The sequence below is a fragment of the Heptranchias perlo genome, chromosome 24 (genome assembly GCF_035084215.1).
Source record: "Heptranchias perlo isolate sHepPer1 chromosome 24, sHepPer1.hap1, whole genome shotgun sequence".
NCBI classification, from domain to species: domain Eukaryota; kingdom Metazoa; phylum Chordata; class Chondrichthyes; order Hexanchiformes; family Hexanchidae; genus Heptranchias; species Heptranchias perlo.
Window position 1 is genome coordinate 33983962 of NC_090348.1, and position 288358 is coordinate 34272319.

The 288358-nt window shown below is 40.9% G+C and overlaps 7 protein-coding genes across 13 annotated transcripts; 3 read left to right on the forward strand and 4 right to left on the reverse strand.

Moving 5' to 3' along the window:
• The first annotated feature begins 28559 nt into the window (after nt 1–28559).
• dmtf1 (cyclin D binding myb-like transcription factor 1) lies at nt 28560–88514 on the forward strand. Its single transcript, XM_068005030.1, has 17 exons — nt 28560–28653; nt 42947–43062; nt 53824–53955; nt 55191–55297; nt 57268–57385; nt 60080–60156; nt 61720–61877; nt 61979–62011; nt 62752–62861; nt 66212–66440; nt 70336–70487; nt 71261–71479; nt 72533–72618; nt 80683–80832; nt 82515–82910; nt 83250–83382; nt 87235–88514. Exons 2-17 carry the CDS (start codon nt 42954–42956, stop codon nt 87309–87311), a joined length of 2286 nt encoding a protein of 761 aa, XP_067861131.1. The 5' UTR covers nt 28560–28653; nt 42947–42953; the 3' UTR covers nt 87312–88514.
• tmem243b (transmembrane protein 243, mitochondrial b) lies at nt 88320–122365 on the reverse strand. Of its 2 annotated transcripts, XM_068005031.1 has the most exons (5): nt 122204–122358; nt 109463–109707; nt 102679–102729; nt 92097–92201; nt 88320–89080 (listed from the first exon to the last, which is right to left on the reverse strand). In XM_068005031.1, the coding sequence occupies exons 2-5, from the start codon at nt 109538–109540 to the stop codon at nt 88958–88960; spliced, it is 357 nt and encodes a 118-aa protein (XP_067861132.1). In that variant the 5' UTR covers nt 109541–109707; nt 122204–122358; the 3' UTR covers nt 88320–88957. The 2 variants fall into 2 exon arrangements, with proteins under 2 accessions (XP_067861132.1, XP_067861133.1); XM_068005032.1 differs by lacking the exon at nt 102679–102729 and having other exon boundaries at nt 122204–122365.
• Nucleotides 122366–130737: 8372 nt separating this feature from the next.
• Nucleotides 130738–135815, reverse strand: meig1 (meiosis/spermiogenesis associated 1). Its single transcript, XM_068005381.1, has 3 exons — nt 135670–135815; nt 131793–131965; nt 130738–131101 (listed from the first exon to the last, which is right to left on the reverse strand). Exons 2-3 carry the CDS (start codon nt 131949–131951, stop codon nt 130973–130975), a joined length of 288 nt encoding a protein of 95 aa, XP_067861482.1. The 5' UTR covers nt 131952–131965; nt 135670–135815; the 3' UTR covers nt 130738–130972.
• A 4069-nt stretch (nt 135816–139884) lies between these two features.
• On the forward strand, nt 139885–171426 carry dclre1c (DNA cross-link repair 1C, PSO2 homolog (S. cerevisiae)). 3 transcript variants are annotated; one of them, XM_068005033.1, is made up of 14 exons: nt 139885–140065; nt 143435–143486; nt 147028–147112; nt 148399–148458; nt 149855–149910; nt 150825–150926; nt 153201–153273; nt 155824–155964; nt 156472–156573; nt 156799–156935; nt 163403–163457; nt 164040–164128; nt 164536–164636; nt 168213–171426. In XM_068005033.1, exons 1-14 carry the CDS (start codon nt 139957–139959, stop codon nt 169205–169207), a joined length of 2157 nt encoding a protein of 718 aa, XP_067861134.1. In that variant the 5' UTR covers nt 139885–139956; the 3' UTR covers nt 169208–171426. The 3 variants fall into 3 exon arrangements, with proteins under 3 accessions (XP_067861134.1, XP_067861135.1, XP_067861136.1); XM_068005034.1 differs by having other exon boundaries at nt 168252–171426; XM_068005035.1 differs by lacking the exons at nt 139885–140065; nt 143435–143486; nt 147028–147112; nt 148399–148458 and adding an exon at nt 148468–148496 and having other exon boundaries at nt 168213–171425.
• On the reverse strand, nt 170174–196902 carry LOC137341676 (histone-lysine N-methyltransferase SUV39H2-like). 4 transcript variants are annotated; one of them, XM_068005037.1, is made up of 6 exons: nt 196850–196902; nt 189242–189387; nt 185473–186141; nt 178545–178691; nt 174456–174585; nt 170174–172524 (listed from the first exon to the last, which is right to left on the reverse strand). In XM_068005037.1, the coding sequence occupies exons 1-6, from the start codon at nt 196866–196868 to the stop codon at nt 172412–172414; spliced, it is 1224 nt and encodes a 407-aa protein (XP_067861138.1). In that variant the 5' UTR covers nt 196869–196902; the 3' UTR covers nt 170174–172411. The 4 variants fall into 4 exon arrangements, with proteins under 4 accessions (XP_067861138.1, XP_067861137.1, XP_067861139.1 ...); XM_068005036.1 differs by lacking the exon at nt 196850–196902 and adding an exon at nt 196527–196676; XM_068005038.1 differs by lacking the exons at nt 178545–178691; nt 196850–196902 and adding an exon at nt 196527–196687.
• A 14288-nt stretch (nt 196903–211190) lies between these two features.
• Nucleotides 211191–232435, reverse strand: hspa14 (heat shock protein 14). Its single transcript, XM_068005040.1, has 14 exons — nt 232353–232435; nt 230316–230396; nt 230154–230236; nt 228436–228484; nt 224983–225088; nt 220950–221040; nt 220503–220607; nt 219840–220001; nt 219581–219736; nt 218472–218574; nt 217220–217435; nt 216468–216641; nt 214228–214298; nt 211191–211892 (listed from the first exon to the last, which is right to left on the reverse strand). The coding sequence occupies exons 1-14, from the start codon at nt 232407–232409 to the stop codon at nt 211814–211816; spliced, it is 1533 nt and encodes a 510-aa protein (XP_067861141.1). The 5' UTR covers nt 232410–232435; the 3' UTR covers nt 211191–211813.
• Nucleotides 232436–232582: 147 nt separating this feature from the next.
• Nucleotides 232583–243612, forward strand: cdnf (cerebral dopamine neurotrophic factor). Its single transcript, XM_068005041.1, has 4 exons — nt 232583–232750; nt 236817–236944; nt 238720–238861; nt 243066–243612. Exons 1-4 carry the CDS (start codon nt 232666–232668, stop codon nt 243248–243250), a joined length of 540 nt encoding a protein of 179 aa, XP_067861142.1. The 5' UTR covers nt 232583–232665; the 3' UTR covers nt 243251–243612.
• Nucleotides 243613–288358: the final 44746 nt, after the last annotated feature.

Genomic DNA, 288358 nt, shown 5'->3' on the forward strand with positions numbered 1-288358 from the left:
TTTCCTTTTCTAATGCAAATTCAACTTTACCTTCAATCATGGATTAATTAAAATCTCATTTACATTTACATCTCTTCTGCCCACAGCTGCAGGTCTCTGCTCTCTTATTTGCTGATGCACCTCCTTATCCACTAACCCTAATGGCAGCCCGAGCAACCCATTTTTAACCAAACTGCACTGAAATAGTCCTGAAACCCCTAAAGTTTTCCTCAAGTTTTGCAAACAGGTATGTCGGCCACAGTAGCCAAAAACAAGCCCACTACCGGCCTAAAAAGAATAACTAGAGACTCACCTCAGTACAGATGAGGATCCCTGATGCAACCTGCTTGCCGACTATCGTGCCAAGAATTACTGGGCCAGGGTTAAGAATTTGCGAACCAGGCACACCCACAGTTCAGTTGAGGAAAAGGGTCCTTCAACAGGCGAAGGACCCTTAGTTTAAAATTTTAATGAGGCCCCTGCTGCTTACAGCGGCCGCCCAGGATGACTAAAAGTCACCCGACACACAACTGCCAAAAGGAATATCAATTTGTTCCCAAGTACCATCTATGTGAGCTTTCATCTGTTGTGTATCAGTCCAGGTAAATTGATGGATATTAATTTAAATTTGCAATATGAACTTAATCCATAAGATTGTACTTACTCACAGAGCTATATTTCTCATATTACAGAGTAGTCATTCATTTATTGTTGCATTAAAATATCTTTGCTGCACTGCATTTTAGAATTACAGTACCCTTTTCTTGTAACAGGTGCTAAAGCGATTTGCCCATTATATGCATTGGATAGTTTACATGATCAAAATGTTCTGAAACACATTAAACCATGAAATGGATTTTAAAAATCCTTCAAGAGAATCTGTGTACGGTGCCTTTGGTACTTTGCATAGAAAGTGCACACTGATTTAATCTTTATTGCTTGTTTCTGTCACAATGGTTGCCTGCATAAGAACAGCAGAGGCAGCAGCAGAGGAACTTGTATTCTATGCCTCTGTTTGTAAAGCCAAGAAATTTTGAACAGCCTTCTCAACTTGTCCTGCCACCTTTAAAGATGTGTGTACATGAACCCCCAGATCTCTCTGTTCCTGCACCCCCTTTAAAATTGTACCATTTTGTTTATGTTGCCTCTCCTCATTCTTCCTACCAAAATGTATCACTTCACACTTCTCTGCGTTAAATTTCATCTGGCATGTGTCTGCCCATTTCACCAGTCTGTCCATATCCTCCTGAAGTCTGTTACTATCCTCCTCATTGTTTACTACAGTTCTGAGTTTTGTGTCATCTGCAAACTTTAAAATTATGGCCTGTATATCCAAGTCCAGGTCATTAATATACATCATAAAGAGCAGTGGTCCTAATATCGTCCCCAGGGGAACACCACTGTAAACTTCCCTCCAGTCTGAAAAACAACCGTTCACCACTACTCTCTGCTTTCTGTCCCTTCGCCAATTTTGTATTCATGCTGCCACTGTCCCTTTAATCCCATGGGCTTTAATTTTGCCAACAAGTCTATTATGTGGTACTTTATCAAATGAAGTGAACTGTGCAATATATCTCATAAAAGATATTCAAAAATGAACTGATGAGCATCATAACATATCAACTTTGATCTATTTAAAACAATAGGAATGTGATAGAGAAGGAAAGTGTAACATCCTGTTCATTGGTCTCTTGTGCTTCCATTGGTTTTTAATAGGAAAAAACAAACTGATGCAACGATTCCTATTAAAACAAAAAAGACAGTGTTAAAAAGATTACAAAAATCCAATGTGGCACTGAGCCATGCAAATAGAAGGTCCTCGGGCCATGCTGAGTTAGTTATTCTCTGCCTGTGCATTAGTTGGGATTCTACAATTGGCTTCAATGCTAGGAAGGGAAAAATTACCCAAAATTTCCATTCCTGATCACCATCCCTACTGCAAAATGCTCATGTGTAGACATCAGGGGCCCGAATTTACCAGGCCTGCGGGTTTCCGGCGGGTTGGGTTTCGGGAGCGTGGTCAACACGCTCGGTGAAATTAGTGGGTTGCCCGCGCGATCGTAGCAGGCAACACACTAATTGGATCCACTTACCTGCTCCTCCGGGCTCCGCGCTGCTGGTCTGCGCGTCGGGCGGGCTGCACATGCGCAGTACGATCTGTCAGCTGGAGGCTCTCTAGTTAAAGGGGCAGTCCTCCACTGACAGATGCTGCAACCAATAGAACACATTACAGCATGGAGCAGCCCAGGGGGAAGGCTGCTCCCAGTTTAATGATGCCTCACCCCAGGTATCATCAGATGGGGTGAGGAGGAGGGGGAGGACAGAGGTCTTCCACCCGGCGGGCAGGAGGAAGCGGCCTGCCTCTGCCACCAAGAAGGCCTGGCTCGAGGTGGCAGAGGAGGTCACCTACACCACCAACATATCGCCCACCTGCATACAGTGCAGGAGGCGCTCCAATGACCGCAATAGGTCAGCCACAGTGAGAACACGTAGTCTTTCCTCTACACTCCATCTGCCACAACACTGCCCCCACCCCACATATCCTTCAGCACCGCCAACACCACTCTGTCACATCACACCTCATACCCACTCAAACCCCATCCTCGTCTTACCTGCACCTACTCACCTCGCCAGTACTCACCCCGCCACTAACACGCAACCCAATCCTCATATAATCTCATGGCTCTATCCCATACTCACCCTCTCGTGCATCTCCCTCACGGCCAGCCTCACTCAACCTGCCACCACCTGTGCTGCAGCCACAGGGCATGCATCACATATGTGCAGTAGGCAGCGTAAGGCAAACGTGTCGTGAGCATGAAGGGGATGCACAAGGGTGTTTGAGGGTTTGTCATGGGTGTTACCTATATTGAATTTCAGAACAACTCACATCACACATTATATTGGCACCACCACTGCCATGTCTCCGCGAATCCTGTCTGTTTTTGTGCAATAATGCCCGCTCCTGGGTATCACTATGAGGACCCAGCACTGATGCCACCCATTGTGTTACTGCAGAGTAGGTGCAGGTGTATTTGCAGGGCTCTTCCGCGCAGACGACTGAGAGACATCGGCGGTGTACCCAGCTGCACCGTGGAAGGATGCGGAGGAGAAGTTGTGGAGGGCAGTGGTGACTTTGGCAGCGACAGGTAAGCAGATGGTGCTGGGGCCAGCCAGGAGCAGCTCGGCATGAAAGAGGCTGCAGATGTCCACGACTACATGTCGAGTGAATCTGCGCCTCCATGTGCACTGCTGCTCAGAGAGGTCAGGGGAGCTGCGCATCGGTCTGTGGACCCTGTGGCGAGGGTAGTGCCCTCTGCGACGCGTCTCTCTCTGTGGTAGCCCTCCCTCCTGCTGTACAGGTGGATGTGTCACAGCACTCTGTTGTGGAGCTCCACGTGTCAGAGGTGGACGGCGTGGATGGTGAGGCTGGTGATGCTGTTCGCCCTCCGAGGAGGTCATGACTGCAGCTACGGCGGCCCCCATCCGCAATATGTACATCTGAGGGGGTCCGCAAGGTAGGCACATGTCTCCGGACCCCGGGGTAAGTGTGCAGGTTGGTGACTTTGACCGTCAGGAGGGGGGTGGTGGAGGCCACACTTTGTCCCAAGTGACAGAGCGGCCTCCTGCAATGGGTGAGGGTCTCCCCCCCACACCTGTCAAATGGACCTTTGCAGCTGCCACAGGCTGACGGCTGCAACACGTCCAGTTCAACTAGGAGTGTTTCCCCCAGTGTGTGAAACAGTCCCATGTTTCTCCAAAATCACACACAGTCCCTTAATCAGGTCAGTTAATGACCTGAACAAGCAAAATAAATACACTCAAGTGGCATCCCGCTGGCTTTAATTGCCTGCGGGATTCCCACCAGCGGGGGCTGCGCACGCACCCCCGCACGTCATCAGGGAACCCGGAAGTGGGCGGGATCGTGGCGCGATCCGGTCACGTGCCTGGATATCGGGATTTTCGGGGCCCCCCCCCCCCGCTGGAAACGCACACGAAACCCGCTGGTAAAATCGAGCCCCAGATTAGAATAGGATCAGTTTGGCTGTGATGCTCTCTATGGTCAAATAGCCCATCAAAATTCACTGTCTCGGCTTATATATGAAGAATAGCCACTTGGATGAGGTACAAGAGAGCTTTTGGTACACGTAGAATGATACACCAGCAAGAGTTAGTGTCGCAAGAGAGTAGAACGTGGGAGATAAGTTTTTTTAAATGTTAATATAATTCAGAAAATTAGAAGTACATGTTTAATTTAAAGGGACTATAGAATTAAAAAATTACTATCTTGAACTGATGCAATAATCTTTGCAGATGCTCTTTTGAGAATATTTCTACCAATCCCAGCCACTGGCCTCAACATTATCCTTTCATTTCTCCTTTAACGCCCATCAGTTTTTGTAAATCCCATCCTTTAATCCTCTGCTTTCACTAAATCCTTTGGATTCATTTATACCAGGATGCCATTAGTCTCCAGGATCTCACTGTTTAGTTTGATCTGCAAATCAGAGACACAGTAGGAGAGTGGGATGGGCCACATACCATGACTGCACATTCTTTGTTTAAAGTCGCAGTATTAAACAGGTTAGACAAGTTAAGGTTAGACGTCAAGATTTTTGTAACAAGGAAATCAGGCTATGTAAATACATAAGTGACAGCCATTTCATCAAAGCTGCCGAGAAAAGAAAACAAAATTAGAAGGAAGCACATTAAGGAGAGGGGCAAAATCATATTAAGGTATATTGTTCTCTGTACATTAATTTTAGCAAAAAAAAGTGGCCATGTGATTAGGAACATAGGAGCCTAATTCCTTAACACCACAAACCGCGCGGCGATGGCGGGCCAGAACAAATAGGCCCGAGGACTGAACTAAATTCGTCCTCAGGCCTCATCAGAATAAATCTGATTGGGACCCACAGCTCGCCAGTTGGGACCTTACCAAGGCCCACAAGTAAATCTGGGAGGGGTAGAGTGGGGTGAGGGCAGGCCGGCAGCAGCCCACAGTTGTTTTGTACAGCCAGGAGGAGCACTCCTGCTACTTCCGACTCCACAAAATACAAAAATGTTCAATGTTTTTGGACCTTTTTTGAGCAACCTCCCTCTGTCCCTTAAAAGACTGTTGGTTAGGCTGCTCAAGACCTGGAATTACCAGTCAGAGTTTGCATATCGCAAGGTGTAACAATAGCATCACCTTGTAATCTGAACCAGATATTTGTGTCTTTCTCACACGTCCCCACATGCCTCGCCAATCTTCTCAAAGGTGGACCAAGAAAACACTTGGTGAGATGAGACCAGATGCAGATCATTAAGCTGCATTATTTCACAGCAAATGAACATACAGAGCAACAAAATGATCAGATTTACTTCATTCAATCAGTACAACTTGTCTACACCCATTAATAACAAACGCGCTATGCTTCCCCACATCAGTGCGTTATCTTGCCTACCTTAAACAAAATAATTCCTAACTACCTTCCTACATTCTTTTTCTGAGCCTGATGAAAGCTTGCCCTCACAGCATTCTGTTTAAAACCTGACTGACTTTGAAGCCTTTGCTGGCGCTGACTGCTTGCATATATCTCTACCCTGTCTACTGTCTTCCTGTTTTCAAGGAGAAGGTGGGGCCTTTGCCGGATAAACCCTACTGAGTACATGGGACCAGGGACCTCCCGGCAGGCTAACAAATTGCTTATTATTTATAGTCTATGAGGAAACAATTTGGAGTTTAGAAGAATGAGAGGTGATCTCATTGAAACATAAGATTCTGAGGGGGCTTGACGGAATAGATGCTGAGAGGTTGTCTAGAAGATGCTGGAGAGTCGAGAACTAGAGGGCATGGTCGCAGGATATGGGGTCGGCCATTTAAGACTGAGATGAGGAGGAATTTCTTCACTCAGAGGGTTGTGAGTCTTCGGAATTCTCTACCCAGAGAGCTGTGGATGCTGAGTCGTTGAGTATATTCAAGGCTGAGATAGATAGATTTTTGGATTCTAGGGGAATCAACGGATACGGGGGTCGGGCAGCAAAGTGGAGTTGAGGCTGAAGATCAGCCATGATCTGATTGAAAGGCGGAGCAGGCTCGAAGGGCTGTATGGTCTACTCCTGCTCCTATTTCTTATGTTCTTATGTTCTAATATCAAAGCCCAACTCATTAGCATTCTAACTGCCTTTTGACTTTGTTTTTTAACTTGTGTGAATACACTTTACTTTAAAACAAAACCCTTAGATCCTTACAGTGGAAAAATATCAAAAAATCCCAAAATTGACAATGCCTTAATATTAAAGCAACTGACTGTGCCCCCACTATTTGACCCATAAACTTAGAGGTCAGCAGGCATGCCATCAGTCCAGGTTATTTCTCTATTGTTGCATGCTGCCTTCTCCTTTAAAAACAGACAAAACATCCATCCTGCTCAGTGGTCATTCCTTTTGGGAATGTTTGATGCTGACATTGGGTGAAAAAAGGCAAAAAGTCTTCTGTTACTAGTACTAACTTCAACTTGATGAGTGCAAAAATATGAATTTGATGTTTATAGCTGTTAATAAGAATGCCACATATCTGGTTGGTCTGAAACATATCCAGATCTAGGAAAGTGTTTTTAGCCTCTTTCAAAGCCCTATTGTTTTCAGTTGCATTGCTTGCCATCACACTCTCATCTTCCCTGGAACTGATTTCAATTGAGTCTGAAAATATTATCCCTTTGGAAACAATTCTCTCTTTGCAAGCAGCTCAGCAGCTGCAGCATCCAGTTGAGCAATTTGCTTCTTACCCCAGAGAGTTGTGGCTATTTTGATGAGCTGCTGAATTATTGTTTATAAGCCATAGATTTAATGGAGAAAAAAATAAATGTGGTGAGGATTTGAATAATGATTTGCAATCTTATGTGTTACAGAAAAGGTTATCCAAACACAGAAAATCCCAAAGCATGATGTAAAGGTAACATAATTACTAACATTTATTTTCAATTTAAAGGAGAAGGTTATTCATTATTTTCCCCTTTTCTCTTGTGTAGTTTCTCTACACCACATATCAACTATGGCTGAGAGGGCAGGTGTCGATTGCTCTGAGATTATTGAGCCACCTACCGTGGTTTTGAGCGAATGCTCAGTAGTTCACAATTTGAATTGTTTCGTACATCCATACATTTTGATGCCAAAGACTATGAAATAATATTGTGGAATTCTTAGAATCCGGTCCACAGGCAAATGTGTTGCATGTGAAGAGAATGGAAAATACAACCTTGGAAGAGCAGCTGTTCTATAAGAACTATTGGAAAGACATGGGCCTGGAAATTTGATCGTGCAGCACCTGTTTTTCAGGTGCTAAACGGCCTCCTAAGTGTCCAGCAGGTAAGTGCTTTTTATAGCACTGCTTGTTGGGCCAGGAGGAGCAGGAGTGCTCCACCCAGTCCCCCAAGCAAATCTTCTGCTGCGATCGGCCGACCCCCCCCTCCAAACCCGTGATGGTTCCCGGTCCCACTGCCCTCCCAATTGCCAGTCAGACCCCACCAACCCGTGATGGTTCCTGGTACCCCTCTTACCCGATTGTCGGTCTGACTCCCCCCTCTACCAACCCGCGATGTTTTCCAATTGCCGGGGACCGTCTTCTACTGCTGACTTTCCTGCCCGGCAGCCTGTCAATCTGGCTGGCTGCCAGGCAGAATCAGAGTAAAACAATATTAATAAGGTCCTGCCCTTAAATTCGGCAGGACCTCCACATTCCCGGCATTTCTGGGTTTCCTCCCGCAAAAATGCTCCCCCGCTCCCTCCCCACCTCCCAGTAAATATCGGGGACCTTGTGTTTGCATACACTCCCAGTTATGTTCTTTTTAGATCATTAAAATGTCATGGATAGGTACAGAAAATAATCAAAAAGGCTAATGGAATGCTAGCCTTTATATCTAGAGGACTAGAATACAAGGGGGTAGAAGTTATGCTACAGCTATACAAAGCCCTGGTTAGACCACACCTGGGGCACTGTGTATATTTCTAGGCACCGCCCCTTAGGAAGGATATATTGGCCTCGGAGGGAGTGCAGCGTAGATTTACTAGAATGATACCTGGACTCCAAGGGTTAAATTACGAGGAGAGATTACACGCCTAGGGTTGTATTCCCTAGAATTTAGAAGATTAAGGGGTAATTTGATTGAAGTTTTCAAAATATTAAGGGGAACTGATAGGGTAGATAGAAATAAATTATTTCCACTGGTTGGAGAGTCTAGAACCAGAGGACATAGCCTAAAAAATTATAGCCAGGACTTTCAGGAGTGAAGTTAGGAAGCATTTCTACACGCAAAGGGTGGTAGAAGTTTGGAACGCTTTTCCGCAAATGACAGTTGATACTAGCTCAATTGTTAATTTTAAATCTGTGATTGATAGATTTTTGTTAACCAAAGGTATTAAGGGATATGGTGCTAAGGCGGGTATATGGAGTTAGATCACAGATCAGCCATGATCTCATTGAATGGCAGAACAGGCTTGAAGGGCTAAATGGCCTACTCCTGTTCCTATGTTCCTATAACTCTCATGATTTTATAGTTGCAGTCACACTTGTGTTATGCTATCTGTCGTTCTGTTTCTATCATGCTTTTTTGTTATGTTTTTGTCATTCTTCTATTAATCTTACTTGTTTGAATCTTGCATTACCTGGTTTCCAAAGTAGATAACTCTGTTGAGGACTTACCTTTGAGACCTCCATGGTCCATCTCCAACCTAGGTGATGCTGTGGGGACCAGTTTCCCAGCTGGCAGGCCTGTGATATAACTACTGATTGCACCCCAGACTGACCTTTGCAACAAAGGAGCTCTACACATGCATGCTTGTACCCATATGCACTGTTCTGCTCCCAGGTGGATCATTTTTAAAGTTAGGAAAGAAAGGTTAAAAGTGTTCCGTTTCTCCTAACATTTAACAAGTTTGTAAAGTTCCCATCTGTTCACTTTTAAAACACAGCTTTGCATCAGGCAGGAATTATACTTCTAGAGATAGTCTCTTACTTCACTTTAACAAGCTTGGGGGTCAGTGTACCAAATTGACATTGAAACCACTTCATATTGACATAAGTGACAGTGTTGTTTGTCTCCTTTGAACACATAATTTAAGCAAATAACCCTTCACAGGGAGCTTTTACTTCCTCATCTGATTTCTTTCCTTCTCTCTGCATCTCTTCATAAAAATAAAGATCTATGGTGACAGGCTGGCGTAGAACGTTGGATCTATGTAGATGTTGAGATCTACGCACAGAGAAAAGGTGGGGTAAAATGGAGAAATTCTACAGGCGGGAGCGGACCTAGGAGAGAGCGCGGGACTCGGAGACTACTAAAGGCCCAGGCTCGAGGGCCTACCCGCACTCGGAGCGGAGCTACAGGCGGGAGCGGACCTAGGAGAGAGCGCGGGACTCGGAGACTACTAAAGGCCCAGGCTCGAGGGCCTACCCGCACTCGGAGCGGAGCTACAGGCGGGAGCGGACCTAGGAGAGAGCGCGGGACTCGGAGACTACTAAAGGCCCAGGCTCGAGGGCCTACCCGCACTCGGAGCGGAGCTACAGGCGGGAGCGGACCTAGGAGAGAGCGCGGGACTCGGAGACTACTAAAGGCCCAGGCTCGAGGGCCTACCCGCGGAGAGGCAATCGGTGAAAAAAACAAGGATTGACATCACAGGACAGCGGGTAGGTGATTGGCGAGTCGAGAAAGGGAGCAGCGGAGGCCTGAGGTGAGTAATTAAACTCACCTACGTGAGTCTTTTTCCCCAGCGGGGAAGGAGCTTCGCGGGCTTTTTCAAAGGCAGGGGGCGGGGCCAATTCATTGGTACCCGTATATAGGTGGAGCGGTTGCTAAACCCGAGACACTACACTAGTAGTGACTCCCACCCTCCCACCTCCTCTAACCTTTTGGGGGGTAGAGGGAATTTAAAGGGTAGGTTCGTTTTTATATTTTGTTTTCAGGGACTTAACTCCTGGACCTAAGATAAATAAGAAGCAAAAAGTAATCCAAAGTGGGACGTCATCAAGGAAGAGGTAAGTGATTGGTTGGTGAGTATTTTCCTGCTGAATTTGTCTAAGGTTAGAGTTTGTGGATTCTAGGGTCTCTGTTGTGTAGTGGGGGACTGCTGTTCAGCAAGGGCCCTTGAGTATACCTTTTAATTGAAGTGAAATTGGTGGGATTCATTTAATTTGAATTAATTAGTTAAAGGGTAAGTCATGTCAGGACAGCCCAGCCTCGTGTTATGCTCTTCCTGCTCTATGTGGGAAATCAGGGACCCTTCCGGTGTCCCTGACGACCATGTGTGCGGGAAATGTATCCAGCTGCAGCTACTGACAAACCGCATTGCGGCACTGGAGCTGCGGATGGATTCATTATGGAGCATTCGCGATGCTGAAAACGTCGTGGACAGCACGTTTAGTGAGATGGTCACACCGCAGGTAAAGGTTGTACAGGCAGGAAGTAAGTGGGTGACCTCCAGGCAGAGTAAGAGGAGCAGGCAGGCAGTGCAGGGGTCCTCTGTGGCCGTCCCCCTCTCAAACAAATATACCGCTTTGGATATTGTTGAGGGGGATGACTTATCAGGGGAAGGCAGCAGCAGCCAACTTCCTGGCACCAGGGGTAGCTCTGCTGCACAGGCTGGGAGGAAAAAGAGTGGAAGAGCTATAGTGGTAGGGGATTCTATCGTAAGTGGAACAGACAGGCGTTTCTGTGGCCGTAAACGTGACTCAAGGATGGTTTGTTGCCTCCCTGGTGCCAGGGTCATGGATGTCACTGAGCGGCTTCAGGGCATTCTCAAGGGGGAGGGGGAGCAGGCAGAGGTCGTGATCCACATTGGGACCAACGACATAGGTAGGAAGGGAGATGAGGTCCTGCATCAAGAATTTAGGGAGCTAGGTAGCAGATTAAAGAGCAGGACCTCAAAGGTTGTAATCTCTGGATTACTCCCAGTGCCACGGGCTAGTGAGTATAGAAATAGGAGGATAGAACAGATGAATGCGTGGCTAAAGAGTTGGTGCAGGAGGGAGGGTTTCAGTTTCCTGGATCACTGGGCCTGCTTCTGGGGAAGGTGGGACTTGTACAAGTCGGACGGGTTGCATCTGAACCAGAGCAGGACAAATATCCTTGCGGGGAGGTTTGCTAGCACTGTTGGGGGGGGTTTAAACTAACTTGGCAGGGGGATGGGATACAGAGTGGAGCTACAATAGGGGGTGATGTGCAGCCAAATATTGAGAAAAAATCAAGTCAGCTTGGAAGACAGGGCAAATATGTAAGAGCAAGGCTGGATGGCATCTATTTTAATGCAAGGAGTCTTGCAAATAAGGTGGATGAACTGAAGGTGTTGATAAACACATGGGAGTATGATATTGTTGCTGTCACAGAGACATGGTTGAGGGAGGGGCAAGACTGGCAGCTCAATATTCCTGGGTACAGAATCTTCAGGCGAGACAGAGGGGGAGGTATAAGAGGAGGGGGGGTCGCAATATTAATTAAAGAATCAATTACTGCCATAAGGAGGGATGATATATTAGCAGGTTCCTCAAATGAGGCCATATGGGTGGAGCTTAAAAACAAAAAGGGGGCAAGCACTTTGATGGGAGTGTACTATAGACCCCCAAACAGTCAGGGGGAGATAGAGGAACAGATATGGAGGCAAATCTCAGAAAATTGTGCAAATAATAGGGTAATAATAGTGGGGGATTTTAACTTCCCCAATATTAACTGGGATACTCAGAGTGTAAAAGGCTTAGAGGGTACAAAATTCTTAACGTGCATCCAGGAGAGCTTTTTGAGCCAGCATGTAGAAAGCCCTACAAGAGAGGGGGCGGTACTGGACCTAATTCTAGGGAATGTGGCCGGCCAAGTGGAAGAAATGCTAGTAGGTGAGCACTTTGGTGACAGTGACCATAATTCAGTGAGATTTAAGGTGGTCATGGAAAAGGACAGGGAGGGGCCGGAAATAAAGGTTCTAAATTGGGGGAAGGCCGATTTTAATAGGATAAGGCAGGATCTGGCCAAAATGGACTGGGATCAGCTGCTTGTAGGAAAATCCGCATCGGAGCAATGGGAGTCTTTCAGAAGGGAGATTGAGACCATACAATGGCAACATGTTCCCGTAAAGGTCAAGGGTGGTTCCAAGAACTCCAGGGAACCTTGGATGTCAGGGGATATACGAGAATGGATTCGGAAAAAAAGGAGGGCTTTTGGCAGATACAAAAGGCTAAGGACGGAGGAAGCCCTAGAGGAGTACAAAAAGTGCAGGGGGATACTTAAAAAGGAAATTAGGAGATCAAGGAGGGGCCATGAAAAAACACTGGTGAGCAAAATAAAGGAAAATCCTAAGATGTTTTATAAGTATATTAAGGGTAAGAGGATAACTAGGGAAAAAATAGGGCCCATTAGGGACAAAAATGGCAATCTGTGTGTGGAGCCGGAAGATGTAGGAGGGGTTCTAAATGAATTTTTTACATCTGTTTTCACTATGGTGACAATTGTAAACAATTTTACAACACCAAGTTATAGTCCAGCAATTTTATTTTAAATTCACAAGCTTTCGGAGATTTTCTCCTTCCTCAGGCAAATGTTTCAAGAGCTCCTTGAAGCCTACGCATTTATACATATTGAACAATACATGGTGTTTACAGACTGCCCCTGCAACTGCCCGTTGCCAAGGCAATCACCGTGTTCAGACAGAGAGGTGTCACCTGCAGAACCCCCGAATACACAATCAACAAAAAAACAAACAGGGAAAAAAAACAGAGAAAAAAAAACACAGAGAGAGGCAGAAACATCCGGAAGGCAGAGAGAGCCAGCAAATGACCCATTATATTAAAAACAGATAACATTTGTTCGCTGGTGGGGTAACGTGTAGCGTGACATGAACCCAAGATCCCGGTTGAGGCCGTCCTCATGGGTGCGGAACTTGGCTATCAATTTCTGCTCGACGATTTTGCGTTGTCGTGTGTCTCGAAGGCCGCCTTGGAGTACGCTTACCCGAAGGTCGGTGGATGAATGTCCATGACTGCTGAAGTGTTCCCCGACTGGGAGGGAACCCTCCTGTTTGGCGATTGTTGCGCGGAACAATCGCCAAACAGGAGGGTTCCCTCCCAGTCGGGGAACACTTCAGCAGTCATGGACATTCATCCACCGACCTTCGGGTAAGCGTACTCCAAGGCGGCCTTCGAGACACACGACAACGCAAAATCGTCGAGCAGAAATTGATAGCCAAGTTCCGCACCCATGAGGACGGCCTCAACCGGGATCTTGGGTTCATGTCACGCTACACGTTACCCCACCAGCGAACAAATGTTATCTGTTTTTAATATAATGGGTCATTTGCTGGCTCTCTCTGCCTTCCGGATGTTTCTGCCTCTCTCTGTGTTTTTTTTTTCTCTGTTTTTTTTCCCTGTTTGTTTTTTTGTTGAATGTGTATTCGGGGGTTCTGCAGGTGACACCTCTCTGTCTGAACACGGTGATTGCCTTGGCAACGGGCAGTTGCAGGGGCAGTCTGTAAACACCATGTATTGTTCAATATGTATAAATGCGTAGGCTTCAAGGAGCTCTTGAAACATTTGCCTGAGGAAGGAGAAAATCTCCGAAAGCTTGTGAATTTAAAATAAAATTGCTGGACTATAACTTGGTGTTGTAAAATTGTTTACAATTGTCAACCCCAGTCCATCACCGGCATCTCCACATCTTCACTATGGTGAAGGACGACGTAGACATAGAAATACGACAGGGGGACTGTGATATACTCGAACATATTAACATCGAGCGGGAGGAGGTATTGGCGGTTTTAGCAGGCCTAAAAATGGATATATCCCCAGGCCCGGACGAAATGTATCCCAGGCTACTGTGTGAGGCAAAGGAGGAGATTGCGGGGGCTCTAACACATATATTCAGAACCTCTCTGGCCACAGGGGATGTGCCAGAGGACTGGAGAACCACTAATGTAGTACCATTATTCAAGAAGGGGAGTAGGGAAAAACTGGGGAACTACAGGCCAGTGAGCCTAACATCAGTGGTAGGAAAATTATTGGAAAAAATTCTGAAGGACAAAATTAGTCTCCACTTGGAGAAGCAAGGATTAATCAGGGATAGTCAACATGGCTTTGTCAAGGGAAGATCATGTCTGACTAATTTGATTGAATTTTTTGAGGGGGTGACTAGGCGTGTGGATGAGGGTAACGCAGTGGATGTGGTATACATGGATTTCAGTAAGGCCTTCGATAAAGTCCCGCACAGGAGACTGGTCAAGAAGGTACGAGCCCATGGAGTCCAGGGTGCCTTGGCACTTTGGATACAAAACTGGCTTAGTGGCAGAAGGCAGAGGGTGATGGTCGAAGGTTGTTTTTGTGACTGGAAGCCTGTGGCCAGTGGGGTACCACAGGGATCGGTGCTGGGTCCCTTGCTGTTTGTGGTCTACATTAACGACTTGGATATGAATGTAAAAGGTATGATCAGTAAGTTCGCTGATGATACAAAAATTGGTAGGGTGGTAAATAGCGAGGAGGATAGCCTCAATCTGCAGAACGATATAGATGGGTTGGTCAGATGGGCGGAACAGTGGCAAATGGAATTTAACCCGGAAAAGTGCGAGGTGATGCACTTTGGAGGGACTAACAAGGCAAGGGAATACACAATGAATGGGAAGACCCTAGGCAAGACAGAGGGTCAGAGGGATCTTGGTGTGCAAGTTCACAGATCCCTGAAGGCGGCGGAACAGGTAGATAAGGTGGTAAAGAAGGCATATGGGATACTTGCCTTTATTAGCCGAGGCATAGAATATAAGAGCAAGGAGGTTATGATGGAGCTGTATAAAACACTGGTTAGGCCACAGCTGGAGTACTGTGTGCAGTTCTGGTCGCCGCACTACAGGAAGGATGTGATCGCTTTGGAGAGGGTGCAGAGGAGATTCACCAGGATGTTACCAGGGCTGGAGCGCTTCAGCTATGAGGAGAGACTGGTAAGATTGGGTTTGTTTTCCTTGGAGCAGAGGAGGCTGAGGGGGGACATGATTGAGGTGTACAAAATTATGAGGGGCATAGATAGGATGGATACTAAGGAGCTTTTTCCCTTCGTTGAGGGTTCTATAACAAGGGGGCATTAATTCAAGGTAAAAGGCGGGAGGTTTAGAGGGGATTTGAGAAAGAACTTTTTCACCCAGAGGGTGGTTGGAGTCTGGAACTCACTGCCTGAGAGGGTTGTGGAGGCAGGAACCCTCACAACATTCAAGAAGCATTTGGATGAGCACTTAAAATGCCATAGCATACAAGGCTACGGACCAAATGCTGGAATATGGGATTAGATTAGACTGGGCTTGATGGCCGGCGCGGACACGATGGGCCGAAGGGCCTCTATCCGTGCTGTATAACTCTATGACTATGACTCTATTCTTGAGGAGTGAAATTTGTCTTTTAGTGAAAAATGAGAAAATACCTGTTTTTCTCTGTAATTAACAACCAATTGACAAAGTTGTGAGAATCTCAGCTTTGAAATATTTCTGAGAATGTGATTTTGTTAGCAGATTGTTAATTATGTTGGTGCCCATGGCTAATAATGAGATAGCACCGCCTGCTGGACCTTTCTAGAGGTTCTGGATAGAGGTGCTTCATATAACTTTCGATTTGCTCCACTGGTCGAATATTCAGTATTAATTAGGATGTCAAGGAAAGAAATGCAAAAGATTGAGCAGGAGGAAATGCTTACCACAACATTCTAATTTATATGGATGACATTTTCCTTTTATAAGTTTATTGGTCCCAAATCTATCTTGTACTTAATAGGAGCCCTGACTCTAACCTTCGATAACCAGTTCTTTACCCAAACACACGGAACAGCCATGGGGACCAAATTTGCACCCCAATACGCCAACATTTTCATGCACAAGTTCGAGCACGACTTCTTCACTGTACAGGACCTCCAACCAACGCTATACACCAGATACATCGACGACATTTTCTTCCTATGGACCCACGGCGAAGAATCACCTGAAGAGACTACACGATAATATCAACAAGTTCCATCCCACCATCAAGCTCACCATCGACTACTCCTCAGAATCGGTTTCTTTCTTGGACACACAAATCTCCATCAAAGACGGGCACCTCAGCACCTCACTCTACCGCAAGCCCACGGACAACCTCACGATGCTCCACTTTTCCAGCGTCCACCCTAACCACGTCAAAGAGGCAATCCCCTATGGACAGGCCCTACGAATACACAGGATCTGCTCAGACACGGAGGAACACGATGGACACCTACAGACGCTGAAAGACGCCCTCGTAAGAACGGGATATGACGCTCGACTTGTCGATCGACAGTTCCGACGGGCCACAGCGAAGAATCACATAGACCTCCTCAGAAGACAAACACGGGACGCAACCAACAGAGTACCCTTCGTCGTCCAGTACTTCCCTGGAGCGGAGAAACTACACCATGTTCTCCGCAGCCTTCAACATGTCATCGATGACGACGAACACCTCGCTAAGGCCATCCTCACGCCTCCACTACCTCGCCATCAAACAGCCACCCAACCTCAAACAGATCATCGTTTGCAGCAAATTACCCAGCTTTCAGGAGAACAGCGTGGACAACACCACACAACCCTGCCACGGCAACCTCTGCAAGACATGCCAGATCATCGACAGAGATACCACCATCACACGAGAGGACACCACCCACCAGGTACATGGTTCATACTCCTGTGACTCAGCCAACGTTGTCTACCTCATACGTTGCAGGAAAGGATGCCCCGGAGCATGGTACATTGGCGAGACCATGCAGACACTGCGACAACGGATGAAAGGACACCGCGCAACAATCGCCAGACAGGAGGGTTCCCTCCCAGTCGGGGAACACTTTAGCAGTCAAGGACATTCAGCCACCGATCTTCGGGTAAGCATTCTCCAAGGCGGCCTTCGAGACACACGACAACGCAAAATCGTCGAGCAGAAATTGATAGCCAAGTTCCGCACCCATGAGGACGGCCTCAACCGGGATCTTGGGTTCATGTCACACTACTCGTAACCCCACCAGCAGGGAAAAAAAAGTTATCTGTTTTTAATACAACTGGAAATTCTCTCTCTCACTGCCTTTCGGGTCTCTTTCTCTCTGTCTGTATAATTTGACACATTGTGTATTCAGTATACTGGGACCTACTGTTTTCCGTGGCTAACCTGTCTGAACACCAACGACACCTTTGATTGGTGTGATGGTGTCCCAGCCTAATATAAGATATGCGATTTGAGAACCTCTCATTCACTCACTCACCTGACGAAGGAGATAATCTCCGAAAGCTTGTGATTTTAAAATAAAATTGTTGGACTATAACCTGGTGTTGTAAGATTCCTTACATCTAACACAGATGCAGGTGAGAAAACAACAAACCTCACTAATCTGCAGGGTTTGGAGACTGATGTTTTCCTGCCCTGTTAAAATAGTTGCAGATTCTTGCTGTGCATTTTGCTTATTTTGTTTTCCCTAACTGAGCGCTGTATTGTGCCTGTGTTCTGCAGGCTGGCTCCATAATGCAGGGAAAGGTCTGGGAATCTGATTGTTTGTTTTCTCTTTAACATCATGTCTCTTGTTCTCCAGGGATCTCTGTACGTACAATGGCTCAGCTGTAAGCAAGACGGTCTGAGAATAACTGAGAAAAACCTTGGAAGTAAATGGGAATGTTTGATAAGCATTTAAATTGTATTTTGTATTTACCAAAACATCAGTAGCATTCCTGTTTTTCTTTGACTTGAGTTTGCACATAGGATTTTACAGAAAAATAAAACAAACATTCAGGAAAATAGAATTATTTGGCAACATAGGAACAAAAATCTCAAAATTTCAATCCATTGAGAAACTTAGTAAACTGCAGACTTAATGGGCATGATTTTTGCTCAAAGCCAGGAACCCAGCGTGACCACAGATATCCAGGTGGGGAACCCGGAAGCCAAATGAGTGTGTCGCAATCTGCGATCGCAACTCAACTGAAGGCAAGTATTTGTGCTCCGGGTTTTCCACGCACCAGACAGCCAGATTGACAGGCTGGCAGCCTGACGGAAGTGAAAGAAGCCGCAAATCGGAGAGGAGGGAGAGAGAGATCGTGGGCCATGGAAGAAATCGGGGGAGGTGGGGGATGTGGACAACATCGGGTGGGTCCTGGAGAAGATCGGAGTGGGGAAATCCAGCACGGGCGAAGGTGGAAATCCAGCACTGGGGGAGGTGGTCCAGCATCGGGGGGGGATGGTCCAGTATCGGGGGGGGGAGGATGGTCCAGTATCGGTGGTCCAGCATCGGGGTTGGGGGGGGGGCCCAGCATTGGGAGGAGGATGGTCCAGTAGGGGGGGGGGGGTTCCAGCATCGGGGTGGGGGGGGCCCAGCATTGGGAGTGAGGGTTCTAGCATTGGGCGGGGGGGGTGAGTTGACCAATCGTGGGGGGGAGTTGGTCGGCTGATCGCAGGGGTCCAGTTGCGTTAGATGAGCTTGTTGGTCCTGGATGAAGCACTGCTGCTCCTCCTGGCCCACAAGCAGTGCATTAAAGGCCCTCACCTCATGGATCAGGCCCTTCCCGCCTGCTTTCATCTGATGTGAATCAGAAGCAATGGAAAACCCAAACAAGTAAAGTTAAAGTTGTTTGGCATTTATAATACACAAAAAATTAAGTGCGTCAACTATCGCAATGAGGTACATTGCCCTTTTAAGTATCGGCCCATCAGCTTTAAGTGGGGACGGGACTTCTGGGCTTCTGATGCATGCACGCATCCTAACGCGCTTGGGTTAAACGCAGAAGAGGCGCGTTGGAGCCGGGATGCGGTCCCGCTCCATAAACCAACTATTTTTACTGCCCACCCGCCCTCAATTCACCTATTCTTGGGGGTTAAAATTACCCCCAACTACTATGAACCAGAGACTATAACATTAATGTGTGCTGCCTTTTAATACTCCTGAGCTGCATTTCCTTTCAAATGTGCAAAAACAAGATTCCTGCTTTTGCAAGTTCCTTTTCTCTATATCATCCATATGAAAAGCAATTATTTTGAAGTTTTTGAAAGCAATCCATAAGGATTTGGAAAGATGTTCACTTTTCCTATCTTCAGTCTGAAAAGCTGACTGAAATAAATGCCTGGTCGTAATCACAGTGGAATTTGCTTTTCATGATCACTGCTTATGATGACCAGTTGAATATATTAATTAAATCCCATTAATCCAAAACCTGCCCTTATATAAGGAATCTTACAACACCAGGTTATAGTCCAACAGTTTTATTTGAAAATACTTGAAATATTTGAAATAACCTGGTGTTGTAAGATTCCTTACATTTATCCACCCCAGTCCATCACCGGCATCTCCACATCCTGCCCATATATAGGATACTTTTTCCTATCAGTTGTAGTGATAATTTTGTGCTAAGAAGAAGAAAAAAATCCTTTGTTGAAGGGAAGAAAGAAGAATCACTGAAAGTTAAAATTTTCAAATGTAACATGCTCTTGGTGCTGCTCAGCTGTTTAAAGTACCAAAGAGCAGCACTGAGAACACGCAATCCTGTTACATTTGAATTTAACTTTTAGGCATTTTTTTAACATTAACTTTTAACATTCTTTCAGTGGATGGAAATTAAATGAAGTTGATCTTTTACATTGGAAGACATTTTGATTGGTGTACTGGCTGTCAGAGGAGTACAATAGCTGTTTATGGATCAGCTGTTTAAATCCCCACAGGCCAAAATGCCTTCTCATGAAAAAGATCAAATTCATTTAATTAAAGTCCACAGAAAGACTGTTAAAAGTAAATATCTCACAAATCTCAACCCTTGTTTCTCTAAGAACTAGGAATAAGTATTTGTCTGTTTTTGACCCTTTTTAGCCTATTAATTCATTAACCTTGCTTGGATTATTGGAGGGTATGTTACTCATGTTAGTGAATACATAGAGAAAATAATTGTTTAATATACTAACAGTGTTATGTGGATCCTGACTTTTGGCCCAGTTAGCAACATATAGGGTTCGCACCTCTTCTTTGACTGTTCTTGTACTGTAATAGTACTGAAAGAATCTCTTACTGTTATGTTTTGCACTTGATGCTATGCTCATTTCTGGAATCCTATGCATCCCTGCAACCAACCTTTAAATATGTTTCTGAATATTTATCCTAGTCATTCCTATAGGAATGTAGACCCTGATGTTCCTCCTAATTTCACTTCTGATTGTTTTGTTGATTTATGGCATACATGTTTGGTCAATGCATACTAATCCTAGATATAAATTTAGCCAGCATACTCAGCAGTATGCCTTTAAAGGTCATCTGTTTGTCATCTACCAAAGTGTTGTTAAACAAGCCACGGTCCAATCAATTTGCTTGAGCACTTCCCTCATTCCTTTGAAGTTGGCCTTTTTAAAATTGTATGTAAATTAGATACAGTTGGCTATTGATATTGCTAAATCCCATATCTTGTTGAATCTGATCATTCTTTTAGGAAAGATTATGGGAGTTTCAATTTGTTGAATCAGAAATACTACTATCACGGAGCCCAACTACAAACCTCTAACTGAATAACTTGCAGGACTGACCATGGCTATTAATGAACTCAATATTTGTCATTATCTTCCGTTCCAATTTTTGTAGTTTGGAAATAAATGGTGAATCCTTTTATAAATATAACATTGGTAATGTGAAAAATATTTAAATATTAATAGTAAAAGTTACCAACAGGGATTTCCCAACACTCCAGACTTCACCTAGTCCAACCAAGGCCCACGCTTCAAAGTACGGAACCAATGGCTGTGAGCTCATTTTGATGCTGTGAAATCTTTGCAACAATTTAAACAAAATTTTGAACCTTCTAACAAAGAGCTCAATCAATAGCTACAAATGCAACATATTTTCCTGCTCCCCCACTGTGAAGGAGTTAACCAACTCTGCAGGACACTTGTTTTCCTTAAACAAAAGATGAAGTGCAAATGAATAGCTTTATTAATATGAATATAGTAAATCCAAAAACCATAACAGATAAATGGTCATTAGTCCTTACTGGCAGCTAATAACAGACATGGACAAATACAATTTTAATTTTAAATCTAGCATGGATTTCATTGCAATCTTACTTATAGCTCGGGAGCTCTATCAAAGTGGCTCAAGATAAGGTTCTGCTTTTGAATATGACAGCCACCTTCATCCTAACATCCTACAGTAAATCAGCCTGTGATATCAGACCACCTACTCCTAGACTAATTGTAATAGTATTTGTTGTAATATCATAGATTATTATCTAGGGTGCTGTGTGCAAAATATGTGAAAGTGCTTCAAGAGATTGGATGACTGACAAAGGATTCTTATTGGTATATATATATGTGTGTGAGTGTGTGTTTGTGTGTGTGTGCATGTATGTATATATAGACCCCAGTCACCTGCTGCAATGGATGATGACCTCAACCCAAATGCGAGGCCAGGGTCATTTTAATAATCAGAGTGAGTGGCCCACATTTGTACAAGCACTTCAGAAACACCTACCTGAGGAAGTGATGGGAAATTGGAGTAGACCCACTCCAAAAGCAGTAACTAGAAGCCCTAATGAACATGTTTATGGCACTGGCTTAAAGGGAAAGAACATCAGGATAACCTGCAGCGTGAACAACAATTAAGTTTTGACCTCACCTATTCTTTGCATAACACCAATTCACCCCAGCAGCACAATATTACATTGTGTATTACATTGTATATCACTCCTGTCCTTATGAAACAACAGAGGTAATTTTCATTGTCACCGCTTGGGCAGTAAACAAGCGGGTGATCCACTCTGCAATGAAAGTGAACATTAGCCCCGATATATCTTTTGCATTATTGTGAGCCGGGGAGATCCGTTTATATCTTATTCATTTCTTCTTCATTACTTAATATTTGCCTTGCTTGTAATAGTCTTTCTTACTTAGAATAATAGATAACAGCTGTAATCTAATTAAGGGATTTCATCATTGAGTCCAAAAGTTTACATTATCCTTGAAATTATTCTTAGAATAAATACTACTTTAGTATAGCTTATGTTGTTATTTAAAGAAATTTGAATAATCATTGCAAAATTGTGTGAGTTTTTTTTAAATTAAAGAGTACGATGATTTCATAGAATGTATGAGTGAATGCAAATTCTTAAAAATTAAATATAAGCAGGAGGAAATGCTCAATATGCATCGGAACCAAGAGATCCCACCAAAATCTTTAATATATTGACTGAGCAATTATGCATTTCCAGCATTTTCTATTATATATTTATAAAAAATAAAATCCATCTTCCTAAAAGCAGCCAGCTACTGAAACTTGATATATCTAAATGACTTCAGAGTTATACAATAAAAATGTTACATCATCAACAATAACAGCAGCATCAACTTGCATTTATTTAGCACCTTTAATGGGAAATGTCCCAAGTCACTTCACAGAAGCGTAATCAGGAAAAAATTGACACCAAGCCAAAGAAGGAGATATTAGGAGAGGTGACTAAAAGGTTGGTCATAAATGTAGGTTTAAGGAAGATCTTAAAGCACGAAAGAAAGGTGGAGAGACGAAGAGGTTTAGGCCGGGAATTCTAGAGCTAAGGACCTAAACAACTGAAGGCACAGCCACCAATAATAGGACGAAGGAGGTGGGCCATGCATAAGAGAAAGTAAGGAAATGGTGGACATGTTAAATAATTACTTTGCATCAGTATTTACACTAGAGGAAGAGGATAGCATGCCGGATACCCTAAGGAAATTAATTTTGAATCAGGTACGGGACTCACTATAATTAACGTAAGCAAATTAACAGTAAGAAGAAAATAATAGCATCAAAGAGTAACAAATCCCCAGGACCAGATGCTTTCCATCCCAGGGTTTTAAAGGAAGTTATTGAGAACATTGCAGAAGCCCTAACTATAATCTTCCAAAGTTCTCTTGATTCAGGAACAGTTCTTTTAGATTGGAAAATTGCACATGTCGCTTATCTATTTAAGGAAGGTGAGAGAAGGAAACCAGGGAATTATAGACCGGTTAGCCTAACATCTGTTGTTGGGAAATTACTAGAGTCTATAATTAAGGATAGAGTGAATGAACACCTTGAAAATTTTCAGCTGATCAGAGCCAGCATGGATTTGTAAAGGGTAGGTCATGCCTGACGAACCTGATTGAATTTTTTGAAGAGGTGACTAAAGTAGTGGACAGGGGAATGTCTATGGATGTTGTTTATATGGACTTCCAGAAGGAATAAAAGACTGTTAGCTAAAGTTGAAGCTCATGAAATTGAGGGCAAATTATTGACCTGGCTAGGAAATTGGCTGAGCGACAGGAGACCGAGAGTAAGGATAATGGGCAGGAGACTAGTGGTGTCCCATCGGAATCTGTGTTGGATCCTCAACTATTCACTGTATTTATTAACGACTTAGATGACAGGATAGAGAGCAACTTATCCAAATTTGCTGATGACACAAAGATAGGCAGCATTGTAAGCAGCGTAGCTGGAAGCATTACATTACAGAGAGATATTAATAGATTAAGTGAATGGGCAAAACCGTGGCAAATGGATTTCAATGTAGGCAAGTGTGAGGTCATCCACTTTGGACCTAAAAAGGATAGATCAGAGTACTTTCTAAATGGTGAAAAGCTCAAAACAGTGGAGGTCTAAAGAGACTTAAGGGTCCATGTACGTAGATCATTAAAATGTCATTGACCGGTACAGAAAATAATCAAAAAGGCTGATGGAATGCTGACCTTCATATCTAGAGGACAAGAATACAAGAGGGTAGAAGTTATGCTGCAGTTATACACAGCCCTGGTTAGACCACATCTGGAATACTGTGTTCAGTTCTGGGCACTGCACCTTAGGAAGGATATATGGGTCTTGGAGGGAGTGCAGCGTAGATTTACTATAATGATACCTGGACTCCAAGGGTTAAATTACAAGGAGAAATTACACACACTAGGGTTGTATTCCCTGGAATTTAGAAGATTATAGGGTGATTTGATTGAAGTTTTCAAGATATTAAGGGGAACTAATAGGGTAGATAGAGAGAAACTATTTCTGCTGGTTGGGAGTCTAGGATTAGGAGACATAGCCTAAAAATTAGAGTCAGGACTTTCAGGAGTGACGTTAGGAAACACTTTGATGCGCAAAGGGTGGTAGAAGTTTGGAACTCTCTTCTGCAAATGGCATTTGATGCTAGCTCAATTGTTAATTTTTAATCTGAGATTAATAGATTTTTGCTAACCAAAGGTATATGGAGTTCGATCACAGATCAGCCATGATCTCAATGAATGGTGGAACAGGCTCGAGGGTTAAATAGTGTACTCCTGTTCCTATGTTTCCATGTTCCTAGGCTAGAGTATGGAGGAATGTAAAGTTCTCGGAAAGTTGTAGGAGGTTACAGAGACAAGGAGGGGTGAGACCATGAAGTGATTTTGAACATGAGGATGAGAATTTTAAATTGGAGGTAATGAACTCAAAGTGAAATCTAGGTAAAAGAAACATTTAACTAATTGGAGGAAAATGTTGGCAAAAACAACTACCAAATAATATTTGTACTATTTACAGCTTTTTGACTTTGCCAATTCTTTCTCTCCTCGAACACTCTTGTCTATTCTAAATGTTGGCAACCAGTGCACTGCACACCTTTTGGTTTCTGCACAGGTGCATTGTATCAACCCCTGAAATTACATTTGCCAATTCCATTACATCATCCAATGACATCTAGGTGCATGGCTCTTTACAAGCTGCCCTATGTAATTCTTTAAACTGTGCAGAAAGTAGACGTGTGAAATAACTGATGAGGAAAGTGATCAGATGTCTGCTGGTAGGTATTGCTTAGAAGCCAGGTATGTGACTATGCGCTTGTTTATAAAGGGCTTGATGATTATCTTGATTGGGTTTCAGAAAGGCAAGCAGTTGCTGCTGAAGCTTCATACTGTCAGGTGTTGTAATAACTATCCAATGGGATATTGTGTGTGTATGGTAGTCTTAGCTGGACAAGCAGGCCAGTGGTCTGTGCTGGTATGTTTTACCAGATTAACCTCCATCACATCAAATGTTTGGAGTAAGTTTTTTAACTGAAAAAGTTTTCCTGAAATTAAACCAAATCTCTAAATTTTTGTAGTTTTTGCTGTAAGTCTTAGGGTGAGTTTGTATCCAATCCCTGGTGGTTTGGCAGTGATTATGCTTCCAGTCCATTGGGCTCTGGTGGTTTGCTGTCTGTGGCCTGGTGGTGATGCAGTATGCTTGCGTCCAATCCCCGGTGGCTTCACACTGAGTTTGCAGTCACTCCCTAATGGTCTCGGGGTGTGTTTCGAACCAATCCCTGGTAGTCTCTTGGTGAGTTTGTGTACAATACCTGGTGTTCTAACAGTGGGATTGTATCAAATCCTGCTGGTCTTGCGGTGATTATAACACTAACCTCCAATGGTTTCTGTGGCTTTGTATCCACGCCCTCGTGGTTTCCCATCCCTCATGATCTCTGTGGCTTTTTTTTTATCCTCCCCTGATAATATTGCAGTGGGTTTGTATCAGATCCCTGATGGTTGCATAGTAAGTATGAATCTAATCTCTGGGTTTTGGGTTCCTACTACTGCTTTTACTCTGTAGCCTTTATGCTTCTTTTTATTTTAAAGTGTACACACTGCAGAAATACAGTTTAAGCACTTTAACTGCCTCTTTAAAAAAAACTAAAAACTTCTTCCCCAGCTCAGTATGGAAAAAAGCTTTTGATACAAGGAACGAGAAGCATGGGCAAAGTTTCAAAGCAGAGAGGAGAGAGGTCAATAACAGCACACACTGAGTGAGATGAGACAGATTATGTGAGGGTGTTGCCATAGAAAGAAGGGCCGTAACTGACTGGGATGGTGCAGGTCTAAGTGTGGTGTAAGGCTGGTTTGGGTGATGGGTGAGGACATAGCAATCACGGTGCAAGGCAGGGGTGCTAGATAACGTAAACTGAAGTGCACAATGGACAATGAAATGTGAGTGACAAGGGTGATGGTGCTGGAGCTGCCGAAAGCTTGCAGGAACAGAGAAAAGGGGTGAGTGTGAGGGATACAGCTGGACAGGTTATTTAGAATGATGGGTAGATGGCATGCAGCGACCATGCGGTTGAAAGAAATGATATGGTGCAGTGGAAGAGATGCGCCGATTCAAAAAAACATGACATGCACTTTAAGCACTTTGCCTCCTGCCAACAACAAACCACTACCCAAAGCTCATCAGCACCTGCCCAAAATAAGCAAAAAGAAGAGACACAGAAGTAGGTGGCACAGAGAAAACCAGAGGAGATAAACAGTGAAAGAGCACCAGATAAGATGAAGAGTGAAGCAACAACATACAGACAGAGCTAAGAAAAACGGGCCTCTAACTCACGGAAGATGCACTAGAAAGACCAGGAATAAAGGCATAACGGCTGAGGCTAAGTATAACAGTAAAAAAATGATTTCAGAACCACAACAGTAAGAGGGCAGTTAGGGAAGTGGTGATGACCACAAAAGATGCAAATTGCCTTGAAACTGAAAATGGGCACAAAATAGTAAATGTTCTGAATGTCTGCATCCTCTGAGTATTCACAAGGGAATTCATGAGCAACATGCCCTCTCTAAACTAAGATATCCCAAGTATAATCACTGACTTCACCATATACAAGATGGAAGTTCTGGACAGGCTAAATGGACTCCAAACAAATAAATCCTCAGGGATAGATGATATTTATCCCAAAGTGCCGAGAGAGACTAGGGAAGAGATTGCTGAGGCACTGACAATCATTATGAAGGAGTCAATGGACACTGGGGAGGCACCAGTAGATTGGAAACACGCTACCGTGGTGTCCATATTTGATAAAGGTGACAAAACAAACACAGGCAATTACAGACTCTTCAGTGTTACTTCCATTCCATGTAAAATAATGGTATTGATTATCAGGAGTAAGCTTGAATATCATATACAACAATAGCCTAGTTAACAGCAGTCAATATGGATTTAGATGGGGAAGACCCTGCCTGACCAACCTTCTCAACTTCTTTGAGGAAGTGACAACCCAAGTAGACCACAGGAAGCTTTATGATGTGACATGCCTTGCCTTCCAAAGGTTTTTGACAAAGTTCTATATGAAAGGCTGTGGGGATTCAAGGTAAATTCTACGAATAGGTTCAAAACTGGCTGAAGGTTAGGAAACAAGTACGCATTAGAGGACTTATGTTGGAATAGGTGAAAGTAATGAGTGGGATACCTCAATGTTTGGTATTGGGACTGCCACTGTGTACTAAATGACCTGGATTCAGAAACTCAATGTAAAGTGGTCAAATTTGCAGATAGGAGAACAGTGGACTTGGCAAAAATTACTGAATAAGTTGGACAAAATATGCAATTGGGAAGAACAATGAGAGATCAAATTTAATGCAGACAAGTGTAAAGTGCTGTACACAGGAAGGGAAAATAGATGACCGCATACTCCATGAATGGTATTGAAATCGCTAAGGATGGAGTGTTAGTAGACTCAATGCTACATAGGTCCAAAAATGCAGAGCAACTATCAACCAAGCTAATAGGATGTTGAATTATATAGTCAAAAGTAGAATATAAGGTAGAAGAGGTAATTCATTTAAGAAACAATTGGGTGCCACAATTGGGGGACAGTAGGATATTTCTGGATGGATTAATTAAGCTAGACTTTCCTCATCTGTAAATATCTTGTGACTTGTAAAACACACATATCTAAAAACTGCAAATGCTGAAAATCAGAAAGTACTGGAAACATTCAGCATCAGGTAGCACCTGTAAAGAAAGGGAAATGTTAACATTTCAGGTTGCTTATGCATGAAACTTTATAAGTTCCCTTTTTTACAGATACGTGACTTGATGAGTGCTTCTAGTATTTTCTATTTTTGTTTCAAAATATGCACATCTTATGATTTTGTTTATATTTTGTTTCAGTTGGAATAAATGATGGGTTTGTAACACACAAGCAGCCCCTAAATTACTGATCAAATTTGGCAACACTCCACAACCTTAAACTTAGTCCTTCCCTCCAAAATCTCACTGGGGTTAGTCTGCTGGCAGCCTGATTTTTTTTTCTTTTTTAGGCCCCCTTTTATAAGTGGGGGGGGGCGGTTTAGGGTGTGTTTATGTGCAAAAAAACCAAAGAAAAACCAAAACAAGTACTGGCAGCCTGATTGGATAATCAGTGTGTTGGTTGCAATAACAATAAAAATGTTGGAAACACACAGGAAGCAAGTCAGCATTTGAAAAGGGACCACAGGGCATATTGGACACGGGTGGCAGTATTATTATTTAATTTGATGTTTCCTTTGTTTTTTATGATTTCGTTTTCTATTAGTTTTGCCCCTCTCAAAAGGGGGCACTTTTGTTAGGGTTTTTTTTTTGTTAGATGGCACTGGGGTTGCCCAGTGTCTCCTTATGGATTTTATAAGAACAGGCATTTGAAAAAGTGGGGGGGGGGGGGGGGAACAGGGCACCATTTCAGTTTAGTTATTTTGATGTTAATATATAGGCTTTCGGCCCGTTTTGGGCCACGTTTCCATGGTAGCCGAGCGGATGTGAGGTAAGGCCGGTTCGGCTGGTTTCCGCCGGGCGGTTCACGCGTTCGGATGTGTTTTGGCGTTTTTTTTTTCTCTCCATCCTGGTATTTTGTCATCCTGGTCTCTGGACGTTGTCAAAAAGTGCCCGTACTTAAAAACAGGAAGTAAGTAAATGCAGTAAAGGTTGTGATGGAGGAGGGTGTGGGTGTGATTCGCGAGAGGTTGGAGGCAGCAAACCGAGCGGGGGGGGGGGGATCGCTCAGCGGCCGAGAGATAGAGACAGATACAAGAAGGCAGCTGTGGAAAAACATGGCGCCTGTGTTTCCTTTTATTGACAATGGGGCGCTCGCTGGGTTTGTTGCTCAGGGGCCTTAATGGCTGACCATCCAGCTAAAGTCGCTGGAGATTGAACCAGGGCGGGTTTTTTTTTTAAAAAAGAAAAAAAGTAAATAAAACTGTCAGCATTTTAATGTGCAACATGTTTTGTGTGTTTCTGCTTTATTATAATTCCTTGGAGTAGTGGTATTTTTTTTTAAAAAAATGTACAATAATTGCAAGTGTTGTTTGGTCACTGCTGGAAATGTGACCCTGAGGCACAGCCTGATTTTCAGACAGTTTTTTTTTTGTGTTACTTCATTAAATATAATTTTGGAATTAACAAATACAGACACGAATCTGGATGACAAAATGCACCAGGTCCACAGTAGGTCGATCAGTATCTGGGGGTGGGGGGAACAATGTGGATCTTTTGTCAGAGCTAGTTTTTAGGAACAGTTTTTATTTAACGGTGGATTAATCTAATTCAGGATTGATTTGTACATCCATTTCTCCTCAATTTTATAAGGGGGAGGGGCTGTGGTAAGCTTATGCATATTTCAGATTTTTAGTCAGATATGTTTGGGAGAGTTGTGGGAAACTTGAGGGATTTTTTTTGGCTGCTTGAATCTTACAGCCACATTAGTATTACAACAAAATCTTGCAGTTATATAATTCCTGTTAAAACGTTCCCAAGCACTGCAAAGGTGAATATAACTGGGCAGTGAGAAATGGTGGGAGAAGGGTTGAGGTGGTGAGTAACCCTAAGGAATTATCAGAGGTAGTTTTTGAAGGAGGGGATTCAGGAGAGCATTCCAGGGTGTGGGGTCAAGATGTCTGAAGGTGAAGTGAGGAATGGGGAATTCAAAGGAGGCCAGAGTCAAAGAGTGGAAGTTTTGTGTGGGAACAAAGTGCCAAAAGAGGTGCTTTTGCTTTGAAACTATTGATAATTTTATCATTTTCCTTTTTTAAAAAAAAATCTGAATATCCCTTTAAGTGTAATGTATAATAGGAGGAATAAATGGTTTAATGAGAAATAACAGGCTCCTATTAAGTGCCACAACAGCCTCACATCTGCAGATATACTGGCTGACTCTGCAATTCTGAGTCAGATCTACATTTTGTAATAAGAGGCACAATGTTTATCATGGATAATGACAGCAGCTGTGTGTCTTTTTGTTGTGTTACACAAGTGATGTAGTGTTTAGGGAAATCATTTTAGTAAACTTTTTGTGCTTTTTAAAATACTTCAACAAAGATGAATGCACTTCTGAATCCAGAACACAGTTGTATTCATTCTGTTTTACTGTAGTTGTGTATCTATTTTGGCTTTGGCAATTTGCATGTATTATTTTACATTTATCTATACTCCAAGAGTAACTACACTTCAAAAGCACTTAATTGGCTGTAAAGCGTTTTCACGCATCCCGAGGTTGTGAAAGACACTATATTAATGCAAGTTCTTTTTTCTATTTGTACATTGATATCGTTCACCAATTGTACTTGTTAACTGTGGTTCCTGATGTCTTTTTTTTACATATATAAATTGATAAGTTCCCTTAATTAGTAAAATAAATCCTAATATCGCTACAACTTGTCAAATCATCTGTTTCAATTGCACTTTGTGGCTGTCATTAATTATACCCACTGGTATAAATGAGGTACACAACAATCAAGTGTTTGGTACAGCTTTAAGCTACTTTATGGATAGTACAGTTTATTGGCCAAGTCTGCAAACTATGAAGCTGGTTTCAGCAATTTTTACAGGAGTTTATCCAGGATTAAGAGATGATGTAGGATTTCATGGATAGTGGCATTTAAGTGGTTAATGGCTAAAAATGCCTAAATACTAAAAAAAAACCTCCATTACTATACACAAGATAAGAGGGCTATGACACATTGGTCATATGGGAAAATTCATGTGGTTCTATACATAAATACACTTTAAGGCTCCACAACATATCTTGTATTGTGATCCTCATGGTATAAAAGCTGGCTTTAATACTGTATGACAAAGCCTTACTAGACATGAGCACAGGTGAGAGAAAAGGTAGGCCTGATTTTCAAAACCATGTGCTACTACTGAAGTGCCTGTCAAAATTACTGCTAGGTTATTTAGCAGAGTTTCATATTACATTAAGAATAGTGAACTGCATAGTCCATAACCCATGTATACTTGATTATTATAAGCCTTGTTTTTGCAAACATTTTCATCGAGCAATAACTCTTGTACCTTCCTCAATGCTGTGAAAAAAGTATGTATTTAATTTAGACAAAATGATACAGTAAATTATCTGTTTAGTCTATGGAGAACACTAGATGGCACCAGAACAAAGCAATGTATATATTTTTTTATAAACATAAATCTTTAAGTAGCAATTTGTCTTCAAAAGTAATTTTTTTGGATAGGACAAAGAATTTAGCTAAAAAATCCTGTTTATTATATAACTACCTCGATATGAAGAACTCAGGTACATAGGAAAATGCTTAATGGTACAAAGTCAGAGTAAACTCAGCAAATATACCCTGACACAACTATATACAATATACAGTCTACTTTCAAAAAAGGCAGAGAAATACATGTGAAAGTGTGTGCAAAAGACACAATATCAGGTTCAGATCACAAGGTTGGTCCTAATGTTACACCCTTGGGTTACTTGGTCATACAGTTAGATAATGGTGAGTATGTGTGTACACTCAGGAGTGACCAGTACTGCTGTACCCAAGAGAATGACCTAAAACCTATAAAGGTGTGCAGTGCAGAGAAAGATTCTTCACTCCTTTGGACAGCCTGCACTCCCAGGTGCTTTACCGTACTCCAGTACAACAGATACCCGATGCAGATATCTTGCACAATCAGAGGCCACTAGACAGTGTTAACGGACCAGTTTCCATACAACTGACATTTAGCAGAGACCCAGTTTTTCATGAATGCTGCATTCTACCACCCATTCTATGCCCCCCCTCCTCCTTCGTTCTGTTAAATGCAGTTCAGTGTATCAGCATGCTTGCATCATGACGATAGCTCAGGACCAGTTCCATAAGACCATAAGAGATAGGAGCAGGAGTAAGCCATTTGGCCCTTTGAGCCTGCTCCGCCATTTAATGAGATCATGGCTGATCTGATTTTTACCTCAACTCCACTTTCCTGCCTTTTCCCCATATCCTTTGAGTGTGTTCAGTGTCCGATTCCCCTTTTAAATTACTTAAATGATAGTTATCAAACGTCACCAGGTGGAATTGACTTTTTTAAAGAAGTATAATTGTAAAAAAAAATCTACATAAAAACAAACCTAGAAATGTATACAGTATACTGTTTTCTCCTGGTGTAAAGTGTTAACAGCAGATAAGAGCTTTGTACAGAGATTAATATTACATTGTGTTACCTTAGAACATTAATAAATAGTGGAAATTATCAAATACTATCTAAAAGTTTATTATCTAATCAGAATGGGTGTTTTCATTTTTAATTTGCAGTCAAATTACAGTCAAATCCACATTTTCTCTTCCCATGCCTTTAGTGCACATCAGATGGTACTTGAAGTTCACGATTGGTTTTTTCTCCCTCTGTTGCTACCTGCGTATTTTCTCTTTCATACTGTGCTTTACAGTGGGATTTTTTTCCAAGAAGATTGTCTAAAGAGATTATCAGTGTTTCATTAGTTTGTACAATGGGGCTCTTCCAAGAAGACAGATGTCTTGAACAACAAAAAAAACTTACATTTATATAGCGCTGCTCACTCACCCAATGCCACCAAAAATATATTATCTGGTCAACCATTTCATTGATGTTTGTGGGATCTTGTTATGTGAAAAATGGCTACTGCATTTGTTTACATAACAACAGTCAATGCACTCCAAAGGTAATTCACTCTATGAAGCATTTTGAGATGTTTCTGAAATGTGAAAGTGGTATATAATACAAGTCCTCTTTTCTTTGTTAGACCTACCTTGAAGATTAAGCAAATTGATAAAGGAGAAATTTAAGATGGTGATCATCATACAGATTGATTATAGGACATTGACCTTTAAGAAGGCTTGCCCCATTACGACGATCCATAGAAACATTTCTAAGATTTCAAATATGGGGACTGAATCTTTTGGGCAGGTTTCAACATCCATGTTCTTTTGTGAGCATCTAATGGGTACGTCCTTCAAAGTAAACAAGGAAGCAGCAAAGGCTGAGTAATCTAGAGAAATATATGATCTAAACTTTATAGCAGCCAGGATTCATAATATCCCTGGGCAGCGAATATTTCCTAGCAGTCTAAAAGTAGTCAGTGGCCTTTGTCATGGAAATGGTGTTGGGATTCTTCAGTGAACATGGTCCATTTTTTTCGGAGGGAGGGTTGATACCTTGTAGATCTCTGCTAATCTTTCCCTAATCTCCCACCATTCCTTGGTCATGCAGCCTTTGTTCCCAGGCCTTCACTCTTAGCTGACCACAGGAGACACCGAGGAGCAACCTAGTAGAGACACTCCCTCATACTTCCCCACCCTCTGAAAATAAGAGACACCTAGCCAATACTATTTCCTTCCCAGCGCAGCATGACTGAGATTGGGAACTCAGCAGAGTGCTGAGTTCAAATACGGTCTCAAATGTGCATTCTTCCACTGTTGTGCTGTACTGCTCCAACCATGTACTCCATGTTGTTCTACATGGAGTACATCTTTGCAGTGTAGCTTTGTGAAAAGCGTCTTCCACCTTCCCAGATTTATGACATGGGAAATAGAAATGTACAATTGAAAGTTAATAATTAGAAACAGAGTGGCAATGTTGCTGCAATTTTGTATGTGCTGGACTGCGCATACTACTGTATATTTTAACCCACATGTAGCCCGACCCTATTTTCTGCCCAGTGTTCAGTACAATGACGCAATTACACTTTTGACTTAGTGATCTGGAATCCTGGTAGCAGGAGGTGGAAACAGTTGGATTAGTGTATCAAATTCCTTAATTCAAAAATCTAATATAAAAGAACTACTTTCATGAATTGTTATGATCTGGAATGCACTGCCTGATAAGGTAGTGGAAGCAGATTCAATAATAACTTTCATGAGGGAATTAGATGAATACTTGAAGGGACAAAACTTACAAGGCGTTGGGGAAAGATCTGGAGAATGGCACTGATTGGGATAGCTCTTTCAAAGAACCGGCACAATGGGCTGAATGGCCTCCTTCTGTGCTGTAACATACTATGATATTATGAATCATAGAATCATAGAAGGTTACAGCACGGAAGGAGCCCATTCGGCCCATCGCACCCGCGCCGGCTCTATGTATGAGCAATCCAGCCAGTCCCACTGCCCTGCCCTATCCCCGTAGACCTACACATTTTTTCGTTTCAAGTACTTATCCAGTTCCCTTTTTGAAGGCCGTGATTGAATCTGCCTCCACCACTCCCTCGGGCAGTGCATTCCAGATCCTAACTACTCGCTGTGTTTAAAAAGTTTTTCCTCATATCACCTTTGGTTCTTTTGCCAATCACCTTAAATCTCTGGTTCTTGACTCTTACACCAATGGGAACAGTTTCTCTCTATCTAGACCCTTCATGATTTTGAACACCTCTATCAATTCTCCTCTCAACCTTCTCTGTTCCAAGGAGAACAATCCCAGCTTCTCCAGTCTATCCACGTAATTTAAATCCCTCATCCCTGGAATCATTCTAGTAAATATCCTCTGCACCCTCCCTTAAGGCCTTAACATCCTTCCTAAAGAGCGGTGCCCAGAACTGGACACAATTCTCCAGTTGTGGCCGAACCAGTGTTTTATAAAGGCTTATGAAGAATGAGGGTACGTTACAATTACATTTCAAAAATGTTTATGCTTAAACTCAATTAAGTAGAAACTACTGATAAGGTGCATGACTTGTAGAAAATTAGTCAGACGTATGTTGAATGCATTGTATTATAACCCCCACTCTCCAAAAAAAAAGAATCTTAGCTAATTTAGGGACACTAACCATAAAGAAAAGAAAATCATCTTGGATGGGATTGCACTTAAGGGTCTCGTTGTGCTATTTATAATTCTGAAAATATGTGCACTTTGGGTACAAATATTAAGTGAACAAATATTACATTGTTTATAAGGATATATTGATTATTACAACATGAAATTAATTTGTTTTAAATGCTAATTAAGAGTTTTCAAAATGAATTTTCCCCACAGCACACGAGTTGCATTGTTACTGTGATGAAATCAGAAGTTCCCAGGAGTAATGACACTAAGCAGCTTCTATTGTACTCCACAACTTCATGTGTTTATTTTGCTGCAATAAAACAGTTGCTATTTCTGTACACATTAGAAGAATGGGTTGGCAAGATATCCAACCAAGTAAGTGCCTTCAAAGTACTTTGGACAGAAATACCGAAGGAGAGGAAATGCCTCTAGATATGGGAATTCTGCCTTTGGATTGGAAAATTGCAAATGTCACTCCATTATTCAAAACGGGAGGAAGGTAGAAACCAGGAAATTCCAGACCCATCACTTTAACATCAGTTGTGAGGAAGGTACTGGAATCTATCATCAGCGATAGATTGACTGAGCATTTGAACAAGTACGAGCTGATCAAAAAGAGTGGGCATGGATTTATGATGGGTATGTCATATCTGACCAATTTAGTTGAATTTTTTGAAGAGGTCACTAGCATAGTGGATAGGAGAATGTCTATGGATGTTGCCTATATGGACTTCCAGAAGGCATTCGACAAGGTTCAGCACAAGAGATTATTAGCAAAAATGAGAGTGCATGGAATTGGAGGTAACCTTGTGACATGAGTTAGTAATTGGCTGGGAGGAAGGAGAGAGAGAGAGTAGGGATAAAGGGAATGTACTCTGATTGGCAGGATGTGACAAATGGTATTATCCAGGGATCTGTACTTTGGCCTCAGCTTTTCACCATATACATCAACGACTTGGTTGAAGGAGTAGAGAATTGTATATCCAAGTTTGCAGATGACACTAAGTTAGGAGGCACAGTAAGTTGTATAGATGGGAGCAAGAAGTTACAAAAGGACATAGACAGATTAAGTTAGTGGGCAAAACTGTGTCGGACGAAGATCATTGTGGGGAAGTGGCAGGTCATCCATTTTGGATCCAAAAAGACATCGATATATTTTCTTAATGATGAGAGACTAGTAGCTACGGAGGAGCAAAGGGGTTTGGGTGTCCAGGTACACACATCCCTAAAAGCTAGTGCACAGGTACAAAAAATAATCAAGAAGGCAAATGGAATGTTGGCCTTTACCTCAAGTGGGTTGGAATTCAAAAATGAGTAAGTGATGCTTCAGTTATACAGAGCCTAGGTCAGACCCCATCTGGAGTCTTCATTTAGTTTTGGGCACCGAACCTCAGGAAAGACAAAGCCTTGGATTCACCAGAATGATACCAGGGATTAAAGGGTTAAATTATGAGGACAGGTTGCATAAACTTGGCTTGTATTCCCTTGAGTTTAGAAGATTGAGCGATGATCTAATTGAGATGTTTAAAATGATAAAAGGATTTGATAAAGTAGATACAGAGAAGCTATTTTCTCTGGTGGGGGAATCCAGAACAAGGGGGCACAGTCTTAATATTAGAGCTAGGCCATTTAGGAATGAAATCAGGCAGCACTTTTTCCAAACAAAAGGTAGTGTAAATCTGGAATTCTCTCCCCCAAAAGGCTGTTGATGCTGGGCAATTGGAATTTTCACGACTGAGATCAATAAATTTTTATTAGGTAAGGGTATCAAGCGATATGGAGCAACGGCAGGTAAATGAAGTTGAGGTACAGATCAGCTATGATCTATTGAATGGTGCAAAAGGCTGAATGGCCTACTCCTGTGGCTATGTTCCCTTGTAACAGTTTACTCCATCTGTTTATGATTCCATTTTCATCTACCCATTGTGCTGCAGATTGGCTATGGAATGGAAATACTTTAATAAATGGGGAAGACCAGCACATCCCTAAATCCAAGTGTGAAAGGACAATGTCATCAGCTCACCAGATGTCCAGCTCCAAGATGAGATTCAACTGCATAATTCTCAGACAAACTCTAATGACTGTGGAAATATAGTCAAATCTGTTTCCAACATCACGCTGAACCTCACTGCCTCTCTTGAAACAGATGGAGTCACATGTCAAGCTTTCTTACATAACTGGAGTGGATAACATTTTCTGTGAAATAAACATATTCTAAAGTGATACAGAAAACCCACAACTGTTACAGGTTGTGCCACTTGCCAAAGGCATTCAGTTATCACATATACATGCTCCCTTGCGTCATCCTATAACCATGAGCTATGCCCACATAAATCCTTAATAATATAGTGTGTCTTTTATCGTGACAGATGATTTGGCTGAACTAATAAGCTGGTTGGACTGAGACATTGCGAAAAAGGTCAGAAAAAAAGTGTCATGAAATAAAATCTGTCTGATTCCACTTATTGAAATGGAAGCCACAAAATTTGCAGTTCACATCTTACCTGATTTCTCTCACCACAAACCATAAACATTGTGCTTGATCTCTCACAGCACAGAGCATTAATTGTTGCATGGTATACAAGCTCCTCTGTGTTTTCGTGCAAAAGGGCTCATGGAGTTGGGGGTAACATATTAGCATGGATAGAGGATTGGTTAAGGACAGAAAACAGAGAGTAGGGATAAACGGGTCATTCTCAGGTTGGCAGGCTGTAACTAGTGGGGTGCCGCAAGGATCGGTGCTTGTGCCTGAGCTGTTTACGATCTATTTTACTGACTTAAATGAAGGGACCAAGTGTAATGTATCCAAGTTTGCTGACGATACAAAGCTAGGTGGGAAAGTAAGCTGTGAGGAGGATACAAAGAGTCTGCAAAGGGATGTCGACAGGTTAAGTGAGAAGAGGCAAGAAGGTGGCAGATGGAGTACAATATGGGGAAATGTGAGGTTATTCACTTTGGTAAGAAGAATAGAAAAACAGAATATTTTTTAAATAGTGAGCAACTGTTAAATGTTGGTGTTCAGAGAGATTTGGGTGTCCTCGTACAAGAAACACAAAAAGTTAGTATGCAGGTACAGCAGGCAATTAGGAAAGCAAATAGCACGTTGGCCTTTATTGTAAGGTGGTTGGAGTACAAGAGTAAGGAAGTCTTACAACAGTTGTACAGGGCATTAGTGAGACATCACCTGGAGTACTGTGTACAGTTTTGGTCTCCTCATCTAAGGAAGGATATACTTGCCTTAGAGGCGGTGCAATGAAGGTTCACTAGATTAATTCCTGGGATGAGAGGGTTGACTTGCGAAGAGAAGTTGAGTAGAATGGGCCTATACTCTCTGGAGTTTAGAAGAATGAGAGGTGATCTCATTGAAACATATAAGATTATGAGGGGGCTTGACAGGGTAGATGCTGAGAGATTGTTACCCCTGGCTGGAGAGTCTAGAGCTAGAGGGCATAATTGCAGGATAAGGTGTTGGCCATTCAAGACTGAGCTGAGGAGGAATTTCTTCACTGAGGGTTGTGAATCTTTGGAATTCTCTACGCCAGAGGGCTGTGGATGCTGAGTTATTGAATCTCTTCAAGGCTGAGATGGATAGATTCTTGGACTCTGGGGGAATCAAGGGATGTGGGGTTCAGGTCGAAGATCAGCCATGATCTTATTGAATGGCGGAGCAGGCTCGAGGGGTAGTCTGGCCTACTCCTGCTCCTATTTCTTATGTTCATAAAAATGTAAAAGAATTACCACAGGAATTACTATACATAAGCAAAAAAAATCTCAAACACTTTTTTGAACACCAAGATGTAAACAACCAGTATTCAAATGCAGAATAATTAACAGGAATGTTTTATTACAGTCAAGGCATAGAAAGTCTCATATCTAAGTTTGCCGATGACACAAAGATTGGTGGCATTGTAAGCAGTGTAGATGAAAACATAAAATTACAAAGCGATATTGATAGATTAGGTGAATGGGCAAAACTGTGGCAAATGGAATTCATTGTAGACAAATGTGAGGTCATCCACTTTGGATCAAAAAAGGATAGAACAGGGTACTTTCTAAATAGTAAAAAGTTAAAAACAATGGATGTCCAAAGGGACTTAGGGGTTCAGGTACATAAATCATTGAAGTGTCATGAACAGGTGCAGAAAATAATCAAGAAGGCAAATGGAATGCTGGCCTTTATATCTAGAAGACTAGAGTACAAGGGGGCAGAAGTTATGCTGCAGCTATACAAAACCCTGGTTAGACTGCACCTTTTTTTTTTATTCGTTCACGGGATGTGGGCGTCGCTGGCAAGGCCGGCATTTATTGCCCATCCCTAATTGCCCTCGAGAAGGTGGTGGTGAGCCGCCTTCTTGAACCGCTGCAGTCCGTGTGGTGACGGTTCTCCCACAGTGCTGTTAGGAAGGGAGTTCCAGGATTTTGACCCAGCGACAATGAAGGAACGGCGATATATTTCCAAGTCGGGATGGTGTGTGACTTGGAGGGGAACGTGCAGGTGGTGTTGTTCCCATGCGCCTGCTGCCATTGTCCTTCTAGGTGGTAGAGGTCGCGGGTTTGGGAGGTGCTGTCGAAGAAGCCTTGGCGAGTTGCTGCAGTGCATCCTGTGGATGGTGCACACTGCAGCCACAGTGCGCCGGTGGTGAAGGGAGTGAATGTTTAGGGTGGTGGATGGGGTGCCAATCAAGTGGGCTGCTTTATCTTGGATGGTGTCGAGCTTCTTGAGTGTTGTTGGAGCTGCACTCATCCAGGCAAGTGGAGAGTATTCCATCACACTCCTGACTTGTGCCTTGTAGATGGTGGAAAGGCTTTGGGGAGTCAGGAGGTGAGTCACTCGCCGCAGAATACCCAGCCTCTGACCTGCTCTCGTAGCCACGGTATTTATATGGCTGGTCCAGTTAAGTTTCTGGTCAATGGTGACCCCCAGGATGTTGATGGTGGGGGATTCGGCGATGGTAATGCCGTTGAATGTCAAGGGGAGATGGTTAGACTCTCTCTTGTTGGAGATGGTCATTGCCTGGCACTTATCTGGTGCGAATGTTACTTGCCACTTATGAGCCCAAGCCTGGATGTTGTCCAGGTCTTGCTGCATGCAGGCTCGGACTGCTTCATTATCTGAGGGGTTGCGAATGGAACTGAACACTGTGCAGTCATCAGCGAACATCCCCATTTCTGACCTTATGATGGAGGGAAGGTCATTGATGAAGCAGCTGAAGATGGTTGGGCCTAGGACACTGCCCTGAGGAACTCCTGCAGCAATGCCCTGGGGCTGAGATGATTGGCCTCCAACAACCACTACCATCTTCCTTTGTGCTACCTGGAGTACTGTGAGCAGTTCTGGGCACCGCACCTTCGGAAGGACATATTGGCCTTGGAGGGAGTGCAGCGTAGGTTTACTTGAATGATATCCGGACTTCAAGGGTTAAGTTACGAGGAGAGATTACACAAATTGGGGTTGTATTCTCTAGAGTTTCGAAGGTTAAAGGGTGATCTGATCGAAGTTTATAAGATATTAAGGGGAACAGATAGGATGGATAGAGAGAAACTATTTCCACTGGTTGGGGATTTTAGGAGTAGGGGGCACAGTCTAAAAATTAGAGCCAGACTTTTCAAGAGCGAGATTAGAAAACATTTCTACACACAAAGAGTTGTAGAAGTTTGGAACTCTCTTCCGCAAATGGCAATTGATACTAGCTCAATTGCTAAATTTAAATCTGAGATAGATAGCTTTTTGGCAACCAACGGTATTAAGGGATATGGGCCAAAGGCAGGTATATGGAGTTCGATCACAGATCAGTCATGTTCTTATCAAATGGCGGAGCAGGCATGAGGGGCTGAATGGCCTACTCCTGTTTCTATGTTCCTACAGTCATACAATTTCATCTCTTTTGGCAGCTACAAGGCCAGTTTCACTTATGTAATAAATGTACTTGCTGTCAAGTACATTTATGTTATTTTCCATATCAACATTAATATTTTGAACTCGTGATTTAAAAAAAAAGTTGCATATGGATTCCCTGATGGCTAATTTACTGAACCATACAGGCCAGGAAGGTATTTGGTTCAGTCCTTGATCTATGCTGAATTAGCCTGATTTCTGTGGGCATAATATTGATGGCACTAAGGTTGACGTCAGCACTCCCAAATTAAGAGTGAGCATAGGAAAAGTCAGCCAGGGCTCCCAATCCTGGTTGTTTTCCAGTGACTCCTTATGAATACTGCGCATATGTGGATGTTGGTGAGGACCGAGTTGGGCTCAGCAGTGATACCCTCACAGTCAAATAGCCTGGCAGGATGTATTATGTAGACTAAGGTTTGAAGATTCACCGCTTCCTTAACGTACCATCTGTGGAACTGTAAATTAACGTATGCTACCACCTCACAGAGGGTGGGAATTATACATTGGAATATCAATGATCATATACAGTAACTTATAAAGATGGTACAAACTGGCAGCCAGTGGGAACAGATTTCCTCACACCTGGTCACCAATAGAACAACTGTTCAGAGTTTCACACAAAGATAGTTCAAGTTTTTTATGATTTTATTTGAAGTTCTCTTTCTTGTGCAATATATGCAATCTGGGTTTATTTTATTTGTGGAAAAGACCACGTAATGTAGTATTGTGTCCAATTCTTGGCACCACACTTTAGGAAGGATGTCAAGGCCTTAGAGAAAGTGCAAAAGAGATTTACTAGAATGGCACCAGGGATGCGGGACTTCAGTCACGTGGAGAGACTAGAGAACCTTGGGTTGTTCTCTTTAGAGCAGGAAAGGTTAAGAGGAGATTGAGGTGTTCAAAATCATGAGAGGTTTTGATAGAGTAGATAAGGAGAAACTGTTTCCAGTGGTAGAAGGGTCGGTAACCAGAGGACACAGATTTAAGGTAAAAGAACCAGAGGCGAAATGAGAAATATTTTTACGCAGCAGGTTGTTATGATCTGGAATGCAGCGCATGAAAGGGTGGTGGAAGCAGATTCAATAATAACTTTCAAAAGAGAATTGGATAAATATTTGAAAGGGAAAAATTTGCAGGGCTATGAGGAAAGAGCAGATGAATGGGACTAATTGGATAGCCCTGTCAAAGAGCTGGCAGAGGCACGATGAGCTCCTTCTGCGCTGTATGATTCTACGATAATTCAGTTGATCTATCACTAGGGTTGCCAATCCTCCTGGATTGCTCCAGAGTCTCCAGGAATTAAAGATTAATCTCCAGGACACTACTATGAGCAACCCAGGAGAAAAATAAAAGGGGCATTAAAAATATTGTTTTTTTAAATTAATTTTCTTTGAACACTTTTGTTTACTAGTTATAATAATATCAGACATGGGAAAAAAGGCCGTTTGACTCACAGTCAAGAATCATCAATTTGGGTAATGAAGAGTCTGTTCACTTTCCAATTGGTGTGGGAAGGCGGTGCCCTGCCAGTATGGGCATATTGGGCGACCAATGGCAAGAATGTGGGGGCCGGGCGGTTGGAGGTAGGCAGCCATGTGATGACACCTCCAGGAATGCGTCCAACCAGAGTTGACAACCCTATCTGTCACTCTTATGAAAAAAAGTGTTAGTTTGGCTCGGAAAGTTGTGGGTTTAAACCCCGCTCCAGAACTTGAGCACGTAATGTAGACTGACGTTTCAGTACATTTCTGAGGGAGAGCTCTATTCTCAAAGGTGCTGTCTTTTGGATGAAACATTAAATCAAGGCCCAGTCTAGCTGTTCAGGTGAATGCCAGAAATCCCATGTCACTCTCTCAAAGAACAACAGGGAATTTCCCTGGATTCCTGGCCAACATTTATTTCTAAATTAACAGTACAAACAAGATCAATTGGTCATTTATTTCATTGTTGTTTGTGGGGTCTTGTTGTGCAGAAATTGGCTGTCATGTATGCTTACAAAACAGCAGTGACTATGCTTTAAAAAGTAATTCATTGACTATGAAGCACTTTGGAATGTCCTGAGGACATGAAAAGCACTATATAAATGCAAGTCTTTCTCCCTTTACTAGTATCAGTTTAATTTCCTAGATATATATATATATATTTTAAATAGACACAGCTTCATAAGACAATCAATATTTATTGAGCGTAAGTTTTTGGGGAACAATTTACCAAAATTATTGCTGCAAGATATTTTAACATTTTTACGAATATACATATATTGAATTTTATATTCTATTTCTTTCAGATTGAGCATGAACACAATTGAGGACGAATCTGGAACAGTTACCTTGGAAACAATCAGCTCCGTAACCCTAGCCCAGGACACAGAAGGCAATCTGATTCTACATTGTCCTCAAAACGGTATGGATAAGTTGGATCATTCATTAATTTTTTTAAAACAGTATTCAAAGACAGTAAGTTCCTTTTATATATAGCTGGATATGTGTGTTGGGAATGAAGTATTGTTTTAATTTTTCTCCTGTTTCTATCTCTTTCCTGTTACTCATTCTGTCCTTTTCTGCTTCTGTCTCTTTCTCTTTTGGGTGATGGGTGGCGCAGCAGAGAAGGCAAAGGCTGCAGCTGAATTTTCCATTGGAAGGTGCATGGTGCCAGTCCAGGGAAAGATCCAGCCAGGACCACAGACCAGCAAGTCGTAGATGCCTTCTGGGCCTCAGATGGCGGATGGTCGGGTAGGGGGAGGGAAGGCTGTGAAGATCCTGTTTTAATTAAACAGCAAACACTGCTGTTTATTCTTGCAAAAGTTTTAAGACAGCAAGGTCCTGTATTGAATCCACTGGCCACTGCACCCCTCCCTTCACCTAGGCCTTTAAACTGCCTCCAGCTCCTGCATCCTTACCCTGCTAGGGCCCCAAACCTTCACCAGCCACTGCAATCCTCTTCTGCCCACCTGAACTCTGAGCCCCAATTGATCATTGGCACCTCTCTCCACACACCAGGAACTTGAGTCATCACTGACTGTGAATGCCCTACCCCCCAGTAGAACCCTCACTTGAACCAAACGGGCGTGCTGATGCAGCTTGCTGCTTTTCGGCCTCAAGAATATTGATCGGCCAGGATGCCAGCAGAGGCACGCAGGTAGGTACTAGGAGGGGAGGCGGGGCAAGGCCGGAAAGGCAGCAGCCCACTGTGTTTTTATGGAGCTTCAAGGAGCATTCCTGCTCCTTCCAGCTCCATTTAAAATCAGTTGTTAAAATCGGAACGCCAGTACATTTGGATGGAGCAGGCACGTCGCACGCTGCTCCACGTGTCCCGTAAAATTGAAATCGGGTCCTAACAACGTCATTCGGACCCCGATTTGCGTGGGAGAGAGGCCGACTGCTTGTTTCAGGCTGGTGCTTCAGTTGCCCTGCAGCAGGCCTCTTGTGAAAGTTACATCTGGCTAATTGCGGGGTTAATGGAGCTGTAAGGCTACTGACCCCATTTTTGGGCCCTAATCACCGCCTTAATACAGATTTTCCCAAGTGTAGTCTTCAAGTGAAGCGGGGTTAGAGGCCATGGGTTAATTGGACCAGAGTGCATCAATGTAATAAAGTCCCCTTTGTGAAGCTATATATGTTTATTTTTATATTCCAATTATTCACATTTAAGTTGTGAACTCAGAACGTGTGGGTGAGGTGAAAGAAGAGAAAACGGTTATGCAGATGCTGAACAGGTGTAAAGCCCAATTTTTGCTTTAAGTTTCGAAGTGCAGAGAGGAGAATTAGGGCTGAGAGAGTATTTTAATTGAAGGGAAATAAAAATTCTATTGTGAAAATTAACGCAACAAATCCAACAACAAAAAACTTGCCCAGGGAGAAATCAAAATGATTGCCACAGGCTCTTAAAATTTTCCAAGGAGGACACTATGTGTATTTGCAGCAAGACAAATTTATATAGGCAAAATGCATTCTTCAAAAGAAGACGTTACCACCAGTGGTAGAGCGAAGGGTGGGGAAGCACAAACTGGCAAGTTAGAGAAACGGAGAAGGGAGGCATTGTTGGGCTGGAGGAGATGACAGTGATAGGTAGGAGCAAGGCCATGAAGGGATTTAAACACGAGTATGAGAATTTTAAATTGGAGGTGGTTGGGTACTAGGAATCAATGTAGGTCAACAAGGACAGGGTGATAGGCAAGCGGGACTTGGCATGGGAAAGGATATGGGCAGCATAGTTTTAGATGAGCTGAAGTTTATGGACGGTGGAGGATGGTAGGCCATATGAGGACATCATTGCAGTAGTCAAGTCTGGAGGTGATAAAGACATGGATGAGGGTTTCCGCAGCAGATGCGTTGAGGTAAGTGTGGAGTTGGGCAATGTTACAGAGGTGAAAGTAGGCGATCTTTATGATGAAGAGGATATGTGGTTGGAATCTTTTACCTCAGAAAAAGTCCAAAAATTCATTGTTTTCATTTTTAAAGTTTTTTAAAAAAGCAAAAATTAATTCAGTTACCTCACCCGCTTCTGGACTTTTCCATCACTGACTGGAAGGGAGCAGGACTTACAAATAACATGTGTTGGCATGGTCTGTGAATGTTGATTAGATTCTGAGACAGGATCCTGAACTTGCATTCTGTATGCAAAATTGAGAGGGGATGGGCTTTCTGTGATTGAGGTGGACAGCAGCCAATCAAGACATTTACCGCAAAGGACAACCCAATAATTCAAGCTTCAGCAAAGTTCTCCAAATTCAGGCTCTCAACATAGGAGTAGGGCTGTCTGAGAATCCAGGGATTTACAAGACTGTACAGGTGACTCTATAAGTAAGAATAAGAATTTTATTCAGTTATATAATTTTTTTATTGATTACTTATGGCATAAATATTTTTATTGTTTAAATTTACAGCTGGGGGAAATTTCAAAATAGTGACTCATACCAATTTCACAAAACTTTTGGAGTGGTTTGATTGGTTCAGCTTCTGCTTTCTTTTGCTGACAGCTTAGCCTTGGTTTGTTTTTATATTTGTAAACAATTTTACAACACCAAGTTATAGTCCAGCAATTTTATTTTAAATTCACAAGCTTTCGGAGATTTTCTCCTTCCTCAGGCAAATGTTTCAAGATCTCCTTGAAGCCTACGCATTTATACATATTGAACAATAATACATGGTGTTTACAGACTGCCCCTGCAACTGCCCGTTGCCAAGGCAATCACCGTGTTCAGACAGAGAGGTGTTACCTGCAGAACCTCCGAATACACATTCAACAAAAAAACAAACAGGGAAAAAAAACAGAGAAAAAAAAAACACAGAGAGAGGCAGAAACATCCGGAAGGCAGAGAGAGCCAGCAAATGACCCATTATATTAAAAACAGATAACATTTGTTCGCTGGTGGGGTAACGTGTAGCGTGACATGAACCCAAGATCCCGGTTGAGGCCGTCCTCATGGGTGCGGAACTTGGCTATCAATTTCTGCTCGACGATTTTGCGTTGTCGTGTGTCTCGAAGGCCGCCTTGGAGTACGCTTACCCGAAGGTCGGTGGATGATTGTTATATAACCTTAGTAGTTCCTCACTGGAAATTTATCTGCCATGTTCCTCGCATTTGATTTTGTACCTCTTCAGGTGTGATTTGTTGCTATTTTATGAATATTACATTTGAGTCAATCAGGTGCAAGTGTGGCAAAATATTTGAATGTAAAAAGGTTTGACACCTGAGGTGTGATACTGTGAAGTAACTGATTAAGGCGCGCATGATGGGCAATGTTTTAGATAGATTGATAGATTAGATGCAGTGGAATCCACAATCATCCAGATAAAATCTCCCATGCCAAAACCAATTCTACTCATTGTATGTGTTTTAGTTCCTTTAGACTGATTAGTATAAGTAGGTTATATTAATCGGTTTATTTCTGCTACTGTTTAGGCACCAGAAACATATTCACATGTCTTTTGCATGTCATGAGCAACTAGTCAGCAACTGATTTAGTGCAGCTGGCTATTCATCTTTTGTCACCTTGCAATTCCTGCTTATCAACATGACAGGTGAGAGTCATTGTGCAAAAGGGTTATAGCTTTTGATACTGTCGAGAGTATTTACGCTGCACAGCTAACCAATCAGCTGATGTGCCAGTTCAGAACACCCTCCAGATTCATTATGGATCCAGCATGGGTCATTTTAGAAGACTATATTTAATTTTAAGATTTTCCCTTAGTTTAGCCCCAGACCTCACCAGCAGTGATCCTATCGGCAGCTCCAGTGAAGTCCGCAATGTGGAATCCTTTTGGAATCTAAACCACAACAAATCTTATAAAGTTAAAAGACTTTAGATGGATCACATTGTCTTCTGATACAACAGTCCGCTGCTCACAATGCTCAAACTGGAATCTTGCCAAATTGAGCATTGTAAGCTGATTCTACTATCATTTTAAAATGTATTATTTTGTCATTAGATGTTAATTCCTAATTCAGTGGATAAAACTGTATACTTGTTCTGCCAAGTGCTCAATCCTAATAACATTGAGGGGTCATAGTAGATATAATTATGAAACTTTTAGCCCAGTTCTTGACTGTAATCACAAAGGTAAATAGATCCTGTAATAACAACAGAAAATGCTGGAAATCAGAGCAGATCCATCAGCATCTCTGAAAATACAGGCTAATGTTTTGGATGTAGATCCTTCATCCGAACTGGAAACTGAAAGATCATTATCAAAGCTTATCACTCCAAAACCTCAACCAAGATCTAGTGTTATAATTTATCTTGAATAGTTCCTCAGGAGTATAGTGTTCAGTGTTTGCCTAGGCTCTCCACTTTCATATCTGTGGTCATTTCTCAGCTTCCACTTGGTCATATTGTCAATTTAGGGTACACCAGTGTTTTCGTTTGAGGAAATTGGCTGAAAGAAGTTATGAAGGAACAGGATTCTCCAAGATCATCGGCATTTCACACTATTTTGTTACTCTGTGGGGTAAGGGATTTGCAGAGGGAAAATTCTTTCAGGACTCAGCCTCTTGGGTGGTTGAATATGTCCATGCAGTGACTCTTGAGGATCATGCAGCTGGTTTTGTCTCTCCTTTTTAGTGAAGGTAAAATGCCTCACTGATGGTGATGCAATCTTTGTGAGGCAATATAGTGACAATGTGGGAGTCGGTTTCAAAGTCTCTGTAATGATCCTACAAGTTTGATTGAGTTCAGTATCAATTTTGTGTGCATGGATCGAGCATGACCATATTGGGGCACAGTACTCCGCATTTGAGTAACACAGGGCGAGACTGGTTACTCGGAGTGTTTTGGGGTCAGCTCCTCATTTTGTGTTGGCCAATTTCCGAAGTACACAGTTCCTGGAGTTCACTTTCTTCTTCAGCTTCTTGATGTGTGCTTTAAATGTCAACGTTTGATCTAATGTCTCCCAAGGTGCACTGGATACTCATAGTCTCAACGATTGTACCATCCCACGCTATTTGGAGTTTGTGCTTGGCCTGTTTCAGGTGGAAGGTGCACACTTGTGTCTTGCAAGGGTTGACATTCAGGGGTCAGGTGTGATAGTATGCTTACTCAGGTAGTCAGTTAGGATGTGCTGAATGCCCTCAAATCTTTAGAATTGGGTAGCAATGCGGAGATCATCTGCATAAATGAATTTTCACACATTGGGGAATTCTGGTCGAATCAATACGTTCATATCATGACCCCTGTTAATCTTCTATTGTAACTAACCATGGGAGCGATCAAATCTGACAACACACACCAAGACCGCAACTGAAAGATTCAAGAGGGCTGAATAAAGCAAAGGTGAGATGGGAGGAGAAAACAACAAGAGGACTGCTAAATGGCTGGTAGCAAACAGCTTTTTGAAAAAAGGTGAAAGCTGATGGATGACTGCCTTATCATATCAATAAGGCAATAAGAAGTCACTTAAAGAGCAAAACAGTGTGAAAATAATTAATTAAGAAGATGCATGAGAAAGGTGCAAAGTGAGAAAAATGCTCTAAAATGGTGGCAAATGAACTGATAGGAATTGTAAGAAATAGAAAAAAAAATGTTGATTTAAAACAAAACTGCAAATGCTGGAAATCTGAAATAGAGACAGATATGCTGGCAACACACAGTGAGCCCATCAGCAATTGAAAAGAGAAAATACAGACCACTACCCAAGGTGTAGATCCCTCACCAGAAATGTGTACCTGTGAAGGGGCACATTCAAAGTGCTAAACTGCACCCCCTGCATCTCCCTCCCACCCCCGCCCTCTCTGCAAGCTATCGTACCTGCTGTGCATCCCGTTGCTTCTGAGCAAATGGGAAAAGGGACTATCTAAGATCTGAAGTTGTTAACACCAGTGGGTTGCAGGATGACTAGGAGAAAGATGAGATGCTGTTGCTGTAGCTTGCTATGAACGTATCATATTCCAAATATGGAACACATGTGAGTTCCAAAAGTGATATCTTTTACCTAGAGTAAGTGACTGGAGTGGTTCAGTGGGAAGCTGAAACATTGTCTGCTGGGACAGATCTAATAAAGGTGTTTAAAATGATAAAGGGATACAGACAAACTATTTCCTCTGGTGGGGGAATCCGAAACAAGAGGGGATAATCAGAAAATTAAAGCTAGGCCATTCAGGAACGAAAACAGGAAGCACTTTTTCTCACAAAGGGTAGTAAGAATTTGGGACCCACTCCCCAAAAAGGCTGTGGATGCAGGGTCAATTAAAGCTTTCAAGACTGAGATCGATAGATTTTTGTTAGTTAAGGGTATCGAGGGATATAAGTCAAAGGCAGGTACATGGGGTTGAGGTACAGATCAGCTATGATCTAATTGAACAGGCTTGAGGGGGTGAATGGCCTACTCCTGTTTCTATGTTCCTAAATTGATGTTTTAAAAAAATTGAGCTCAATGCAGTCTTATATACAAAATTACATAAAAATATAAATGCTGTCTCAAGATGCAACTCACAATGGCATAATTTTCAGAAAAACCAAGAGGATGAAGTAACATGTATGTATTCTATTTAATAATTGTTTGCTTCATTTTGATATAGTATTCATCCACTTTATGCATGTTCCAAAAACGAAGCATGTAAAGTTTAAATTCAGTGCTCCAGGAAGCCATGCTCAAAAGGAGTGCGGGTCAGAGGATCAACGTTACAATGTCGATAGAGCATCCCTGTTGGAAGCGAGGAATAGCTCAGTTTGCATTATAATTCGTAGATAAGGAAATCCAAAGTAAATGGCTAATTCAGGCACAGAAAGCAACTGGTATATAGATTATGATGTGGAGATGCCAGTGATGGACTGGGGTGGACAAATGTAAGGACTTGCACAACACCAGGTTATAGTCCAACAGTTTTATTTTAAATCACAAGCTTTCGGAGCTTTCCTCCTTCGTCAGGTGAGTGAAGGGATTCTAAAAACGCATAGCATATATAGTCAGAGAACAATGCCTGGTGATTACAGATAATCTTTCTAACTGCCCCCTATAACACCTCGGCTGGGAGACGATCACAGCAATCAAAGGTGTCGTTGGTGTTCAGACAGGTTAGCCACGGAAAACATTACATCCCAGTATACTGAATAAACAATGGGTCAGGTCACAAAGACAGAGAGAGAAAGAGAGAGAATGTCCAGTTGTATTAAAAACAGATAACTTTTTTCGCTGGTGGGGTTACATGTAGCGTGACATGAACCCAAGATCCCGGTTGAGGCTGTCCTCGTGGGTGCGGAACTTGGCTATCAATTATATGTTACCTCCTGCTCTATCTTTCCTATAGCATCTGTACCCTGGAACATTGAGCTGCCAGTCCTGCCCCTCCCTTAGCCATGTTTCAGTAATAGCTATAACATCCCAGTCCCATGTACCCATCCATGCCCTGAGTTCATCTGCCTTGCCCATCAGACTTCTTGCATTGAAATAAATGCAGTTTAATCGAGACTGCCCTTGGTCTTTGCCCTGCTTTCTCAGACCATCTGTCCGGTCAATTTCTTGATTAGGGAGAACATCACGGCAGCAGTGAGAGAGGATATATCTGAGGGTTCGCCCACGGAGTCTATATGGGTAGAACTGAAAAATAAGAAGGGAGAGATCACTTTGATAGGATTGTACTACAAACCCCCAAATAGTCAACGGGAAATTGAGGAGCAAATATGTAAGGAGATTACAGACAGCTGCAAGAAAAATAGGGTGGTAATAGTAGGGGACTTTAACTTTCCCAACATTGACTGGGACAGCCATAGCATTAGGGGCTTGGATGGGGAGAAATTTGTTGAGTGTATTCAGGAGGAATTTCTCATTCAGTATGTGGATGGCCCGACTAGAGAGGGGGCAAAACTTGACCTCCTCTTGGGAAATAAGGAAGGGCAGGTGACAGAAGTGTTAGTGAGGGATCACTTTGGGACCAGTGATCATAATTCCATTAGTTTTAAGATAGCTATGGAGAAGGATAGGTCTGGCCCAAAAGTTAAAATTCTAAGTTGGGAAAAGGCCAATTTTGATGGTATTAGACAGGAACTTTCAGAAGTTGATTGGGAGAGTCTGTTGGCAGGCAAAGGGACGTCTGGTAAGTGGGAGGCCTTCAAAAGTGTGTTAACCAGGGTTCAGGGTAAGCACATTCCTTATAAAGTGAAGGGCAAGGCTGGTAGAAGTAGGGAACCTTGGATGACTCGGGAGATTGAGGCTCTAGTCAGAAAGAAGAAGGAGGCATATGACATGCATAGACAGCTGGGATCAAGTGGATCCCTTGAAGAGTATAGTGATTGCCGGAGTAGAGTTAAGAGAGAAATCAGGAGGGCAAAAAGGGGACATGAGATTGCTTTGGCAGATAAGGCAAAGGTGAATCCAAAGAGCTTCTACAAATACATAAAGGGCAAAAGAGTAACTAGGGAGAGAGTAGGGCCTCTTAAGGATCAACAAGGTCATCTGTGTGCGGAACCACAAGAGATGGGTGAGATCCTAAATGAATATTTCGCATCGGTATTTACGGTTGAGAAAGGCATGGATGTTAGGGAACTTGGGGAAATAAATAGTGATGTCTTGAGGAGTGTACATATTACAGAGAGGGAGGTGCTGGAAGTCTTAACGCGCATCAAGGTAGATAAATCTCCGGGACCTGATGAAATGTATCCCAGGACATTATGGGAGGTTAGGGAAGATATTTGAATCAACAACAGCTACAGGTGAGGTGCCTGAAGATTGGAGGGTAGCAAATGTTGTGCCTTTGTTTAAGAAGGGCGGCAGGGAAAAGCCTGGGAACTACAGACCGGCGAGCCTGACATCTGTAGTGGGTAAGTTGTTAGAGGGTATTCTGAGAGACAGGATCTACGGGCATTTGGAGAGGCAGGGACTGATTAGGAACAGTCAGCATGGTTTTGTGAGAGGAAAATCATGTCTCACGAATTTGATTGAGTTTTTTGAAGGGGTAACCAAGAAGATAGATGAGGGCTGTGCAGTAGACGTGGTCTACATGGACTTTAGCAAAGCCTTTGACAAGGTACCGCATGGTAGGTTGTTACATAAGGTTAGATCTCACGGCATCCAAGGTGAGGTAGCCAATTGGATACAAAATTGGATTGACAACAGAAGACAGAGGGTGGTTGTAGAAGGTTGTTTTTCAAATTGGAGGCCTGTGACCAGCGGTGTGCCTCAGGGATCGGTGCTGGGTCCGCTGTTATTTGTTATTTATATTAATGATTTGGATGAGAATTTAGGAGGCATGGTTAGTAAGTTTGCAGATGACACCAAGATTGGTGGCATTGTGGACAGTGAAGAAGGATATCTAGGATTGCAACGGGATCTTGATAAATTGGGCCAGTGGGCCGATGAATGGCAGATGGAGTTTAATTTAGATAAATGTGAGGTGATGCATTTTGGTAGATCGAATCGGGCCAGGACCTACTCCGTTAATGGTAGGGCGTTGGGGAGAGTTATAGAACAAAGAGATCTAGGAGTACAGGTTCATAGCTCCTTGAAAGTGGAGTCACAGGTGGATAGGGTGGTGAAGAAGGCATTCAGCATGCTTGATTTCATTGGTCAGAACATTGAATACAGGAGTTGGGATGTCTTGTTGAAGTTGTACAAGACATTATTTAGGCCACACTTGGAATACTGTGTACAGTTCTGGTCACCCTATTATAGAAAGGATATTATTAAACTAGAAAGAGTGCAGAAAAGATTTACTAGGATGCTACCGGGACTTGATGGTTTGACTTATAGGAAGAGGTTGGATAGACTGAGACTTTTTTCCCTGGAGAGTAGGAGGTTTAGGGGTGATCTTATAGAAGTCTATAAAATAATGAGGGGCATAGATAAGGTGGATAGTCAAAATCTTTTCCCAAAGGTAGGGGAGTCTATAATGAGGGGGCATAGATTTAAGGTGAGAGGGGAGAGATACAAAAGGGTCCAGAGGGGCAATTTTTTCACTGAAAGGGTGGTGAGTGTCTGGAACGAGCTGCCAGAGGCAGTAGTAGAGGCGGGTACAATTTTGTCTTTTAAAAAGCATTTGGACAGTTACATGGGTAAGATGGGTATAGAGGGATATGGGCCAAGTGCAGGCAACTGGGACTAGCTTAGTGGTATAAACTGGGCGACATGGACATGTTGGGCCGAAGGGCCTGTTTCCATGTTGTAAACTTCTATGATTCTATATCAACTATCAATCTATATATAGATTAAGCTGCTTCAGGAAGGTAAATGGTTTCTTGATATGTTTCTGTAGAAATAAGGAATTAAGGGATATAGTTAGAAAGTAGGCAATGAAGTTTGGAACAACCAAAAAAGGCTGCCTTGTTGGGCACATTAGTTTTTCCTGTTCCTAAAATGTCATATATTTGCTCCCCACTTCACGCAAGGTTTCCCAACTGGAGTGGATAGCTGACCTTCCCCAGACACCTACCCATGTTACTTTTGATCCGGCTACCAAGAAAGACTAAGGTGACTTGTTTTGTTTTTGCAGTTTCCCCCTTCCCTTCCTGTGGAAAAAGCCTAGCCTCTCGGTGCCTCATCTAATTTATGACCGAGATCGGGAATATTTCATTTGGTTGAATCAAAGGTGGTGATGATGATGATGCACCCTTCTACTCAATGCACAGCCTGTTGTACTGCTAATACACTGTCCATCCTGCTGTTTATCTAAAATTTACTACAAAATTATTTTTCCTTTTATCTTATGTGAACTTTTTGTTTCTATCAAATGTAGATTTAGAATCTGAAGACAATCAGGAACCTCTGCACAAAAGGCTTTGTTTGTCAGCTGAAGATGACGGTAGTCTTGAATCCACAGGTATTGCTGGCCCATTTGCAGCAATACAGTCAGTTGTTACACTCCCAAGTAAGATCATTACAAATATTTGCTGTAGCTCATTAATGTAAGTTAATTATGTCTTATGACTTTGACTTTCTTGTGCTCATCAAATAATGCGACTAAATTCTTCTGACTATTGCAATTAAAAATCAGTTTGTATGAACTGCCTGCTCAGTAGCATTCAGTATGTGCTACATTAGAAGTCTGCTGCATTATTTCAATAATACTACTTTCAAAATTGTAGATCATGCGAAAGCTGATTGTGTCAAAGATTGAAAATGGTAATGCCAATTGACGCCTTTTTACAAAAAAAAACATTTTTACAATGTTTTCGATTGGTATTAATCACAAAAATGTGAAATTCCTAGCTATTTTTATACAATGTAAAAAGAAAATAATTCTCCTCAGTTTCACTTTGTTTTTCTTATGTGAGCATTATCTATTCCCAGTTCTGGCCCCTTTTTGCACTGCAATTGCATTGCTACTTCTGGATGCTTCATGGGAAAAACACAGGAAATGACAAAAACAATTTGTAGGAATTCTTCCATCTCAAGGGTAGAGTTGAGAAATCCTTGAACAAGCCACTGTCAAGAAAGATAACCTCCAGAGGAAAGTACTTCTCGAGTGTCAACCCATATGGCCAGTTATGCATAATGATCTACAAATTGCTTGGGGATTTCAATGGAACTGAATATCTGGCGGGGCATATAACGGGGGTCCCATGCCATATGGTCCAAGACAAATGCCTACCCCCACAGCCTGACCTTGTGAAGGTGGGTTTGAAGTCCTGCCATTATATTGCAAACAAAAGACCCGCACAATTTCTAAATGGACTTGTAAATGAACAAATCATTTTAAAAGAAAATTGACCATGTCTCTGGTATGTAAACATTGCATTTTATAATATTGCTGGATATTTCTACACATGGGGACTACAGTATTAAACTTTTCCGAATAGCATTGTTGAAGAAATTATTTTAATAGTCTGCGAAAACTACATTGTTTAAATTCAAGAGTATTGAAATAATTGAGCTAGCATTGGTGTATTAGAGTGTTTACTGTTGGTAACAGATTAGACTGTTCTGGACACTTCCCATAATTAACTTACCTCTCAGCCATCCCAACAGTATGGAGATGCCTTTATACAGTGATAAATTAATCACGGCACTTTGGTTTTTAGTTTTCAGAATTTGCTTGTTTTTCAGTTCCCTCGGTTTGTTTGTTACAATGTTGTGGACCTTTGTATAATTTTTTGTTAACAGTTTCAGACAACGATCAAAGTTTTGAGGTAGCCATGACGGGAGAGGCAGCATCCGAGCTGACTCATGCAACTGAAATTGAAGACAGTGAAACTATTACTCAGATACAGGTAAGTGTTCCTTCCAAGAAATGCCTCCTATTGTAAACTAATAATAAGAAAAACTATTAATTAATTTTAAACTCTCTTATGTGAACGTTTTTTTTCTGATCATCGTCTTGTCACCTACTTTTCCTCCCATTTCAAAGTTATAAATGATTAAGAATCAGTTTGGGCTATGGGACAAAAATTAAACAATTTTTATCTAAGACTTAGCTTGGTATAAGCTTCTTAATTCTATCACGATACATAAGGTCATAAAAAACTAGCTAATTTGTGGTACACTTGTTACAGTTTTTAGTTATTTTGTCTGAAGACAGGTATCTAAGGGAAGGGATGAGCCGTTCAGTTCAAATACAAACGTTCTGTGTTGTTTGTTCTGATATATTTTTGAATGGTAGTTTTTTTTAAATTTAAATAAACTAGAACAGAACAGAATTTAATTATCAGCCTATCTTTTTTCAAATGGGTGAGTCTGTCTGGAACCTTTTGAAATCAATCTGCCTGGACTTTCAAAAGGTGTTTGTCTGGGGCCTTCAAAGAGAGTTAGTGAGGCAGCTTTGGTCATTGGTGAGAAGAGGAAAAATAATTCATACTTTCATTTTTCTTGAACTATATAAAAGTGCAATATAATTTATTCACTTCTTACAGAGATTTTGTTTAAAAAAATGCTGTTTTCCTTCAGTCTCATATTGACTCCTTTCTTCCGTGATGCAGGTAACCAGTTGCTATTTCATAATTTATATATGAAAATTCATGTTGTGAATTTGCCTTGAGTTCATTTCTCGAATGTTCTGGCATGTGTAGCAATCTGTAATCTTCTGTTTAATTCTGACTAATTTGAAAGCATATTTCGGAATAATTCCTGAATATCTAAAAGCGCTTTCAAACGTCTTTTCCATATAGTCATGTTTGAAGGTCTCTGCAGTACAGAGGTAACAGCAGACCAATAGTTTGACTTGAATAAAGTTTTACATAGGAAAGCTGTGTGAGAAGAATAGCACAATTTTTAATGTCAGGACTTTTCCATTGGGAGATCCTGGGAGCAATTTCCACCTTCACCACCTAAGCAATAATTTGATGGAGTGGAGTGGATCGCTGGCCTGTTGTAGAGGCTGTTTCATCCCCAACGGAACGAAAATCGGATGGATTCTGCAACTGTTGGGTGATCCCCTTCACCAGATTAACATCCAGGCGATGATGGTGAAAATTACCCCTCCTGAGGAAATTATGAGAAAGTTTGCAAGCCAATTGAAATAAATAGAGCTGTGTTGGATTTTTTTATTGGTGCTCTTAGAAGGGAGGAAAAATATGAGCAAGTTGGCCAAGTCTCTCTCGTACACTTCTGTTTACCGAGCAGTGTTATTGGAGGCTTTGTTTAAAGCTCTCCTCTCTCCCTGCTGTCCATGAGTAATCCATGGTCTTGAGAGACCAATAAAAAAAGGAAAGAAAGGAAAGAGAATTATCTTTACAGAGAGAATTTCACCCTCCCCTTTTATTTGGTCGCCTGATACTCAGAGCACGCTCACTTCTGTGTCAGAAGGTCATGGATTCAAACCCCACTCCAAAGATTTGAGCACCTAATCTAGACTGACATTTCAGTGCAGTAGTAATGAAGCACTGTACTGTCTGAGGTGCTGCCTTTTGGATGAAACGTTAAACTGAGGCCCCGTCTACCCTTTCAATTGGAAGTTAAAGAACCCATGGCACTATTCGAGAAAGAGGAGGGGAGTTGTCCCGATGTCTTGGCCCTCATTTATCCCTCAAACAACACAACGGAAAACAGGTTAGCTGGTTGTTTATCTTGTTGCTGTTTATGGGGTCTTGTGCACATATTGGCTGCTGCATTTCCCTATATTACAACAGTGATTGTCCTTCCAAAAAAGAATTTCATTTGGCTGTGAAGTGCTTTGGAATGTCCCGAGGTCGTAAAAGGTGCTATATAAATTCAAGTTCTTTCTTTATTTCTTGTTTATTTGCAGATCTTGCACAATGAAGATCAAATGGAGGGCATTTCTCCCCAAAACAATGAAGATCTTGATCCTGTTAGTCAAGCCTGGTTTACAACAAAAGAAGATAAGGATACGCTACAGAACAAAGGTAGGAATATTGTGCATCTCCCAAAATAAATTGTACGCTTCATGTGATGGTAAACTTTATGATTGTTGATTAGGATTAAAATGTATAATGACAGACTGAAAAAAAAAACAGTTTTGCCAAAAAATCAAAACTAATAATTGCGACACCACAATGTGCAAAAAAAACACTTTATTAAACAGTGAAGTTTAAAAACATTTTTCCAGTGTTTCATTATGGAATCCTGCACCAAATTGGACTTGAGCTGTTTACAGTTGTGTTTTTTTTTAAAATAATGCTGTCAATAGTTCATATCAATTCATTTCTCCTGCTGTGGGTTTCAGTGCTGCTGTCCACATCTGAAGCCAGTGCACCATTTGTTGTCTTCTATTATATAAAGTTATCTCTGGGGCTACAGTATACTCTGCTGTTTGAAGCTGCTATTTGTGTTTTAAAAAATTAGCCAGCAGTGCTAATAAGCTGAGTTTAATGAAACAGCACACTAAACAGTACAGAAATGCTTAAAAGCACCATAAAACATCAAAGCAATTTGAGCTCTGCACAAGCTGTGCAATGCAAAACACGCCATTTCTCATAATATTCTGTGAACGTGATCTGCTTCCTGCTGTCAGTACATTTGCCCACAAAACTCAGCTATCTCCAGAGTGTGGTAAAGCAGAGGGAAAGGGGAACATGTAATGGACCAGAGTTGGAAGAGCAGAGGTTGTGGACAGGAATGCAGGGTTGGAAGAGGTTGTAGAGGTAGGAAGAGATGAGACCATGGAGTGATCTGAGGTTTTAAAAGGATGCGCAGAGGAATGGGTAAAAGGATTGGGGTGATAGATGTGTGAGTGCAGGATAGGATATGGGTGGAGGAGATATGGATAATCTGGAGTTTATGTAAGATAGAAGTAATAAAGGCATGGATGAGGGTATCAGCGGTGGTAGAGATTAGGTAGGAGCAGAGTCCGTGATCTTTTGGAGGTGGAAGTATCTTGATGAGGTTTGAAGCTCAGCTGAGGATCGTGGAGGATGCCGGGTTTGAGTACCATCAAGTTGAATTTGAGTGGGCATCCAGAAAAGGGGACGAGAGCAGGAGCTAAGGCAGAGTTTCTGATGGGGCAACTCGGGGGCTTTGGTCTTTCCGGTGTTGAACTGCAAGAATTTCTGGCTCAATCACATTTACCTTGCCGGTATCACCCTCGATTCCATGACTGTTGCCATGCTGCTGGACTCTCAGATGGGCATTCCAACAGGCTGGTGACATTTGTGGACTCAAGGGTGGTACAAAGCTGAGTATCATTTGTCTATATGTAAAAGCTAACCTCATGCTTGCAGATAATGTCATCGAGGGACAACATAAATATGAGCAATAGAGAGACAAGTACGGAACCTTGGGACACCACTTTCTAAATGGGGAGCAGAGAGTTTTAGGGGTCCATGTATAGAAATCACTGAAAGCTAGTGGACAGGTACAAAAAATAATTTAAAAGGCTAATGGAATGTTAGCTTTTAGCTCAAGGGGGCTGGAATACAAAGGGGTGGAAGTTATGCTACAGTTGTATAAAGCTTTGGTTCGACTGCACTTGGAGTACTGTGATCAGTTCTGGCCACTGCAACTCAGGAAAGATATATTGGCCTTGCAGGGGGTGCAACCATATTCATCAAAATGATACTGGGGCTAAAAGGGTTAAATTATGAAGGCAGGTTGCACAGACTAGGCTTGTATTCCGTCGAGTATAGAAGATTAAGGGGTGATCTAATTGAGGTGTTTCAGATGATTAAAGGATTTGATAGAGTAGACAGAGAGAAACTATTTCCTCTGGTGGGGGAGTCCAGAACAAGGGGCATAACCTTAAAATTAGAGCTAGGCCATTCAGGGGTAATGTCAGGAAGCACTTATTCACACAAAGGGTAGTGGAAATCTGGAACTCTCTTCCCTCAAAAAGCTGTTGAGGCGAGGTCAATTGAAAATTTCAAAACTGAGATTCATAGATTTTTGTTAGGCAAGAAGGGTATTAAGGGTTACGGATCCAAGGCTGGTAGATGGAGTTAAGATACAGATCAGCCAGGATCTAATTGAATGGCGAAACAGGCTTGAGGGGATGAACGACTGTTCCTCTTTTCTAATCCCTGGTTTTGGGTTCCTACTACTGCTTTTACTCTGTAGTCTTCGTGCTTCTTTTTATTTTAAAGTGTATACTGCATTTATACACATTGTAATGTAATAACCTGTTTACTTTTGTTACTATATATATGTATGTATGTGTGTATGTATATATGTGTGTGTGTGCTTGTCTATTTCAGCCCAGGCCTGTGTAAGATGAGGAAAATGAGGGATACATTTCGTTGTGCACCGTTACTGTGGTTTATCTTAGTCTAATAATTATTATTTTTGCTCTATCGGTGTTGTGCACTATTATGTATCTATAAGAGCCAGCAGTGACCTGCTTTCAGGCATCTGCCAGTGTCACTCATAAGCGACTTCCTAGGAGGTTCTTAAGAACAGCCTGCTGTGTAGCCTTATATTTTTTGCTTGCTTTACTCCTGAGCAACTAACCTCTGTTTTGTGCTTCTCTTGGTGGCATTGCCGAGACTGGAAATTGGAAGTGAAGATTTGCTGACTTAAAGCTGTGACCTGTTACTCCACTCCACTGCACTGCATTGTATTACTATTTAAATATTTTTGAAAGTATACAAACTAATTTTTTTTAACAGGCCACAAGTGGAAGCAGGGGATGTGGTCAAAGGAAGAAATAGACATTTTAATGAGCAACATTGAAAACTATCTACAGGTGAGGAGTAATTAGTAAGATTGATAATGTTATTAACTGAACCCATTGCTTATGTCTCCCTTTTTTTCTCTTGTCCCCTCTTGGCCCCTTCTCTTCTATCATCTCCCCTTCCTGTCACCCAGTCATGTCACCTTTTACTTCTCCCCTCTTGGATACTTTGCCCCCACCCCCAAATCCCTACCCCAACCCATCACTATTACTCTGACTTCCAACTCTCATGCCAGCATCCCAGGCTTTAATCCCCTTTGAATAAATCCACAGTTGCATTCTGTGCTGCTTTTGGTATTCTTCAAAAGGCCCATCGAGGCATCCATCCATGCCTCTTTACAAGCAGCAACCCCAACAGCCCTATCTTTCTCTGTCATCGTCCTTCTGACTCACTATACCCACTGGGGACTAATCTCACCAACCTCCTTCCCATTCCACTCATCACCCCTATCACCGCCCCTTTGCCAGCAGATCTGCCACTCTCTGCTATTCCCCTCAGAAAGTCCATTCACTGTCGAACAAGGGCCTTGTTATCCACGACCTTATTGTGAACAATTACATTGACATCCTGGCTTTGACGGAAACTTGGCTCATGGGCGGCAACACCATGTCCCATACTGAAGCATGCCGATACTTTCCAGCACCCGCCCTGCCCAAACCACGGCGGTGGCGGTGTGGTCCTTGTCATGTAATCACAGCTTGAACTCTCCCCTTCTCCTCTTTCAAACACCTCATCTTGTTCCACCCCTCTCACCAAGATATCCTCATTTCTTTCCTCGATCAGCGTCTGCACTGGACGATTCCTCATCCTCATTGATTTCAATTGCCATCTCAACATCTCAACTCACCTGGTCTTCTGTCTGATTTCTGTGCCCTTCTGTCTTCCTTAAACCTCTCCTATCCATATTGGCAGGAACCCCTCGACCTAGTTATCTCATGTAGCCTCTCTACGCCCATTATACAAAAGCCATCGTCTTCGACCCCCGCCGCAAACTTTGTACCCTTGCCACTATTTCCATCCTCTTCCCCAGCCTTGTCCCAGTTTGAACCAAACTGTTCACAACCTCAGAGTCCTATTTGGCCCCCAGTTGAGCTTCTGGCCCCATATCTTCTCCATCACAAAGACTACCTACTTCCACCTCTGTAACCGCCCGCTTCTGCCCTTGCCTTAGCCTATCTGCTGTTGAAACACTTATTCATACCTTTGTCATGTCCCACTCGACTATTCCAATGTTCTCCTGGCCAACCTCTGATGCTGTCTGTATCCTATGCCGCACCAAGTCCCAGTCGCCAATCATTCCTGACTCTTGTGCATCTCTCAGCCTTTGCCCTACCATTGCAGCTGCGCCTTCAGCCGTCTAAGACCTACACTCTTGAATTCATTCCCTACACCTCTCCACCTCCCTGTTCGCCTTGAAGATGCTCCTTACGTTAAAGGCACTATATAAATGCAAGTTTTTATGTAAAGGAATAATGTTCGATTAGAAATATTATAGATCTAGGAGCTTTTGAACAATGCAACATATTAGTACCCCAAAGTAAATTTTTACTCCTGATTTGCATGTCTTTCTGTAGATTCATGGACTAAGTGATGCCACAGAAGTCATATTCGAAATGTCAAAAGATGAAAGAAAAGATTTCTACCGGACTATAGCGAGGGGTCTTAACCGCCCATTGTTTGCAGTTTATAGAAGGGTGCTTCGGATGTATGACAACAGAAACCATGTGGGAAAGTATGAACAATTTGTATTTTGTATATTGATAGAATTTTTTTTAATAAATTCATTTTGATTGGATAGTTTTCTTATCCATTCTGAACTGCTCTTGTTGACAGGTACACTCCACAAGAAATTGAGAAGCTTAAAGAGTAAGTATTATGTTCTGTTTTATTATTGTAACTTGTTTTAAACTTTCGTCTCCATTTCATCTTCTCTACTCCCAGCTTCTCCTCTCAGACAATAGCCTCCTGTCACATAAGATTGTCAGCTGGCATGGTATGGTGTAATCGTTCCAATTCTTCCACCCAGCCATATTCTGTCAGCTATCCAAGTAACTCACCTCTGCTTGATGCTGCACCTGATGACTTGGCTGAGATCAGCGTCTGGGAGAAGTCAAAGTCCAGATGTCAGCTGAGTCTGACATTCAAACCTGTGTTTCTCAATCTGTTGAGCTGGACCACATGTGAACAAAATGTCCATGTATCCAAGTTTTCTGTTTAAGCTAGGCAATAATTATAATTATAAGTCTATCAAAATGGTGCCTCAGTAGCATAATAAGTAAGACATTTACTTTATGTTTCCTTGTTACGAGACCATATGGGCTGTGTGATGCTCACATCAACCAGCTACACATGTGCTAGTTGTCAGCTGAACAGCTAGTTGGTAGAAACTAAATAGTTCAACTATCAAATATCAAAAATTAGTTCACACATTTTATGTAGTATTGTGTCTCTCAAAAGGCTGATATTGAAATGTTAATATTGCATTATCTAATACCTTGAATGCTGAAGGTGTGTAAAGGATTTATTGAAGAGATTTATTGTACAGTATGTTGCTTGATACCTGTAAAGCGAAAATATATTTAAAGTGTGTTTTGCCTAATATTTAGGTTACGATCTAAGCATGGTAATGACTGGGCAACAATAGGGGCAGCTCTGGGAAGGAGTGCTTCCTCAGTAAAAGACCGGTGCAGACTGATGAAAGACACTTGCAACACTGGTAAAATTATATTCTACACCTGGTAACCTAACCAAAATCAATTACAACGTTATACAGGTTTTTTTTGTATGTCACTTTGGCTTTAAACCAGCTGCGATATACATTTAATATTATTTTAAATTCCACTGTGTAAATCACTTTGTATTTTACAGTTATCATGTCAGTAAAGATCTTTTGTCATGCTGGTGTCCAAGTCAATGCCCTATGTTAAGAGACATAAAACATGCATGAGGAAAAGACATACACCAAACTCTTTGGTTCCTTCATCTCTGTAAATAGAGCTGGTTACTCGGTGAGTTGGGTAAATTGGAGCCACAGTGCACAATTAGCTCTTACAAAAGATTTTTGGAGTTCCATCTATTTATTATTTAATAACATGACTTATTCTATATACACCTAATTTCAAACATTTTGAAACATTTCTGAAGTACTGTCAGTTTTAGTGAGAGCTGATCAGAGGTAATAGAATTCAGCCACCATCTGAAATCAGAATCTAATGCAGCAGTTTGACTGAGACAGTTTTATACAGAATTGTTATTAAAACATTCAAAAAAGGTTAAGCATATATTATTAAAAAATTGGAGTGAAAATATTAAGATTTCAAGTGTAATATACCACAATGTACTGAAATTGTCCTGGGTGCACCATTTAGGGTTAACTATGGGTTACTAAGTTTTGAGGAATAAAAAAGCCTGCTGGTTTATTGATAATTTTGCTATTTTCAATCTATGGGTTAAAACATGGGCACCCACACAACAGGCCAGTCAGCCACAAATAAAGGCATTTAAACAGCTGAATTATTGGTGGAAATACAAACAAAGATGTTTACTCAGCTAAATTACATAGAATGTGGTGTTAGAGTAAGGCAAGGTAGAGTTCCTGGCCAGGTGCAAAGGGTCAGAGTGAAGAAGCACATCATTTTTGCGATTGATGCTCCCCCAAAGCATTTGGTGGCAGCACCAGTTAGCCTGTGTGCAGGATTTTTGCAGTGCATAACCAAAGAGTTCTAGGGACATCAGAATCCCAGCAGACTGTCATTGAAACCCTGCAGCCAGCCAGCATACTCATTCCTTACAAAAAGGAATCTGTCAGATGGAGTGGTGTGATAAGTGTCACATGGCTAAAACAAAGTGCAAGTACCAAGGGACCTGAACCATGCTAACTTAAGCTGGTAACAATAGAGAAAATAAATGCACTACACTTGATTTGATGTAATTGTGGCATGCCTTGGAAGGCATCTAGAATTACAGCCTGGTTAACCAGTCTTCCTCGCTGCAGTCTGGTACCCATGCTAATTCCTCTTTGACATTTTCACCATCTTACTGTGCCAAGGCTTTGCTATCCTGGTTATGATCTGCTGAGGTTCCATTTTAGGGTAAAGCTGTGGCGCATGTAGAAAATGACAATTATTCTGTAAACTCTGGTGGGGAACAGTTATATTGTAAGTCTGTTTCTAATCAGTCCAGGCTTGTAAAGCGCTACTTCAAGTTACCAATAATATGTTTGATAATTCTGCTTGTAACATGTGCTTTGTTGTACTCATGTTTTTGCGCATGGCTGCCACAAATGTGTCATAAGCCATGAGAGCCTTGGTCTTCCTTAAGTCATTATTCCATTCTTCATTTCCACTCTATTCCCCTTCAAAGAAAGTTAGCACAGATGTTGGATCATATAAGGCACAGCACTGCACACGTATCAGTGTTGCATAGTGTTCCTGAAGGAAATGGCAGGTGGTAACTGTCTCCCTGCTACACCTGAGCCTCCTTAGGTACATCTCTACTATCATTACCAGGTAGCAGTGCCTGTTGCAGGAGATGCACTGTGTAGCAGAATGGCAAGACTTAACAATATGCCTTGCATGTCACCGGACATCACAAGCATCCCTTTTACTGCTCTTGCCGGTCCTTCACTATCAAGGCCAGTCCTAGTGGAGCACTAAATAGAGTCCTCATGCCGCGCGATAAACCTAGAATGTGGAAAGCAAATTTGCAGCAGCTCACCTTTAAATAAAGACTTTGGCTTTCTCACTGCGATCTCTCCTGCAATACCTGTTCCATTTAAGCGAGATGAATGCATTGAGCAGTTGATGTGTTAGTATGGCAATATAGGGCACTTCATTCTTGAATGCTTAATCTGACTGTTTAATTGGTGTTTTTTATAAATTAACCACATTAATACATGACCTAAAGATTCTTCCCACAGCAGTTTTAAAATGGGCGGGAAACCTGTTTCAAAATTGGTATGGGAAGAATTTTTAAGTCCAAATTAATTGCAGTTTTATGATTTTGATTAAATTGCATGTGTATAGTAAGTATTTTCTAAGAGTGAAAATGATCAGGAATGGTAGACAGGTGTTATCAGACACAAAATACACAGTGAATCTATTAAAAATGAAAGCCTAGAATGCTTAAGCTAACAGCAATTTCTAGGACTTCATTCTTGATAAGTTCCCCCATTTATTTTATGGCTGATAATGCTTGCCGTTACCATTCTTGATCATTTGCACTCTTTTACAAAAAATGCTTTTGCTGTAAGTCTATACAGTCTATTCTTAATTCAAAGTATACAGTCTATTGTCAATGCAAAGTTGCTAATTCAAATTAATGTATAATTCAACCTTTTTAGTACTAAATTACAACTTTAATATGTTAATTTACATTGCTTAATTCAAATTATTGGATTATTTAGATTTAAAATTGGGACTAGACTGTAATGTAATAAATGTAATCAAATCTCCACATAACTGCAGTTGCAGTTACAACTGAACAGAAGTAGCTTATTTTCTAGTTTTAATTTTGCAGAGCTCTTTTCTTCATTCTAAATTTCTCTTTATTTTGGTTCCCCGAGCATCGGTCCCTGGCTCAGAGGGATGGTGAATGTCCACTCCCAGGCCTCTGCCACTTTTGTTCCTAAACTACTTGGTAAAAAGTGTGCAAGAGTGCCTCGAGTGGTATCAATTTTATTTACTCATTTGTTACTAAACATGTTCCTCCTTTCCTTTTGGAAATGCTCTGACCTCTCTGTGATGTGGCTGAGATCAAGCATTTGCAATATTGAGGAATTACCTTCACCCTAAATTTAGCCCAGTACATTTAAGCACCATGTCCCTGTTTCAACATTTTTTCATAGTAATTTTTATTCCAGAATGTTTCATCTTGAATGTTATTTTGAGAAAATTTGGATCATGTTAAAGTAATTCCAACTCTATAGTTTACAAGGCCACTATGAATGCATTCCTGTGTTATTTTTTTCACTTTGGTTGGACCATGTGAAGACGCTTTAACAGCTAATGTTTGGTGAGCCCTGGTTGCCCAAAAAGCATAAACGTTTTGTCACATCTCCTTTTCCAGGTAAATGGACAGTAGAAGAAGAAAAACGACTAGCAGAGGTGGTCCATGAATTAACTGCCACTGATCCCGGTGACATTGTCACGCAGGGCGTCTCTTGGGCTGCAGTGGCTGAACGTGTGGGCAGCCGTTCAGAGAAGCAGTGTCGTTCTAAATGGCTTAATTACCTCAACTGGAAGCAGAGTGGAGGGACAGAATGGAGCAAAGACGATGAAATAAACCTAATTCTAAGGTATACTAGTTCTGCTGCCTACAGTGCTAGGTGCAAGAGGACACCAAGCAACAGGTCAAAAAAACCCACAGGAAGCAAATTTTGCTAATTTTACAAATTTAGTACCAATTTAATTACCCAATTCAGGTAATGACAGAATTATTTTTTCTTTGCAAATTGGACTTTTCTTTTTAGGTTTTAATAAATGTCTTTTGAGTAGAAGGTTGTTGGAGCATGGAATGCTTTGAAACAGGGCAGAGGCAGAGACTACTGCACTTCTTAAGGAAAAAATTTGGATAAATATTTGAAGCGAGGAAGATACAGGGAGAGAGTGGGGCAGTGGGATTAATTTTAGATTATCCTAGCAAAGAGCCAGCACAAACACATGGTCAATGGCCTCCTGTGCTGGCATTGTTCTATGTCCTACCGTTAGTAGCTGCCTTCGGCATTGCCTTATCAAAGCTAGTCTTTTATTACATTGGCCCAGAATTTGCTGTCAAAATAACAGTGTGGCTAATGGCGCTTGCGGTTATTTATGCACAAATGGTACAGTAGCTTCAGGCGAGGGCAGATGCACTCTTAAACGCTGAAATCCAGAAGTTGCTGTCCAAGAGGCGCCGCTCCACCGTCAGCTTTGCGAAAATGGGATCTCACTGTCTGCCTCACCATTGAAATGTATTGAACAGCGTGAAGTTGCTGTATTTACACAGTGTATACGGACTAAACTTGCCACAGAAAGTTAAATCAAGTCATTTCAAGTCTAAGTACCCTTTCAAAAAGATGATAAGTGTTAATTACTGCCAGTCAACCTCTCTGACACTGAAAATTTACTATTACAAATGTGGAATCTCATTCCTTCAGGTTTTAATTGTTGGAGATTTAAAAAAAGAATTACATTTTAATTTTTTTTTTACTTTTCCTTTCTGTCTCTTTTTCTCTCTCTTAATCCAATCTTTCTTTCCCTCTCTTTATTTCTCTTTCTGTACCTGATTTGACATTGGATTCATCCACTCTAATTTACACTTGTTTCTCAGTCTTTGTGCTGTTGATTTCACAGTCAATTAATCTGATTGGTTAAGGAGATACACAGTTTGCCCTGTTCACTCAGGTTCCAGTTACCCTGTTAACATCTGACATCATCATCTCGCACTTTCAGCAACTTGCGGCACAAAATATCATTGAGATTAAGCGTGCAAGGGCAAATCTAACTAATGGCAGATGCCGTTCATTGCCCCACTACAGCAAGTTCTGGACCATTGCCCAGAAATTGCTCAGAGCAGCGAACCTACAGTGCTTGCCGCTCCATAGATATATACTAACCCACTATCTTAACTGGGTGCAATTCCTCGAATAGGAAGTGGAGAAGAGCCCAGCATTACTTCCAGAGAAGCTAGGATCCGTGGGAGAAGTGAGAGGATCACTCTCTACCCTCGAACGATCAGATTGCAACGTGGGAGAAGTGAAAGGGCCAAAATTAAAATCATTGTAAAAACAGTTATAGACAGTGGAAAAAGAAGAGAGGGTAAGAAATAATCAAATTTGAATAAAAGAGACAGACGGGAAAAGTAAAAACTTTTTTTAAAAAAATGTAATTTTTAAAAAATAAATTTTTTAATGACCAAAAACTATTAACATAAGGAGTAATGAGATGCCACATTTTTAAAAGTTAATTTTTAGTTGTTTGGTAGTCGTTAAGACTTACTATTAAAGCTTAGTTTTGACATGGTGGGGATTGAATTCGATAACCCCCGAATCCGGGCACTGGGAGTCGTGCTGTGCTATTAACCTGCGCCCGGTCCTTCCGATGCAGACAGCACATTAGATTTGTGCTGCCTGCTCACTTACCTGATACCAGCACGAGCAGCCAGGCCTAGCTGCACTGTTCAGTAACTTCTCACCAGCAGGGGGACCCAGATATAGCGTGAGTGGCTCGCATCTCTTAAAGGCAGCCTGCACCTCTTATTTGCAAAAAAAAATAAGATACGGGTCTGCACAGAGTCTGAATGGAGATCAGACATTGCACACGTAAAGCACAGATGCAAGTCCCGTCCCTCTGTTTACAAACTGATGAGTTATGATAAAACATTGAATAAGGGTTGAGCACTACTAAATCCCACATCCTCCAATCTGCATGCCAGACCTCACCAATCTGCTGATCTGAGTTTGTACCAGGCTTGTGAGAGAGCGTGCACCAAGGTTCTCTGATGATGCACTAGAGGCCTTGGTGCAAGAGGTGGACAGAAGGAGGGACATCCTATATCTGCAGTGGGGCAAGAGGTCCTCCAGACATATGCTCAAGAGGCAGTAGGGGACGAAGTCAATGCCAGGCGCATAGCACCACAAACATGGATGCAGTGCAGGAAGAAGTTCAATGCTTTGACATGAGTGGTCAAGGTGAGTGAGGTCAACTGTCAAGGGACATCTCCTACCAACTGCACCACTAGCCGCATGCACTGCTCCACGCACTACACCCCCACTTCCCACTCTCCCCCCCCCCCCCCCCCCCCCATCACCCATCTACCAACAAACTCTTTCAGTCAGTAATCAACTCTTCCAAACAGATGCTTTCTCTCACCCTCACACATTACCACTGTTGCAAGTCGCACACCCACAACACACCAGTCACACACACTGGCAGCTATTCAACTATGACAGGCACATCACCCCAAACATCCTGCGGGACACATGTCCCACTTTCTTGCAGGAGAAGATGCCGCATAACAGGAGGCAACAAGTGGCAGTGGCATTTAGCCCCTCGAGCTGGTCCCGCCATTCAATGAGATCATAGCTGGTGTGTAACCTAACTCCATTTACCCACCTTAACCCCATATCCCTTAATACCTTTGGTTAACAAAAATCTATCAATCTCAGATTTAAAATTAACAATTGAGCTAGCAAACTTCTATCACCCTATGTGTAGAAGCATTTCCAAACTTCATTCCTGCAAATCCTAGCTCTAAATATTAGGCTATGTCCCTGCGTCCTAGTATTCAAGTATAGGAGACCTCCAAAAACAGGTACAAATGCATTAGTAGCCAGAAGCAAGAATCCAGCAACTAACCTGTAAATTTTGCATGGTCCCTTTAAATAGTGCTGATGGTGACATGTTCAGCTGTTTGTGGTAAGAGTGCGTTGGTTGCAGCGTTGAGTGCCAAAATGGTATCTATCCTTTTAAATCAGTATTGCAAGCTGATCTAACGCATATTCTCCTTTCTTTACATGATACTGGCGTTCATTATCTGCGCGTCCGCAAACACCTTTACCAAGATGGCATCCGGTGCACGTCACGTGCGCACGCATTCCCTAAAAGCGCCTAAAAAATGGGCACTACGCGGTCGAATTTATAGCCGGGTATTTTTAAGTGTACCTGTTTTGTGGCGATATTAGTTACTTTCCAGCTGGGCAGATGAGAAAGTTGGCACTGGTTCAGTGATTTCACTGATTGCAGTCGATGATATCCCTTTAATTCAAAGCTGTCTTATCACCAGCGAACTAGGAGGAGCAAGTTCTGGATTTCTGCGTTTCACTGCGCATGTGAGAACGCCAGAACTTGCTCCTCGATTTCGCCACTAACAACGGTGAGTGCTGTTGAGCTCACCGTTCTTTACTAAGCAATTTCTGGCCCAATACTTAAATTGACAGCGCCTACATCGGTTAACATTGTGTGTAGGTGAAGGGTCAAGAGACAGTGCTACACGGTTGAAACTGGTAGAAGATTAGGTAAATTGAGCAACAGTGATTAAGTGACACCAGCTTGAGTTTTAAAAGTCTGTCAAATTGTAGGAACAAAGACTCAGAATTTTTATAGTTGCCGAATCCAATACAGCCACCAAATACTACTTAGTTGTGCCAACATTCTGGTGCTATATAAACAATTATATTTATTAATATGTTTTTTTTAAATTACTTGGTGTAGAATTGCAGAACTCAATGCAGAGGATGAAAGTGAGATTAACTGGGACATCATGGCCGAAGGGTGGAGTAGTGTCCGCTCTCCACAGTGGCTGAGAAGTAAATGGTGGACCATCAAGCGTCAAGTTACAAATCATAAGGATTTGACATTTGCAGGTACAGTAATATCCCTAAGTACATTGTTTGTTGGCATATGTTTTGCCTTGATATTTTCAGTAGTGAGTAAACCACTATGATCAGCCTTACAACACATGGTATGTTTGGAAAAACAAATTGCTTCAAGATGTTAGCTGCAAATAGTAATGCAAGAAGTTTTATGAAACAAGCTGAAAGTGCTAAAGGTTAGATTTTGGTTGTCAGGTTTTTCTCAATTCTATCTAGCTGCAGTCATATTTATATAGCTGGTTATATGAAATTCTTGTTTATTCAGTAGTGTAACAGGTCAACATGATTGCTTATTTAAATCCTTTATTTTGAAAGGTTTTCTAGTTTTCGATCAGTAATAATGACCAAGGCATGTATATGTTATATGTTACATCTCTTGTTACCTTTTGCTTTTCAGTCAGAAGCAGGGGATACAAAACATTTTGTCTTCAAATATTATTAATTATTACATTTCCCCCAGGAAAATTGACCATTTATCTATCTTTATAATAAATATATCATAATGTTGTTGTTACTATATGTTAAATGACTTTTAACTTTGATTAGGTACCAAAAATAAAGAGAACTTTGACCAAATATCCTACACTGTTAATTATATTTGAAATAGCAGACAACTTCATCAGTTTGTAGATAGTTCTGTTGGTAGTGACAACTTGAATTTGCAGCAAGGGCATACATAATCCAAATTTACACATGCATAATGAAATCATTACTTGCCAGTGCTCCAGTTCTACCAGTATATTTTTCTTTCTTTTTAATACCAGAATTGGTAGAGAGTTTGAGACAATTGGTAGAGAGCCTGAAGCAACCGCATATCCCAGTGCACCAGTTATCTGAGTGTCAAACCGGATCGAGTTCACGCAATTCAAATTCATCCTCTGTGCAGCATCTACGGGTTCGATTAGCTCAAATGGAGGAAAACAGCAGCGTCCCTAACAGTCCAGTAGCAGCACTACAGATCCCTGTGCAAATTACTCATGTCGGTATGTCTTTAAAATACAGCAGTTATATACGGGTACTTCTTCAGTTTATCATTGCGTAGCCTTTGTAACGCTGTGTTGGAAGATTAGTTCATAGTGCTGTTGTTTTATATATTTGGATTAAAAGTAAACATTATAAACACATAGTAGAGTCAGAAAAAACTGCAAATAAAAGCAGAAAATACTGGAACTACACAGCAAGTCCATCAGCATCTGAAAAGATGGGTTTAACATCAGTTGTCCGGGTCCAAAACATTAAGTTCCTCTTTTCTCTTTACGGATGCTGAAGGCCTGCTGATAACTTCCAGCCTTTTCTGTCATAAATTCATATTCATACATGATCCTATACTTGAACTGTCACAAGAATAATTTTATGGGATAATGGGTTTTTGGATTATTAAATGTAAAATTGAATTGTAGGTGTTCACTTGAATAACCTGTCTTTCAGTAAATATGCTAAGTATTATTTTTCAAAGTAAGACTATCTCTTTAATTTATTTTCTTCCCTTCTTACATACAGTATTTTTTTTTTGCGGGTGAGCAGTGACCTGCTCCCAGTTCCCTACTTGGGCAACTCTGAAACCAGCTGCAAAGAGGTGGTAAGAGCATCCCAGGCCAACTTTCCGTGCTCTCCACGGCAAAATATCTGCAATCAGTAACTGAGTGTCAGGGAATCACTGCGGGTCGGACCGTCACTCTGCGGTGCCACACAGTACTCCCAACACATTAGTGCCACAGCACTAATCTCTGTAATTTTTTTATCCTTACTTCTTCATGAATTTTGAGGGATATTAGTGCTGAGGAGTGAAGCACTTTCCATTTCTACACAGCCATCTCGTGGCCTCTGACCTAAATTAATACCAAATTTGAGACAGTTTTGTGCTTTAGTGCCCGCCCACGAGAAACTGGATTTAAAATTTTATTGCTCTCAAATAACATAACAATGTTGCTTGAGCCTATCCTAGAGATAGGATTTGTATTTTTTTCTAAATATTGTATATAATGAAATTTAAATATGTTTGTAATACCTCAGTTATTTTGTTATTTTTTGTGCAGCATCGGGTGATTCTTGTGGTAGCAGTACAGATTGTGAAACAATAACGCTGAACGCGGGGACTCTACAGAGATTTGAATTCCTACCTGTAAGTAAAGCAATTCAGAAAGAATTACACCTACAATGTCCTATTACAATGAACTCAATACTCTCCTAGAATTGTTTGAGATAACTAAACTAGCAGAGTACGGTAGGGTAAACTATAGGGTACGGTAGCATAGTGGTTATGTTATTGGACTAGTAATCCAGAGGCCTGGACTAAAAATCCAGCGTCATGAGTTCAAATCCCACCACGGCAGCTGGCGAATTTAAATTCAATTAATTAAATTCAATTAATTAAATAAAATCTGGAATTAAAATACTAGTATCAGTAATGGTCGCCATGAAACTACCGGATTGTCGTAAAAACCCATCTGGTTCACTAATGTCCTTCAGGGAAGGAAACCTGCCGTCCTTACCCGGTCTGGCCTAAATGTGACTCCAGACCCACAACAATGTGGTTGATTCTTAATTGCCCTCTGAAATGGCCTAGCAAGCCACTCAGTTGTAAAATCTCGCTACGAAAAGTCATAATAAGAATTAAAAAACCTGACTGACCACCCGGCATCGGACCACTAGGCACCGGACACGACAACGGCAAAACACCAAGCCCAGTCGACCCTGCAAGGTCCTCCTCACTAACATCTGGGGACTTGTGCCAAAATTGGGAGAGCTGTCCCACAGACTAGTCAAGCAACAGCCTGACATAGCCATACTCACAGAATTATATCTTTCAGCCAATGTCCCAGACTCTTCCATCACCATCCCTGGGTATGTCCTGTCCCACCGGCAGGACAGACCCACCAGAGGTGGCGGTACAGTGATATACAGTCAGGAGGGAGTGACCCTGGGAGTCCTCAACATTGACTCTGGACCCAATGAAATCTCATGGCATCAGGTCAAACATGGGCAAGGAATCCTCCTGCTGATTACCACCTACCGTCCTCCCTCAGCTGATGAATCAGTCCTCCTCTATGTTGAGCACCATTTGGAGGAAGCACTGAGGGTAGTAAGGGCACAAAATGTACTCTGGGTGGGGGACTTCAATGTCCATCACCAAGAGTGGCTCGGTAGCACCACTACTGACCAAGCAGGCCTAGTCCTGAAGGATATAGCTGCCAGACTGGGCCTGCGACAGGCGGTGAGCGAACCAACACGAGGGAAAAACTTACTTGACCTCGTCCTCACCAATCGACCTGTCGCAAATGCATCTGTCCATGACAGTATTGGTAGGAGTGACCACCGCACAGTCCTCGTGGAGACGAAGTCCCGTCTTCGCACTGAGGACACCATCCAACGTGTTGTGTGGCACTACCACCGTGCTAAATGGGATAGATTCAGAACAGATCTAGCAGCTCAAAACTGGGCATCCATGAGGCGCTGTGGGCCATCAGCAGCAGCAGAATTGTATTCCAGCACAATCTGTAACCTCATGGCCCGGCATATTCCTCACTCTACCATTACCAACAAGCCAGGGGATCAACCCTGGTTCAATGAGGAGTGTAGAAGAGCATGCCAGGAGCAGCACCAGGCGTACCTAAAAATGAGGTGCCAACCTGGTGAAGCTACAACTCAGGACTACATGCATGCTAAACAGCGGAAGCAACATGCTATAGACAGAGCTAAGCGATTCCACAACCAACGGATCAGATCAAAGCTCTGCAGTCCTGCCACATCCAGTCGTGAATGGTGGTGGACAATTAAACAACTAACAGGAGGAGGAGGCTCTGTAAACATCCCCATCCTCAACGATGGCGGAGTCCAGCACGTGAGTGCAAAAGACAAGGCTGAAGCATTTGCAACCATCTTCAGTCAGAAGTGCCGAGTGGATGATCCATCTCGGCCTCCTCCCGAAATCCCCACCATCACAGAAGCCAGTCTTCAGCCAATTCGATTCACTCCACGTGATATCAAGAAACGGCTGAGTGCACTGGATACAGCAAAGGCTATGGGCCCCAACAGCATCCCGGCTGTAGTGCTGAAGACTTGTGCTCCAGAACTAGCTGCGCCTCTAACCAAGCTGTTCCAGTACAGCTACAACACTGGCATCTACCCGACAATGTGTAAACTTGCCCAGGTATGTCCTGTCCACAAAAAGCAGGACAGATCCAATCCGGCCAATTACCGCCCCATCAGTCTACTCTCAATCATCAGCAAAGTGATGGAAGGTGTCGTCGACAGTGCTATCAAGCGGCACTTACTCACCAATAACCTGCTCACCGATGCTCAGTTTGGGTTCCGCCAGGACCACTCGGCTCCAGACCTCATTACAGCCTTGGTCCAAACGTGGACAAAAGAGCTGAATTCCAGAGGTGAGGTGAGAGTGACTGCCCTTGACATCAAGGCAGCATTTGACCGAGTGTGGCACCAAGGAGCCCTAGTAAAATTGAAGTCATTGGGAATCAGGGGGAAAACTCTCCAGTGGCTGGAGTCATACCTAGCACAAAGGAAGATGGTAGTGGTTGTTCGTGGCCAATCATCTCAGCCCCTGGGCATTGCTGCAGGAGTTCCTCAGGGCAGTGTCCTAGGCCCAACCATCTTCAGCTGCTTCATCAATGACCTTCCCTCCATCATGAGGTCAGAAATGGGGATGTTCGCTGATGATTGCACAGTGTTCAGTTCCATTCGCAACCCCTCAGATAATGAAGCAGTCCGAGCCCGCATGCAACAAGACCTGGACAACATCCAGGCTTGGGCTGATAAGTGACAAGTAACATTCGCGCCAGATAAGTGCCAGGCAATGACCATCTCCAACAAGAGAGAATCTAACCACCTCCCCTTGACATTCAACGGCATTACCATCGCCGAATCCCCCACCATCAACATCCTGGGGGTCACCATTGACCAGAAACTTAACTGGACCAGCCATATAAATACTGTGGCTACGAGAGCAGGTCAGAGGCTGGGTATTCTGCGGCGAGTGATTCACCTCCTGACTCCCCAAAGCCTTTCCACCATCGACAAGGCACAAGTCAGGAGTGTGATGGAATGCTCTCCACTTGCCTGGATGAGTGCAGCTCCAACAACATTCAAGAAGCTCGACACTATCCAAGATAAAGCAGCCTGCTTGATTGGCACCCCATCCACCACCCTAAACATTCACTCCCTTCACCACCGGCGCACAGTGGCTGCAGTGTGTACCATCCACAGGATGCACTGCAGCAACTCGCCAAGGCTTCTTCGACAGCACCTCCCAAACCCGCGACCTCTACCACCTAGAAGGACAAGAGCAGCAGACACATGGGAACAACACCAGCTGCACGTTCCCCTCCAAGTCACACACCATCCCGACTTGGAAATATATCGCCGTTCCTTCATCGTCGCTGGGTCAAAATCCTGGAACTCCCTTCCTAACAGCACAGTGGGAGAACCACACGGACTGCAGCGGTTCAAGAAGGCGGCTCACCACCACCTTCTCAAGGGCAATTAGGGATGGGCAATAAATGCCGGCCTCGCCAGCGACACCCACATCCCATGAACGAATTAAAAAAAAGATGAGACCTAGTTTCACGGGAGACTTTAAAAAGAATAGTTGAGGTTCACAGAATTAATGGTAATTTAACTGGTTGGATTAAAAACTGATTCAGCAGTAGGTAGTGTAAGATAATAAATGAAAAAGTCTAATGGCTCAGCTGGTTAAGAGATGATTGGTTGAGTCCTACAGACCAAGAATAGATTTGATCCTCAGCTGATCTAAAATGAGATGGCACCCCAGGTTAGGGCAGGGAAAATCAGTCAGGGTCTTTGCTCCTAATTGTTATCCAGCAATCCTTGCTGGAAGTGCATTTGTGTGAACATTGGATGAGGGGACGATTAGGTTTGGCTGTGATGCCCCCACAGTCACATAGTTTGTTGGCACTCACAGCAATCTCTGCGTGTAGAATTGTACCTTGGGAAAAGAGTTAATACTTCAGAAGAGGGGAAGTGGAGAGAATTGACTGATAAAGGAGGAAGTGCAATTAGTAAAAGCTGTGTTGTGGAGGAGGGGTCAATGATTAGCAACATTCCACAGGATCCTATTTCACTGATTTAGAGGAAAATTCTTGGTACCTTCAGCAAATGTTACCATATTACAAGATTTATAGCCAGATAATTTAAGTTAAGGAAATAAACAGCATTTAAAGAAATCCGGATCAGTTGAGTAGAGGATGTTTGGCCCCTAACCTTTGTACCCAGCTATGCTGTGGTGAGGAGAGTTTCCTTTCCACAAGAAAGGAAATTCATCCATGGGCCACTCGCACTTTTGGTGTGGAATGATTTTGGACTGCCATTGGCTGGAACAGATTCCCTATATACCCTTTTTCCGTGGATGGTGCATTCTTTTGCACCGACAAGCAGCAAATATTAGGTGAGCAGAACTGAAGTACACTGTGCATTTTGCATCCCTGTGGTCTGCTGTTCGCAGATCCTACCTCACTCCACCTGAGCCCCAAGTCCCTGACAGTCCTTAATGCCTCCCTGAGACCTGAGTCTTTATCTGCCCCCACCAGCTCATGTTACAGTCAGCACTAATTCCACTCCTTGGCTTGCTCCTACTTGAAATTAAAGTGCTGATGTATGGAGAACTTATTAACTTTAACACCAACTGGTAACGGATTCAGCTGGTAACTTCTTCCATGGGCTGGTGAGGGCTCAATGCTTAAGACTTAGGAGAGTGAATGGGATTTGGTAGAAATGGGTATGTGGAGACTGGGGAGAAATAGAGACCCGCAAATCTGAGACACATGCATTTGGGACTGGCAGACACTCAGGGGCATGAGTGGTCAAACTTTGGGGGGCAGAAATCTAGATAGAATAGGTTCAGAATGCTTATACTATTCTTGACACTCCAGCACCAGTCTTCCACTCAGCTGCTCTCTAATATCCATTCCCCATTCAGTGCTTATGTTCCTGTGCTGCTGGGTTCACCTGTTGAATTTTAGAGGCCTACAAGTTTGAAACGTTAGTTCTCAGCGCTGCTCCCCTTAGTGAGTATATCCTAAATCCACCAATGGAGCAGCTGAGAACTAATGTTTCAAACTGCTATACTCACTAAATTAAAACAGATAAACTCAATGACATAAGAATATAAGCAAAAATTAAGTTGAACCCTGACTGCTGCACACCTGTAGCAACAAACCAGATTGAACAAAGCAAATGGTCATTTTGATTGCTACACTTCCAGTATTAGCACTGGGGAAATGTTGCTTTCCCCGTTGCTCCTCAGCTCTGCTCCTATGGAGACATTGTGTTGGAAGATCAAGAGGATACACAAGAAAAATAACTTACAAAGATGAAGTTTCACCATCAGTAAGGAAATTAAAAATAATTGGGAAAATTCTACATTCTTGTTGTGAAATGTATACGTGATTGTGAAGATGCAACTATATAAAGGTAACTAGATATCTTGATCTGCGTTATACATTTTAGCAGTGATAACATAGATTTCTTCACGTCCCCAATGTAATTTACTTTTACATTATAAATGCCTACCAGTTACAGATTTCATTGGGCATATTGCCAGGAAAATTATAAGAGCTTGTTTAGGAACATAGGAACGTAGGAACAAGTGTAGGCCATTCAGCACCTCGTGCCTGCTCCGCCATTTGATTTGATCTGTGATCTAACTCCATATACCTGCCTTTGGCCCATATCCCTTAATACCTTTGGTTGCCAAAAAGCTATCTATCTTGCATCAATTGCTGTTTGTGGAAGAGAGTTCCAAACTTCTACCACCCTTTGTGTGTAGAAGTGTTTTCTAATCTCACTCCTGAAAGGTCTGGCTCTAATTTTTAGACTGTGCCCTCTACTCCTAGAATCCCCAACCAGCGGAAATAGTTTCTCTCTATCCACCCTATCTGTTCCCCTTAATATCTTATAAACTTCGATCAGATCATCCCTTAATCTTCTAAACTCCAGAGAATACAACCCCAATTTGTGTAATCACTCCTCGTAACTTAACCCTTGAAGTCCGGGTATCATTCTAGTAAACCTACGCTGCACTCCCTCCAAGGCCAGTATGTCCTTCCGAAGGTGCGGTGCCCAGAACTGCTCACAGTACTCCAGGTGCGGTCTAACCAGGGTTTTGTATAGCTGCAGCATAACTTCTGCCCCTTTGTACTCTAGTCCTCTAGCTATAAAGGCCAGCATTCCATTAGCCTTATTGATTATTTTCTGCACCTGTTCATGACACTTCAATGATCTATGTACCTGAACCCCTAAGTCCCTTTGGACATCCACTGTTTTTAACTTTTTACTATTTAGAAAGTACCCTGTTCTATCCTTTTTTGATCCAAAGTGGATGACCTCACATTTGTCTACAATGAATTCCATTTGCCACAGTTTTGCCCATTCACCTAATCTATCAATATCGCTTTGTAATTTTATGTTTTCATCTACACTGCTTACAATGCCACCATCTAGTTAGGCCTCATCTAGAATACTGTGTCCAGTTTTTGTTCCCTCAGATGGTGGGTGATCTCGAGGCCCTGGGAAAGGTTTAGAGGAGTGCCACCAAATTGACGCCTAGTTTAAAGGCCGTTAATGACCACAATAGGCTTAGAAAGCTAGGATGTTTTACTCTAGAAAAGCAGAGACTTTGAAGAGATTTGATTAATGTCTTTTAAAATAATGAAAGGAATAGATTCGGTTCATGTGGAAGAGTTATTTGAGTTAGATACGTTTGGCAGGACCAGTTTACCAGTTGCGTAAACATAGAACTAGGTTAGATGTCAGGAGGCATTTCTTTTCACCGCTCCTGAAAGTGCTGGGAAGCAGTTCCCCCATGGGCACTGGCAACCCTCCGGTACCTTTGGAACAAGTTACCAGCTCAGTGAATGAGGATTCGCTGAAAACATTCAAAAGAGAACTGGATGAGTTCCTAACTGTGGCTAACACTTGGGAGATGTGTCTCCTAGATACTGTGGTCTCCTAGATACTGTGGTCTCCTGCAACTTGTTTGATTGCTTTCGGGGGTCAGAGAGGAATTTCCAAGACATTTTTTTTCCCCTAAATTGACAACCTCTAGTGTTTTGCCTCTCCCATGAGATTGGATAGCTAGCTGTTGCAGTGGGTGGAGCGTGGAGAGTCACGGTGTGCTGAAGTTGCACCATAACAGTATTGGAAAAGCTGGATGGTCCAGCTGTTTTTTTTATCTGCCCATCATTTTTGTATATTCATAATTTCACCTACATCCTGATTTATATACCATTCCTGTTGTAAAGCTCTCCCCAACAGCTTAATGGGAAAATGCATTTCTTGGTGTGATACCCAGCCATACAGAAAACAAATGCACCAGGTTCATTCCTTGGTCTGTATTGAGTTAGTTGATGTTAGCCAGAGCAGCAGTTGGTGTTGCAGCAGTTGGACTGAGGAGCCCTGGCCAGCCAAGGTACCACTCCTGAGCACTGTCCAATGACCCCTGCTAGAAAATTCACATGTATAGATGCCTGGTGAACGCAGGATGCCTTCTGTAGTCAAGTAGCCCGATCACCCTCACAGTCTAGACTCACAGATGAAGAATGGCCAGGTGGGTGAGGTAGGCTGAGGGTTTGCCAGTCCCTATGGAACTGTATCGCAGCAAAAGTTAACACTTTCAGAAGAAGTGAAAATTGAGGAGAAAATTAACAACTGAAATAAAAAACTATAATTTAATAATAGTCCGCAGTAGTAGCCATAAATAGCTAGTGTTTTAAGTATTAGGAAAATTTTGAAACAAAGTTATCAAACATAGGTTAGTGCCTAAAATTAGCTGAAATTAGCTGGATATCAGTTGTTGTTAAATGGAGAGTGAAAATCATGCAGAAGTAGTGTAAACTGGTCTTGTGTTATTCCTAGCAGGGATAATAACACAGCACTGATAGAACCTGGAAGGTCAACTGCCTCATAAATGCATGGAGGACATAAATGGGGAGGGGAAATATAGATGCTAAAAAGCGGCAATGGAAATGGGAAAAATTCAATTCATACCGACATGGACTGGTTGGGCCAAATGGCCTGTTTTCTTGTTTTAATTTCAATGTAATTCTGTATGATATATTGTTAAAGGATGTATTTTTGTTTATTCATCCAAAATTCATGGGTTGAATTGCTATTTTGTGTGAAAGCTCACTTTGTTGCTTTTTTTGTCCTCCAGTCTTTCCGATTACAGCCCACAGGAACACCAGGAACGTACCTGATTCAGACTAGCTCAAGTCAAGGCCTTCCTATAACGCTGACAACTAGTCCAACTGTTACCCTTACTTCACCATCCTCCCCAGAACAGATTATTGTGCATGCTCTTTCAGTAAGTATAGGTTTAAGAATCAGATATTATAGCTTAGAAATATCAGTATGATAATAATGTAGTTTACCTTAATATTAAGTAATTATTCTAATTGTCATCACATCATTTTGATGATGATTGCAATTTACTACAGTTTTAGCATGAGTTGTTTCAATCGTTCAATCGCCAATGAGTGGGATTGTTGATGAGAGATACATTTTACATTTCTTGTCTGTACCTGGTGATAATACAAAATATCCCTAGGCCTGGTAGGGATTTGTGAGCTATTGGTGATATTGTTCAACATTGCCTCAACAGCACAGCCTCAATCCAATTATATTTTGTACCAAATAGCAGTGGGACAGTCTGCTCTGATATTAAAAATTTAGCTGGCATTCAGATGCCAACGAGTGGAGCTCTGTGCTTGCATATAAACATGCATGCGTTCAGTTCTGGCAAATGAATGATGTGTAGTGAGTGGTGTAACTCAGATCTGGTAGCCTTGTGTTGCTCTTAGCAGATGGCAGTCTTGTTGTATAACGGTTCCCTAAGAAGTAGTACATTTTTAAGAATTATCCCAATAACCAAGATCTGTAGTGTTATGTGTTGTACTACTAGCTGATCTCCTGTGATGTTGCTTATAAATAGTCTGGCATTTGGAGCATACGTTGATACGCTGTTTTATAGGGGCAGAAGTATTATACTGCTAAGGTGAATCTGTGTCCCTTTTAGGCCACAAAGTCTAATTGTTAAGTAAATGCAGGCTCAAGTTAATCCTAGTTTAATTGCTGTTTGGTCAGGGAATGTTGTAGATTGGAACATGCTTGTTAGTTTCAGGCTGCAGTTCAAAAGAACCCATCATTTTAAGATTGTTTTCATCTGTAACAGAAGTTGATACCAAGAATTTGATGTTTTGCATGTGATTCATACCATTTTATATATTGCAAGCAGATCTCTCATGGTATTGCTCATGTGAAAAATGGATGGTACAATGCTTGATAGTGACAGGAACATTATACCATGTAATGTACAGTGTATTACTCCATTGTTGAGGTCAAACTGTGTTTAAGTTGACTTGTGTGTTTACGGCCACAAGTCTAATTGCTGTAAGTAGCCACAACTTGAGGTCACTCAGAGCTTAATTTTTTTTTGGTGAGAGAGCTTTGCAGATTGTATTGTGCTTGTCAGTTTCAGACTATCTCAGAAACACTCAGTATTTTAATATTGTTTTGCATCTGTAACAAAGTGTAATATCAGGCATGCACTAGAAATAACATTTTTAATATATTACTAGAAGATCTATGCCTTTGCTCATGGCGAGTTGGGAGATGAGGTTGTTTTACAACAATATGGGTGTTATCAACAAAGTGTGATGGGGAAAGTATTACAGGAAGTAAATGTGAAATTTAAAGTATATGCCATATGCAAGACTTTTAATATTATAGATATAAATATATATAATTGAAGAGCTAACAGTAAATAGTAAACATTTGTATTTTTGATTGTTTCCATATCTGTACTACAAATCCCTCTTTTTTGTAAACATTACAAACTTCAAAATATTTCCTAAACCTGTTCGATGTTTAATTAGCAGTGTGTGATTGTTTAAAAGGTACAGTTCATGAATTAAGTGCTTATAGTTTTAAAAATATTATTGGTGAAAATGTTATGTTGACCCAACCAATTTTGACATATCTTGGCAGCCTGAAGCTCTTCTTCATGGTACTAATGAAAATGTCAGTGTACAAATGACACATCCAAGTGTCATCATCCATGCAGTTGCCACTGATGACATCACTTCTTCTATAACCCAAGCTGAGTTGACAGTTGACTCGGAAATTGACCACGCTGATTTGACAGAGCACCAGATTAACTCCACATCTCTTGAAACTGATACCTACAATGAGATTGATCAGGCAAAGTTAACTGAAGACCAAAGCACAGGTCAGACAGACCTTACCGAAACAGAGATTGGCCAATCAAACCTGAACTCTGGTAATAGTGAAGATGTGATGGGCTCGGATGTAAATATTATTGAATCAGACCTCAGACAGGACATTGAAGTGCAATCTGATCTAAATGGTGCTTATGTAACTGAGGTAAGAGCAATCACTGAAGAATAAATTCACATTTCACTGTATAATCAAAAAAAATTTAGCAATAATATTGTGCATATGTAACATCTTTGCAAAGTAACAACAGGAGAGATGGCTGTGTGACCCGACAGAGGTTGAGTCTGTCGACTTTTATGCTTAATCACCAGTCTAATAAGATAATACACATATTCTATTATGGTTACTGTATTACATACCTAAAAGATTTTCATTTTTATAAAACCAAATATTATACTGTTCATATTCCCAGTACTGCTTGTGGTTAAATTCAGGATGTAATTTATATGTTCCTCATGTTTCTCAATAAACGTTTCCATTCAACAGGCTCTAGGTTCTCCCAACATTGAATCGGGCATTGATGAAGAAACAACACTTATTGTTTCCTCAGATCATGGGTTTATTCAATCAACAGATGACATTGATAATGATTCAGTTTTACCATTGACAACACTGACTGGTAAGGAATCTATCTGCATGTGGTTAGATGTAAATTTATATTTTCAATAAACATATGTACCTATAGTTATTAAGACTATATAAAGAAGCTAACTCAATGAACTTGTTCTGCATTTCTTTGAAAAGGTCAAATATAGAAACTTCAAAATAGTATTTAATAGTTTCACTATATCTTTAGTAATAAAACCAGCCTTGAAACATTAATATGAGGATATCTTTGTGCTTGTGAAGATGGTACTAATTAAGTGGGAGATGTCAGTGCTGGGAAATGGACTATTCTTCATTTTGAGCACCCAATGACAGCATCAGGCACACTCCCAGCATAGCCAAATGTAGGGTAAACCTTCACCTACCCTGTGTAAAGATGTACCTTAACTGCAAGTCAGAAGAGCAGCCTCTATTGTAGCAGTGTAAAATGTTGTATTTCCCAAGTTTATCATCCTCATGGGCTTCCTGCATAAGTACAGACATGAGAAAGATTGCAGTAGGAAAAAAAACCATTCAGCCTATCGAGTCCATTCAGTCCTATATGGACGCTACCTTACTCTCCTAAGTAAGATAAACAACCACTGGTAAAATATCCAGGAAGATAAAGCTTTTGTGAAATTTCTCCCCAATCACTGTAGGTAATCTAACAAAACTCTGGAGTATCAAGTCAATCTTGCAACCTACTTTTATTAACTCTCATCAGATGCATTCTACAAATAATATATCCATTGTCCTAGCAGCATAAAAACCTCTTGCTTTCCACAGAAATTTCATCATCTGCACTTATCCTTCTAACCTTTAATCCCATTCTTTTACACATTTATTCAAATTTTTGTGAAGGCATTAATCTACATGGTAATAACTGTTTTCATGAGGAGTCTATTCCACATAGTCATTATTTTGGGGAACTATTCTCAAAATCTCTAGCCTTGCTCAGAATTTGTTCATTTTTTACTCCTGCCTTCTAGTTGTGACTTTTATCAGAATATTGAAATTGAGCCAGGCTCCAGACCTCATCACAGCCTTGATCCAGACATGGACACAAGAGCTGAATGCCAGAGAAGAGGTGAGAGGAGCTGTCCTCGACATCAAAGTAGTATTTGACCAAGAATGGCACCAAGGAACCATGGCAAAACTAAGGTCAATGGGGTGAAAGGGAAAACTCTCCAATGGCTTAACTCATACCTGGCACAAAGCAAGATGGTTGTGGTTGTCGAAGCCATTCATTATACCCCCAGGACCTTACTGCAGGAATTCCTCAGCAGCATCCTTAGCCCAACCATCTTCAGCTGCTTCATTAATGATCTTCCCTCATCATATAGTTAGGAGTGAGGCTGTTCACTGATGATTCCACAGTGTTCAGCTCCACAACTACTCCAAGTGGCAGGACACAAGTCAAGGTAATGACCATATCAAACAAGAGAAAGACCAACCATTCCCTCTTGACCTTCAATGGCACCACCATCACTAAATCCTCCACCAGCAACATCTTCGGAATCACCATTGCCTAGAAGCTGAAGTAGATCAATCATATTGACACCATTGGTATAAAAGCAGGGCACAGTCTGGGTACTCTGCAATGAGTGGCTCACCTCTCGAGTCCTTAAAGCTGTCTACTATCTACAAGGTTCAAGTCAGGAGTATAATGCAATACTCACCATTTACCTGGATTGGTGCAACAGCAACAACACTCAAGAAGCTTGTCACCATCCAGGATAGAGCACTTCTCTTGATTGTCACCCTTTCTATCTCTGGCGTACTGTGCTGCAGCAACTCACCAAGGTTACTTCGACAGCACCCCTCTGACCTGTGATCTCTGTCGTCAAGAAGGACAAGAGTAGCAATGTTATGGCAATGCTATCATCTTCAAATTCCCCTCCACGTCACACTGATGTAGTATGGGATATACTTTCGAGGGTGGAGCTGAGGCAGTGTAATGGGAGCTTTATTCCATATCTAGCTATGCTGTACCTTAACCTGTCTTTGGAGTGTTTGATGCTAATATTTGGGTGTCTGAAATGGAAAGTGTTCCATTTCTCAGTATTAACAACCCTCACCCAGGCGAGCACTTTTTAAAAAAAAAACTCATAAGAACTGAATTGTCGGAGCCGGCATGTGGCCTACAAGCTTGAACACCCTGGGGTTAAATTCAATAACCCCCCCGAATCCGGGCATGGGACTCACGGTCCACGATTAACCCGTGCCCGGTCGTTTCGATGCAGGCAGCACATGAGATTTGTGTTGCTTGCTCACTCACCTGATTCCAGCGTGAGCAGCCAGGCCTAGTTGCAATGTTCAGTGACTTCTCAGCAGCAGGGGGGGGGGTCCAGATATTGCGTGAGTTGCTCGCACCTCTTAAAAGCAGCCTGCACCTCTTTGCAAAAAATAAGATATGGGTCCCCACGGAGTCTGAACAGAGATCAGGCATTGCACACGTAAAATACAGATGCAAGTCCCGTCCCTGTTGAGTTATGGTAAAACAGTTGAATAAAGGTTGCACACTACTAAATCCCACATCCTCCAATTCACATGCCAGACTTCACCAATCTGAATTTGTACCAGGCCTACAAGAGAGTGTGCACCAAGGTTCTCTGATGATGCACTAGATGCCTTGGTGCAAGAGGTGGACAGAAGGAGAGGCATCCTATAGCCGCAGTGGGTGGGTGGGGTGCACGAGGCCCTCCAGACATATGCTGAAGGGCAGTGGGAGGCAGTAGGGGACAAAGTCAATGCCAGGCATAAAGCATCACAAACATGGATGCAGTGCAGGAAGAAGTTCAATGCTTTGACACGAGTGGTCACGGTGAGCGAGGTCAACTGCCAAGTGACATCTCCTACCAACTGCACCACTAGCCGCATCCACTGCTCCACGCACTACACCCCCCCCCCCCCCCCCCCCCCATCGTCCACATACCAACAAACTCTTTCAATCAGTAATCAATCCTTCCAAATGGATGCTTCCTCTCACCCCCACACATTATCACTGTTGCAAGCCACACACCCACAGCTCACACACACTGGCAGCTATTCAACCATGACAGGCACATCTCCCAAACATCCTGCAGGACACTCATCAACACGCGTCCCACTTTCTTGCAGGGGATAGTGGTGGATAACAGGAGCCAGCAAGTGGCAGTGGCAGTGGCATTTAGCCCTTCGAGCCTGTTCCGCCATTCAATGAGATCATGGTTAGTCTGTGACCTAACTCCATATACCCGTCTTATCCAAGGATATTAAGGGATATGGGGCTAACAAAAATCTATCAAGCTCAGATTTAAAATTCACAATTGAGCTAGCATGAACTGCCATTTGCAGAAGAGCGTTCCAAACTTCTACCACCCTTTGCGTGTAGAAGCGTTTCCTAACTTCACTCCTGCAAGTCCTGGCTCTAAATATTAGGCTATGTCCCAAGTCCTCGTATTCAAGTATAGGAGACCTCCAAAAACAGGTGTAAATTAATCAGCAGCCAGAAGCAGTAATCCAGCAACTAACCTGTATATCCTGCATGGTTCCTTTAAATAGCACTGGTCAGGGGGTCCTGCAAGCTTTCTATGACACGTTCAGCTGTTTGTGGTTAAGACAGTGCGTTGGCTGGAGCGTTGAGTGCCAAAATGGTATCTATCCCTTACTTTACGTGGTACTGGCGTTCGTTATCTGCACGTGCTCAAACACCTTTACTAAGATGGCGTCTGGCACACGTTATGCTAGAAGCATGTGCACGCATTCCAGACGCCATTTCAGGTCGTTAGGAGGCTGCATAGCACCTAAAAAAAACGGGCGCTACCTGGCCCAATTTATAGTCCCCCAAGACTATAGCACAATTTTGTATTTGAAATTACAAGTTGTCACTATCTTCTGTTTTCAGATCCCATTTTACAACCGCAAGGCGACTGCTCAGACATCATTGCCTCATCGCTGGGTAGCCCAGATCCTGATGATTGATATGGATGACAGCACAACAGATATGCTGAACAATCTCTTTTTAATAGTCACATCACTTTGGATTATTCACTATGAAATGGTCAATGGCTAATTAATCCTCTTGTTAATTCAACATTTATAAATGTATGGTGCTGCCTTCGAGACAAACTGCATAAAATGAATCGAGTAGTTTAAAAAAAATCAATGTTATTTAATTTCCTTCTCCTATGGTGCAAATTTACAAAACAGTATAAACTAAAAACAATGTGACATTGTGCCAAGAAAACTACCTAAATTCACATAAGTATATATATATAAAAATTACATCAACCTTCCCCTTAATATAATGTTGTCAAAGGCTGACATATAGGATTATTTATTTGAGAGCACAGTTGAGAAACTGCCTGTGAAATGGAAAAGTGTTCAGTTTCTTTTTACTAGATGAACCATCACTGGCAAAGATGCTGAAATTTGTTTCATCTTCACCAATCCCTCCTTTAGAGCTACATGTAAGTTTCTAGTTTAATAATCTCCCCTCATAAAATAAAACACACTTTTTTGTAAAATCCTGTAAGTCATAAGGTCTTTGAACCAAGTTAAACGTTGTTTGAATGGAAAAGGTTTTTTTTAAAATATATACTATAATTCAGAAATTAGAAATAAGGTGGTTTTAATGTCTGAGTATCATACATGTGTTACAATTCCATAGTATTTCAGAAACAACATGTTTAAATCTAGAAGTGTGTTTGTTAGTCTAGTATGGGGAAGAATAACCCCTCTTTCGCCTCCACGCCCCCCCCCCCCGAAAAAAAAACAGCTTTCTCTCTTGTGTAGGAAAAGTACAGGAACTAAGTGCCCTAGGCATAATTAAGGAAAAAGAGAAACTGCACCTCCCAAAAGCAAACTTGCACTATAGCAATGAAATTTGATAAAATACTTGCGTCCAAATTTTGGGACACCTCCAGGAATTATCCATATTAGTATTCAACTTATTTTTGTGCACAAATGAACAGAAAGCATAGACACAAGTTCAATGTATATAAATTATTTTATTACTATTTATTCATTTAAAACAAAGTAAATGCTTTCTTACAGTTGTGTTGTCTAGTATTGGTTCACAGTCTTGGTTTGGCTATTTCATTTTATTGTAAAAACCCAGTAGAGTTAAGTGGCTGCATAGTGCAATTATTTCATTACTTAAGACAAAATAAAAGTATATTTGTCTCGCAATATCTTTATTTCTACTTTGTATTATACTTTGTTTAAACAGGTCATTGTCCTTCATGTGCTTTATATAATTTTAAAAAATTTGCAGGAGAGAAAAAAACACCCTTTACAAAAAGAGAATGTGTGCCATCTCAAAACCTTGGCAAGTCTGGAATGTTCATTTAGTGCAAGTCTTAAAATTTATTTTGGAAAACAAATTGCATTAATGTTTGTGGCATCGACCCCAGCTCATGCAGGATGCATCTACATCCAGTGTGCTTCAAGTTCTGTATTACAATACGAAGCTGGTAAAGAAACTCGCTCCACATTTACAAAACATTCTTTCTTGCTGTGCAGACCAGAAATTCCGTTTCTACATTCGAGAACTTCATTTGTGTCGTCTCCATTTTTACGCAAATAGTAGTAGACCGGAAGTGAATTCTCTAGCTGGTCCTGTCAAGTCATTTATCAACATCATGAAAGTATAAGTTGGCACATATGCACAGCATAAGGATGGAAAATAAATTGTAGTAGATTAAATTCCGAAATTTAGGTTCCAGGTCTCCTTGGCGATACCAGTAAATCTGAAAAATATTAAATTATTGTGAACTAAATGTCAGATCTACTTCTGCTTTTATAAATTACTAAAGACTATTTATCGGAAGGCTACTGTATATTTGTGTGGGGGGTGGGGGGGCAAGTTCTGGTGGAATTTTTCAAAATTCTGATACTCCGGATAAACTCATGGCTTTCTGTAACTGATTTTATTGTAGTTGGGAAATATATTGAAAAGAATCCAGACTATGTTTAGGTTCCCACGGCTAAATGTAGGGAGGACTGATTAGTATGGTTCTGGTTTTGTATTTGTGTTTATGTTTTATGATCTCTTGCATACAATTCAGAGATTAGAGGTATATCATTATACCAGCTGAATGGTGCAGATGATCTTCAAAGGAGAAACTAAGCCTAAACTGATTATTTGTTAAAGACAGTGGGTTTATGCCCGCTCTGTCGACACAGGTATAGCAGAGTGGGTGCTGCTGACCTTTGCTCCTGACCCGGCCAGAGTAGGGTCAGCTGATTTGCATTTGTTTGGTGGATACCTGTGCCAGGTACATCTTGGATGCCCACTGGAGGAGGGAAGGTGGGGAAATGCAGCATCAGATTCCACTTGCAGAGGGCTTCTCCGGCAGACTCCCTCCCCCAAAAAGGTGCAGAAGTGAAAATAATTTAGACCCCTTTGTAAGAGGGTCAATCAGACCAGTTGGTCTTCCAGGCCTTGATCCAGGTGGGTCTCAATTCTGCCCCCAAGATGACCTGTATGCTGGGTTATTTCCTGCAACCAGAAGATAAGTGGGAGCCAAGAAAAGCCCTGGCATGGGAAAGTCCTCAACTTGACTCTGCTTCCTCTGACATCAAAGGCCATGTTTGGGGCGGACAGAAGTTGCATCCACCCCAGATCCCTATACACTTTGCCTGCCACAGGTTTTCTGGGCAGAGACCCAGCGTTTCAAGGTCTGGCCCCAACTTCTGTCCTTGCTGAGCCTCTAACACCCATCTTAAACTGCCACTCTGCCTTTGGACCCAGTAAATTTAAAGTTTAAAAAATCGGATGGAGAGAATAGGAGGGAAAAAAAAGTGAGGGTGAGTAGATTAGAAGTATTTGAATTTATTTAATAAGTGTTACATTTGGTATTTAATTGCACTAAAAAGTTATTCCTAATATTTAAATTGTTTTATTGCTCTAATTTTTCCAGTATCACAATGCCCAAGTTGAAAACTTACAAAACTAATCATCCCACAGACAGGAATTTCCACTATACCTGCTAGCAGAATAAGGGGTAAGACTGGGGTTAAAACAGCATCAAAAAGAATAAACAGTCAGGATTAGGGAACTGAAAATTAAAACCAAGAGCAAAAGTAAATTATAATGGGAACAATTTTTCAAAGGGAGCTGGAGCCTCAGCATAGAAACACAGGAACAAGAGTAGGCTATTCCATCCCTCAAGCATCTTCCACCATTCAATTTGATCGTGGGTAATCTGTATCTCAATTCCACTTACCCGCCTTTGGTCCATATCCTTAGATACCCTTACCCAACAAGAATCAATCAATCTCAGTCTTAACAATTCCAACTGACCCATCATCCATACAAAAGTCCCATTATTCTCTTCATTACCATTTTTTTGCTTGTATCAAGTCCACTAAGTTCCTCCCATTGACTTATTTTTAGGGTCCCTTTTACCTCTGGTATTTTGCCCTCTTTCACTATAAAAATGGAAACAAAGTACTCATTTAACAAGTCTGCCATTTTCTTATTATCTATTATAGTCTCATCTGTATTTGCCTTTATTAGGCACACATTCAACTCTACCATTCAATATATTTAGAAAAAAAGTTTTGCTCTTAGCTTCGATAGCCCTTGCAAAGTTTTTTTCATATTCCCTTTTTGCACCTCATTACTTTCTTTGTATCCTTTTGTTACCTTTTATACCTCTCCTAGTCCACTGGATTTCCACTTTTCTCTGCATTTGTGCAAGCCTTTTCTTTGATCTTGATACTGTCTCTTACCTCATTTGTTGACCATGGTGCCTTAACCACCTACAATGGAGCTTTTGCCTTTTACTGGTATGATACAAAAACCAGTACATACCTAATGCATCTTTGAATATCTGCTAGTGTAGGTTTATCCAATAACAACTCAGCCCAGTTTACTGTGATCAATTTATTTCTCAGCCCTTCAAAGTTTGCCTTACTTAAATTCAAAACCTTGGTTTGTGACTCTCCCTTCCCCCTCTCAAACCTAAATATCAAATGCAATCATATTATGATCACTATTTGCAAAAAGCTCCCTTACAGTCAGACTGTTAACTAATTCTGGTTCATTACACATCACTAAATCCAGTATGGCCTGCTCCCTTGTCGGTTCTAAAAAAATTATCCCAAAAAAATTCTATAAATGTATGGAATGCCCTTAATACTTGAGCTGTTCCGCTTCTCCCAGACTATGTGAAAATTAAAATCTCCCATTATAACCACATGATTCCCTGATCTCCATATTTATACAGCACCCCCACCCCCCACCCACTACATCACTACCATCAGGAGTTCTGTAGATGATTCCACATCACTTGCTGTTCCTTAACTGTAGCCAGTGTTTTTACTGCCCCATTACCTTTACTGAAATCCTCTCTTTCCACTGCTGTAATTGTGTCTTATCAATATTGTTACTGCACCTCCTTTCTAGTTTCCTTTCCTTCCTAAAGATCCTATAGCCTGGAATATTTAGCACCCAATCATGCTTAGGATGTAGACAGGTCTCTACTGGCTGCTACGTCATACCTGTTAACTTAGATGCACAAATTCAGCTTACTTATTTTATTTTTTATGCTACATGCATTCATGTACAAACCTCTAATCTGAATATCTATATCATATACAAACTCTTATCCTCCTTGCTCTCTTCTCCCTATTAGTGAATACTTTCAATTAATATAACAAAGTAAAAATTATCCCCATCTGCTAACTGTACACCTTCTACACAGCACTATAAATCTAGCACCACTTTTGAAAAGCAAATAACAAAATCTCAATACTTACAAGAACACCAATGGAGGCGCAACTCAGTAAGATGCAGACAACAAAGAAAACATTCAGTGGTTTTGGAGGTAAGTGAGGGAAAACAAAAGCACTAATAATCGTTACCTATAGAACAGAAGTTGGAAAAACAGGACATCAGATAGATAACAAGCAAGTATTTATACTACAGAACTACAAAAATTACATTTTTACTTCCCTTCCAAAGCAAGGCACTATGGTTACAAAAAAGGAAACATGGTACACTACTGAATTTCTCTGACTACTGCTGATTCTTCATCCCTCCCTCTCCTTCCAAAGCAGATACTTATATGAGCTAGTCCATCCTCCCCCTCCCCTGTCCAGGAGCAGCACACCCATAGTCCAATAAAACATAAGTGACAGTTGAAATGTTCCTTTTACCAAATTCAGACTTTCACTTTGCAACTTACAAATGCATCAATTACAGGGGGAAGGAAAAACAAGGAAGCAGAAAGAAGCGCAACTGAAGCAAGAATGTAGGAAAACTGAGAAAAACAAGAGAGTAATAAGGAGATCAAAAGGAAGAGGGATTAAAAAGTGAAATTACCAAACAGGTTTGAGATGTACATAAATGTACAAAGTATTCTGAATAAAATTAGTGAGCTAGCAGCCCAAAATCTAATGGGGCTGGAAGAGGGAGGGTTTAGATATAATGGCATTAAAAGAGGCATGGTTTAGACCAGTGTAGGACTAGGGGCTAAACATTCCCGGTTACAAAAAGTTCAGAAGGGGAGAGAGAGAGGGGGGCAGTATTAATCAAAGATTCTATTACAGCACTAGAATATAAGGGCGATGTGGGAAATGATTAGAGTTAAATGTTGAACTTGCTACCACATGGCGTAGTTGAGGCAATTAACATATTTAAGGGGAAGCTAGATAAATACATGTGGGATAAAGGAACAGAACGATATGTTGATAAGGGGGAGATGAAGTAAGGTGCAAGGAGGCTCATGTGGAACATAAACAGTGACATAGACCTGTTGAGCCAAATGGCCTGTTTCTGTGCTATAAAATTCTATGTAAAAATGGCTCGGGTTTCCCGCTGACATTGGGAGGGCATAGTGGTCACCCCACCCACTGCCTGTCCGACATACAATCTAGACGAAATCCACCCCAGTATGTTTTTAGTCGAACAAGGAAGGAAGCAGTGCTTGATTTGGTTACAGGAAACAGGTAGGTAAGTTGAAGATCTTGGAAGAAGTTTGATATAAACAGGAGAGGGAACAATCAAAGACACTTGGCTGGAAAAAAGCAACAACATAAAAAGGAAACTGGTCTAGATAAATTGGCAAGAACAATTGGCAGATAAGACGATGATAATGACAACATGGATTTATATAGCACCGTTAACATTGAAAAACGACCCACAGAGGCATAATCAACAAAATTTTAACAGTAAGCCAAAGAAGAACATATATTGGAGGGGTGACCAAAGGCTTGGTCAAAGAGGTGGGTTTTAAGGAGGGTCTTGAAGAAGGAGAGGAAGGTGGAGAGGCAGAAAAGTTTAGACAGGAAATTCTAGGTGTGGGGTCTAGGTGGCTGAAGGCACAGCCACTAATGGTGGAGGCGAAGGAGGGGATGCACAAGAGTCCTGAGGAATGGAGAGTTCCGAGGCAGGTGGTCGTAGAGCTGGAGGAAGTCAGAGATAGGGAGGGGCGAGGCCATGAAGAGATTTAAGCAAGAGGACAAGAATATTAAATTAGAGGCATTTTGGGACCAGGAGCCAATGTAGGTCACAAGAGAGATGGGTGTGTGGGGTTTGTTGCAGAGTTTTTAATGAGCAGGAGTTTTCAGAGTGTGGAGGATCAGAAACTGGCCAGGAGAGCATTGGAATAGTCAGGTCTGGAGGTGACAAAGGCATGGATGAGTGTTTCAACAGCAGATGGGCTGAGACATTAGAAAGTGGCATTTAAGGGGGTATGGGAAAGGGACCAATTGGACAACTCTTTCAGAGAGCTGGGGTGGGTGCCCTAGGCCAAATGGCATTCTTCTATGCTGTAAAATTCTCTGATTCTATTCTACATGCCTTCAAATAATCATAAAAAACATGGGCATTCTTCCTTGCTTTTAGACACACATTTGCTTATTCATGCCTTACAATGGCTCCGATAGATGCCCAGAATAGCATCAACTTAAAAACAAAATTCTTCCATTTTAACCCCTCCACCCTACATTTAACCTGCAATCTTAAAAATGATTCAAAACTGCAGGAATAACCAAATTTATTTCCTATTTACAATCTATAAACATTCTAGATTTTGTCCATTTGAGATAAAAATCCACAAATTTAGTAGGTGCAATTTATTTCAAATGAACTGAAGAGTGGACTGCTACTCTATAGGAGGCCCCACGGCAAGAGTTCATGGGGGGAAAGCACAACAGCTACCAGCTTTCAACTGTCCTTCCCTTCAAGTGATTATTGCAACGCCAACATTAATTCAGACTCCTGTCCTTCCAGTATGAGAACACGGCTTTAAAAAATGAGGGAGGCAGGCAGTTTGGGTTAAACCTGTGCTTTACCAACATTACAGCCATTTTTTAAATCCCCATTTGTGAAACTGCCTGGCAGCATAATCAGGGTAGTTATTCTGAAGAAGAAGTAATATCTTTCAACATAGACCTGGATTCTGGCTCTGACCATTAAGGAGGCATCAACCTGTAGGTGGCCAAGCCAAGTTACAGCACAGAAGAGAAGACATCAACTAAGTCCCCAAAAGCCACAAGAATCATGTCCACGTCTGAAACTTTCGTACATTCAATGTAACAGGCAAAGTGAATGATCTCGGCCAGCCTTATGAAGTATTAAGGGAACTTGTAAATACCCTATGCTAGTGCTGTTCTCAATGTGAGTAGTACGCTTAAAATGTGTTCCATGTAATCACTTATCCTTGGGATTAGTGCACAGATGAAAGATCTTTGCAAAAAAATAGATTTCTTCTAAAAGCTTTTAAAATTACAAAGAGTTGTAATATTCAGATTTATGTCAGCTTGCTACAGAACACTGAGGAACCTTGGTAACGAGATGCAGCTATAGCTATAATAGGTTCCACAATTCTTCAGAAGTTGTAATAGTCCTACATGGATAATGTTTATACACTACAATTAAAATGACTAAAACTAGTGATCTCAATCATAGTTTGTCTTAAATCTGTTAAAAATACTTGCTTTCAGTAGATTCTTTAAAAAGCATTTTGGCCTATTCTCCACTAACATTCCTATTTTTCAGCTAGAACTCCAAAACCTCAATTAAGATTGGGTATTTTTTTTATTCAAAATACCATAATTGATCAAGTTCTTTAAAAAAATGGGTTACTGGAAATGCCAAGGGTAAGCAGATGGGCCTTCATGAGCGTCTGCCCTTATTGATGAGTACACAGATAGCGAGGTGAACCTTGTTGCTCCCTTATTACATGAGCTGTCACCCAAGGCCAGAATTCTTGAGACTTTTTTTTCACATTTAGATCATTAATCATGAGCAATCCATCAATCATGCACTTCATTATGCAGATATTACAATACTGTAGCTGGTCCAGAAGTTATTACTGTTATTTGCAATCACTGAAGAAAATATTCTTTCTTTAGATACCAATTATTGTTATATGTTCTGATTCAAACCACCTGTACCAATTTGGAAAATGCTATCGATCAACAATGAGACCAGCACTTAATGTGAGCAGACCTTTATGAAGGTTTATCTGCTCTTCAAGGAGCACAACAGTATTGGCCTCCTGATTAAAATGGCAGTAACACTCCCACTCTTTTGAAGCACTGGCATGCTCACTACTGCTAGTCTTGGGAAGGCCTTTGGCACAGACCCAACGTCTCGGAGAAGATACTCTAAAAATCCCAATGTATTCCAAGGCATTGCAAGGAGCTTTAAACAAGTGCATAAACTTAAACTTCTCAGGAGGTTGATGATTTTCTGCCTTACTATGGATCTTTGAGGGTGGCTGCTTAGAGTAAAAAGTACAACCAGAAGGCAAGAGAGGTTAGTAACCACCTAATACCAGATCTAAAAGACCATCTTAGAGAGTAAAAATACTTTGGTCCAGACCTAAGTAAGTCCAAACAAGGTCCTAGCTCCAAAAGAACTTGCCACTTCAGAACAAATTTTCAAGTTCTGTTCATTGTGTCATTTACATACTTTCAACTCCTCTCAAGTAAACCCAAATAGATTCTTCCTCAACCACATCCAATGTCACAGTTACAGAAGTATTTTTGGTATATTAAGTGATACAACAGGCTGCAGCCAGAAGCAACTATAACAAGGGCAAATGCCTCACAAATGTGAACCTGATGGCCTCGGAGGGTAGAAGGACTTGAAGAAATTGTACTGGAGTACCCATGAGCACATCAGAGATTTTCCATAACTTACTGTATGTTCCAACACATGAACCAAGGGCAGTGGCTTGCACAAGGTTTCATGTTGATCACCAACTCTTACTGCCCAGAATTACTGAGGCAACCAGATGGCCAGTAAGAAAGTCAAACTCTCTGTACTCTTGTGCATCACAGGTTTAACATTTCCAAATTCTAACTTGGGTACGGACAAATTTAAGGTGATTTATGTCACTATTTCAATGCTCTCCTGGTCGACCTCTCATCCTCCACTCTCCATAAACTTCAGCTCATTCAAAACTCTGCAGTCCGTATCCTATCCCATACCAAGTCCCGCTCACCATCACCCCTATCCTCGCTAATCTACATTGGCTCTGGTCCCCAAACACTTCAAATTTAAAGTTCTTGTCTTTGTATTTAAATCCCTTCATGGCCTTGCCCCTCCCTATCTCTAACTTTCTCCAACCTCCCAACACCCCTTCCCCCAGAACTCTGTTCCTGACTCTAGCCTCTGGAGCATCCTCCCACTTCACCCTACCATCGGCAACTGTGCCTTCAGCCACCTAGACCCCACACTCTGTAATTCCCTTCCTAAGCCACTTCACCTCCTTTAAGGCCCTCCTTAAAACCCACTTCTTTGACCTAGCTTTTGGTCATCTGTCTGATCTACTACTTTGGTCTAGCCTCCATTTTTTGTTGATTATGCCTCTGTGAAGCATCTTGGGATGTTTATTTTACGTTTAAGGCACTATATGAATGCAAGTTTTTGTTATTTTTTCCAGTAAACCTGATTTTACTTATTTTCATCCACTTTGGTCTGCCTCCACACATTATCATTCTCCTGCCCAACCCACCTATTTATCTTTAAGCCTTTGCAATAAGCATGATCCCACGGTTAGATAATGAAGTTACAACTGCACACGGTTGGATAATGAGAAGATTCTTCATCAATGATTGTGCTTTGTTTACAATGCTGCATTTTGACTGGCAACACCATGGATTTAAATCTGTCATTCAATACCTCAGAGTAACCTACACCAAAAGATTTTCTATAAAGCTCATGCCACAGTCAAAATGAGGTACTGAGGGAGTATTGCATTCTTGGAGGTATCGTCCATCAGATCAGAAGTTAACCCGGGGGCCCAGCTTCCTGTTTTGGTGGTTCAAGTGGACTCCATGGTACCATTGAAAGAGCAGGGTATTCTCCTGGTGTTCTGGCCTATTTATTCCCTCAACCAATACCACACACACACACACACACATCAACTACAACAACAGCAACTTGCATTTATATAGTGCCCTTAACGTCTCAAGGCGCTTAGTGAGATCAATTGTCCAACAAAATTTGACACCGAGCCACATATGGAGGTATTAGGACAGGTGAAAGAGGCAGGTTTTAAGGAGCATCTTAAAAGGAGGATAGATAGATAGAGAGATAGAGAGGTGGTGAGGTTTAGGGAGGGAATTCCAGAGCTTAGGGCCTAAGCAGCTGACGGCACGGCCGCCAATGGTGGAGCGATTAAAATTGGGGATGCACAAGAGGCAAGAATTAGAGGAGCGCAGAGATCTTGGAGGGTTCTAGGGCTGGAGGAGATTTTAGAGAGAGGGGCGAGGGCGTGGGGTGATTTGAAAGGATGAGAATTTTAAAATCGAGACATTCCCGGACCGGGAGCCAATGTAGGTCAGCGAGCACAGGGGTGATGAGGATTTGGCACGAGTTAGGATACAGGCAGCAGAATTTTGGATGAGCTCAAGTTTACATAGGGTGGAAGAGTGGTCGAGTCCAGTCGTAACAAAGACATGGATGAGGGTTTCAGCAGCAGAAGAGCTGAGGTAGGGGCAGAGACGGGCGATGTTACAGGAGGTGGAAGTAGGCAGTCTTGGTGATGGAGCGGATATGTGGTTGGATGCTCATCTCAGGGTTAAATAGGATGCCAAGGTTGGGAACGGTCTGGTTCAGCCTCACAGTGGCCAGGGACAGGGATGGGGTTGGTGGCTAGGGAACACAAACATAGAACATAGAAAAAAGGAGCAAGAGTAGGCCATTCAGCCCTTCGGGCCTGCTCTGCCATTCAAAATGATCATGGCTGATCATCTAACTCAGTACCCTGTTCCCGCTTTTTCCCCATATCCCTTGATCCCTTTAGCATTAAGAAATATATTTATCTCCTTCTTGAATATATTTAATGACTTGGCCTCCACTGCCTTCTGTGGTAGAGAATTCCACAGGTTCACCACCCTCTCAGTGAAGAAATTTCTCCTCATCTCGGTTCTAAATGGCACACCCCTTATCCTGAGACTGTGACCCTTGGTTCTGGACTCCCTAGCCATTGTGAACATCCTCCCTGCATCTAGTCTGTCTAGTCCTGTTAGAATTTTATATGTTTCGATGAGATCACCTCATTTTTCTAAACTTGAGTGAACATAGGCCTAGTCGACCCAATCTCTCCTCAATACGTCAGTCCTGCCATCCCAGGAATCAGTCTGGTAAACCTTCGTCACACTCCCTCCATGGCAAGGACATCCTTCCTCAGATAAGGAGACCAAAACTGCACACAATATTCCAGATGTGGTCTCACCAAGGCCCTGTATAACTGCAGTGAGACATCCCTGCTCCTGTACTCAAATCCTCTTGCAATGAAGGCCAACATACCATTCGCCTTCCTAACTGCTTGCTGCACCTGAATGCTCGCTTTCAGCGACTGGTGTACAAGGACACCCAGGTCTCGTTGTACCTCCCCTTTTCCCAATCTATCACCATTCAGATAATAATCTGCCTTTCTGTTTTTACAACCAAAGTGGATAACCTCACATTTATCCACGTTATACTGCTTCTGCCATGTTCTTGCCCACTCACCCAACTTGTCTAAATCACATTGGAGCCTCTTTGCATCCTCCTCACAGCTCACATTCCACCCCAGCTTTGTGTCGTCTGCAAATTTGGAAATGTTACATTCAGTTCCCTCATCCAAATCATTGATATATATTGTGAATAGCTGGGGCCCAAGCACGGATCCCTGCGGTATCCCACTAGTCACTGCCTGCCACCCGGAAAAAGACCCGTTTATTCCTACTCTGTTTCCTGTCTGTAAACCAATTCTCAATCCATGCCAGTATATTCCCCCCAATCCCATGTGCTTTAATTTTGCACACCTCTTGTGTGGGACCTTATCAAAAGCCTTCTGAAAATCCAAATACACCACATCCACTGGTTCTCCCCTTTATATTCTACTAGTTACATCCTCAAAAAACTCCAGCAGATTTGTTAAGCGTGATTTCCCTTTCATAAACCCATGCTGACTTTGTCCAATCCTGTTAATGCCCTCCAAGTGTTCTGTTATCACATCTTATAATAATAGACTCCGGCATTTTCCCCACTATGATGTTAGGCTAACTGGTCTGTAATTCCCTGTTTTTTCTCTCCCTCCTTTTTTAAATAGTGGGGTTACATTTGCCACCCTCCAATCTGTAGGAACTGTTCGAGTTTATAGAATTTTGGAAGATGATAACCAATGCATCCACTATTTCCAGGGCCACTTCCTTTAGTACTCTGGGATGTAGATTATCAGGCCCTGGGGATTTGTCAGCCTTTAGCCCCATTAATTTCCCTAGCACTATTTTTTTTTACTAATACTGGTTTCCTTCAGTTCCTCCCTCTCACTAGACCATTGGTTCCCTAACATTTCTGGGAGGTTATTTGTGTCCTCCTTTGTGAAGACAGAAGCAAAGTATGTGTTTAATTGTTCTGCCATTTCTTTGTTCCCCATTATAATTTCCCCCATTTCTGACTGTAAGGGACCTACATTTGTCTTCACTAATCTTTTTCTCTTGACATATTTATAGAAGCTTTTACAGTCAGTCAGTTTTTAATGTTCCCTGCTAGTTTACTCTCATACTGTATTTTTCCCCTTAATCAATCTCTTTGTCCTCCTTTGCTGAATTCTGAACTGCTCCCAATCCTCAGGCTTGCTGCTTTTTCTGGCAATTTTATATGTCTCCTCTTTGGATCTAATACTATCCCTAATTTCTTTTGTAAGCCACGGTTGAGAACATCTTTCCTGGTTTATTTTTGCTCCAGACAGGAATGAATAATTGTTGTAATTCCTGCACACGTTCTTAAGTATTAGCCATTGCCTATCCACCGTCATCCCTTTTAGTAAAGTTCCCCAATCTATCATAGCCAACTCGCACCTCATACTTTCGTAATTTCCTTTATTTAGATTCAGGACCATAGTTTCGGATTCAACTACTTCACTCTCCATCTTAATGAGGAATTGTATCATGTTATGGTCGCTCTTCCCTAAGGGACCCCGCACAACAAGGTTGTTAATTAATCCTTTCTCATTGCACATTACCTGGTCTAGGATCGCCAGTTCTCTAGTTGGTTCCTCAACGTATTGGTCTAGAAAACCATCACGTACACACTCCAGGAATTGCTCCCCCACAGTATTATTGCTAATTTGGTTTGACCAATCTATATGTAGATTAAAGTCACCCACGATTTTTGTTGTACCCTTCTTGCATGCGTCTCTAATTTCCTGTTTAATGCCCTCCCCTACATCTCCACTACTGTTTGGGGGCCTAAAGACAACCCCCACCAACTTTTTCTGCCCCTTGGTGTTTCTTAGCTCCACCCATACAGATTCCACAGTGATTTTCCGAGCCAATATCCTTCCTCACTATTGCATTGATTTCCTCCTTTACTAACAACGCTACCACACCTCCTTTCCCTTTTTGCCTATCCTTCCTAAATATTGAATACCCCTGGATGTTCAGTTCCCATCCTTGGTCACCCTGCAGCCATGTCTCCATAATCGCAACTATATCATAACCGTTAATATCTATCTGCACTGTTAATTCATCTACCTTATTGCAAATGCTCCGCGCATTAAGACAACGCATTTAGACTTGTCTTTTTAAGATTGCTAGTCATCTTAGTTTTATTTTGCACTATGGCCTTATTTGTTTTTCGCCTTTGTTTTCTCTGCCTTCCACTATTGCTTCTTCCCTTTCTGTCTTTTGTTTCTATCCTTGTTTCCTCCTCCTCTGTTTCCCTGCTCAGGTTCCCATCCCCCTGCCATTCTAGTTTAAACTTTCCCCAACAGCACTAGCAAACACCCCCGCGAGGACATCGGTCCCGGTCCTGTTCCGGTGTAACCCGTCCCGCTTGTACAGCTCCCACCTTCCCCAGAACCGGTCCCAATGTCCCAGGAATCTAAATCCCTCCCTCCTACACCATCCCTGCAGCCACACATTCATCTGGTCTATTCTCCTGTTCCTATCCTCAATAGCACATGGCACTTGTAGTAACCCTGAGATCACAACCTTTGAGGTCCTGCTTTTTAAATTTATCTCATAACTCCTTAAATTCACCTTGCAGGACCTCATCAGTTTGTGGCCGGGACTGAAGACAGTAGCTTCGGTCTTCCCGATATTTAGTTGGAGGAAATTTTTGCTCATCCAGTAGTGGATGTCAGACAAGCAGTGTGACAATTCAGAGACAGTAGAGGGGTCGAGGGAGGTGGTGGTGAGGTCGAGCTGGGTGTCGTCAGCGTACATGTGGAACCTGACATTGTGTTTTCAGATGATGTCGCCGAGGGGCAGCATGTGAATGAAAAATAAGAACTGGTCATTCATTTCACTACTATTTGTGACAGTTAATGACATAGAACCAAATTCGTCTGCATAACAACGGTCACAGCACTTCAACGAATCTCAGTACGTGAAGCATTTTGAGATGTTTCAACATGATAAAATGGCATATAAATGCAAGTATTATTAATAATAAATGCACACAAAGGTAATTCTAATTTTAATAGGGTTGCAAATTGAAAATAGGGTTGAAAAACAAAGCATCGTTAAAACTTGCAAGTGAACCAATCTGATCTTCCCTCTTCCATCTCCAGTGTGCTGCCTGATCATTAGATATGTTCAAGTAAAGATGCACCATCAGCCTATTTAATTGGCTCCATCCAGAATACGGACGCTACTGTTTTCCCATTACAGCGTCTAGTTCTTTAAGAATGCAACATCCTGGCCTCAACCACTCTTCCTAGCAATCTATTTTATCTGGTGAGGACATACTTTGTCCTAAATTTGCCTATTATGCAGTTATGTGCACACTTACTGTTTCCTAAATACTTATCAATGGATACCACTAAAGAACCAAGTTAAAAATTATGTTTACTGGTAACTAGTTTCTAAGATTTGAAACCTCTGTACTTACTATTAGCAACAAAGATGTGAGGACACCAACAACAATGTTGATAATTCGATCCTGAAAAACACAGTGCAAGTAAAGTTTCAAGATACATGCAATCAGGGTATTAAAATACCATGATCCCTTTGACTTTAAATACCCTTTCAAATTGTATTGCATTTATCAGATTCAAAGACACAGGGGAAATTTTACAGATTATTTTAATTTCATTAGTCATTTAAAAAGAACTCCTTACAGTATAGAACATGTAGATCACATGAACACAAGTCGTCATTCGTCAGTTGTGAGCCTAGACAGTGAATGTCAATACTGCACTCCTACTACTGCCCTGCTTAAGATCAACTAACTCAGCAGAAACTAAAAGGATCAAACCTGCGATCTTCCTGGGCTGCATAGCTGAGTAGCAAACCATACTATGCACTTATCCACTGAGCCCTCAGTGGAACATCCAGCCATTTTAAAGGGACAGAATTCTGAAAATACAGACTTAAGTAGTACCCACTAATAAATATGAGTTGGATGGAGCTTTTTGAGGGCTACTTATACCAATAGAATACAAGGTTTAATAGAATTTTTTAGGAATATATACTTTAGAATGAATAATTAAATTAGTATTCCTGGTTAATCAAGGTTTAAAAAAGGCAATATGTCTTTTTCCTAAAAGCTGACCAGAAAGAAGACATTAATTACTGTCAGTACATCTACGACAACAATTCTTTTGTGTTGTATCTCAACCCCATAATGGAAAGTGAGGCAGAATGATCACAGAACATCTTTTACAAGAAATAAGTAACAAAGATTAGTTTTAGCTAGAGAAGCAAAATCAGTAACAGAGATCAGTAATTTGCCATCAGTCACAATGACATCAAAACCAGTGCTTGAAATGTATATTACACCACTCATAATGAACTACATTTTTCTCTAAGCATGTTGCATTATTGGAACAAATGCATGACAACAGAGAATCAAAATAACACCGGGTTAGAGAAAAACATTCTGCAGCGAGTGATGCTCCCATTGCTGGAGCATATTAAGTATCCAAAATAGCAATGAATGAGTAGTGGTTTAAAACAAATCCCAGATTCAAGTTTCAGCATTTAACTTTGACAGCGAGTTATCCATCCTGGAGTTACTGGTTTTATTGGCTTTAAACTAACCTCAGTCACTTCACACATTTCTCTTACATAGGAATTCTTATCAGTGGAGGTGGAATGTGTTGTCACGTCACAGGGTCATTGTTGTGTGGTTTCTGAGAGCAGTTAACATCTATATCTTGGCTATCTCTAACCGGGTAATAGGCAGTTAGTTAAAATATATGTACAGGGAATACTCTAAATACAGTGAAAAAACATTATTCTTCCAGTTCAAGTCATTCAATTTGAGCATTGGAGCCTGCTGTCTCCATTTACCATTAGTATAATAAACATTAAACTCCCTATTTCCCCCAAAAAACTCCAGCCACTGTATAAAAATCAACCGGTTGAAGTACTTGCAATGGATATAATGCATTCCTGTCGTGAGATGGTGTTGATAAACTGGGAAGTCTTTAATGGAAATAATACAACAGAATCAGATTCATCAGGTGCAGAACTGATTGTTTTTAACCCCACATGTCAAGGACTCCACTAGGACTAACTTCTAGCTAGGTATGGTTCTGACAGATGTTTAGGATAACATCCATAATATGAGTTGTGAAACTTCTAGGGACTAGTGGTTACAATATGATTAAATTTAAGATTTTCTGGCTCTCTGCATCATTAAAGAACCAAGAAAAAAACACATAACTTTAAAGAGGCAAACTTCAAAAGAGAAATCAGAAAGGACTAAAAGGAATTAACAGGGAAAAACTACTAAAAAACATCCAAGGTGAGAATTTGCTGTCAAAATAATAGTACGGCTAACGCCCATCACCATTATTTCTGAGTAAATGGTACAGCAACATCAGGCGAGGAGCAGGTACACGGTTAAACGTGAATATCTAAACGTTGCCGTCCAAGTTAGCTTTGCGAAAATGGCATCCCGCCCTTAATTGCCCATTAAACTCACCACAGAAAGTTATGTTTTGTCATTACAAGCAGAGTATCCTTTTAATGACGTGATAAGTGTTAATGACTGCCAATCAACCTTTCTGGCACCCAAAATTAACTGTTACAAGTGTGGAGTCCCATTCCTTCAAGATTTGAATTTTTCAGGGAGATTTTAAAAAATGTCAAATTTAAAATTTAAAAAATGTTATTCTTACTTTTCCTTTCTGTCTGTTTTCTCTCTCTCAATCCAATCTTTCTTTCCCTCTCTTATTATTATTCCCTCACTAAAATGAGCAAACCATACAAGGCAAATAGGGGAAAAGGAGGATGAGAACTCTGGGAGGTTAAGAAAGATAATAGAATTGCAGAGAGGACCCTAGAGATGCTATGGCACAAATGGCAGGACACATAATGTATGACATATTCTAGTCATTTGCATCCAAATATAATAAGAACATAAGAAATAGGAGCAGGAGTAGGCCAATCGGCCCTTCGAGCCTGCTCCGCCATTTAATAAGATCATGGCTGATCTGATCCTAACCTCAAATCTAAATTCATGTCCAATTTTCTGCCCGCTCCCCGTAACCCCTAATTCCCTTTACTTCTAGGAAACTGTCTATTTCTGTTTTAAATTTATTCAATGATATAGCTTCCACAGCTTCCTGGGGCAGCAAATTCCACAGACCCACCACCCTCTGAGTGAAGAAGTTTCCCCTCATCTCAGTTTTGAAGGAGCAGCCCCTTATTCTAAGATTATGCCCCCTATTTCTAGTTTCACCCATCCTTGGGAACATCCTTACCGCATCCACCCGATCAAGCCTCTTCACAATCTTATATGTTTCAATAAGATCGCCTCTCATTCTTCTGAACTCCAATGAGTAGAGTCCCAATCTACTCAACCTCTCCTCATATGTCCGCCCCCTCATCCCCGGGATTAACCGAGTGAACCTTCTCTGTACTGCCTCGAGAGCAAGTATGTCTTTTCTTAAGTATGGAGACCAAAACTGTATGCAGTATTCCAGGTGCGGTCTCACCAATACCTTATATAACTGCAGCAATACCTCCCTGTTTTTATATTCTATCCCCTTAGCAATAAACACCAACATTCCGTTGGCCTTCTTGATCACCTGCTGCACCTGCATACTAACTTTTTGATTTTCTTGCACTAGGACCCCCAGATCCCTTTGTACTGCAGTACTTTCCAGTCTCTTGCCATTAAGATAATAACTTGTTCTCTGATTTTTCCTGCCAAAGTGCATAACCTCACATAATACACCCATTCAAATTTGGGCAGACATATTATACGCCCAGTGTCACTTCCAGAGGTAAATCCCAAATGTGGCATCAGAGGGCTGGCGAAACACTTCCCCCGTCTGAATTTCCTGGCCCAATCATCCATTTCATGCCAGTTTACCAGAGTAACTTCAGAGGAAATTCAGTCACTGTATATTTTAAATGAACTCAGGCAACTACAGGTCCAATGGTCCAACATCAATAACAGGTAAAATAATGAAATCTATTCTAAGAGGCAGAGAGGGAGGAGTGCCCGTATAGAAACAACTTAATGGGCCAAATTTTACTGTCAAAACGGTGAGGCTAACAGCAACTTCAGGCGAGTGGAGGTGTGGAGTTAAAAACGAAAATCCAGAAGTTGCTTTCCAAGATGCGCCACTCCTCCGTAAGCTGCATCTCACCCGTCTGGCTCCCCATTCAAATGTATTGAACGGCATGAAGTTCCTGTACTGATGTCATAGACACCGACTAAATTCAGCACAAAAAGTTAGCGCTTGTGCATTCCAGTCTACGAGCACCCTTTTAATGGAGTGATAGGTCTTAATGACTGCCATACAACCTCTCAGGCACTGAAAATTAACTTTTACAAATGTGGAGTCTCATTCCTTCAGCTTTTAATTGTTGTAGGAGATTTAAAAATCTTTTTTTTTCTTTGTCTCTTTTTTCCTCTCTCTCCTAAGCCAATCTTTCTTTCCCTCTCTTTATTTCACTTTCTGTACTTGATTTGACATTGAATTCACTATTATAACTTACAATTCCTGGTTCAAACTCTATGCTCTTCATCAACGATTCTTCAATCCTATTTGGTTAAGGAGACACACATTTGCGTGTCCTGTTTACACAGGTCCCAGATGCCCTGTAGAGGGTGCCGTGCTGTTTGGATCTCCCGCTGACAGCTACTTTCCGTGCAAAACCCCATGGAAAGTCTATGGGCAAGTGTAAGTTTAACGAATGGCGCCAGCCGCTCACAGCAAAATCTGGTCCTATAAGAAACAGCCAGCATGTACTTAGAAGCGGACAGTCCTGCCTGACAAACCTCTGAGGATTCTACAGATAAAGTAGATAGTGATACTCTCTTTGATGTTTTATATTTAGATGTTTCGAAAATTATGCAACATGTATACACAATAGAATTCAATTAGCACCGGGAGACTTAGGAAGGGAGCTGGGGATAATAATGGACCCATCACTTCAATGTTCAAACACAGGTGAAACAACTAAAAAAGCCAACAGAAAAATACCAGTTTACTGGCTTTACAATGCACTGGTCTGGCTACATTTAGAATATTATGATCAGTTTTCAGTCATAACCACACAAAAGATATACTTAGAGATCCCATAGGAGAGAGCACAAGACTGATCCTAAGCATAGAGGCAAGTAATGAGGAAAGATTTAAGAAGCTTAAGCAGTCCAGAAAGAAGCTAGACCTCATCAAAGTATACAAAATAATAAACAGTACATAAAACAATCTAGCTTTATTTCAAATTGCACCAAGTAAGCAAGCCCAGAGAACTCAAATGGAAATTATTGAAAAGCAAATTTTAAAACAGATCAAGAAAAAAAAACAGCTTTACTGAAATAATTATAAATGTTTGGAATAATCTCCCAAGTAAAAATATTAGGGTTATTCAAAATGCAGTAAGACGACATGGGACAGGCAATGTAGTAGAAGGATGAGCCTCAATGAGCCAAACGGCCTTTTCTTATCCCTGGCTTTTTTTATATTCTTATGTAAAGAGTGAGATTAGCGTTTGAGTGATTTACATTATCTGACCCTTCAATGTGTTTCTTCCCAGTAAATAACTTCCAGCCTAAGATTTAGCCTCTACATTGAGGCTTTAGTATTTGTAAGGCTCATCAGTAATATTAAATAAAAAGTCATTATACTTTTGCATATAAGAAGTACACCGATTAACCAGTTGAAATGATGCTGTGACTCCTTGGTGTGTGCTTGTAACACAGTTCAGACTATCTGGAAAGATTTCTTCTGCTCACTATTTATAGCTAGATCATTAATGTGTTCTTTGTATTTACGGTTTTGCTGCAAAAAGTGAGCAAATGAAATCTTCCTGCTCTGCATCATCCTGTATGTGCTGTGCTTTAAGGGCAAAAAGGGTGACATTACAAATAAGTTAATAATAGTGGACAGATATCATTACAAATTTATTGCTTAAAACAAGCATGGATTTTGAGAGAAGTATTTTTGCACACACTACACAAAACAGAGTAAAACATGCAACATGACAAAGATTTGGTTTAGAAAAGTTGAGACATCAAAAAATTAAATTTTAAAATTGTCATAATGAAGAAAAAAAAAGCAAACTTGAAATGGGATAACAATAAATAAATGACATTTAAGAAGTGGTGTTGGTGGAAACAGAAATTTCAGCACAGGAGGTGGCTCACTGTACCTTTGCTGCTCCAAGATCCATATCAGAGCTAACTGATATAACTCCACTTCCCTGCCCTTTTTCTCATTAAGCACAAACTTAGTTTCAAAGTCAAAACATAACCCAGCAAAGTGTGAGTACTATTATTGCTCAACTATTGCTGAATTTCATGCACTTTTTGAATAAACTGTTCATTCACATCTTTTGAGGGTTCTTCAGTTTCCAAATTAAATCCTTCCCTCTTTCTGGTCTCTCAGGTCCTGGTTGATGAACTGGATAAAAGGTTTAAATGTATTAGATGAACAAGAAAGGGAGGCAAAGAAAAATTCTGAATTTGAAATAATTTTCATTCAAATCATAAGTGTTTTGTTAGTACAATATGGAGCACATGATTTTTGATGAAGTCCAAAATACAAAGTTCATTCCAAACAAACCAATTTTAAAAGGAAAGTTTACAAATCATTGCATTTAACAGCAAGAATAGCTCTTTCTTTCTAAGTCTTCTATAACAATCTAAAAAGTAAGTTGCTTTGGATATACACAACTTACCATTCAACTCCCTTAAAATGGCTGCGTACTTCCTTGATAGTTCAGTGGATAAGTGGTATGAAACTAGGTTTGAAAACTTCAGTTAAATTAAACAAAAATGTAAATGTTGGTGCACCTAGTTCTGAAAATTCAAAAATACATGTACAAAAATACGACAGATTAAATTACTGTACCATTCTTCAGGAATTGCAAGCAAAATATTAATTAAAATAAAATACATATTAATCAACCAAAATATGCAGGCAAGATGCACATGGGTACTCTGTTGACTTTTCACCATCATTATCATGTTTATTATTCATTCAAATCAGACTGCAACCATTTTCAAACCAAACTTAAAGCAGGCACTAAACAAGCAACTTTAAAGAAAAAAAATGCAAAATTACTTTAGGCTTCAGTGGGTCGGATAAAACTAAATTTGAAACTGCTTGAAATGATAAAACTTGAACCCAAATCCATGTTCAAATTGATCTATGAATCTACAAAATCGGAGATCACAATGAATCGCTGCCTGTTTTACATGTCCTTACCCTTGCTGATGTCTCCCCAAACAAGGGCCTGTTGTCTTGCACACTTGTGCCATAAGTCCTTGTGGCATATTCGTCCATTGCAACTTTATATGATATACTTTCATGCAGACCAAAATCCTGCCTGTGCTATCTTACAAACAAGTTATCCTGAGTACATTGTGGAAAATATATTCACTCGTGGAGGCATCTGATGGAAAGTACTTCAACTGCTGACTACTTCCACTTCGTTTTCATGGTGAATGATTCTGAAATTAAAAAAATAAATGAGTGAGTCATAATGAACTTGTGCCCTGACTGCTCTTTTGATTTGCTTTTCCTTGTGACAAGAAACATGAATGGTTTCCTTTGTACAAATCGACAGTCTCCCAACAGGCTACACCACTATCAGACAATGTTTTTTCATGTAACCTAATTTTGGTTACATTAAATCATTAAGCTCTTCAAATGTATTCATTGTGCTATTGAAAAACTTAAATATTTCCTTATTAATGGCAACAGCAGGCAAACAAACTTCAATATCTAATTTTCTCAATAATTAAACCCTTTCCAAACCTAAGATTAATATCTCAGATTTTATTTCAGAAACGATTAGAGTAGATCAGCTCTAATAGCACTGGATTACACTGAGATCAGTGAACACTGTAATTAGTTAAAACTATGTTGTGAAACTGACCAAACACTTATCTCAGAACGTTGCATTAAGATTATCAATAGCCCCCTTCATGCAACTGCTAAATTTATATCAAGTTTAGTCACAAAAATTCTCTGCTAGATTTAATGCAAAGTTGGATTTCCTCAGAGTTATATGTACTCTGGGCAAGGAGCAAATAACAGGTATCGAAAAAACATTTGTTCCTTTCCCCCTTTCAATGCCTGGTCTTTTATTTATCTGATCTGTCCAATGTTTGCTGCTCGGATGTCTATCCTTTTATTGTAGGACAGAGGTTTTCAAACCAGTGTGTGAGGGATTCTCTACAAATACTGATACACTCGTGAAGATCCTCTGCCCAAAATTCTGAAAGACAGCATCAATTATACAAAAGGAAAACAGTGCTACTGACGCAAAAATGTCCGTATTAGTAAACAGCAACTGAAATGATGTGCTAGTATAACAAATACAGAAAGATGCAAAAATCCAATGACCTCAGCCATCCACAAGATCCCCTCCCAGACCCCATAAGGTCCAGGGACTCCAATTTGATTGTAAAATACAATCTATCTGAAGTGCCCATTCCCCGATTGTATGTGACGACCGACCCCCCCCCCACATGCCTATTTCCCATGTAACAAGTTAATTTTTCCATACCTCAGATTCATATTACCGGCATCAGAATTCTGGGACTCTAACCCTGAAGTGTGTATATTATTTCCATCCTACAAAAATTACAAATTATCTTAATGAACTGTTTTGAATATAATGGAATGTTATTTTCTTCTCTGTTTTCCCTACAACCAAAGGCGAGCTACTTCTACAGCTTAAAAAGGAGCACAACAGGCCAGCATGTTTCACCCTACAGTTTTCCACTCCTATGGAGAAACATCTTCTCTGACAGTCTAACTGGAACTGGAACAAAGAACTAGACATGTGTAACATCCCAGAGCTAAACCTGCATCCTAATAACATTAGGCATAGTATAATCAGTACAGCAACAAACAGTACTGACTGTAGCAGCCCTCTGGTATCTTGCCATATGTGAAAACCCAACATGCAAAAGATTTTCCAAAGTAAACTACTGAGAAATCCAGTTTCAATTTGCCCTATATAGAGTACAGAGTCTCTTCCATGGGGACGCACCCTACTCACTTAGGCAGGTCGTCAAGAGTCGAGGCGTTGGAACACCAATGTGTGCATGGATATTAACCAGCTAAAACCACATAACTTACTAGCACGGAGCTCTGATAAGCTTCCTATTTGTCCAGCTAGGACCACCCTTCAATTAGGAAATTGGCTTGCAGAGTTATCTGGAGCTGAGTGGGAAGAATCTAGGTGCCCAATTCCCAGTGGCTGGTCTACCTCTCCAGATCCTATTAATTAGCCAGGCTAACAATCAATTATCAACAGTGTACTGCGGACCTGCCAGCTCAGGTATCAGAGGATCGACTTGGTTCCAATGTCGCATTTCATCCCATATGATCTTGAAGCCAACTTAATCACAAAGAGACCCTGCTTACCGCTTACCTCAACCCCTCCCCCAGCCCCCAAAAGGAAGATGGTTCATCAGTTGCAAAAGCAACACCTCCTGAGCAGCAATGAGAACTGTACAACTGACACAAACCATATATCATCAAACAGTTCTTCCGTCAAATTGGAAATGTAGAATTTCAGTAGTAATTGCTTGCCTTTCCGTAACCCAATCAAGGAAGAAAGAAAAAGACTTGCATTTGTATAGCATCTCATCACATCTCAAAGGGCTTCAAATTAAATGCATTAAACTAAAGTGCTATGACTTATGTGGCAGCCATTTTGCGCATAACAAAATCCCAGTACCAGCAATGTACCTGATCTGCTTTTGTTGACATTGGTTGAGAGGGCAATGTTAGCCAGGCCAACAGAAGAACTTCCTGCTCTTCTTCACCTCTTCCCAGCGCATTGCTGACAAACTGTGTCCAAAGTAAAGCCACCAGCCACAGAACCCCAGGTACCAATACAAATCAAAATTTGGACAGACAGAAATTGTATCTTCAAAATAATACTTAAGACCTCTCGAGCCTTACAGAGACAGGACAGTGTACCTGGCACCCATCTCCAATTCCCATTGATCTAGATTGTGAGTGGAATGCACAAGATCTCCAGTCAAGTTTGCCAACATCACATCATCTGCAAAAAAGCACCAACATTTTTTCAGAAATACTTGGACAAACACACTGAAACTGTCCTTTATGATGCCATTCCAATATATAACTGGTGGACACCAATAAGATGAGTGATCGTGAACAACCCTGCCTAACTACGCTTTTAATGGAGATAGACTCATCAAGTCCCCCATCTATTCATATGTGGAAGTTGGAGCTGAACTGCACAACCTGGATAAATTCCAAGATTTGCCACATTCTCCTGCAGCTTCTATCGTGTCATAACTGCCAACCTTATGAAAATCGATGAAAGTAATATAAGCAGAGTTTCCCAAGCCTTATGATGTTATATTAAGCCACGACTTGCTGCATGCATTCCTCACAAGGACAAATTCTAGCTTGTTCTTTTTTGATTACACCAATGGCCTTGAACACATGTCACAATGACCCAAAGAACCACCTTAAAAGCCACAGACATCAACAAGTTTCCTCTGTGGTTTTTGGTTCACTAGGACGCCCTTTTCTTGTGAACTCTGGGACACTTCAAGGAATGCCTTCCATGCCTACTGCCCTATTATTAGTTAGACAGTGTAGTAAAGAGTCCACTTCCTCTCAGCAAACTGATTAACAAAGGCCTTCTATCGCTCAGCACGCTTTGCTGGATTTTCTACGCTCCATGTAGATGGTTCCTTACTACAGTCCTTTGGTTTTGACATCAAATGCTCGCTAGAGATTTTGATGATACTCTTCCAACAAATTCGTAGGTTACTAGACCCATCACTCATTAGCACTAACTCAGAGAAAGCCCTTCTACTATGACTGACGACAGACTTTAGCCAATGGAAAAAAATTACTTAGGAAGTAAAATGTAGACCAAATCAGTACAATTACTTCATGGCCCTAAATTAGTTTATATATAAATAGGAGGAGTGTTTTGTGTGATTTAAAAATATAGTTTATAATTTGAGATTATAATGAGAAACCAGATCTACATTCAAGGCAGATCTTTGGAAAAACAGGCAGAACATAATTAAGGTAAGGAATTTATCCAACACAGCTTGTAAGAACTGCAACACTGTAACTGTTAATAACAATGCGCTCATATAATCAGTATATGAATAAACTTGCATGATACAGTGAATTGTGAGAGACTGGATTTCATTACTGTCATCTGTATGCTGTCCATTTCCTCTGTTTTATATACCAAAACCACAATCAGAAAAAAACACAAAATGACTTAGAAAGAGGAAGTTATATTATTGAGTTTTCTGGGTTTAAAAATGTTTTTCTTTCTAACTTCTATATCTTACTTCCTCTGGTATCTGAAGATAGGCAATGCAAAAAACGAGAACCAATGGAACCACTATTTCATGGTTAAGACACCCACCTTAGGGGTGTGGTTTCCTTTTGCTGTTTGCTGAAATCTGGTCATGACAGCTTCTAACTTGAACTTACACTGTAACTGCAGCCATGATGTGGAGATGCCGGTGATGGACTGGGGTTGACAATTGTAAACAATTTTACAACACCAAGTTATAGTCCAGCAATTTTATTTTAAATTCACAAGCTTTCGGAGGCTTCCTCCTTCGTCAGGTGACATCGCTCACCTGACGAAGGAGGAAGCCTCCGAAAGCTTGTGAATTTAAAATAAAATTGCTGGACTATAACTTGGTGTTGTAAAATTGTAACTGCAGCCACAGTGGGGAAAGGTCAACCAATAGGACTAAATGGATAGTTCTTTCGGAGACCTGGCGCAAAGGGCTGAATTGCCTCCTTCAGTGCTGTAAAATTGGATGATTTTATATCCCATTAAATAACTTAGCAATGAAAAGCACATTAACTCTATTCTGCTGCGCATTTTAAATCAAACAGGAGTCACTGTCTCAAACCACAACCCTATCAGTCAATTCAATTTAGCACCTCTGATGATTTTTGTTCCTCCCATGTATTATACAACACAAAATGCACTGGATGGAAATCTGGCAGTGCACTAAACTTTTGAGTCAAGGTGCTATGCAAACTGGATACAACAGCTTATCATTTACATCCAAAATAAATTTAGTTTGCAGGAAAGCAGATCGCTTCTTATTTAACCTCCTGGATATTTATCCAGTCACAGGCTGGGAGTTTGAGAGTTGACAGGATTCGGATATCCGAAATAAACAACGTTTACAATATAACATACATGCACTGACTATTCAAAACCTGAACTGATCAACAAGGGTAACTTATGTTCCTAACTTCAGATTAAGGTAGACATACTGGGTAGATTTTGGTCAGGGCCCGATTATCGATGGAAATTGATCCTCGGGCCTCATCAGCACACTCGAAGAATTCAATTTGAGGCTGCCTGTCTCACCGGCATCGACATTCAGGTAAGTCCTAGGAGGGATGGTTGGAGCGAGATTCATGGGGGGAGGGGGGGATTAAAAAAAAACGAACTCCTGCAGAGTCAGGGGAGCACTCTTGCTTGGGACGCTGAAAATAAAGGGCTCCATGAATCTAGCAGTAGGACCAACTCCTGCACAGATGGTCCCACTGCTAAATTGGTATGCAGTGCGTTAGTTTTACGCCCGAAAAACAGGCGCAATGAATACCAATTTTTACCTCACTGTCCAGATTGGTCTAGTGCCACAATAAAATTGAACAAAACTTGTGAGGGCTATGATTGTACAAGTCCTTCATTTTCCAAACAGCATAAGTTATTGCTTCTCTCTCCCCGGGTCACTAATTTTCCTGCATTTTAACAGCATTGATCAAAAGTCCAGTGCTATAATGAGAAAAATGTCAGTAATTAATCTGAAGCACTTTAGAAGTTTCAACAAAATAAAAGGAGCTATCCTGCCAATTCAATGTTTTTTAAACAGGAGAATTGCTTACATACGACCTTCATACTTTTATGAAAATAACTGATCTTTAGCAAAGAAATTTAACACATGAAGACTAACAAAGACACAACAATAGCATTAGAAGTATGAACACTTCTCCTTGTGTAGTGTTTCCTGATTTTAAATTTAGCCATGTAACTATTGCAAGACTGTGATCTTTCCATTAATCAATTCCGTTTTTGATTTCAACAGGCAATACAGTATGGTAGCATAGTGGTTATGTTACTGGACTAGCAATCCAGAGGCCGGGACTAATAATCTGGAGTCATGAGTTCAAATCAGGGCAGTTGGGGAATTTAAATTCAATTAAATAAAATCTGGAATTAAAAAAAACTAGTATTGGCAATGGTGGCCATGAAACTACCGAATTGTCGTAAAAACCCATCTGGTTCACTAATGCCCTTTAGGGAAGGAAACCTACCGTCCTTACCCAGTCTGGCCTATGTGACTCCAGACCCACAGCAATGTGGTTGATTCTTAATCACCCTCTGAAATGGCCTAGCAAGCCAATCAGTTGTACAATCTCGCTACAAAAAGTCATAGTAAGAATAAAAGTGGACGGACCACCCGGCATCGGACCACTAGGCACCAGACAAGGCAAACCAAGTCCAGTTGACCCTGCAAAGTCCTCCTCACTAACATCTGGGGACTTGTGCCAAAATTGGGAGAGCTATCCCACAAACTGGTCAAGCAACAGCCTGACATAGCCATACTCACAGAATCATACCTTTCAGCCAACATCCCAGACTCTTCCATCACCATCCCTGGGTATGTCCTGTCCCACCGGCAGGACAGACCCATCAGAGGTGGCGGTACAATGATATACAGTAAGGAGGGAGTAGCCCTGGCAGTCCTCAACATTGACTCCGGACCACATGAAATCTAATGGCATCTCAAGGAAACCTCCTGTTGATTACCACCTACCGCCCTCCCTCAGCTGATGAATCAGTCCTCCTCCATCTTGAGCACCATTTGGAGGAAGCACTGAGGGTAGCAAGGGCACAGAATGTACTCTGGGTGGGGGACTTCAATGTCCATCACCAAGAGTGGCTCAGTAGCACCACTACTGACTGAGCTGGCAGAGTCCTGAAGGACATAGCTGCCAGACTGGGCCTTCGGCAGGTGGTGAGCCTACCAAGAGAGAAAAATCTACTTGACCTCGTCCTCACCAATACTGTCACAGATGCATCTGTCCATGACAGTATTGGCAGGAGTGACCACTGCACAGTCCTTGTGGAGACGAAGTCCCATCTTCACACTGTTGTGTGGCACTACCACCGTGCTAAATGGGATAGATTCAGAACAAATCTAGCTGCTCAAAACTGGGCATCCATGAGGCACTGTGGGCCATCAGCAGCAGCAGAATTGTATTCCAGTACAATCTGTAACCTCATGGCCCGGCATATTCCTCACTCTACCATTACCAACAAGTCAGGGGATCAACCCTGGTTCAATAAGGAGTGTAGAAGAGCATGCCAGGAGCAGCACCAGGTACCCAAAAATGAGGTACCAACCTGGTGAAGCTACAACACAGGACTACATGCATGCTAAACAGTGGAAGCAACGTGCTATAGTCAGAGCTAAGCGATTCCACAACCAACGGATCAGATCAAAACCCTGCAGTCCTGCCACACCCAGTAGTGAATGGTGGTGGACAATTAAACAACTAACGGGTGGAGGAGGCTCCGTGAACATCCCCATCCTCAATGATGGCAGAACCCAGCACGTGAGTGCAAAAGACAAAGCTGAAGCGTTTGCAACCACCTTCAACCAGATGTGCCGAGTGGATGATCCATCTCGGCCTCCTCCCGAAATCCCCACCATCACAGAAGCCAGTCTTCAGCCAATTCGATTCACTCCACGTGATATCAAGAAACGGCGGAGTGCACTGGATATAACAAAGGCTATGGGCCCCGACAACATCCCGGCTGTAGTGCTGAAGACTTGTGCTCCAGAACAGGCCGTGCCTCTAGCCAAGCTGTTCAGGTACAGCTACAACACTGGCATCTACCCAATAATGTGGAAAATTGCCCAGGTATCTCTTGTCCACAAAAACCAGGACAAATCCAATCCGGCCAATTATTGTCCCATCAGTCTACTCTTAATCATTAGCAAAGTGATGGAAGGTGTCATCGACAGTGCTATCAGGTGGGTTCCGCCAGGGCCACTCGGCTCCAGACCTCATTACAGCCTTGATCCAAACATGGACAAAAGAGCTGAATTCCAGAGGTGAAGTGAGAGTGACTGCCCTTAACATCAAGGCAGCATTTGACCAAGGAGCCCTAGTAAAATTGAAGTCAATGGGAATCAGGGGGAAAACTCTCCAGTGGCTGGAGTCATACCTAGCACAAAGATGGTAGTGGTTGTTGGAGGCCAATCATCTCAGCCCCAGGACATTGCTGCAGGAGTTCCTCAGGGCAGTGTCCTAGGCCCAACCATCTTCAGCTGCTTCATCAATGACCTTCCCTCCATCATAAGGTCAGAAATGGGGATGTTCGCTGATGATTGCAGAGTGTTCAGTTCCAGTCGCAACCCCTCAGATAATGAAGCAGTCTGTGCCCACATGCAGCAAGACCTGGACAACATCCAGGCTTGGACTGATAAGTGGCAAATAACATTCACGCCAGACAAGTGCCAGGCAATGACCATCTCCAACAAGAGAGTCGAACCACCTCCCCTTGACATTCAACAGCATTACCATCTCCGAATCCCTCATCATCTACATCCTGGGGATCACCGTTGACCAGAAATTTAACTGGACCAGCCACATAAATACTGTGGCTACAAGAGCAGATCAGAGGCTGGGTATTCTGTGGCGAGTGACTCACCTCCTGACTCCCCAAAGCCTTTCCACCATCTACAAGGCACAAGTCAGGAATGTGATGGAATACTCTCCACTTGCTTGGATGAACGCAGCTCCAAGAACACTCAAGAAGCTCGACACCATCCAAGACAAAGCAGCCTGCTTGATTGGCACCCCATCCACCACCCTAAACATTCACTCCCTTCACCACCAGCACACCGTGGCTGCAATGTGTACCATCTGCTGGATGCCACTGCAGCAACTCGCCAAGGCTTCTTCGACAGCACCTCCCAAACCCACGACCTCTACCACCTAGAAGGACACGGGCAGCAAGCATATGAGAACAACACCACCTGCATGTTCCCCTCCAAGTCACACACCATCCCGACTTGGAAATATATCACCGTTCCTTCATCGTCGCTGGGTCAAAATCCTGGAACTCCCTACCTAACAGCACTGTGGGAGAACCTTCACCACACGGATTGCAGCGGTTCAAGGCGGCGGCTCACCACCAACTTCTCAAGGGCAATTAGGGATGGGCAACAAATGCTGACCTTGCCAGTGACATCCAAATCCCATGAACGAACAAAAAAAAAGTAGTGGTTTACAACAAATAAGCAGTCAAGGAGTGGTTCACATGACTCAAGTATGATAGTCTCACAAGTTACGTCAAACATTTCACGAACAGTTTACTTTCCATAAACCATGTGATGATATGGATTCTGTTATACCTCTTGTCCAGATGAAGAAATATTTTTTAGTTAGACGCCTACTTTTAAAAATAATTCTTCAGCAATCAGTGTAAGGCAATACAATGCATTCTGTGATACAGTTCTTTAGCATTCCAGAAATGCTGAAGTCTCAGTGTGCATGTATGTGCACCATCGTTCACTTCACATCAACAGCAAGAGGAACCACAAAAAGAGGATACAACAAAAGGATGTAACTAGAGGGAACAAGGGAAACACAGTGAGTGTCTGGAAATAAAGCAGTAGGGAGTGGAAACATACAGCCTGTTAAAATGCAAAAGAGTAACACAAGATTTAGAAATAAATTGCAGAAGGCAAGAGAAACATGGGACAATGAGAGACAGCAAGAAGACAGTTACAAGGTAACATTGAGTAGACTTGGCCTGTATATTGAGTAGGCTAGGTCCGTATTCTCAAGTTTAGAAGAATGAGGGTTGATCTCATTGAAACATACAAAATTGAGGAAGTAACGAGCAAGGTGGATAAAGGGGAACCAGTAGATGTAGTGTATTTGGATTTCCAAAATGCATTCAATAATGTGCAATATAAAAGGTTACCGCACAAGGTAAGAGCTGATGGTGTTGGGGGTAATATATTAGCATGGATAGAGGATTGGCTAACTAACAGAAAAGAGAGTCAGGATAAAGGGATCATTTTCAGGATGGCAATCTGTAACTAGTGGGGTGCCGCAGGGATCAGTGCTGGGGCCTCAACTATTTACAATCTACATCAATGACTTAGATGAAGGAAGTGAGTGTACTGTGGCCAAATTTGCTGATGATACAAAGATAGGTGGAAAAGTAAGTTGTGAGGAGGACACAAAGTGTCTGCAAAGGGATATAGATAGGTCAAGCGAGTGGGCAAAAATTTGGCAGATGGAGTATAATGTGGGAAAATGTGAAGTCACCCACTTTGGTAGGAACAATAAAAAAGCATTATATAAATGGAGTAAGACTACAGAATGCTGCAGTACAGAGGGATTTAGGTGTCCTCGTACATGAAACACAAAAAGTTAGCAAGCAGCAAGTAATTGGGAAGGCAAATGGAATATTGGCCTTTATTTCAAGGGGGATGGAGTATAAAACCAGGGAAGTCATGCTACAACTGTACAGGATGCTGGTGAAACCACACTTAGAGTACTGCGTACAGTTTTGGTCCCCTTATTTAAGGAAGGATATACTTGCATTGGAGGTGGTTCAGAGAAGGTTCACTAGGTTAATTCCAGGTATGGAAGGGTTTTCTTATGAGGAAATATTGAGCAGGTTGGGCCTATGCTCACTTGAGTTTAGAAGAATGAGAGGAGGTCTTATTGAATCATAAAAGATTCTGAGGGTGCTTGACAGGGTAAATGCTGAGAGGATGTTTCCTCTCATAGGGGAATCTAGAACTAGAGGGCATAGTCTCAGAATAAGGGGTTGCCCATTTAAGACGGAGATGAGGAGAAATTTCTTCTCTCAGAGGGTTGTGAACCTTTCGAATTCTTTGCCCCAAAGAGTGGTGGAGGATGATTCATTGAATATATTCAAGGCTGAGTTCAACACTTTTGATCAGCAAGGGAGTCAAAGGATAAAGGGAACAGGCGGGAAAGAATCAGATCAGCCATGATCTCATTGAATGGCGGAGCTGGCTCGAAGGGTCAAATGGCCTACTCCTGCTCCTATCTCTTATGTTCCTGTATAACATTCTTACAGGGCTCGACAGGCTAGATGCAGGGAGGATGCTTCCCTTGGCTGGGGAGTCTAGAACCAGGGGTCACAGTCTCAGAATAAGGGGTAGGCCATTTAGGACTGAGATGAGGAGAAATGTCTTCACTCAGAAGGTTGTGGAGGCTCAGACATTGTGTACACTCAAAACAGAGATCGATAGATTTCTAGATATTAAAGGTATCAAGGGATAAGGGGTTAGAGCAGGAAAATGGCATTGAGGTAGAAGATCAGCCATGATCTTGTTGAATGGCGGAGCAGGCTCAAGGAGCTGGATGGCCTACTCTTGCTCCTATTTCTTATGTTCTTATGTAACAGTGGGTAAAAGTGTAAAATGGAGGAATGGTAGTGAAAGGCTGGTATCTGGTATAACACTGCTCTCCCAAAACCAGCACAGCAAAACTAAAAGCACCCAAGTACTGGCTTCAGTAGACAAGGTAATTTATTTGGGGGGTGAGGGGAATAAATGTAAATCCTTTGTTGAAAAATATAATAAAGTATCTCACTTCAATTTATTGTTAATTCTTGTTATAAAGAAAGTTCTCAACAGTTTACCTAGAATCTTACCCTTCCTCAGGGCAAAAACTTGCAAAATAAAAAACACTAAATTCTTCGGAGAGAAACTTGCAGTACGAATAGACCCCATAACTGAACAGGATGGTACATGCAGTCAATGTACAGGCAAAAACTGTGGGAATTTTTTTTCCCCCCAGCTTTTGCTTCACCCATTCCAATAGTAGGATTGTAGTCTATGTCCAATCCCAGACTGGCAGCTCCAAGGAAAGCACAATATATGCCAGTCAGCAGGCTACCATGGAGTATGTCAGTACTACTGATCTATTAGGATCCAAAGAAAATAAAAAGTTGTTTGGCAAGTTTACAAAACCTAACAGAATGCCACACAGCCCAACAGCATTCCACTTCAAACTCTACCCGTTACTTTAGCTTTTGTGTTAAGTGTGCGAAGCAGCAGCTGTGTGTTCCCACAATACCCCCCCACACTTCACTGACACAACCGGCTCAATATTATATCACTAACACGGGCCGTGTGAACAGAGAGAAAAGGAACAGATTCGATATCACACTGTGAACTACCACAAAAATCAGCACAACCGGCCGACCCAAGGCTTACAGGATGAAGCTCACGTGACAGACTCAATATGACCTTTGTCATGATAATAAATCAGAGCATGAGAGAGACCAACACGTCCACCGAACCAGGGGAGGGGAGGGGAGGGGACACAACAGGCTCTATGTACCCATTACTGGATCAGATTGGCGACCATCAGAGAGACCAGCATCAGTGGCTGAACCAGGGGGCAACAGGCTCGGTCACATTTATAACTATCGGAAACCCTGGACACCTGAGGACTGAACTCAGGCTTTAAATACAGAAGTGGCCGAGTCTGTGGATCTTGACTGAACATTTTCGTTGAAATGTGGAGGGGCTGTAAGAATTCTCCTTTAATAAAGTGCAGCCCCCTCCTGTGACCGGGTCCGAGCCCCCTTTAACGATCCGGGGGCCGCGGGGAATTGACGATCCCGAGCCGGGGACTATATTAGTAAAGTATTTGCACGCCGTGCCGAGGAGGGATCGTTTGTTTGTTTGTTTATTCCGCTCTGCCCCCGGCCCCCGGGCCCCCGGGCCCAGCCGCCTTGGCCCCCGCCTCGATTCCCGGCGGAGGTGGGAGCAGCGGGGCCTGGTTCAGAACCGGGGACAGCGGGAGTAGACGCAAACCAGCCAGCGGGTACAGGCACCTGTTACCCGGTTACATTCAACGCCCCCCCGGGCTCCTCTCACTTACCAGCCGCCTACGACCCGGTCCGGTCCGGTCCGGTCCGACTCGATCGAATCAACCGCCGCCGCTTCGACCCAACTATCGGCCAAAAAAATAAACCGTACAACGTCACCAGCAGCTCTTAAAGGGGCGGTCCTTAAAGGCAATGTGGGTGCCCAGGTCCACTTGGTTTCTCGAGGTAGTTACAGGTGAGGGAGGCTCTTCCATCCGTCGGCAGAAGAACGTACACTCCCCCCCCCCCCCCCCCCCAATCGCATCGACTCCCAAACGATTGCAAGTTTTTTTTTTCCTCCAGTCTATCTTGAAACTTGTTCTGCCTGTTGATCACTCTTTGCATGATTTTGACCTTAAATTTGCATTTCACCAGTTTGAAGCCCTTTGTCCGACTGCCACAGTATAACTTGAAGTAGTGTTTTGGATTTGCCTTTTCTATAATATTTATTATCTCGTATGCTTCTATTCAGATCCTCCTTTCGAGGCTGTAGTGCCCAAGTTTCTTAATTTTTTTCCCCTCATAATTCAGTCCTCTGACTCAAGGGGATCGATCAGCTTTGTGATATTGAACAATTGTAAGGAGTCTTACAACACGAGGTGTGCTGGAGTGGCGCGTGTGTTCGTCGAGGCACAGGTTTTATTTGGATGAAATGGTTGTGTGATTCATATATTGCAACCAATGTGTTGTAGGAGAAAGGAAGGACTTGTTAAAAAATATTGATACGGTCATCCATGCAACTATTTTTCTCATTTTGTTGCTGTCCCGCCCGTTTCCGATTTTAACTGTACAAAGGTAACAGCCCTAATCTTTATTCCCCCAAGAACACTGAAGCCAATTATAGCAGTTCAAGAGTGGTCTGGTTGAGGTTAATTCAGTATCTTTCTTGTCTATGTGACTAATTACCACAACACATGGTGTAGGTATTGTGTTTTTTCCTGAATTTCCTGTATTTTTTTCAACTCTGTGCTCTTGTTGTGCTGAAGCAATGACTAGCAGGGAGGTTTTCCTTCTTGGAGGGAAATAAATAGAGGGCTGGCCAATGTTATAAGATAAATACCAGACATAGAACTCCCAGATCCTGAACAGGTTTTAATTTTAAAAAGATCCTAGTACATAAGGAAAAAATTGAAAGCTAATGTCATATATCTTAAAATGCACCATAAAGTATGGAAACATTGTAGTAGTCCCTGCAAATCCATTAAATCTCTTTCTTTTCTTTCCCTACTGATGATTTCTTCTTCACAGTATTTGTATTATATAACATAGAAAAGTACGTTGCAGTATGTCTGGTTGGCTATGTTAGTTTGTAAACTAGTTTTTAACCACCAAAAGAGAGTATACTCAATATAAAGATAGTCAAACAAATAAATAAAACATTCTAACAATTTAAAAGCTGTGTTATTTTTATATTTAAGTTCATCCAGGGTTTCTTCCATCCACATTTAGCTATCCACATCTATATATAGCTCAATTGAAATGTATTGGTACATTTTGCAACATTGTTCCCCATCACTGCCTGTCTATTTAATGGATAGGGCAATCCCTCCCACTGACCTTATAGCTGCTTCATGATGCATGACCTAAATTCAAGAACAGTCTACTCTTAATTAGAAATTTGCTTCATTCAAATTATCTGTTAACTCAAAACATACAAAAATGGCTCCTGCTCTGATTTAGTTAAATTATTTCATTCGGATTACCAAACAATTCAAATTTCTTTCAAGGAAAAAAAATTACTTTGAATTTACGAAGACAGATTGCATTAGAAAGAAACAAATAGAGATTGCGGTGCTTGGTAACCTTGGTGCCAAGTTGAAGACGTATTGTCTATGAGAAATTGCAACAGAAGTTTCTGATCCTTTGCCACCAACTCCATAGGGGAGGAATTTTAACCCCCCCCCGAGTCCAGCAGAAAGCGGCAGGGGTGGGTGTGGGGAGGTGGTTAAAATGGAGTGGGGGATTTAACTGCTCCGTTCCAGCCCCAATCTCACCAATTGCAATTTTAAATTGCAGGCGACAAGTACATCCGCCCAAAGCCAGTGGGGTCTTCTTTAAATATGCAAATTGTGCTCTGATGCTGTCATTGGAGCCTCATCTACTATTTTAACCTAAGGCCTGAACTAGAGAGCAGTGGTGGCTTCTCTACCAGGTCTAACCTGCCAGCAGCCAGGGCCAGAAGAGACCCAGTGAGGTAAGTTCTTTAAAAAAATATCTTTAGTTTCTTTGTAGGCCAGGAAGTGCAGGTGTGCTTCTCCAGGCCCCATAAGGAAACATGGGACCTCCCCTGCCCAAGGATTCTCCCTCCCCTGATCGGGATTTCCCTTGTAGCCACATACCTTGTGCCGGGGACTGCTCCTGTGGGTTCCCAGTAGCAGCCTCCGAGCTACACAATTTTAACGGCCAGGCATCCACCGCTACTGCCAACTTCCCGGCCTTTTTTATCAGGAAGTGGCATGCTAATGAGGCCCAGCCACTAAAATCGGCCGAGCTTCCCTGCTGCCGCTCTCGGAAGGGCCAGACACTCGCTTGGCCACGTTCCTGCCCGGGAGATAAAATAAACCCCACAATATCTGATTGAAATCAGCATTGTTGCTGCCCTTGGTCCCAGTGAGAATGAGTTAGGAAATTAGGAGTTAGGGCTATCGCGTCCTGTTTACCACTAGTGATAATCCTCTTAGTTCTATGCTGGTCAGCATTGTATAAAACATTAATAATAATAATATGGGAATTTAATTCCTTGATACTTGATTAAGACAGAGGCTTCATCACGGAGTTGGTAGAAAGGGGATCAAAGAGAGAATTCTTTTGCTACATTGATTGGACTGTACCTAATTAAGAAAGCTGCCATTATGCTTCATTATGGACATGGGAGGAAAATGAAGAGTAAGGAAGTTAGGGTTCTCATCAGTCTCTCTTATGGAAATAGAACATTCTACAGACAGTAGCATGATATAATAATTATTTCCATTTATGGGCTTATCATAATCTACTTATATCTTCTTCACTTTTGAATTGTCTGATCAGTCTCACTTGCAGAAATATTGATCATATAATATTCCTCCCTCCTGTCTTTATCAATCCAACAGATGAATTGTCCCATTTTCCTTTATTATTTCTGCTGAAGGCTCTCAACCCAAAACACTAACCTGCTGTGTATTTCCACATTTCTTGTTTTTATTTATCATCACTGTTGGCCATAATATATCCTATTTATAATACATGTAGTAGCTTTTCAACTGGGAAAAAAATGTTCCTAGCTTAAGAAAATCAGTTGAGATTGTTTTATAATGTCAGTATATCATTGTTATGTCTGTGGTGAATAAAGGACACAAGACCTGACTGACTATAAAACAGCTCAAATATATTATGCATGCAACTTAGTACATCCTATTCCTAATCCATGGGCATAGCTCACATTTTGTTCTGTACCTCCAGTCTCACTGATGTATGGATCACAAAACATGAATAATTGCACTGCAATGTCATGCCACTGAGACTATGATTTTTAGCAAAGCAGCAGGGTGATCCAATTCAAGTACATTAGAAATGTTCCCAAAGTATTTTCTGTATTTAAAAAATGAAGAGCAACATTATAGATTGTTTCAGAATTACTAAATAGAACTAAAAGGCTGCCATCATATTCCCTCATCTCCTGCCCATTATAAAGTCACTGCCTGCCTTAGACATCCAGTAGATTTCCTGACTACTCTTAATGCTAGCTGTAAAATGCCATCATTGCATTGATTTCCATTTGGTTTTTTTTTGAAAAAGGAAGCTAAATCCAACTTTGAGAATAAAGACACTTCTATCAAGAGTTTAATGTTCAAGGGATATGTAAAGATTTCTTGAATTACTTTGCTTCTGGTATTTTTATCCCTTTTTCTGTCAGTGAGGCTATCTGTTCCGATGATGGAAACACAAAAGGATGAAGTCCCAGAGAAAAAGTCAACATGAATACAAACAGGAAACCTATTTCTGTTTAAAAATAGATGTGCAAAATAAGTAATTGATTCATATAAAGGGCTTTTTCCCCTTCAATGAAGATATTGCACTTTGCAAACATAGCGTTGGTCACTTACTTGACAAGTGTGTGCACTGCAGATTGGTTGATTTAGCAGATGTCTCTTGCAGTGGCTTGGAAGGATCTAGTAGCATGAAAGCTTCATGTTGTGGTAACATTCACTTCTACAGGGGTAGCTGCGCTGTTCTAGATGCTGTCTGTAGGTCATCCTGCAGCAGATGACCTCTGTGATAACCCCACTTGTGAAGTGGAGGTGGCAAAGTCAGATCTCTTCTGGCATGTTCATATTTGTATGGAAGGGTCTATAAACATAGGTCCCAGGTATTGACAAATGCAGCCAAAACACCCTCAGTGTCACCTTTGTTGGCTCCTCGTGAACTTGTCTTCATCATCCAAATCATGCAGCATGAGTGGAACCTGCAAAGGAATATCCATCCTTACCACGTTGTACAGCATGATTTTAATGGCAGCAACCACCAGTAATGAAGCAAAGTACCAGCGGAAAAAAACCCAAAAGAAACAAATATGATGGGCTATCCAACAAAAAGAACTAATGCAGAGAGCAAAAGGCAACAAAATCTAATTGAAAATGCAAAAAAAAGTGTAACAATACCGTGGAAGAGGCCAAGTCCCTGGATTACAGATGCAACCATTTTATATGGGTGACATGCACTGGAGGCAGACCCTTGCCCAAAGTTGTGAAACTCTACAGGGACATACCTAAATAAATATTCTGTGAAAATAAAGCTCACGGCTTCCTGCTCATTTCAACTTTCAAGATTTCCCACCAGAAAATTTGAGATGTTGTAAATTGGGCACCTGAGATCATGCACCCAATTGCATGACCCATGCCCATCACCATTGAGGCCCCATGCTGCTAGTGAGTCCACAAACTGTACCTTTGGCACTGATTCCATCCCCCTCCCTGGCCACTGTCTCAGTTCGAACCAGACTGTTCACAACCTTGGTGTTCTATTTGACCAAGAGCTGAGCTTCCAACCCCATATCCTTTCCATAACAAAGACCACCTACCTCCATCTTTGTAGCGTTACCCACCTGCACCTCTACCTCAGCCCATCTGCTGCTGAAACTCTCATCAATGACATTTGTCATATCAAAACTCAACCATTTCAATACTCTCCTGGCTGGTTTCCCATCCTCTACGCTCTGTAAACCTCAGCTCATACAAAACTCTGCTGCCCGTATCCTATGCCACATGAAGGTCTACTCACGCATCAGTCGTCCTTGCTGACCTATATTGTCTCCCGGTCCCCCAACCTCTCCAATTTAAAATTCTCATCTTTGTCCTTATCTCCTTTCTTGAGCTCGCTGCTCCCTACCAGTTGAACCTCCTCCAGCCCTAAACCCCCTCAGAATTCTCCATTCCTCTGACTCTGGCCTCGTTTCGTCCACCCTCCCTTCACTCCACCATTGCCACTGTGCTTTCAGCCATTTAGGCCTCAAGCTCCGGAATTCCCTCACTAAACCCCTCCGCCTCGTCACCTCCCTCTCCTCCTTTAAAACCCACCTCATTGACTGTGCTTTTAGTCACTCCTCCTAACATCTCCTTTTCTGGCTCAGCGTCCATTTTTGTCTGATTACACCTCTGTGAAGCGCCTTGAGCTGTTTTTCTACATTAAAGGTGCTATATAAATGCAAGTTGTTGTTGTTAGTAGCCTGGTCTCTCCAAGTCTGCTTTGAATTTCAGTCTCCGTCAGTGTTTATGAGAGGCTTTTAAAAAATAAGACTCATGGAATTAATGGAAAATTAGCTAGTAGTGGGGGGCAGTGATTAGTAAAGAAGTGTCACCTAACACAACCTGACATTTTTGGGTTTTTATGTTTCTCAAGTTGAACATCCTCTGGCCACTTCCATAAATATGCCTTCATTCCCTACAACCAGACTGTGTCTTTTCCTGCCTCGGTAAATGTAACAAGTCCAGGGGTTGACTAGAGAATCCTTGTCACTCTATTGACTTGCTGGATACACCACGTGGCCACATGTAACGGGAAACGTACCTTTTGGATGGCAGCCTTCTTTAAGGACCACTGGTTTGACTGATGTGCAGCTGAAAAAACTGACTGCAGCATGTACAGCACATGTCCCCGGTTTGCATATGGAAAGGGACTAATGGCAGTTTCAGGAGCGCGCCACGGATGCCTACTGAGCAGATCAATCCAAAAAGGCAGGTGGCACATCTTTGGCGCGGAATGAGCTCACATGCCGAACGCAAAATTGGACCCTTACGTGCCTGTTTTAAGCCTGTAAAATGGGCGCAGCGCAAGCAAAATTTGAAGCCTGTATTTTTGGTGGCATTACTTTTAGCATGCAGAGTCAGTGAGTTGCATCCCCTCATTATAGACCAACCCTATTTTGTCTGGTACCCTGAGCAGGTAGTTCTTAAGACAGAAGATGTATATAATCATAACTTTCTTGTCCTTATCATAACTAACTTCTACACAAGTGTGAAACCTTCCCTTCTGCTGTGTTTCCTCCCTCTTAAAAGCTATTACTTCATCATTTTCCAGTGATGACATTCTAATGCTGAGTATAAAAGATATATTTGTTTCGAACAGTCTACAGTTCCATCTCTTAACTATTTCCTGAGAATGTAGCTGTTAAAGCTCTAGGAGGTCCTGGGACTCATGCTGATCCTCCGATCTTTCTGCTCTGTTTTTAAGTCTTCTGCAACCTGCGTGAGTTGCTCCACCTATTTGCATTTGGAGCACAAAGACTGTTCCCCTCCCTGCCTTAACCCAAAGTACAACCTTGCTCTTTTACATGTCTGAATGTGGACCCACCTTTCCTCCCTATGATCATTATCTGTATTTATCTGATGTGCATTCTATTTGCATTGTGTACACTTTAGAGCCTTTAGGCTGGTTGGTGATAGTATATACAAAATAGACTGATAAGTTATTAGAACTGACATAACTTATGAGAACAGTGATCACCAGTAAGCCTATAGGTATACCATCACAAGTGATGTATTTTCCATACATCATTAACTCTCCAGCCTGTAAGATCTGAATAGTACATTTAAAAACATTATATACCAACTACTATGTTAGCATTTTTAAAATTACAACATAATGTATTACAAAAAAAAACACACTAGTTCCATCTGGTGGTTGTTGTGTGCAATGGTTTAACTGTCCTTAAGACATTGCAGTGGCAGCAGATAGATTGGAGAAACTTTGGGGAGAATTCGACTGATATGAGAGGAATTGGCTTTTGGAACCAGCCAAATGGACTGCATAATCTTTTTCGGTCCTGTACTTTCATAGGTTCCCATTTATCTCAATGTGAACCTAATTAGGTGATAGTAACTACTTCCAAAGTGTTCTCCTACATTCAGGTTGTATAATTCTCCTCCTTTGTTACCCAGAAGCAGATCCAGCAATGCATCCTTCCTTGCTGGATATGCAACATGCTGATTGAGGAAACATTCCTGTTGCATTCTATGAATTCCTCTTTCTATTTTGACAACAAACTTTTCGCTTATCCCAGTTTATTTTAGGATAAATAAAACCCCCATTGTGCAACTCTGTTACGACTGCAAACCTCTCTAAATTAGCAACAAATCTCATCTTCAATTTCTTTCCCACTATTCAGTAGGAAATTCTGATTACTTTCATCTGTTTTGATGAAGGATCCACCAGAAGGATTAATATATTGTTCTCTTTTAGATGCTGACTAACTTTCAGTTTACTGCTCACATTTTCTCTTTTTATTTGGAAACTTCTGATTTATTCTATGGTGTCTAATTAGAACATCAGTCATCAATTGGGTGTATTAATATATATACATATCTTTAGTGCATTAGCCATGAAACCCCTCCCCACTGTCCCCAGCCCTAACTATCCCCAGAACCCAAAGCATAGACACTGCCTCAGCCCCCACCCCCCTACCGACCCACAATGATCCCAGCACAAACAGGCTGATGTGGTGATACATTCCTCCTGCAGGTGCCATGTAGTCAGGATGCACAGTGACTTCATAAACAATGTATAAAAATGTACACTTCCATAAAAATGCATAATTGTACACAAATATATAATGAGCTCATGAAATATCTGTATGAATGTACCCTTAATCATACAAAGACTTCATAAAATATATTTGTATGTACACCTATATGTATAATAGTTTCATAAAATGAGAATGTACATTCTTTAGAACACAATTAAAAAGTTTTTAAATAAACAAAGCCTTGCTCTGCTGCTATATTTAGAAAGCAGCCTGCTATATCATTTTGTTAATCATTGCTATGTTTTAATAAATTGCTTATCGGCATCTAATTTAATGAAGTTTGAATTTACTATAGTGTTAAAAACAAAACCAATTTAATAAAATATCTCATTAATGTTTTGTTGGATATAAAAGTAACACAATAGCTGCACCGAAAAATTGGCAAAATTAAACGGAGAATTTATATTGCAGTGTGAAAATAAAGGAATCCAATGTTGCTTCATCTCCCAGTTTATAGAAATGGTTTAACAGCTTTTTACAATTACAAAAATTGCCTTCCTTTTGAAATATACATTCAGATGGATAATATATTCATATGTCACTAATAGGCAGTTTTGGCTTCTTTTTCAATAGAGCTGATCATGAACAGACACATTTTTTCATTAACTTTTAACTGGAAAGTAAACAAAAACTCACAAATGTTAAAATGTAAACTATTCAACCAAAAAAAGTGTGAAGATAAAATGTTGATTTATTTAAACTCAAAAGTGTGACAAACAAGAATTGTTCAATAGGCATAAACCTTGACTTTCTGAACTTCTTTGTCCTCACATTCCCTTTTTCTGCTGTAGTAATAGAAAGTGTTATCTCGTCTTTGAAGTTTCTTCACATATCCAGTTTCTGGCCAACGATCCACCTGCATTGAACAGAACGTCAATTTTGCCACTCAGCATTTCATGGATTATCTCATATAGTACAGTGCAAACAGAAATTTAGGCATTTAAGTGCAACATATGAAACAGTCGGGTAGCTGCTGTAGTATATCGTGAATGGATAGCTTCCTTATAAATATACAACACAGGCATCGAGTGGAATGGTAACTTTATTCTAGAAATATTTCACAGTTCCCCACACATTGATATATCAGTAAGAATAAAATTGATTACTTATGTAAAAATATGAACCAGCACATACCAAGCTCTGCTGATATTCCAAAACTAAGGGACAAGTGAATAAGATACATAGAACATCAGACTGTATTGGGAGCTGCAAAAATATTCATATTTTCCATGGAAAAATAATAAGGTCTATTTTTGAAGAAGGAAGTAATCTTAAACAATTTTTTTTTAAATCAGTCTTTAGAATATTCCATTGCAGAAACTTGGCCATATCCACAACACACTTGTGACTTCATCACACACAACTGGTTGACCTTATTTATGGAGATATTTATATCTCATTACCGCTCAGTGTGTTCATTCCATAGATTATACATCTGGATAAGATAAATTTGCACTACCTTTACGAAATTTCTGCAAGTTTTTAATTACAATTATTGAAAATTAGACAATTGTAACATACAATTAATAAACCACGGAATTCATTACCCCATCTACTTGCTTTACTTGCTTGTATTCTATTTCATCTCTGTATCCAGCTTGTTGAAATCTATAAAGATTTTCTATTTCTTCAGTCCAGTGCTTGGCTCGACTCATAAATTTAGGTTTTACTTCCTTTCCTTGGGTCCCAAAATCTCTTAAAGACATAATGCAATAAATTCCTAAAACGAAAAAGAAAAAAATAAGTTGACCCTCTAATGTACATCTTCAGATATTTAATATATTTATTTTGCATGTTAAAAGGTCATCTATTAAAAAGGTGTCATTTTTGAGCCAGTTTATTTGCCAATAGTAATCACTTGACCACGATGGTGGCACTTTCTACTGGGCTGGCGCATTAAGTGGAAAGTATGTTATCACGTACACAATTAAAATGTTAAGTTACCCAGAACCTGCTGAACAAGGTTATTGGAAGATACACAAAGACTGGCTTGCCTGCTGGCAGTCATATTGCAAATTCTCCCAATCTTGCTGTGACTTCAGCGAACCAACAGGATCAGTTTTTGAACAGAGACATGTGTCCTTGTTAAAGTTGCCTCTGGTAGCTCCCTGTTTTTAAGCCACCCGATGTGCAAAAAAGGCCAACAACTTCTTATTTTATTAAAATATTTATTTTACTTTATTAAAATTACTTTACATTTTATACAGTTGGTCCTTATATTCTACCCATACCATCAATAAAGGAAAGTACACATTGAAAACCCACTGATATGTTATTTATCCAACAGACAGGTTCAATATCATAATGCATCTGTGGTTGCATCATTTATATATTATTTCACTAGGTTCACCACCAAACTAAACTTCACTTAGAAGATTTAAAATACCTTAAAGGATCAAGAAGAATGCATAATTACTTTGGAATTTCAAAATTTGCAAACGGCACCAAATCGGGGGGTATAGTCAATACTGAGGAGGACTGTGACAAAATACAGGAAGACATTAATAAACTTGCAGAATGGGTGTTTAATTGGCAAATGAATTTCAATATCGACAAGTGTGAGGTGGTACATTTTGGTAGGAATAATAAGGCGGCTACATACTCCTTGGAAAATAAAAGTCTAAACAGGGTGGAGGAGCAGAGGGATGTAGGGATGCAGATACACAAATCACTAAAAGTAGTGACACAGGTTAATAAGGCCATTAAAACAGCAAACCGAGCCCTAGGGTTCATTTCCAAAGGGATAGAAAATTGAAAAGCAGAGAAGTTATGCTAAACTTGTACAGAACCTTGGTTAGTCCACACTTGGAGTACTCCAAACAGTTCTGGTCTCCATGCTATAAAAAGGATATAGAGGCACTGGAGAAGGTGCAAAAAAGATTTACTAGGATGATACCAGAAATGAGAGGTTATATCTATCAGGAAAGATTGAATAGGCTGGGGCTCTTTCCTCTAGAAAAGAGAAGACTGAGAGGTGACCTGATAGAGGTTTTTAAGATTATGAGAGGGTTTGATTGGGTAGACGTAGAGAAGATGTTTCCATTTGTGGGGGAGACCAGAACTAGAGGTCATAAATATAAGATAGTCACTAACAAATCCAATAGAGAATTCAGGAGAAACTTCAGTGGTATGAATGTGGAACACAAGGAGTAGTTGAGGCAACTGGCATAGATGCACTAAAGGGGAAGCTAGATAAACAGGGAATAGAAGGTTATGTTGATAGGATTAGATGAAGAAGGGTGGGAAGAGGCTCATGTGGAGCATAAACACCGGCGTGGACCTGTTGGGCCGACTAGCCTGTTTCAATACTGTACATTCTTTGTAATTCATGTGTATTGAAAAAAAGCGGTGTTAAATGGACAAAGCTCTGTTAGGGGGCAATGACTAATGATCTGTTCTGGGTGCCTTGTTGTTTATACTTTTTATAAATAGTTTGGAGGAGATTACCTTTTGTAATATTATAATATTTGCTGATGAGATATCAAACAATGTGGCCAGGTCATGTAAGAGAGATAAGCAGCATTCAAAGAGTCCTGGATCGATTAAGCAAATTTTCTGTGTAATGACAGATTTTAATATAGATAAAGGTAAGGTAATATATACTGGAACAAATGGATCTCAAGGCCATTTGATTATAAGTCAAAAAACTTATTCTAGCTTTGGAATGTCACATATAGAATATTTTGTACATTTTTGGACAAAACAACATTGATGCATTAGAAAAGATTTGGATAAAAGCAACAAGCATGATTCTAACACTTAAAGCTCTAAGATGCAAGGGAAGACACCTAGATTGGAGCTTGTTTTTATGAGGAGAAAAGTAGATGAATTCATCTACTAGGTCTTTAAAATACAGAGAGGCATAGATGCTGTATTTGTAAGTATGATATCTGACTGTTAGTGAAGGACTTGAGGACAAGGGTTCAAAGTTAATTAGCCTGAAGTGAGTTTAGAGATTTGAAAAAAAATTCTTCACAAAGTAGTGGATTTCTGGGACAGGCAAAAGCAATTGATGCAGTTGGTGGGAGTTGATGGCCCTGCAAAGTAAGATTCGTCAGTGGGGAAGGAGAAGCTACCAAACCAAATCCTCTGTCAATATGGGTGGGGGGGTGGCATGTTCAAAAATATAATTAGTGGGGGAAGAGAAATGCAGACTCCAAAAGTAACACCAGCAGTGGGACTCAGGAAGTCCATCAGCACACTGGTAGGCAGCCATGTAGCTGACAGTAGGTGTGGGCCTGGGGCAGGACAAGGCGGGAGAATAGCCAGAGTGGGTGGGGCCCCAGCTGGGCTGAAATATGATGGGGAAAATGGCCTGTAGTACATCTTGGCCATTGGGCAGAGTTGCGGCAAGGAAACCAGTTGGTAGAGAATTCTTTCAGCGAGGGGTGGGGGTGGGAACATTTTATGACAGGTCTTTTAACATTATAAATACTAACCATGTGTAACTGGTACTGTTAACACTACCATTAATTAATTCATTACTTTTAACATGGGTTTTCCAAGAAAGAAAGAATCTTTTCTAATGAAAGAAAGAAAGACGCATTTATATAGTGCCCTTCACAATCTCAGGACATTCCAAAGTGCTTTACTTTTGAAGTTTAGTCACTGTTGTGATGTATGAAATGTGGCAGCCATTTTGCGCATATCAAGGTTCCACAAACAGCAATGTGGTAGTGACCAGATAATCTACTTTAGTGATGTTAGTTGAGGGATAAATATTGACCAGGACACTGGAGAGCACTCCCCTGCTTGTCTTCGAAATAGTGACAAAGTCTGACATAGGAGTTTTCAATGTATTTTGAAAATGAATGTTGTGATCCACTCAGCATTTTGGGCACATGTGAACATCCATCACCGTGCTGAAAAGTCTTGAAAGCAATCGACTGGGAAATCCACATAAATAGAGTTTTCTTTTGCACGAAGTGCACACTTCTCACAAAGTCATACCTCACTTATCCAAGAGCAGAGAGCCAAGTTTAGGGGCTGCCTACTGGCTAAAATCTTGTAGTTTATCAGCACAGAGCACTGGTAAGTTTTCCACCAATGTTTACCTAGCTAGGACCACCCTTGTCCTGTGGGGCATTGGCTTATAAGGTTATTTGGAGCTGAGTGGGGAAATTCCCCAGTGACAGGTCTATTCCTCGAGATCCCAGCAATGGGCTAGACTGTCTGATTAATCAGCAGCAGCATCCTGAAGACTTGTAGCTCCGCCTAGTTTAAGTTTAGGATTACCAAGTTTGCCAGAGTTGAGTCCAATCTCTGAGATACGTTATTTTCTAACCAACTTGTCCCCACTAACCTTCCTCATTCTCCAGTCCCCCAAAAGTGTGAATCAACTGTCAACCTTTAATTGTTTGACTTGCTAAAAAAATTCTCAGTCAGCTCCTAATATTTAATTCTACAGACATGAAAGAAACTTACCGCTGAAATCCAACTAAAATAAAACTTGTCTCTGCACAGAGGACACAAGTTCGTTGGTTGGTTACTTTATTCTGTTTGCCAGACGTTGGGTTTCGTTGGTCCGTTGTTGTTGCCTGCAGCTAGGCAACGCGTGACGCTACAATGTAACTTGGAATGTTCTTCCGGGAGCTATGGAAACCACGTGTCAAGTTTAGCAATACAATTTCTGTCTTGGACGGTTTGTGTCCTGTCCATTTAGCTCCAAATCAAAGGACAGCAAAACATGGGAACATTCATTCTTTACACTATTTTGATTAATACTATTGATAGCATTTTCTCGACTTTGACACTATGGAATAATGACATTTAATGTTAATAAACGTGCAATTTCACGTAACGGTTATACTATAGTAATCCAGCGACAGTTAACAGGAAAGCACAAGGTTGTCTCTGACAACAAAAAGGAGAGAGAATTAATTGAGCATAAGAGCCAAGTGCAAAGGGATTGGAAGAGAGTATGAGAAATGTGACAAAGTGGCATAATTAGTCAGGCTGGGGATAGATTTGCAGAATGAATGAGCTGGCTACCAGTATCAGAACATTAGTTGATGCAATAAATTCACTGGCACCCTCCAACCATGTACTATGAAGGTGCTGGCAGTCTTCTACCGCAGTTACAGTGGGAAACTGAGAGAGCCCATGTGGAATTTCAGGACCATATGGAAAATTGCTCATTGCTTTGTGCCAACATGTGGCAGCATAAGGTCAGCTTTGGGGGCTGGAAGTATGGGGGGAAATCTTGAACATAATCTACTATTCCTACATGGCCCCAATGTGGCTGGTGTGCTAAGTATCAGTTGCAGCCTCTTTGAACTGAGGCAGCGCTCTGCTACTTTGAGCTAGGTCTTGAGATTACATAATTACTGGCTCTACCACATCTACAGCAGCCAGGGTCACCCTTTCAGCTGTATTCCTGGCAGGTGTAGTCTACAGAGGGGGATAGTGAGAGGGCCTGGGTGTGGAACTGTCCAGAGGAACAGCACCCTCATCCGTGCTAGTTACAACCATGCTCTTGCTGCTGGAACTGGATCTCCACGCCCATTGATCTGCATGACCACAAACCTGATGATACCAATGAGATCTGTGAAGCCCCTGCTGACACTTCATTCAATGTGATCTGCCAGAAAACTAGAGGAAAGAACACATTGTGTAGTGGAGTACAGGCCTCTGTCTGAGGGGGCTGCACTGCAGATGTCCCTGGATTCGCCACACACTCCATGGTAGACTGCAGAGTGCATTCTTCACCCCTATGAAGATGCAGCATGTGGACTCCTCCGCGTCGCCTTCAGTTGTTATAAATTGAATGGCACAGTGTCCATTGACTATCATGTATCTTTGCCACCACCACCATCTTCTCCAGCTCACCTGGCTTTGTGAGTTACCAGCTGCACTAAAGTATCGCCCAAGGTGGACGTATCTAAGCTGATGCTTGGGTGGGTAGGAATGAATAACACTGGCTGCTGAAGTGTTTGGGCGGTCCATGCAGTGACCTGGTGTAATTGCACCAGAGAAATTGAATAGAACCGTCAACTTTGCTCAGTGGTAACATTCTTATTTCTGAATCAGAAGGTTGTGGGTTTAAGGCCCACTATGGATTTGAGCACAGAATCTCAGCTGATGTTTTTGTGCATTACTGAGGGACTGCTGCACTGTTGAAGATGCCGTCTTTTAGATGAGAGGTTAAACCGAGGTACTGTTTGCGTGTTCAGGTGAATATAAATATCCCATGACACTATTTGAAGACATAGAGTTGTCCCATGGAGGCGTGGCCAATATTCCTCCCTCAGTCAACATCACCAAACAGATTATCTGATTATCAAACTAATTTCCTGGGACTTTGCTGAGTGCAAACTGGCTGCTGTATTTACTTACTAAACAACAGTCACTACACTTGAAAAGTAATTAATTAGCTGCGAGGTGCTTTGTGTCTTCCTGAGCACATGAAAGGAACTATACAAATGTAAGTTTTTTTCCCTACAAAATGGGAAGAAATCAAAATAATGCAGTTTTATAATGAAGACAATGAAAGTAGCAAAGATATTTTGCAACACTGAGATACTTTTAAAAGAGACTGTATCCTGAAAGTTGATTGGTTCAGCCAATTCATTAGTACAAGGTTTTATGAATGATGGGTATTGTGATGTGTACATAAATATGCATATATTTTAATAATTTGCTTTTCAGCACCTAAAATCAATGCTTTTCCATCTTTAATGAACATATTTGTTTTCTGTAGTTCCATTTTGCGTAACTTCAGTCTGTTCCAGAATTGCTGCTGTCCCGGTAAGTCCAGTCAACAATAAGATCAAGTTTGCTGCTGCTCAGACTTGAGATCGCATGAGATCATTTCTCATGAGAAACTTCATGAAGGTCTACCTGATAATTCTGTCAGTCTCAGCAATAAATAGAACTTAACCTGAGCTGGAAAAATGTTGGTTTTTTTCCCACTTTCTTTGAGCACTTTCGTTTATTAGTTTTATATAAAAGTGGGGGGGAAAAGGGTTGTTTGACTGGGCAGTGCAGTTGGAGGCAGGAGGTCATGTGATGAAACCTCCAGGAATACCTCCAGAGTTGGAAACCCTATTGAGCTCATCTGATTGGCAGATAAGGCAGCCAATCACAGATCAAATCATGCATCTCAAACCAGTCATCTTTGTCTAAAGGTAGACCACTCCCAACAAATTGGGTTAAACTTCATTATTGTCAATCGAGGCATCGCAGAACAAATTCCAAGAAATAATGCATCTGTTAAAACGACAGCTGGTTAAAACTCCCAAATGCTCCGAGCCATTTCACTCTGCGAATAGAGATTTCCTGTACGGGCTACTCCTGCACACGCTCCACTTCCTTGCCCTCGTCTCTCGCCCGGACACGCCCTGGTGTCCAGCGGAGGCGGGGGTCCCCAGTGGAGGGCTCTCTACTTGGGGATCCTCCCGTGTGCCATTGGGGATCTGGGTGGAGAGTGTTGCACGGAGCAGTCGCGACAAATAGGCATTTACGCCATTTCACGGACTCCCAGGCCTCCTGCAATTTCTGCGGCCTGGATGAGTCCGTGTTTCATTTATTCACAGGGTGTGGGAGGCTGCAGCCCCTGTTCCACTATTTGAGGGGGCTGCTCCTCAAGTTCTGGCTGCAGTTCAGTCCCACGCTCTTGATCTTTGGCCGCCCGGAGATTGGGGGGGGAGGGGTGGGCAGGTCGGTGGACGTCCTCGTAGGTCTGCTTCTAGGCCTGTCCAAGGTGGCTATCCACAGGTCCAGGTTAGACACGGCCCAAGGGGGCGGTCGCTCCGACTGTCTGCCTCTCTTCTGCGGCATTCTCCGTGCCTGGGTGGCCCTGGAGAGGGAGCACGCGGTGTCTGCCGGTATGCTTGAGGGTTTCTGCGACTGGTGGGCACCGTAGGGGCTGGAGTGCATCCTGGATCGATGTAAAAAATTTATTATTTGACACTTATTTTGGTTTTATTGAGTTGTTGCACATAAAAACACACCCTAACCCCCTTATAAAAGGGGGGCCTAAAACACACATAAAAGAAAAGAAAACTCCCAAATGACATTGTTTTGAATAAAACAGCGGTGCTGATGAAGAACGGTCAGGAGACAACCCAGTTTCAGCTTCAAAAAGTACGAATTGAAAATTTAGAAAATCGGTGGGCCCAGGAAGACAGCAATTTCCCTGAACTTGCTGGCGGTTTAAGAGTTAAAAATGACCAGACCACAATTTCCTGAGGGGAGGGGGCAGAAGTCTAAGGGTAAAATCTACTGAGGTGTGCAGTAAGATAAAGCAACATTGTCTTTGTATAGATAATAAATGCTGGGAATCTTAAATAAAAGCAGAGAGTGCTGCAAATACAAAGTACCTTGTATGATCTACAAGGATCTCAACGGAAACTTCAACCTTTCTCTTCCAGATGATGAGTGGCTCTCTCTGTAGGTTTTTTAAATTTCTCATTAACGTGTGCAAATAGCAGCAGAGTTGAGTGTCAGTTTGACACTCAAACATCCAGCTTCCAACCAACAGAGAGCACCACCAGCCCCAGACTAACACCTCCTGTTCTGGCCTGAGATCCTCTTGCTGTGCTTCCGTGCTCGTCTGCAAGAAAGTCCCACCCATGCGGTGCTCCAGAAAGACGCCGGGCACTGGCGAGCTGTCTGATTGGCCATCTGGGGTGTCAATATCAGCCGGCGGATGGTTGTTAGTGTAACAATTTAGTGTCGGCGGGTTCTAACTTGTCGTGTTACAGAACAGCAATGAGTTCCTTCCAGGGTCGTATGGAGGAATATCCCGGCGCTTCCATTGACAGATTCGATAGAGATAATTTGTTAGCCAAGGCTTATTTCCTGTCGCACTGTCATAAAGGTGGGAGCTTCTCTTTTAAATGTAGAATGGGAACAGTAAGTAGTTTGGAATGCAGTCTGCTCGGGTAGGTGCAGGTCTGGGACAAGAAAACTTTTATTTTCAAAACCAGTCAAATTAAAACGTTTATTTGGTTTTGCCTCGTTGATAATGACGTTTGAGCGGGGACTCACCAGAGTACGTGAATGGGGATGAAACAGGGCTCCCTGCAAAGGCTGGTTATTCTGTGTTATATAGTGTGTGCGTTTGCGCTTTGAACTAAACTAAACTAAACCAACCCAACCCAGCAATGTCTTCTATTTGTTTTGGGTTCGTGAGTATCTGTTGGGAAAATTTACTGTTTCTATGATGAACTTTGCTTCTATAATATAAGATAATCTCTGGGATCACTTTATTGTTTACTGCGGTTGGGACTGAATTATACATGAAAACAATTTTGACGCTGGAGTTTCGTGGTATACTTTGTTGGCATGTACCAAAAAATGCAATTTAATTTGATTATCCTGCATTTCGTGGTTTCCTCAGCAGATAGTCCATGTTGTTTTAGGGACCAAATTGATCAGTGCTTTTACTGAATCCTTGCACCCTAGTATCAAGCCTCCCTTTTATCTGTACAGTAGGCTTTGAGACATTCACAGAGCACATCAAGTTCATCCTTTTATTCCTGTGTATGCATAAACATATTGAACATTTCTAAAGCATCTTCAGCAGTGACATGCATGACGGGGAATATTGTAGTTTCTCAGCTTTTTCTTCAGTTTGTTTAGTAATCGAGTAAGTTTACTTCCAGTGTCACCAGTTTTCACTTGTATTGCCTTCCTGACTCAAAGGACCAGGTTTTCTGTGCTTGGCTCAGTTCATGTCACTCTTCTCCTCAGTCAGAAAATTGTTAGTTCAAACCCCACTCCAGCACTTGGTGCTTAACCCAGACTGATACTCTAGGTGTCAACCTCTGAATGGAACATTAAACATTAGAGGGCTTGTTTATCTGATCTCATGGTTCGTTCTCTGTTATCATTCATAGAATTATCTAACACATGAACAGACCAATTGATCCATTAAATCTGACTGATGTTTCTCTGCTTGAGCAACCTGGTGTAGCCCTAGTCACCTACTAATTCCTGATACAATTTAACATTTCTCTTTTTCAAGCACCTATCTATGTACTTTGCTTTAACAATGATTTGTGGCAGAGAATTCCAAATTCTAACCACTCTCTGTGTAAAGATTTTTTTTTTTGAATCTCTCCTTTTAATTGTTTTTGTGATTATCTTAAATTTGTGCCATCTTGTCCATCAGTGGAAACAATCACTATTGACCTTATCATTAGCCCATAATAATCATGAAGACCTCTATCTGGGTTGCCCATTAATTGCAGCTCTGGTGAAAGAATCCCTAATTTCCCAAGTATCTCTTCATAACTAATGCCTTGTCCCTGGTAACATCCTATTGAATCTATGCTGCTCTATTTCCATTGATTTTATATCTCCCTTATAACAGGATATCTAAAACTGTACACAATATTCTAACTACAGTATTGTACAATGTCAACATTGCCTCCTTGCTTTTTGTATTCTGCACTTCTGGATTAAAAAACCAAGGATTCTGTTTGCCTTTTTTATGGCCTCGTCTATTGGCATTGCCATCTTGAAAGGTATGGTAATGTAGTGGTTATGGTACTAAACTAGTAACCTAGACATTGTAAGTTTAAATCATGGCAAGTTATGAAATTGAATTTAATAAATCTGGTAATTTTGTGAGCTAGCACCAGAAACAATAATTATGAAAGCTGCTGTTTAAAAAAACATCTGATTCACTAATGTCCTTTTTATGGGAAGGGAATCTGCCACTGCTATCTAGTCTACATGTGACTAGTCTACATGTGACTAGTCCACATTGTATGGTTGGCTTTTAATGCCCTCTGATGTGGCCTAGCAAGTCACTCAGTTGTACAAACAATTGCTCAGGGCAACTAGGAATGGGCAGTAAATGTGGTATTGCCAGCATTGTCCACATTCTGAGAACAAATTTAGAAAATCTTTCACCTGTGTGTCTGCACACCAAGGTCCTTTTGTCCTTGTACACCATTTAAAATCTTCTATTTAAGATTTTTTCCTTTCCCTATTACTTCAAGAAGAGTATGGAGACATCCTCCTTCAACCAAACCATCAAAAACACATTAACTGGTCAAGTTTCTGGGATCTTGTACACAAAATTGCTGCCATCCTAACAATACCTAACAGTTACTGCATTTCAAAGTAATTCAATATATGTTAACCACTTTGGAATGATGGAGAGTTAAGATGAGGCATTTTGTTCTTTATTGATGTTTCATCAGGGACTTAAAAACTTCAGAGAATGTGAGACTTTTACATCCTTTACTACACTGCATGTGTCTATTTAAACGATGCTGGCCCTGAAACTTGTGGCGGTTCTCCCAGTCAACCATCATAACTTCGGCAGAAGACTGGCAGAACCCCTGGAGGAAATGGCATAAACAGCCGTTTACACTATCTCTCTTGCAGCCCCCCCAGTCTCCTTTTTAAATAAACAAAGAGCAGCCATAATTCCCATGGAATTTCATGGCTACTATGTCTTTCTAAACTCCAGCAACAACTGTCAATATCATTATCTGTTCCCATTCCTCTGTCTAATATACTTTGTAATTGGCTGCTAAGAAGTACTCAACATTGGCTAGGGTGACGTTCATTTTAAATTTCTTTCCCCTGCTTGCAGAGAAGTTTTCCTCCTCGCCAACCCCACTGTAATTGAAATTTGTACCACCAGAGGAAAAAATAGTTCTGAAGTCCTCCTTCCGTGTTAATTGCAATATTTTGATTACTGACACATTGCTTGACAAGCTAGAGTACGAACACTTACTATGCCCAAAATGCAGCTTTAACACCCTACGCCAGATTATGTGTTGGGACTAAACTATTCTAATGGATAAAGTATACATTGATACAATAATAATTCTGATTCCAAACGTGTGAACATTTATGATCTAAGATGATGGCTCAAAACCAACTTATCCAAAAATCTCCTCAGCAAACTGGACACTGCCTAAATTAAATTCTAGTATTAATGACTCTTAACACTAGTGCACTAGCAGATCACATATATAGAAAAGCACCCTTTGTGCACAACACCAATGAATTACAACCTGTAGAGGCCATCATTTTTACATAAGTATCTGGGGAGGGGGAAAGGGAGAACAAATAAAGAAAAGTTGCAAATTTGTTTTAAAACAGAAGACTCCATTGATGACATACACTGTTGTCTAAAATACTTTATGCAATTAGAAAAGGAGCAGTGATAGTTTCAGTTTGGAAAAAGAAATGCTGAATAACAGGATTTCCACTATTTTTGCAGATCACATGAAAGGATTAAGAGCTCCTGCCTTGAAAAGACGATTGGAATGCAGGTAGTGATCCCATTTTTTTCTTCTTTGGCATTTCCTGCAAAGAATATTTATTTCATGTTTCCATTGGTGATGTAGCTAGATTATGTATCTTGCATACTTCAATTGGGTTCAGCACGTTCTTACACTCTGAAGAATAGTACGATAATTTATGGTCCCAGAAGTGTAATTCCTGGAGTTGAATCTCAAAAGAACAAACCATCATGCATGTTTAATTTTCCACTATTAACCCACCATCTAAAGCTTTAATGCTGCTTTGAATTGCAAAGCTGCCCCACTGTTCATCTTTTTTTACATTGACCGTTGTTTAGATGTTTGGGTAGTAGAGTATTCTGAGATGATGCATACTGAGTAAAAATAATCAACGGTTCTAAATGCGAACAAGTTAGATCCTCATCTATTCCTCTTGTGACTATGCTATATTCTTCTGTGCTGGAATAAAGGACTTTGTGTTAGTTAAATCATAAGGCTTTGTGAAATAGTTTAATGTTCTGGAGATGACAATGAATAGAATAATGGTTCATCCCACATTCTCCCAAGATTGCCACTATTATCCAGAAACCACTACTGCTTTGCTGTTGTGCACCATACCTCCCCTTCACAAGAATGCCATAGCTCTCTCAAACAAATTCTGCCTATTGTACCTGGTATCTTAATCAATTTGAAGTACCAGTTGAAATCCACAATACATCTTTATTGAAAGGAAATTTAAACTGTTGTCTTCCTGTCTGTTTAACATCCACCCTCTCCACTACTTTCGTACTGTGGCCGCAGTGTGTCCTATCTCCAGGATGCACTGCAGCAACTCGCCAAGGCTTCTTCAGTAGCAATTCTCAAGCCCGCAACCTCCAGCGCCAAGAAGCACAAGGACAGCAGGTGCATGGGAACACCATCACCTCCAAGTTACACACCATCCTGACTTGGATATATATTGCTGTTTCTTCATCATTGCTGAGTCAAAATTCTGGAACCTCCTACCTAACAGTATTGTGGGAGCACCTTCACCACACAGACTGCAGTGGTTCAAGAAGGCGGCCCACCACCACCACCTCAAGTGCAACTAGGAATGGACAATAAATGCAGGCCTTGCCAGCGATGCCCAAAAAAAGTTGTCATCACTATTTCCTATCTTTTTTTCCAATCTGGATGGAGCCCTGCATTATGCACCCGAGTCCTTCATCTTGGTTTCTCAATTAGTTGAAAAATCTGGCCAGTCCCCCACCTCCCCCATTTCTGTACATTTCAGCAAAAACCAGAGGGAGATATTATCCAAGAGAGATCCCCTTGGTTGATGTCACTGGAGTATGATATTGTTATTCAGAGTTCTATAAAGGTATCCTGTATAAATGTTATTTTGAAAGAATTTTTAAAAATTACCAATGATATATCTATATATGAAGACAAATCATTCATTAAGAATTCTCTGTGGTTTCCTTTTACTATAAGCAGTGGAAGCTATTTTGAATTAGACAGTGGTTCTGGTCTGTGGAGCACAGTGATAACACTTGTCACTGAACTGTTTTTGTTGAATTATTAACTGACATTTCACAGGTGCAGTGCAGGATTATTAATAGGCTACATGTTGTTCATGTTGATCCATACAGCAGAACTAAACTAACCATCCTTCCTGCCCAGTCCACAATAATCTACATGCAAGAAAAAGAAGATTCACCACAAATAATAACCCTTCTCTCTCCTTATCTACTCACCATAGAAGTGTAAATAAAATTTAAAACAATTCAATTATAGTTGCTCTCCCTGATGGCTAAATGAATAGCTGAGTGCTACAAATTAGTGGTCTTGGGTTTATCCCCTACTGAATGACTTGCTCTTGGCTGGGTATAGAATCATAGAAACTTTACGGCACAGAAGGAGGCCATTCGGCCCATCGTTTCCGCACCGGCCTAAAATGAGCCATCCAGCTTCTAGCACTTGGTCCGTAGCCTTGTAGGTCACAGCACTTCAGGTGCATATTCAGGTACTTTTTAAATGAGTTGATGATTTCTGCCTCTATCACCCTTTCAGGCAGTGAGTTCCAGACCCCCACCACCCACTAGGTGAAAAAAAAAATTCCTCAGCTCTCCTCTAATGATTCTACCAATCACTTTAAATCTATGCTCCCTGGTTATTGACCTCTCTGCTGATGGAAATAGGTCCTTCCTATCCACTCTATCTAGGCCCCTCGTAATATTGTACACCTCAATTAAATCACCCCTCAGCCTCCTCTGTTCCAAAGAGAACAACCCCAGCCTATCCAATCTTTCCTCATAGCTAAAATTTCCCAGTGCTGGCAACATCCTTGTAAATCTCCTCTGTACCCTCTCTAGTGCAATTACATACTTTCTGTAACGTGGTGACCAGAACTGTACATGGACTCAAGCTGTGGCCTATACAGTTCCAGCATAACCTCCCTGCTCTTATATTCTATGCCTTGGCCAATAAAGGAAAGTATTCCTTATGCCTTCTTAACCACCTTATCTACCTGTCCTGCTACCTTCAGGGATCTGTGGACACGCATTCTAAGGCCCCTTTGTTCCTCCCATTTATTATGTATTCCCTTGCCTTGTTTGCCCTCCCCAAATGCATTACCTCACACTTCTCCGGATTGAATTCCATTTGCCACTTTTCTGCCCGCCTGACCAGTCCATTGTTATCTTCCTGCAGTGTACAGCTTTCCTCCTCACTATCAACCACACGGCCAATTTGTGTATCATCTGCAAACTTCTTAATTGTGCCGCCTACATTTAAGTCCAAATTATTAATATATATCACAAAAAGCAAGTGACCTAGTACTGAGCCCTGCGGAACCCCACTAGAAACAGCCTACCCAACCGGGTAGGGGTAAAGGGCACTATAATTGAAAGAAAGAAAGAAAGAAAGACTTGCATTTATATAACACCTTTCACGACCTCAGGACATCCCAAAGTGCTTTACAACCTTTTGAAGTGTAGTTACTGTTGTAATGTAGGAAATGCCGCAGCCAATCTGCACACAGCAAAATGATAATGACCAGGTTATCTGTTTTAATGATATTGGTTGGGGGATAAATATTGGGCCAGGACACCGAGAAGAACTCCCCTGCTCGTTTTTGAAATAGTGCCATGGGATCTTTTAAGTCCAACTGAGAGAGCAGATGGGACCTCAGTTTAATGTCCCATCCGAAGGACAGCACCTCTGACAGTGCAGCACTCCCTCAGTACTGGACTAAAGTGTCAGTCTGGATTTTGTGCTCTGGAGTCTCTGGAGTGGGACTTGAATCCACAATCTTCTGACGCAGAGGCAAGAGTGCTAAGCACTGAGCCACGGCTGAACTCAGTGCCCCGGATTAGAGAGCACAAAGTCGGCCAGGCTTTCTCCTGATGCTATCTAGTGACTCCTGCTGGCAGTGCACTTGTGTGGTCGTTGGGCAAGGACAGCATCAGGCTGTGCTGTAATGCCCCTGTAACTTGCTAGCACTTGGTGCTGAAGCTGAAGACTGCCAACATTTTCCGTTAACCTGTTTTATGCTGCTGAACAACTAATTATCTTTTCCCCTTCATTACAGTTTGAAGCTGAGGCTTTATTGTTCCCCAGGCACAAAGGAGATTCTACTAACAAGTAGCAGGTACAAATTCTGGGAGAATTATATGGTAAGTTCCTTGTGTATAAATCTTTGTACCTCCAATTTTCTCGCCTCCTTTTCTGAAGGTATTGGGCATTGGCCACCAACAGTCCACACCAAGTGGTCATTCTTTATTTGTGATGTTAGACTGTGTGTTAGACTGTTTGATTGTACTGTGTATCATAGTTAAGCCTAGTTCTGTCCCCACTACAGACACACTAGCATTAGCTTTTCTAGGAAGAACCGTTGAATAACGATCACGAGTCGGAACGCTGGCTGTTCTGTTTCTTCTCTTTTCCCCCCCCCTCTACACACCCCACTTCCTAACCTGGGATGTTGAAGCCAGTTGTTTTGCCCTGCTACACATTTCAGCTGAAATCGACTCAGCACAGACCGGTTAATTACACTCTGGGCGGTAATGGGATACTGCCTAGTTTGTCCCATAAATTATATCTCCAACCATTACTTAAGAACATAAGAAATAGGAGGAGGCCATACTGCCCCTCGAGCCTCCTCCGCCATTCAATAAGATCATGGCTGATCTTCTACCTCACCTCCTCTTTCCCACTCTAAGGGATATGGGGATAGTCCAAAAATCTATCGATCACAGTCTTGAATATACTCAACGACTGAGCATCCGCAGCACTCTGGAGTAGAGAATTCCAAAGATTCACAATTGAGTGAAGAAATTTTTCCTCATCTCAGTCTTAAATGGCTGACCCCTTATCCTGAGACTATATCCTCTAGTTCTCGGCTCTCCAGCCAAGGGAAACAACCTCTCAGCATCTACCCTGTCAAGCCCTCTAAGATTTTCTTCCGTGGGTGTGACCAGTAAGTTGTTTTTTTCACATCAAAGTGAGGAGACATTTGTGCTGGGAATGTCAGGATCAAGCATTGACCCTGCCCCAATCGCAAAAGAGCACTCCTACTGCACGAATGTGATATCTTCCCTTTCCCCCTACCAATCTCTGAGTGAGGTTCCCAATTAGTGCTGATTTAGGGGCAGTTTTTTGCTGTGGGCACATGCCAGTTAGAAACTGAATTGAGAGTGCTGAAGTTTATTTCACACTGGCCATCTTGTGGGCTGAATTTGAACCCAGACCCCAGAGATGTAAGAGTAGTGTCTTTAACTGATGCATCCCTGTAAGTTGTCCTGAAGTATTATTTATCCTGAATGGTATAACAAGCTTGGTGTATATTTACTATCCAGTAGTGTACATTTTATGAAATAGAGGTTATATGTTTCTGTTTTGTATTGATTAAGGTTCAGTTTGAACTACTTAAAGAAAATAAGGACATGTTTGTGTTTTGCAGACTGCCATTGAAGTTGAAACTCCAACACAAATTTCCTTAGTTGATGAGGCAACTGGTGAGGTAGACACACAAAGTCCTCTCTCTAATCTTCATTAAGGGTCAGATATAGAAATAAATACTCTATCCGTGTACATCGGCCAAATATGTATTTCTTTACTCAAAGTCGTACTATGTATATCTGGAAATTTTTAAATTGCAAGAAAAAGTTGAAGCATCAAAAATGTAAAGTGCTTGGCTCCCATCACAACCTCTAGTTACAAAAGTTTTGTGAAGAAAATCTGCATTTTTATACTTTGGTAATCCTCCTTTAACAATTTTACTTATTGTGCAAACTTCCCCAGCTGAGAGGACAAGTTGGACATATGGTCCTTGCTCACTGCCAATGCTATTGTGAACTACTAGCAAAGGCATCCTGAGATAACTGGCTTTTTGTATGTTGTTTGTTTTTTGTTTCCCATGTACGGAAAGGGTCTGGCCTCTGCTCAGTGACTCTGCACCCCAATCAGGAAAGGAATCATAATCAGGAACCCACAGCCTGTAGCATGGTGCCTTGGCACCTTAATGTACAGCATTTACTTTTTGGCCTGTATTCAAAGTTAACTGTACTCCAGTAATGGTCACTATGTTGTGAAAATGTTTAATTTTTTTCCCCCTCTTTTTTTTTTTTCCCTCTCCTCTCCTGAAAGTGCTCATTCTTGCTTGAGTATGGCCATTAACTGTGTGCATCATCAAATGGCAATTCTTTATTTGGGGATCCAGACGGATAGTATTGGCAGGGTATTCGACCGTGGGGACATTGTAGCTGAGCTTGATCATGGGTTCGGCTGACATCCATGATCCTGGAAAGTGTGTGCTTCACAATTGGGGTTACTGGATAGTGATGAGGAATAGGAACTCTGGATGATTTTTCATTTTTTTTCTCTCTCCACTCCCAGCCCAATCGTTTTTTTCTGCGTGTCTCAGTGTTAAAGTATTGTAATTTCACATGGCTTGCGATCGCTGTCACTGTTTTCCCGGTGGCCAGACTAATAATATTGCGAACTCTGCGAGTGCCCAAACAATGTGTTACTCTATGAAATTTTACTTTATCAACTGAATTGTATGGTTTTTAAATGATCAATTTATCTTGAGTGGAAATCTTAATCACAGCACTGAGTGACCATTGATTACAGTGGTGGCAGATCCAACCTTTAGCTCCTTTTTCCCTCCAAGTACTTTAACCATTCAGTTTGTTGATTGCTGTGAAGGAATAAAACCCCCTTAGAAAAGCAAAATAAAGCTTTGCAACTGTGCAATGTAATTTCAATAGTGCTGATTGTGTTAAGCCATTCATAGAAACAAATCCTTTGCGACACCTGTTTTATATTTACCTGTAGGAATAGCTTTAGTTGATATTTTAACAACAAATGCCTTTGATTATTTTGTGTGCATAACTTCATGACTTTTTTTTAAATAGAAAGAAGATATAGTAGTTACACTTTTACCTGCGGGACACTGCCCTGGATCAGTTATGTAGGTATTGTTATCTTTATGCAGTGGCTTTACTTAATGTGCCCTGGACAGTAATGTGCATATATGTTAGAGAACAGATTTTTGTAAAGTTACATGTGTCCACGTGAGCAGTGATAGGAATTAAAAACTGGAAACTCATACCAGATTGACATCTGAAAAAGAAAAACAATTAACTGTTCAGAAGGAGCCTTTCATGAAGGAAAGAGTGGAGGAATGGGATTAGACTAGACCAGACAGCTTGGATGTGGAGCTGGCATGGCATAGGCACGATGGGTCAACTGATCTCCTTCAGTACTGAGATATCTATGATTCTAAGTTTAGAGAGAGTGCTATGCTTTGCTACAACAGGCTGTTGGAAGAGTATGCACCCTGGTGCCACCAGCAAGGAGAGTTGGGTCAGTCTGTGTGCTGTGCTGATGGTAGGGACACTTAACTCTCTGTTGAGCGGGCTTGTTGGGTATAGGCTGTGTTTGTGGGGATTGTGAAAGCAGATTTTGTGACCTCACAAATTGCTGTTCAAAATGGTTGAATCCAGGTAGAGTGTGCAATACCGTGCTGATCTGGCAGCAGCCCCACAAGCATTTGTGTCTCGAAGGATTAGAGTTTGATGAGTGAACTACTTTGTGTTTGAATGTAAATTCACTCTCCCCTGTCGAGGTTTGGTGGGCCTGACTCCATACTTCTCTCATTACTCCTCTGTTATTCAGTCCTGATCTTGGGAACAAGGGTATTTTGTTGAGCAGTTAATAATATTGTAACTTTCTAGAATTCTGTTTCGAGTACATTCAGTTTTATAAAATATGGCAATTGTACTTGTATTTACAGCTTGCTTTTCTCAACTGCATTTATTTGAAATTTTAAAGTTTTTGGTACGGCATGAGATGAAATTGAACTCGCTGCTCTTACTGTTGCAGGTTCTTGTTTGAAGGCGTAGGTGGCACAGTATTGTATACTGGAGATTTCAGAATGGCAAAGGGGGAGGCTGCCCGTATGGAGCTATTGCATTCGGGTGGCAGGTAAAACATTGAATTTATTTACCTGATTGACAAATCAAACTGTGACATCTCAAGATTTTGCCACATAAATGTGATGAATGGATGTACAGAGTTAGTGATGTACCATAAGTGAAAAATCAACAAGACAACCAATCCTTAACCTCTTTTGGCATTTGAATTTGGTAGGCATAGGGAGCAGACTAACAGTGGAAATGATTTGTAATTTTTGGGTATTCTTAAAGGTGCAGTTTGATTGATGAGCTTGTTTGGATAAATTGTTTACTGCTGGCTAGAATACTTGGAAATGCAGTCCCATTTTTACATTGCATTAGTGCTGTCACCTTCTGATACGCAGGTCTCTCGCAACCTGTAGGAGCACCAAAATGAAGTTGCCAGATTCACTGAGGCTGTGGTCAGGAAGACTCTCATTTTCAAAAATAAAACACATAACAGGACTTCCTGTCTGCCAGCCTTGGCAAATCTGGCAAGTTACAGGCTGCATCAGATATGTATGTCAGGTGCCAGTGTCAATGGAATCATAGAGTCTTACAGCACAGAACAAGGCCATTTGGCCCGTCGTCCCTGTGCCGACTCTTTGAAAGAGCTGTCCAATTTATTCCCAAACCCCAGCTTTTTCCACATAACTCTGAAAATTAGTCCTCTTCAAGTACATGTCCTTTTGAAAGTTCCTGTGGAATCTGATTCCACCTCCCTTCCAGGTTCCAGATCTTATTAACCCTCTGTGAAAAATTTCTCCTCATTTCCCCTCTAGTTCTTTTGCCAATAATTTAAATCTATGACCTCTGGTTACCGACCCACTTGTCAGAGGAAACAGTTTCTGCCTACTTGCTCTGTCAAAACCCCTCATAATTTTGAATACCTCTATTAGGTCATCCCTTAACCTTCTCTGCTGTAAAGAGAACAATCCCAGCTTCTCCAATCTCTCCATATAACAAGTCCCTCATCCCTCATATCATCCTGGTAAACCTCCTGTGCACCCTCTCCAAGGCCTTGACATCCTTCCTAAAGTGTGGTGCCCAGAATTGTATACATTACTCCAGCTGAGGTCTAACCAGTGATTTGTAAAGGTTTAGCATGACTACTTTGTTTTTGTATTCAATGTCCCTATTTACAAAGCCAAATATCCCATAAGTTTCTTAACCACCTTATCAGCTTGTCCTGCCACCTTCAAAGATTTGTGAATATGCACTCCCAGGTCCCTCTGCTCTTGCATCCTCCTCAAAATAGTACCATTTAGATTATACTGCCTAACACAGTATAACATTGGTTTAGGAGCCATACCTGCACTTTCCAGCACAGGTCATTGGATCGAAAGGGTGGCAGATTTTAATTGTAACACTCCCATGGTTGATGTCGCTGAGATCAGTAACTCAGAGACCAAGCATCGAACCTCTGAGAGCTCCCTGGTCTGAGTGGCTTAGTGCAACAATGCACTGAACCAATGGAGGACTGTCTCATTTTTTTAAATTGAAAGGTTTTTTTTTTGTTTACAAAGTATTTTTCAGGGATTCTTTGTTTAACTATTGTTAATGTCATAATAAAACAATATTTTTTGCAATAGCTATCTTGACGTTAAATTTTTCAATAATTGGATCCCCTTTACCAGAAGAATTTTTTAAAAATGAGACTGATAGTAACATTTTTAGATCAACCACCAAAGTACAATTGACAAAATATTCAATAAAGCAACTGTTTGTTGATGAAGCTTGTGCCAATTCTTCCAGTGATGAGTTTCTAACTTTAATCATTCACCCCTTCCTCACCCCACTATTGGTGGCTGTACATTCAGCTGCTTAGGTCCCACTCGCTGGAATTCTTGCCCTAAACTCTTCTATCTCCCACTTTTTTTTTAAAACCCTCCATAAAATTCAACTATTTAACCAAACATTTGGTTTCCCCTCCTTTGGCTCGCTGTCTGTTTTCCTCATGCCTTTTTGAAGAGCCGTGGGATGTTTTTCTACATTGAAGGTGCTATATTATTGCATGATTAAGATCTCGGTTGAGAAAGGCAGCAAGTGTTGGCAAAGGTTGTATCTTGAGTTGAATGGATGATAAGTTAGAAGTTTAGGCACTGGACTCTGCTCACATTCCTCCTGGATGCTGTTTGCAAAATAGCATTTGCAGTGCCGAGTTACAGTTCCCTGCTCTATCCTTGCAGTCAGTGAATGTTGTGGGGAACCTTGAAGTGAGAATGGGGAACATTTTGCATTATGTATGTGTACATGTGCAAGTTTTTCTTGTATAATTGAACAGTACTTCATTGTTCTGTTACAGGGTCAAAGATATTCTGAGTGTTTACTTAGACACAACATTTTGTGATCCTAGATTCTACCAAATCCCAAGCAGGGTAAATATTTCAGAAGATTAATATTTTCACTGGATTGTGCCAACAATTTCACTTTTCATGTTGTACTATCTTAAATCTGCTTACCCAGTGAGTTATGTGAGTGTTTAACGTGTGTTGTAATGCAATATGTCCATACCATATACTACATTGGCTTTACAACCAGATCAGTTTGTTTAATTCTAATTAAGACCAATTTTGCAGCATTTTTAAATCAGACCTGTAAGAGCCATAGTGCATTAACCTGTTTTTATATTGACTTTCAGCCATCTGCCCTTGTAGTGAGTCCTGTTTAGCCAACATCCATGCCAAAATACATTAACCAGGTTTGTTTTATAAGATCACTTGCCAGCAAGATCTGTTTTTCACCAGGTCTTCCTGAGTGCTGTTGTTTTTCCTGGGGCCAGTAAACAGCAGCATGCTTTGGTCATGATATCACTACACCTGACTGGCCAAAATGTCATGACCACTCTACATACACGTGGAATTGTTGGTCTCCCAGTGCATCATGTTTGCACGCAGACAAGCTGTACTTTAGAAAGGTAGGGATAAACGGGTCATTTTCAGGTTTGCAGGCTGTAACTAGTGGGGTGCCGCAAGGATCGGTGCTTGGGCCTTAACTATTTACAATCTATATTAATGACTTAGATGAAGGGACCGAGTGTATCCAAGTTTGCTTGACGCCACAAAGGTATATGGGAAAGTAAGCTGTGAGGAGGACACAAAGAGCCTGCAAAGGGATATAGACAAGTTAAGTGAATGGGCAAGAAGATGGCAGATGGAGTATAATGTGGGGAAATGTGAGGTTATTCACTTTGGTAGGAAGAACAGAAAAGCAAAATATTTTTTAAATGGTGAGAAACTATTAAATGTTGATGTTCAGAGGGATTTGGGTGTCCTTGTACATGAAACACAGAAAGTTAACATGCAGGTACAGCAAGCAATTGGGAAGGCAAATGGAATGTTGGCCTTTATTGCAAGAGGGTTGGCGTGCAAGAGTCAGAAAGTCTTGCTATAGTTGTACAGGGCTTTGGTGAGACCTCACCTGGAGTACTGTATACAGCTTTGGACTCCTTATCCAAGGAAGGATATACTTGCATTAGAGGCGGTCCAATGAAGGTTCACTAGATTGATTCCTGGGATGAGAGGGTTGTCCTATGATAGATTGTGTAAAATGGCCCAAATTCTCTGCAGTTTGGAAGAATAAGAGGTGATCTCATTGAAACATATAAAATTCTGAGGGGGCTTGGCAGGGTAGATGCTGAGAGGTTGTTTCCCCTGGCTGGAAAGCCTAGAATTAGGGGGCAGAGCCTCAGGATAAGGGGTTGGCCATATAAGACTGAGATGAGGAAGAATTTCTTCACTCAAGGTTGTGAATCTTTGAAATTCTCTACCCCAAAGGGCTTTGGATGCTGAGTCATTGAGTATATTCACGGCTGAGTTCGATAGATTTTTGGACTCTAGGGGAATCAAGGGATATGGGGATCGGGTGGGAAAGTGGAGCTGAGGTAGAAGATCAGCCATGATCTTATTGAATGGCGGAGCAGGCTCGAGGGGCCATATGACCTACTCCTGCTCCTATTTCTCATGTTCTTATGCTTTTAAATGAAGGAGAGCAGTGCTGATAACTCAATCTCCCAAGACCTGGCTTGCAATATAAAAGCAACTTTAGAATAGAAAAAAATCCTACTTATTTAACAGTGACACATGATTGTAGTCATTAAGGTTCAATATTTTTTTGTTACTAACAGCCTGTGTTGAAAGTGTTTTGATTTCCTCTTTCATAGTGTTCTAACCTCTCCAGTCTAACAGAATTACCAGGACTGGAGATGACCTGCTGACTAATCGAGGTATTCAGCAGACAGTTACCTTTATATCACTACAAAGATACTTGATGTTGAAACTCATTTCATATAGGATTCTTGCAGCCAGTAGAGTGAAGACTGTAGGCACTTTTACAGTGAGCGAGTGCCCTTGATGGCGGATGCACAATTCTCCCGCTATCGACAGCATCTTTACTATAAAGTTGGCAACCTGTGGGAACACGACTGCATTAGAGACAATGTGAGTCCCACAAGTCGCCATTGGTTTTCACTTGCCTTTTAATGGTAAGTCATTTTTGAAAGGAGTGGTGGCACCATTGAGAATTACACAGGAGAGTAGCACATGGAGGTCACAGCTCTGTCCCAGTGCTGCTGCCCCAGGATTGCACATGTTAAAGTGCCTTTCTGTCCTATGAGTCGGTGTCTGATTTGAATCCTGCTCCTACTGGTAAAAGGACAGTATCTTCCCCCATCACACCATGAAGTGCCACTGCTTTCTGGAGCTCTGGTCTAAGCATTGTACTGAAACTGATCAATTTGCAGTTTAAGTCAGGACTCTAATTTGGGACATTGCCCTAGTAAGCTTTGTTTTTGCACATCTCCACCTACTTAGCTGATTTAACAGTTCTACAAAACTTCTGTAAAGTTGGAGTCAATGCAACTTATGATTCTAAGTGACCGAAAACCAGTCTGGCTTTTATTACTTTGTTTTGTGCCTTGCTGTCCTCAGGAAGAGTGTCTAAATGGGATATTGGAGTTAGTAAGAAGCTGGATCACACTCAGTTCTTACCACGTGGTGTGGTTAAACTGTAAAGCAGCCTATGGATATGAGTACCTCTTCACTAACCTCAGTGAAGAATTCGGCCTTAAGGTAGGTGACGGAAGTTTTGTGCAATTTGTTCACTGTCAAATGTAAGAGTCATGGATTACTGCATTTTAGGGCTAAGGATGAAAGTAGATTTTGTGCTTGGAACCGAGTTCAGTGAGGTTCTTGATGATCTGTGAATTTCCCAAAACTAAATGTCAGTTTTTTTTTTGTCTGAAATGAATGTATTTCCACTGCTTCTCCCATTGAACATAATGGAAAAGCAAATGGAAAAATCTACCCTGCCTGATACAAGATGCTAAGTAGAGGTGAAGTTTGGGAAATTAGGGCTTCAGCCTGTGTGGTTCATCCACCTAGGAGCAGCCAGTCACAATGTAAAGTGCAGTTTATCTGTCTCCTCCCTCAGCTGGACATCATGTAAGGCAGGGTGAGGGAAGGAAGAGGAAAATTAACTTTAGTGACTTTTATATAATGCCTCATACTTTTAGTTTGCCTCATGAAAAATGGATAGCACCTGTATTTTCTTGTATGAATTTTTTTTTGTATCTTCAGGTCCACCTTAACAAGCTGGACATGTTTAATAATATGCCAGAAATTCTGCATCATGTCACCACAGACAGAACAACGCAGGTTCATGCATGCCGACATCCCAGGGTACTGTTATTTCCACAGGTTTTACTTGTTAACATATTGCAGCAAACCAGATTTAATGCATGTACTGATTTGTAAGTACATGTTGTAGTGTGTATGGTACTGCATTGTCTTTCCTTGGTGTCATCCTAGTTTTTTAATCCTTAATGTTAATTGTTGAAATACTTTAAAGTAATATTCCAGATTTCTTTTTAAACCTGTATATTTTCAATTGATGTTTTCATAAAGGATGAGGATTTTATTCGTGGAAACAGACTTCCTTGTGGAATTACAGCAAAAGATGGGACACCACTACGCATTATCAGTATTAAACCTTCTACGATGTGGTTTGGTGAAAGGACAAAAAAGACCAATGTAATTGTAAGGTAAGAAAGCATCATACAACAGCATTACATGATCTGCATATATACATGAAGGTTGTATCGCACAGTCTTGTCCTCAATCTTTCAAATCCAATATAGTATATACAGTGGTTCCATTTTTTTTCTATTGAATTATTCACACACAAACTTTTTAGTCCTGCCCTGCTTCTCATTTCTTTCTTTTTCCCACCTTAATACCAGTGGTTGAATTTGTAGTGTGTATGATACTGCATTGTCTTGGTGTCATCCTAGTTTTTTAATCCTAATGTTAATTGTCAAAGTGCTTTAAAGTAATATTCCAGATTTCTTTTGATGACAAAACAGCAGCTAAGTACGTTGACAATTTAGAGTCACTTTAAGCCAGTTTGATGTGGGTTGCTTTATTTCCTGCCATGTGTATATGACCTATAATTTCATTTATGTTACTGCATTTAATGAGCACTCATTGACATCTGTTGCAGTTTTGTTTTTTTAGTAAATATCATGAAGGTGTATTTTAAAATGCATCTTTGGTCAGTCAAAATTGATATTTTTAAGGGGTGGAACTTTGGAAGGGGTAACATGTCAGTTTTCTGCCACTTACTGAAGTGCTGCAGGATCTGTAGAAGGAGATGATCGTTATCAGGTTCAAAGAGGGGATATAGTAAGCTTTATTCTAAATTGTCAGTATTTAATTTTCATGGTTAACTACCGAAAACTCACTGCTACTAGCCTGTAGTGAGTTGACAGGTCTCCTTATGTGAGTGAAGTAACCCTATCGAACTGACTATGGCTGATGCACTATTTTGCTAAACAGTTGAAGATAAATTATAGCATATACAAATGAACAAAAATGTATCCATGGTGACATTAACCTAAATTTGGTTTTGTAAGGGTTGTTGAGTTATATGAATTTTGCTGGCTTAGAGCTGAAAAGCTTTTGAATCTGCAAATATTTTTTTCTGGAGAGAACCTGACCAGGAGTTATAAAGTAATGAACAGTGAAAGCAGTGTCTTTATCGCAGTATGTGACTGAAAGTACTCCTGGAATTTTTTTAAACAATTCTAAAATTGGCTTAATAGTACAAACTTTACACCTAACTTCACTATATTTAGAACTTGCCACATGAAGAGCAGCATTTAAAAATGAAATAAAGAATGTTATTTTTTACCCCAGTAAAACTGAAATGACAAAAACAATGCTAACAGTGTTTTGGTATAAATTACAGAGCCAATTTCTAACCACGTACAGCACTCTCTGATATAATCTTAACTACCACAAAACCCAATATACAGGCTGTACTATTCCCCCAATGTGGTGAAGGTCATGATCCTCGATATGTCTGAGATCATAACTATCAAGCCACCTGGAGTAACGATTTTCACAACTTTAGCACCCCTAAAAATCAATGGTGCATTCTCTTCGTTGAAGAGAACTTCTTTGCTCAATAAATTATTGGCATTGGCACTATATCGAACCGGTACACTTGAACATTTTGTATATACTTCAGAAGGTTGTGGGATTTAAGCTCCACTCTAGGACTTGAGCACATAAACAAGGCTGACACTTCTGTGCAATACAGAGGGAGTGCTGCATTGCCAGTAGTGCTATCTTTCGGAATGAAATGTTTATGCCGAGGCCCTGTATTTCTATGCCAATGGATGTTAAAAGATCCATTGGCATTATTCTAAGAAAAGTAGGGCATTTACTCAGTATCTTGGCCAACATTTTTCCCTTAACCAAAACCACCAAAAATCGATTAACTGGTCATTCATCTCATTACTACTTTCAGGCTTTGCAGTGTGTAAAATGGCTGCCACGTTCACCTACATAGTGACAATGACTGTAGTTTAAAGTTCTTTATTCCTTATGAAGTGTTTTGGCATCTCCTGAGAGATATGAAAGGCTCTGTATAAATGTAATTTCTTTCTTTACTTTCAATACTATTGAACTCTGAAGTGCACCTGTTTTGGACATCAGTGGCATCACTTTCTTTCAGCTAAACATTAGAACAATAGCTGAAGGCCAGTTAGTCTCCAGTTGATTGGTACATAGAATCATAGAAAGGTTACAGCACGGAAGGAGGCCATTCGGCCCATCGAGTTCACGCCAGCTCTACACAAAAGCAATCCAGCTAGTCCCGCTCCCCTGCCCTATCCCCGTAGCCCTGCAGATCTTTTTCCTTTCAAGTACTTATCCAGTTTGCTTTTGAAGGCCATGATTGAATCTGTCTCCACCACTCCCTCGGGTAGTGCATTCCAGATTTTAACCACTCGCTGTGTAAAAAAGTTTTTCCTCATGTCACCTTTGGTTCTTTTGCCAATCACCTTAAATCTATGTCCTCTGGTTCTTGACCCTTCCGCCAATGGGAACAGTTTCTCAACGATTTGCTATCCTTAAACCATTGCTCAATAATCAAGAGGTGCTTTCCTAAATAAGTGAAACTGCATGACCAAAATCTACCCTAACAATCTGCCTAAAAGCATCAATCATATCTGGATGCTCCAAACACCCATCTGAACCTTAATACAAGATCCTGCAAGTTGTAAGCCAACCACAAAGGCAAGATTAGCTTAATACATTCATGTGTAATTCTTGTCTCTGCCATTTTAACATAGGCATTAATTCATTAAAATAGTAGGTAAAGGAATTGCTTACAAATGTATTGTGTGTTTGTGTGCTGGTGTTCTCACAGCATAATTTTATGGCCATTGCTATTTTGTCCAATCCTATTCTGACCTGTTCTCACTCCAGTTTTAATGGCATTGATGTTGTTCACTTCTTCCTATGTGTGACTGCATTTTTGCATTCCACTTCTCCAATTCTTTATCCTCCCATTTTCCAAAGCACAGCCCAGCTGCTCAATTTCAGAAATACTGCCAAGCCTTTAATGTTGGCCTTCATCACTCACAGTATCTTCAGTTAGGTCCATTTGACCTGGGAGTGTTTCCCCCAGTGTGGGAAACAGTCCCAGTTTGCTCTAAAATCCCACATATTCCCTTAATCAGGTCAGTTAATGACCTGAAATACCTAAATAAATACCTTCAAGTGGAACCCCGCTGGCTTTAATTGCCTGCGGGATTCCCACCAGCGGGGGCTGCGCGCGCACGCCGGCGCGTCAGCGGGGAACCCAGAAGTGCGCGGGTTCGGGGCGGGCTCCGGTACCACGCCGGGATTCTCCGATTTTCGGAGCCCCCCCGCCAGGAACGCACCCGTTAGCGGGTGCTAAAATGACGCCCATTGTGTCTGTGCCAGCTCTTTGCTAGAGCAATCCAAAACTCATCCCAATGCCACACTCACTCCCATAGCCCAGTATCCTCCTCCTACTTCAAATATTTATCCATTTTACACTAGTGGTGCCATAAAACCCATAAAATGTGTTTTAACAAAACAAATCTTTACTCCAGATCATAACAACTCGCTGCGTAAAAGAAATTCTCCTTATCTCTCCTCTGATTCTTTTGCCAATTATCTTGAATTGTCTCCACAAGGAATAATGTATATAGTCAAAGGGGTGGAATTTAAGTCCCAGGAATAATAGCAGTTGTAGCAGTGCATTGGTATGTCTATGGAAAGTGAGGACATGGGTTCTAATTCACAGTGTCCTGCATAGTGATTTTGTAATCTCGGGCAATTCGAGCACGCAAGACACATCCCATATAGAAGGAGGCCATTCGGCCCATCGTGCCTGTGCCAGCTCTTTGAAAGAGCTATCCAATTAGTCCCATAACTCTGCAAATTTTTCCCCTTCAAGTTATTATTGAATCTGCTTCCACCACCCTTTCAGGCAGTGCACTCCAGATCATAACAACTCGCTGTGTAAAAGAAATTCTCCTTATCTCACCTCTGGTTCTTTTGCCAATTATCTTAAATTGTCTCCACAAGGAATAATGTGTATATAGTCAAAGGGGTGGAATTTAAGTCCCAGAAATAATAGTAAACCAAGTATAGAGCTTTCAGTAACACCTAGAGCTGTGTACACCTGTAGTCATCTTATTATAATAGGGACACTCTGGTTTTGAAGTGAATACAGAGGAGGGCAACTAAATTTTTTTAAAACATTCTTAGACCAAAAAAAAATTATTCTGTTTTTAAAGACATCAGCTCATTCTAAGTTGCAGCATTCACCTGGGGACCCGACACTCCTCCACTTTTTCATCCACAAGGTCTTCAGTCCAAGTGGTTCAGCAAGGCAGAGGCTATCCGTTTGCACCAGCAGGTATGACTCAGCAACAACAATGTATGTAACGCCCATAACGTAGGTTTGAGGAGAAAAAGCAAATAGTCACCAAGCAGACTAGAAGCACGGTTCAAAGGGTTTGACTAGACTTTTAAAAGTAGAAGTAGCAAGGCAGAGGGATTTAGAACGGGAATTCCAGAAAGTTGGGCTGGAACAGTCAAAGGCTCTGCCATCAATGTTGGGACGGAGGGAGGAGGTACAGGAATGCACAGAGACTGAGCGCAGGGACTGCAGTATAGAGCTGGGTAGGTTGAAGAGTTAAGGTGGGGCGAGGCCATAGATTTTAGGAAGAGATTCTCTTCCCTTTCTCAGACCAGTTTTCACCCTTTGTCTAAGTAGAATGAAACTCAGCTGTAAACATCAGCCCAGGCAGTAATTTGAACAGTGAAACAAAAATAAAGATAGCTGAAAATGTGTATCAGGTCAATTGGCATCTGAAAGAAAGACATTGATTAACATTTTGAGAGAGATGCTTTATCAGAATTGGGAAATTATGTTTTCATAAAAGAAAGCACCTGTAAAGTTAAACTACATTTCACACATTGACCAGCCTGCTGTTTATTACCAACATTTTCTGTATTTGTGTGTATTTTTTAATCTCAGTATTTTGTGCCCTGCTCTTTTTAGCAAAATTGTAGCACTGTAACACTGCAATGGCTGGACTACAATTAAAGATGTGCATTAATCTGTGATGCTCTCCCAAAGAATCTATTAACCGCTGTAAATATTCTTTCTGAAAACTTACGTTTTCTAGTACAGACAGATCTATGTTCAACCCGCAATAATGCACCTGGGACAACAGCTGAACAAAATCTGTTCAAACAGTCATTATAGTCTACGTCAAGTATGTAGGCCTCAAGAAAAGGAGGGAAAAAATACATGCATCAGCTGTAACAAATAAAGAAATTGACTTCCGGAATGTACTGTAACATAAAACAGGTGTTGAGGCAATTTGTTGAGAAACGATGCTTTAGGTGCATACACCACCTTTTTTTTTAAAAAGTGTTGTTATACAAAGGATATTAAATTATAAATTTTAAACCATAATTCATTTTGGCCAATAAATTTTAATCAAAAATTGTTTTGAAAATAAGTGTTAAGATATCATACCAACTGAATATGGTGAACTTGAAGTTCGGTATCATGGGGCAGTCGTGAATGTGTATGTAAACTCTTTGAACCCTTCTTTGTGTTGCGTGTGTTGTATCCTTAGAACAGCAGTTCCTGTCAGTCTGTATCATGCGTGACTTGGGATGGGAACGTACGGATATTTTTACCATGCAGTAAATTACATTTTCACAAAAATAATGGGCAGTTTAGCTTGTTAAGTGGTATTTAACTGGATTGTCCACACATCAGAAATGTCCCTAACCATAGTCCAGGAGAAATCAAACTTGTCTTGGTGGTTTGCATGGAAGTAGATAATCATCTTATCCTCTTGGCCAAGGAATGGTATATGAACTGAGGAGATCCAAAACACAAAATATATGGATATTTCAAACTTATTGGGAAGGAAATACTTTGCAATATCTAAAAGCATGTAATTAAGCATCTGAGGTGCAGACTATCACAAGATACTGTTTATGAAGCAACAGATTAGTGAAGAAATATGTGCATGATGGATATTGATGCTGGTCATGTTAAGCATTCATATGTTTGAGATGATGAAGTTTGGTAATTAAACCACTTCATTTTGTATAGATGAAAAATTAGTCTTTCTAAAAATGGAATGTTTTTGAGTTTTGTTGAATAAATTTGTGCTAATGAAGCATTTACATAAGAACATAAGAAACAGGAGCAGGAGTAGGCTATATGGCCCCTCGAGCCTGCTCCGCCATTCAATAAGATCATGGTTGATCTTCTACCTCAACTCCACTTTCCCACCCGATTCCCTTAATGTCCAAAAATCTATCTATTTCAATTTACTCAATGACTGAGCATCCACAGCCCTCTGGGGTAGAGAATTCTGAAGAGTCACAACCCTCTGAGTGAAGAAATTCCTCCTCATCTCAATCTTGAATGGCTGACCCCTTATCCTGAGACTATGCCCCCCTAGCTCTAGACTCTCCAGCCAGGGGAAACTACCTTTCAGCATCTACCCTATCAAGCCCCCTCAGAATCTTATATGTTTCAATGAGATCACCTCTCATTCTTCTAAACTCCAGTACTCCAATAACTGAAATTGACTATTCAGTTCTGCTGGGGAAAAAAAAATCAGAAGTCTCTTATGATTTGTATTTATTATTTCAGAACTGGAGAGAGTTCGTACAGGGCATGTTTCTCATTTCATTCATCCTTCAGTGAGGTAAAGCTGATTTTTTTATTATTATTATTATTATTATTATCTGAAGTAAATGCTTTTCTTCAATTTCTGGGAAATTCTACATACGGAACTTTAATCTTAATTGTATCAATTCCCGTCATGTCTCATATTGTGCCTTTCCATTTTTGTGTGGCCACAATCACTTCTAGCAGGTAATTACAGGGATGCCAGTGAGCTGACGGAATGGTTCCCCAGCTGATTTTGCACTCCCACCTGCCAGAGAATTGCCCAAAATGCAATGCAATGGAATGGCAGAGGAAAATCTGTTGCCAAGAGTCCAGTGGAGAATTGTATTTATTATTTTCGTAAAGATGTGTGTGTATAACTTTGAAATAGACCTGTTGACTTGTTTGAAATACTAAATGATGCAAAGAAATTTGGAAGAAAAATTTCCATATATTAAAACCTTTTTTTTTTCTCTCTCTCTCTTTTCTCTCTCTCTCATTTTCTCTCTTTCACTTGCTGTTTTTTTTCTATCTCGCTCTCTGGCTCGTGCTCTTTATCTCTATCCTACCTTCCCTCCTCTTCTCCTCCCCCCCCCCCCCCACCTCTCCCTCAACTCAGATAAAGGATTTTCTTTCATATATACAGCCTGTGAATGTGTATCCAAATGTCGTGCCTATGGGCAGGAATTTTGAAGATGTCAAAGAGATGTAAGTACAGCATTTGACATTCATTGTGAACAATCGTAATTATTTTTCGCAGCATAGTAGATGTCACACTTTTTATTTGGTGGATTTCTTGAACTACCAGAATAGACCTTTTTGACAAACACATTCTCCACAGTAATAGTTGACCTTCTGCGGCACAGGAAATCGATGCAACTGGAAACTTAATTGCAATAGAAAAGAGTTAAATATTGAGTAACTATTTCAAATACACTGTAAAAGGAGATTTTTAATTGAGTTGCTAATCTAATCTACACCTGGAATATAATTGTAGCAGTTCCAGTTAGAGCAGATCATAGGCAAAGCACAGGAGGCAGCCATTCGGCCCATCTTTATTGTTTGTTTTAATATGGTTCTCATTGATGTTTAGTTATGTTTTTGTATTGATTTAGTTTGAAGCCATTGTGTAGGAAGTGTTCAGGATATGGTGAATCCACTTACAAACCACTGGGGAAGCTGAAAAGATCAAGGAGGAGTTTCTTAAATGAAGAGGGTACGTGTATTGGAATATCTGGAGTAGAATATAACTTTTTTTTTGTCTCTCCTTACAAAACTACAGCTGAAAGGAAGTACCATCATCAACAACCTTAAAACTGACTCTGGGATTATGTCCATTTCCTGAGAGCTATACTTACTATATTGTGTAATGGCAGTTTCTGGCAAGAACGATGGTTCATTCTGTAAAGCCCTGAAGGATGGAAAAATCACTGGTCCCAGATAACTCAATTTCAGTTAATTATACATGAGAATCACTAAGTTTCAACGATTTATTTAGAATTGACTATCAATAAGAACAACTTGTAAGATCCTTTTATAGTAATTAGTGATCTGTCTCTTACTGTCCAGGATTACTTAACTTCAGTACCATAAGAAATAGGAGCAGGAGTAGGCCATACGGCCCCTCGAGCCTGTCCGCCATTCAATCAGATCATGGCTGATCTTCAACCTAAACTCCACTTTCCTGCCCGATCCCCACATCTCTTGATTTCCCCTAGAGTCCAAAATCTATCGATCTCAGCCTTGAATGTACTCAACAACTCAGCATCTACAGCCCTCTGGGGTAGAGAATTCCAAAGATTCACAACCCTCTGAGTGAAGAAGTTCTTCCTCATTTCAGTCTTAAATGGCTGACCCCTTATCCTGCGACTATGCCCTCTAGTTCTAGACTCTCCAGCCAGGGGAAACAACCTCACAGCATCTACCCTGTCGAGCCCTCTCAGAATCTTACACGTTTCAATGAAATCACCTCTTATTCTTCTAAACTCGAGAGTATAAGCCCATTCTACTCAACCTCTCCTCACAGGACATCCCTCTCATCCCAGGAATTAATCTGGTGAACCTTTGTTGCACCTCCTCTAAGGCAAGTATATCGTTCCTTAGATAAGGAGACCAAAACTGTACACAGTACACCAGGTGTGGTCTCGGCAAAACCCTGTACAATTGTAGTAAGACTTACTCTTGTACTCCACCTCCCTTGCAATAAAGACCAACGTGCCATTTGCTTTCCTAATTGCCTAGAATATCTACATGCTAACTTTTTGTTTTTCTTGTACCAGGACACCCAAGTGTCTCTGGACACCAACATTTAATAGTTTCTCACCATTTTAAAAAATACTCTGTTTCTATTCTTCCTACCAAAGTGCATAACTTCACGTCTCCCCACATTATACTCCATCTGCCACCTTCTCGCCCACTCACTTAACCCGTCTATATCCCTTTGCAGACTCTGTCCTCCTCACAGCTTACTTTCCCACCTTGCTTTGTATTGTACATTACACTCTGTCCCTTCATCCAAGTCATTACTATAGATTGTAAATAGCTGAGGCCCAAGCACCAATCCTTGCGATACCACAGTAGTTACAGCCTGCCAACCTGAAAATAACCCATTTATCCCTAATCTGTTTTCTGTCCGTTAACCAATTCTCTATCCATGCTAATGTTACCCCCAACCCCATGAGCCCTTATCTTGCGTTCAACCTTTTATGTGGCACCTTATCGAATGCCTTTTGAAAATCCAAATATACTACATCCACTGATTCTCCTTTATCTACCCCGCTAGTTACATCCTCAAAAAACTCTAATAAATTTGTCAAACACTATTTCCCTTTCATAAAACCATGTTGACTCTGCCTAATCATTTAAGATGTTCTAAGTGCCCTGTTACCACTTCCTTAATAATGGATTCCAGCATTTTCCCAATGACTGATGTCAGGCTAATTGGCCTGAAGTTCCCTGTTTTCTCTCTCCCTCATTTCTTGAATAGTGGGGTTACATTTGCGACCTTCCAGTCCACTGGGACTGTTCTAGAATCTAGGGAATTTTGGAAGATCATAACCAACGCATCCACTATCTCTGCAGCCACTAGTTGATGAATTTTTTTCTTCAGTGTCATTTCATCTATTGCTTTGTAAATATCACATGTTTCAGTAGAAAAGGTAAGGCTTGTTTTATTTTGTCCTATTTTATCTTGTCTCTGGCTTCTACCTGCTGTTCCCTCAAGAATGAATTGCATTCTTCAATCCAAGGAGAAAGGAAAATCCAATCTCTCAGGCACCCAAAACTTTTCTATTCCAAAACATGATCATTTTCAGGATCTGTTTCATCAGGGGTTTGCAGGCAAAGAAGAGCACCTTCAAACAAATAAGGTGAACCAGAACCCAACTTTAAACCTCCCCAGCAAAATATAGTGAATACACATCATTTTCTTCCCCAACATGAAAAATATGGTTTTATGCCATGAACAAATTTAAAACACGTAACATTAGCACCATTTTTGCCAGTATCCTCATAGGTAATTTAGTAATTTAATGGTTAGACTATCCAAAATGGCCCTGTGTTTAACCACAATATATTTTCCTGTCACAGTTGAGGAGCTGAGCTCTTTATTGCGTTCAAGGATTAACTCAAAATGGGTGCATTGTCGTTTCATCCTTTCAGTTTCAAAGCTTGCACCATTGTAAAGACAAATTAGACCACCCAAATTAATTTCTAAAGAACAATTTTTCCATACTCTTGTGGAATAAAATTTAAAATCTGTCCTGTTGTTGCTGCGTATCACCTTTTTGTTGATTGAGATTCTCCTTCCCTCCTTACAGGTCCAACCAAAACCACAGACTCTTGTAATCCAAATCCTGATTGTGACACACATATTCCTATTATAAACACTAACTGCAGCAAGAACAAGTCATTAAAGTGGGGATGGGGTTTGAAATGTCTGCAAATCACTTAAAATGCAGTTTTACAATCCATATACTAAATATGTAACCAGCATTTAACATCTGTTCTGGGATTCCTTATGTTATATCTTATTTTACATCATCAAAATAAACATGTAAACCATTTTGAGGGAAGTTAGAGGATTTGGGATCAAAGGGTTGCACAGAGGGGTGAAAATGTCAAAGGCAGCACCTTAAGCTAACATTGTATTTCCTGATACCAGGTGGCATGTGGAGGATAACCTCATTCAGATAATGAAAAATGCTACTTAAAATTAATCCATGCTTCACATAGGTGTGGTAAGAACAATTAGTGAAAGTGTAAATGTGAGTTAGACTATAAGGTGTTGTAAAAATTGTTTTTGTTGGAAAGGTCAATACCTCCTATAGTGAACTTAGGAATTGAGACCAAAAAAAGCCCAATGTTCATCCAGTTCACTTTCTACCATCCTATTGTTAATTAGCCATGATGTGGAGATGCTGGTGATGGCATGGGGTGGACAATTGTAAGGAGTCGCACAACACCAGGTTATAGTCCAACAGCTTTATTTGAAATCACAAGCTTTCGGAGCTTTGCTCCTTCGCCTGACGAAGGAGCAAAGCTCCGAAAGCTTGTGATTCCAAATAAAGCTGTTGGACTATAACCTGGTGTTGTGCGACTCCTTACAATTGTTAATTAGCACAGACTGACCTATTTATAATTACGTTGTGAGCCAACTGATATACTAAGTGGTAGTGAATATATAGGATTTTAAGAATGGCATCATCATTTGTAATGTTTAGACATAAGTGCTGTGGTATGATTTTCACTAAATTGCTTCAGTTATGTGAATTGAAGTTTTCTTTTTAAATAGATAAGGACTATAATGACCTTTTTGATGAATGTCATCTAGTTCCACTGAAGCAAAAGTTGCGAGGGCCACAATATTCACAGTCTGCCAATGAAGCCAGGGACTTTCTATCTGTTCTGCATCAGAGAGAGCAGAATATCCATACAGATAGTACAAGTGGACCTTCTCTGTGCTTAAATACTGAATTCTTTGAGTGTGAAGAGTCAAATGATGATGAGGAGGATGAGGAAGAAGCTGGTGCAATTTTCCCAAAAGGTGATTTGAATTCAATGTATAATGAAGATTCTCCTAATCTCACAGCACAGCCATCCACAGGAGAAAAAGCCTGTGACACAGAGACACCACGCTGGGACATGTTTTTCAAACAGGAGCCAATTTTGATATCTGAAACCGATGAGTCGGAGATTGCCGGGGAGCAAGAAGTTGGTTCACAATCACCCAACCTGTTCAGTGATTCTGAAGATGGAAATTCCACCCATTTTCCCTCACAAAGTTCATCCCAATCAACTCACGTATCAGAGCATGGCAGTCAGGGCAGCTTGTTTGACACTGAACAAAATCTCATTCACTTTCCAGAAAATAAAATGGGTTCTGTGAAATTGATGAACAGTAAGGATAAATCAGAATTAAACATAGCTCCTGGAGTAGAGGAAAGCAACAACTGTGCACTTCAGAAAGGCAAAGAATTTCATTCAGATTATAATATCTCAAATGTTATGCATAATACTACCTGCACATTGTTAAATAGCAATGTTAAGAATATGTGCTCTGAGCACTTAAGTAAAAATGATGCTCATTGCCATCAGGGCAAAAGAGAACAAAATTCAATTCCTGGTTTTAAATCTGACTCACAGATTTCCTCAGACTTTGAAATACCATCAACTCCAGACTCTGAATTGCCACAACCAGAGGAACTGAACATCCTGTACAATAAATTAGCTGCTGGAGAAACTCTGAAAATCGAGACATATACACAATTAAGTGATAGCAAATCCTAGTGCTATGACTGTTGGCATGTCAATGTTAGACAAGAGGCTTAGAGCCATGGAAAACTACCTGAGGGCCTAACTATGTCCTTCTAAATGACTTGTACTTCTATTGCAAATAGTGACCAAATCAGACTAGGAAAAAAAACTGAATTATAAAATGTATGGAAAGTGTGTACAAATTACAATGGTTTTATTTAACATGTTTTTATTATAAAAAGTTGGACAAATTGTCATTCCTCAGTTATTGGGTCAATATCCTGGAATTCTGAGTACCATCTCCATAAGGACTGCAGTGGTTCAAGGAGAAAGCCTACCTTCCTGCTCAGGTAGGGATGGGAAATGAATGCAGCCTTGACACTGTTGCCTGCATCAAGAATATAAAAAAAAGCATTACATCCTTCTCGATGAGTAGCTGTGCTGGTGTTTGCTAACTTGGGTGAGGACACAGACTCAACTTCTAGCATGCTGCCTTTCCAGGCTACATTGATAAAGAACAAATGTTATACAATGCAAGCTGCTGAATTCTATGAGCCTCTATGGAGTGAGTAAAGAGGAGGAAAAAGGCACTAGGGTATAATCATGCTGGCCCTGGTGAAGGAGTGGTCTCTCTCTTTTAGGTCACGTACCTCTAAGTGACCATGTCCCTTTAAGACTACAGTCAAGATTCTTCTTTCTACCCCTCCCTCCCAAGGTAATATCCCTACACATGGCTGATCCTGTGCTGTTTCACAAAATCCAAGGGTCAGCTCTGCTGCAGTCCAGATCTTACCTGGAGGGGGCTTTGCAAATTCAAGCCCACATAGAAATTCTACCTTTTAAGTGCCACCTTCCCTGTAGGAAAACAGCTAGCTTCTACTGCTATGCCTTGCAACAATGAAGCAGCTTAGAGCATACTCATGTCACAATAGAGTGAGCAGGTGTATCCATTTTCAAGCTGACAGGAGTAAATTCAGAAAGGAAAATCAGCAACAGGAATAGACCAATTTATCACATTGATATTTATTACTTCCTTTGGGCAAACATTTTCTACAGCACCAGTTTTCAATTCACAGCTCAGTACAAAGAGGTATACAAGACTTGAAACAATCCTACAAAAAGTAAAGAAAAATATAACACAAGTCAATTTGCAAATTTATTTTCTCTACTCATTCAGGTAAATACATCTTATGTACAGGTGATATAACCCATCAAGGCTTTGAAATGTATCAAAACCTATTTTTCAGATATAGATCTCCACCGAAAACATTATTCTTCTTATGTTGGTTGGCCCACTAGATTTTTCAACATTGCAATTTCTCTTTATCAATACACAATCACATTGCCACTCAAGTAGTAGCTTTCAGTTCAAAAGGTTACAGTGAATGTGCACTTTGGGTGAAGTACAGTATTATCCTCTGTCCTTTGCAAAGGAATCTTTTGTAAAAAAGCTTCTGAGTAAAGCCTCAAAGCTACATTCAGCCTGTTTCTGGTGATGTGGTTGCTAGAAATGATGCACGAGTACAGTTCATTTGTGGCATTTAATGGGAATTTGGGTAATGACTGCTAGCATTGCTTATTAGGAAAGCTGCAGTTATCTCAATATTTAAGATGAAAGTTCAAAATTAAAGATACTCCAGACATTTACCACGTCTCAGGAAAAAAAACTACATAATTGAAGACACCCGTAAAACCTGCATTCTCACGTTGCACTAATCTGCCTGAAATGGCAGCACTATCCATTTTATACAGAAGGATGGATAGTTTATCATATTCAGTCACGTCATCACAAATAGGACTCACCCCCAAGGAGTTTAAATTTTACCTAACAGGCTCTCTGGCTGGAATTTTAACAGTCGCCACTTGGGCTGTCACCCAAAGTATAATAACTCAATCTGGAATTTTATTTTCTTCATCTGCTTAAAATATAATGCCTCTTTAGTTGTTCCAAGTTTTATTCAAACTCAAGCTGCAAACTCAGTATTACTACAGTTTTGAGAGCACTCCCCTAAGCACAATGGTCCTGACTTTTTTTTTAAAATGTATTAAAAAAATTCTGTATTAAGGATATGGTCATTATCACTCATTTCAAAAATCAATGGAAGAATGGTATCTTTGATTTACAATAGCTGCATTTAAAAACCTATATTTTGGGAATGGCTGGAGTGGGCAAGAGAGAAGTACCAAGTTACTTTTGTAATTGCTATTATTGCTTCAAATATCCCCTCTCCTATTAAAATGATAAATAAATTTAAGAACTTAAACTACAATTGCATTTCTAATTAGTTACATAGGCTGAATGTCTATTAATGCAAGGGGAAAACTCTGCAACCAATGTAAAGGATACTGTCTGCCATAGTGCCTGAATATTTAGAATACACCATGAAAATATTTTCATTCTGAAACTTCTGTAAAAGGTACAATTACTTTAAAAATATGGCCTCAAAACACAAGCTTAAAGCAAGCTAGCAGAAATATTACATAGGACACAGTCTTGTCCAGATTAATAACTTAATTTTCAGCTCCTAAACTTACAATTTGCTGAATGCCCCAGATGTCGTTATTATGGACAGTCTCCATTTGAAAAAAGTTTACACTTGTTAAGTACTTCAAGGCTCTACACAGAAAGTAAACATTCTCCTTGGTATTAAAGAAGGTACTAATAATTGGTATGCAAACACATACCATTTTTTCTTGATATTACTTGGGAGCAACTGCAGAAATGCACTGAATGCATCTTTGCTGCTACTTATAACAAATTCTATATTCTAGCAGTCTCAGTCCAGCCAACAGCAAATTTACTCATAGTTTAGCATACTTGGGTAGAAACTCGGTTTTAAAAAAAAGCACATTCATTGGAGCTTTTGATGATGGGGGGTATTTTCTGAACAACTGAATCAAAAATGTGGGTTTTTTAAAAAAGAGTAGAGCGCTCTGCTAAAATAGGTTGCGCGGCACTAACAGAGCAAACTAATTAAGTCGACTGTCAGTGGCAGCTCGTACCCAGGTTACAAATAGTCTCTGTTATTCAATGCAAAAAGGGGAACATTTATTTCTCTTATGAAAGCCATCCCACAGATCTGCTTTCAAACAAGTGTAAATGAGTATCAACATACTTTCACCACATGGCTGCATACTTTTTCCAAGTGTCATTACCCAAGAGTTCTGATGGGATCAGACAGTCAACATATTGCTACTTTAAAAACAAAATATACAATTTTCTTTTTTGCAGATACATTAATTCATATATCCTCTGCAGGATATAGATCCACACTTGCATTCAATCCTAGGCTGTTTTTTGGTTGGGCTGTTGACTTCTGAGGCTTCAGTAATAGATACATCACCCGAACCTACCAAAACAAAAATACAATTAAACAAAAACTGCAAACAAACAAACATTCTATCGGAACACAAGTACATCATAAAAAAGATGTGAACCAAACTTCAAGGGTACCAAGTGAACGGAACTTCAATCCAATTCCTATTAGCTAGGATTATACAGCAGAAACTCAGGGATGGATTTGCTCAGAAGGGCCACAAAGTTTGCTGTTGATGGAAATTGTAGCATTACAAGAGAGTAGCCACTGCATGGTTTTAAGTCGAGGCATATTTTTAGGGCATAGTGGAGAGCTATGCTGTGTACTTGGCTAATGTTATACCACACTTTAGATTGCTGGAGGTAGACACTATGTCTCCACTTTGCTAGACCCTTACTTTACCCTACATCCATGCACTTCTAAATGAATACCAATCAGGGGCAGGAACGCTCAGCAATTTTCCTGACTAGTCCAGCTGCAAAGAAACTAGTGGTACCACCGGCACCACTGCTCTGGCTGACATTGGCAAATGCAGAAACCAAGAATAAAATCTACGGCCTTCCCATGTATCTCAGCAACACATTGCAGTACATTTACCATTGCAACATTAGGGGAACACAAATTATATTCACTATTACATTGGAGATTTCCATCCATTTCTTTTGACATTGACACTAGATGCCATAGGCACAAAGTGTAATTCTGTGTGCAACTTATTTTCAAAGAACAATCAATCACTGGAAAATTGTGTTGTGAGTACACAAGTTGATAGATTGCTGTGATGTCACAGAATGTAGAATTTCCTTCCCTTACCATATCCATAGCAATAAAAATAGAAGCTGGGTGTCATTATCTAGAGCACTAATTACATCAAGATACCCATCTCTCCCCCTCCTTTTTCTCCCCCCACCCCAAGTTTCACCTTTAATTTGGATTCAGATTTTCATATTACTTAAAGTTAGACCTGCAAAGAGGACTCTGCACGTTGGTATTTTCCCTTGCATGGTGATGCAAGTTAGGTCTTATCCTTTCCACTTTGTTTTATTCACATTGCCTGTGCAATCTCAGTTCACATCTCAGGAGTCCTATCCTTCAACCATGTTATAGATATAATTAATGTATTGGTTATGGCACTTGACAAGCAACCCAAGGTTACAAGTGCAAATCTCACCATAGCAAATTGTGAAGCTGAAAACAATGAATCTGCTAATTTGTGGGCTGGCACCAGGAAAAGTGACTCTGAAAGTTGCCGGATGGTCGTAAAATTCTCAACTAGTTGACTAATGTCCTTCAGAGAAGGGAACCTACCACCCCTCCTGTTTGACCTACACATGATTGTAGTCCATCTAATGTGGTTGATACTTAATGCCCTTCGGAAATAAACGTCGAGTTGCAAGAATAATTGTTATTCATGGTGGCCCGCCGCTGCCACCTCCTTAGGGCAAGTAGGGATGGACAGTAAATATAGCCGTATCAGTTTCATCCACATCCCGAGAACATATAACAAAATAAGTCAAATCAGTGACAGTGAAGTGGGAATAAGGAGCTAACACCAACACCCATTCAGGCAGATTGTTTGCCTACTGTACAATGAAGAGAGGAATTAGGCAAGTATTTTCCTCAGTCAAGAAACCTACTATCATAGTTGAAAATCCAGCCTTTGTGTGTTTACAAACTTGGAAGAGTACAGAGAAGGCCATTTCTCAAAAGGAAGCCAAACACTGGACAAAAAAGTCATCATGTTTACTGAAAGACCTATAAAGAAAAGTTTGGAGTTATTTACAAACTGTATAAAAAGAGCAACCTTCGCCACTTATCAACACCCCACCCCTCTCAAAAATCCTTTAAAAGCACAATAAATTTACAGATTAGGTTTGTACCAATAACTTTGTACTGAAGCTCAGTTCCACCACCTTCCCCCATTTTGTTTTGCAAAATGCAATACTGGACAATGTAAGACGCACCTTTCATTTGATAGTCAAAGGTAAGCTCTTCCCCTGCTTTTATAGCACGTGTTGAGAATAGTGCAATCCTAGGGAGACGAGTATCCAAACTATCGATAAAAACATTGTAAACTTGAAGATTGGGATCACACTGTAGAAAGGAAAATCAAATTTGAATCCATTCTATGAAACCAGATGAATACTAGAAGAGTAGGTCACCTGGTCCAATTTTTAAAAAAAATCAAAACATTAAATTGCTTAGTATCAAACCGGTAAATAATATTCTAATATATGAAACACTTAAGATTGTTACAGCACAGGAAAAAGCCACTTGACCCATCAAGTCTGCACAGGTGCTTTTCTTCACACGAGCCACCTAATCTAATCCCACTCTTCTGCTCACTCCCCATATCCTTTAACCATTATTTTTCAAGCAACTTATTTCCCCCCGTTTAAAAGCAGTGATGAGCTCTGCTTCAACAATGGTTTGTGGTGGAGAATTCAACATTCTAACTACATTCTGCACAAAGAAGAATTCTTTGATTATATTACATTTGTGTTTGCTCATTACCGCCGTGCAATTTGTGGACAGAGTCAGAACTCTAGTGAAAACAGGCCCAACTTCTCAAGTTTCTCTTCATAACTACAAACCCCTCATCCCTGGTCACATTCTTGTGAATCTAAACTGCACCTTTTCCATTGCTTTTATATCCTTCCCAAAGTGGGGAACAAATGACATCACAGTCTCAGATTCTATTTCTGATCACTGGGAAGGTCTTAATCAACTGCATTACCATACCACCTCCTAGTCTAAAACTTTACTTATGAATCACACTTAGCCAGGCATCTCCAAGTTGGTTCAGGAGGCATTCAGAAGTAAACTCAAGCTTCAGTTATCAGATTTAGGACAGCATTAAGCCTACATGTTAAGCCTTAAATACATTCCAAGTGTCTTATCCAGCACAAAAACAGTCACAGACACTTGTAATGGTATCAAGTTTGCTGGCAAAAGCCTGCATTAAGGAAGTGAGTCGAGTCAACAGTACCATCTCAATCTAAGCTCACTTACTCCTGGTTTGGTTTCACTTATTTTGCCACAATTTCTCAGCATTTTTTCAAAACTCCTCTATGTCTGGGCTCTTTACTTCTCTTTTTTAGTCTCTCCAAATTGATCTCTCTCTCCTGTACTGCTGAAAAGGGTATCTACAAAAAGTTAGTTAATTTAGAACTTCAAATCTAACTAATTTCACAAAAATTAAAAAGTTTGATTTGTACAGTTTTAAACACAATATAGAATCACCATTTTACTACAGTGTTGCACTGACTTACTACTGCCTTGCATACAAGCATGAAGACATAAGCTGAAAAATTTTGAACATTCAAATTAGTGAGACCTATCAATGCCAAAGCAGCCCCCTCTCCCCTGCCACAGCCTCAGCTTGATCCAAGATTTTTCACAACCTCAGCATCAAGGAAATTACAAAAATATGAGGTGTGAGTTGGCTAGGATAGATTGGGGAACTTTACTAAAAGGGATGATGGTGGATAGGCAATGGCTAATATTTAAAGAATGTGTGCAGGAATTAGAACAATTATTCATTCCTGTCTGGCGCAAAAATGAAACAGGAAAGGTGGCTCAACCATGGCTTACAAAAGAAATTAGGGGTAGTATTAGATCCAAAGAGGAGACATATAAAATTGCCAGAAAAAGCAGCAAGCTGAGGATTCAGAATTCAGCAAAAGGAGAACAAAGATTGATTAAGAGGAAAAAAGAGAGTATGAGAGTAAACTAGCAGAGAACATAAAAACTGACTGCAAAAGCTTCTATAAATATGTCAAGAGAAAAAGATTAGTGAAGACAAATGCAGGTCCCTTACAGTCAGAAATGGGGGAAATTATAATGGGGAACAATTAAACACATACTTTGGTTCTGTCTTCACAAAGGAAGACACAAATAACCTCCCAGAAATGTTAGGAAACCAAGGGTCTAGTGAGAGGGAGGAACTGAAGGAAATCAGTATTAGTAAAAAAAAGTGCTAGGGAAATTAATGGGGCTAAAGGCTGACAAATCCCCAGGGCCTGATAATCTACATCCCAGAGTACTAAAGGAAGTGGCCCTGGAAATAGTGGATGCATTGGTGGTCATCTTCCAAAATTCTATTAAAAAAAACAAAAAAAAAAGGTGCAACAAGGCCTGAGTGTCCTTGTACACCAGTTGCTGAAAGCGAGCATTCAGGTGCAGCAAGCAGTTAGGAAGGCGAATGGTATGTTTGCCTTCATTGCAAGAGGATTTGAGGACAGGAGCAGGGATATCTCACTGCAGTTGTACAGGGCCTTGGTGAGTATTGTGTGCAGTTTTGGTCTCCTTATCTGAGGAAGGATGTCCTTGCCATGGAGGGAGTGCAACAAAGGTTTACCAGACTGATTCCTGGGATGGCAGGACTGAGGTATAAGGAGAGATTGGGTCGACTAGGCCTATATTCACTAGAGTTTAGAAGAATGAGATATGATCTCATCGAAACATATAAAATTCTAACAGGGCTAGACAGACTAGATGCAGGGAGGATGTTCCCAATGGATGTGGAGTCCAGAACCAGGGGTCACAATCTCAGGATACAGGGTATGCCATTTAGAACAGAGATGAGGAGAAATTTCTTCACTCAGAGGGTGGTGAACCTGTGGAATTCTCTACCACAGAAGGCAGTGGAGGCCAAGTCATTAGATGTATTCAAGAAGGAGATAGATATATTTCTTAATGCTAAAGGGTTCAAGGGATATGGGGAAAATGCGGAAACAGGGTACTGGGTTAGACGATCAGCCATGATCATTTTGAATGGCGGAGCAGGCCCAAAGGGCCTACTCTTACTCCTATTTTCTATGATTCTATCCTATTTGACCCCAAGCTGGGCTTCCAACTGACCCCTATCTGCTCCATCACAAAGACTGATTTCCATCTCTAACATTGTGCACGTCCACTCTCACTTCAGTCCATCTGCTGCCCAAAATCCAAGGCTTTGTCACTTCTATACTCAACTATTCCAATGCTCTCCTGGCCAGTCTCCCAATCTCCAGTCTCTGTTGTTGTATACTTCAGTTCATCAAAAATTCTACTGCCCATATCCTATCCTGCACCATCCCACTCTCCCATCACCCTTCCTAGACCCCAAAGCCTCAAATTTAAAATGCTCATCCTTGTGATTAAATCTTTCCATAGCCTTGCCCCTCCCCATCTCTAACCTCCTTCAGCTCCACAAACCCCCCAAACTCTCTTGACTCTGGCATTCCCCCACTATTGGCAACCATGCTTTCAGCAACCTGAGGCCCCCATGCTCTAGAATGCCCTCCTTAAACATCTGTACCTCTCCAACTCCTTCAAGACTCTCCTTAAGACCTACCTCTTTGGCCAAATTTTATATGTCCTTCTTTGGCTCAGCTTCCATTCCCACACCTTACAACTCTGCAGCACCTTTGGATGTTTTTCTATGTTAAAGGCATTAGAATAATTGCAAATAGTTGTTCTTAGATAACTAGCTGGTTGCATGTGCTATTAATTGAGGGGTTAAATTTCCATCTGTACTTCTGGAAATTTATATTTGTGTGGAACTTTGCTAAAGCCAGACAGTGGGAATTGCTCCTCTCCCTCACATTAGGACTAATGAATATCTTGGTCATTGCTGGCTGGATAACGTGAATGCAAATTTGTACAAAGGCACAAACATCAAAAAAATGTAGGAAAATTTATAATCAATCAGCAAGAGCAGCACCAATTAAAACCCATTTAGAACATAAGCTGGTTTCATTTTTAAAGACTGATATACTTCAAAATAATAACATTCTTAAATCATGGCAAGTGACACTTGAGACCTGAAATAGTCATGGAGTTACCTACTTGACTGCCTATATATGTAGACTTTTAAAAAAACATCAGACAGGTGCAATTGCTTTGACTTACTGTAAATATCATTTCTAAAATAGTCAGTAAGACTGGGTTTAATCAACACTACCTTTTTAAAACACTAAATGGTGTCAAACTGCAATTAGTGACCAAGAAGTTGTTTTTTTAAAAAAAAACAGAACCCAGAGTTCTTATAAAACAAGCACAATACTTACACTGTGATTCACAAAGTGCGAAATATTTCCAAATCTTGCAGCATCCACAGTGTACTCGTCCTCCACATAATCTAGGTCAAACAGGTAGGTGATGCCTTTACTGTCATAAAATCTCCCACGCCTTTCTGCTTCTTCACTAGTAATTACCTTCCAACAGAGAAAGTTTAAGTAGACATATGTAGTTTGGTGGAGCAGCAGTGAATCAGGTCTGATCAAGGCTGAATTCATGGCATCATTCTTCACTTCAATAATCAACTTGAAATCAAGTCATCACTCATATTTAGGAAATAGTCATTACAGATCATCTACTTAAAATGTAATACAATCATATATCACTGGTATTTCAGTAAATTGTAAGTACATGTGTAAAATGATCTTACTCCATCCATCTGAACTGAAAAACACTAGCAGATTCTGCCCCTCCAAACATGGGCAGTGTCTGGCGAGTGCATTTTGAGCTGTACAACACAAGGTTGACATACTAGTCTGACAGATGCTGCTGGGTAGGGGAAAGCAACTCGAGGTGAGCACAAAAGAATCACAAAACATTAAAGCAGATTAGCTTAGACAAGATCTTGCCTAAATATGCCTAGTAACAATGCTGTACATTAGCTGCCTTTGACAATGCAACAAGATGCCAATATAAATAAACAGAAATCTCATTAACTTGGAAACAAATATTTAAGAATTAAAAATTAGCCAGCACTGCAAGTAGCTTTTTATTAGTAACAGGCAATGCAAAGTTGGGGGTTGTTCATTGCCCTCTCTCCTCCCCACCGAAACAAATTTTTGCAGATTTTGGCTAACCCAAAAGTTCCAAATCTAATAAACCAAAATTAGATTTGCAATTTATATTCTACATCCAATTGTGGAAACACGGGTCAAAAGTTATGCTTCCAGGTTTACCAGGCCAAGATGAACGTGCACTGAAAGCTACTGCTATTCCTAGCTTAACGGTCAGCTTGGCTCAGTTGCTTCCACTCTCAAGTCAGAAGGTTGTGGGTTCAAGTCCTGCTACAGACTTGAGCATGTAATCTAGGGTAATACTCCAGTGTACTATTGATAAATGCTGCATCATCGGAGGTGCTGTTTTTCACGAGACGTTAAACCAAGATTCAGTGTGCCAGCTCAAGTGGATAAGAAAAATCCTGTGGCACTATTTGAGGAAGAACAGGGAGTTCTCCCAGTGTCCTGGCCAACATTCTTCCTTCAACAAATACCAACAACAGATTAGCTGGTCATTTCCTCCATATGCAGTTTGTGGGACCTTGCTATGCTTGCTTACATTAACAAAAGTGACTGCACTTTCAAATAAATCTGTTGTAAAGAGCATTGGGATGTCCCGAGGACAGGAAAGGTGCTATATAAATGCAAGTGCTCTCTTCTTTTGAAAGTCGCTGGCCAAAACGAACAGGGAAATGCACCGATTTTGTTACGAATACCTGTATTGATTTCCACTCCTTAGTATAACTCAAGATTGATTTTGTGCCATTCCTTTCACCATTTCTATTCCTCATTTGTTCTTGTATTAGATTTTTTTTAAATTTCCTGCTCATTAGAAAAGCTTTCAAGTGACTGTAGTACCCAATTCACACACTTGATGGCATTGTGTAGAAATATACCAAGGGCTCATTTTGAATCATATTTTCTAGTTCAGAATTAGGGATGAGGGAGGCCATTTGGCCCACCTTACTTTATCCACCCAGAGAGATCTAAACAACCCCCTATTGTAGCATAGAGTTGTTTCCTAAATAATTCCAGAATTTTTGCCTCTATTACTCTATCTGAAAGTTTGCTCCACACATTGATAACTGTGTGTTAATACGGATTTCCTGGTATCAGTCCTAAAATTACCTTTTACTAGTTTAAGCCAGTGTCCCCTAGTTCTACTCCCTCAGTTTAATTTAAAGTGATATTTTGGGTTAACGATATTATATAATTCTATAAAAATTACCTCTCAAACTTCTCCTCTGCTGAAAAGCTCAAGTTTCTCCAGTCTTTCCTCATGACTCAGACCCCAGATACTGGAAACATACTTGTGGCTCTTGTCTGCACTGCCTCCAGCACTTGAATAGCTCTCATTTCTTGGGGACTAAAACTGGATGCAGCATTCAAATGCAGTCAGACCAGAGCATTATAACCTTTGGTTATTGATTCCCATTGACAAGCTTGAGAGGGACAGATTGAGGCGGTGGGGGTGGGCGCATAACACACTTGGACACCTGGGAAGTGTTTTTCTCTCTCTCTCGCTCGCTCTTCCCTCTCCCCATTCAAAAGCGGTTACTATCTTTAGGGGAATTAAAAATTATAAATTCAAGGAAGGAGTAAGACATGGAAATTCAGTGCATTAAAAATAGCAAGATCTGTTTTTTTTTAAAAAGCAACAAGCTTGGCCTTATTCACTGGTTATACAGCTGTCTGATTTCATAAAATTAACTAAGCATTAAAATTATGTAACCCAGAAAAGACCAGTCTTAGTCCATTTTAAAAATATCTCCCTCATGATAATCAGTGATTCATAAACGAGGCCAACTAGAGAGCACCAGTTTTTAATTTGATAAGAGCTAGTGCCAGTTGGTCATAGCAAAGAGATGAACAGCACAAAGGTGGTGGTCAGGGGACAACAATACAAAGCAGGACAACCAAGCAGACAGCCATCAACAACTGGCATTCATGCTGGCAGTCACATGTGCGACCTTAAAGTGTAGGGGGGGGGGGGGGACTAGAAAAACAAACAATACAATTTCTTCATGAAGCTGAAAGAGCTACTCCCAACATAAATCTCATGGGACTCAAAAATCTAGTTTCAGGAAGTTACACAGGTTGCAAAATCTTTCAGTCTGCATAGGAAAAGTCAGCAAAAACAGAATATTTAAAAATAAAAAATGAAAAGCCTTCAATATACTTCATATCACACCAGTGGCATTCAAAAAACAAGAATTAATTACAATATTTACCATTCCACTGCTGGCCCAAAAAATGAAGCCAGGAAGTTTTAAGAATATTGGGCTTTTAAAAAAAATTTGGATCATGTTTTGAGTCACTGAACACAGCCATCAGTCCACTTCTTTCTACGTGCTGCCCATCAGTAATATTGTCCACAGGCACGGGTGCAGTACGTATGCTGGTAATACCTAGCTCTACTCTCCACTTCCCTCAACCACGTCCAAAAAAAGTAATGAGTCAAAATTTCTTCCAACAAACAATGGGAAGGCCAAGATACACTTTTCATCCCTATATAAACTTTGCTCCCCTGTCATTGACTCCACCTCCCTCCCTGGCCACTGGCTCAGGTTGAACCTTAGAATCCTGTTTGACCCAGAGCTGAGTTTCAAACATCATAGCTATTCACGACCAAGATCTCTTACTTCCACTTCCGGCACTCCGACCACCTTCACTCCGACTTTAGCCTCACCATCAACAAAATCTTTATTCATGCTTTTATCACCGCTAGACTCATTTTTTCCAATCTTCTCCTTGCTGGCCTCACATCCTTCACCCTCCATAAACTCCAACTTGTCCAAAATTCAGTCACCTAGATCCTGTCTTGCACTCAGTCCCACTCACCCACCACTCCTGTCACACCATTATTCTCTTATAGTGGGCTGTTCAAGTTGTAGGAGTCAATTTAGTTCCATAAGGATAGAATTGGCTTGCAGGCCCACACCTTCCCAATGAGCACGTCCAGTGAGCATTGCTCCTCACCAAGAGAGCACCCAATTGGGCAGTGAGCTGGAGTAACATGCATCTCCTGGGAACTCTGCATCCCTCTGACCTTAATTTCAGAATTTGGTTATATCCCCAATTTTCTTTTTGGCAAAGGATATTAGGGATGTAGAGTGGGTCTGTAGGTATCCAGAGGGAAGAGACAGGGGAGGGTTGGGAAAGCAGGTTGCCACTTGGGGTATGGTCAATTCCTCAGGGCACCAGTGTAGCTGGGGAAAGGAGGGGGAGGGGGTTCTGCACCCAGGATGTTGCCTTGTTCGCGCACACACACACACACACACACACACACTTTTTGGGGCTGGTGCACATTTCCATTGTTTGTTTTACAACTCATGCCTTTGTTGTGCTTTTCACTATCTTAACTCTTTTGTTCTAATATCTTCTCATTGCCTCACCAAGATCATCTTTTATATAATTTAGCATGTTCCTCCTTCCCTACTGAGCAGTTTTCAACCCATTAATTTTGTGATTGGAGTATCTGCTGTCTCGTTTCCTTCCCCCACCCAAAAAGTTATTTTGCTCATCTCCCAGTTCTGAAGAAGGATACAGTCAAATGCGGTTCAACTTCCAAGTTGTTTTTTTTCCTCAGAAAAAAAAATTAACCAGTAATTTGAACCAAGCAACTAGGAATTAATGATGTTCAAACTGCCGATATGGTCTAAGCAACAAGACCATAAGAGATAGGAGCAGGAGTAGGCCTTTTGGCCCTTCGAGCCTGCTCTGCCATTTAATGAGATCATGGCTGATCTGATTTTTACCTCAACTCCACTTTCCTTCCTTTTCCCCATATCCTTTGACTCCTTTGCTGATCAAAGATGTGTCTAACTCAGCCTTGAATGTATTCATTGACTCCACAGCTTTTTGGGGTAAAGAATTCTAAAGATTCATGACCGTCTGGGAGAAGAAAGTCCTCCTCATTTCCATCTTAAACAGGCAACTCCTTATTCTGAGACTATGCCCCCTAGTTTTACATTTCCCCCATTCCTCAGCAACTACCCTATCGAGTCCTCTCAATCTTATATGTCTCAATAAGATCTCCTCTCATTCTTCTAAACTCCAATGAGTATAGACCCAACCTGTTCAATCTTTCCTCATAAGACAACCCTTCCCTACCTGGAATCAACCCAGTAAACCTTCTCTGAACTGCCTCCAATGCAAGTATATCCTTCCTTAAATAAGAGCACCAAAACTGTATGCAGTCCTCCAGGTATGGTCTCACCAGCACCTTGTACAATAGTAGCAAGGCTTCCCTGCTTTTGTATGCTCTGTACCGCAGCATTTAGTAGTATTTCTCCATTCAAATAATATTATGCTTTTTTATTTTTCCTCCCAAAGTGGATGACTTCACATTTTCCCACATTATATTCCATCTGCCAAATTTTTGCCTATTAATATCCGTTTGCAGACAATTTGTGTCCTCCTCACAACTTACTTTTCCACCCATCTTTGTATCATCAGCAAATTTGGCCACAATACACTCTGTTCCTTCATCCAAGTCACTGATATATATTGTAAATAGTTGAGGCCCCAGCACTGATCCCTGCAGCACCCCACTAGTTACAGATTGCCATTTTGAAAATAACCCTTTTATCCAGACTCTGTTTTCTGTTAGCCAATCCTCAATCCATGACAGTATATTACCCCCAACACCATGAGCTCTTATCTTGAGCAGTAATTTTTTATGTGGCACCTTATCGAATGCCTTTTGGAAATCCAAATATACTGCATCCATTGGTTCCCCTTTCTCCACCCTGCCCGTTACTTCCTCAAAGAATTCAATAAATGTCAGACACGATTTCCCCTTCATAAAACCATGTTGACTCTCCTTGATTGTATTATGAGTCTCCAAATGTCCTGCTACTACTTCCTTAATAACGGATTCTAGCATTTTCCCCAATGACAGATGTTAGGCTAACTGGTCTATAGTTACCTGCTTTCTGTCTCACTCCCTTCTTGAATAGGTGTGTTGCGTTTGCGGTTTTCCAATCCGCTAGGACCTTGCCAGAATCTAGTGAATTCTGGAAGATTACAACCAATGCATCCACTATCTCTGTAGCCACTTCCTTGAAGACCCTTGGATGCAAGCCATCAGGTCCAGAGGACTTGTCAGCCTTTAGACCCATTAGTTTATCTAGTACTTTTTCCTCTAGTGATAGTGATTGCTTTTAGTTCCTCCCTCCCTTTTGCCCCTTGGTTTTCTACTATTATTGGTATATTATTAGTGTCTTCTATTGTGAAGACAGTTACAAAATATCTGTTCAATTCCTCGTTTTCCATTATTATTTCCTCAGTCTCATCCTCTAAGGGACCAATGTTTACTTTAGCTGCCCTCTTCCTTTTTATATACTTGAAGCTTTTACTGTCAGTTTTTATATTTCTTGCTAGTTTACTCAATTTATTTTCTCCCTCTATTAGTCTCAGACTACTGGACTAAAAATAAATGAAAAGACAACTTATATTCTGAGCAGCTGATTAACCACCTGTTTTAATACTGCTCAGCTGCTCCAAGAACAATAGGAATTCCAGTAAAAAACTGATTGGCACAAGTGGAAAGGCTAGTTCATGCAAATTGGTGCTGCCAAGTTCAATTTAAGCATTTTATTCACATGATCATTATATAGCAGCAATCTCTAAAAGCAGATTCCACTGCATTAGTGTGCTAGCATTTTGCACCATAGAGTGAGTTTTTAATTCCCAAAATAGCAAGCCAAAATCTTGGCCAGGCAAACATAGGTAAGGTACTTCCTAACAAAAAAATGTTTTGATGGTTGGGGTTGGCAGGGGGGAGAAAGAGAAAGGAGGAGGAAAAAAAGCGAGTCAATCTGATCGTATGGACTTTAGCCATTATAGGGAAAGAGGAAGGTGTTCAAAAGATAGCAATGATGCTATTGGGGCAGAAAACCAGGAGGTGACCATCAGCTACATTTGAAGAGGATAGCTGTAAGGAAGTGAGAGAGAAGGAAAACTGGCCTCAGAAAAGGTCACTTAACCACCATCGAATGGCTAATGGCATGCATATAGATTGTATCTATACACAAGGCCTTTCCAAGTAGATGCAAGAGGCTACAACAGAGTCCAATAAGCTGCTGTCAGCACATTTTTCCGGTAACAGACCATCTTGCTTGACCAGAGAGTCTGTGATTTAATGTTAGTGCAGCATGATATTCATGGCAATACCTACCACAAAATAAACACAACCTACCTCTCCGACATATTCCATAACAAAACTATTCTTCTTGATTTTTTGGAGGGTTTTGATCCCCCACCCTCTTCCATTTGAAGTTCTAAAGATGCAGAGGTCATAAAGTGTACCTTTCTGTACCACTCTGTTTGGACACTGAAAACTGCAACTGCAGCAAGAATTACATTCAAAAATGGGTTTGCCTGGTGCAATCTTAAGTTGCCGTTGCTCATTGTAAGCAAATTGTGCCCCTGCTTCTTCCGGACAACATTTCTCCTCCAAACAGTTTAAACACTCACAGCCAACCAAAGGGTCCCTATTCAAATTTATTCCATGAGAAGGTTTGTATTGATTAATGTAATGGAAGTCCAATGGAGGAGGTTCAAAGTCTACTTCATTTTCCACCAGAATTTTACCTCGATGGTTCTTCTTCCGGTTAAGTTCTTCTTCCCATCTTTTGAGTGCTACTCTTTGTTTTGATTTCTTTACAACATAGTCTGCAACTGCAGATTTGTAATCTTTATAGTTGTTCAATTTTAGCCTTTTTGCTGCTTTTACTTTTTCCAAGAATTTGCTTTGATCATCTTGAAACTGTTTTACAAGTCCGATACATCGGAGATTCCTCCTAGGCTCCCATGTGTTTGTAGATTCTGGCCATCCCTTCCACTTCACCAGATAGTACTCTTTACCCTTAAAAAAGAGGGATAAAAGTTTAACATTTTAAAATTTAATTATCATTTTATTATAATTTATTTTTTTATCTTCACAAGACCCATGATTAAAAGATTAGTAAGAACACTTGAACAGTTTCAAACTTTGCCCCATTCCCTCCAAAGTGCATCCAGACAATATGGTTCAGTTCATCTGCTCACTTGTACCATCAAGCTAGTGTTGCTTTAAGAGCAAGAATAGATATTCTTGTAACTATTTTTGCGGTTTTAGTTTACCTTTGGAGAAAGTAAAAATAGTAGACATTACCGTTACAGCATTACTCATTGATTTCAATATGGGAAGTACTATAACCATAAAATAAATAAAGATTTTAATAGATTAGAAATAGTAGTAAAGCTACTCCTAGCAACTTAGTGAAATCACTAATATTAGGTGCATCTTCAACCAGTGTGCAAACTAAAAATTAAGTGGTTGGCCCAAGGAATATAGAATTGTCTGGAACCCAAACAACATACATTCAACCCAATTACAAACTTGAGACCGCAAAATAGTTATCAACATGGATCTTAGCACTCAGCTCCTAACTGTACTAGAGTAAGGATAATTCACTAAAATTTACATAATCAACCTCATACAAGCATAACCCACCCATTGCAAGATATTGTATAGCCATTATGCTGAACTCATCATTAGATTCAAACATTCACAGAACACTCTACTATTGTTCTGACAGCTTATGCCATCCAGACCAGGACAATATTAAAACTTTGCAATACTCCAATCCCTGTGCTATACATGGCACATATAGGTCAATTATAACTCAAAAACTGTTCAAGAAATGTGACTTATCCAATTGTACAACTATACTGGAAAACCTCAACTAAATCTAGAGCTTCTGGTTGTAAGGCCAGAAACTGTTAACTAACATTCAGATCTATCAAGATGAATATCAATATAGGTTATAAAAGCACTTCTCAAAAATGCTAGCTTTGTAAAGATAGTACTGGAAACCAACAGCAATAGGCCAGGAACTATGTGCCTCCCAAGATAAAGGCTGTGCTGACTCCAGAATGCATAGGTCTGGAAAAAGAGCTGGTGTCCCACCTTCTTAAGTATTGAATGGTGCAGGAACACAGCACTAAATATTGAATCACTTTTGTTTCTGAAGATCACAACCTATTTTCCACCTCAAGTCAAACCTGCATATCTTTTAAGAAAAAAGGTTTGAAGAAACAGATGTTAGATTTCAGGCAATGAACAGAGAACGCTCTTTATTAGGATTTTAGTTTAAAAGGAGAGACAACTAGAGGCAGCAGCTAAAATTATTCTACAGTAACCTGATATAGCCTATTTAAAGATGGGAAAAAGCAAGTGACAAGCAATTTTGACAACAGCTTTACAAGTCACAAATGGACCTACTTACTGAGTGCTCTTATTCTGGGAGGTGTGAAAAAACCCTTTAGGATCTGTAGTGAAATTGAAGCTACAAAAGCAGCAACCAATATCCTCAGCTGCTGCTACAGATTCCCCCGCTATATTGGTCAGCAAGTGCATGGTTGGAGGTAACATTGTAGGCTGAACAACCAGCAGCACCCAGACACTTTCTTTGGGTGCCTCCAACAAAAGGCAAATCCCTGCCATTGACGGTATTTGTCACGTTCACCTATTTGCCTTTGATGTCCCACATGGACCTATCCCCAATATCGAGGAGGTTCGCAGCCAAAAAGTTGTGTGCAGTTATGCTTTTGTTGCTGAATCCTTTTGGCCCACTGTACTAATGGGGTGAATTCTAGCACAAATGAAACTAACAGATTTATCCAACACACGTGCTCAAGTATTAACACTCAGAAAACACGAGTCACGGGTCCCTAATTATAGCTATACCAAACAACTCGGCACAATTATTTCTGTTCATCACTAGGGTTACTGGTTCAAAAAAAAGTTTCTAAACCATTCTTGGGCAAGTTGATGAGGCGGTTAAGAAAATGTATGGGATACTTATTTTTGTGTTCAATATCCCTATTTACAAAGCCAAGGAAGTCATCCTAAACATTTACAATCACTGGTTAGGCCTCAGCTGCAGTATTGTGTACAACTCTAGGTACCACATTTTAGGAAGGATGTCAAGGCCTCGAAGGTTTATCAGGATGCTACCAGGGATATGGAGAGATTGGAAAAGCTGGGATTGTTCTCCTTAGAGCAGAGAAGGTAAAGGGATGACCTAATAGAGGTATTCAAAATAATGAGGGGTTTTAATGGAGCAAATAGGGAGAAACTGTTTCCTCTAGCAAGTGAGTCGGTAACCAGAGGTCATAGATTTAAAATAATTGGCAAAAGAACTAGAGGGGAAATGAGGAGACTTTTTTTCAAGATCTAGAACACTACCTGAAAGGGTGGTGGAAGCAGGTTCCACAGGAACTTTCAAAAGGCAACTGGACATGTACTTGAAGAGGACTAATTTGCAGGATTATGGGAGAAAAAGCTGGGGTGTGGGACTAAATTGGACAGCTCTTTCAAAGAGCCGGCACAGGCACGATGGGCCAAATGGCCTCCTTCTAAGCTGTATCATTCATGATTCTATGAAAAACAAGGGAAAGAAAAGCAGCAAGATAATCAAAGCTGGGGCTTACAGCAGAATATAGATAAACTAAGGATAAGAAAGCAAATAGATTAATAAACATGCAGTACCTTGCTTACGTGAACTAGGGAATCAGCAAGCATTTGGACAAATTATTGGAGATGGACACCACCCACAGGTTAATGTGGACTGAACATTATACTGAAAGGTAAATGGAATAAAATCTTAGAACTCTTAAAAAAAAATTACTGTACCTATTTTCTCAGACATTCACTTCATGTTGTTGTTCTTCTTCTTCAGCCTTTATGAATTAAACCTAGGCCTAAACTTCAATCCACATTATCCCATGGTGATGGTGTTAGGAATATATTTTTCAATGAGTAAGGAATAAATCAGAAGATGCACTAAGTTACAAATCCCAGGACGAAATGTCAGCTTCAGTTACAACTAGTAATGAACAAGTTCATTGAGCCATTTTGAGGGGTGGGAAACAGAACAGAAGTTTTGACTTAAGAGGAAACACAAGTGTATTGAGCCTACCTTTTCTTTCTTGTATCCACATAGATATTCCACTTCATATTCTTCCAGATCCTTTTTGCTGATTCCAAGGGAAGGACAGGTAAGTTTTTCTCCCCGGCACAATTCCTGGAGAATTTCAAGTGATGCTAAACACGGAACACACCATGCTGAGACAATAAAACAAAAAGAGGACAAAAAGTTAGTTTGGGGGGGGGCGGGGTGCGTGGCGTGGGAGAGCAGGCCAGGAAAGAGAAAGAAATTGAAGATACAGCAATGATGTAATTACAGGCACTTATAAAATTGTTCAAGAGTTAGTACATCTATAATCTACACCCTGATGATGGATAACACTTTGGAACCAATACATGTCTGATGTTGTGTAGTTCAAAATACTCTCGAGACACACAATCTAATCCAAGTTTGGAAGACAAATCTATAATCTGAATGTACTGCTGGGACCTTTTCAGTGTAAACAATTTCATGCATTCGCTTACACTTTCCTGAGAAGCTGAAGCACCAATGCTTCATCTCCACTGCATATGACTGAGAATTTTACCAACTCATCATTGCACCTTCCAGGAAACTGAACTGATCATTTAATAGTGAGCACTATCATCTTGACAGTTGAACTGCTCTTTCAGAAAAGTATTACTGTACCAACCACAAAAACCACAGAAGCTTTGATAAAATGGCCCCTCCCTGTCTTTTTTCAAATGCAAACCATCAATTACAGCACCCTCAAGTTTAAATTTGTTACCTCAATTTAGAAAATTCAAGTATTTTGCCTAGCTAATCAAATTCAAATACATTCCTTTTCTTTACAATCCAGCATGGTATTTAAGCTACATATTTCTACCACTACTTTCAGCTAGTTGTGATAGATTAGCACTGGCTTCCATTTGTGTGGCCACCACCCAAATAGATCGTTAACATAATGCAATATGGTGCAAGCATGGCTCAACTACCCAAATTTGTAAATTGGTTAAAAACTGCACAATTGATCAGGGGTAGGGAGTGACTAAAGTATACATTTCAGACACATTTTAAAATCCATGCACATTAATTTTGAGGGGAGAGGAGGAGGGTAAAAAAAGAGAACAATCATTGTAATTTATAAAAAAGTTTTGAATTTAGTGTTTAGGTAGGCTTTATGGATAAAGCATTCGACAACTTGCATTTTTATAGCTCCTTTAACGTAGATAAATGTCCCACTGTGTTTCGCAATTAAACAAAAATTGACGCCAAGCTAAGGAAGGAGATATTAGGAAGGGTGACCAAAAAGCTTGGTCAAAGAGGTGGGTTTCAAGGAGGGTCTTAAAAGGAGAGGGAGGTAGAGGTTTAGGGAGGGAATACCAGAGCGTAGAGCCTAGACGGCTGAAGGCACAGCCGCCAATGGTGGGGCAAAGCGATTTTGGGATGCACAAGAGGCCAGAGTCGGAGGAACGCAGAGTTGTTGGAGGATAGCAGGGCTGGAGAAGGTTACAGAGATAAGGAGAGACAAGGCCAAGGGATTTATAGGTGAAGTGTTAGGAGCCAATGCAGGTCTGCAAACACAGGGTGTAATGGGTGTGCAGGACAGGCTACAGACAGCAGTTTTGGATGGAATCAGCAGCGAGGCTATAGAGTTTGAGGGGGCCAAAGACAATGGCTTTGGTCTTCCCAATGTTTGGCTGGAGGAAATCGCAGTTCATCTAAGACTATATGTAAGTAAGCAGTCTAACAGCACAGAGGCAGTGGAGCTGTCAAGAGATGGTGGAGACGTAGAGTTGGGCATCGCCAGCATACATGTGGAACCTGAACCTGTGTCTTCAAATGAAGATGCCAAGGGGCAGCATGTAGATAACAGGAGAACATAGAAATAAGTAAACAAGTTTCTTTTTCCCCCCCCCCCTTTCCATTTCATTTGTCAACCTGTTACTCCTGCGCCATTTCCCAGGTGGACGGCAGGTATACAAGTGGCACAAGATCAGGACAGTGACATACCCACATTTGTTTCACTTCCCTTCCTCCCCAAAAAATGGATGGCAACTCACTGAATGGGGAATTGTAGCTGCATACTCATGTTATGCCGACGGGAGCTGCACTAGAACACCAATATGTGATTTTTGAATTTTATAAAATAATAAAATCACTAAACCTAATTTCCAAATTTATCATGTCAATATATCCAGTCACTTAGTAACTAATACCATTTTAAACCCAAGAGTGAGGTACACCATACAATCCATTGAATTACGTAGGTCAAAGAGATTAATAAATAGAAGTGAGATGCAACCTGCTCACCAAATATTGCACTTTAAAAAGTACATACAATCTGCTGTCCATGACTATGAGAGACAGCATTCACCTCTCGTCATGGTTACATAACAGCCAGCTAACAGCCCAAAATGAACTTCTATATACAGGCCCATCAATAACAAAGCTTGTGAAAACTTCTTGTGCTGTCATATTAGGCTGTTGTCTACAAGTACCCAGTATGCCCTCAGTCAATGACATTCTGCATAATAAAACAACTGGAATCCACAGATCTGATGGGAACAGAGATATATCTGGGTCTCAAAATGCCAGCAGTCTCCACTTAGAACGTAAAACTCCAGAGCCAGATTCCTCCCTCTTTTGTGGGTGTCAGGATACCAATAGGCTAGACTGCAGCAGCAGTGCCACATAAAGTAACAGGGATCAATGGCAGCACGGAGTTCAAGCATTTCAGATTGAGTGCTGTTTTCCCAGGACCAATTTAGACATCGTACAAAGTGCCCAAATTAAATACAGCTCGAATGTACAGCAGCAATTATTGCCCATTTTATGTTGTACAATTTATTGGGAGTATTTACCATATTTTTTTTTTTAAAGTGATGCTTTTACTTCATCAATTTTAGGATTAGTATTGAAGGCATGCATACTTTTGTTTTAAAAAAATAATAGATAGCCACTGTTCCCAGAGTCAAGTGCCCTAGACACATTGCGTACTTCTCTGCATTCAAACATGGTAATGACAATCATATAAATTTCAGTATAGAAGGAGACCATTCAGCACACCGCTCCTCCAATACTGATCTACCTTTACTACTGTGCTGTACACTCTAATCCCATTTCCGACTTTTAACATATACATAAACCCCTCTTAAAATGTCAGGACTGACTCAGGTACAACCAGTTGTGGCAATACATTCTATATTCTAAACCAATTTTATGACAAAAAACTTCTAACCTCCCCTTTCATGCTTCAAGTACTAACCTTAAAACGTTTTATTTCCTGGTTACCAATTCACTAGCCAGTGGAAATAATCTTTCACTACTGACCCAGTCAAAATTATACTTCTCTTTCCCCCACTCCACAAGCTTCTCCGCAAATGTGTTAGGATTAGCAACATGACAACACGGCAGCACAATTTACATAAAAGGCTAAAGTAGGGATATCCAAGCTTTTGTCTTGGGAGAGTTCCATTGGTGCATACCATGGATCCTCACGAGCCCCACAAAGTTTAAATCCACGCTCCCATTAATATGCACAATTAATAGCTGATACAAACAGATCGTATGTTCTGATTAGGTACTTATCCACCAACAAGACAATGGCACCAAGAACCCCCCTTTCCAAACCTCCAGATCCACAAAGTTCAAACAAACCAGCAAATAGGAAGTACAAATGCAAGTAGGAGAGTTACTTGGGCTTCAAGACCTGGATTTTCAGGGCTCGGAGGCTGCATATGTCTCCAAGTGTGCAAGTTGGAATCCTGTATAAAGGACGTTATCAGTGAAAGCCACCTTGGTTCTTATGTCTATCTCCACCTACTTATTTCTCTTCTCCCCTCTCCAGCGAACTGCTTGGCAACACATCAAAAACAGAGGTTTGAAAACAAACTGAAGATGCAAACCTCAATCCTTTTTCTCTCTTTTGATATAAATATTTATTTTTAAATACTGACATTATTGGTACTGGCTCAAAAGAGACACTGAAAACAGTTAGGAACCTGAAACATCAGAGTTAGTCATAAACCCAAGGATGATTCAGCATGAACTAAATGTTGAATCAGTCCCCCTTAATGTTAGATGCAGTACTCCCAAATGAGAGAAACAAAAAAAACATGGTGGTTATTTATAATCCTTTGTAACGGACTTTTAAAAGGCTTTCAATTCTCCCTCTTGAATCAACTTTGCAGAGTCCAAAGTCAACTGCTGGAAATCTTTCCAATAAAGTTAGAAGCTTTCAACTTTTTCTGATGCAAACCCAAGATTATGTTACCTGGATTTTATGCAAGGTTTTTTTTAAAAAAAGACAATAGCAAAATATTACTTTTGGAAGTAACATATCACTGCAATGATAAATAAAGGCCTAGACACCAGAAGAACATCCTGCTCTAAGAACATAAGATGTAGGAGGAGTAGGCCATACAGCCCCTCGAGCCTGCTCTGCCATTCAATAAGATCATGGCTGACCTTCGTCCTCAACTGCATGTTTCTGCCCGATCCCCATATCCCTTGATTCCCTTAGAGTCCAAAAATCTATTGATCTCAGTCTTGAATATATTCAACGACTGAGTATCCATAGCCCTGTGGGGTAGAGAATTCCAAATATTCACAACCCTCAGTGAAGAAATTCCTCCTCATCTCAGTCCTAAATGTCCAACCCCTTATCCTGAGACTATGTCCACTAGTTTTAGACTCTCCAGCCAGGGGAAAACAACCTCTCAGCATCTACTCTGTCAAGCCCTCTCAGAATCTTATATGTTTCAATGAGATCACCTCTCATTCATCTAAACTCCAGAGAGTATAGGACCAATCTACACAATCTTTTCTCATAGGACAACCCTCTCATCCCAAGAATCAATCTAGTGAACCTTTGTTGCACCACCTCAAAGGCAAGTATACCTTCCTTAGGAAAGACCACCAAAACTGCACACCAGGTATGGTCTCACCAAAGCCCTGTACAATTGCAGCAAGACTTCCTTACTCTTGTACTCCAATCCCCTTGCAATAAAGGCCAACATACTATTTGCCTTCCTAATTGCTTGCTGTATCTGCATGTTAACTTTCTGTGTTTAGTGTACAAGGACACCTAAATCCCTCCGAACAACAACATTTAATAGTTTCTCACCATTTAAAAAATATTGTTTTTCCTACCAAAAAAAGTGAATAACCTCCCCACATTATACTCCATCTGCCATCTTTTTACCCACTCACTTAACCTATCAATATCCCTTTGCAGACTCTGTGTCCTCCTTAAATAATTCTTCAATTAATGCCATGGGATCTTTAACATCCACCTGAACCAGTAGACAGGCTGGTGGCTTCATGTCTTATCCAAAAAAAAGTTTTTACTGCCAGGTTACAGATCACGGCACAAGTTTACTTTGGGTTTTAGAGACTTCCTTACTCATTTTACTCTAGCAGAGAAAAGATATATATTTACTCATGTATTCAAGTTTCATCACTTAATTATCTTTGCTTAAAACCTTGGATACAAAGATCCTCCAGCTAACATTGGGAAGACCGAAGCCATTGTCTTTAGCCCCCGCCACAAATTCCATACCCTTGCCACTGACAGATTCAATCTCCCTCCCCAGCCAGCGTCTCAGGCTGAACCAGACTATTCATAACCCCAGTGTCCTATTTATCCTGAGCTTTCAAACCCACATCCTTTCCATCAAAGACTGCCTAAGTCGATCTCCATAACATCACCTCTGCCCCTATCTCAACCTATTTCCCACCAAAACCCTTATCCATGCCGTTGTCAACTCCAGACTCAATTATTATAATGGCAAGTAACATTCACGCCAGACAAGCGCCAGGCAATGACCATCTCCAACAAGAGAGAATCTAACCACCTCCCCTTGACATTCAACAGCATTACCATTGCCAACCCCCCCACCATCAACATTCTGGGGGTCACCATTGACCGGAAACTTAACTGGACCAGCCATATAAATACTGTGGCTACAAAAGCAGATCAGAGGCTGGGTATTCTGCGGCGAGTTACTCACCTCCTGACTCCCCAAAGCCTTTCCACCATCTACAAGGCACAAGTCAGAAGTGTGATGGAATACTCTCCACTTGCCTGGATGAGTGCAGTTCCAACAACACTCAAGAAGCTCAACACCATCCAGGACAAAACAGCCCGCTTGATTGGCACCCCATCCACCACCAGCGCACCGTGGCTGCAGTGTGTACCATCTACTGTATGCACTGCAGCAACTCGCCAAGGCTTCCTCGACAGCACCTCCCAAACTCGCGACCTCTACCACCTAGAAGGACAAGGGCAGCAGGCACATGGGAACAACACCACCTGCACGTTCCCCTCCAAGTCACACACCATCCCGACTTGGAAATATATCGCTGTTCCTTCATCGTCGCTGGATCAAAATCCTGGAACTCCCTGCCTATCAGCACTGTGGGAGAACCTTCACCACACGGACTGCAGCGGTTCAAGAAGGCGGCTCACCACCACCTTCTCAAGGGCAATAAATGCTGGCATTGCCAGCGACACTCACATCCCATGAACAAATAAACCAATGCCCTGGCCAGCCTCTCATTCTCCACCTTCTGTAAACTTCAACTTCCAAAACTTTGCTGCCTGTATCTGATTCTGCACCGGGTGCAGCCTTTCCATCACCCCTGTCCACCTACATTGGCTTCCAGTCCTCCAACGTCTCAAATTACAATTCTCATCCTCATGTTAGAATTGTCCCATTTCTAACCTCCAACACCAAGCTGTTGGTATCCCTCTGAATGGTATCCTCCTTTGACTTGGCATCTATTTTTCTGTGAAGCACGTTGGGAATTTTTGTCTACATTAAAAGGTGCAATATAAATGCAAGTTGTGTGGTACCTTTGAAAGGCATGACCTACTGGATGCAATACTTTTAAATATAAAGATACACACACGCAACAACGGCCTGCGGGACACTTAACCGTGGCAACACACTAAGTTTTAAACATAATTATGTGTGACTTTGAATTAATCTTTTAAATACAAATTTTTGCACGATACTACTTGTCTACGCAGCAACTGCAAGGCCTCCACTCCACCTTCCCCAGAGGGCATTATTAGTCATAATTTTACGATTAAGACCTAACATAAAAGCAAATCGCTCAACACATTCTTCACAAACTATATTTTCATCACAGCGCATTTTTTTTTAAAAGTCGGAACAAAGCAACCAGAAGAATTACTCAGTGCTTTAAAACTGAAACTAAAAAAAAGTTACTTCAGTACAACGTACCCACAAACCAATGTGTAGATTAAAAATACGTTTAAAAAGAATAAACTGATCATTTCGTGTAGGTTTTAAGCTTAGTTACTAACCTTCGCCCCCTCCCCTAAGAAAAAATAAAGGTAAGTTGAAACAGGAACCGCAGGAGGTTAGATCCTGCATTGCCTGAGCCGCTGACGGTTCGTTTTAAAAGACTGGATATTCCGTTTAAATCGCGCCTAAACCGGGGACCCCGGAACGCGCGAGCCCTTGTGCGGGCGAATCCCGGAGCACGCGCCACAGTGACAGCACCATCGGCGGCTGCAAACCCCGAGCAAAAATCACATACAGGCATTTAAAAATATACATATATATATAAACCGCTCCTCTCCTCTACTACCACCACCCCCACTCCCAAATAGCGACAGATACTTACTGCCTCGGGTTTCAGCCATCTTGGACTTTCCATTCAAACATGGTGGCGCGTAAAGACGCTGCATTAAACAAAAACTCCTCCCCCCCCCCCCCTTAAAGCGGCAGGGATATTCGAACAAAGACTTCCAACAACAAAAAAGGCTTAAGGAGGCACTCGAGCCTGCTGTTAAAGGTATAACGTTGCATTATCCGCATGCCTGGGTTATTTGCAGTCGAAGTTCTTTTGTGTATGGGGAACGCTGCAGTGCATTCGCATCCCGTGCAAATGGATGGTTGCTGTAATCTGTTTTCATCCCATGCAGTGCTTAACGTGCATCTCCTACTAAATTGGTAAACTTGAAATCACAAAAAAAAAGTGCAAAATATAAAACAGAAGCAGAAAATGTTGAAAAGGCAGGTTAACGTTTCAGGTGTAAACTCTTGGTCAAAATTTGCTTATCTTCCCAGTTTTCATTGCAAAGATAGGGTCTGTGTCCAAAACATTATGTGGAGATGCCGGTGATGGACTGGGGTTGACAATTGTAAACAATTTTACAACACCAACTTATAGTCCAACAATTTTATTTTAAAATCCACAAGCTTTCGGAGGCTTCCTCCTTCCTCAGGTGAATGTTCACCCCACCCGGAAGCCTCCGAAAGCTTGTGGATTTTAAAATACAATTGTTGGACTATAACTTGGTGTTGTAAAATTGTTTACAATTTCCAAAACATTAGCTAGCCCTTTCTCTTTTTAGTTGCCCACCGACTTGCTGTGTGTTTCAAACATTTTCTATTTTTGTTACAAAAAGTGCATGCAGCTTCTCTTTACAGGCACATTATGCAGTCTTAAAATCACAGCAAGTTAGCTTCTATTTATATTATTGGAAAGTAACATTTATATGTGTTTGTTTTCCCTTCAGTTTCTTTCCTTCAAGTAATGTTACAGTTCCACGGGCAGGCTTCTGATACCTTGGTCCTATAGTCGTTTTTCAAGTGTGAGCGATGTTGTGTGTTGCAGGATGTTTGACTATGGGGACATCACAGACGGGCCCGATAGACGTACTTCTAACAGTAATTTTCTTCTTCAAATAATTTTTTTAACAATTGATTACAGTGACTCTCAATTGATATGCGTTTTATAATATAGGGTCTCAAAGAATATGCTTAATCCCGTATTTCAAGGTTACTTTATTCATAACATTAAAAACATAAAATGCTGGAAATACTCAGAGGGTCAGGCAGCATCTGTGGAGAGAGAAACTATTACGTTATTCATAGTTTAGTATATATTATTTTAAATATTTTTTTGAAAAAAAGGATTAGCACTTCATTTATTACTTTCTTCAAAACCCCAGATACTATCATATTGTTTCATTGCTCGCAAAAAAATAATACGTTATTATTTCTCTGCACACATACTGAAATAAAGCCCATTATCATCATTTGAATTGTGTGGTGCAACAGCACATTAGTTTAAATAATGTGATGTGCCCTGATGCACTGTGACTGTCTAATCCTTTGAAAGGAAGAGAGAAAAAGGAAGAGCAAAAAGAAATAAGCAGTGAAGGAGGAGACAGAAAGAGAAGAAAGTGAGGGAGGAGAGATTGGTAAAGAGAGAGACAAAAGTGAGCGAGAGCAAGAGAGAAATAGTGCAACCTCATTCCTATCAGTGTCCTTCGCTGCAGAGGTGTGAAGGACTTGTGGTGGGGCCCAGCTTGAAAAAGTTGTGGGATTTATTGTCATGAATAACAATTGACTTGAGCCAGCCTTGGGCCAAGAAGTGTGGATGGGGAATTCTGTGAATGGGTTATGCATATGCGTGGGCCTCAATGTCCCTAACATAATTTTGTTTGTAGTTACATTTATGATTATTGCCCTCAGTGTCCTGAGTCAGAATGGGAGAAATTGGCCAGGTTCCTGCTCCTGATTGCTATCGAGTGACTTCTGCTGGAAATTTTCATGTGCGTGCATCGGGTAAGGACAGGGTTGAGCTCAGCTGTGTTACCTCCCTGAGGTCAAATAGCCTGCCAACATTTTCTGCCTGGACAAGACATCAGAGGGTAATCAGTACCAATGGAACAGTCATCTAAGAGTCAATATCTTCAGGATAGGAGGGGAGCAAATTGGTAGAAACAAAAGGAAAAGCAAAAACAAATGGTTAACATAAGAACATAATAAATAGGAGCAGGAGCAGGAGTAGGTCATACGGCCCCTCGAGCCTGCTCCGCCATTCAATAAGATCATGGCTGATCTTTCAGGTTGAGGAATAGTTACAATAGGAGGGCAGAAGAGAGAGTGGATATGTATCTAGAGCCTTAAGCACAGTGCATAAATTAAAAGATGTAGGGAGGTAACACTACTAGGTGTTAGATTTTTTTCTATCTACATTTCTGTATATAGTATGTGCACTGTTACAGTATGGATAGTTTATTTTGTGAGCTTATTATTTTAATTGTGACCTGTATTTTATGAAAAAAATTAATAAAATGACTATTTCAAATGAACAACGAGATTTGATCACAGAAGCATGCCATCTTCTGCTGTTTTACTAGGACACCTTTCTCTGGCAATTATTCAACCCTGGCTTGTTGCTCTCAATGGATAACATTATCTTACTTTATCTTCAGCAAGGCAAAAATAATCACGCCAAGTGGAATATTTTATCATCTCAGTCTATACCTATACCTTTTATCCTCCAGTCTAATTTCCAACCAGATATTTATCCCAATCTTTTTTTAAAGAATTAATTGGGACTGCATCAACTGCTTTTGTCAGAATCTGTTCCACGCATCTACTACTCCGTGGAGAAAAACCTTTCTTCCAGTCTCTAATCTTGCTTGATGCTTGTTTATTTTAAACCAAATGGCTTTTAATTCTGTGCTTGTAGTCTGAATCAAATAGCCTATTTACATAAACATCACCAGTGGCAGCATTTTAAGACCTTGACATTAATCTCTTCGATCGCCTTTTCTCCAGTGAAAACGAGTCCCGCTCTGTGAGTTAGAAGCTTAAAACCCAGATTTGTTCTTGTCTCTCTTTGAATCCTCCACAAGAAGAAAAAAGAAAGACTTGCAGTTATTTAGCGCCTTTCACAACCTCAGGACATCCTAAAGCACTTTACAGCCAATGAACTACTTTTGAAGCATAGTCACTGTTGTAATGTAGAGAAACGTGGCAGCCAATTTGCACACAGCAAGCTCCCACAAACAGCAATGAAATAAATGACCAGATTATCTGTCTTTAGGTGTTGGTTGAGGGATAAATTTTGGCCAGGACACTGGGAGAACTCCCCTGCTCTTCTTTAAATAGCACCATGGGATCTTTTATATCCACCTGAGAGGGCGAACGGGGCTTGGTTTAAGGTCTCATTTGAAAGACTCCCTCATGACTGCACTGAAGTGCCAGCCTAGAATATATGCTAAAGTCTTTGGAGTGGGACTTTAATCCACAACCTTCTGACTCAGAGGCAAGAGTGCTACCACTGAGCCAAGGCTGACATCAATGTCCTTTTGAAGATAGAGCGTCCAAAATTACATACAATATTTTGCAGAATGATTTGTACAAGATTAGAATAGCTTCTTTATACTTACAGTTCAAAGTCCTCAAGATATACCTGGTATTTGATAACAGCTTTTTATTGACTGGAAATTTTCAGTGAATGATCAATGACCAAACCCAAATCCTTTCTCTTTTCCTTTCACTATGAACGTATATTTGGTGCTTCCTGTTGCAACATGTATTCCTCACATTTGTTTACATTAAAATGTATAATCATAAATAGCTTAAGCTTTGCTGACAGATTTTAGCATCACCTGAACACTTTAATTACATTATTGTCTTGTAATTACTTCCCCTGATGGGACTAGAGTGTACCATTATCTCCCCAAAGGAACTGATTTAAACAAAATAGTTTATCTAGTCATCTCTAACCCAGCTGGCACCAGCTCCCTTCTAAGCAGGTAAAGTGGCAGATACAATAGTGAGCTTATTGCATCTGTTGTTGTGTACAAGCTGCCTGGGAACAGGCTTATACGGAACATAGGTAGTGATTCACAACTGATGTTTGCCCATGCACGGAGTCCTACATTGAACATGTTAACCCTGGAGTGGGTTATTCTGCAAAACATTAATATATTTCAAAAATAATTGTTAAAAAATTATATATTTTAATTGGTAGAATACATGAACCTCTTAAGCTTCATGATCAGTACCCAAAGGCTATAGTGAGAGCAAATAAAGTATTAGGATGTATTGCTAGGACAATCCAATACAAAACAAAAAGCACTATAATGTCCTTGTATAAGTCCCCGGTTAGGCCTCATCTAGAATACTGTGATGATCCCCTCACATGGTGGATGATATAGATGCCCTGGAAATGGTTTGGAGGAGGTCCAGTAGACTGATATCTAGTTTAATGGCTCTTAGTTACCATAATAGGCTTAGAAAGGTGGGTCTTTTTACTTTAGAAAAGCATAGATTGTGAGATGGTTTAATTGAAGTCTTTAACATATTGGAGGGATTATATTCTGTGCATGTGGATAAGATATTTGAGTTAGATAGGTCAGGGAGAATCAGGGGACATGCACATAAGTTACATAAGCATAGAACTAGGTTAGATGTCAGGAAGTTTTTCTTTTCACAGAGGGTCATCATCCTTTGGAACAAGTTGCCGGCTCGTACAGTGAGTACAGATTCACTATAAGTGTTCAGAAGGGAGCTGGGCAAGTTCCCAGCTGTGATTAATATTGCAGGTTACAAAAGTTATATGGGGAATTGGGAAATGTATCTCCTGGTCACTGGTCTCCTGGAACTCATTTTGATCTCCTCTGGGGGGTCGGAGAGGAATTTACCAGATTTTGTTTTCCATGAATTGGCCTGGGTTTTTTGTCTCTGCGTTTTGCCTCTCCCAGGAGATTGTGTGGCCACTGGTGTCTGTGTGTGTGTGTGTGTGTGTGTGTGTGGGAGGGAGGTGGGGGGTGGCAATGGGCAACATGTTGTTCATCGCCCATTAATGATATGAGACAGGCTCGGTCGGCCAGCCATTTTCATAGATTTGTAAAGAATCTTGATGTCAACATAGTGAGGATTCAGGGAAAAGGAAAAGTTAGATGATGGCAAATTTGGAGCTTTGGAGAAACAAAAAAGGAAAATTCAAAGGGGCATTGACCATAGTAGCATTGATAAAGTAGAGAAAGACAAGGAAGGAAGAATGGTTGCAATTGCAAGTGAAAGACCGGTTACAACCTAGTGGTGAGACAAGATGCTTTTTCTTTCTGATTGCAAGGTGTGAAAAAGAAAGAAGTTACTAGCAATGAAAAATGGTGAGTTTCCTACCACCCTCATTGGTGAAACCACTTTTACAGTCACAAGCCTGGCAGCTGAAAGTAGTGGCATGTGAGTGTTGAAAACACAACTACCAATGACTTGTTTTGTTATGAACTGCTGGACACATAAAACACTGCTGCAAACAAACACACTTGATGTGGTTAAAAACGGAATTACTCTGGGTTTGACCATTCAATTAGGAGATCAGAGTAGATGAACAGAATTTCTAAATGTGATAAAAATAGAAAATCCCAGAAATACATAGCAGGTCAGTCAGCATCTGAAAAAAAGGGATAAGTTAGTGTTTTGGATGGGACAGTTCTAATCTCTCATTTGAATAGTTGCACCCACAAAATAGTTCCAGAATTATTCTGATTTTAACCATGTCATGTGTTCAGTGCTGATGAAGGGTCAAACATTAACAATTTTCCCCTTTAAACTCTCCCTAACCTACAATGATGAGTTCCAGCATTATTTTTACTTAGCAATTAAACTACTAATTTAATTGGCCACTTCAATGATATTTGATGTTTATATACAATAAAGTAATAATACTTACATGGGAAATAATACTTTAATGGTCAGCAAGTGATTTTGAGACTGGAAGGCTGCTTCCAGTGGGGTTCTGCAGGGCTCAGTACTAGGTCCTTTGCTTTTTGTGGTATCTAGTAATGATTTGGACTTGAATGTAGGGGGCATGATCAAGAAGTTTGCAGATGATACAAAAATTGGCCGTGTGGTTGATAGTGAGGAGGAAAGCTGTTGACTGCAGGAAGATAACAATGGACTGGTCAGGTGGGCAGAAAAGTGGCAAATGGAATTCAATTCGGAGAAGTGTGAGGTAATGCATTTGGGAAGGGCAAACAAGGCAAGGGAATACAGTATAAATGGGAGGACACTGAGAGGTGTAGAGTAATAGAGGGAACTTGGAGTGCATGTCCACAGATCCCTGAAGGTAGATAAGGTGGTTAAGAAGGCATATGGAATACTTTCCTTTATTAGCCAAGGTATAGAATATACCAGGGAGCTTATGCTAGAATTGTATAAAACACTAGTTAGGCCACAGCTATGTACAGTTCTGGTCACCACATTACAGGAAAGATGTGATTGCACTCGAGAGGGTACAGAGGAGATTTACGAGGATATTGCCAGGGCTGGAGAATTTTAGCTATGAGAAAAGATTGGATAGGCTGGGGTTGTTTTCTTTGGAACAAAGGAGGCTGAGGGGAGATTTAGTTGAGGTGTATAAAATTATGAGGGGCCTAGATAGAGTTGATAGGGAGGACCTATTTCCCTTAGCAGAGGGGTCAGTGACCAGGGGGCATAGATTTAAAGTAATTGGTAGAAGGATTAGAGGGGAGCTGAGGAGAAATGTTTTCACCCGCAGGGGTGGTAAGGGTCTGGAACTCACTGCCTGAAATGGTGGTAGTGGCAGAAACCTTCAACGTATTTAATAAGTACTTGGATGTGCACTTGAAGTGTCGTAACCTACAGGGCTACGGACCAAGTGCTGGAAAGAGGTATTAAGCTGGATAGCTCTTTTTCGGCCAGCACGGATATGATGGGCCAAATGGTCTCCTTCTGTGCTGTAACTTTCCATGATTCTGTGATTCTAAGTGTTTTTAAGAGTTAGTTTAAAGATACATTTACGGTTCTGCAGGTGTGGACACATAGAATGTCTGCTTCTTTGACGGTGAGTTCTTTTACTTCTGTGAAGGACTGTTCATAACTTACTCATGTTCACAATGGTCATTGGTGATTGATTTTTTTTATACTCCTGAAGGAATTTTTGGAATACCGCTTATTTCTTTATGCCACACAGTAATGGCATAGCAACTAGGGAAATTGCCAAAAGTTAGCAAATAGTTCAATTCCCTGGCCAAACCCGCCAGTGCAGATTGTCTCATGTTACATGCCTGAGCTGTGCCCAACATGGACTCCTTGCCAGATATCCAAACTACCAAGTAGGTTATGCCCCAACAATCTCAGGAACAAAATGGTACCTGCAAAGGTCTAGAGAAGAGATATTAAATCCAAAAAACAGAAAATTAATTGAGCTGAATTCAAGCACTCTTGCTACATGCAGCCTATTGTTGTGGGCTCACCTGACAAGTGCCAGTTTTGCATAGAAATACGTAGAAGTTTCTACACAGGAACAGGCCATTCAGCCCAACCAGTTCGTGTTGGCGTTTACCCTCCTAGCAAGCCTCTAATGACAGTAACCTTCAATGTGACTTAATCAAGCAACCATGCAATCTCCTGGTTGTGTGAAACAATCATTACATATCACGTGCAAACTCAAAGGCCTTCAGACCATTAAAATACGCAGGAATGTATAAGGAGAATCACAGAGAAGGTGGATGGAATCTTGGAGAAAGATCAAATGGGGGATCTTGGGGATATAATTACCTTATGGCTATGTTAGGGTCCGGTATGTTTATTAGTATGCACCAGTGTTGTCAACTCTGACATTAGCTTGATCTTTCACTGTCCAGAAAAACATGTTGGTGATAAATTAAATAAGTTTTTGCATTAGGATTTTTTTTTGTGCATATCAAACTAAGGGATATCAATATTGGATACTGAGCACTTACTTATTTTAGGCACCACTGTCAACATCAAGCACTCTCAGGTCAAGTGTAGTGGAAGGACAAAAATTTCTCTTCTTTGTCCCAACAATTGACCACCTCTTACTGCATTTTTCCAATTCTCACAGTAGTCATTCTTTGGTCTCTCAGTGAGATTGCTAATTTAATGTCATAATAAGCAATCTTCCTGTGTTATTGGAGCTCGATTGAAACTACACAAATTTGACACTACTAAACTCTGTGATCAGGCAATGAGTATAATCGACATGAATAGCATTTAAAGAACCAATTAAGCAGAAGGGGTAGAGTGACATCTGGATTTGAATGTAACTCTAAAGTAATGCATATGGAAAAGGGAAACAGAATATGCAGATACAATGAAGGGATGCTTACTTGGATGTGAATTTATAAACAGAGTTATGGGTTCAGGATCAGTAATGACTATAGGTTAAACATAGTTTATGTTACTCATGTGCTCTTGCAAGTCAGAGCCATAGTCACTTTAATAAAATGCTGTGAAGTCCTTTGACCTAATTTTTTCTCCATAAAGTTAGAAAAAAAGACACGAATTGACAGGTTTTGCACTAAAATATTGGGATATATTAACTTTCTTAAATCTAGATTCTCTATTTTTTCTGCATGTGTGTCAGAAATACTTCATAGCACACTTCTTTCAAAACCCCATTAATATATTTCATTTATTTTACATATTCTATCTTTCATATTATACCCTTTAGTCACTTTTCTTTTCAACCCTCCTTAATGGTAGTATTAGATATGAATGTTCCCTAGTACAGGGAGAAACCTCTGTTTGAAGAGTTTCATCTCTTTTAAGTACAGTACCATGATTCCAATCTACAACGGCAAAAAGGGATTGATGGTAATCCCTTCTACTTTCTGTAATCATTTGCCTTATGAAGTATCTGATCACTTTTGTCACACTTCCATAGTGAGAACTAACATCTAAAAGAAAATACATCACAGTATTTTAGAAAAACCCGTTGTTTATTTCAGTTCCTCTGCTTGTGAACCTAAGCCCTCTTTGTTGGATGTGCTGGAGGACGATAATAGATGATCGACAGTGAGAGAGAAGACAGGTGCATTTTAATCTTGGGCATTATTATTAAATGATGTTTATATATGAATATTAGTCTCTTGGTCTATGATGTCATCTGAATATCGAGTTCAAATTACATCCATGAGTCATTCCCAACCAAAATTCTAATTGTTTATAGCTCATATTTATTATACTACCCAAAAGCCTTCTAATCTTAGTGATATATTTTGGAGTTTACTGGAGTGTGCAGTGCCAGCAGATACAGGACCCTTTTGTAAGGAAGTGTATGTTAGCCTCTCTCTACTATTTGTCAAATATTAGTGGCAATCTTGGCATCCTATTTACCCTGAGATGAGCTTCCGACCACAAATCCGCTCCATCAACAAAACCACCTACTTCCACCTCCTTAACATCGCCCATCTCTGCCCCTGCCTCAGCTCATCTGCTGCTGAAACCCTCATCCATGCCTTTGTTACCTCTAGACTTGACTATTCCGATGTTCTCCTGGCCGGCCTCCCATCTTCCACCCTCCATAAACTTAAGCTTATCCAAAACTCTGCTGCCCGTATCTTAATTTGCACCACGTCCTGTTCGCCCATCACCCCTGTGCTCACTGACCTACATTGGCTCCAGGTCCCTGAATGCCTTGATTTTAAAATTCTCCTCCTTGTTTTCAAATCCCTCCATGGCTTCGCCCCTTCCTATCTCTGTAACTTCCTCCAGCTCTACAACCCTCCGAGATCTGTGCGCTTCTCAAATTCTTGCCTCTTGTGCATCCCCGATTTTAATTGCTCTACCATTGGCGGCCGTGCCTTCAGCTGCTTAGGCCCTAATCTCTGGAATTTGGTCCCTAAACCTCTGCCTCTCTACCTCTCTCTCCTCCTTTAAGATGGTTCTTAAAACCTACCTCTTTGACCAAGCTTTTGGTCACCTGCCCTAATATCTCCTTATGTGGCTCGGTGTCAAATTTTGTTTAATAATCGCTCCCGTGAAGCGCCTTGGAATGTTTTACCACGTTAAAGGAGCTATATAAATGCAAGTTGTTGTTGTTGAGTTCAATGCTCATTATAACATAAAATATAGTGCATCTTATTTGCAGGCTATAAATGGAGAAAACATTACCATCAATTTTCTAGTTATATGCTAATGATGTTTATTGTCTTTGGTTTTCGTCATAACCAATCTTATTCCTTTTGCTTTTTCTCAGAATTACAGTTCCCTAAAACTAGGCTTGAATATGTGTAACTTCAATACAACGTGCAACAACTAATAAACATAGATTTTGAATTATACCTTTAATTGTGTGTCACCCCTGATCAATCCCATTTGGTAATTTTATTGTTGCGGGCAATAATTTACTGAGGATCGTGGTACAACATAGCAAAATTTGTGTCATTTTGACCTTATTTGTTGCTAAGCAACTTTCTGACTACTTGATGGATAAGGAGACTTCAAAGCAATTAGAACTGATTAGAAATTTGGTGTGCTATACATAACAGGTGATACAGTGATATCATTTCAAAATTGAGTTAAAGCTTTCTCAAGTAAAATAAACCCAATAATTGATTCTATAGAAAGAAGAACTTGCATTTATATAGTGCCTTTCACAGCCTCAGGATATTTCAAAGTACTTTATAGCAATGAATTACTTTTGAAGTGTTCTCACCATTGGAATGTAGGAAACACAGCAGCCAATTTGTGCACAGCAAAGTGCCGTAAACAGCAATGTGATAATGACCAGATCATCTGTTTTCAGGTGTTGGTTGAGGGATAAATATAGGCCAGGACACCAGGGAGAACTCCCCTGCTCTTCTTTGAATAGTGCTGTGGGGTATGCAAGGCCTCAGTTTAATGTCTCATCTGAAATACGGCACCTCCGACAATACAGCATTTCCTCAGCTTATGTGCTCAAGTCTCTGTAGTGAGGCTTGAACCCACAACCTTCTGACTCAGAGGTGAGAGTGCTACAACTGAGCCATGGCTTACATCTTGAGTCAATGAGCTTTAATAATGTATTAAAAAGATAATTTTGTTTCATCTAAACAAAAAATAAACTCTGAACTGGAAGAACCTACTCAAACTGCTTGTGGATTTTTGGTATCATGACAGTATTGCACTGGTTAATATTATTAGCTAATATTACAAGTGAAACTATAAATTTCATACATTCAATAGTTGAAATACTACTGTTGAAAGTACCAATAGTTCTATTGGTGTGGGTCTGTCCACACATCTCACTGAGTTGTCCCTAAGGTTTCAGAAGCCATCCTGCTCCAAAATAAAATGAATGACCTGGCAGAATTCCTTACTTAGGATAACTTCAATTATGGAAATTTAAAAGTCAAGCGATCCCTCTCAAGATAACCCTGGATAGACACACCAGTGTTCTATAACATGCTTGAGTCTCGTGATCTTAGGGAGATGCCAGAGCCCAGATGCTTTCCAAAGGAGAACAATGCAATGTAAAACTATCCTGGTTCTTCTTGTGCACCTCCCAGAAGCCATCTTAAAGCAGGACTAATGTTGGCCTGGCAGCAGGTCAACTGCCCTTTCAAATTACAACCTATGAAAGACACAGAAAATGTTATGGAGATGAACATTTTTTTTAAATGTACAACATTATTTTAACACATTGTCATTGATACTTTTTCATTCATATCTTTAAAGTGTTTGAAACATAATTGGATTACCAGCTATAATTACCCAGGGCAATGTGTGTGTGTGTGTGTGCGCATGCGCGTGCATGTGTGCTGGGGTGGGGGGGGGAGGGAAGCAGGAGGAGCTGAAATTGGTCTTCGTGCCCCTGGCCTAAGGAAGAGAAAATCAGCCAAGGTTCCTGTCCACTCGCCAAATAGTGAATAGCTAAGCCATCTAAATCAGAATGTCAGAAGTTTGATCACTAGTCTGTATAGAATTAGCTGCTCTTAGTTGTAGATGCTAAAACTTAGGGGTAAAAGGTTAGGGAGGGGAATATTGGCCAGGGTTTATGCTCATGATTGGTATCTAGAAACATTTGCGGGAAGTGCATGTGTGGACATCAGGTCAGAAAAGGATGGGCTCGGCTGCCCAGAGTCCTGTACAGTTGGTCACGATGTCCTCGGTTCAACATGTAGTTCAACATTTGATTGACTTTGTTGAATGTTGCTTTGTTGTTTTCTTTTTGGACATGTTGAGCTTTGAATCTAAGGCTATGTTTTCAGCAGCATTCATGGAGTATGTTGTTGGTTATTTTTTCCTCCTAGGTGCAGTACTATATACTTGTGTAGATTCTTGTAAAATTAATTGGATAGGTACAATTTAAAGTCCTGTTGTACAGATTACTTGTCTGCTCCCCACCTTTTACTGAAGGCATCAACTGTTACTGGGCTACAGTTCCACAGACCCTGGCCACTATCGGACATTATTGGTGTGAGCATAAATAGGCAATTTAACACTGAGGAGCATCACTCAGCTGCTCCTTGCACCTAATAGCCACACACATGCACTTTCCAGCAGGAGTCACTGGATAATGATCAGGAGTGGGAATTCTAACTGATTTTCCCCCTCTCGAACAAAAAAAAATTGTTGAGGCCAAGAGTAGTGCACTTATGCCAATTGAACAGAAATCAACTAGCTCAGCACAGACGGAGATCAAAACTGGGACCTACCTGGTCTGGACAGCTCAACTCCACACCTGCAGGACACCTATCAACTGTGGCACAGGGAAGCTCTTAGAGTTTTGATTGGTCAGTACTAATTAAATTAATATTTCAGTTGTGAAAATGAGAAGCATTTAAGTTTGCACAACATATATTTTAAGAGTGAAGGAATGAAAACAAATGAGAATTATGTAAGAATAGGGAAGATTTTGCAAGCCAACGAAAGATGGAAAGTGCTGCTAACGTGAAGGCATTTCACGATAGACAGAACTAGTTCTATATAGCAGTTAAATCATCTGATCAGAGGTCACGTATCTTTAAATTAGTATCATCCATACTCTAGATTTAATGTTGTGAAAATACGATTGTTACATTGCCACCTTTGACAGAGAAGTTCGACAGTCTCAGTTAAATCTTCTGGGGATGTATGTCTGACTGCACTTCCACACTCATCCTCCTGGCACGTTAACCAAGACTAGACAGACATCATTAGGCTGATTTGGATTGCCCTTTCCTCATAATGAAGGACAGCATAGCATTTGGAATTTATCACATGGGAATCCGATTACTCTCTGCTGCAGTGTTAAGCAAACTGCTATGTTACATGACCATTCTGGCAATTAGATGAAGACAAAATTTTGTGTGTCAGAAGACAAAAACACCAGGATTGCAAGAAAGTTTAAATTATTTGATTGAAATAGCACCAAATGTAATATTTCAAACTGCAAAAATAGTCTACTTAATGCCAAGTTACATTTACATTGAAATTGGAAATTTTGTTACTTAGGAGCTTGTTACATCAGAATCAAATCCCCATTTACAATATTCACCTGCTGGTAGGCCATAGCCTCCAAAACTGAATGGTCACTGTTTATACTACAAACATCAACTGGTAGTTCGCTCACCCAGTTTAGTTGTGTGAATACCCAATCATCTCATTATGGCAAGGTAGTTAATAGCCTTTCAAAGCCACTTCAGTTTTGATTGATGGGCTAGGTAATGTAATCTGCTCCTTACCACAATGCTGTCTTGAGATCATGGATATAAGATTCCTAAATTTTGAACCTTCCTATTTAGTCTGTTGAAATGTAATCCTAGGAATAGAGTTTCATTGCAGTAATTTAAGCTCAATATCTCTATTGTTTCATGTTTTAAGTTCCAAATGGCCAAAAGTTTAGACAGCACACAATAAAATAATTTACACAAAACTACTTATTTTGAATGCCTATTCTGAGTAAATAGTTTAACTACCATCAGGTATCAACACATTTGTGTCCCCACTCCTTATACACCCATCAACCATAATAAGAAAAAAAATCGATGTACCATACAAACAGGGGTCCTAAGACTGTACAACAAGAGCAGTGGCATTTGTACATGTGCATGCCACAGACTAACTCTTCCAGTTGACAGTTTTGAACCATGATTTTATTTTTGTTGAATGCATTCATTTTGCTAACACCCATATTTGTGCAATGTGGCTGTATATCCATCTCAGACATTAGGCTCATACTGGTTCTTCTGGATTTTTAAACTTGGTTTTTCACCTCTCCCAGGAGGTCACATCGTTTTGGGTGGGGTGGAGAATGTATATATGATACACAAAGTATCACAATTGTTTGGGACAGGCTGGATGGACCAGAGGGTCTCTTCCTGTCAGTCATTGTTTGTATGTTCGTGACATCCTATGAAAAGTAGATACATACAAATATACTTGTGCCAGTATCACAAATCCACGCCAGAAGTATAGGAAGATTTCTGGATAGTTACACGGTAGAGTTTATTAGTGCAGCTATTATGGAAACCACTTGTTTGAACAGAAATGTACATAGTTGTCTTAGTGTATAAAAAGTCAAATAAAAAAAATAAATAGCTCAGGTGTCCTATCTCCTACACTCGTCTTTTTCAAATGTCTCAGCACATTTCCAAATAAGTGAATGAAAGTACTACAGAGAAGTTTGTCTGAACACTTCACACAACATGTACCTAGGTCTTATTCCCAGGGTAACAGTTTTTTGGTTGCCAATCATAAAATAGATCAGACTCCACCTGAACTTAAAACAATTACCTTAAAAAGGACTGATTTTATATTTAGGCCAAACTTTAGCTAACATGAGCATGTTACAATATCAAACCAATACCAGTGCTTTCAAAGTAGGATCAATATTTGATTCGTGGTCTAGATTTTTTTTAAAAACAAAAACAAACAGAACACTGAACATTTCATCAGGCCAGAGGATGGAGCAGATTATATCGTTGGTGTCATTTCCTTATTATTTAAGGCAAGCGAGTACTTGTCTGTAGGAGTGGTTTTAATAAGATGCATCTTTCAACAATATGGATCTTGAGTTTACAACAGTTCTTTTGCAATCAATTATCTATGATACAACATCAATGGTGATAGCCTCTGAAACTCCTGTTCCTTGCTCTGTACATGTAACGTGCAGTGATCCATCCCTTTAAAGAAGAAAAGTTATTGAATGAGTATCCAATTGAAAGACAGACAATACCAACTCAGTAGTTATTTTTTGTAACCAGAGCTGTGGTGGTAGCGCAATGGCCACGGGTGGAGGGCAACTGGTAATATCCAGCCTTCAGCTGTTTTATTACTGTTTACTAATTTAATTAACTTATTCCAGGTTAGTTTCAATCTCTTTTCCAGAGGCTACTTACAACTGGATGATGTGAAAATTAGTGTGACCTACTTCTGTAAAGAGAAGCAATCAGCATTACCAAGCTATCAAAATACTCATGAAGCTGAACAGAGAAGCAGAAAAATAGAGTTCAGTTCTTTGTGCCAATTGTTTTATTGCTACATTATTATAGCTCAGTGAAGGAGCAAATTTGGTAACATATGCAAATGGTGTTAAATTTATTCTGTACATGCTGCACAGAAATTTAAATACAACCAATTATTTTTATCTGAAACATTCTGAAAGTGATAAATTTGAGTTCAATGCAATGACAGGTCACTTACTGTGTATTAGAACAGTCATTTAACTCTTTCATTGCTACAGAAGACTTTATTCACCCATTCAAATATAAAATGAGTCACAAGCATAGCAAGATTAAAGAGAAAACATTATGAATGCATTAGAGCAATGCTTCCCAAATAGCAGACCCGAGTCATTTTAGGTGGATCATGCAGCAAATTGGCATGAGCATAGACCAGTCAGTCAAGTTTTGTCCTAATCATGAATCTTCTCATGGGCTGAATTGATCAATGATCAACTGTGATGTATGACTAGCTAGAAATTGAAGAGCTCTACGGAAAGGACAAAAGCACCTCTTTATTGCATCTGGGACAAAAATGCACGGACACTGTGACCTTGATAATTGATGGGAGTCAGCTAAAAGGTTTTGCCCGACTTATAATGTCTTAATTTGGAGCGGAGACAAATTCCTATAGTGCAGCAAACTCTGGAGCGGTGACTGTTTAAACCTGAATCAACTATCAACACTGAGATGGGTGGTGATTCTTTTTGCTGTTTGTTTCTAATGTTCTGTCTTCAAGAAAAAGAACCTCCAATTAAATTTTAATGTAACTACTAAATTGTTCACTTTTGTTGTTCATTTAAACAGTTATTTAGCAAGTTTTCGCTCTTCAGGTACCCCAGTTTAGTGGCAGTTTATGGTGCAGAGTGGTGTGAGGACTGGGAGCCTGGCTCTCAGGTTGCACTATTATATTTTAACACACTTTTAAATAGATGTCATCGGCTCATGATTCGGTCACATCAAAGGCACATCCAAAAATAAACAGTCCAAGCTACACTAAATCTCTCCACCTCTCTCTCTCCTCCTTTGAGACACTCCTTAAAACCTACTTCTTTGACCAAGCTGACCTGTCCTAATGTTTGATAACTCTCCTGTGAAGCACCTTGGGACGTTTTACTAAGTTGAAGGCATGTTGTTGTTGTGGACACTTATGAGCCTACCGATCTGCCATCAGATTAAGTGGCTCTCTTCTTCTATCCTTTAAAACAGAGGGGCCGATCCTGTTCATCGCAAGCATGCAGGCACACAGACTTGCACCTTGGGCCCAAGTACAACTTCTTCTAGTACCAAGTAATGGGGTTAGTATGCTTTTCATTTTTTGTCATTTAGAACTCAGTAATATTAATGGCCGAGGTAAGTACGTCTTGATTGAATATCATTGGGAATCCTTGCATTAGAATGAGTAAGCATAATATGGTACCTCTTGGTTCACTTTAAACTCAGTTCAAATTTTCCACCCAAAGTAGCTCAAGTCTTTTCACTTACTTTTAATAATCATAGCATCATTTGAACTCTGGTTATAAGTATTTCTCCTAGGTCCATGTATTCCTAGATGGCCAAGTGGCACATCCTGGTGCAGGTCTAAGTCATAGAAATTAGAAAAACCCAGGTTTGCTGACTTGTCTGTATTGAATTAGCTAATATCAGCCCAAGCAGCATTTAGGGAGCTACAAACGACTATGGCACCCTAGACAAGGGAAGGGGAAAAAAATAGCAAGGCTTCTCTTTCCTAAAATCGTTATCTAGTGAATCTGGCTAGAAAGAACGCAAGGATGGACAGAGAAAGGACAAGATCAGGCTCAGACTTCATGCTTGAATGTCTATGAACAGTCACTAGCCTCACACATGAAGAACGGCCTGGGGTGGGGTGGGGACGGGACGGACAAAAGGAAACTGATGGCTGTGGAACCACACACCAGTTAAGGATCAACACCTTTACGACAGAAAGTAGAAAATTAACAAAAAAAATCTCACGCATCATTCCCAAATTCCCCAAAAAACAAACTTCAAAACATACCTTTTCATGGTAAGAACAGCTAAAATGTCATGGTTGCTGCCTTCCTTCAGTTGTAAATCTTTGAGTACAATCTGGTCAATAAAACAAAATTAAGCAAAAGCTATGAAGTAGGTAGAAAGGTGTGCTGTAACTGGTCATCTTATCAAAGTAAAACAATTATTTTACACAATGCATTTCTCCCTCTTTATATCTGATTTCCAAGGTTTAAAGCTGATTTCATCTCAACTATTTGCAACTCAAGTTAATCCAAAAGTTGACACTTAGCTCTAACAGAAACACAATATTCAGGACATAATATGACCAAAAGTAATCCAGGTTTCCTTACACTATGTTGCACCCTATGAGTACTTAAATTTAATATTCCAGGGTTCTTGGGGATTATAGTGATGTAAATAAATAGCGGGGTGGGGAGGGAAAAAGAAAAACAGAAGCACCAATGTGCTCCTCGCCAATAACTTGTGGAACAATATACTAACAGCAGAATTAATCTCTACAATAAAATATATATGGAATATAAAATCCTCAGACCCTGCTCTATAACAGTTGCTTGTTAAAACGTTTTTAAAACAGTCTTACCCCATTTGCTTACTGTTATTGTTTTGTCCATTTTGGATTTTTTTTTTTTACATTCACACATTTTCTAATGTCATTATAAATATATTTTGATTACATTAAGGTTTTTTGGCTGGTTGTAATTGTGCTTGCATGTCATGGGTTTAAAAGATTGAAGGAATTAGTTTTTGTTCCGAGGTTCAGCTGGGTCAGGGAACAAGGGGTTCTTCTCCACTAGTAGTCTTGCATTTAAAAAAAAACTTCTCCAATTATGGTTTCTTATCTTTTTGGTCCTTCTCTATCATGTATCATTACGAGGCAATAGGAGGGGCAGAAGACCTACACCCAGGTGATATGATTTTAACCAAACCACTGGACAGGCAGATTACAACTTCCTTTAGAGAAGCACCGTAGCTTTACTCAACACCTCCCTTGATGGCCCAGTTGAGAATAAGAACTCACCACTACATCACAAATCACAGAAAACAAACATATATAAACAATGCAAGGAAACGCATTGTTTTGTCATAAATGCCAAATACTGCATCAACTGAATGACACAAATGGAGTGATCTAAACCTAAACAGCATTCCAAAACTTCACTAGCATCCTCTAGTGGCACAAAACCATACATTTATCATGTGTTATGCAGGTTTTAGCCAAAACAGTCACAACAAAATCCACTCAGCTTCAGTGTTAACCTTGTACTTGGACGATGGGAGAAGATTTTCTATCTGCACTATGTGTAACAAAATCATAAATAGTTCCACATTTATCTGAGGAAGGAGGAAGCCTCCGAAAGCTTGTGGATTTTAAAATAAAATTGTTGGACTATAACTTGGTGTTGTAAAATTGTTTACAATTCATAAATAAAATCACAATTATATTAGATGTCACCAATTGTGAAAATAATTGAATTCTTTATAATAAATAATAATTTATTTTCTGTTAACCTTGAAGTTAGTCAGATTTGCATGGTTCCTAGCAGCCACATACACAGGGTAATGGCAGTGCCCTGGCACAAGCCCACCATCTCAGCTGCAGGCATCCAATGCAAAGAAAAGGGGAGGGGGAATTGCAAAAAAGGGGGAGAAACTTACCAAAATCCCTTGACAAAAGCACCTCAGCTCCCTTTGATGGCTTAGTGGATAAGTGCACCACCTAGTGTGGCACTGAGCTATACAGACCAGAAGATCCCAGGTTCTGAATTAGCTCATCACAGCAGGGTTAGCATTTGGGACTACAATTGGCCTGAGTGCTCCTGGGCTAGAGATGGTGGGGAATGGGGAAAAAAGAACAGCCAGTGTTCCCACTCACCATCCAATGACTCCTGTTGGAAAATTCTTAAATGGACAACAGGATGAGGACAGGGTCAGGCTTGGCTATGATGCCCTCGGTCAGACTTGGCTGTGATACCCTCCAAAACCAAATAGTTTGCCAACACTAACTGCCTAGGCTTATACATGAAGAATGCTCACTTGAGGAGGCATGCCAGCACCTATGAAATATACACTAGCACAGACAGAGCTTTTAGGAGAGATCTTTTATTTAATTGTTTCAAGGACTTCCTTCCCCTCCTCTCCCCTTGCCAAGTTCTAACTTCTATACACATGCAAGCAAATAGAAGGCTAGTCTGAGAAATAGACAGACAGTTATAGCAGTCAATAGCATGAAGAACAAAAACTGACCTGTGCTAATTTGTTTCTTTCTGGTTCGCATTGCTTTTCCCCAGACTCATACAGCTCAAGGCACACAGAGGAAATATTTCCTGGTGCCTGAAATGCATGATGTCGTCTTGCTGGTAATGGAGTACCTGATGGAAACACTACAGTGTATGTATCAAATTTAGATTCATCACTCTCCTACAGGAAAACACAGGGTAAAAAAAAATAATTAAGATGCATGTGATTGCCTAAATGTGTAAATGAAGATGCTATAATAGAATCATTTACAAGGCAAAGTATCTTTGCTGATTGTTTTTTAAAATTATTTCTAACAGGTAGAAAAAACAATTTTCAATTTCCCCATCAAAACAATACACAGGGTATTCTTAAAAAAAGTTCCGAGCACAATCTTATTCCACTTCAATAAACCAGAATTTTAGTTATTTGCAACTTTGAGACTGCTACACAGCATTAAAACCCATGTTGAATGAAAATACACAATATGGATAAGCATTACTGTAAATGAAATAGTAATGTGAGGGACAGCACAGCTAACAAATCAAAGAGTGGAAAATGAGGTAACTGACAAATAAATACACTCCTTGATGCACTGGCTTAAATAAAAGCTGAATGTAAGTCATAGATTTCTAGCTATAAATTGCACACAGATGTGGTTTGGAGAATTAGATACTGCACTGAAAGCATATCAAGTTACTTGGGATTAATGCTTTTTTTTAAATATAATTTCCCTGCAATCAGAAATCAGACTTTAATACCTTAACAAGAATGTTTTGTGCGGAGCACTCCACAATGACAGCATCTTCCTCTAGTCCATTATTCTCCTTCCCCAAAAGCATAGCAGCCTCAATAGCTGCACCAACAGCTATCACTTCGTCTGAAGGGATGGAGTTAAACAAATCAACATCTAGGAACAGATCTCGAATCATCTGCTGCAATTTTGGAATACGAGCAGAGCCCCCACAAAGAACAACCTAAAACAAATGAAAGAAAATGTTTAACACTTTAAGGATTAGATTAGAATAGAATAACTAATTCTAATAGATAAAATAAAAGGTTCTGGTTCTCAAGAGTTCCACAGAAACATTTGATTTATTACACAACAGAAATAAGAGAGGCTAGACTGCCATTTAATAGTTCACAGCGATTGTTCGGAAGACCATTTAGTAGTGATCCAAACTGAATTACAGGGACAAATAGATCGTGCTTCTGATTTTTGTCTTGCCTTTCCCTTCCCAAAGGAAATCAGATTTTTTTTAAAAATGGGTAAAACCACCAGTCAAATGTGTGTTTTTTGGATCCAAAATAGTACAGAATGTTTGTAAACAGAAAATCAGCTTTAATCCAGTTTAATCAGCAAAACAAAATTTTTGAAAAAATAAATAAGATACTTAAAATAAACAAATTCATCTGTCTCTATAAAGAATAATGCTAATCGGGGATGGTGGATACAATTAGCTACACCCTCAGCATCTCCCACCACCTCCCCAGAAACTTTGCTCTGCTATCTGTACGATGGAAGTGATTAAATGCACGATCTACTTCAATGTTGCCCATTGATGCAAAGAAAAAGTAAAGTGCTCAACCTCCACATCAGAACTGCAGTATGCAAACATTGACATTACTAGGTTTTAAAATCAGGGTTAACTCTAATTTTTTGAAGTAGGGAGGGGGTAATTATCAGGTCTAACCCTAAAATCAGAAGGCTTATAAATAGAGCAGCACTTTATTTTTAAACTCGGTCACAATAACTGACCTGTGATAGTTCATCTTATATTATGAGCTGAAGAACCTAGTCAGTGCTTAAATTGAAATAAAGTAAGAGTATTTCCCTAAAGTGCTTGCTCCAGTATTTGATCTGCCAATCATACATTTCACCTGTTCAGAGGGTAGGGATTAAATACCATCATTACAATGAATATATACATTCCTTCATAACTAAATCTTTTAAAATTGGCTTGTTTCTCCTGGTTTAGGTCAAATTTAAAATTTCAGCATGCCTGTACAAACCTTAGATATTTCACTTCCAGAAAGTCCAACTTCTTCCAGAAGCTTCTGAATAGGTTGGATACTTTGGCTGAACAGCACAGAACATACAGATTCAAATCTCGCCCTAAAAATAAGATGCACACTTTAATACGAAGGCAATCTATTATCCACAAACAACGTTTAAATGCTATAGTGCACCGGAGTCTTGTGGAGCCATGAAGAGTTATATAGCTTTTGAATAAGTTGCTCATGATACTAGCTCAATTGCTAAATTTAAATGTGAGATAGATAGCTTTTTGGCAACCAAAGGTATTAAGGGATATGGGCCAAAGGCAGGTATATGGATCTAGATCACAGATCAGCCATGATCTTATCAAATGGAGGAGCAGGCACGAGGGGCTGAATGGCCTACTCCTGGTCCTATGTTCCTATGAAGGGATTAGTCGGTACAACAGACGCATTCAGGCTAGGTTGTTAACTGGGTTCCTATTTTAAAATCGTTATTTGTTAATGTTAATCATTAAAACTGTTCCAAGAAGATTAATGATACAAGACTGAGAAATATTGAAACAGTTTCAATAAAAAAAACCTAGAACAGAACTAACGATATTTGCAACAAAATTAATAGCAGAAAAAGCCATCTTGTTCCATTGAAAATTGCAAAAAACAAAGGAGCTTTTAAAAGGTTTAAATTGGGAATGCTTATATATCGCATTATTACCCAGTTAATTTCTAAAATAAGTGGATACCAAAAAAAGTTTAATACTTTGAACCTTTTCGCCCATCCTTTTTTGCTCTCTGTTGTCTCCTGGTATCAAGCTTCCTCCTTCATTCTATTGGGTGGATGATCTGAGGCACAGACTATTCCAGCCAGCCCAATACCATTCCACAATCAAATGACAAGAGTGGAAGTGGCCCCTTTTTCTCATCTTTGCCAAATGCAGCAATCCTTCTAGAATACTGGCAGAGAACTAGCAAAATTCAGGCAGCAAGGGAAATGGAATTTGAATATCAGCTATAGGGTTGGAAGTCTGGCTTTGGATAGAGGCCCAATGCTACAATGATATCCCTCCTACTAAGGTTCAACCTCAACATGGCTCTTGGCCTAACACAATTAACTATATACATACCTGGACACATTGCAATCGAAGTCTAAGCCTTCATGAAGCGAATCTACAAAACAATTTGAACTTTCCAAGGTTGACAAAGCATGTTTAGCATCTTCAGCACTATTAACAAGCTTCATCATGGCTCTTGGGTTTCCCTTTATACTGTGTCTAAACAACCTATATACAAAAAAAGTTTACATTTTTAATCTGGCAGAAATGGTGCAAGTATAATCAATTTGAAGGTGAGCCAACATGTTCTGTATTGCTGTTGTGCTCTTACCGCTGAAATTCTGAAGCTAAATATTGTGCCAAGGCCTCTGTGAAACACTCTCCTCCTATGCTGTCATCAGCATGAGAGGCAAGGACTCTGTACATGCCACTATTCACTTCTACTATTGTAACTGATAGTGATGATCCACCAAGTTTGTAAACCAGTACATTACTAAAAACAGAGAGAGAAAAAGACAAAATAACAACATGAAAACAAAAACTGTCAGATTTCAATGTTTGTCTTGCTCAAAATGTATTTTAATACATAACTGAAATCCACAATTAGTTGGGTCAATTACCAATGATTCAATTTAGAAGTGCATGCAGTATTAATATGAACCATCAAAAAGAATGGGATACAACAAATTAGGTTAAAACAGAACAATTGCATTAGGCCCCTCCAGCAGCTTACAGGTACGTGGTTGATTTGTCTAGTAAGGTTGCCCATCTTTTAAAAAACACTTCTAGTGCTTAAAGTCCCACCTCAAATCTGGAAATAAGAAATTTACTATATACAAATATTTATATAACCTAACCAAAAAAATAAAAATAAAGATCTTACGCCATTCTAGTGAACTAAAATGCTTTGAATATTGAATACAAAGCAAATTTCAAATATCGCATGCCATCATACTCACTACGTTGCAACCTTTAAAATGTAAAAATAAACTACCTTTTCCCAGTAGGTGACTCCTGTCCAACTCCAAATGCGAGAAGGGCTGCTGCAGGTTCATGAATCAATCGCAACACATTGAATCCAGCTGCTTGGGCTGCCTGCCTACACAACAGAGCATTTCACACCAAATAAACAAACAGTAAATATTTTGACACACAAGTTTCAGAATAGAAAAGTAAGAGGGTAAGTAGTGGAAATCTTTTTCCTCCCCTAAAGGTTAGCATCCATTAATTTAGAGTACATGACCACTTTTTCCACAGGGAGAAAAAAAGGCTGATTTTACACAGAAGAATGGCAATAAAAAAAAAATCAGAAATGAATGAAATATGATATTGTGAACCAATGGAAAAGTGCCAAATGTTTAAATGCACAGAGCAATGACAGGTAGATGGATCAGTTTGAACTTTCATGATTGGGTAGCTTAAAAAGGTCTACCTCGCCTACCTTAGAACATTTTGCTGGTTCTTCCCAAAGTCCAGTGGGACGGTTAGGACAACATCATTTACATCAGAGCCCAGTGCTGATTGTGCAGTTTCTGTTAACACAAAAATAAATCCAATTAGCCAACTTATGAAATAAAACCTCAAAATTGTTGAAAATTAAGTTATGTAATCTCAAAACACATCCATTATTAATGGTGGGCTCCATGATCATTATGACACTGGATAGCCAAGGTTTGATCCTCTGTTTATATACTTTATCTCCAGCCTTGAATAAGAACATATTATGATTTAGTACTCCCAATGCAGAGCTTTACTCGATGGGAGAACATACTAGAATTTTGGATGTGGAGATCAACGTACCCCATTCTCAACCTGCTTGATTTTAGAATCATAGAATCTTACAGCACAGGAGATGGCGATTCGGCCCATTTCACCGGCTCTTTAAAGAGCTGTCCAATTCAGTCCCACACCCCAGCTTTTCCCCCACAACGCTCTTCAATTAGTCCTCTTTTAAGTACGTGTCCAATTGCCTTTTGAAAGTTCCTTTGGAATCTGCTTCCACCACCCTTTCAGGTAACATGTTCCAGATCTTAATAACCCTGTGTGAAAAAATCTCTCATTTCTCCTTTAGTTCTTTTGCCAATTATTTTAAATCTATAATCCACTTGCCAGAGGGGATAGTTTCTTGCTACTTGCTCTATCAAAACCCCTCATGATTTTGAATACCTCTATTAGGTCGCCCCTTAATCTTCTCTGCTCTAAGGAGAACATAGGAACAGGAGTAGGCATTTAGCCCTTCGAGCCTGTTCCACCATTCAATGAGATTGTGGCTGATCGGTGACCTAACTCCATATACTCACCTTAACCAAAGGGATATGGGCTAACAAAAATTTATCAATCACAGATTTAAAATTAACAATTGAGCTAGCATCAACTACCGTTTGCAGAAGAGAGTTCCAAACTTCTACCACCCTTTGTGCATAGAAGTGTTTTCTAACTTAGCCTAAAAATTAGAGCCAAGACTTTCAGGACCATGTCCCCAGTCCTAGACTCCCCAACCAGCAGAAATAGTTTCTCTCTATCCACCCTATTAGTTTCCCTTAATATCTTGAAAACTTAGATCAAATCACCCGCTAATCTTCTAAATTTCAGGGAATACAACCCTAGTGTGTATAATCACTCATTGGAATTTAACCCTTGGAGCCCAGGTATCATTCTAGTAAATCTATGTTGCACTCCCTCCAAGGTCAGTATGTTCTTCCTATGGTGCAGTACCCAGAACTGAACAATACTCTAGGTATGGTCTAAACAGGGCTTTGTATAGTTGTAACATAACTTCTACCTAGTCCTCTAGCTATAAAGGCCAGCATTCCATTAGCCATTTTGATTATTTTCTGTACCTGTATGATATTTTAATGATTTACATACATGGACCCCCAAGTCTCTCTGCATCTCCAGTGTTTCAAGCTTTTCACCATTTAGAAAGTACACTGACCTATCCTTTTTGGGTATAAAAGTGGATGACCTCACACTTGCCTACAGTGAAATCCATTTGCCACAGTTTTGCACCATTCAATAAATCTTATTAATATCTCTCTAATTTTATGCTTCCATCTACACTGCTTACAGCTTCTCCAATCTCTCCACGTAACTGAAGTCCCTCATCCCTGGTAAAACTCCTCTGTATCTACTCCAAGGCCTTGACATCCTTCCTAAAGTGTGGTGCCCAGAATTGTACACAATACTCTAGCTGAGACCTAACCAGTAATTTGAAATGGTTAAGCACGACTTCCTTGTTTTTGTATTCAATGCCCCTATTTACAAAGCCAAGTATCCCAGACGCTTTCTTAACCGCCTTATCAACTTGCCCTGCCACCTTCAAAGATTTGTGAATATGCATCCCCAGGTCCCTCTGCTCCTGAACCCCCATCAAAAGAGTACCGTTTAGATTATACTGCCTCTCCATGTTGTTCCTCCCAAAGTGAATAACTTCACACCTATCCGCATTAAATTGCATCTGCCATGCGTCTGCCCATTTCATCAGTCTGCATATGTACTCCTGAAGTCTGCTACTATCCTAAATACGTTGCCAAGTTTTGTATCATCCGTAAACTTCGGAAGTGTACTCTCTATACCCATTGCATTCTTCGCTCCAGTCAGAAAAACATCCGTTCACCACTACTCTCTGCCTCCTCTAGCTTAGCCAATTACATACAAAGTTACCACTGTCCCTTTAAAGCCAGGTGCTTCTATTTTCTGAATAAGTTTGTTATGTGGTACTTTATCAAATACCCTTTGAAAGTCCATATATATATCTACTGCACTACCTTCATCAACGATCTCAATCAGGTTAGTCAGACACAATTTACCTTTAACAAATCCGTACTGGCTATCCTTTATTAACCCATGCTTCTCCAAGTGAGAATTAATTTTGTCCTTGACAATGGTCTCCAGGAGTTTTCTGTCCATTAATTTTGATAATGTCACATGGTCACCATTATGAGATTTTATTCATCATGCCAGAAGCAATGAAGCCATTTAGCACACAGGCATAAACATTACAGGATCAACTTCTTTTAGAATGTCCACTGTAGTGCCATCCCCACCAGTGGCACTGTTCCATGTCGTAGCTATGATGTGGAGATGCTGGTGATGGACTGGGGTGGACAAATGTAAGGAATCTTACAACACCAGGTTATAGTCCAACGATTTTATTTTAAAATCGCAAGCTTTCGGAGATTATCTCCTTCGTCAGGTGAGTAGTGAATGAGAGCTTCTCAAATCGCATATCTTATATTAGGCTGGGACACCATCACACCAATCAAAGGTGTCGTTGGTGTTCAGACAGGTTGGCCACGGAAAACAGTAGGTCCCAGTATGCTGAATACACATTGTGTCAAATTACACAGACAGAGAGAAAGAGACCCGAAAGGCAGAGAGAGAGAGAGAGAGAGAGAATTTTCAGTTTTTTTTAATCTGTTATCTGTTTTTAATACAACTGAAAATTCTCTCTCTCTCTCTCTGCCTTTCGGGTCTCTTTCTCTCTGTCTGTGTAATTTGACACAATGTGTATTTAGCATACTGGGACCTACTGTTTTCCGTGGCTAACCTGTCTGAACACCAACAACACCTTTGATTGGTGTGATGGTGTCCCAGCCTAATATAAGATATGCGATTTGAGAACCTTTCACTCACTCACCTGACGAAGGAGATAATCTCCGAAAGCTTGTGATTTTAAAATAAAATCGTTGGACTATAACCTGGTGTTGTAAGATTCCTTACATTTGTCCACTTCATAGCTGTTCTGATTTCTGAATTTTAAAAAAAAAATATTTGTTCTCAGAATGTGGGTGATACTGGCATGGTCGCATTTATTGCCCTGAGGTGACGGGCCTTCTCCTTGAACCACAGCAGTGCTTGTGATGACGATGCTCACACAACGGTGTTAGGTAGGAATTCCACAATTCTATCCCAGAGATGATGAAGGAACAGTAATAAATGGCGAAGTCAGGACGGTGTGTGGCTTCTGACAACCATTTTCCTTTCAGTCAGGTATGACTCCAGCATTAGTGGGTTTTCCCTATGACCCCCATTAACTTCAATTTTGCTAGAGTTCCTTGGTGCCATACTCCGTCGAATATTATCTTGATGTCGTGGGCAGGTGATCTTAACACCCAGATTAAGAAAAAGCAACACTGATCACGATACTGATGACAGTCTAGGTTTCTAGCCATGTTGCAGGTTAGTTCATTAAAACATTCTACCTGTTCCTGAGTGTTTATTTCCAAGAATCAGTGTACCATCTTGGACCCACACGAGCACAGTATTATATATTTAACACATCTCCAAGGTAAAGTGCAGGAGAAGGGTTGTCGAGAGATATTCAATGTAAACCGCTATATAGCCAAAGTGGACCCTTGCCTCTATCCATAATTACATCTCCCATGGAAGCCTTCTGACTGTCAGTCAATTATTTAAAAATTTATTCAAAATTTTATTTACAAATTTCCCTCCGAGGACAGAATTATACTCACCCTTCATTTTCTCAAAAATCAATTTCATTACTTCCTCTGGAGAGACAATCTTGAGCTCTTCCCCAGTATCAATCTCATATCGAGGTTTGCCATCCTTATCAATAACCTGTTTAAACATTTAAAAAGACAACTCAGCTTGACCCTAATTACAAGAATAGAATTAATTCTACAGCAAGAAAATGTTTGGGACAACTGTAAATTTCCAAATATACCAACATCTTGTTGTACAGCGCTTGAGGGGGATGATATCCCATGACAAATCCTGTACGTTTCGCAACCTACTAGACAAGCGTGACTTCCCTGGTCACACTCAATGTTACGTTGAAAGTCTAGTCATTCACTCTTCCCTTTTGATAAGCTACTGGCATGAAAAAAAATCTTTGACAATAAGGTCATCATTAGTGAGTGATGGTATGCATGTATTTTCTGTTTTTGCAAGCTCTTCTCAATTTATCACACTTAATGCAACTGTTAAAAAAACAGAATGTTTCCAATTAAGCATAAACTAATTGAAGGATACCCTTTAGTGCTGCAAGAGGGAAGTCATACCCTTGACAGCTCCCCTGCAACATAAACTTAGACACACTAATCTGGTTGTGTTCTAAGTAGTAATCTATTTGCATTGAACCCTCTCTTTTTTTCCTACTCTGTTTATTTTGTCGTCCTTAACACAGTGCTTTGAGATATCTTCCTGTATATCTAGAAATGTATTTTACTGTTGTAAAATATATGTTATATTTAACCTTGGTGGTGGGGAAGCTTTTAGAAACGATAATCCAGGACAAAATCAACAGTCACTTGACAAGTGTGGATTAATAAAGGAAAGCCAGCACAGATTTGTTAAAGGCAAATCGTGTTTAACTAACTTGATAGAGTTTTTTTGTGAGGTAACAGAGAGGGTTGTTGAGGGCAATGCGGTTGATGTGTATATGGACTTTCAAAAGGCAGTTGATAAAGTGTCACATAATAGACTTGTTAACAAAACTGAAGCCCATGGAATAAAAGGGGCAGTGCCAACATGGATATGAAATTGGCTAAGTGACAGGAAACAGAGTAGTGGTGAACGGTTGTTTTTCAGACTGGAGGATGGTATACAGTCGTGTCCCCCAGGTACTAGGACCGCCGCTTTTTTTGATATATATTGACTTGGACTTGGGTGGACAGGGCACAATTTCAAAATTTGCAGATAACACAAAACTTGGAAGTGTAATAAACAGTGAGGAGGATAGTAACAGACTTCAAGAGGACATAGACAGTTGGTGGAATGGGCAGACACATGGCAGGTGAAATTTAAACGCAGAGAAGTGTGAAGTGATACGTTTTGGCAGGAAGAATGATGAGAGACAATCTAAACAAAATGGAGCAATTCTAAAATGGGTGTAGGAACAGAAAGGCCTGGGGGTATATGTCCACAAATCTTTGAAGGTGGCAGGACAGGTTGAAAAAGCAGATAAAAAGCATGCGAGATCCTGGGCTTTATAAATAGTGGCATAGAGTACAAAAGCAAGGAAGTTATATTGAACCTTTATAAAACATTGGTTCGGCCACAGCTGGAGTATTGTGTCCTAAAGTGCGGTGCCCAGAATTGGAAGGATGTCAAGGCCTTAGAGGGTGCAGAAAAGATTTACTAGATTGGTTCCAGGGATGAGGGACTTCAGTTACGTGGATAGACTGGAGAAGCTGGGGTTGTTCTCCTTAGAGCAGAGAAGATTAAGAGGAGATTTGACAGAAGCGTTCAAAATCATGAAGGGGTTAAATAAAGTAAATAAAGAGAAGCTATTCCCATTGGCGAAAGGGTTGAGAACTAGAGGACACAGATTTAAGGTGATTGGCAAAAGAACCAAAGGTGACATGAGGAAAAACACTTTTATGCAGCGGGTAGTTATGATCTGTAATGCGCTGCCTGAAAGGGCGGTGGAAGCAGATTCAATTGTGGCTTTCAAAAAGGAATTGGATAAATACTTGAAGGGAAAAAGTTTGCAGGGAATGAGCGGGGGAATGGGACTAACTGGATTGCTCTTACAAAGAGCTGGCATGGGCTCGATGGGCTGAAGGGCCTCCTTCTGTGTTGTAACCATTCTATGATATTAAATTTTGCATTTTGTAAACAAATAATTCAATAATTATTATACCTAATAGAGGTAAAAGAATAATCAATAATTTTATTTCCAATGAGACTAATCTTGGTAGGATTCATAAATCTTCACATAGTATCATGAAAACCTGTCGAAACCACATCGCCTTGATGGGATGAAATTATGATCTGAATGGATGGGGATAATGTGCAACTTGTGATATAATCAGGGCTTGTGACTTGTCATAGTGAAATACATTGAAAATCATGGACCCATTACAGGGAAAAATTTTTATACTGCTACAATTGGTAGAATAGTATTTAAAGCCCTATATTTTACAACAATTCTAAAATGCTGGATTAGGTATAAATCACTTCATTCTAAAAACTAAAATCCTGAGTGGGTATTGATGACAAATGCTCATAGACTGAGAATTAATTGCTACAAGTGAAATCCCCAATTTATGATGCGATAAAGGGTTTAGGTAGGGGTGGGGGATCAAAGGCAAGGTTGAAGAGATGGATTTTGAGCAGGTTTTTAAAAACAGGTACGGAGGTAGCAAGGCAGAGGAAACCAGGCAGGAACATAGTTTCTGGGGAGGTTGATGAAGTGAAGGCCAAAGCCACATAGGTGCTGGGAGGAGTCAAAAAGATGGCTTCAGTTTTGTTGACATTAAACTGGATGAAATTTTGGCTCATACGGTTCTGTATGCTAGACAGGCAGTTGGAGTGTGTGTTGATGGCTTTTGAAATGATGGAGGAGGTAGAGCTGGGTCTTGCCACGCTATTTTGAGAAAATAAACTGTGAAAGAATATTCCAACAACTCTGCCTGTGTCACCAACTAAGTAGCATCAGCTTGAAATCCCTATTTCTGAGGGAAAGTGATTGATTTGCCTGACAGCATAGCAGAGGCTGATCAAAATCAAAGCCTCTGTTTGTGGGAGCAGCAAGTGCAAACTGTTGCCGAACTGAGATGGCATTTATAACACGATACCCCCTCCCTCAACAAAAATCTGGCTCCCTATTTAATTTACATACTTTCAATCTGCAAACTTATCTGGGTTACTGTTCTTATACAGGTAACAAACATAAATAACGCTGTATGCATTTTCATTTCGGACAGTTACTATAGCTTTCCAAAGAGATTAAGCTTATAGTCTTGGTATTAGGTGTTATAAAGACATTTGTTTTCTTGGAGGTCAATTTCAGAGGTGCATTTTTGCACTCACATTGTTAATCGCTACGCTTCACCAGTGTTCCAGGTGAGCGATGAACTCAAGAATGAAGAACCATTGGTCAGTAATCTAAAAGCGAACGTAAAAAAGTATGCAAATAACTTTCTAAAATAGGCCAGAGCCACCTTTATGCCGATACTTACAGAACATTTGCTTTCAGCCACATGCTTCTGAACTTGAGGATCATCAAAACTGGCAAAAAGTAAGAAACAACTTTGAGAACAGGAGGGTACAACTTAACTGAAAGAATGTCAATGTATAAAATTACAAAATACTTCCACTCTTTTAAACATTGTTATTATATGCTTTCCAGTCACAACGTATAAGTACACTATTTACTAGACAGAGACAAATAATTTAGTTTATTGGATTTCAATCCACTGTCCCCGCCCTGTACATATGCCCTGATGGTTTATTGATCACACTTTTGGTTGCTGATGCTCTATACATTGCTATACAGGGAATATGTTCTTATTTTTCATCACACCTGCTTTATGTTTAACAGGTATTTTATCATTACTTCCTATAATATTCTCTCTTCCCAGAGTATTTACATTATCCATATTATTTTTTGTACTCCAACCTTTGCTCTTGTCCCCTTTTTTTCCCCCTATCTTTAGATTACTATTTGCACCAGGACCATCTCGTCTTCACCCCTCCCCCACATTGGTTTAAAATCTTTTCTACGGTCCTATTTATACTTTCCACTAAGACCTTGGATCCAGACCAGTTCACGTGCCGCCCATCCCAGCGGTACAGCTCCTTCCTGTCTCCTCCTTCCCACACGACATTTTCAGCCACATATTGAATAGTGGAATGTATTACTTTGGTTTCATTTTATAGTTTGAAACTTTCGCAGTTAAGATGTGCCAGGAATCCTGCTCTTAATAACCATATAGGCCATTGGGTGAGGACAGGACTGGCATTGGCTGACCCATGGTCAAATAGCCTGCCAATACTCACCATCAAGGCTCACATGTGAACACTGACCACTTCACCAGAGGGTACGTGGCACCTATGAAACTGCAACCCAACAAGGAGTCAGTGCAGTTGGAAAATAAAATCAAGGAAGAAAATTATAGGGAAAATAAGTTTTTTTTTAAAAAAGGGTCTTTGTACAATTCACATTCCAGAGTGGACTGTTTTTGTGTTTCAGATATTTAAGAGGCAAGCAGCATATACATTGGGTGGATGAGCACATCTTAACTACAAAAGTTTCAAATTATAAATTAAAACTAAAGTAATATATTCCACCACTCAATTCATGTTATGGATTATATTGTTTCTGCTCTCAGAAACATATTGGATAATCATGCACAATAGAAATAACTGTCTCCTTAATCAACAAATCAAGAGAACAAAAGAGTCAATTTACTTATATTGGTCAATCGAGCTTCCTTTTATACACAAGTTACTTATCCTTACAAGCAATAAGAATAAAAATATGATTTCATTTGGAATTCTCGCACAGGTTTGAGAATTTAGAAATACACTATGAATTCACCAATTAAGGAGCAAGTACATTCATTTTATTAACAAAATCCTTGATATCTGCATGTGATGAATTGCATAATTGCATGCCAAAGCAAAAGGTTTTACAGACTATATTAATTTATAAAATGGCAATCAGTTATTAAAAATTATCTTCATATTCAGTGTAATGCAGCTTCATATTATAAAAAATTCACCTTGGACAAAACATGGTATACAATCCTTGCACTTCTCTATAAAGTGCATATAAAATGATCAAATATTTCATATCTTCCCACAGTGCAACTTAGGCTACAAATATTTGCACTGCATTTGCTAACTAAGCAAACCAAGATATATTTACATAGGTACCAAACATTTAAACACTTACCGTCTGCCAAGAATCTGTTTCACTTTCACAACAGTGTTTGAAGCATTTCGGATTCTACCTTGTTTTGCTGCCAAGCCAACAATCTAACAAATAAATAAACAATGAGACCCTCATAATTCAACAATGTGTACAATGTCAAAGAAATAAAACTGTTTCAATTACCTTCTCGTTTTCTCTGTATGCAACAACTGCTGGGGTAACACGGTCACCTGAATCATTTGCTACAACATCTGCTCGACCATCCTGGATGGAAATAAATTCAAGTTTTATATTACAGGTAAAATGTCATACTGTATATCAAGAATTACCATTTACTAAAAACCAACAAAACTGTATTCAAAGAATATGCAAGTAACTTGTTATCAAACCACCTTTTCACCTTTGGTGACACTGGCACAGGCACAATAGGCAGAATGTTCTCCTTCTGTGAAATTTCTATTATTCTACGACATATTTTGAATACTGCCTTGACTGATAGACATGGGAATCTCCTGTCTGCTGACTGCAAAGGTTCCATGTAAAAGGAACCTAGTTCTTTGGAAAAGGCCACTGTTCAAAATAGCAGTTTCATTAAGTATGCCATAGGATTGCCAGTGCAAGTGGAAAATTGTCACACTAGTGCAGTAGAGATGCTTTAATCACTCCTGCCCTCCACCCCATCAGAGGCCTTCCCTTTTGTTCTTTCCTCCCCTTCCCTTCCTTCTCCCCCCACCCCCACTTTGCCTGGCTCTGTACTTGCTTAAAAACTGTTAATTCTTCAACTTCTTCCAGGTCTGACGAAAGGACATCGACCTGAAACTAACTGTTTCTTTCTCCACAGATGTTGTTTGACTTGCTGAGTATTTCCAGCATTTTCTGTTTCTATTAGAGAGGCTCTACTGCTGTGTGCTATCTTGACCTAACAATAAGCTGACTGGGAGACAAGATTTCAAAAAAGTATTCCATCACCCAGCAGACATTCTTCATATTGACAACCAAAAAGCATTTTAGATGGATTTTGTGAATGCAAAACAAAATAACTTGATATCATGTAGTCTCAAGAACCTATATTTCTGTGAAGCATACCCTCAAATATGTAAAATGCACATTTTAAAAAAGTGTCCCACTATGGATACAAAAAAGTCAACACTTTCTAATATCCTTTACCTAGGAGATATTTTCTCACAATAGATAATAGAACTATTGAACCATACAATAGATATATTAACATAAGCTGTCATCATAATTAGTGCTAGGATCAGTTCAATATTTGATCCAAATAAGAATCACATTTTACAAGTGTGGATTTTTAAAAATAAAATTGCAATTGAGAAATCCCTTATGATTGCCAAATACATTAAAAATGTGTTAGTTTGGCTCGTGTTAACACTGTCGCCTCTAGGCAGAAGGTCTAAGCCCCATTCCCGGATTTGAGCAGGCAACCATGACAGAGACTTCAGTGCAATACTCATGGGCTACTTTGTTACTAAGATTGAGACCATCCATTCAGCTGCCTCTGGTGCTTCCTCCCTTTCCCACCAAGCCAAACTTCTGCAGCTCCCCAGGACTGCCCTAGCCATGAACGCATTTCCCTCTAGTTTCTCTCCCATCACCACTTATGTTCTCTCTGAACTCATCTTGTCCTGATCCCTTGACCCCACAGCCTCCAAACTATTGACCACCCAACTTCCCTTCCTGGCCTCCATGCTAGCTGACAATGCAAATGGTTTCCTTTCCTCATGTACTGTTCCCTTCCAAAACTGGCGGCATCATCCTCATCCTCCTCCTCCTCAACCCTCCCCATCCTCCTCCTCAACCCTCCCCATCCTCCTCCTCAACCACCCCTTCCTTCTGTCCTTGCAAACTAGCCCCATCACCAAATTCCATTTCTCCTCCAAAAGGAACGTGCAGTCTCCTCCCAAATCTGTGACTTTAGAGCTAACAAACGAAAACACAAGCGCACAAGACAGAACCTCCCAGCTCTCAAAAGTTCATTTAAAAACAAACGCAGCAAACCAGACTCCAATGCAGCAGGTTAGTAGGAACAGCCAACGATGAGAAATCAATGAAACTGCACCAGCTACAATGGGTGGACTCTAAACTAAGTCGATGATTCCACACCAGGCAACGATATTGCCCTCGGGGAAACACCCTGGCCTTCACTTTATTCTTAAATCAACATATCAAGACAGCTCGCGTTCACTCTTATCCCCGCGGTACCTTGTAAACCGCCACACAGCTGCACGTGCCCCCTAAGTGAACCCCGATTGCCGCCATGTCGGTAACTAGGAGAGGCCGCGATGCACACCGGGAAGGCTCTCAGATGACTCAGGCGCTGACCAATGAGCGGGAGGACGAGAGGAAAACAAAATGGAGTATGCTCATTGGATCACTGAACCACCAATGGGGGAGGAGAGTATACTGTCCTGACGTCACTTCCCCTGGTTACAAGCGGCAGATTGTGTTTATGTTTGGTTTTTAACGCATTTTGGGTTTGGTCCGTTAGCGGCTCGTGCGGGGCTGGGGAGCGGCCATGAGGGCCGTGTTGCTCTGGTCTCTGCTGCCCTTTCTACTGCCCGCCGCGGGGATTAACGCGTTACAACGGGGGGAATGTGAAGGTGAGCTGAGGACCTTCCACCCCCTGGTTATTAATAGTAAAGAGGAGCAATGGATCACTCACCAACAGTCTCATTTGATATATTTTTTATTGTTATTGCTCCCAGTGTTGAATGTTTATTTGTAGCCAGTGTCATTAGCTGAGTGGTTCCTGAGGTGCTGTAAAACTAACCCAGCTGTTGCTCTGTTTGGTTGTGTTTCTTACCCTTATATGGACCTACTTTTTTTTTGCTGCCATTTTATCCACAGGATAAACAGATCAACTTGGTTAACAGATCAACTTGGTTCGGTTTACAAAGTTGCTGATTTATGCACAGCAATGAATTTCTTCCCATTGCTCCCAAACCCTGACTGTTTTCCATTTCTTTTACCAAAACCAGGGTGGAGGTGGAATTGTACCTCGAGTCCTTGTTTTCTTTGCTGATGAGAAAAAAATGCCAAGATCTGTTGTCCCCCCCCCCCCCCCCCGAAGGCTGCGTTCTGTAAGCTGATCATTCAGCAACATTGATATTGATCATGGACTTTTGCAGCCATCCTGATATCTGAAATATGGTAATCGTAGTCTGAGGGTATCCAGTAAATAAACTATTGGTTGAGTTAATGATTTCGAGTGCATGTTTTCAGTAATTATAAAATGTAGCATTGTCATTGTGCCTTTTGGTAAGGCTTAATAGTGCAGATGTAAAATTCGTGTACTGTATATCCTTGAGCTGAAAACATCTAGCAGTACAATTAAAGATTTTTGCCCTTCCAAAGTTGGGTTGTGTCTTTATAGGTCTCGCTAGTGGTGGGAGTAATGTGAAGTGACAAATCAAATGTACTGCACAACAGTAAAGTGTATCAATCAAATAAACCTAGTGCTAACACTGAGTTGTGTGAGCTAGCTTGTTGCTGAACTTTGCAAATAACTGTTCTAAACTTGTTTGACTTTATGTAAGCATGTTTAGCACACAGGCAGCGAAATTCATGAAGAAAGACTGGCATGCAGCAAGTGATGCATTATAACATTTTTTGCACATGGTGAGTGTGTGTGTCTGAAGTTTTGACATTTTTAAAACCAAAAAGTAGATCCTTGCTCTAAAGTCTGTGGCTCCATATTCTGTTTGGAACTGTTTGAGTCGTAATTATTTTGCATTGGATTTAGTTGTCTCTTAGTACAGCAGCTTTCCTCTGAACCAAAGCTTGTTCTTTCGTGACATCATTCTATAGTCCCTGCATCATTATCCTCTCTTGATTTTTCAGTTTCGTATTTTGTCTTTCACTGGTCATATTGTGTATATTCAACTATCGAGTGTTCTTGGTAGTTTACTTTTTGCCATATGGATTGCCAATACCACCAACTTTTGCACAAAATATTTTTGGTTCATTGCTTAATATTGAAAGATAAATTTGTGAGATCAAATATCAAATGCCTACATTTGGAAAATATGGTATAATTTGACCTTTAAATTCCATCTTAATAACTTTGCATTAAAGTTTACAGACTTGTTTAAAATCTGTACTTTTAAGTTTGTGTTATAACAGTTTATGTAAACTAGTTTTGTTGGTAATTTTTGAGTTTATCAACATAAGGCACGTGCATGCTGGCGATTGGAAATGCTTCCATTTTTGCCCCCTTTTCTGCATGGAGCACCACCAGGTTGGGTATAGCATGGGATAGATGTATAGTAAAGCTCCCATTACTCTACTTCCAAAATGTATTTATGACAACAAACTCAGAAAATTGCCCCTTGCTGCAAGAGTGTGATTTTTTTTTTTCATTTCCTATACAAGCTATCCTTTAGTGATGTTGCCTGGTTTAGTGTCCGTCTATGCTAAATAATGGCCAGTTTTGTTCTGGCACCATTCCCATTAGAAATCAAGCTGAAACTGCCATTTGTCACATTACCTTTTATAGTCGGAGAGCAGAGTCTTTCAGTCTATAAGGATTCAAATCCAGGTTGTGAGGTAAAATGACAGTGTTCCAATTTAGTCTTCAAAATGTTATTAATTTACTTATCCCTGAAATGTCATCTTTTTATAGCTTTCCGTACATGTTTGGAAGGCAGAATATAATGTGTCTGGGATGACCATAACTGTTTTCATATTAGCTGAGACATTACAGTGAAGAAAAAAATAATTTTACGTAGCCAGTATCTCTGTTAATAAATTATTTTTAGAAATAGAAATACATAGAAGTTACAACACAGTAACAGGTCATTTGGCCCAACCAGCCCGTGTCACCGTTTAGCCTCCAAGCAAACAAATCGTTTTATCACATTTATCCTCCCTGTTCCCATATCCCTTTGTTCCCATTTTCTTCACCTATCCAATCTAATCTTAAATGTTGACATAGTTTCTGCCTGAACCATTAACCCTGGAAGTAAATTCCACAGCCTCGTATCTCTCTGTAAAGAAGTTTCACTTGTTCTTTGTTCTAAATCTCTTACATTTAATCTTGTATCTGTGGCTCCTCGTTCTAGACCCTCGACTACTGGAAATAGTCTGCTTCTATCTACCCTGTCCCATCTTTTCATATGTTTAAACACTTCTAGCATGTTGCTCTGTAATCTAACAAAAAGGCCCCAATTTAATGTCCTGTGAACCCATACTCCCAAATCCTTCTGCTCTTCCACAGCACTGAGCCTACTTCCATTCAGAGTATATTTACTGCTGTTTGTGTACCAGAATGTTTCACCTTACTTACTGACATTGAATTTTATCTGCCGCTTTTTAGCCCATTCCCCCATCTTATCAATATCCCTTTTAACTTTCTTTGGTCGTCTAAATGATAATTTTGATATAAATGTGACTAAAGTTCTAGACAGGTTTAAAGGGCTCAAAACAAATAAATTCCCTGGGATAGATGGTACTCCCACAGTACTAAGAGAGACAAGGGAGAAGATTTTTGAAGCAATGACTGTCATTTATAAGCAAGTTAATGAACATTGGGGAGGTCCAGGTGGATTGGGAACAGACTAACGCAGACCCATTTTCAAAAGCTACAATAAAAGAGACATCAGCAACTGCAGACGCATAATAATGCAGTGTTATTTTCAATACTGGGTAAAATAATGGAATCATCAGGAGTAAGCTTGAGGATTACCTGTATGATAATAGTAAAGATGAAATGGCATAGATTCAAAAGGCGAAGATCCTACCTGACCAAACACCTTAACTTTTCTGGGGAAATGACATCTCAAGAGGTTTGGTGTACCATGACTGCACAAAACATTTGACAAAGTTCCACGTGAAACTCAAAACAGTTGGGTAAAACTTAGATATGGGTAAGGAATTGGCTGAACAGTAGAAGTCAGCAGCACCCATAAGAGGAGTTATGTCAGGGTGAAAAGAACTGGTGGATGGAGTGCCCCAGGGATCAGTATTGGGTCTTCTAATGTTTTATAATTTATATTTTTTTAAAAAGTCTAAAGCAAAGAAACTACTTAGCAATTCTAAAGCTTTTGAACAAAACCAGATTTGTCTTTCTCAAAGCCACATAATAAAGATATAGTCGTGGAATTTTGAAACCTCCAAGTCTTCATGAAAAAATTGCAGTTGAACCTTGCAATCCATTATTTTTCATGAACAAAAAGTACATTAGAATGGATTACTGATGTCTCCACAAATGTTGATACCAACATAAGAGTTACAAATTTTATAGAATGAAACTTGAGCTTCAAAAATTAAGTGGTTCGAATGTCAACCTCCACCCACCGCCACAAACTCTTGACTTTTATTATGTAAAATTCTGAAGGGTTCAGTTTTGTACCTAGACAAAAAACATATTTGAGAAATGCTACTTAAGAGACCAATTGTAGTCCATAATATATAATGCTGCCCATGAAGCAGGTTTGTTTTTCTGTAGCCTATCCAAGTTGTGTCGAATACAATGCAGCAGCCTCACATCTCTTATCTTTCCGTAGTAAAGTGTAAAAAGGATGATGACTTTAAAGGTCAAAAATATATATATTTTATAGTTATTTATATGCCTAAAGGTTAACTTTTTAAGAGTTCCATTCATTATAAACTATGTTTTTGAATTTGGTATTTCTTTGAGATTTTTGTTTCACATTTTAAAATTCTCAGTATGCATTGGATTTCTGGAGAGATTTTATCAGTATTTGAAAGCACAGGATGTGGAATTGACCCCTGCAGTCGTAGTAAATGAACTGATGCTAATATGTGAACATACCAAAGGAAAGGAAAACCGATTGGTAAGTATGTGATATTTGGTACACATTTATTGTGGTTGTTAATTGGACTGCAGTGAAAAGGAAAAGGTGCAAAGTAGATTTACTAGGATGATACCAGGAAATAGCCATGGTGAGAAACTTTTTAAAAACTAAGGTGGTATTCAGTAGAGCAGAGAAGGTTCAAGGGAAACCTATTATTGGCCTCCACAGTTTCAAAGAGGGTAAACATTGAAAGACTGTTCCTACTGGTTGCTGAATTGGTGACAAAGGCCCGCAAGCATAGGATTTTTTAAAAATTAAAAACATAAAGGGGGAGGTTAGAAGTTTTTTTAAAATTAGAATATGGAATACATTACCACAATTGAAAGTCAGTCATAGCATTTAAGAGGGAATTAAACACGGGTCAAGAAAGATATTGGAATAGAGGGACACAGCAGGAAAATTGAATTAGAGGGGATAGTTCTGATGTGTACCTGGCACAGGCACGATGGCTGAATGGCCTCCTCCTGTAGTGAAATTTGTATGATTATTTAATTACAAAGACATTATTCAGTGTGGCTGTATATTGTACCATCATTGGACAAGGCCATGGAGTGGGAATGCTGCTTTATTGTCTCACTCATTTACCAATACTGCACAGGATTTGGCACTAGGAGGTGAAGTATCTCTCTGCATGGAGATGGGCAATTGCTGGGCAATCCTATCTGAGCTACTGTCATGCAAAGGGGAGCTAAGAAGGTGGGCTGGAGCAGGCCATTCATCATCCACACGCTGACATTATTAGCATTTTTTTTTGGTGGTTTATATTGTATTGAAACAAAGGAATATTATGCTACATTGTACTTGTCTTTTTTAAAGGATATTAATGGTAATATATTCTTGCATCTTATTAGTTCCACTGCACACAGCTTGTGCTTAAATTTGTATTTAGTTTTCTTTCTGCTCTGCTGCTTCTCTTTTCTAGAAATTTGATTTATGAAATGCCCATATGTTCTGACAAGCTCCACGCCCCCACATAAACCAGTGGCTGGTTTCAACAGCAGTTAGAATTAGATTAAATATTCAGCTAAGTAAAAATGGAAAAAAAAACTACTTATCCATTAGTGGTATTGGGAATGTATAAATGAACACTGGATGTCCTGGTGTTGATGTTTATACAGTGAGCAAAAGTGACTACATGATGCAAATAATTAAGTCATGAGTATGTTTTGACCTGTCAGTTCAGCAAGTTGTATAACTATCTCACAAGAACTTAAATAGTAGTCTGTGTAAATGGCAGCTAACTTGAGCTGTTGCAAGCTAAAACATTGTTATAACTGAAGGAAAAAATAAGCAAATTGTGACCCTATTTTCATGCACAGAGCTGCAGAGCAGCATCCTTATGCGTGGATGTGGCAGAGACTATGCTTGGGATTTAGTCTGCAGCCCGCTTTAAGGTATAAAATGAGTTACTACTACATGACAAATTACCCAAATTTTAGCTTCAGCTCAGAAAATACATCAGAATTTAATAATTATATATCGGCAATCATGATAGAAGAATTGCAGACATTGATTTGATATGGATGGTCTCCACTACATTGGGCTTGGATAACATTAATCCACTGGCTTCTTACTTCTTTTCTTCTAAATACATTTAGACCTCTGTGAATCAGTCCCACCACTACTTTATAAGCAGAAGTCATAATTGTTTGCCAAAAGTTTTTTTTGAGTGCTGCATTTATAAAATATGATTGTGATGGTATGCTGTGAGTGTCTGTATTACATAAGTATGTAATTTAACTTTTTTATAATAGTGCTACTATATTGGAGCAACAAATGATGCTGCAACTAAAATTGTCAATGAAATAGCCCGTCCTATGAGTGCACATGTACCTGTACTGAAGATTTGTGAAAAGCTGAAAAGGAAAGACACTCAGATATGCGAACTGAAATATGGTATGAGTAACCTCATTTTCTCTACTGTGTGCATTGTTTTGAATGTATTATTTTTTGAGAGCTGTTTGAGGTGTACTCTTTTACAAATGTATATCTTGTGTCTACCGTGTGCTTGTATCCGTCACACTTCAGGAATCCCACTTGATATGCAAAATATGTGTCACTTGCACGTGATTGGCTCATAGTTCATATTTATAAAACCAACAAATCGCAACTGAACAGTTGAGGAACGTACCAATCAAAAGTAGGCAAAGTTGGTATATTTCAAATTTTAGAAGTATGAAATCAGCAAAAGCTTATCATTTTTTAAAAAAAGAGAATCAACTTAGAACTACAGTGAAATTTGGTCCGACGGACAACCATAAAATAAAATCATTAAGGTTACAGCACGGAAGGAGGCCATTCGGCCCATCGAGTACACGCCAGCACTATGCAAGAGCAATACAGCTAGTCCCACTGCCCCGCCCTATTCCCGTAGCCCTGCAAACATTTTACTTTCAAGTACTTATCCAGTTCCCTTTTGAAGGGCATGATTGAATCGGCCTCCACCACCCCCTCGGGCAGTGCATTCCAGATTCTAACCACTTGCTGTGTAAAAAAGTTTTTCCTCATGTCTGCTTTGGTTCTTTTGCCAATCACCTTAAATCTATGCCCTCTGGTTCTTGACCCTCCCGCCAATGGGAACAGTTTCTCTCTATCTACTCTGTTTAGGCCCTCCATGATTTTGAATGCCTCTATCAAATCTCCTCGCAACCTTCTCTGTTCCAAGGAGAACAACCCCAGCTTCTCCAGTCTATCTATCCACGTAACGAAAGTCCCTCATCCCTGGAATCATTCTAGTAAATCTCTTCTGCACCTTAAGGCCCTCACACCTTTCCAAATGTGCAGTGTCCAGAACTGGACACAATACTCCAGTTGTGGCCGAACCATTGTTTTATAAAGGTTCATCATGACTTCCTTACTTTTGTACTCTATGCCTCTATTTATAAAGCCCAGGATCCCGTATGCTTTTTTAAGCGCTTTCTCAACCTGCCCTGCCACCTTCAACAATTTGTGCACATATACCCCCAGATCTCTCTGTTCCTGTACCCTTTTTAGAATTGTGCCCTCTAGTTTATATTGCCTCTCCTCATTCTTCCTACCGAAATGTATCACTTCGTATTTTTCTGTGTTAAATTTCATCTGCAACGTGTCCGCCCATTTCACCAGCCTGTCTTTATCCTCTTGAAGTCTATCACTATCCTCCTCACTTTCATGACCCTTCCAAGTTTCGTGTCATCAGCAAATTTGGAAATTGTGTCCTGTACACTCAAGTCCAAGTCATCAATACATATCAAGAAAAGCAGTGGTTCCAGCACCGACCCCTGGGCACACCACTGTATACCTCCCTCCAGTCCAACACCAATTCGACACTTCACGACAGTCCCAAATATTTTATGTCATAAGAGATACAAGAGGCACTCTGAAACGACAGACACTCACAAATTACAGACTGCTGACAGCCTTCAATGTAACCAGCCCTACTTAGTGTATTTTACCCTTAAAACATGGTACATGGACCCCTGTAAAGTTTTTCACAAGCGATGTCACCAGTGCCTAATTGCAAGGGGCTAATTACAATTAAGTTTCCCTCTGTCTAATGACCATGAAATGCAAGGCATATCTTTTAAGTCAATTTCAGGAAAAATTTGAGAAAACGGCAGCTAAACCCAAGCATAATGAGTTATCACTGGACCAATTATACAAAAAATGGACAGCTGATGCTAGTCCCCTAGGTGTCTGTAATTCACAGATTTCACTGTACATACTTAAGTTTTGTAACATATAATACACGTAAATCTCAAAATTTACAAGAAAAGGATTAACCTATAGACTGGGTGGTAGATACTTGGTTTAGAGGCAGCACGTTTGCCTCTCAGCCACAAGGTAATAGAATTAAGCTGCACTTCAGGACTTCAGCACATAATCTATTAGACATTTCAGTGCATTAATGAAATATTCTCGGGAGCTACCGACTTTCAGATGAGACGTTAAACTGAGACTCCCATCTCCTTGTTCAGGGTGTAAAAGATCTCGGCACTTTTTCCAAAGAAGATAAGAGATTGTTGGCCAGAACACAAAGCATTCAACCCTCCACCAACCCCACCAAAAACAGACCCAACTGCTTTTCATGCGATTTTACTGGCTGCTGTGTTTGCATACAAAATGGTGACTACACTTCAAAAGTAATTCGTTGGCTGTTAAGCACTTTGAGACTTACTGAAGGCATGAAAGATGCAATATAATTGAAATGTCTGTCTGTCATAGATTTCCATGGCTGCAGAATGTCCCTGCTGCCTCTTATCTTTCTGTCCTTCTATTTCTTCCCTCAGTTTCTCCATTGTAACTGCATTGGAATCAGCTACTGGTGTTCTGATTTTGAAAGATGTCAGGTGTCAGAAATTTTTAATCGTCACTAATGTACAACACCTTAATCCTCCTCCATTTCACACCTTGCACAATTCACTGCATATGAAGTATGTAAACTGTGATGAATAAGCTACAAATCAATGAGATTAGAAAATTGGTGTCTACTAATGCCATTCTGATTTAGTATACCCTGTAACAAAAACAGAAAATGCTGGAAACACTCGGGTTAGGCAGCATCTATGCAGAGAACAGACAGCTAACATTTTGGGTATGGACCCTTTGTCAGAACTGGAAGACATTACAGATGAACAGCATTTAAAAAGGAACAGAATATCAGGAAGAGAAAAAAACACAAATGCACACACAGGAGAAGAAATAGAATGATCTGTAAAGATGACCTTCTATTGGTTTATTTGATATTTTATGTATTTCACTAGAAAATTATGGATTAAAAAATGCTATTTGGCCAATTTTGCTTCAGTCATCCAGAATTACCCAACATCCCCCCTCCCCCCCCCAAAAAAAGGAGCTGGAAGCACAGTTCGAAAAGTCTAGAACAGGAAATCATGGCAGGAAAAGGATTTTAGCAGTCATTTACAGACAGCATGAAGCCCTGGAGGGAAAATGGGACCGGGGTGGGGTTGGCAGGAACAGTCTACGGATTTGATCTTTAAAGAAAACACTCAAATGTTTCATGAGTCATTTACTTAAATATAGAAAGGGACAACACTGAAGCTATGGAAGAAGAAAATGTTGAGGAGTAGTTCTAAACTTACTGTTATCCAAGAGGAGGTTAGAAGTGCAGTGTCCTCAAACTGTGAGAATGCCTGAGGAATGCTGCTGAGGATCTGCAGCTTCTGACACTCCATCTAGTGGTATAAGTGTGCAGCTGCAGGCATGATTGTGACAGACTGGTGATGCCCAAATAGGGAGAGCGTGACATTCATAGCCAATTTAATATACGGCCAGGCCGGTGACGCACGTACGTGTGACGTTTCTCAAGCCCAGCCCAAGTGTTAAGTGCTGTGTTGAAGCACTATGCATTGTTGAGTTTTGCGCTTAAGCCATGTACTATCAGTCACAATCAAATTACACATTACACTTCTTCATTAAATGTACCGGCGGTGTTATTCTCGCAGGAAGTTTCTCACCATCACTCCTAAAGGCGTGGTAAGTGCAGGGGTTATGGTTAACATCCCACAGAATTGTAATGGGAGTGCCCCAGAGTTGAGCCCCTTGTACAGTCCCACTTGGTAGTGCTAACTACATCAAATTACACATTCCAGGCAAAGTGTTGGATGATTATGGTCCTCCCACTTCCTGGCGGTGCAACTACAAATCTTGTTATTTACACTGGGTGGTGTCACTAAACGCGGCCTTTAATATATTATAGATGCTGTGTGTTAAGCTCATGAATTGTAATCCAAATGTAAGTAGCAACTATATTTTTCTAATTTGTTCCTAAATGAAAGATTAACTTTTAAGAATATGTCAGGGGGAATAAGCTGCTTAGTAATTTTGTGACCATAACAAAAACCCTGTGAATTTTAATAATTTTCACAGGTAAGATTTTTGACCAATGTTCAGTTTTGCAGTTGAATAGAACAGATATTTGTGAGTGATGGAGTTTATGGAGTGAATGTTTTGCATATGATGACTGTTGATGATGTCACCAGGCAATGCAATGTGGGTAGATGTCAAAAGTAATAGATTGTATTAGACTGCCTCTAGTTTCAGTAACGTTATGATCTTAACATTAAATTTGCTCTCCACTTTGTGGTCTGTTGTCTCACAGATAAGAAATTGGATTTGAATAAAGCTGAACTTTCCAAACTGCGAGTGGCAGAACTGAAGAGGATTCTGGATGACTGGGGAGAGAAATGCAGAGCATGTGCAGAGAAAATAGAGTTTATCAATTTAATCTTGGAATTAGCACAAAAGTACACGTCTGATCATCTAGATTTAAACTTTGACCTATAAAGAATCACTTGCATTTTAAAAAAAAGAAAATGATCTGTAACCATAATTTATTTTGAGTGGGTGTATATATATATATAATATATAGTAAATGCAATGCATAGCATACCATAAAGATAAATTTACTACTTAAAACAGTGTAGTCCCACTTTTATAGTATTATTGAACAGTTGTGAGTTGATTTGTCTGTTGTACTTAGCAAGATAGAGGTATTCATGTTGGTAATGCAACTTTTTCCACTTCACATATTGCAAACAGTAAATATTGAATAATGTATTTCTGGTTTTGACCCACTGTAATTGCAATTAAACATGTATACTTCACTAACCAATTAGAAAGCATACATTCAGGCTTGCCCAAGGCCATTTTTTGTTTTGGTCTTAAGAATTTTTCTTTAATTGCCTGGGTCCCAGGTCAATACCTGGTATTTGATTTTCTTTTTCATTCTCATATGTGGGTGTCACTAGAGGCCGACATTTATTGCCTGACCCTAGTTGCTCTTGAGGAGGTGGGGAGCCACCTTCTTGAACCGCTGCAGTCTGTGTGGTGAAGGTGCTCCCACAATGCTGTTAGGTAGGGAGTTCCAGGATTTTGACCGAGCAACTATGAAGGAATGGCAATATATGTCTAAGTCAGGATGGTGTGTAACTTGGAGGCGAATTTTGAGGTAGTGATGTTCCCATGCACCTCCTGTCCTTGTTCTAGGTGGAGGTTGCAGGTTTGGGAGGTGCTGCCAAAGAAGCCGTGGCGATTTGCTGCAGTGCATCCTGTAGATAGCACATAATGAAGCCACATTGTGCCGATGGTGGAGGGAGTGGATGTTTAAGCTAATGGATGGGATGCCAATCAAGCAGCCTGCTTTGTTTTGGATGGTGTCGAGCTTCTTGAGTGTTGTTGGAGCTGCAGCCATCCAGGCAAGTGGAGAGTATTCCATCACACTCCTGATGTGCCTTGTAGGTGGTAGAGAGGCTTTGAGGAGTTAATAGGTGAGCCACTTGCCACCGAATACCCAGCCTCTAACCTGCTCTAGCAACCACAGCATTTATGAGACTGATCCAGTTCAGTTTCTGATCAATGGTGACCCCCCAGGATGTTGATGGTGGGAGACTCGACGTTAGTAATGCCATTGAATGTCACGGGGAGGCGGTTATGCTCTGTCTTGTTGCAGATGATCATTGTCTGACACTTGTGTGGTGCGAATGTTACTGATCACTTAATCAGCCCAAGTCTGGATGTTGTCTGGTTCTTGTTGCATGTGGACATGGGTTACTTCATTATCTGAGGAATTGTGAATGGAGCTGAACACTGCAATCATCAACAAACAGCCCCACTTCTGACATTATGATGGAGGAAGGTCATTGATGACATAGCTGAAGATAGTTGGGCTTAGGGCACTGTCCTGAGGAACTCCTACGTCGATGTCCTGGGGCTGAGATGATTGGCCTCCAACGACCACAGCCATCTTCCATTGTGCCAGGTATGATTCCAGATTGGAGAGTTTTCCTCTGAATCCAACAGACATTAGTTTTAGTAGGGCTCCTTGGTGCCACACTCGATGAAATGCTGCATTGATGTCAAGGGCACTTATTCTCATCTCACCACTGCAATTCAGCTCTTGTGTCCTTGTTTGGACCAAGGCTATCATGAGGTCTGTAGCCGAGTGGTTCTGGCGGAATGCAAACTGAGCATCAGTGAGCAGGTTATTGGTGAGTAAGTGCCACTTAATAGCACATTTGATGACTCCTTTCAATTTTGCTGATGATTGGGAGTAGGCTGATGGACCAGTTTGGATTTGTCCTTTTTATGGACAGGACACACCTGGTCAATACTCTACATTGTCAGTGTTGTAGCTGTTCCAGTACAGCTTAACTAGTTCTGGAGCACAGGTCTTCAGCACTGCAGCTGGGATATTGTCAGAGCCCATAGCCTAGGCTGTGTCCAGTTCACTCGTTTCTTGATGTCACGTAGATTGAAGACTGGCGTCAGTGGGCCACCTTGCTTGGCTCAAAGCTAATTTTCTAACTCCTGTATTCCATCCTTCTTGCAATGCTTTGCTGCCTGACTTTCCACAAGTGGGTCTGTGTTCACCTCTTTCCCATCCTAACAGGAAATTGGGGCTTAGTTCCAGTCCCTGTTCCTGCCTGTCTAGAGGTTGCGACCTGTCTGAAGAGCTGCTAATCAAACTTGCTATCATGCCCTCTCCCTTTTGAATCTCGCTTCATGTAAAGCTCAACAAGAAGGGATATTCCATCCCTGTCCATCATGTGAATGTTTGTTGGAAGTTCCTGTGTTGGGATATCGACTACCACTCCAGTGGGAGCTCCTTTATAGATGTCACTTCAGGTTCAGAATCATTCTAGCCAGCTTAGCGAAAGGCAAATGGCTTTTTATTATTTGCATAATAAAATTATACTGATCCAAATTCAGAATTTGATTTTAAATGAAATACTTTAATTACTCTAGCGATAGGTATACTTGCAAAATGCCCTTGTGCTTTTTCCCTTCTGCTCATTGTTTGTAAACTTTCATGTTTCAGTAATAAAAGCAGAGCGAAGAGTAAGAGACAGAAAAAAAGAGACAGAAAGGAAAAGTAAGAAAAAAAATTAAACATTTTAAAAATCTCTAAGAACAATTTACTACTTGTAGGAATGAAATTCCATAGTTTCAATTGTTCCCTTTCTGGGCCGGAGAGATTGAGTGGCATTGCAGGAACATAAATCTACTTATTAAAAGGATCCTGACGCTGAAGTAACAGCCCTAACTTTCTGCTGCGAGTTTAATTCAGATTTACTGCGCAAATGCATCAATTTCTTGAAACTCATGGGGAGGTTGACGACGAGCTCCCGTTTACGCGATGCTAACAGCGCAGCGCAAATCATCGAGCAACTTATGGCGATTCACACACTAATAACAGCGGGCGCATTAAACTCAACGTTATTGTCCCAGCAAATTCTGGGCCATTAGGTATAATGGTCTCCTGTGTTGTAAACTGCTTTGGTTGTATGGTTCTATCCTCTCAGCACTGGTTTTATCCTAGTGAATGTACATTGCAGTTTTTCCACATGTCCAATATCTTTTCTATAATGGGTGCCTTAAACTGCACACACTATTCCAACTGTGGCCTAACCAGCTAACGTAAGGTGCAGTTACACTGCAAGTTAAGTGTTAGCGAGAAAAGATTTATGCTTCATACCAGCACTGAACTTGTGTAAACTTGGATTCAAGACCCAACCTGAGTCCAGAGTGAAGTGGAGTTAGACTCGCTGGAAGCAGTGGTTTCACATCACTTTGGTTTGACATCAAATGGAGAATAAACCTAGCTGATGTCAAAACTAGTTTTGACAATGTTTGTAAAGTCTGTTGGACAGCTTGGACTTTTTAAAACTACCTGACCTCAATTTAAATGTTTACAGAGCAATTCTATCTTCCCCACTCACTAAACATTTAAATTTCTAACTTTTGAGAGAGTTGCTTGCAAGCATTTGTCCAGGTGTCTGCAAAGTTCTCTAAGTGGGCAGCTGATGTTCCAGCTAGAAAGAAGCCAAGCAATGTAAACAGGGCTGTACCTGTTTTTGTAACAACCCAAATTGCAGCAACTGGTCTCTGATTGATTGGTGTAGTGTAAATGCACCCTGAGAGATCAACTAACTTACATACGAACACACGAATTAAGAGCAGGAGTAGGCCATTCGGCCCCTCGAGCCTACCCGACCATTTGATAAGATCATGGCTGGTCTGATTGTGACCTCAACCCTACTTTCCCATCTACCTACTATAATCTTTGACTCCTTTGTTAATCAGGAATCTATCTAACTCAGCCTTAAAACTATTCAATGACCCTGCTTCCACTGCACTCTGGGGAAGGGAATTCCACAGATTCACAACTCAGAGAAAAAATGTCTCCTCATCTCTTAAATGGGAGACCCCTTATTTTTAAACTGTGGCACCTAGTTCAAGTCTCTCCCACAAGGGGAAACATCCCCTCAGGATCTTATATGTTTCAATAAGGTCACTTCTCATTCTGCTAAATTCCAATGAATACAGGCCCAACTTGTCCAACCTTTCCTCATAAGATAACTCCCTCATCCCAGGAATCAGTCAAGTGAACCTTCTCTGAACCGCCTCCAAAGCAATTATGTCCTTTCTTAAATAAGGAGACCAAAACTGCACACAGTATTCTAGATGTGGTTTCACCAATGCCCTGTACAACTGTAGCAAAACATCTCTACTTTTATATTCCAGATCTTAGCACAGATCAAGGATCAAAGCCTTCTGGTACATATGGTATAGTACTGCAGGTGGCAATCCATTTGCCCAATAAAACACCAGGGGAATTTTAAAATGCAATTCTATGTGAGACTAATGTGAGTACACAATGACAATAAATAAGTTTTTCCTGCAAATTGGGTCTGCGACAAGGCTATGAAAGAAAGAAAGATTTGCATTGATATAGCGCCTTTCACAACTTCAGGATGTCCCAAAGTGCTTTACAGCTAATGAAGCACTTTTGAAGTGTAGTTAATGTAGGGAAACACAGCAAGGTCCCACAAACAGCAACATGATAATAACCAGATAATTTTTTTTTAGTGATGTTTGTTGAGGGCACCAGGGAGAACCCCCTACTCTTCTTAGAAATAGTGCCATGGGATCTTTCACATTCACCTGAGATAGCAGACAGGGCCTTGGTTTAACATCTCATCACAAAGACAGCACCTGCAACAGTCCAGCACTCCCTCAGTACTGTACTGGCATGTCAGCCTAGATTTTGTGCTCAAGTTTCTGGAGTGGGTCTTGAACTCAGAGGTGAGAGTGCTACCAACTGAGCCACAGCTGACACCTTGAAAAGCTATTGTTTGGTCCATGACTGACTGATTTTTGCAATGATAATTATTTTTAATTCTACTTTAAAATAATTATTTTTAATTCTACTTTAAAATAATTATTTAAAGTGTTTACAATGTTCTTATTAAAAGATTGACTGGTCACTAGAGGGAGCTCCGAGGCAACTTATTTATTGTGGTCAATTGAAGCAATGGTATTTTTATTGTTGATGGTAGTCATGATGTGGAGATGCCGGTGATGGACTGGGGTTGACAATTGTAAACAATTTTACAACACCAAGTTATAGTCCAGCAATTTTATTTTAAATTCACAAGCTTTCGGAGGCTTCCTCCTTCGTCAGGTGAACGATGTGTCAGGTGAACATCGTTCACCTGACGAAGGAGGAAGCCTCCGAAAGCTTGTGAATTTAAAATAAAATTGCTGGACTATAACTTGGTGTTGTAAAATTGTTTACAATTTTTATTGTTCTGCATGAGTATATTTTACTTTCATCCTCTGGATTCCTTATAAATATATATATATATATATATATATAAAAAAAGAAAACTAAACAAGCGTATCTCTAAAGCCTAGCTAGAGGTGATTGTGTCTGTTTGAGGAAGGGACTAGGGTTGCAGGTTGGCAAAGCAACTCTAGCTAGAGTATTGCTTAACCACTTCTTTAAAAATGCAAACTGTTGTTATGATTGCAATATTACAGCTTCAAACACCAATCTTTTATTAAAGAGTTTTCTTCCTCAGAATGGTGGAATGTGAAACAGACTACCATAAAAAGGCATTAGTTCTGGGTAGATCAGTATCTTTAATAAGGAGCTGGATTAATATCTGTCAAGGGACTGGGGTTGAGATATTAATATGATGTGGAGATGCCGGTGATGGACTGGGGTTGACAAATGTAAAGAATCTTACAACACCAGGTTATAGTCCAACAATTTTATTTGAAAATATTAATATTTTAATAGATCTGTTTGATTCATGTGGAGGTTAGGAAGGGATGAATGGTTCTTATGTGTGGTTACAGGAAGAAACCTTTTGTTTAGTAAAAGCTGTGGTCTTTCATTGGTATGGGGGGGTGGTGGAATGTGTTGGGTCATCCATCTATTCTTATACACAAACATCTGTTTGAATTTAATCAATAACATTCTGTTTTTATGCCAAGGGAGAACTATATGACTCCAAAGATTTGCTCCTTTGGCTGTTACTTCCCATTTTTAAATGTACATGTGATTGATGGCTCATTGTGTCAACGGCCAAGATGAGGAATTTGCGGTGGGAACCGAACAGTTAGCTTTGGTCCTGCCATTGCGTAGCTGGAGAAAATTCTGTTTCACCCATCATTGATGTTGGACAGCACAACAACAGTCATTTATACAGACCAGAAAGGTTCAATTCCTGGTTTGTCCTCAGCAAGCTGTGAGATGCTACAATTAATATTGTGAGCCTGAGCTAGGTAAGGGAAAAGATATCCTTGGTCCCTACTTTTGATCTTTATGTAGTAGGGTTGCCAACTCCAGTTAGACATATTCCTGGAGGTCATCACATGACTTCCTGCCTCCAACCACTCCACCCCCACACTCCTGCCACTCATAGTGCACCACCTTTCTACACCAATTGGAAAGCGAATAGACTCTTCATTACCCGATTGGATGACTCTTGACTGTCAGTCAAACAGCCTTTTCTCCCCCTACCACCCCCCCACCATGTCCAATAATTTTATAACTAGTAAACAAAAGTGTTCAAAGAAATTTAAAAAAAAATTTTTTTTTAATGCCCCTATAATTTTTCTCCTGGGTTGTTCGCAGCAGTGTCCTGGAGATTAATCTTTAATTCCTGGAGACTCCAGGGTAATCCTGGAGGGTTGGAAACCTGACTATGCAATGGTCCCTGGCCGGAAATGTGCTTGTGTGAATCTCCTCAGGCCCAATGCCCCCATAGCTCAGTAGCCTGCTTATGAGGAATGTGTCACAAACAAACCAAAGATTGAGGCATGAGGTGGGGGGCCAGGAGAAGGGGAGAGCAAACTGGACACAATTAGGTCTGCTGTTCTTTAACTGCTTATTTGGAGTCTAATAATTAAAACATTCTTCACTGTAGATTCAAATTTGCACACTCTACGCTCACATATGATGAATGGCCACCTGGGTAGGGTACCGAAGAGCTGCCAGTGCCTGTGGAACCATGTCCCAGTCTAAATCACCACCTTGAGGAAAAGAGGGATGAGAAAAAAGGAGACAGTTAGAAAGTCTTGTTATGTTTTATAATGTAAATGGTGTTACAGATTCTTGCCACAACAAATTGCACTAGTGTTGCTCTGGTAACCAGTGTAGGTAGGGTCATCTGCAATCTATTCATTGCTGCAGAAATGAATTGTTAAACAAAGCTCAATGATTTAAAAAACTGCAAATTTGGTTCCAAATATAATTCTATTCTATCAATCAGTGCTGATATCCACATAATAACTAACATTGTTTTAAGAGATTCTATAATAGATTTTATTTTTAAATATAGGAGTTGAGTTAACCATAAGGATAGCAGACCTGGTTGGTCCTGTTCCCATTCCTCAATCCCTGGCTTGTTTGTGACAGATTGCTCAATGCCAATAATCATGCCAAATGTTTCCACTCCTGATTTACATAGAATTTACAGCACAAAAACAGGTCATTTGGCCCAACCAATCTGTGCCAGTGTTTATGCTTCACATGAGCCTCCTCTCACCTTATCAACATATCCTTCTATTCCTTTCTTCATGTACTTATCTAGCTTCCCTTTAAATGCATCTATGCTATTCGCCTCAACGACTCCATGTGGTAACATGTTCCACAGTCTTACCACTGAGTAAAGAAATATGTTTACTTTAAGTTTGGTTTTTGACATGACATGCAAGCATCAAAAAATAACTTTAAATTAAGTTTCCTTTTTCTGAGTGTTGTAGATTCATAATATGGTTTGTTTTGTTTGCACAGCTAATTTTAAAACAGCAGAATAGGCTGGAAACCATGACCAGCTGGTTTAATCCTAATGATGATATCCACACTACACAGGCCACACATAATGGCTGTGAACTGCACCCAACTGTAGAGTTTGGTTCAAGATGCAGATCTTCATAAAAAATAATGTGGTAAAAGTAAGCATTATGATAATATTAATTTGTGCAGAGAACAGGCATACAAATTATATTAATTTTCAACTTTGTGGGTGACACTGGGCCTGACTTTAACAGTTTAATTTTTGAAAGCTGCAATTAGAACAAAATAATCAGGGAATCATTATTTTTTTTAAAATGAGAAATGAAAAATGGGTAACTTTTATATTAAAGTCCTATAATTAAAAATTACCCATCTTTCACAGTGCTAATTAATTTAATAATATGGTTTCATTTGTTTTATAATTGTTGATACAGTGGTGCTTTGAAATCTAATCTGTTTTTGAATAAGAATTGAATTAATAGAAAACATTAGGTAAACATATTTCTAAACATTTGATTTAAGTATGCTCAGTCTTCCAAGAATGTAAGACTCGGCTTAATAAGTAAACTGACATTGTTAACTTACCCAATAGAGGCTTGCAAGTGGCCTTTTGTGCCCTGCATCATTCAAAGTGGAATTTGTGGTTATTGAATGAATAGTTCTATGGGTTACCGACCTCCAGACGTAACCTCAAGCTATTTCTGTGTTTGGAAATAAAACCCATTCCTGAATCTCTAAGTTATAAATCAATCATAATCAAAAATACTGGATCTCCCATTAAGACAATAATATTCCATTTGGTGATATCACAAGTCTCACAGCCTCCTCTGTGCAAAGTTGTGCTGTGCTATCAGTCAAGATAAATACAGATGAGGAAGACCGTTCAGTCCTCTTAGTTCATCCATCCAGAAAGACCCCATTGCAGCAGTCAATTGTTTCTTAAATAATAATATCTTCACCAGCTCTTGTAGATAGTGCTGTGAAATGTCAGCTCTACATGCTTGTTGTCAAATTGCTCCCACCACTTCTACTACACATGTGCAGTGAGAACAGAACACTTTTGTTTTCCCTTCTCACCTCCAATTTTGTCCATTTTTCTGAATTAGATGTTAACTCTTACTGGGTGCAGTTCAATGAAAACTGGCAGCCCTCCATTCTTCACATCTGCACGATGTAACCACCACCTGCACGTTCCCCTCCAAGTCACATGCCATCCTGACTTGGAAATATATCGCCGTTCCTTCACTGTCACTTGGTCAAAATCCTGGATCTCCTTATCTAACAGCACTGTGGGAGAACCTTCACCACACAGACTGCAGCGGTTCAAGAAGGCGGCTCACCACCACCTTCTCAAGGGCAACTAGGGATGGGCAATAAATGCTACCCTTGCCAACGACACCCGCATCCCATGAATGAATTTTTAAAAAATTGCATTCTGTGTAACAACAATTACGATCTTGATACACAATACAGTAAATTCCCCCTCCCTCCCTCCACCCTTTGAGTGTTAATGGGCTATTTGACTTTGGAAGGCTCCACAACCATGCAGGACCCTTACCTTACCGAAGACCTACACATGCACATACTTTTCAGCAGGACCATGGAAACAAACTAGGAGTGGAACCCTGGTTGATATTTTCCCCTCCCTATCACAGGGACATTAGCACCAACAGCTGCCTTGGTGGAGATCAACTAACATGGAATCGAGCCTGTGACTGTCTGGTTTGTACCATCTCAGATAATGTATGCATAACTTTTCTGTTTTTATTTCTGTTTTAACAGTCACTGGATTTTATGAAAGCCAGTATCAATCAAATTTTAAAATTTCATTTACTGCCATTTGTTAGTCACAACATTCATATCTTATACCATTTGCTAATTATTTGCAGCCACACTGATACACTTAGATAGGCAGGACAAGCATAGTAGATACAGTATTTGATGAGCATTACAAAATTCTAATCGTTTTCTGATTCTTTGGTACCCTGTTAGTGCACGATTCTCCAAATGAGAAGGTGGTGAGATGATTTGTTTTCGGGCAACTGCTTACGTTGCTCTGACTGACTACGAGGAGCCACGAGAGTGGCCCAGGATATCTCCAAGTTCATAATCTGATTTTCAGTGGCCCGCTTTTTTTTTTATTCGTTCATGGGTTGTGGGCATCGCTGGCAAGGCCAGCAATTATTGCCCATCCCTAATTGCCCTTGAGAAGGTGGTGGTGAGCCGCCTCCTTGAACCGCTGCAGTCCGTGTGGTGACGGTTCTCCCACAGTGCTGTTAGGAAGGGAGTTCCAGGATTTTGACCCAGCGACGATGAAGGAACGGCGATATATTTCCAAGTCGGAATGGTGTGTGACTTGGAGGGGAACATGCAGGCGGTGTTGTTCCCATGTGCCTGCTGCCCTTGTCCTTCTAGGTGGTAGAGGTCGCAGGTTTGGGAGGTGTAGCAAGTTGCTGCAGTGCATCCTGTGGATGGTACACACTGCAGCCACTGTGCGCTGCTGGTGGAGGGAGTGAATGTTTAGGGTGGTGGATGGGGTACCAATCAAGCGGGCTGCTTTGTCCTGAATGGTGTCGAGTTTTTTGAGTGTTGTTGGAGCTGCACTCACCCAGGCAAGTGGAGAGTATTCCATCACACTCCTGACTTGTGCCTTGTAGATTTTGGAAAGGCTTTGGGGAAGTCAGGAGGTGAGTCACTCACCGCAGAATACCCAGCTTCTGACCTGCTCTTATAGCCACTGTATTTATATGGCTGGTCCAGTTAAGTTTCTGGTCAATGGTGATCCCCAGGATGTTGATGGTGGGGGATTTGGTGATGGTAATGCTGTTGAATGTCAAGGGGAGGTGGTTAGACTCTCTCTTGTTGGAGATGGACGTTGCCTGGCACTTGTCTGGCGCGAATGTTACTTGCCACTTATCAGCCCAAGCCTGCTGCAGTGCATCCTGTGGATGGTACACACTGCAGCCACTGTGCGCTGCTGGTGGAGGGAGTGAATGTTTAGGGTGGTGGATGGGGTACCAATCAAGCGGGCTGCTTTGTCTTGCTGCATGCGGGCTTGGACTGCTTCATTATCTGAGGGGTTGCAAATGGAACTGAACACTGTGCAATCATCAGCGAACATCCCCATTTCTGACCTCATGATGGAGGGAAGGTCTTTGAGAAGCAGTTGAAGATGGTTGGGCCTAGGACACTGCCCTGAGGAATTCCTGCAGCAATGTCCTGGGGCTGAGATGATTGGCCTCCAACAACCACTACCATCTTCCTTTGTGCTAGGTATGACTCCAGCCACTGAAGAGTTTTCCCCCTGATTCCCATTGACTTCAAATTTACGAGGGCTCCTTGGTGCCACACTCGGTCAAATGCTGCCTTGATGTCAAGGGCAGTCACTCTCACCTCACCTCTGGAATTCAGCTCTTTTGTCCATGTTTGAACCAAGGCAGTGATGAGGTCTGGAGCCGAGTGGTCCTGGAGGAACCCGAACTGAGCATCGGTGAGCAGGTTATTGGTGAGTAAGTGCCACTTGATAGCGCTGTCGACAACACCTTCTATCACTTTGCTGATGATTGAGATTAGACTGATGGGGTGGTAATTGGCCGGATTGGATTTGTCCTTTTTGTTTACAGGACATACCTGGGCAATTTTCCACATTGTCGGGTAGATGCCAGTTTTGCAGCTGTACTGGAACAGTTTGACTAGAGGCGCGGCTAGTTATGGAGCACAAGTCTTCAGCACTACAGCCAGGATGTTGTCAGGGCCCGTAGCCTTTGTTGTATCCAGCGCACTCGAGCGTTTCTTGTTATCACGTAGGGTGAATCGAATTGGCTGAAGACTGGCTCCTGCGGTGAAAGTTGAACAATACTTTTAGTTGGGGAAGGGGCAGAACATTTTCACGATATGATAGGGAATGCATTCCCACCAGGGAAAGCCATTTTGCTAGTGCATATCAAAATGTCAGCCATTTAAGTTCCCCTTTTCATGCATAATCATTGCATAGGGAATTTGATGAGTTAATTGGAAAATTTTCTATCTTACATGTCAATGGTTCTCTTGTTACATATCAGAACAATTATCTGATATTGAGCTTTCATAGTGCTTTAGGCAGTAAATTGATCTTTAATCAGTATCAGATTATGGCCCTAGCAATTTGAAAACAAACTATACAAAATCTGCATTAACATTTGTAATTTGTCACTTAACAAATATGTCAGTCTACCACACTGATACTGCACAGTAGTGCTGTTCCAATAACCTAATTTAATGAAAGATGACAGCATGTATCCACCTGGTATCAAGTTTAATTTAATCCTAAATACTGATGGACTGAATAAAGCATTGATTGAGTAAAACAATGGCAGACAGCTCATGCCCCATTTGGAACCCGATGTTCAAGTCAAGGTTCTTCCACCTCTAGGCTGATTTCACTCCCTGAAACAGGATAAGAAAAACATCCTACATTCATTACGGTAAAAGACAATGCGGCCACCATGTTTCAATAGTTTATTTTAAAAATGCCTTCAGGTTCATTCTAACACATGAAAGGAAAGGCTGTGTGTGGTTGTGTGTATGCCTGTCTGAGGCTGAATCAGACCATTCACAGCCTTGGCGTCCTATTTGGCCCCTAGATGAGCATCCGCTCCATCACCAAGACCGCCTACTTCCTCCTCCGTGACATCGCCTGTTTCCATCCCTGTCTCAGATCATCTGCTGCTGAAACCCTCATCTATGCCTTTGTTACCTCTAGACTTGACTATTCCAATGCTCTTCTGGCTAGCCTCTCATCCTCCATAAAATTAAGCTAATCCTAAACTCTGCTGCCCATATCCTAACTCACACCAAATCCCATTCACCCATCACCCGTGTGCTGAGTGACCTACATTGGCTCTCAGTCTAGGAATGCCTCGATTTTAAAACTCTCACCCTTGTTTTCAAACCCCTCCATGGCCTCACCCCTCCTTATCTCTAACTTTCTCCAGCTCTACAACCCTCCGAGATCTCTAGGCTTCTCCAATTCTTGCCTCTTGCGCATCCCTGACTTTAATTGCTCAACCATTGGCGGCTATGCCTTCAGCTGCCTAGACCGTAAGTTTTGGAAATCCCCTCACTAAACCTCCCTGCCTCTCTCCTCCTTTAAGACAGTCCTTAAAACCTACCTCTTTGACCAAGCTTTTGGTCACCTGTCCAAATAATCACCTTATGTGGCTCGGTGTCAAATTTTGTTTGAAAATCACTATGAAGCAGCTTGGGACGTTTTACTATGTTAAAAGGTACCTGATAAATGCAAGTTGTTGTTCGTGACTGTGAAGAAATAAGAACTAGGCCATTTGGGAGTGAAATCAGGAAGCACTTTTTAAAAAAAAACCACAAAGGCCTGTGGAAATCTGGAACACTTTCCCCAAAAGGCTGTAGATGTTGGGTCAATTGAAATTTTCAAAACTGAGATCAATAGATTTGTTAGGTGAGGGTACCAAGGGAGATTGATCAAAGGCAGGTAAAGGGAGTTGAGGTATAGATCAGCCATAATCCAGTAGAATGGCAGTAAAACTCAAGGGGCTAAGTAGCCTACTCCTGTTCCTATGCTCCTAAGAGCAGGATAGGATTGGCCCTGAGCATGGGGGAGGCCAATGGCTGCATCTTCCCCCACTGTTCTATGCTCTTATGTAAGGATGTCCAGGCTGGTCTCCTACTAGGAATCAAAGACCTATAATTCCTGATCCCTCCTCCAATTTGGGTCTATTCCCTATGTTAAACAATACTAACATTTCATAACCTTCTTCATACAACACACAATAGTCCATAAACCATTCATATTTTAAATACTTTTCTTGAGCGAGTAAGTGTACTAGGTGTTGCCAAAGGTACTGTAACTTTGTGTGGTGTGAATTAAAAGAATCAGCTTGCCTCAGATCCAACTTCCTATTTAGGGAGCTCAGTTTCTCCTCACCCTTTTATTCTCATCTGACTGGAAAAGGTCTCCACTCACACCAGCCTCAATTGCCTTTTAAAGGTGAGGTTTCTTAAAGGGCCATACCCTTCCTCTTAAAGGAGAGGGTTCTTAAAGGGCCATATGCTTATTCGGGGATCAGGGCCCTCATACAGCTGATCTTCCAGCCCTCAGTCACCCTGCTACACCTTATATTATGTGCCATCTTGAGCAAGCCGAGAAAAAGTCTAAAGATGTAAGTTGAAGGAACACATACACAGTGACAGACATGTGTCTAAACGCCAGTCGATCCTGGATACGAGTAATTGATCATGCAGCTATGTTCTGTTATGATGATTTGATGTTTGAAGTTCTTGGAAGTTATAAGTGTGCCAAGGCTATCAATTTTAATCTGCAGCTTGAATACATGCCTTGCTGAATTATGGGTATGCATGAGGTACTATGAAAGAGCTGTAAGGTTGTGTAAAGCCTTGGCATTTGTAAATGTTCATTATGGACAGGTTGACAGACAACACTTTTGTGGCCTACAGTCTTGTACCCCTGGTGTACGGTGCTGTTGGGTAGATCTTTTCTTGCCAGGTTTCTTAAACTGTGCCATCTTCTCCCCATCTATCCTGTAGGTACTATACATGACATTGAGCCTGGCTGCCATTTATTGCTAGGCATGCTGCATTGCCATCTTGTGGGTAGAATACACTGGAGTGCCAAACAGGGCAACCTGCCTTGCACCCACCTCGTGCAGCAGAATGCCCTCTTTGCTGGCTATTAAACTGGAATTGAGTGCTGCACACACTCTCTTTAATGCCTCCACTTTGGGTTAGCCTTCCCTCGTTGGTAGCCTGTCAATTCTTCCCCTCCATACAGCCTTTGAAAAAATTGACAAATATTTTAAAACTTTTTTCAGTGCTTCTATAAAAAAATAATTGTCTCCCTGTGCACACATTTACCTTAAAATGGCTGCATTACCGTAATTTTTCCCTGTAGCTATTTAAAGACTGCTGGGTCTTAGCAGAAATCCCACCCATTAATTATGTTCCCTGCACCTGGGACAAAGTGCAATGAGTGTTTTCAAATTATCTACGTGAGCTGACCTTGAGGTCACTCCCCATACTCATTGCACACTGTGCATGTGATGCAATGTGGTCTACTGGCACTGCAAGCTGACTACATAATTGGACCTGTAGATTAACATTTTTGCTGAAGGCACGTTACAAGGCTGTAACACAACTGATGGGTTCAAATGATGCTACAAACTATGAGAGCAAAGCTCATGCTGTTTGTGAACATTATCTGAACCCTGAAATTGTATTATAGCCTGTAACTCACTTGAACACGACTGGTTGTAGTGATAGTGGTTGGATTACTTTGTACTTACTGTGGCTTTAGTGTTGTAATGCCTGACAGAGTTTCAGAAGATAAGAAAGCAGGCACCAGCACTGCGCCAAGCAGGCTGCCTCAGCGTCAGTTGGGAATGAATCTTGAAGTCAATGGAAATAAATGGGCTGCCAATTCACTATCACCCGTTTTACACTATCGCACAAAGTCAAAATTACCCCTGGCATTTGATCAGGCGTCACAGTAAATGTGAAATGCTTCTTTTTCCACTGATTACTTTCCAGTGAATGTGTTATAATAAATATGATCATTGAAATACAAAAAATTTGCAACAGTAAAAATGTATATGCATGTCTGAAATAGCCTTAATTTAAATGCAATATAAATCTGCAGCAGCCTATTATCTTTTGGAGGTTTCAGATCAGTGAGGTTAAGGGAGGGAATCCCTGCTTTGAGACAGATACATTTTTATTTTTGAATAGTAAGAAGCAAGTTCTGTGGCCCTGGCTTATCAGCTCACCTTGGAGGTGAGTTGTAACAGTGTATCAGGAAACATAAGTTGCATTTGCAATAGAGCAAACTGTAGGTGCACAGATTTCCCACTGTTGACTGGGTAAAGGGTCAGATCTATCTCGAATCAATGACATTGCAGACCCATAAAAGTGTGTGTCTACAAATTTACCATTGGATTAAGGCCTTCTGTTGCAGCAAAGCAAATAGTGGGATAAATAATAGGAACTCAGCATTCCTATGGTGGTTGGTACTTGGTGAAACGGGTGCATGGACATCACTCTCCTAAAACAGGACCATTTTTTAAAGTAAAGTTAAAGCACATTTAGTCCTAGGAGTAGCTCTACCTTGCCTTTTGGCTTCAGATCATAGATGACTGGAGGTGAAGGAAACTAATAATTGAAACAAGATGAAGCAGCTAAAATTACAGACACTATACAATTTTAATGAACAAGAGGCAAAGCTTTTGTCAGTGATGAGTAAGACTGCAATTAACATTTCTTTCAATTGATGTGACATCATTTCATTATTGGACAAAACGCAACACAAAGAAAAGAATCTATGGAAGTAACCTTACAATTTGCCTACATAAAGAGGAAAGGAAGTCTTTTTGCTGGAAGTGTCCCAATTTCATATTTTTAAAAATTGTATATCTAAAAATCTTGCCTGACTTTTTCTAAAACACTTCATTTATTCAAGCTCCATGGAGATTTCCCAAGTTGGATCTCCTTACCTATACACAAATGTAATAAAGTCAGAGTTGGAGATGAGCCACCTGTGTCTCAGGACAGCTCCATTGATGGCAATCAGGAGCTGTTCAAACCACAGGAAACCACATTATCAGCTGATTATACAGAACCTGTGGCTTTCCTGGATTGGGAAGCTGTGGATTTGCTCTCCGCCTACTCTGACACCATGGCCCCCATTGCTTTCAATGGAGCCATTCTTGACCACTTCTTATTGGTGACATTGCTGTAGTGGCGCAAAAGTGAGTAGGCCTGACTTGGAAGGTCTTCTTGGAGGTCAGAAAAATTACTTTAAAAAAGAAACCCAGACAAAACTTTTATAAAATGGGCGATACTTTGAATAAAAAGGACCCCACCTAGACTTACTGTCCCCATTATCTACATTTAGTTATATTGTCTAGATTAGAATGAAGCATCAGCCCATATACCCATTTCCCATGACATAGGGAACAACTAAAATGAGAAGAATGAAAAGGTCTTGAAAACAATACTGATGGTCATGTATAATGCTTTAAGGGCTGTTTTATTAGCATGCTCTTTTCTTTTGGCAAACCATAGTTTTATGTGAAACCTCTTATCATTCTCAGGCTTCTGATCATTGCCACATAAGCTATGACTAGACAATGAGAAGATCAGGAAGTAATGTGCACATAGTGATCACTCCATACACGCCTCTATAAATGTAAATATATTTCAAAAACTGCAGTTGATGGCAGTGGCTGCTGGTTTCCTTTATGACAGGTGAGGCACAGCTATACATACCTCATAATGTTACCATGGCAATGGACCCTTCCTGTGGAGTCACACCACACCGTGTTTGAAAGAGTCCAAGTAAGTGCATTATTCAAACGATGAATGAAAGAACCGCATTCCCCTTGGATTCTCTTAACGTTAATTAAAGACAGTGTTATGTACTGAAAGATATATGTTGACAGAGGAGTCAGAACAGCAGTACTAGATTCTGGCCACAAAATCCCATCCAATTTTGTTAGGGGAGGGTTTCTTATTTATCGTTTATTCCTCAAATCAATAAGGTTCTTAAACTTTGAATATCAGGTATCACAGATTTATTAAGCATGTAACACATGCAGTAATACCTAAACATACACTTAAAAGACAGTACTTGCAACTGAACCTTGCTGGTTTAATTGAGAGACTCAAATGTTCTGAGCTCAGTATCTTAGGCCTTTATGAATCCAAATACTCATTACAAACAGGCAATTATATAGATCACTCCTATTCCCTCCACGTGACAATCCACATAATTCTGCTTTATATAATTGTATAATTGCTAAAATACATCTCCATATAAGGAGAATTTAATGGACTTATCCCTAATCAACAACTTTAGTTTTTCTTGCTTAATGTTCTTTTTTCTGTAGACCGGTACAACTCCCTTACTTTCTTATCTTATAGATAGTTTCACTCTTGTTACGTATAATTGCTCTTCCATCGAGTGAGACTTTAATTATAAGTCTGTCTTTGATTCAGTACCATTCCATTCCAGTCAATCTCCTGCTTCTACAGAAACCCCAATTAAAAAGGATGATTGATACCCAGATGTTTTCCTTTGCAGGACTAACTGGTTTTCCATTCTGTCATCAAATGATTCAATGCCATTCTTTAATTAAACCTCTTATTACTTCATACTGAAACTGACCATTGCTATGGGGTCAGTACTGGTTCGATAGCCTACTTTAAATTGACCTAAACTTCCCTGTTTAACAGGCAAAGGCCAAAGGTTACCATTACTACAATATAAAGGGAAATCAATAGCATAACATTAGTAGACCTCAGGACAGTCTAATTTACTCTTTTCTTACAATTTCAGTGGCCATAATCCAATGCTGTGGCTCAGATTTTGGCAATTACAAATTAATGTGCAGTTCTGCAGGTCTGTGTGCCAGCAGCGACATCGACCCCCGCTCGCGTGTGCACGAGATATTCGAGGTGAGGCAATGCCTCAGTTGCCTCACCCAACAAGCTGCCTCTGGTTGATGGCAAATGTATGATTCTTTCATTATCAGCTACAGTTAGAAATGTAAAACAGGCAACGCATCTTGTTGCAGCAGAACAAGAGACCCATTCTCTCATGGATCTTATGAACTATCACCAGATTTGCCAGTTCTGCTTCTGTCTGGCTCTTTATTGGAGAACTGCACTGAGTAGAAATGTAACAGAAGAGTGTGATACTGGGAGGTCAATGTAGTACCGTTATCCCAAAACCAACACTGCAACATAAAAACACCTTTTAGGTAACTGACCATGTATATTGGTTTCTAGGTTGCATACATCAACTCAAACTTTAATATATAGTAATGGCAGGCTACTCCTTTTTTTAACTCAAGTTACTATAATAGAACCTTTAAGCACTTTTGAGTTATGAAAGGAAACTAGGTAGTTAATTAAACTGCTGAGCTTTCCAAGAAGGTGTTGCATGCAGCATGTTTCTATTATCTCACCAATATCTGAAAATTGCTTCATTTGCAGTTTGGTTTTATTGGAAATAATACTGTTTACATTTGCAGCCCTATCTGTCAGATTTGGTATTTACTGACTGTATATTAATAGAAACATCTTACTTTAGAAAATACACAATAGAAGTTTTCCTTATTTCCTAAGACTTCCTTATCCATGTTTGGGACAGACGACGTTCTGCCCAATTGGGCCCCCTGCACAAATTGGGATGAGGTGGGATTCTGAACAGAGATCTGGCATCCTCGGTGTCTGCTAGAAACCCTGCCTCCATTGAGCCTCTTGTGCTCAACCAGCACCACAGAAGTACCGTTGAGGTAAAGGAATTTTGGTCCCATATGTTTTTTGCTTTTACTTTATCTTTCAGTGCGATATGTGTGGCTGTGTATGTGTGAACAGGATCAGGCTCTTCTCCCATCAGCACACTCATAACAACTGAAGCTTAATTATTGATTCGACAGGCGATTCCATCATCAGTCCATTACTCAGCAGTGATATCATTCACCTATTACTTTATGCGTTGTGAGCTCATTAAGATGAAGGATGTCACTTTGTTTTGCTTAGAGGTGCACATGACACCATTCCTATGTTAACCATAGAGGTGAACGTGCAGATGGCTTGTAGGATATTTAAGCCATCCTTGAAACTTCCACCAGATTTCAGGGTTTGGTGCAAGACTCCTAATGTAAGGGAATGGTGGGAGGAATTGATTGTTTTGGATTGAGGAATTGCACTGGCCTGTTAATGATCTAACTATGTACACTGCTTCTCCATCATTCTTGTTGAGCCAAACATCCTTTGATTTTATTATACCAACCTATTGACAGGAGTCATAATTTTAATCAGTCCAAATACACAGATCATTCTTGGTTAATTTTGGCTAAATTAAATTGATCCCACAATTGACAAGCAACTAATTGTGTAAAAATAGTTAATGCAGGCCATTAAATTAGGCAAGCTGCTGGTTCTGGTTTACTGGTTTCCTGCAGTATATGTGTTATGATCAAATTTTCACTACATTTGATACACAAGTGTAATAAAAATAGACGTGCAAATTTGTCCATGAAGTTTTAAAAAAAAGAGCCAAAATACTATCGGTCTCGTTCTTTCATTTCAAAATCAGATTATTATCTGATTGTAAAAGCAGCCAACACCCAGTAGCGTAAGTATGTGTGAAGAAGGTGGTGCCCAATTAGTGATTAATCTAGGTTAGGGTGGGAAATGACAGTAATAAAGGAAGAAGAGAATATACACAGCTGCAACCACAAGTGTGCCAAGCGATTACTTTAGTATATTTGCAGGTGCCTGGTTGGTAATGGTGTCGTTTGTTTTATAGTTCAGTGACTCTTGTTATCACAAAATTTGATTACAGTCTTTACTGTTGGACAATATTTTCAGTACTTATAAAGAAATACTGGCATTTATATAATATTTTTATCACACCGTCAAAGTACCTCAAAGCACTTCACACAATTAATTATGTGCCTCGAATAAGCAACATCCAAATCCAACCTCATAAGCAAAACTAAATAAACATATTTAACTGCCAGAGGTTGTCTGTGGTACCAACTGATCTAGGTTTAGAGCAAAATGTATGTATAAATATTTTTTATTATCTTCCATACTCCAGACAAAAGCAAGTTTCACTTAACCATAGGTAGAATTAATTTCTTTAATGTAATTTTTCCTAGTCTTCTTCACTGGGGCAAAAGAGTCAGCATCATAGTCTATTTTCGGTATGTTTCTCCCTGTATATTGGATGCCATAACCACATGGTGCAAGGAGCGATGTGTAATGAGGGTCGTGTCACAGGTGTGACTGAGTGGTTTGCCAAAAAAACTGAGAAAGACCTGGAAATTTATGCTTCTTCATACAGGGGATGGAGTTCCAGCTAGCAATAATTCAGTGTGAGTCAGAATGCTTTAGATGGAGGAGAAACAATATTATTTCCCAAATAATGGCACATTTAGGAGCCAGTTCTTCAGTATCATCTCAAGTCCCTGATGCTATTGAAACTGCCCCATTTATATTTTGGAGTGGATTCCAGGGCAGCCAGAACAGCAGCTTGTGCATGGGCAGTTGCTTTTAAAGCTATTTTTATATTGTGTTGTTCTAGTTCAGATTTCAGGAGGCTGGCACCTATGAACATTGCCGGCTGGTGTAGTGGGTGCTGACTCTCTCTATGCCCTTAAGAGGGAGCAGGACCGGTTCTTGACTGGGGCAGAGATCGCATCATATAGAAGGCTATAAGGGTGGGTGGGAGGTGGGGAGGAGGGGGGAAGAAGTGTTTAGTCATGATGCCCCAACCATCATGAGTGTGGGGCAGGCTTGATGGACCAGCTGGTCTTTTCCTGCCTGTCAATTTTGTATGTTCGTAACAAGCTCCTGGCATTTATGCTGCTAAATCCTGCTTCCTCATGCAGGTGGTAGACTTATTGATCAACAATGAACTGGATCCATGACTCTGCTGCTGGTGGGTTTACTAGTGTAAGCTCTGGGAGCAGACTCATGGATGCCAGTCTCCCGGAATTCAAACATAAACAGTGTCAACATAAATGCAGCTTAAATCATGGTATGTGACTATGATCCTGGCTGCTGTACCTTCCCTGATGACTGGGAAAGATCTGTGCAGGCCAGCCAGGGAAATCCTTTTAGCTCAAAAGCAAAATACTGCAGATGCTGGAAATCTGAAATAAAAACAGAAAATGCTGGGAATACTCAGCAAGTCAGGCAGCATCTGTGGAGAAAGAAACAGAGTTAACGTTTCAGATCGTTGACCCTTCGTCAAAACTGGAAGAAGTTGAAGATTAAACAGTTTTTAAGTAAGTACAGAGCCAGGGAAAGGAGGGGAGGAAGGAACAAAAGGGAAGGTCTCGGGAACAGCACCTCCTCTTTCGATTAGGCACTTTACAACCTTCTGGACTCAATATTGATTTCAATAACTTCAGATCATGACCACTGCTCCCATTTTTTCGGACAGCAGGTGCTGGTAAGGGTTCTGCTGTTGCCATTTATAGCTCCTCCAGACCAATCTTTTGTTTCTTTACTTGTCCCATTATCACCCTCCTTGCCTTGCACCATCATCCTGTTTGTCATTTAATCACTCCTGCCCTCCACCCTATCAGAGACCTTCCCTTTTGTTCTTTACTCCCCTCCTCTTCCTCCCCTTCCTTCCCCCACCTTTCCCTGGCTCTAAATTTGCTTAAAAACTGTTTAATCTTCAACTTCTTCCAGTTCTAATGAAGAGTCATCGACCTGAAACATTAACTCTGTTTCTTTCTCTACAGACGCTGCCGTACTTGCTGAGTATTTTCAGCATTTTCTATTTTTAAATCCTTTTAGCTGATCTATTTGGGCGGACTATGTGGCTTAGCCTCCAAAAAACATGATTGTGTCTGTCTCTTACAGCAAGTCTGTTTCAGTTTACATTGAATTGAGGGAGGCCGATAAAGTAAGTGTACTAGTGGAAAAAAAATAAATGTAGCTGGACCTTTCTGCAACACAGCACGTGTGACTCAGGACATTGATGACTTTGATTGCAAGTCGTCCATTAAGGTGCAACATTTTTTCAAATGGGAGAATTAAAAATGAATCCATGCCTTTAAACTATTTTAAAATACCCCTAAAATACTGAAGACTGTTGTAAAGTTCGTATTGCACTGAAAAGATTGGGAAAGAATGCAAATCTTGCATGAAATGTATTTCTTTTACCCTCTTCTCACCAATTTTATTCCCTGCTGTTATAAATTTGATGGCCAAGTGGTGAAGGATAGAATACTAGAGCCTGGTCTTCAGTTGCTTCCAAACCCTTGTTCACGGAGATCCTGTACACTCACACCACATCCTAGATAAGCTCTCATATAAAAAGGATACAAGAGAGTCTCCAGTTGACACACACTTCCTGAATACAATTAACACTATTGATATAAATCCATGATCCAATTAACACCTGCTCTCCCCTTACCCCCATCTCCTGAAGGTACTGACCCCTTGCTAGTTTATGTTTCCATAAGGGGCAGTTTACTGACTCTAACGTCCCCAGGTGGCTATTATTGATGTGTGAGCCTGACAGAGATTGAGTGAGTGTTACAACTGAGCCTGGTCCTCTCCTCACGTGTTGGACACATGCATGCGCTTCCAGCGGGGATTGTGGAAGCAATCAGGAGCGAGAACCCTGCTAGTGTTCTCTGCCCTAAACCTGGTACAGTGAGGCCAATTTTGTGCCCTTAGCTGCCCTGGTTGAGATCAATTAACTCTGGGCAGTCCAAAGGTTAAACCTCTCCTGGTCTGCGGTGGTTCAGCTATTCATAACCTTCCTGAGCCATTGGAGGAGCTTTATCCAAATGGCCATACTTCTTGCATGAGCCTAGCCAGTGAACGTCAGCAGTCTATTCCACTGAGGGGGTGGGACCTCACAGTCAAGCCCAATCCTCTCTTCACCCAATGTCCACCTACACATAATTTCCAGTATGGGCCATTGAATAGTGATGAGGCGTGGGAACCGTGGGTGATATTTTCTCCCCACTTCCTCGGTCTAGGGTCACTGAGGCCACTTACAGCATCCTACTTCTCTGGCTGAGATTAGGTAATGCAGTACAAACCTGAGATAGAATCTGGGGGCCATCCTGCTCTGTTTGGCTGGCTACCGCACCAGACAATGCAGTTTTTCACAGAAACACTGGGGAAGCACACCACACTCGATATTGTTCAGCTGTGTTGATCTGATTTAAACGAGCCTCTGGAATACTGGGAAGCACCTTTTATGATGCAAATCTACAGCCAAGAGAATAATAATTAGTGTGTGCTCCTCAGAGACACCTTGGTGTTCTTTTAATGTGGTAACGTTGTAAAAGAAAAACACAATAGCTGCTAGTTTCCTTAGGATATTACATGATTCCCCCACATCCTTAATGAAACCTTAATGTTTGATCCATTAAAGCATAAAAAATTAAAACTGACATCTCAGCATAAAAACACAAAACCCCCTAAAAGCTTACGGCCTTGAAAAAATAGCTTGGGATACTAGCATGTGAATACCTAAAGCATTCGTATGAAATTTCTTCCTCCCTTGTTTTAACAGGGATGTATCCCAGAACAAAGTTTCGATGTATTTTCAATGAAGACATTTTGAAATAACAGTAATTTAAGAATTTCACACAGGCTTGAGTAGATGATTGATCAGCTAAAGCATTGCTCCACCCAGTACCTCTTCATTTTTTTTTGTTTTTAATAAAAATTTCCAGCATTTGAATTTTAGTTTTTGGTCTGTGGGCATTACAGCTAGTTCGGTAAAGACAGAGTGATAATGGAGCATTGTGGTCTAAACTGAAATATAAATACTATTCATTTTATATGAAGGTGAAGGCTGCCCTATTATAGAATGAAATATGAAATACCTGGGTTCTCTAAAATTTCATGATATTTATCTTTAGTCTTCATTATATCTTCTGCTGAAACCCAGAAGGTGCAGGGTAATTGTCATGGAGTACTTTTTTGGCAGAATGACAAAGCGTGTTGCTGACAATACTTACTGGAGCATCAGTATCTTGAAGGCTCTGGAAAAACTTTAAATATTGAACAAATAAAACCCTCACCGTGACCTTATTCAGGAGATAAATACCAACAGCTAACGTTTAAAAAATAATTAGTCTAGCTTCCTGATGGCTTAGTTGACAAGTGTTGACTGGAAATTATGTGTTGGTGTTGATACTAAGCTATGTAATAGACCTAAAGGTCCCAGATATGATCCCTGGTCCATGCTGTGCTATTGACCTCAGCTGGGGCAGTGATAGGTTGGTTTTCATGCCCATGAGCTAGAGAGGGAAAAAACTCAATTTCTATCCAGTGGCCCCCTTTGGAAAGTGTGTGTGTGGATTTTGGGTGAGGACAATATTGGGCTTGGCTATAATACCCTTCATGGTCAAAATATTTATTGACACTCACAACCTAGGCTAACACACAAAGACCAGTCACTTGGGCAAGGTAGGGGAGGGCTGGTTCAGGACAGGAGGGATGCAAAAAAGAAACAATTATATCTGAGTGATATATTTTTAAATATCATCACGTAACTAGCCTCCTAGTTGGGATTATCATCTTCACATTATTTCCAAGGCTTGGAAATTATCAGAATCAAGTGGGAAGGGGGGAAGCAAATTCAAGGGATGCTCTGTTTATAAATTTTTTTGTTCTTCTCTTTTCCACAAGAGGTTTTGCTTTAGCTTGACCCAACTGAATAAATAATAGACCACACTCACAGATTGAATGTTACTGTCATCTATGTGGTTCACAGGAAACCGTTGACTTTCCTGTTGGCATCCCTGTACAAATTTCTCCAGGTTTTTCTATGCTCCCTGTAGTCACCAGTATCAAACTCAAGAGACACCTGCCCACATTGGAATTGTCTCTGGCTGCATGCTGTTATGTTGCCAAAAAAGATTGAAAGTATAAAATTATTTGAAGTTTAAACAGTTGATAACACTTTTGTCTATGGATCAGAAAGTTGTGGCTTCAAACCCCACTTCAAGATTTAATTATGTAACTTAGGCTTACATGTTAGTGCACGAATAAGGGAGTGTTGCATTGTAACAGGTGCTGCCTTTTGTGTGAGATGTTAAACCGAAGCCAGTCTGATGGTTCAGATGGCTGTTAAAAATCCCATAGCACTGTTTGAACAACAACATGGAGTTGTCCTGGCCAACATCCTTTCCTCCACCAAAAACAGATTAACCTTGCATTCATCTCATTGTTGTTTATGGGGCCTTAATGTATGGAGATGACTTCTCTGTTCACCTACACAACAGCGATTGCAATTTAAAATAACTCATTGTACGTGAAGTGCTTTGGGATGTCTCCGAGATGTGATAAGGTGCTATATAAATGCAAGATCTTTCTTTCTTTATGCATACATGCAGGGTTTTATTTGTATGACATTTATGATATGAAACACTGGACAATATAAACATAAAGCTCCTCTGATGTTCTATAGGTACAATAACTTTCCAGTGTAGTGCTAGACCATACTGAACAGAAGGTCCAAGTTCAATCCCTGGTCTGTGCTAAGCTAGCTGCTGTCAGCTGCAGCAGCAGTATGATACTTGAATTGTCTCAGTTCCCTTCATCCAGAGACATGGGAAAATAAGCCAAGTTTTCTAAATGTGATTATTATCCCAGTGACCCTGTGTATGTTTTTTTTTATTCGTTCACGGGATGTGGGCGTCGCTGGCAAGGCCGGCATTTATTGCCCATCCCTAATTGCCCTCGAGAAGGTGGTGGTGAGCCGCCTTCTTGAACCGCTGCAGTCCGTGTGGTGACGGTTCTCCCACAGTGCTGTTAGGAAGGGAGTTCCAGGATTTTGACCCAGCGACAATGAAGGAACGGCGATATATTTCCAAGTCGGGATGGTGTGTGACTTGGAGGGGAACATGCAGGTGGTGTTGTTCCCATGCGCCTGCTGCCCTTGTCCTTCTAGGTGGTAGAGGTCGCGGGTTTGGGAGGTGCTGTCGAAGAAGCCTTGGCGAGTTGCTGCAGTGCATCCTGTGGATGGTGCACACTGCAGCCACAGTGCGCCGGTGGTGAAGGGAGTGAATGTTTAGGGTGGTGGATGGGGTGCCAATCAAGCGGGCTGCTTTATCTTGGATGGTGTCGAGCTTCTTGAGTGTTGTTGGAGCTGCACTCATCCAGGCAAGTGGAGAGTATTCCATCACACTCCTGACTTGTGCCTTGTAGATGGTGGAAAGGCTTTGGGGAGTCAGGAGGTGAGTCACTCGCCGCAGAATACCCAGCCTCTGACCTGCTCTCGTAGCCACGGTATTTATATGGCTGGTCCAGTTAAGTTTCTGGTCAATGGTGACCCCCAAGATGTTGATGGTGGGGGATTCGGCGATGGTAATGCCGTTGAATGTCAAGGGGAGGTGGTTAGACTCTCTCTTGTTGGAGATGGTCATTGCCTGGCACTTATCTGGCGCGAATGTTACTTGCCACTTATGAGCCCAAGCCTGGATGTTGTCCAGGTCTTGCTGCATGCAAGCTCGGACTGCTTCATTATCTGAGGGGTTGCGAATGTGGAGGACAGGTTATGGCTTGGTTCTGATGCCTTCTACAGGCAAACAGCCTGGTGGCAGAATGACTATTTGGGTGAGAAGGTGTCCATTGCCTGTGAAACTGTACATCAGCAAGAGTCAGTGACTTCAGGAGAGGAAAGGAGAAAATGTTTTCGAAAATAAAATTTAAAAAGGAAAATTAAAAGCAAGATTATATTTGCCATGAAATATTCATAGCTGGAACACTATATTGAGCTTGTTTTTTATGTTAATTATTATTGTTGTTGGCTGCCATATTTGGTATAGGGATTGTTATTCTCAAATTTTGGAAATCAAGTTTTCATGGTGTGAGAAATCAGCTTTCAGTCCACATCCTCCCCATTATTTGTTGCTAGGCAATCAGAGAGAGTATCAGAATACATAAATGAAAGGATCTTGCTTGGATACAGGAATTTCTAATAAGATTACGCCAGTACCTTCGACTCACATAAAGTCTAATGTTCTCACATAAAGCTGTCCAATCTATGCACAACGGTGAATTAATAATCTGGTCACATTTGTCAGAGATATTTTCTTTGGGATTTCTACATAATAAATGATTAAAGATACTTAGTTGTAATTAGGTTCAAACTGTTGCTGAAAAATATTTATATATAGATATTTTATCTATACATTCGAATAAAATTGTATGCACCTAATATGGTAAACAAAAGAATAGATTTAACATAATTGATATATGTTATATATCTCTCAACCATATCCTGGAGTTTTGGAATTGGGGAGTATTTATGTAGAATTTCACCGCAGGAGATTACATGCGTGCAGTAGAGACCATGGTGGAGCCTATCAGTGTATATAGCTGAGGGTGGATTTAACATAACTTTCAGAAACATCTCAAAAGGCTTTAGATGTCAACTTGGCTTAGTGGCAGCATTTTAGCCTCTGATGCAGAAGGATATGGGGTGAAATCCCATTTCAGGACTTGACCACAAAATCTAAACTGACACCTCAGTGCAGCACTGAGCGAGTGCTGCGTTGTTGGAGGTAGTGACTTATGTAAACAAACCCAAATGTCATTTTGAGCACAGTATTGAAACGACTGTCCAGTAGATCTGTTTTTGGTGGTGTTGGTTGAGGGACAAATATTGGTCAGGTCATCGGGAGAACTCCCTGCTTTTCTTCTAATAGTGCCATGAGATTTTAACATCCACCAAAATAGCTGGATGGAGTTTGGGTTTAGTGCTCCAACAATGCAGCAGTTCCTCAGTACTGCACTGCAGTGTAACCTGAATTACATGCTCAGGTCCTGGAGAGGGGCTTGAACATGAAACTTTTTAACTCAGAAGGGGGAATGTTACCAAGATGGGTCAAACACCCTTTTCTCATTCCGTGCTTTCTTATGCTTTTATAATAAATATATTCCACTGTGACTTTCTGTAAATGTTCTGCACAAGTAGAGAATGAGAAGTAGGCTGTAGAACAGTATTAAATCCATGAAGCCAGGAAGTAATTAATGGAATGAAAATCAGTCAAGTTCCAGAAAGGACGCGTGATCTGCCCCGCCAGATACCGTTCAGGCGGTGAAAATTAAAATCTACCCTGGGGAGTCTTACCTTAGAGCATGTGGGGAGGATTAAGAGTGAGTATAATGAAGGGACAAAGCAGTTTAAAATATTAAGCTCGTAAAGTGATGTACCTTAGGGCAGGTAGAAGAGAGGTTAACTGGATGGATAGTGAGGGGAAAAATAAGAAGAAAATAGAAGGGAAAGGGGCACTTAATTAGCTTGTGCTTGCATTTGATATCATTGTCCAAAGGGTTTTCATGACAATAAAATGTTTATTAGTGCAATTAATCAATAATTTGTTTCTGGTAACCTGAAATATTTATGTCTTTATGTAACTTTATTATTTCATCTTATTTATCTGATTAGCGTTGTCCTGTCTTGGGGTGCAGTTATACTGCCATTTTTAGCTTGATACAAAATGGTTTTGGGTGCTTATTGACACAAAAGTGAGAGTGTAACTTGGGAATTAAATTCCTATCTGACTCCTGAGGGCACTAATGCCCGCTCCAGGAGGCTGTCTCGCACCAGTTTGAGTTTTCACTGAGTGCAGTAGTGACAATGAGATAAATGAAACAATCGCATATACAACTGAACCTGTACATGAACGGCCATATTTTCTGGTCCTGGCACTGAGGATGTGGGGCTGGAATGTTGTGAGCTTTTGTTTGCGCAAATTATGAGAAGCTGACACCATTGGATCTCCCAGGGCTAGCCTTATTTTGTATTCAATGTAAAGTTATTGGGGCAATTGTGGTTTTTTGGGCCTGGCACTAGGAGCTTCCAAAAGGGAGGGTGAAGAAATTCAATGCATCATCAGCCCTAAAGGACTGCAGGCCAGTGGCTACATGGGGTGGGTGGGGGTAAAAATAATTGTCAATTATTTCAAAGGCTGTATGGGGAAAAAGAAGTGGCTACAAAAAATCAATGGATAGCACAACAAATGTGGAAGCAGGAATCAGAATCTCTCGGGCAGTAATAGGGCTTTCCAGCACCCAAAATTCCTGTTTGATGCCTAAAGACGAGGAGGTGCTGCTGCATGAGTTGGGTGAGAGGAGGGTTGCCATGTTTGGATTTCCAGGGCGCCTTCCCCAAAAGACAACAGTCCAGGGTACCTGGTAATTTCTGATGAAAAATGTTTCTGCGAAGAATCCAGCAGATCAACTTTGAAGATGTCACTTGGTGAAAGGCCACAACATGCTTCATCTTCATTGGGTATTTTATACGGGCGAGCTGAGCACATAGTGCATTCCCTGTGAGCGAAGTGGGGAATCCCGCTCATTATCATGGCATTGATTTTGATTTTAATATTTAAATTAAACTTTTATATGATTTGTACAATTATTTGCATGAGTACTTTAGGCTGGACTGAGATTCAATCCTAAAGCATTTCCTTGAGGATGGGATATAATTGTTTATGTATAACTTGTACAGTTGGATAAAGAGGAAGGAAAATGAACTGGGATAAAATATCGTGTCATGTTGCATGTTTTTCTCTGTCAACTCAATGCATTCCTCAGCTGGTCATTATCACTATTAAATATAGATGACCAGTCAGGACTTGAAAGTAACTTTCAGATCTGTGTGAATTTTAGATAAATGTTTTCTTTATTTTAGAAATTAAATATTTAAAGTCTGTAATCCTAGAACTAGGTTTTTGAGGAATAATATCACTGATCTGGTATTGTGGACTTTAATGACTTGACAGATCAGACTACACTTAAGACTATCGTATTCATTCATATCAGTAATATGAAGCTTGTTCTGTTGGTTCCCAGAACCAACAGCCTTACACCTGACACCCACAGGCTAGGCAGGGGAAGACCCTTTGGTGTAATATCATATGGGTTTCTTTAAGGCCTTGTATTTACTCTCTGCAGCAGATGGATCTTACGAGCCAAACAAGTTCTTGTCTGAAAGATGCCCTAACACTGCTGAGGAGCTCAACGTTATTTACTGAGCAAGAATGTATCCTTTCCCCTGTTCTGCCTTATTCCACTGTTTTGGAAATGGAGGGGAAAATGCTACTACCGACCAGCCTGAGCGCAACTCCAGACTCAATGGAGAACAAATGGAACATGTTTCAATTCAGCCAGAAGCCATCTGTGTGCAACCTGGTGTGAAGACAGTAGAGCTTGATATTCACAGCACTACAAGCATGAGCGGCACCTCCAACAATACCAGCATTAATACTAATGGTAACAAACACAGTGAGAGCCTGGAGCCTGTCTCAAAGAATGGAGGAACTAAACCTGAGCAACTCCAACCTCGACCCACGAGACCTTTACAAACTAGTCAACAGAGGGTGAGTAATCGACCATAGTCTTAGATTTATTTAGCAAAGCAGGTGCTCTATCACAGGCTAATAATACTTTTTTTCTGCTGGAAAGTGGAACACATTCCCATTTCAAACACCCAGAGGGTAATTTTCATTCTCAGCGCTGGAGGAAAACCGGCCTTTGTGATCAGCCACCCATTATACACCCCATCTGATTTTTCTTTCCATTGAAGAATTGGGTGGGGTGTATAACGAACGGCCGATCTGCAACCACCGGCTTTCTGCCCATGCCAGAAGTGTGAAATTACCCCACCCCCACAGCAAGTCATTCCCACACCAGGAAAAGCACTGTTAGAAGCAGAGTAAATTCCTTCTATTCTGCCCCAATGTGTCTTAGCCCCAGCCTCAGAAGGGTACTCCCCCTGCACCATATCCCACACAAGCTGTCCTTTGGATTGTCTGATTGCCAGATTAAAGGTAAATTTGTGCTGTGGAACAATGCCCATTTAGAACTGTGCTGCGGCTTCACAAACGTATTTCACCCAGGGCACCTACAGTTACCAGAGGTGAAAGGCCAGTGATTAACCCATTGTGTCACCCAACCCAAGTATTTGATTGGAAAACACTCAACACTTTTATTGATTCTCCAATGAACAGCTTCAAATTTGTTTTCCTGTTTTATGGTTACCCTCAGTCACAGCAATGGGAGCATAAAGTAAACATTCATTTTCATCAATTCTCTGTTTTGTAGTGATGTGTAGTAAGTGAAAGGCCCTACATTATAAATTCATTGCTGGTATACTTGGTAGTGTTCAAATGGGAAGGGAAATCTAAGGCAATTACTTTCTATTCAAAGTGTACCCTCTTTATAGGGACGCAGGCAATTTCTCCCCATCTCTGTTGTCACATAAGGATCTGTAGGGGGAAAGAGACCTGAAGTGGCATGTTTTCCCTGAGACTTTCTTTCCCTTTTAACTCAAAGAATGACTGAATACAGTCCACAACATTAGATCACAGACATAGATTAATATAATACATATACTGAATTATTTGTGGGTTATCTCTTGATATATTATTAAAGAAATTATAAATGAGTGATTCTTAGATTGCCATCACAATGAGTGATTCAGTTAATGGTTATAAACCACTCAAACTCTACTGTCACAGATTATTGTTATTCTCTGAACTCCCTCTATCAGATTACTGATTTGAAATCATTCCTACAGTTCACAATGTTCTCTATAATATGTATTGGACATAAACTTTCTTAGTAATCAATCTCAGATTCTTTTTTCATGAAACTTGAAGGAACGAATCATATTTTAATTGTAGTGTGGGAGTGATATCAGCACTGGGAACATGGGGTGCACTGAGAGTTGGCATCTATACTGACAAACATGTCACTGTAAAAACTGATCAAAATGGGAATACACACAATTAAAAAACCTACTATGGATAATAAAAAATACCACGGAATGATTTCAAGCTTGTAATCTAATCTTGTTCACACTTGAGCTTTACATTTGTGGTTTAGGCACATATAAATCCAGCAACTACAGGCCAGTCAGTGGTGGGGAAGCCTTTAGAAACGTTAATCAGGAACAAAATTGATAGTCACTTGGACAAGTGTGGGTTAATAAAGGAAGCCAGCACAGATTTGTTAAAGGCAAATCGTGTTTGACTAACTTGACTGAATTTTTTTGATGAGGTAACAGAGAGGGTTGATGAGGGCAATGTGGTTGATGTTATGTATATGGACTTTCAAAAGGCGTTTGATAAAGTGCCACATAATAGTCTTGTTGGCAAAATTGAAGCCCATGGAATAAAAGGGGCAGTGGCAGCATGGACATGAAATTGGCTAAGTGACAGGAAACAGAGAGTAGTGGTGAACGGTTGTTTTTTGGACTGGAGGAAAGTATATTATTGCAAGAGAACATTGCAATCACTCCACAAATACAAATATACATCCTTTTCTCTGAAAACATTTGGACTGCAATTTGTGGACATAATAAAATATATTGCACAGGGGTTCCCCAGGGGTCGGTACTAGGACCACTGCTTTTTTTGATATATATTAATGACTTGGACTTTAGTGGACAAGGCACAATTTCAAAATTTGCAGCTGACACCTAACTTGGAAGTGTAGTAAACAGTGAAGAGGATAGAATTGACTTCAAGAGCACATAGGCAGGCTGGTGAAATGGGCGGATACATGGCAGATGAAATTTAACGCAGAGAAGTGTAAAGTGATACATTTTGGCAGGAAGAATGAGGAGAGGTAATATAAACTAAATGGTACAATTCTAAAGGGGGTGCAGGAACAGAGAGTCCTGGGGGCATATGTGCAAATAATCTTTGAAGGTGGCAGGGCAGGTTGAGCAAACTGTTCAAAAAGCATACGGGACCCTGGACTTTATAAATAGAGGCATAGAATACAAAAGCAAGGAAGTTGTGATGAACCTTTATAAAGCATTGGCTCAGCCACAGATGGAGTATTGTGTCCAATTCTGTGCCCCGCACTTCAGGAATGATGTCAAGGCCTTAGAGACGGTGCAGGAAAGATTTATTAGAATGGTTCCAGGGATGAGGATCTTCGGTTATGTGGATAGACTGGAGAAACTGGGGTTGTTCTCCTTAGAGCAGAGAAGGTTAAGAGGAGATTTGATAGAAGTGTTCAAAATCATGAAGGGTTTAGATAAAGTAAATAAAGAGAAACTGTTCCCATTGGTGGAAGGGCCGAGAACCAGAGGACACAGGTTCAAGGTGACTGGCAAAAGAACCAAAGGCAACATGAGGAAAATCTGGAATGTGAATGTAGATTCAATCGTGGCTTTCAAAAAGGAATTGGATAAATACTTGAAAGGGAAAGAATTTGCAGGGCTATTGCGAAAGAGCAGGGGAATGGGACTAACTGGATTGCTCTTACAAAGAGCCGGCACGGGCTCGATGGGCCGAATGGCCTCCTGTGCTGTAACCATTCTATGATCTATGATTCAATGATTTTATCTATTTATTCAGATTACAGCTTCATATTTTGAATACCATGTATTCAGTGTGCTATATATTTTATTATGTCCACAAATTGCAGTCCAATTGTTTTCAGAGAAAAGGATGTATATTTGTGTTTGTGGAGTGATTGCAATTTTCTCCTGCAATAATTCCTTGCCCAGTGACTCAATAATCTGATATCTGAACCAGGCAGATCTCAGTATCCCAACATGTTGTTGACGATTGACCAGGCAGCCTGGTATATAGGCGGGGCCTGGTCAATATGTTATTGATGGCTAAGATTCTTCCAGCTTGGCTCCAAATATCACTGGAAACCCCTGCCCTAATAGGCAGGGTGGTCGTCGCTGGGCAGCAGCAGGAAACTTAATTGCTGTGTGGCTTTAGTTGGTATAGTACCCATATGCACACGAGAGTCCCTAAGCCTTGACTCTTGCCATATGTACTCTGTGCCTACAGAGAGAGTGTCCACTGCATATTAGGTAAATAGGAATCCTACTTATGTGACGTTCTCAGTAACTTTGATTTTTAGACCCTTAAGCGTGGTGATGGATTTGCACAAGTGTCAGATACCCAGTTGATTGGGCAACATTTTTGTCAATGACGAGATGGTAACCAGGATGTATTGTAAGAAGGATTCTTGATAGGAGCATGGAGAAGAAGGGGACGGGAGAGTGATACATTGGCCCGGATTTTCCTACAATGGCGTGATTGGTGACGTACACCATAAATCTCACTGTCTAGTACGGCCATTTCAGCACTGATAACTTGTTTCAAGTTTTTCTGGTTTTCTAATTAGAATATGTCGCTGTGAGCATATCGGAGAATCAGACGCTCAGCGCCGATCTAAAAGCTGAAGTGACGGCACACTCACCACCCGGACCGGCGGGAGGGGCTAAGTGAATGGAAGTGTAACTCCTTAAATAAACTTTAATCGCCAATTATTTTAAATTGTAGTGTCCCTTTTTGAGTTTCGAGATTTTTGTCGGTTTCACTGCTGCGTATGATCTGTGAATTCAAGTCACTACATCATAAATTACTAGTAATTTAGGAATAAAATAATTACTGACTTTTATTTTTGTGGATTCAAGCTGACCTTGAATTTTTAACATATTGAAAAGTTCTGATAATTATTTCAGTTTGAATGAGACTTAAGATCACAAATATTTGTGGACTGCAAAGATTGCAATGTTTTTGAGGAATATGTACATCAATTTACTCATAACTGATTGAAATATAGTGATTAATGAGCAAATTAGATTCATTAGAAAAGATATGTTTGTTGTGTTAGAGGCTTTAGTGGGAAAACCAAGAAGGGTCATGTAAATTCTGTGAAAGATCTCATTAATTGAATGGACATCTGGCATGGCAACATTAAAATTGAAAATACCAGGTGCAGGAAGTAGATTCTCAAAGATCCGAGTTGTTTAATCTTTGCAACAGCAATACATTTTTAACAACTAGGCATTTAAACCCGACCTTGGAGCAATGAATAATTTCACTTCCAGGCCACCAGCTCCAATCTAAGTGGTAGCAGTTTCAAAACTGGCTTAAATGCAGGGCAATCGTGATCACTATTGATTTTAATGGGGACGGAGCTATGATAATTGCCTTCTAACTTTTTAGGGAGGGTAAAGGCGGAGCAGCGCAAATGTCCCAGGAAAGTGTGGAGTGGCATAATTAATGCTGTAAATCATTCACTCCATAATTTCCTCTTTCTTTTGTGCTGATCGTGGGTCCCCGTGATTTTGATGTGTCATCACAATGGTACAAATCCCCAGGAAAATTTGGGCCCATGTTTCTCATGCACTAAGGCTGATAATTTGTATATTCCTGGCACTTAAGTTTGATAAACACAGGGGGAGATTTTAACCCTACTCTCCCCAGTGGAAACAGGGTGGACGGACAATTAAAATGCCCTGGGTGACCCAATCGCCGACTTCTCACCTGGATCCTGATGAGCCTGATTTTAACCTGCTCTTCTGAGCAAGCATCAAAGGCACTTGCCTGAAGCTAGTGGGGTCTTTCTTTAAATATACAGATCTGGGTCCAATGACGTCATCGGGCCCTGACTGCAATTTTAACTCAGGCCTAAGTTGGAAAGCCACTGTGGTCTTCCGGCCGTGCTGAAACAAGTCAGAAGAGGATCAGGAAGTGAAGAGGCACCGAAAGGGCTAGGAATATTACTTCCCTTTATGGGGCCAGGAGAAGCTGGAGCGTTTCTCCTGGCTCCACAAGGAAAGTTAGGCCTCCATGCAAGGATGAGCTAGAGGGCGAATGGCCTCCCCTACCCTGAACCCCCCCCCCCCAACGCCCCGCTCCTCCTCCATGCCCTCCCACGAGATCCTCCAGGAACCCTCTTCCCCTGTCTGCATGCCATGGGCCGCCCAATTTTCATGAAACCAGCAGTTGCTTCCCGCCCACTTCGGTAATGAGACCCGGTGGTTAAAATCACCGCCATGGGTGGGTAGGAAACAAACTGATTGCCATGTTTTCCTGCAGAAATCATGGGAGGTATATCGATTCCACAATATCACTTGTAATCCAATCACATATTTTGGTTTTACATTTTTTAACGCAGTTTATAAGGAATTCAGGAGAAACTTCTTTACTGGGAGTGGTTAGAAAGTGGAACTTGCTACCACATGGAGTATTTGAGGTGAATAGAATAGATGCAGTTAAGGGGAAGGTAGATAAGTACACGAGGAAGAAATGAATAGAAGGTTATGCTGGTAGGGTTAGATGAAGTAGAGTGAGAGGAGGCTTGTGTGGAGCATAAACACCAGCACAGACCAGTTGGGCCAAATGGCCTGTTTCTGTGCTGTAAATTCTATGTATTTCTATGTTTATAGAATTTTTTCCATACTTCTATAAAGATTATTTTGTGTGGATGGATATTATTTGTGAACAGTGTGCTCAGTGGTGGTTTCCAGTGGTTATAGTCGGATCACTTGTGGAAGGAGATTGGAAGTTTTATGACCTAGTTTTTGCACTGGATTGTTGTTTGGGGAATTCCTTTAGAATTTTTAATGATACTTTGTGGAGTCAGTTGTTGAGTACACCAGAATCTGAAAACATTTTTTTTTGATCGTGTGAAAAGATAAAGCTACAATAATTATTATCAAGTTCCAGGAAATGGTGGCCTAGCAGTTATGGTGCTGGACTAACAACCCAGAGGTCGAGTGTTCATTAATGGCCTTCAGGAAGGGACATGCCACCCTTACCTGGTTTGGCCTACATGTGACTCCAGTCCCACACTATATGGTTGATTCTTAATGCCCTCAGAGCAACTACGACAAATGGAAATGTGCGATAAATATTGCCTTCCCAGTGTCGCCCACATCCCAAGTGTAGATTTAAAAAAATCTGATGTACTGCAGTGCGAGAACATTGATTAATCATAAATAAAAACAGAAAATGCTGATAATACAGTCGGTAAACATCCATAAAGAGAAAAGACAGGTTATAATGTTTTGGGTGTGTACTCCTCCTCAAGCTGATGAAGGGTAAACTTCAGTTTTTATTTCACATTTCTAACATTTGCAGCTTTCCCCTTTTTCTATTCTACTGATTGATTTATTACACTATTAAAAAAACAATTACACTGCACAGTATATGCAGTCATTTTACAAACATAAATCCATACTAAGGTTTCAATTTAGTTTCTCTTGGGCAATTGTCATTTACACAGTTGATATTTTATAGGGATGTGATTAATGAGACATTTTTCAGGCACTAGTGATTTCAATGTCATTAAATAACTGCTGCAGAAAGAATATAGAAGACAGCAGATTCACCAGTACAAAAGCAGTCCAGTGATAGGTTTGAACTATTTAATTTTTGTCCTGACATCATTATAGTGTTGCATGGTCAATTTTTGATTCATTTAATGTCCAGAGTGTAAATGAAAAGTGACAGATATAAAATATTTAAATATCCATAATAATCTATATCACCGTTTTAAATCGGGGGCATTGTCTTTGTAAAATAGTATATTGTAAGTCTTATTTTTTCTTTAAGGAGGAAAGCCAGAAGGACCTCACATTATTTTTTCCTGTTACCATTAAGTACACGACAGTACATGACACAATGATAAGTTTTAGCATGAGTTCTGTGTTTGCAGATGTGAAAACAAGATGGCAACTTCTTTCTCAGTATGTTGGAGAATTATAGAAAATTTCCAGAATGTCATCTTTGTAAAGAAATATTTTCAAAGCTGTCTGTTTTCAGATCCCTTTCCTGAATGGGTTTTATTCTGAGTTTTACGTTTATTTTCTTCTAAAAAAGAAAACAAAATATCATGAAAAAAACACACAGTTCCACTGCCTGATATAAATATATAATTATTTTTTGGTTGCATTTTTAACTCCGTAATTCTATTAGTAAGATTACAGTGCTGTAGGGATCAATAGAAAATTAACTCATGTGAAATCAATATTGCCGATTTTGAGCAGGATTACATTTTACAATTCTGGTTTGAAAAGAACTCACGGAATAAATCCCTATCTTTGAAATGGATGTATTTTGTAGAGAATACAGTTTAATTGAATTGTTCAAAGAGCACCATGACAGAGGTAAATTAATAAAATATTGGGAAACATGTCATAGGTATAACAAAAGGCAAAGTGAAGTATTTGTAGATTAATGGATAGCAGAGGGTGATTGCACAGCTGTAATCTAATAAAGGTGGTTTAGATGATGTCATAAACTATGACAGAAATTCAAGTAATTCTCAAAGTCATCAGAACCCAGAGATTGGATTACATTCTTGAATCATTCCCTTCTTTCTGCTTTATCTGTAATATATACAATGTACATTTTGTTTTATAGCTCTATTTCAAAGCATGCAAGGAAAGGAAGTGACAGATGTGCTTTGAGTTGGCAATGTGATTTTTTTTTTTAATCCAGTTTTCTCTCCTTTCCCGAGATGGCAATTCTTGCTGGGGTACAGTGCTCAACCAAGTAGGCAATCTTCATGTCTGATTCTAGACAGTGATTGCTGGCAAGCTATTTGACCATGCTGGGAATCACAGCCAAGCATGAACCTGTTCACACCCAATATCCTCACATAGGGGCAGATTTTAACCCCCTCCGTTGGCTGGGAACAGGGTTTGACAATCCAGTTAGCGCGATTAAAATTGAAGCGCAGTACTTACTGCCCCGTTCCTGCCGGGTTGCCGCCATTTTGGTTGGGGCCAGAAACAGGCAGGAGTTTCATTCACCCATTCAAATTGGGGTCCTATTGGTACTTGGCGTTTAGCGGCCGAACGGACCATCCTTAAAGGTTCCATTGTGGGCCACTCTAAATGACGTTAAAAAAACAGGTTTGTAAATGATTTTTATTGGGTCAGGAGAAGTATTTATTTCTGGATGGATAAATTAATATGGGTCGTCCTCTTATGTAAAATAGAAATATTAAGCATGACCTATTTTTTGTGATTTTTGGGTTCCTCAAAGTGAACAGAATTATTGTGGCTTCAGAATCTTTTCGTTTCAGCACCTAGTGTCAGCATCAGGTGCTCCCAGAACAGATACAAGGGGATAAATTTTAACATATAGGCGGGATCTCAGCGGGGGGACAATACGCGTGCGGGAAACCCGGAAAGAATTTTTGTGCGTTTTCTCAAGCTACTCAATTGAAGGCCCTTAATGTGACTTCAGGATCTCGCGTCTCCAAGCTGCACAGCGGGCGAACTGTGCATCCGAATGATGTACTGGGACCTTGATTATTTAAGGGGCCATTGCAAGCATGGGTTTTGAGGGAGAAAGGAGAAATCAGCAAATATGGAGCAGCAGAGGATGAGGCCCTGACGGGGGCGGAGGAGGAACCCCTGGAGCTCAGCCGGACGCAGGAATGCCTGACTGTTGAAGATGCCGAGACTGGCATCACGCAAACATCTGGTGACAGAACTTTAACATCCCTCACACATATCATCAATTGATGTTATCAATGATTGACCTGTTGCACACCTCGCAACATTACTTCTGCGATGATTCTTAATATTGCTGTACGTTCTCTTCCAGGGCCTTCAAGGATTGCTGAAGCAGCAGACGAGCTGGATGAGGGCGATTCCTCAGAGGAGCTCCATGCCTCTGAGGGCGCACCGTCATATCATAGCAAGCCATGCACCAACGCAGATACTCACACCTCGGTCGGTCCTATTAGTTGGGTTGTCACCTGGTGATTCACCATTCACCACTCACACGTGAGCGCAGCAGACACTGATGGCAAGGGCAGCTGTGGAGAGTCCTCGTCAGTGCGGCGCATTCCTCTTCAACCTCTGCTCAGCTGGACACAGATGTTGAACCCCGGGGACCATACTCGAGAAGGAGAACGATCGAGGTAGAGATGCACCTTTACGACTTACTGGAAGACTTGCCATGCTCACTATCCACAAAAGTGGAGAGGATGGAGGAGTCCACCTCCAGCATTAGTCGAATGGGTGACGCAGGTAAATGCAAGATTGTCTGCGATGGAGAGAATGGCAGTCTCCATTGCGCTTCAAGCATGGCTCAAAATGAGTCCATTCAGGCCCTGACAACGGCTGTGCGAACTCATGGTGATCAACCTTCTGCCACCTTAAACAGGCAGACAGATACTTCAGCATTGACCTTGTACGGCATTGCAGATGTCCACCAAACTGTTGTCCAGCAGAGTGGCAGGAGTGATGTAGCCGTCGCCCTGGAGAGGGATGATGGCGAAAGGTGACGTGGAAGTGGGGCCTCCACTCAAAGCGCTCCCATGTCTCACCCGTTGCCCCCCTCCAACCAACACCAGCAATGCTGCCTCCTCTCCCGAAGGCCGAGTCTGCCACTGCACAGGTGCAGATGGAACAGTCTTTGGCAGGGCCCTCATGGGCTCCAAAACCTATACAGCGTAGGCTAAGAGCATCTCAGCAATCAGAGCAGCAACCTGCCACTACCTCTGCTGAAGCCACAAGGGATGCACCTCGTAGAAGTAGTAGGAAGAGGAAGGCGAAAGTTTTGTGATCACCAAGGGTATGCACAAGGGTGTCTGACTAAATATCATGTTTTTCATTTATCTTTGTTTTTTGTTACATTCACAATAAATGTCATACTTGTCACCACCACTGCCACGCCTTATCCATTCTTGAGTCTCTTTTGTGAAAGCGCCCTTGCATGTGCCTCATCATGAACGGCGAGACTTGATGCCACCCATTGGATGTGTTTACAATGGGCATATGTGTGGTTGTAGGACTGTTTTGTGCAAACGGAGGTGGTGGGGGTGGGGGGGGGGGAGATTGTTGGTGTTGCTGGTGGTTAGTCCAGGTGGTCTGAGTTCTTCAGTTTGCAGATCTCCTTATGAGAATCTATCAAATATGAGTAACTCTCTGGCATCACGAGCAGCCAGGTGTGCCGCTGCTCTGCCGATGAGTTGCCCATCGTCCTCGTCCTCGTCCTCCTCCCCCTCCTACTCCTCGTCTTCTTCAATGTAGATGGCAGATGCAGATGCTTCATGAGCGCATGGGACCTCATCCACCGGTAACCCTCACTGTTGAGCGATGTTGTGCAGGATTCAGCGAACGACTATTATTCTACACACACTCGCCGGTGAGTACTGAAGGGATTCCCCAGATTGATCAGCTTAAGTGTACCTTGAGCATTCCAATTGCTTGTTCAATGACAGACCTGGTGGTGATGTGACTGTCGTTGTACCGATGCTGTGCCTCTGGTGGGGTTTCTCACAGTTGTTATAAGCTACATCTGCAGGGGGTATCCCTTGTCTCCATCGAGCCAGCCCTTAAGTCCATCTTGTACGTAGAAGAGGGCTGGGATGTTGGACTCGCACAAAGTGAAGGAATCATGGCAGCTGCCAGGGAATTTGGCACACACCTATAGAAATCTCTTCCAGTGGTCACAAACCAGCTGTGCATTGATGGAGTGATATCCCTTTCTGTTAATGAATAGTCCGGGTTCATGAGCAGGTCCTCGGATTGCTACGTGTGTTCAATCAATTGCGGCCTGTACCCGTGGGAAGCCAGCCAGAGAGTGGAAACCCACTGCCCTCTCAGTTGGTTGTTGTCGTCGCAGGGGAATTTGACGTAGTCGGATGCCTTGGCAAACAAGCCATCCGTGACCTATCGTATACACTTATGTACAGACGACTGAGAGATCCTGGTGATATCACCGGTGGCACCCTGGAAGGATCTGGAGGTGAGGAAATTGAGGGCAGTGGTGACTTTGACTGCGACTGGCAATGCGTTGCCACCAGGCCTAGCCGGGAGCAGCTCTGCATGAAGGAACGTGCAGATGTCTGCAACAACCTGGTGACTCAATATGAGCTAGCATAGGCACTACTCCTCAGAGGGGTCCAGGAAGCTCAGCCTCTGCCTGTACACGGTCTCACATAGGCAGTGCCTCCTGCAACGTCGGCCCCTCCGTTGGTCCCCTCTCTGCTCTTCTGCAGGTCCTTTGTAGTGCACCTCTGTCTTGTGGACTTGCAACTCCCAAAGCTGCAAGCCTTGCCTGTCATGGATGGTGATGTGCCTCCTCCTCAGATATACTGTAGAATAAATCCATTGCGCCCCCCCCCCCCCCCATCCCACCCCCCCAACATGATGTTGTCAGTTTGAGGGGGTCCAAAATGTAGGTAAATATGTGTAAACACAAGAATTCTGGGTGTGAACAAAGAAATCTCAGACTAAACACAAAGAACTCCCAGCCAAAGGTTTGTCTGAAAGAACTGATTGCCCTGCTGCAAAAATTCACCTTTTCTTCATGTGTCAATCACTGGTTTAAAGATCCAAATGGCTGTCGGCTGCAACTCGCCTCCGTTTCCTTGGTGTGTTTCAAAGGCCACGGGACACATGTTCAGAAGCAGTTAAAATGGCTTGTGTAGTTCAAACCACAAAAATTTAACATCTTTAAGTACCTCAATTGAGCCTTCAAATATCGTCCCGCTGGAGAATTTTCACTGCCCACCTGCCCCCAACCCACCCGTTCTTCGGGGTTAAAATTTACCCCAAGATGATTAGATGCAGAGTAAAACTTGCATAGCTTTACTCTGCCTCCATAGTGTGCCTCAGTTCCAGACTCAGAAGAGTGGCCATTTATGCACCAGTGTGACATTTTTACATCCCACAACTGCCATTTTTTGTTTTTCTGAGTGAGATTGCTAATTTAGTGCCAATTAGTCATAGTTGCCAACTGTCAGCTTTTTCAGCCCCCATTTGTTGTGTGCAGGAGGTGGGAAAGTCCATTCTCAGCCACAATCCAAAACAGCAACAGAAGAGCTTTGAAATCACAGAATGAATTGAACAAAATATGTATGTGGGCAGAACAGGGCAGATATTATTTAATGCAGACAAGTGAAAAGTACTGAATGTAGAAAAGAAAAATAGGCAACATATATATATATATATATATATATATATATATATATAAACATACTCCATGAATGGTGCTGAAATAGTTAAGGATGACATTGGAAGAAGTCCAGGAGTCTCAGTCGACTCGAAACGCAACGTGTCCAACCAATGCAGAGCAACGATCAACAGAGCCAGTAGAACGTTCAACTACACTGCCAAAACAGTAGAATGCAAGTCAGAGAAAGTCATGATCAAATTATACAGTGTTCTGGTCAGACCACACCTTGAGTAATGTGTCCAGTTCTAGCCGCTAAGAAATAAGAGGCATTCAAGTGTTGGATGCAGTAGAGAGAAGAGCCTCAAAACTGATCTCTTGTGTCATGAGTCTGAGATATGTGGAAGGACTGGAGGAACATGGGCATTTCAGCCTGGAAATGAGGCATGTGAGAGCGATCTTATAGAGGTATAAAAGATAGTTGAGGAAATTAAAAAGGTAAATCCAGAATATTACTTTAAATTAAACTGTGAGAGTAGGACAAGGGGAAACAGGCTCAAAATATAAAAGGTAAATTAGGATTGTTATCATGAAGTTCTTTATTCATAAGGAATAGACTTCCAGATATAGCAATGGAAGCGAAAATCCTAGAATCATTCAAAAAAACAATTGAATGCTGCAGTGGGGCAGGTTTAGGATGCAGGGCAATGTATTTACCAGCTAAACCATCAGGGGAGTTAGGCTTCCGCTGCTGAGCATTCAAATGATATGTACTCGGGAAATGTGTCGCATTTGATCGCTCTAGTTATATTTTTACTAACTATGGTGTTATAGCAGCAGGCAGGGCCTGCCATGTTTGCTGTCGGCTATTTTCTTTCTTACAAGAAATTAGATGACACTAAGACATAGGAACAGGAGCAGGCCATTTAGCCCGTTGAGCCTGTTCTGCCATTCAGTGAGATCATGGCTGATCTGTGACCTAACTCCTCCTCTCTACTCCCATCAAGCTACATATTTGCCTCCCAATCCATTTCCTTTGAGAATACGGAAGCACTTTCCTGTACGTGCTTTGTATGCAGTGGATTTTTCTTCCTGCAGGCCTGTCAGAGCAATCAAGAAAGGGCATTGAGGTTCACATGTAAAGGCAATGGTATTCAAATTATGCCAATCAAGTCATCTGTCTTACATATCACAAAAGAAACACAAAGGCATTCCACTGAACGACCTACAATCTGTTATCCTTTGAACCTCAGGTGACACAGGCTGAAGCCCTGTACAGATTTCAAGCTGCACATTGTGTTAAAATGAGGAATCAACACTGTTGCAGCTCACCTTACATTTGTCAATTGGGAAATGACAATCTGTCATGCAATCCAAATATTTCTATTTAGATTCCATTCAGCTGTAAATGAAGTTTACAGCAGGGGCTGCCCATCGTCATGCAATTATTAAGCAATAATTATTATGTATTGAACTGTTTATTATTCATATTAACATACATTCCATTGCTTCTTTTTTATATCTCAGAAAATCTAAAATGTAATTTAAATTGAAATGATGCAGCTGAATCACGTTCTACAGCATTTTATCCAGTAATTTCCTTTTTAGAATCATAACCTTGTTAAAAGAAGCTTTCATTTTTCATGTTTTCCTCCTCTGATTCCCCCCACCCCCTCTTCTCCAGAAGGTTTGACACAGGCAGGGGCCTGGTTCCATGTAAACTGACTCTACTTCTACTGTGCTATTTTAGTATTTTCCTGTGTCTTTTTGCATATTGACCATTTTTCATGTTGAGCCTGGACAGTCAGGGGGTGATTTTAAGAGGCAAATGCAGGTGCGTTGAGCGGGGGGCTCCGAAAATCACACAAATCCCATTCAGGTTCGGAAGCTGGCTCCAACCCATCGGCTTCCTGCCGGCAATGAAAGCCGACGGTATGACAGTTAAAGAGCCAAATATACCTCATTGAGGTACTTAAGGCACTTTACCTGTGATAGATGAAGGGATTAGAAAGATTTTTAACTTACCTGGGCGGCTTGCCCACCGCTTCTGATTCACGCCTGGTGAAACCAGACGTGAAGGGCCGGATC

What these genes read in the sequence shown, in the direction of transcription:
- dmtf1 (XM_068005030.1), top strand. Translation starts at nt 42,954, where the DNA reads ATGAACACAATTGAGGACGAATCTGGAACAGTTACCTTGGAAACAATC. An exon ending in AACAGAAACCATGTGGGAAA is followed by an intron (nt 61,878 to 61,978) that starts GTATGAACAATT and finishes TCTTGTTGACAG; the next exon opens with GTACACTCCACAAGAAATTG. An exon ending in ACCATTGACAACACTGACTG is followed by an intron (nt 83,383 to 87,234) that starts GTAAGGAATCTA and finishes TTCTGTTTTCAG; the next exon opens with ATCCCATTTTACAACCGCAA.
- tmem243b (XM_068005031.1), bottom strand. Translation starts at nt 109,540, where the DNA reads ATGGACGAATATGCCACAAGGACTTATGGCACAAGTGTGCAAGACAAC. An exon ending in TTGGGGAGACATCAGCAAGG is followed by an intron (nt 102,730 to 109,462) that starts GTAAGGACATGT and finishes TGTGTTTTTCAG; the next exon opens with GATCGAATTATCAACATTGT. An exon ending in TCACATCTTTGTTGCTAATA is followed by an intron (nt 92,202 to 102,678) that starts GTAAGTACAGAG and finishes TCTGTTCTATAG; the next exon opens with GTAACGATTATTAGTGCTTT.
- meig1 (XM_068005381.1), bottom strand. Translation starts at nt 131,951, where the DNA reads ATGTCTTTAAGAGATTTTGGGACCCAAGGAAAGGAAGTAAAACCTAAA. An exon ending in AAGTAAAGCAAGTAGATGGG is followed by an intron (nt 131,102 to 131,792) that starts GTAATGAATTCC and finishes TGTTCAATGCAG; the next exon opens with GTGGATCGTTGGCCAGAAAC.
- dclre1c (XM_068005033.1), top strand. Translation starts at nt 139,957, where the DNA reads ATGAGTTCCTTCCAGGGTCGTATGGAGGAATATCCCGGCGCTTCCATT. An exon ending in TCTACCAAATCCCAAGCAGG is followed by an intron (nt 153,274 to 155,823) that starts GTAAATATTTCA and finishes TGCTGTCCTCAG; the next exon opens with GAAGAGTGTCTAAATGGGAT. An exon ending in GAGTTTCTTAAATGAAGAGG is followed by an intron (nt 164,637 to 168,212) that starts GTACGTGTATTG and finishes CTTTTTAAATAG; the next exon opens with ATAAGGACTATAATGACCTT.
- LOC137341676 (XM_068005036.1), bottom strand. Translation starts at nt 196,596, where the DNA reads ATGCAGGATCTAACCTCCTGCGGTTCCTGTTTCAACTTACCTTTATTT. An exon ending in GTGGATACAAGAAAGAAAAG is followed by an intron (nt 186,142 to 189,241) that starts GTAGGCTCAATA and finishes CTCTTTTTTAAG; the next exon opens with GGTAAAGAGTACTATCTGGT. An exon ending in CTTTGACTATCAAATGAAAG is followed by an intron (nt 172,525 to 174,455) that starts GTGCGTCTTACA and finishes TTGTTTTGGTAG; the next exon opens with GTTCGGGTGATGTATCTATT.
- hspa14 (XM_068005040.1), bottom strand. Translation starts at nt 232,409, where the DNA reads ATGGCGGCAATCGGGGTTCACTTAGGGGGCACGTGCAGCTGTGTGGCG. An exon ending in CATACAGAGAAAACGAGAAG is followed by an intron (nt 230,237 to 230,315) that starts GTAATTGAAACA and finishes TTTATTTGTTAG; the next exon opens with ATTGTTGGCTTGGCAGCAAA. An exon ending in CACAAAACATTCTTGTTAAG is followed by an intron (nt 216,642 to 217,219) that starts GTATTAAAGTCT and finishes GTTTTCCTGTAG; the next exon opens with GAGAGTGATGAATCTAAATT.
- cdnf (XM_068005041.1), top strand. Translation starts at nt 232,666, where the DNA reads ATGAGGGCCGTGTTGCTCTGGTCTCTGCTGCCCTTTCTACTGCCCGCC. An exon ending in AAGGAAAGGAAAACCGATTG is followed by an intron (nt 236,945 to 238,719) that starts GTAAGTATGTGA and finishes TTTTTATAATAG; the next exon opens with TGCTACTATATTGGAGCAAC. An exon ending in GATATGCGAACTGAAATATG is followed by an intron (nt 238,862 to 243,065) that starts GTATGAGTAACC and finishes GTTGTCTCACAG; the next exon opens with ATAAGAAATTGGATTTGAAT.